Raw genomic sequence first — 288,358 nt, 5'->3', positions numbered from 1 at the left:
AACATTCAACTATACTAGCGACTGTTTAGCACTAATCTTGCTAACAGCTGATAAACATATCGGCGTCTGTTTTTTCAATATATTGCTTATTGGCCAATGATAGAATTAATTATTCCTAGTAGTTATATTTTCATTTGTTACAATTAAATCAAAAATGTCAACGTTATTGTTTATATCGAATCCTAGGATCCTGATTTTTATCAATGATGATAAAAATTAACAAAAAATGTAGAGCCTACTTATAAGCACAATTTAAAATTTTTATGCTCTAGTATGTAAGTCTTGTAGAGGTTGGCAGGAAGAGAATAGGGGGAGGCCTATGTCCAGCAGTAGATAAAAGATGGCCATCGGTGATGATGATGATGATGATGATGTAAGTCTGGTGCTAATATAAGAAAAAATACTTGGTTTTGATCGCTATGGCAACTAAGAAAGTACTTACATATTAAGAAGAGACGCCGTCCTAACGAAGGGCAGCTTTAAACATCTAAAATCCGAAATGATTTACGTAATTTTCATAATTTTTCATATAAAACCAACAAAGGTACTGTCTATCTACATATCAGAAACTTTTATTTCTGTATTTTTCTTTGTATTTAATCAAGTTGGCAATCCTTAGAAATCATAACTCTTGCCCTTATTATTTTTATTATTTAATTTAAATCATTTTTTAATCGTAATTTGTGTATTGTGTTGATAAATTTATTTCTATTAAATTTTGTTGGAAAAGGTCAGCGTCACCTTGGCACATAGCACAAACGAAAAACACTTCGCTTCCGACATTAAAAAATGGACTAGGCACTAATTTCTTATTCTTGAAACTACAATGCTATAAATTCTGAAACTGTAATTGCCTTTAAAATGTTTCAAATTATAATGAAAAATATACTTTTTTCTTTCCATTTTTGTTTTAAAGAAAAATAAAGATCAGTTGTATCGTAATCCGGTATAGTTGCATTAAATGTTGTATTGTAAACCCATACAATAAAAGTTGTAAAAGAATATTCTCATGACCAAAAAAATGAAATTTATAGTTGCAAATATAATAAATATATTTATTTGTCAATAAATTTCGTTTGCAAATCTTATAATTCATTATTTCCAGCAGAATCAATTATTCACTGCTGACCTCGACCTTGCTTACACGTGCTCCAAAAGATTACCGAATTGCAAACGAAAAATAAACCTCCGCGACGCACCCACAAACGCCATTTTGCGAATCCTCGATCTGGGACATACTTAATGTTAATTCTGATGACCTTTCATGTTTATAGCCTCAGGTTTTAGTTTAAGGTCAATCCACTTTTATTTGGATGTTATATTATTAAAAATACCAGATTTGTGTATAATTGGTGTGCAAAGTTCGATAATTCCTTAACGGTATCTAATCGCCGAATCAAATGGAGTCGACCAACTAGACTTCCCATAAATGTAGACAAGGCCTAGAGTTATCATTATTGAATGTATGACCGTGACAGAGTGTGGCAGTTTGGTGCGGTAGTGTACCTACACTCCACTTTTGAGTCTCGCCGCAAGTAAATGTTCGATTAATTTTGACATCGACAATTATTTATTGGCATCGCGATAACAGCAGTGATCTATCATGATACAATCACAGACCTCAGCACAGCTTCTACTGCGTGCCTGAATTACCAAATTGGTGGCCTGAATTAAATGTTATTATGTCAAGGTTATCCGTATATTTGGTCGCTCTGATCTCCCATACTAATGGTTGCGTTGTGCCAAATTTTAAACTGTACCAAATTAACATTTGCCTATAGAGACGTTAGAGTAGGAGGCTTCCATTGTAATGCAGTAACGTTGGGTTATTTGTCAATGAAAATGTTCCTTAAACGCTTATGCAATAGTTTACTGCATTTTTTTTATAACTTTTTCCTATATATTGATGATGTTTCTCTGCTATTTTGAGCTGTTATTGTATGAGACTTAAACCCATAGCTCTCTTGGAAAATGATTCATGTCTTTACTACGCCATATTGTTATTACAGGTGTCGATAAGCTACTAAAGATTAGTTTGGAGCGATTATAATCCTTATAAGTTCATTTTTATGCTTACATGTTATTTTTCATTTCTATAATTTACGTGTGCATAGAGTGCGATCGACAAATCGTGGCAGTTACCTGTACTCATAGATGGGTGCGCAGATAGTCCTTGTTCGAATTTCCAAAAACGTACTTCGAAGCGGCCACAACTCGTCAACCGTACTATATTTATGTACGTACATACTTAAACATTTTCCTTAGCAAATCCATTAAACTTAATCGACGTTAATCTTAGTTAATATACATTTTTAATTATTTAATTTTATTTATAATATTTATATACATACTGAGTAATAATTAGCAACTACAAAACAATTTTATTTCTCTAATAAAAGCTAATGGGCCTAAATTCTTAATTAGACATGAACACAGGTACCGACAATGTTGTATAATTATCATACAAAAATTAGATACTAATTAGTGAAAAAACATCTGCCTGGAACTTAATTACTACTTAAGATATTCCAATGTTTTAAATGTGTGTTATTTATTTTCCCCCCCGAGAAGGTATACTTGAGGGTTTGAAGTACAATCCTAAATAGTCGCCTATTATGAAAAAGTACGAAATAAATTAATGAACCTAAAATAATACATAATTATATGAAAATATTATATTACAATTCAGTATATATTGAGAAATGAATACAATACAGTATTACCTATATAACAATTAAGACTTGTATTAGTTGACGATGTTCGTTTTTAAAATAAAACGTATAATTACACAATAAACTTAACCAAAATCCTTTCGGATTAAATTATTCTTCTCACTATATCTTATAAAATGTAGATAAATGAAAAACATATATATTCTTCCAAAATTTTATATTTTTAAATATAAAAAAAATATACACAATATCTAGCCGTTATATAATACGATGCGAGGATATTATACGAGTGTCAAAAACATTACATAAATTCATAGTTTTACTTACTCGTTTGCAACTAGAAACCGCAAAAAGAAAGTTAAAGAAATGCCAATGTAAATTAAATTACTTTATCGGCATAACAGATATAGTATGTAATATTTAAGATATAAATACTCACTTCATTATTACACTGTCAAAAAAACGCTAGAATCGTAAAAAGAATCTTTAAATTGTAATTGGTACCATTGTCATAACAATACCCTCGAAATGGACGCACAAACCTACGCCTTAATTAACGTACCTTTCTTTTGTATCGTTATCACACACGATATCGAATCGGCAACAATGATTGCCGAAAGCTTACGTAACTGTGGAAAGTGGATCTGGACGGTTTTGTACGGTTGATGTTTATCAAGAAATCGATTTGGAAAGGACAAAAGTTGTGCTTGTTGTTTGTTGTCCAAAACGGGAGTAATCGTTGTTTTTGGACTATCCGGTTTTCTGACCTTGGAAGAGACGGATAACTAATAGCACTTTCCTAAGTAATATTCTCCATAGAACATATTATCATATTTGCAAATATTTTGACCACTTATCACTTCGTCGTGGTCGGGTGAAAGTTGCTCCCCACACGTGTGCCTACGCCAGTTTGGTTATCAATGTTGTGATAAATGCTTGAACATATCATTAATTTAAATATCGTATATATATAACAATATAAACCATATTTTATAACTCCTATAACAGCATATTGTAAAAAATACATTAATAAAACATATTTATCAATTCAAGAAATAAATAATTATGGCAACTTTAACGTTATTTCTTTAAAACCTCAATGTGGTTCGGAAGCAATCTTCTCTATATCATACTAGCCTGTCTGAAAAGCCAACTGCAACCGACAAAGGTGTATTCTTAAACCCATTGTTTAAATGTGGCGTTTAACTCTGAACTAATTAAGTTACTTATATTAAATATAGACATTAAGCTTATGATAGATACTAATTACTGAGAAATTGAGAATCATAAAACTGAGTTGGCGATAAAGCTGCCCGCTCCAGTGGACTATGACCCATGCATCCTTGAGACATCGGGTGATATCAAAACGATTATAATTTTAATACGTACGTGAAATAAATTTCACAACAGTCTTTGTTCACGACACAAGACTACGGTATAATTTAGAGTTTTCATTCTAATATTTCCCACACAATTTTTTTTTTAATGGAAAAAGAACCTGCACCTGATGATGATCACCGCTGCCCACGACCTCGTGCAACACCAGAAGAGCTGCAGGTGCGTTGCCGGCCTTTGCGGTGGAGATAGACTCGCTTTTTGAAGGTACCCATATCGTACCGACCTGGAAACACTGCCGCGGGTAGGCCATTCCACAGTTCGGTGGCGCGAAGGAAATTTCAAATCAAGATTTAGAATGTATATTTTCACTATTTGTTTTCCAATCTCTTTCGCCTATATTCGCTGCAAACACCAATTTCTATTCCATCAAAATCGATCAATTAATACCTAATAGCTTTAAATACCAGTATTTTGTAATTCTCCAAATTGCCCACATAAGTGGTGCAGTTATGATGAATCCACAAATTTTCACACAATATTTAACTCAACGGTTTCACATGGAAACTATGACGATTAAAATCGATTATTCAATTGCTTGGACCATAAAACGGTTGAGGTCGATGACCCACTCGTAAGTCTAGATATAACGATGCCAGTTATAGAAGAAAGAAAACTGCCTAAAGCAATTCACCGCCTGAGGACAGACGTTCAGAAATGATTTCTCTGTGACTTCACCATTGCATAATAGTATTTTTCAATTAAATTCGTAATGAACCCAGTTGCGATAAAATATTAACGCCACGCCTATGCTGGAATACCGCGCTCTACTTGCACGATATCGCATCGTATTCTTTTTTTTTTTTCATTTAAACTATTACTAGAAAACATGCAACGTTCTATATATATAGAATAGGTTTACTTAAAAAAACATGGCCATTATATTGATTATATTAAAATGTTTTTGTTTATAATAGTTAATTTACTTTCAATAATAATGGTAAGGCACAAAAAAAATTTGGAGTAAATTCTTTATTTTTTTTTATTTGACTCTAGAGTTTCAGTATTTTTACTAGAACACTACAAGATAAGAGACTTAATGACAATTATATACATGATTTTATTTAGCTTCACGCTGTATCCCGCAGATATCCCGCACTCCGTTCCTAGTAGATACTCTACATATGATATTTATGATAGAGATTCTCTAGGGTTACAAAATTAATAAGTCATAACTGTATGCTTTACTTTGCTTCTCATACTACAATAACGAAAAAGATTCTAATTTTAAAGGCAAAAATGAGAAAAAGATACAAATAAATAATAATAAAGGAGTCATAACCATAAATATTGGGCAATTTAAGAATTATTTATTATTAAATTCATTTTATTTATTCTCTTCAAGACGACAAGAAATTATGAATTAGTCACATGTGACGAGAATGTATATAAATTTTCTGCTGAAAAATATTCTTGTGTGTTGATTACATTTTTAATAGCTTACGCTCACCCGAAGCAACGTTAAATCAGTCGGAATAAACTTACCATTGATAGTGTTTATTTCTGGAAATACGTAAACGAATCTATTTTAAACTGTTATTTCACTGTCTGCACCTAGCTAAGCTGCATGCATATATGTATATCTCTAAATATATAACTATATCTATAGAAAGTATAAGTTAGGCATAGCATATACCAGACCTTGTATATCAATTACTGTTCTTATATCTACGAGGCTTATTTTTAAAAATATTTAGATACTTCTATTCGTAAATTTAATTATGGATTTAGACAATTTTAGCTTATTTCCAGAAATATTTGTATAGAATTGTACATATTAAATCTTTACTGGAATAAATTATTGTTAATATTATAAATGCATATATAAGGCAAACATAAAACAATCATAGCCATATTAAGACAAATATATTAGTATATACCATCTACGTCATCACAACGGTAAATCCTTATTTAACAAGAACATACCGATCAACGCACAAATAGTTACCAATTACGTGAATAAAATAACGTAATGAAAACGTAATACATTCTTTCCTTTATCGCCGTTTACCGACATTCGCATGCTTGGAGGGCGCCCTGTTGACCTCGTTATCTCTTCTTGTCGGTACAGGCACCGTTACACATGGGCCATGGCTTACGTACATGCAATTGGAATAAGCATCTAATCTCTTGGATTGACAGCCGGTTTTGGGATTTTGGGACGTTGCCCACGCTTTCTGACGTTATTTACAACAATGTGGACGAGAAAAGTTGGTCCGTTATTTGTGTTAGTCATTTTAATGTTATTCTTATAAGTATACGTTTTAAAATTGTAGTCTATTTCAGTAAGCTTAGAAAATAATATTTGTGTAAAATTATACGATAACACCATTATCATTATAATTATGCGGGTTTTAATGTAAGTGTTGTGTTTGCTCTGAAATATTCTTCATTATTATATCTAGAGAAAATAATGTAATTTAATGATTTATGGAATTGAACGTTAATAGAATTCATGCGTGAGAATCTATTTATACAAAAAGTAAGCAACGTGATAAGCATTTAATAAAGCAATCTCAATTAAATGATATTGGGTCTTAATTCAAATCAACCAAGAAAAAAAAATCCACAATTAACTGTATCTTTACACTTTTCAATGAAAATATTAATTTAATTAGTAAATATTGGTTTTCTATTACCTTCATATTTTAATGTGTGAGATTTAAATTGTATTATATTCTGAGTGAAAATGTCCTAGCTATAAACGAGCATTTCCAGAGGACCACGACAAACAAAGAGCAAACCAAATGAATTTGAACCTGTACTTATAATAAAAATACTAACTACTCATTATCAAAACAACTATAGGTCTACATTGAATTGTTTTTTAGGAAACAATGAAGACGTTTAACAGTAGTACTTCAAAGTCACACACGTTTCCTAGTTTAATTCATACGGTTCCAGTGGCCGCGATTTCTAACTATGAGACCCAAAAGCCTACAATATAAAGTAACTGTCACATTTAGTTTAATTAACATTACATGCCAACCACAACCCAGAAACGTCACGTCATATGCATAACAATAAAAATAATTTATTTTATTACATTACAATTGTAACAGTAGAAATTTGAAATCAATTTAAAATTTAAATCAATTTATGTTCAAGACAATTCAAAAATATTTCCAACTGACTTTAAAAGTAGGAGGTTATATGTGATATTGTTGAAATTGGTTAATATTTGAGTATGACCTAATTTGGCTTCCAAGTTCATATGCTCCTTTTCGTATGTATACATATATGTATATATAAATATTTGTATGGTAATCTTAGCGCACAAATTTCTCGGAAATCATCTCGTTATATCGAGAGTATCCTTTTCATTTCAAAGTAGTATTTTCTCAATTAGGAAACAGTTTAAGTTTTATCATAATCTGTTCATTAATTTCCAAAGTATCGGGCGATTTTGGGCTTGTGCTGCTTTGACAGTAAAGTACATATTACTGAAATGGAAAAAATATAGTTATTTGAAATCGATTTAGATTCCTAAATTATTTTTATTGTGATTATACAAACTGACTTATATAATAACAATAAACTAAGACCAAGACATACCTGTTTTCTGTTAATTTGTCTTATCGCAGACTTTTGACTGGGTTAAAGCACGTAGGTTGGCATGTGACATTTGTTACTTGTACTGGCGTCCAAAACAATTCCTAGAATACGTGGGGTCCCCACTCCCCCACTCCCCAGTACAGGCAGTTCTTAATTAATTATAACCAGATATAATATCGTAACAAGAATCATGTGTCACAAATCATACCACCATAAGAGCTGATCTTACGTAGATTACGACACCTGCTCCATTCATCGTAAGAAAGCCGAAGAATATAATTTGGATAACAGTCATAATCAAGGCATTGAACTTGCCTCTATGGCCAACCGTGTGATTATTTATCGAAACTAGAATACTTTCACTTCGGTCGGTTGGTCGTCGTGCGGATGGGTTTGACTATGAAAAATATTAAAAAAAAAAAAAAAATCAGCTTCACACTATATCCCTCACATAACTGGGTAGGCAGAGGGAATTTAGTGTTAAGACACTCCGTTTCCAGAGCGAAATGAAAATACAAATTTAAATAAATATTTAATTTCGAGGGGGAATCGAACCCACAAACAGTCGCGCACTTATATGGCCTCTAAAAGTAGAAAATTATAATAATTAAGAATATTGTAAGAACGATGAGTCAGCTAGAGATGGTCGATAAGACGACGGTGTCATCACACTTGTTTAACCATTGTAAGATGTAAACTTTCAATCGCTTCGCCTTTTGTGGATAAAGAAAGCAAGCGACTATATAATTTTTCTTTGTGCCTAATCATGCGGATTACACCAGCACGACTTACTTACATGGATTTAGATGATTTTAAAACTCTTTGTTTTAATTACGTAATAAGTAGACATACTATATTATCTTTAAAAGTTATAGCTTCAAACTTAAAAAGGCGATATCACGTATAGTATGTTAAGATTGGAAAGTAATATAAGATGTTATTTAACAACATTTCACGTTTCACTGATGTATATCGTTTAATCGAGTGTTGATATATTAATTATGTTTTAGGCTCTGTAAATATATACGTAAGTACATATTTCTACTTCAATTAAGCTCACAAATTGCTTTTATTTTTTTCTATGCATATTATTATAGTTACGAGATAGGAATCGATAATGAAAACGAATTAAAGACGAGAAAATTACTCTTTAGAGTTATCGTGACCCGTTGCGTAAGAAGCCGCCTACGACAATGTAAAAGACCTTTTGCTGCCCATAAATAATAGTTAATAGCCAACCAATTATGAATAATGTTATGTTGTCAACGAGTTAACGGAGAAAATAAAATTTAATACGGAATCAGTCACGGTGGTTATATAATCCAAAACCCATAGGCTGTGGGTATGGCACTATGAGAAATATTAACTATACTAGTAGATTTAATTAATGTAACTAACATTATACATTTATACTGAATTTACTTCATTTTGTTTCTTCTTTATGAAATATTAGAAAATTCAATTACTTTTAATGTACCTAAATGAAATAATAAAAATGTGATATTTGAAAGTGATAAAGAAAAAAACGAAACGCAAGATCTATGTAAATGGAACGATACTATAGCAAGTGAATGGAGTGGTATATCTAACAAATATGTTTAGTAGAGAAGGAAAATAATAATAGCTGTATTGCCGGTGGTAGTAAAATTGACGGCACCTTATGCAGACGAGACGGAGGAGCATCAGCACAGCTTACGTGTTTCAAAATCAGAGCTGGTATAAACGATGAAATATGATAGGAAAACATTGGTATGGCAGAAGAAAGGCGTGATAGACAGTTAAAATAATTATTAATATAGCTTAATCGAACCTTTGCCTACAAAATATCTAGATCTTGGCTCTACCTCTGCAGTCGTAATAAAATAATATTCGTTAACTTAAAAACGTAGTGATGTGTCACCTAAAAAATTAAAGAAATACCCAAAATACAAAATATTTTACTTTAATCTATACAAGTTAATACATACTGTTGTTTCATTACTCATTTAGCTTAATTAACTCAATTAGTAAAAAATGTTACTTTAACAGCACTACATCCAGTCGATTCACCATCGATTATTACAAAAGAAATGACTCGAATAATTACTTACTACTAAGAACCTGACAAGGTATTCGTATTAACATTAAAAGATTGATAAGGAAGATATAACGCCGTTGTACACGTTCATTAAGCATTTACTCAAGCAAATTAATGAAGACATCGTTACTTTAACATTTATATATAATTAAAACAATTAAACCGTCAATTATTTAAATTAACCGACAATGTTAACGGTTTTTGACTGTCCTTGTATATTTTGCATATATTCATTAAGTTAATAGTAATATTTCTATTTAACCTTTTTACATATTTATAATTGGTGTAGTTAAAATTAATATTATAACTTTTATTTAATATTTCATTTCCTAAATGATAAAATTAATGGTTTAATTGGACTAAATAACTCAATTGAGCTAAATTATAACAAATCGAAGCTATAACCAACATTTATCGTTACAATTTAGTTGACAAAATATTGATAACTTTATATAAATAGGTTATCGAGCGCACCTATAAAAAAAATATCAATCTCGTAAGATAAGTGTGGGATTTTATAAAAGATAACATGTGTGGAACTGGAAAGTATAAGGGCATTGACCTATCACTGATAGGGCTAAATGGTCCGTAGCATCACGATCAACAACAATGCATTGGGGCTATTCAATTCGCTAATGCCTCTTTAATTGGTTGAATGATTCGGAAAATATCCGGCATGAGACGACTGAATGAAATCAATTGAATTAGTGGTACTCCGGCGTAGCTGTGGACAGTTGTGGACGTTGAATTACCGCTAACAAAATTTACTTATAGCTTTTGGTCTTTATTAAAGCTTAAAGTAAAAAAATATATTAATATATAAATTAATAAAAGTAATTTATATTTACTTCTATCCAAATTATGAAGCAATTCATGGCAATATCTCATCTGGTAACTTCACAATGCTCTGTTATTTTCCAAGGTAAATCTTCAATTGACGTTCAAAATTAAATAAAAGCACCGACTCTCAAGATTTTGATAACTCATCATCAACCTAAAAACTCGGACAATGGACTTGTAAAAAATATAACAAATACTACATATAGGTATATTTCCATTATATTCACGTAATCTATTTTTTTTTATCTTTTTCCATATATTAAAATTAAAGGGGACAATTATGAGAATATATTCTAATTTTATAATATTAAATAATGCTTACATTCTATTGTTAATAAACTTAGAAAGAAATTTTACGAAGATTTTTTTACGTTTTTTTAAATAATAACTAAAATTATAGTTTTTAGCATAATCATATTATTTTTTATATTTTTTTTTAATTTCCTATAAATCTCTATGAAGTCTATTATCTGTCGGAATAAATTTGCGCACTTTAGCTATCCAAACTCTGGCAATATAACATTATAAGCAGTTCCTGAAGCAAATATCTTTAAGTCATACTATAAACAACACCAATAATAATTGTAGTATTTAATATCAAAGAAAATTGACAATTTTGCACCGATAAAGAAACTTTTAATACTAATAAACAAAAAATAATATAAATAATTGACGTACGTCGTACAATTATGGTAAAACGCACGCACGAACGACTGTCGGTAGCGAGCCGAGTATCGACGGAAGTCGCCAGGAGGACGCGTTATTTTGAGCAAAAAGCTCGGGACATGCCCGATGTGCCACATGCTGCATATACGGTAAAAATAAACAATTCTACTTTGTAAATAATCCATTTTGAGAAAGAAATTCATATTATAGAATTACTTCTACCATATTATAGAATTACTTCTAACTTACACCTAATATATTAGTTTAAGGATCCTTAATATAATTCGTGAGGCATGACTAGGTCTTTGGATTTAACATTCATAGTTTGATTCGTGGCTTCCATAATTCTAGTACACTTCAGTAGCTAACCAGCTACATCTATTATTAGCAACAGAAACGATGACAAAGAGACGAAATATTACGACCGAACTATGCGGGGTGCTTGCTACTTCATTTGCATTTGCCTTGGACATAAATAGAAAGGATATCCGTTTGTATTGTAAGTTCACAAAATGTGTACGTTTAGGTATTATTTTTACTTAGACACTGCTGTAGCTAACTTATTTCGTAGGTACGTAAATAATCTGAGAGAGACATATGAAAACATTTATATAAAGCCCTTATGAATAAACGGCATCAGATACTATATTATTGAAAATAAAACAATAATACTCAATAGATATTTCCGGTTCAATTCGTTCTCTCAAGGACACACCCAACTGCACCCCGTTTCCGTTTTGTAAATAGGGTAGACTAGTCAAATTCGTAGTGAAGCAAAAACAGAAGCAGATGTTTTTATCTGATTTGTAAATGCGTAAACCTTAATGGCCTGCAGGTGTGAACTGAAAATAGCAAGTTTATTGCAATCTGTATATAAATATTAAAGTAAATTATTAAGTTTTCATATTGTTTTTCACTTTGTAATTTAAGAAATACGTTATCATATCATCTCACTAACACTTTCCCCGCAACCAAGAATTCCAGCATATACACATTGGCGGCAAAATAAACATAATTACAGGGATTGTCAGAGGTTCCTCAGAGTGGAGAAACGTGATAGATTGTCAATAATTGACTTTCTCAAGGTTTCAAGAAAGTAAAATGCCATAAAAAGCGTAAACATGTATAAAATAACTCCTTTTTAGTATATTTAAAAAAATGTAAAAAGTTGAAGTGTGCCTTAGGGCTATTATTATTTACGCAGATAATTAATTAAAAAAATGTATAAACCATAGTCCACAACTACCCTACTATTTAATTTCTAAACTAAATGCAACTCCAAAAGTTGAGATTTATATACATATTATGATTATTAAAAATTAATAAAAGTGTTACCTAATTACTAAATAAATAATTATGTTCTAATTCAGGGATTAAAGTGAATTACATCAAAATATTTTAAGTTAAGATATATATTTCAGATATTATATAATATCAGGATGGTTCTCTATAATGCAGTCGGGCAATGAAGTGGTGAACGAATGCGGCTTAAATAAATGAAATGAACGTAACGTAATAATGAAAATATGAGTTGCGAGACGAAGCAGGAAGGTTGGGGGGCAGCCGGGACGCGTCCCCCACCCGCCGCGCCCCGCACGCCGCGGCGAGAGGCGACGGCGAGCCAGCTGCGCGTTTGTCTCGCTCGCTTGTGTTTTTCGGCTATCGTAGTGAGATTGACGCTTCATTCTTTATTTTCTTTCGTTCAACCAACAGAAACGAGTTTCTGTAAATACGCGTGTGAAAAAAAGATCAATCACAGATGCAATTGTGTAATGGACTGACTGAAAACATAACGAAACGGACGTTCCTAACTTGTGTCGCTATACGGAGTTGTTACTTGGATACCAGTGTCTTTTGTCTGTAACAGTGAATAAAACAAGAGTGGTGCTATTTTGGTACGTTCCTGTCAGGCTGCTAGCCTGTGAACCCAGCAGTGTAATCAGTGATTGTTGTCGTGGCCGGTTTCCGTTGAGGAAACTTTCCAAACGTGCATAAAACAGTGGGTAATGCTTTCCTAGCGAATGCGGGCCCTGCCTGCACGCATTCCATAGGGAAGCAAGTGCCGGCAATAAGCATTTTACGGTGAGTAAAGCGCTCTCAAGTTCATCGTACTTTGACCTAAAATTCTGAAAACGATGTGAACCAATGACTAGCTTTTGCGGTGTCAAATGTCGGTCTATTCATTACAAATAAAAAGATAACCCTTTTATTGATATTCAGATGTATGACATATTACTTTCAAAAATCCTTAAATAAATCACTGTGAACTTTAAAAGGAGCATAAATATAGCCATATAAATTTAATAAAAATATTTTAGTGCTATAAAATAGTTGTTAAAATATATTTAAATCATAATTCATAAAAATTTAGTTCAATGTCAACTACAATATTTTATATAATATAATAAAAAATCATAAATTATATGTTTATATTACAATTGACACAGAAAACAGAACAGCAACAGAAAACTTTTTTATATAGGTATAATATTTTGAAATTATTGTTTTATAAAAATGTAAAACACAAATAATGAATCTTAGGAATGGATTAAGAAAATGGTTTTTATGAACATGCAAGCATGAGCAAGGACTACCTAGAAAAACAACCATTCCCCCTCTTAGTAAAGAGGAGAAATGAAAAAAAAATCCCCAAGTGAGATGGAACCCATAACCATTATGTTTACAGTCAGGATAAACAAAGGATAATTATTGTTTTATTACATAATATATTCTTTATAATGTATGCATGACCTATTTACTATCAGGAATGAAGAATACCATAGCATTGTTTATTGTTTTCACCATATTGTTATTATACTGTTATGTTTTGATAAAATAAAACAGTATGAGAAGACAACCTCTGAAAGTGAATAAACAATATACAGATGTGAAATATTGTATACAAAACAATTTATATGTTCAACATTCACACAGAAACGTGTTGGAATATTCTGGACTGTGCTATGAGTCACAAAATATTTTCATTTTTTATAACATCTCTACCAGTTAACAGAATAAATAGAGATTGAATAAATAGGTTTTGATTCTTTAATCTTATCATTTACCACTGTTCGATATAAATATATTGAGTATATTTAAAAGATGAAAGAAAGATATTTTGTATTATGACTTAACTTTTGATATGACTCCGATTTTAATAGTAGAAATAGAATTTCCAAACTTTTAAAAACCAGCTGGTTAGAATTATGTATAAGTCTTTAAGAACTCCTAATGGAAGTAGGATAAGGCTCATTTAATATTTTATTTTTTTGTGATGATTTCTATAAAGCCATTGTGGTTCAATGAGAGGAGAGTAGTAGGAGAGTATCTGACTGTACTGGTTCAATCTCCACTCAGGCAAAGGAATTGTTTTCATTTCCCTACTCTTGAAGACAAAATGTGACATTAGGTTAATGCAAATAATTTTCAAAATTGTTATAATACAATCAAATTGAATCAAGACATTGAAAATTCTGCAACATCTCTTTTGACAGTTGGAAGATTTATAGAAGACATTGTTATAAAGTAAATATGATTAATGTTAATAATAAATTAATCTAGCTTTTCAATGAATTGTAGTGAAAAAAAAATAATTGCATAATAAATAACCTTCTAGAATAAAGTTTTTTTATTTATGAAGTAGATTTATTATTTATTTTATCATATTATAAACATAATGAATAATTTAAATTAAATCATATTAAAATGCAAAATAAATATTAAAGTATGTAGTATTAACAATCGGTCAGCTCATTTAAAGTATAATAGACAATGTTTATTTTATATGTGTATACTGTTTGGTGCATTGTAAATTTTGTTATGGATACATTTGTCATGATGGCATTGTTTTATTACATGCTGCACTCTGTCCTGAACAATTGTTATATCTTCATTATCACTGATAGCATACTAGCTAGTTGACAAAGAATATTTGTTGATCATATAGTTTTTGCATTACTCTTGTAAACAGAGCTACCATTCCATACCTCTTTTGAATTGTTTACTCTCATAAACCTCTCATATGCCCCTCGAGGGGACCTCTTTATTATGTCTGGCGAGTAATTTTATTTGACCTTGCTGCAGTATTATCGATTTTGAAGGTCGACTGAGGTCTCAGCCTACCTCTCTTACTCTTGCATCATATATATTTTTACTATACTTTCAACACACATCCTTTCAATGTGCCTGAACCACCTGAGGATATTTTGCTTCATTCTTGTTTGTACAATATTTTGTAATCACATTTTTGGAATCAACTATAACAAATATTTATTATTTCCTTTCCATACAAATTAAGCTTGTTAAAAACTAATTTTAAACTTATTATTCAATAGCTATAACTAATAGATCCAGACGAGAGGGAGATATCATCCTGACCAAATATTTATCTTTACTCTCGAACATTAAAGCATGTAATACTGCTAAAAATTCCAATTCCATGAGAAACAAATATCTTGTACAACTTTAAACTTAACAACAAACTGATTTGACTGAATGTTAATGTGTAGAGACAAGAAGTAACAGCAATATCTCTCTATATTTTGCTAAAAGATCTTACCACCTTAGCTCTTGAATTATTTTGAATTTGATTTGGTAAAGAATGGGCATGGGAAGGAAATGGACACGATGACTCCACGAATCGTTATTTTCCGTTATTTCATCGTAAAAAAGTGCCATTAAGTTATGTAAAAACGAAGAGAAAAGAACATTTGAAAATTTACAATTATGCACAAACTAAAATGTATTTTATATTTAATATTATATAATTGAAACAATTAAGTCAATGCACTTATACATTATACAAATAAAATTCGTATTTTTTTTCTTTATTTAATGATTATGTAACTACAATAATTAAAAATACACAATATAAAATCATATTTTTATGATAGGTTATTTCATTTATATAATTAAAACATAAAACGCTCATTATAAACATAAAAATTGCAACTTATAAGTAGTGTAAAGCACAGAATTATGAATGTAATGATATATTTTGTATAGTATGGTCGACGAATCGTGGCTGCCCTGAAGTTAAGTTTTCTGAGCAATGTTTACTCGAGAATGTAATCAAAAGTAAGAAAAATCCCAAAAAATCTAATCTGGGCAGCCATCTACAGCTAACTTCAGAGCGGCCAAGACTTGTCAACCGTACTGTAATAACATGTCAAAGAAACTAATTGTTATTTCTTATACAGAGAGGCAAGCGGAGCGGGTGGCGGGGTCGGCAGCGGCGGGCTGCTGGCCATGAACGCCACCCAGGTGCAGTGCGAGCCCCACGACTCGGTCGTCCTCATTAAATGTAAGTTACCAATTAACACTCGACACCGACTTCACCCTTGTTTGTTTATTTTAAAACTTGATTGGTGCATTATATGTTAGCATTTTTTTTTTGTTTTTGTAGTACATTCATTGACAAAATTGAGGAGACTATTTTTTTTTGGTTATGTAATATAATATTTTTTATAGAAGACAACATTGATATAGATAACAAATACAATAGATAACTTTTCCTTGTCAGTTAATTGTCTTGCGAAATTAAATATTACCATATTTTATTTTTGAATTTTTTAACTATCAGTTACGTTTCTTAAATATTTTAGTTTCTTCTACACATATTTTTAATAACTTAAATATTATAAAAAATATTCGAATTTTGGTTAAGCGCTGTACCTATTCAAAATAATAACAAGTCATTTTCAAATTACTCTTTATTATGATTGCTAGTGGAAAGTATCTAGGCTATAGAGTCAAGGTCAATCTGAATTGAAATAAAATTAATGGTTCTTACACGACCAACTCCAACATAAAGCTAGAAGGTAGATAATATATAATTAATTTAGCGTAACATAGGATTACGAATCATTTACGCTCTGGCTTGGCCGTGGAGAATATTGTAGTAGGCTTTATGTAGGCCCTTCGTTTGAACAATAGGGTTGTAAAATATGTTAAAATTACTATTAAAGTAGATATATGTTATCTGTGTAATGTAACCATAAACACATGTGTTTTTAAAAATATATTTAAATCCATCTCCATTTCGTCAGTCATCGATGAATAATTACATCGATGTTTATGTATTCCAATTACTTTTATCTCATATAGGCAATTATTGTTTATCACAAGTAATTTAATTTAAATAATTATTGGCGCGTCAAATATTTTAAATGTAAAGGCTTGCTAAATGTTTTCTGAGAATTTTTTTAATAATAAAACAATTATCAAATTACATTTTTACACAGTATATATTTTGACAATTAAAACATAATTTATATAGTAGGTATTTATGTTCAATATCTCACGCATTAAGTAACAAGAGTTTTTCACTATTTGTTGATTTCTCGTGCGAATAATACGAGCTTGGTTACGAAAACGATTATATGTTGCGATTCACAGAAATAGCTAAAGTATTGTGTTTTATATTCGTCCTCGAAAGTTCCCCCGTTGCGCCGGCGCACGGCGCGCCGCTCAATTGATGCGGGAGGCGCACATTTACAATTAACTTGGTGAACCTAATAATTGTGCGGATGAACGTCATTGTTGAAACTTTTTCCTCGTCAGTGCGATGGTAGGCTTAGCAATTGACATGGTTACCAGTTAGTTACCACCAATTATGCAAATCCGGCTTAGTTCTAAACGGACTCTACAGTGTGCAGCACGTTATGAACGATGCATTTCTCAATAACTTATGCGAATGTGACAGGATCTTGTAGTGTATGTGCTTGTGTCTGTGTGTCCCGATGGTCGCGACCATGCAGTGCACGTTGGTCATTGTTGTAAACAAAGTTGAGCTATGTCCTGTTGCGGAGGAAACGGTCAAACAAATAGGTACGTTCGTTCATCTAACATTGATTCATTCGATTGAATGAACCCGTTAATTAATTAATATTCATACAGAAAATTATTATGAATCATTTTGTTTACATATAAATTATTCATTCGGTTGTTTCCTATTTGTACGAATGAATTTGATGTTTTTGAACACGGTTTAAATGCGATCTAGATGTACACATTTTAGAAATGCTATATTATCGTTATTTTGAATATTATATTTACAATATTGTTTGTCTATATTGTAATAACACTCATTAGCAAAATTTAAAATTAAAAAAACCCCTACCAAAAATATCACTACCTCATCTTGGCAAAGTGCTTGTAGCTCTTAAACTATTAATCCTATTTTCTTAAAACATAGCTAAGAACAAAGTTTTAGTTTTAAAAAAACGTACTCAAATCGATTTCTTTAATTCAAGAACTACTGTGCCATACAGACAGACGCGTCAAACTTATTATACCTCTCTTTTTGCGTCGGGAGTTAAAAATATAAATTATGAAAAATGTTATGCTTTAAGTACTTAGGTACATATTAAAAACATTTTTCTTTTCTTTGAAATATATTCATCGACATAGTATAATATACACACCATTTTATCTTTTTCGCCATGCCAAAGTTATGAACTTAAAAAAAATATATACATAAAGTTTAAGTTATAAGCTATAACCTACTCATTTATAGTTGTCATAGAGTTGAATAATATACTTAATCATTGTGGTTAAATTCCCAATAAATTGATGTGGTTAGATGACTAAACCGTGTGACGTCTAATAAAACAACAGTGTTGGCGTCATTGAACCTGAAAACACTATAAAAGTTCTACAAATAATTATTGTGCATATGTTTATAATAAATAGACTTAGTTTTGCTACAAATATTATTATAAAGAAAAACAATATTTGTTATTATATATTAGTTTAATACATTAACATTAAACTATAAGAAAATTCAAAGCTTATTCCAAATGGTCTTCATTGGCTATATAGTCCTTTAAAAGTTGAGTCCAATTAGTTATCAATAGCAGAACGCACTCTTTCTTGGGAATATTTTTCACTGCCAATCGCAAGAATAGCTTTAGGGCCTCCAAAGTATCTTAGCGTTTAGAGCAAGCCCTACTACCTAAAATGAACTCTCAAAGAAAAGAAAAATACTCTCATAAATCATAATCCAGTAGATTAAGTTCAGTATTAGATGATGGCCTTCGGCTCTGATGAAGTCGCGAATATTTGTTGCTAACCAAGATTGAGTGTATTAGTGGATCGAGCTTTATGACCCGGCGCCGAGTTTTGCTGAAAAGATTCTTGATTATTAAACATGGTGTGATTAAGGGGCTTAACCACCTTCTCAAGAATAGTATCTTGATACACATGTGCCGATATTTTGATATCTTTATCACCAATATATTGCCTACCATCACTAAATTCGGATGATGCCCGCTTGTTTGTTTGTTAAAAAAATAATTTTGTTAAAATTGCTCAATAGAAAAAAAATATCATCCGTAAACATTTTATTTGTGATCTCCCTTTGCGCAATGCTTAAGTATTCGTTTTGATATTACCACCCTATTTCCTTTTTTTTTAAATAATCAATTAAGAATTGTCTAGTATGACTCTTATAGGCTGCAAGTCTTAAGTTGTCTTTTAAAATACGCGACATGGTTCTAGGTGCTTCATCTCCCAAGATAGAATCTTTTGCTTTTGGACAGGATTTCTTCGAATTCCTTCCATTACCGCTTTGATTTCCTTTTTCATATGAACACTTTATAGACAGCCAATTCTGAGAAGAACTAAGCAGGCTTCATTGAACCTCAAAAGTCCGATACACAAATATTTGACTAATACCAAGCATATGAATGATTTAAAAAAATCTATTAATATTATATACTCTATATATATTAATATTATATACTCTAACCCTACTTTATATAATACTATCACATCGAGTCTGTTCTCTTTATTTTATTGTTATAAAATTTATTTTATTTTTATTTATTTATACTTATCAAGTACTCGTAAGCAAAAATGGGAAATAGGTCAAAACCACAACTCTTACTCGCTAGTGTTTGCCTGCAACGCCCTATTTGCAGCATTCTTATCTGAACGTTGGTAGGTATATAGGCTATATGAATCATAAAGATCTAGGTTCAAACAATGACTGCGCCAGTGACGGGGCGTGCACGGCGGCGGCTCTGATCTCGACCCGCTACGATACACCGATTTCACGATAGGCAATCGATACTGACCGTCTATAAATCGATTCGTGTTGGACCTGCAATTTTGCTGTTTACACTATCTAGTGGGTCAACATTCTATCTAATCAGGTCGTCCACCTCGTTTGGTTCGTGTTCACTTTTAACATGGCTGGCAACGTGACTGATTAAGATTAAAATCTTTGTGTATGTTCCTGTCTCGTTGTGTTTCCTTGACCTAGTAGTGATTTTTCGATTGCTTGTACGAAATCAATAAACATGACTTAAAATTGGGGTTGTAGAAAGAAAGCGCTTTATAAACGATATAATGTATTAAAATGTTAGATCTATTTAAATAAGTAGTACTATTTTGTTAAATAGGAACCTTTCCTTCAAAGGAAATCCACAAGTGTACGATCGTATGTTTTAATATCGACATATTATATACTTTGAGATTTAAATAACGTACTTATTATAACTATAATATAAATAAAATAAATAAATACTGTTCAGACGATTTCAGAATTTAAAAAAGGTTTGTTTACGTTATCTAAGATGATTTAAGGTATTTATCTTAAATCGTCTTAGATAACGTAAACAATTTAAGAAAACGTTTTAAGGAATTGAAAAGTTTTATACTGTGCTATATTATTTCTTTTGATTCATTGTTATTATACTTCCAGCGGCACTGGCAAATAATAAATATTTTTTTAAATACTTTTGAGTAATGATTCAGTACTTTAAATAATCTATTAGTAAAAGTAGTAGAAGAGTTTTTCCACTTTTTTCATATTCTTATAGGGACACATATTAAGCAAATTTTCTATATAAACAACAATCATTTGTCCAAATATTAACACTGAGGTGTATGTACTGGTGTTTACTCAAATATTTATTTTAAAATCTTACAAATTTCTTAGAACAGTAATTAACTTAACTTTGCGTATGCGTATCATTATCAAATAAACACAAATATTTAATTGTTATCAGATAGAGACTGACTAAAATAAACTAAAGTACTTGCCCAATCTTTTAAAGTAGTAAACATTGAAATTACATATAAATAAAGTATTCAAAATTCGTCTTGATTTCTAATTTAATTCTAATCTAACTTAATGCTTTTTGTGTTAAGTAAGCTAAACTTAAAAGTATAATTACTTACTATTAAGCTTTTTTACTTAACTTAACTTAACTTAATTTTGATAATAATATGTTGTAGTGTACTGTATATAATTTGTTTTATATTAAAGTATAATCAGTGAATCTTATTAATAATTTAAATAGTGTGCGTGGAGACATAATTTATTATGTCACCATATATGTGTGTGGTATAAGACGTCACTATAATGTTTAGTGATACGTATATCTTTATGAAGTTCACATGTGTTTAGTGTTAAAAATGTTTAAATACTTTAAGATAACAGTTATATAACTAATAGCGTAAAATTATACATCAGTGACAGACAGACAGACAGTTTCTTGTAGAATGAAACACTCGAGGAAAGGTGATAACAAGTTTACTAAAATAAAAAACAAGCTGATAAAAAAGTACAGAAGTACGTATTGGGTTTAAGTTGTTTTTGTTTACCTTTATTTAGAATTGTATAATATTGTTTAGATGTAGAGTGGAAGCGATATCATTGAAAATGGTGCGCAAAATTGCTAAAAACACGGTTGCCTTGCCGCTGCCGCCCACGCTTGCATATTCAAGGTCTAAAATCAGTTACTGGAACGTCAAATTATATTAAGAAATATTCTATTATATGTATAGTCACACTTTGAAAATGATAAAATATTATACAATCTATTTATATAAAATCGAAAGGTCACTCACTCATCACGAAATCTCAGAAACTACATGTGCTAGGAATCTCAAATTTTGCATAGGAGTTACTTATACGACGTAGGTGCTCGCTAAGACGGGAATTTGCAATATTCGATTTCTAAGGGGTTGTTTTTGGGGTTGAAAGTTTGTATGAAACTTCGTTACTACAAATGCTAGGAGTCTCAAATTTTACATAGACGTCACTAGGACGTAGTCATGGAGACAGAAATTATTAATAACATAGTTCACGCAGGTGTAACCGCGAGCGGGCCGCTAGTAATATCATATATCTCTAATTAGGAGACCTTTGACTGTAACCTTATCTAAACGCTTATGTCTCTTTACTGCTTCATTGGGCGTGTTGGAATTAAAGACAAACTAGAGTAAGTGATATTTTATAAGGACTTGATTGTATGTTATTTTTCCATACTATTTTTCCCTTAAGTTATTATTATTTTCATTAAGTGCACTTAAAGTAATAGATATTTATTTTTTGAATCTATATTTCACTTGGCTAAATGCACTTCTAGTTATAGCAAAACAGGTTATTTAGTAGTCTTTCACCTGATATACATATAATAGATTGAATTTAAATGTAAAATACAATGAATTATGAAATATTCTCAGATGAGCACCGGTCGGCGGGAGGCAGCTGGGAGGAGCCGGTGAGCGCGGTGCGGAACACGCCGCTCAGGCGGTCGCAGCGACTTAACTCCACACTGGACTCCAGGTAATATTAGTATTCCATTGTTACAAGTATTATTTTATCGATATTTTTATACCTTCGTTCAATTGTACCTATTTTAATACGAACAAATATAAAGTTTTTATAGTAATTTAAAATTATGATGGTAGGTATACGTTTTATCTTCACGCATCTATATAATAATAAACAATAACTATATCAACTAAATCTCTTAACATAATGCAGAAGGAACATTATTTTATTATCTACATTTGTTTACATGCGTTTACACGCAAAAAATCTTTCTATTTAGAATGAACTAAATCGTTTAAACGAAAGCAATAGGCCCGGTCTGTCTGTACTAACTATGATTGATGACCATTTGGGTATTCCGAAATTAGAACCAATTCACTTGAATGAGGGAGCTTGTAAACTATATATGTATAAACGTTTTTAAGAAATAAACGAAACATCCGGAATTATTTCATAATAGTTACTTTCAGGCCAACGTTTCAATATGGCCCTTGCAAGAGTTGTTGCATATTTTATGTTATCAAATTTTGATTGTTTAATTTATAAAGTTTTCCTAAAGTAGCATTAATTGTTTATATTAATGACAAAGGAATTTACGGAACTGATTTAGTTTATTTAATTCGTTTCATAAATAAAAAAGTCATATCAATATAAAATATTATGTTCAACACAATTTCTATAAAATAAGTGAATTGGCTAAAACTTTAATTTTCAATATCTGGATTTTGTCTATACAATCATAACGTTATTAGAACACGAACGTTATTCAAATTAGTAAATAAATGATTGCGTAGATCAAGCGGGCAAAGCCGCGAGCGAGTTGCTAGTCAAATATAAATATAAAAAGTAAAAAAAGACTACTCGGTAGGCCATTTGTTTGCACTTGCTAACATATTTACTCGCAGTTGGCAGCTGGGTACACTTCCTATCTGGTCTCGTCGGACTTGACAATTAGTCGCGGCGTGTACCCAATTAACGCAAATTTCCTGTGATCAAACTCCACCGGCCAATAGAAGGCACTGGCTCTGACTGACCATTTAACTCCATTATAGAAAAGCCTATTTCAAAATACTCTTAATAGAAGTGCATCGACTTTGTTTTGTCTTAATAAATTAGATTTTTATATTGTAGTGTAGTGTAATACGAGATAAATGTAGTTTATATTTTTACAATTGAATGAAGTGGGAGATCTGGAAAGTAAAATTAGTATACCTAATTGCTTTGAAACGGATAAACCTTTTTAGTAACGTAACTAATAGCTCCTTGGGTGCATTGAGGAGTTTGTTGTTGTCTTGTTTGGCCGTACACAATGTAGTGCAGCTTTTATACAGCAGCGAAATGTAGGGATTACAGAAAAAGATTGCATGAAAGGGGAATGCTGTGGGGATGTAATTTCTTCGTAGGTATGGAGAGTCACTTTAGTTGACTAAATGCAACAAAAAGGACATACCTAAGCATGCCAGGTACTAGCGAAGATGTCACAGTAAGAATGGAAAAGAATATGCTCAGGTGGTTTGAGAATGTCGCGAAAATTAGTGATAATAGAAAGATTTATAAATCAAGAGGGAGTGGTAAGAGAGACAGGGTGAGACCTCGGTTGACCTTCAAAAATGAATGATAATACTGGAGGAAAATAACGAAAAAAGCATGGATTCCTCATGTCAGCCGGAGTGACTATGAAGACAGTGGACGAGGCGAAAGACGTATGCATGGACATTTTTGTCTTTGCGTTTAGCACTTCATTCTCTCTGGCTTCACCGCTAGTGATAAAGCGTGAAGCTAAAGAATATAAAGAACCATAATCAATGCAGTGCATGTCGTGATTATACGATTATAATGTGTAAATGGCTTCTAGACTAACTTTAATGTGTGTATGTTGTGTACTTAATTAGAAGCACAATTTGCCGAGTAGGTACTGAATAATAATAGTTCTTACAGTCAAATGATTACCATTACCCTTGACTCGGTAAAACAAAGACGAGATATTATCAATTGAAACAAACGACTGAAACCAAAGAGATTTTACATCATTATTGCCTTGCCATTTTTAAAACCAGGTTTAAATTACTCAAAAATAAATATGCTATACCCCGCTTTCTAAATTGACTCATAAAACGTTTTATATGTGCTGTCAAAATTCTGAACCACTGACTGTGTATTGACATACATTTCTAGAAAGCTCACTCACATATCTTTGCTATGATATGATAAGATTAAGGAAGACCATTCGCGAAGAGGAACCAAAGCCGTTACTCTCATTTGTGAAGGGAAACTATAAGCCAAGGAGAATGTCAGTGCACAGATACTATGGAGATTATGATTAAAAGAGACTACCAAAAAGTCATCCTCATGAAATTAAGATTTAAATACTCTGACATTATAATGCTTAAGCCATTTAAATAATGTCAAGGTTGAGCGTACATAATATATGCATATTTGTTAGTGATAATGTTAATTCATACTGAAGTAATAGGTGATTATTCTGGCCCGCATTGTCAGTGTTACCTCATCCTTGTTTCATACATATTGAGTATGTTTTTTTTAACTTGTAACATTTAGTTTTATTTATCTGTGTTGGGTCCGTTTAAATGAATAGAGCTAACTGAGGTTAGATATAGCCAATGCACATATTTCATCTATGTTATTGTGTTGCATTATGACACAAGCTATAGGTCAAGCAGATAATGTAAAAGCTACAGACAGTGCGTCGTCTGTCTTATTTATCAGCAATTATTATTTAATAGTTTTACTGCTTTGTATATGTGCTTGTAGCTTCACCTGCATAAAGTATTAATTTTTATTATGCAGTTAAATACTGAAGACGTCTCGAATAGTAAATTGGTCGTAAAATAGTATGTTGAAGTGGTTGTGAATATGAAACATATTCGTATAAAGTTTATAGTTCGTTTTAACGGGATTTATCATTTGACAATCCTTTAGAACTTTGTCTACGTATACATAAATGTTAAGGGACTCTTGAATATCACAGTACAGCGGTATTTATTTACCGTATGCAAATAGTATGCTATAATCTATATATATAAAAGGACTTGTCCTCACTGGCTGAGGTAAGACACACGCACAGCCGTAACCGCTGTGCGTAGAAACGTGAAATTTGGACAAAAGTTTACTTTCGTAATCTGGACATCCACTAAGAAGGGATTTTGAAAAATTTTAACCTTAAAGGGGTGAAATAGGGGTTCAAAGAGTGTATGGAAAAAAATTTAAATCGGCACCGATTTTTATAAAATTTGAAATTTAGATTTTTAAAAGTATTTAATTGAACACGTGTTTCATCGTTTTCTAGAATTCTCCCCCTAAAGGTGCAAATAAGGGGTTGAAAATTTGTATAGGTTTTTTTTAAATCATCACCAATTTTCATAAAATTTGAAATTCAGACTCCTAAACGTATATAATTAAACACATGTTTCATGGTTTTCTAGAATTCACCCCCTAAGGGTGCAAATAAGGGGTTGAAAGTTTGTATGGAAAAAACTTTAAATCGCCACCGATTTTTATAAAATTTGAAATTTAGACTCTTAAAAATATTTCTTTGAACACATGTTTCATGGGTTATTACAATTCACCCTTAAATACGCAAGCGAAGCTGCGCGCGTCCGCTAGTCTTATATAATTTATAATCCAATATCAACTTATCCTAGACTAATTTCAATATGTAGTGCGTAGTATATCGTTTAACTTAATAGTAAGAATTAGAATATTAAAATATATATTTTGGGTAGTTCAGCTTTTCAGTTACAAAAATATAATTAAAACCTAAAATACTTTAGGTTTGTTGTATTATATTATAGTAAACTAAAAAGGATTTAATAATAGATTGTTACGAAACATTACTCATAAGTTACAACATTGATTTAATATGTATATTAACTCGTATAAAAGATGAATAAATGCGACACGATATTTAATCGTTAGCAGTCCTTTTGTATTCGCACCTTACAAGGTAGTTGATCGAGAGGCTTGGAGTGTTATTGCGCACTCGCGTTGGTAAACTGGCACCGTCTATAAAAGATCACATCCAAATGTTAAAAAAATATTTGTATTTAACTACCAAACTGTATTGTCGAGGCCAGTCGTGGCCCAGCAGCACACGTGTGTGGATTGTAAACGCAATAGGTTCAATTCCTAAGCTCTGATGTCGAGGCAAAGGCTCGGCGTTGAGTCCCTCCACTCAACAGGAATGCCTCCAGAATTCTAGGCTCCCTCTGTTTACTTTGTGCGGGTTACTGCGTGCGTGAAACTGAAAAAACAAAACAATATTGTCAATATTTAAAACTACTTTATAAGAAACTAATCCTAAAATCATTCATTTGTAAAATTGTTCTACCACAAAGTTAATTAACCATCATTGTTGGGTCAACCTTCAACTGCTTCTTTGTTTAGTATTTTGTCAAATTAATTGTCCTATTGTCGTTTCAATATATTTGTTACATCAGTCAATGAGACGTTTGTCATATTTGCGAACGTCGAGTTCGTTTATTGCTTTTGAGATGACGATATCATTTGTTAGTCTGACATTTTGCCTGATGTACTTAGGTCTTGTTTCAACACAATGATTCTATTATTATCGAATTTCTATGCCGTGATAGATACTTGCGATATCCTTGTCTTGTGCAAAGATAATCAGGTGATATTAGAGGAGAATGCCACAAGTCCTATTAATCTATGATCGAGACCGTTTTATGTATCCTTCTTGAGAATATTATGTATGTATATAGGTATTATATAGGTAGGTAGGTTTTGAGTATAAGAAAAGTCTAGAAACAGCAATTTCTATGAACATATTTTTCTTAGACTGAGACTAATCTCCAGAAAGTTATCCGACGGATATAGTTTCTAGATAATTCACCAATAGGATTGGTTGTGCGTTTTTTTTTTCTCTCAATTCCAAGCTGTTTCGCACCGGAAAATTGCCGACATCCTTTTGATCATACTGTAAAAGTCGATTGTATTAGTGTTAAAAAAAGGTTGTTCAGAAAGCAGTTTTTTTTTAAATTTAACTAAAGTTAACCAACTTCAGAAATGTAGTGGAGTTTGAGAAACAAAAGCCCGACAAGGTTACATAGAATAAATGGACCGTTGATTACGTAAATGTATATATGTATAGTCATATAACAGTCTGTTTACTAACTGAAAATGTAACTTTGTTCGAATAATTCTGGAATTTTCAAAGGGATTTACCGTTTGCATTTAAGATTTACACATTTTCCTATAATATTTTATTAGTAAACAATTATTTTATGTTTTTTTTTGAAAATTATTACCTCAAGAGGTTCAGGGTTAAGAGGTAAAGCATGGTCATTTTTTTAAACGTATTTCTTCAATAACTTTAAAATTATCTATTATAAAACTGTAGCACATTTGACATGTTACATAAACAATACAATTTGCGAAGGTTTTCTATTTTCATTTCTTTTCTCAATTAGTTACACAGCAAGTTATGCATGACAGAAGGATATCCAAACAAACGAGAGTTAAGTTTATTTCTCTATATGAGCCCAAACACTTACTTAACTTTTTACATTCTGTATTCTATCTTTGTTTACCTGTCTGTCACTAGGTTCTTTTTGTGAAAAGTTGTCAAAATTATACATAAGAAATCATAAAATTTAATATTAAATTTTTAAATTTTAGGAATAAGAGAGAGAATAAGAATTTTAAATTAGAATTTTTATTATAATACATAGCAATGTATTATAATAAAAACATTACTTATAAAAGTATGATCCTGCACAGATAAATTATTTAAGTATTTTGTAATTCACCAGAAGCAGTGGTCAATTACGGAACACGCTGAGCCGTGCGCGGGAGCTGTGCGAGCGATGGCGGAGCGGCAGCACCACGCCGTCCCCCCCTGCGCCCGCGCCCGACGACGAGGGCGGGGGGCGGCTCGCGCGCTGGTTCAGCGTGCGCCGCGGCTCCTCGCACCAGTATGACATGCATACTCATGAGACTGACAAGATGCCCAAGTTGCCTGAGGTTAGTACTACTTACCTTGGAGATAGTGAAGTTTAATCTGACAATATTGATGATTTCTATTAATATAAGCTGAGTTCATTGAATCACATTCGACTTGAATGACTTACAGAGTTTTAAGCCACAACCCTCACATCACTAATTTTAAACCACGCCAATTGTTATTGAATGCAATTTATTTCCCATAAGTGTATTTTATTCCTGTATGACACGGGCTATTGCGTTTGTATGCAAATCCAGTTTAAATCCGGTATTCCGGCAACGGCACGAGATCGCAACTTGCTGTCGTGACGGAGCAACATTCTTTATATAAGTACATTAAAATCGAAATATGACATAAAACTTTTACTTATTAACAATTTAATTAAATAATTTTATATTTTCATTCATATTATAGAGAAGTTAATTCTACATGATAATTAAACCTGTTTCAATTGTATCGCTTTTTGTACAGAAAATCCTTGAGAAATAAACTGACGTTGATTAACAAAGTATAAAGAATCAACGAGGCTGATTGCTTTTATCTTAAAAGTTGCCCGTTTATAACGAACGTCAATTGTTACGGTCTATGCCCTCATTCGGTACAGTTGAGCCAATTTTACAATATTGGAATTTATGGATAGTTATCAAGTGCAGTTAATAAACGCTAACTTCAACGTGGAGCTGAATGGACAGCGTACTGGTCGTTGGCTTCCTGTGCGTTCATGATAATTTCTGGAAATAAAACACATCATTCATTGGTTGGAACGCCATCTTTAATTCCAACGGCCGCTAAAGGACTCGTACAATTAAATATATGATGTACATGATTCACATTTATATAGTGATGAATCATCATCGGTCGCTCGAGTGTCTCGCCGTTCAACAACACACCCGCAGTAACCGAGTAGAATACCCGGCGAGACGTACATACTCGTATGTATGTACTACTTTGCTAAATAAATAGTCTATTTAAACATGTGATATAATGATGTGCGATCGCTGTCCAGTGAGCTACCATAGTGGATTCATGTTTACGATTGTAATTTTTTTACTTCAGTATATTTTTAGTGAGACGGCATGTGTAACGTGTTATTCGTAAATGTCAAAAGTGTATTTAAATTTTTCCTCCCGGTAATCTGACGGTGATCTGACGGAGAATCAGCCATGTTTTGTGTAAGAGTTGTTCGCGAGAAAGCACTTTACTCAATGACAACATTTGATGTATACGTAAGTCACGTGGTCGCCAAGCGGGTGCGGTTGGGCTTTTGACGTTTACGTGTACGATGTCATGTTATATTTAAAACTTTACACGGTCCATGTGAACCGGTTTCTTTAATATATCGTGCACAGATATAAATAAAGTGACGTGAAAATTGCCGGTTGGTAATTTTGTCGGTTTATACGCGTATGATACAAATGTTCGACGCGCGCCAGCAGTGTTTCATCACATGTATACCTTCGGATTTCTGAGGCGATCACAAATAAATGCACTAGTGAAACCGTTTCATCTGGATTTTGTTAAAGAAATGGAACTTTAAATCACGTTCACATATAGCACGAAATTTCACCAAAGTATTTGTTTTCATTTTCTATGCTAAAATTCATTCATTCATTTGTATTTCACCTGGTGCGGTGAAATGTTTTGGACATATGAACATTTGAAGGTTATACAAGTTATTTTGCATAATTAAAGCTACAGACTGAAGAACTGTATTTTTTTATATTAATGTATATTTTATTGACGTTATTGACTTGCAGTTACAAATAAGTTAACATGTTTTGCTCATCATAATAAACATGTTTTCCTCTGAATTTGTTCAATGAAATAATTATGGATTCCCTCTCGTGTGTTTGTTCTAAACGTTTATTGCAGAGTATTTTTTCTTTGAATCTATTATTTAATTTTAAAACGTTCTCCGAACCACAAGTTTCTCTTTATTTATGCCGTAAATTTTATCACTTATTTACAGTATTGGAATTTTTGCACCACTGAACATAAAAGCTAGAATCTTTTAAGATTACTTTAGTTCTGTTTATTTAATCTAAACTCCATGCTAAATCCTGCGTTATACAGGGTAGGCAAAGGGAACCTCATAACCTAGTATTGAGATACTCTGTTCCCATTAAACATTATATATTATATAAACATTTCCCATTAGACATTATATAGACATTTCCGTTTCCCCAATTTCGGCTTAATTATGGAGGCATTGCGTGTTGATTTGGGGAACTTTACGCAGCGCCCCTGAGCTAAGAGTGGCTTCTCATTTCTTATTCATAACAAATACACAAATAACCAACACTGTTTCTGAACATGAGCAATGTACCTAACAAAAACACTGCTAACAGGTGTCAAGGGACTTATTAAATTTGAAACAAAAACTGATTCAACCAATATGCTTAAAATTTTAGCTGGAGGAGGACATGTTCTCCTGCGGTGGTGAGGTGCGAGGCGGCAGGGTGCCTCCGCCCTCACTAGGCACTCCGCCGGACTCCCTCACGCCGATACAACTCCGGCGAAGGCACGTGGTCGCAGCTATTATACATAGTGAGAACTCCTACGTTGCTACCCTGCAGAGGCTTATCAATGTAAGTTAATTGCTCGTATTTTCTATATTATATAAGTACAGTATGGCTTAGGTCACATTTAGATTGAAATTTTCAAGTAGGTAAATTTTAAACACCTTGAGATCTTGTTTTCCAAAAAAACTCTTAAGGGAGTGTCTACATCACATATGTAAATATGTATACTTAATTATTATATCAAGAATAAATCGTAATTCGATTTATCTAATATGCTCAGAATGGCACTTTAATTAATTTAGCTGTAGACAATTTCCCTTTATCTTTTCATGTTAATTATTTTTAATATGAATATGAATTATTTGATTTAATAGGAACATTGAGGGCATTTAGTTTCGCATATTATTATATAACCGACTATTTCGCATTCCCCTTAATTACTTTGAAGCGATTGAATTAGATAATGTACGTAATAGTAAGAGTCGATAATATTATGAATTACGTGTATGGCGATCACGGTAATTTCTCACGATTTTTTTTGCTCTAACGTCTATCATTAAAGAGTGATAAGTCATTAGTGGGTACCTACACGTTGTGTTACACCTTTCTATCGGCCTGTCCAGCTGATCTCGTTTGGCGTTAAGGTTGTTATCTAGACTTAGTGATAAAATAAATAATTGTTAAAAAAGCACGGGAAGCGGAGTGTGTTTTTTAAGTGATCTATTGACATTCCACGGTTTTTTACATTACTGTCAAATCAAATTTAAAAAAAATTGTCTTTTAGTTGTTTTTTTCACAACAGCTAATAAAAACTTTTAAAAAAAGACAACCTATTTCTGTCCATACACTTAAGGAAAAAAAATATACAGTTCATTGAGTACCTACATATTACTTAGTTTGTTATATAGGTCAAATCTTTTTTTATCCACTCGCTTTAAAATAAATTAGTAAATAATGTCATCAATAAAAAAATCTTATTTTTTGTCTAGGCATTTCATGTTGAGTAGCGTAACTCAAAACCGCGTTTTTAATGGAGTATATAAGCTGACATCTGCATATTGTTTAATTATGTCATATCATCCATATGTGGCATAGTGTCGGCAAATCCGCGGGTGGCCAGTGCCGCGTAAGTAAACGGTAAATTATAGCATGCATCACTATCGTGGGAAAACATGCGCCCGCCACAACTGGAATGACCACTTGGAATCCTTTGTGCTAAAACTATTCGAGATATTCTATATAGCATTGATATAAGGAAGAGGTTTATAATTATTGTATTTATTTATTTAATTGTATTTAATAACTGTTTATTATGTTCGTTGTTAATCATATAAATGTATTATAATTTATAAATAAGATATATATCTTAGCGTTATATTGTATATAAATAAAATATTTATTTAAATTTATATTTTCATTTATTCGCTCTGGTGTCGTGCACAGCACGTCGATTTCCGCCCCTCCACACGCTGTCTCCAGAATTCCTCCAGGATTCCCTCTGCCTACCCTGCTGTATGCGGGATACAGCGTGAAGCTGATTTTTATTTTATCGTATCATTTTCGTTTTGATATAAATAATGAAAACGAATCTATTAAAATGTGCCTATATTATAATATTGTTTAATTTTATATTTTTATACCGTTTTATAACTAAATGCAGTAGTTTATAAATATTTACAAAAAGGCAATGTTTATACAAACATCCGTACCACAAAGCGCTGCCTGGTAAAGATTTAAATTGATAACGTTTTGTATACATCAAATTACCATAACTGGAATTATATAAGTGAAGTGAGCGCGTTCCTTCATATCTGACTCAATGAAATGTTTCAATGCATTCCAATTGATATGGACTTATAGGTACTATGTACATGTAAAGGCTTTAAGAACAATCTTTGGTGGAAACAGTTAAAAAATCTATCCTCAGATATTTATTTTCGGTTTATAAATTATATTACTGTATAATATCTTGTTAGTAGTTATTTAAATATTACATTTACTTCAATGATTTAAAATTCCCTTTAAAGATAAACGCGTTAAAGATATTGTAGAAGAAAATTGTTGGGTAGATGATCTTCATTCATGTTATATATCGATATTTTTGTGATATAAATAAAAGGAAACTAAAAGTAGAAATTTTGCAAGGAAATTTATAATTGTTCCATACCATATATTATGTAAGTCTTAGGTACCTACTATTAATACTTCATGTCCGTTTAAATTATGTAGGAGGATATTACAATATTTATTGATTGATATTTCGTACACTTGTAACTAAATAAGGCTGGGGCCCTTTTAATGCAAATCGATTAATTTCATAATTTTGAATTTAACTAAGGCAAACATATAATTTATCGATAATATAGTGTCACAACTCTAATCAATTTTGTACTTGAGTTTCTCTGATAGACTTGGGCTATATCTTAATTCTAGTTTTAACATAATAATTATACTGTTCTGTAAAAACTTACAGTTATACTGGAAAAGATCTAAAGTTATATTCAGCCACTGTTGCTACTTTTAGTAATTAATTTCTGTCGCAATTTTAATCAATCTTTTGATAAAAGTATATACATGAATGTTTCTATTATTATCATGTAAATAGAATTAATTATATTTATTTGTAATGGTTGTCTTGTTAAATCCAATATCTAACAAACACCGTGCAATGTTAAATATTTGTTTTACGCAATCAATGTCAATTCAAAAGACTTCACTGTCAATAAGTCTAAGATATTGCGGACACGCCTACAATTTCGGCAACAGTTGTAAGAACCTGTTCTCTTTTATTTATTTAAATACTTAAATAATTAATCGAAGGAGAAACTTCCAAGGTCTATTTAAACGTCGCACAGTTTCGTTTTACCGTAATTGACATAACGTCGCTGTTCTCTAAAGATAAACACAACAAAAAAGTTGTTCGCGATGCGAAAGTTTGTAAATCCTTTACAAAACCACTTTGCAAAAAACTGTAGTAGGTAATATTACGCAACGTTAATTGAATTCGCTTGTTAAATGTAAAAGTCAAAAAAGGATGAACCCACGCAAATTTAATTATAATATACACTAGACTTCCAATCACTCACAATACAAGAGAAAGTGGACATTAAAGATTTAACAAACATGTTGACATTTCTCATGTACATAACACGTCTGCGATGAAAGAGGAAACATTGAAATTGATAGCAATTATAATTGATGGTCGCGAACGTTAGCTGGTGTTATGCAATCCATCAATTGAAGCTATTCAAATATTCCACCGAGTGCTGGTACTCTTTCTGTTGAGGAGTTGAGTGGAGGTGGAGCTCGACGGGACACTTGATTAAGCTGTCAGTTGACAGTTGCAAAACATTGTTAACTCTCTGGTTAATCCACAGCTTAGTGATGTTACTAAACTAAAAATGATTACAAGCGTATTACGATCGACTACCTACTGAATTTCTATTACAAAATTCATCAGAGATTCTTGTAATCGAATAACATAACTGTTAACATATTGTGTCATTCCAAAAAGCTCTTGAAACTGATATAATTGTTATCTTTATCGATCGTAAAATTCTCAAAATTAACAATGTTGATTCCCTAATAATCTTGCTTAAGTTTGTTTGCGTAATTTTTTATTTATAATTCTCATAATTGATGTTTTAAATTTTAAGTTTATTAATTTTTGAGGTCAATGAGATAAGTTAAACGTAACTTTTTTCCATGAAATGACCACCTCTTATTACATATGATAACTATTTTATTAATGCACCTGTCAGCTTAAGTTTATGCTTAAGACTTGTAAGAAGTAAAATTTGCAACACAGGGTATTGTAAATTTTCTATACATTTATTGATATATTTAGAAACATGTTGTACCACCATTGTTCAAACTTTCATTTTTTAATATTTCATAAATAGAGATTTCGAAGTAACACACTTTAAAAAGGCAAATTTTCTTTTGAAGTGAAATGTTAAAAATTATACATAAATATTTAAATAATACGCCTTTTACATGCCTGTGTTTCACTTGTTTTGTTCGTTACAATTTGCATATTGGGAAGTGGGGCAGTTTTAATGGGCTCTGTTAACAAGTTGACTGGCCGAGGTCACCGTAGTAAATGCTAGTCTCCCTAACTGGCGCTCGAATCCTATTGTTTTTATTATAATGTCAGCAGTTTGTCTGAAGTCAGAATTGCTCGTAAAATTATAGAACTTCCTTCATAATAATAACGTGCTATTAGAATACATAACGAGGAAAACATTGCAGTTGAGCCTTTTTTTTTAAAAGAGTTCAGATCCAAATCTTTATATCTTATTTAAGTTTTTTTTTTACAAGAATATCTTAATGAGCAAAAAATCGAACATCATCAATACAAATATGTTCGTTTACAAAATAAAATATTGATGTTTGAAGCCAATATTTGTTTTTCGAGTTTATCGACGTAACTTATTAATAATGTGAGGTTCAAAGTCCTAAATGTACACAGTTTATATATATTATTTTATAATAAATATTGTTATAGTAGTATGTAAGAATACGAATTACGTCTTAATATTTATTCAGTCCCTGATTATAAATTTAACTAGAAAATGTGCAAATAATTTGACGTTGCCTCTACGAAACTTGAAGTTAATGAGTGTACTTAAAATTAAATTATTAATATTTTATCTGTATAGAAAATAAATGCTTCCTTACTTTTTTGTAACTAAGCATATACTTGGATTTTTATAATATAACTAGCGGACGCGCGCAGCTTCGCTTGCGTATTTAAGGGTGAATTCTAATAACCCATGAAACATGTGTCCAATGAAATATTTTTAAGAGTCTAAATTTCAAATTTTATAAAAATCGGTGGCGATTTAAAGATTGTTCCATACAAACTTTCAACGCCTTATTTGCACCCTTAGAGGGTGAATTCCAGAAAACCATGAAACATATGTTCAATTAAATATTTTTAAGAGTCTAAATATCAAATTTTATAAAAATCGGTGGCGATTTAAGAATTTTCCCATACAAACTTTCAACCCCTTATTTGCACCCTTAGGGGGTGAATTCTAGAAAACCATGAAACATGTGTTTAATTATATACGTTTAAGAGTCTGAATTTCAAATTTTATAAAAATCGGTGCCGATTTAAATTTTTTTCCATACAAACTTTGAACCCCTATTTCACCCCTTTAGGGTTAAAATTTTTCAAAATCCCTTCTTAGTGGATGTCCAGATTACGAAAGTAAATTTTTGTCCAAATTTAACGTTTCTACCATCAGCTGTTACGGCTGTGCGTGCGTCTTACCTCAGTCAGTGAGGACAAGTCCTTTTATATATATAGATTACAATTATTTATTTGTGTACATAAAAATAGTAGGGTAAACTAGAAAGTGATTATTACTGATAGCTATTATAAAGAAACATAATTATATAAATTAATTTCATTAAACTAAAACAATCTCTTTAAGTCTTTTATTAGAAATCTACGTTAGATTCTGTACCCTAATAGTCATTTTAGCTGTAGCCAGTACTCTATGAAATATTATAATAATGCATTTGATTTCCTTAAGAGTGGAACAGAGTATATGGTTTTACTTAACCCCCTATATAAGAATTATTTTTCAAATTTATAATGTTGCAAAAACATTGATTTTTATTATTTACACTCGAAAACTCTAAGCATAATTTAAGAGCTAACGTTTTTGCAGTCTATAAAACACGTTAAGTATTCTAAGTGATGACGCACTCAGACGAGGTATAAGAAAATTTATTTCCGTATTCATGCGACAAGGTACTTTATATAAATAACATAGCTTATATTATTAGATTGAAATATCTTTTTAGATTTTTCATATAAAATAGAATGATGCAATGTTTCAATGGTAATATATATATTATACGATTTTTTTTACATTATTTATAAACAAGAATACTACCTGCTATTTATGACATTTTAATGTGTTTAAAATAGAAGAATACTTTTTTAGAACACATAGCTTATTATCTAGGGAGATTTCGAGAAATCTCTCTACATAGATGCTAAAAACATAATAAGTTGTGCTAAAATAAAGTATACGAATTTCGACGTAGCTTGATGGGAAAGTATGGCTTAGTGGTCAAAGCGCTTGGACAGTTTCCAAGAGGCGCGAGTTCCAATTCTACGTTGTTTTTGTTAAGAATTACAAGAATACTACTATTTTTGTCGAGTGCTTAATCCATAATCTGTTCCGCAGGACTATAAGAAACCTTTAGAAGAGAGTAGTCCCGCGATTTTAAACGCAAGTAAAATCCAGACGCTATTCCATCGACTGCCCGACATCCTGCAATGTCATCTGCACTTCCGCACCGCTCTCGCGGACTGCGCGCGAACGTGGGACCGCGATGAAAAAATTGGTAAGATTTAGTTTAGTACGGTCGACAAGGCGCGGCCACTCTCAAGATTCTCTCAAGTTAGTTGTAGATGGAAGTGCAGTTTGGACTTAAGGAGTTTTTTTCCTTTTGATTATTTTTTTGCCGGAAGGACAGACAGAACAGACAGACAGACACCAAAGTTCAGAAAACCCAAGTTCTTGATACAATTCATGACTGTACTGTCATGTAATGTAAATCGCAGAACGGTTCACGAGGTGTGGGGAAAGCAACGTTAACTTAACAACTGATTTACGCTTCACTTTCCGTCCATTTAAATGCAGGAGTTAAGAAAGTTTTGTACTTGAAATTTTTACCATGAGGAATTTTTTACCTACTGTTTTAATATCTTTGGTGCAGGCGAGGTCTTCTTGAACGCATTTTCCAAGGCGGTGGTGTTGGACGTGTACTCGGATTTCATTAACAATTTCTCAGTGGCAATGGAATTGGCAAAGATGGAATCCAAGCGAAAGTCGGCGTTGGCGGACTTCTTCAAAGTGAAGCAAATCAGCGCACACGACAGGCTTTCTTTCTTCGGACTAATGGTGAAACCGGTGCAACGGTTTCCACAGTTCATTATGTTTCTACAGGTAATCAATGTCGTTCGATGATCTCGATTGGTTTTTATTATATTGTATCATTGTTTTTGTTTATATGAAAACAATGGTAAATAAAAATAAATTAGGAACTATAATAATTACATTATTATGATACTGTGCCGCAATTTGTAACGTCCACCTGAAATTGACAGTCAAACATAGTGCTACAAAGTTTGTACAAAAGTAAGAATTGAAAAAATCTTATAATTAGTAAATTAAGATTATACATTAAAATTTCTTCTTATCATTTATATAGTAGTAGTAGTAGATAGTTGGAATATTTATTTTTTATTTATATTCCAAAAATGGGTTAATAATTAAAATTATAATTGCAGGATCTCTTAAAACACACGCCGCACGGTCATTCAGACCGCGTGTCGTTACAACGCGCGCTCACCAGGCTGGAGGCTCTGGCCGACGCCTTGAACGAGAGGAAACGTGACGCTGAAAGGACTCAGGTATTTTGTAAATTTTGATTTTTATATACTTCGCGATGACTAGTAATAATAAAGATTAATTGCCTACTAACAACAATGATTAAATTACCAAGAAAAGCTGATTTTAATATGATTTGCACTCGGGAACTCATGGGAACATAAGGTATAGCTTTGAGTCACCACTTAACCCGCAATGTCGAAAATTCTTTAGTACGTTGGGAAGTCACAGTTTCTCAACACTAGATTCCCATGCCTTTCCTGCTATGTGCGGGATACAGCGTGAAGCTACTTATTCCTAAATCATAATAATGTCTTTTAGGCGTTCCGCGCGGCGCTGCGGCGGCTGACGCGCGGTGGCGTGGCGGGCGTGGCGGGCGCGGGCGGCGGCGGCGGTGCGGCACGCTTCGGGGCCGCGCGCCTTCTCGCCTCGCGCGCCGACAAGCGGCATCTACTGCGGCAGGACGACTTGTTGCAGCTTGTGAGTTGTTTGCTGTCTAAAATATTCAATTTTAGTTATGTTTTTAATATTGAACATAGTGATTCATGACAACAATCTATCTATCCGCAAAATACAGATTATACAAAAAATATCTATTTTACTTTAATTTTAATCTTTCTCTTTTAGGAATTCAACCAATCCGGAACACTAACAAAGTGCAAACCTCGACGGTTATTACTACTAAATGATTTAGTAGTATGTGTGTCTGTCGGCACCGGCGGCGATGATACCGAACGCCTAGGCCTTAAATGGGCCTACCCTGTTCAAGATGTAGATGTACTGGACACCGGTACTTCGCCCACTTTGAGTCGGGTTTTGGCACAAGGTGAGGTGTTTTTTTTATACATTGTTAGGTAAAACTATTCAAGAGGTATATCTCTTGAATTGATGAATAAAGTGTAAATTGCTTCTTACAATTATTGGTTTCGTAAATCGCATCATTGAATTTACGAGTTAGGTGGAAACAATTTTTTGATTAAATCAAAGTAACGAATATGTAGTTTTGTATACAGTTTGGAAGTAAAATTTCATAATTTGTAAGCTTACAATAAGCAATAATTTAAAAGAAAAAAGTTAGCATAAAATATGACAAAAATAACGACATATCCAGGTACAAACCGCAGCGGTAGTCTACGCAGCAGCACAAGCAACACAAGCTCCTCAACAAACAGTTCGACAGGCGACTCCCTCTGCAGTGAGATGTCGGCGCTCATGCACGACTACGAGACGGTGTCGCGGATGGCGGACTTGGCTGCTTCACTACGGGCCCCCTATCCGGATTTATCCCCGGACGTGTTTAAGTCACTGTTGCAGACTATACAGCAAAGTATACAGGTATTTATTTGGCTTATTGGAATCTGTAATCAAATGTGGTAGGGAATTTGGATTTGAAGTGACTCCTCACTTTCCGCTAGAATTTAAGATATTGTGTGTTGTGTAGCGTAACTCAACGCTACGCTTTATCTTACTAGACCAGATTTTTGAAAATAATTTGAATGTAACAAATGAACCGAACCTGTCGCATTTAGAATAAATCGTTTTACAACTGGTCTATGTGGGCTTCAATGTAACTTCAATGTTGTAAAATCCATTTTTTACTATTAAAAATAATTATATAAATTTTGTCACTATCTTATATACTAAAATTTTTATTTCAGAAAAAAGATGATGAAATGGCATGGGTGGACTCATGCTGTCTCCAGTTAACAATCCGGGGACGAGACGAAGCAATAACCTTCCGGGCAAACGAGCCCGGGGCAAGACGGGCTTGGGCCACGGAACTGAGGCTGGCACAGTTGGCCCAGGCCCGGGCAAACTGTCCCGCGTGGCGGTTACCAGCGACCCTACCACATGCCCTCAGTCAGGCTCTACCATATAAAATGCCTTTGTTTGTAGCTGCTAGCTCCGTGTACTCGTCTAGTTGTTTAACTGAGGTATGTTTTGAGTTATAAAATTTTCATATAAATTTTTAAACTAGGGACAAGCAGAGAATAGACTATAGAATTTCGGCCGGTGTAGTTTTTACTTTATCTACTGCTCTGCCCCATATCCTGAGGTCAACCCTGCCTTATAAGATGCACCTTGTTTGGAGCCGCCAGTTTGACATGTTTGTTAGCCGCCATTTTGGATAATGGAATTTAAAGTTATTTTTAAAGTAAAAACGGATTAGAGGCAAGACAACTTTGGTCCCTGCATAGCATTCATCAGCCATGCCCAGGCCCTGCCATATAAGATACCCCTGTTTGTAACCACTAGCTTTATAAAGTTGTCTCGTTATTTAACCAAGGTGTATTTTGAATACAAATTTGATATTTTGTTAAGACACTCCATTCCTCGCCTTCCGCCCAATTACTCTTATTAAGTACAACAATCTCGTTGACGGCCAGACTCTGTGCCGCTGTACCACGTTGAACCAATTAATTATAATAATAACAAAAAAAAACGTTGATTTCCCATTTCTCAATAGGTGCGTTGTGGGTGTTTCTACACGTCATCGGGCAGTCCCCGCGGCGCCACAACTCGACGTGCGCGTTCCCTACTATGGGTCTGTGCTGGCGGGGGCACTGGCTCCCATGTAGCCGTACTGACCCATAGGGCGGCCTCACTCAAGACCCTTGTTACGCTGGATTTGCCGGACACTAAGGTATTATATTTTTTTTTATTTTGCTTCACGCTGTATCCCGTATAGGGCAGAATAGAGTATCGTGTTTATAATTTATAATAAACATATTATATTTCAGGTAACTTCAATGGAATATGCAAAAGGACTTAGACAAGTGACCACGCTTTGTGGTGACACAGTGTGGCTCGGCACCGAAGACAAGAAAATCATCATCTTTTCAGGCGTAGAACCCGAAAAGCAGGAAAAACTGACGGAAGTGACCACCGTAGCCGCCGTCACTCAGATCAAGTACCACTGCGACTCAATGTTCGTAGGACTATCAAATGGCAGAGTGTCAGTGTTTAGAAGAAATCATGATGATTCGTGGGCACTGCAGGAGCCACTCGCAATTGAACTAGGTGATAAACCCGTACACTGCATATTACCAGTGGACGGCATTGTATATGCAACCTGCGCGAAGAGGGTGTTCGCCATCAACGCGCTTACAGCTGAAATTATGCGTATCCTAGAACTGAAGGGAGAAGGTGACCGGGCTGTGAAATATCTTGCTCATTCCGGTGTGGGACTTTGGGCAGCCTTCTCAGATTCAACGTATGTTAGCTTGTACCACTCGGAAACGTTTGAACATTTGCAAAATATTGACATAGCTGCTGATGTAGCGAAGACGATCGGTGCTAGAGAAGGGAGCAAGCCGGCGTTTGTGTCGGCGTTGCTCGCGGGACAAGGGCTACTGTGGGTTGGCACCACTGCGGGGGTGAGTGTGACGGTGCCTTTACCAAAGTTGGAGGGCTTGCCCCTCATTGGAGGCCACATTGCTGTCTCGTACCACGCACACGCCGGCCCTGTCACGTTCCTGCTGTCACTTGCTCCGGAAACCAAAGAAGTTGACGTTAATATTGTACGACGCAATCTGTCCAACGCTCGCGCTCTAGCAGAAACTGTCCAGGAGTTCAAAGAGGAAGCTAAAGAAGAAAATGACAAACACAAACTCGAAAGGCGGATATCGGAAGAGATGAGTCCATATCGGCCGCAGCGCGTCCAGTCCGCTGTCATCAGGCGGAAGAAACCAGGCGACGTGCGGCTGAGCAAAACTCTACCCAAGTGTGCCAACCTGAACGCGTGCGACGTGTACGGACTGTACGGGGATCTGATGTTCGTGAAAGACTGCGTTGGGGAGGCCGACGTGAGCGGGTCAGGTGGTGAAGCCCTGCGTCGCAGCGACCCCGAACTAGCCGCCATCCCCTTCCGCGTGAGTACGCTGGACCGCCGTCTGCGCATGCGTGCCGGCCGCCCGCGCTCCCTCGACTTATCCAGCTGGTCCGTAGACTCGCGCGCCTCCAGCCTGTGTACGTCCTCCGGCAGTGAGGAGTCCATGGCGCTACGCGGCGTGTCGCGCACTAGCTCGGGCGCGTCGGGCGTAGCGGCCGCCGCCCCGTCCCCAGACGCGGGTGCCCGGTCTCAGGGTGGCGGCGGCGGACGGGCAGCGCGCAGTCTGCGGGGCGCCGACTACGTGCTGGGCGAAGGCGGCGCGCGGCGCTCCGTGCTCACGGTGGTGGGCGGGCGCGGCTACGTAGACTGGCGGCAGACGGCCGACGCGGCCGAGCGACCCGCGCCCGCCGCCGACCCCAACCCCAGGGACGCGCACCTCATACTGTGGGAGATGCGCCTGTAGCACGCACCTAGCCCATGATGGACCACTATCTCTATTATATTTAACGCCGTCCAAATTGTCCTGAATTTTCTCCTAATATGATTATGATATGAAATTATTTTTCGTTTCCCACTAACTGAACCTGACCACACTGCTACACTGAATATTGGGATCAATATTCCTGATGACATATTCGAATTATTATTAGTGTAAATAAATACCCCGAGCACCTGTAATTATGTAAATTTTACTAAAATGTAATATATAGATATACTAATATTGCTTATTATAATTATTCACGCGTCGACCCGTGTCCATTAAACGCAATGGACTATAACAATTACTTATATCGCTCATTTGGTGCAACAATGACTTAATTGCACTTTTTCAAAACAAGTTTAACATGTCAATAAATGAAGTGAATGAAAGAAAGTGCAAATACGACTTGCGTGTGACTTGCACCAAATGAACAATATGAAGCTTAAGCGATGTGATAGCTTTAAATTATTTTTGTATTTTGGGTATATTTGTCGTTGCGCCCGTATTTACAATGGTTTGTGTAGCGCATTGTGCGCTGGTGCATTATTTTTGTGATCGTTTATATTCATGTTGATGTTTTACCATATCGAAAGCATTTTTTGCTAATTATAATATATTTAGGCATAAGTTTGCGAAACTGTCACAATTTCGATACCTACACCTCCAAAAGTTCCATACCACAACTGTTTCAAGAAAAACTGTAAATGATTTACGTTGGCATTGTATTTTTTTATAACGAACCGCCATATTAACTTAGTATAATTTCGTTTAATATATTTAATAAAAATATATGTATAAAATAATGATAATTATCCTCTAATGTACTTTATTTTTGGACTGGTTAATTGATTTAACCTCAAGTAAATAAATCTAGTGGCCTTACTTTGTAATTTCCAGTGTGTGATCACGGCATTCGTTGTGACTTTATCGTTGCACATTATGTCGCTTTAAGAATTAGACTGATTTAGCTTAAGCGTTAAAACGTATTATTAGTTGATTGTAAACATTAATGCGAATGTACGACATTTCGATCGAATATTTCCTTTGTAAATTTAAGACAAAAAAGAAACATATTTTTTTTACTTTGTCCTCGAAATTTTTTCATAGTGTTAAATGTTGCACAAACAAAAGGTTGTTCTGTCACAAAGTGATTCTTGTTAAGTTTAACCTAGGCTTGCGCAATACAATTGTTCTTCGAAGTTAAAACGTTTTCACGTTTCATTACATTATTTTTCGTATGTTATATCATAAATTTATTGCTGTTAGTCGTTGTACTGTTTTCTTCCTGGTCAGTAGAACAAATATCGATCATATATATAATCCAAAGATACGTTCAATTAGTTGATGACTTGTAAGAACTGAATTTGGCGTCTCAAATTCTATTTAAAAACGTGCCAAAATGTAAATTACCGAAATATTGTACAGAGAATTATAATATAAATATATTTTGTTTAATATTACAAAAAAAACATAGTTATTTATTTCTTCATTGTTAATTCTGTTCTTGATACAAAAAAAATGTCTATCTCGAATTTTGTAACACTCGAAACCTCAATTGTTTAGTTTGTAAATGGTTCTTTACTGAGAAACGTCACAACATTTATATAATAAGGTGTAAATAAATTTTTAAGTTTATATGTATACACCTGTACTTTCGTGTTTTATTTTTTATATCCCAAAATATGCAAAAATATACAAATCTATTCAAATCTCTTGGAAAAAATTAATCATAGTGATTTATACTTGTATGTAAATTAATGTTATTTTTTGCCATTTTAAGTAGTTTTTTAAAAAGCCCTATAGCAGCATATTAGCAAAGAAACGATGTTACTCTAGGATTTTTTATTATGAGATATCAAAACTATATAAACCTTTGTTTAAACATGGAATGTTGATGAAATATGTATATCTCTTTGACCAATTTCTTTGAATGTAAAAACCTTAAGGTATACCTGAAAGAAGAAAAAAACATTATTTAAGTTAAAATTACCAAAACTGATAAGATTTAGTAAAACAACACATACGATTTCGTCGTTTGCATTCTCGAAGCGCTTCATTAAATGCTTCACATTCCTGTAGATTGTCGCGGCTAGTTGCGCACTGAAGGAACTGGGCTATTTCGTAGGCGCAGGGGCCGCTGGGTTCTGAACCTAATTGGTAATTTCTAGGCAGAACTTCCACCACTTCTTCCCGCCGACGACCAGTGAACAAACTGGTTATTGCTTCTCCGGCAAGATGGCCCTGGAGAAAATTAAATATTAGAAACAATTATTTTTTGTTTAAAGTTATTAAAAATATTTACATAAATACTAACGTTTAATCGTTGTATTTAATTAATGTCTATGAAAAACGTAATTACGATTCTTATATAAGAACACAAGAAGTTTCTACTAACATAATATAACTAAAAGCGCAATTATTTAAATCATTCTCATAGAAATGTACTTTATCAATTTTACATAAATTATGGGGAGATAAAGCAACATTAAGCGCAATGTCTCTAGTACGGAGAACAGAATATCTTGACTCTAGTTCTTCTCTACTTATCACACTTTCCATACCATAGTAGTGCCAACGGTAACGCCGCCCGCTATCGCCGCAGCGTCCCTGAACACGGAGCGACGCGGCATCGGCGTCACCACGATGGAGGGAGGGTGCGCCGGCGCATGTTGATCTGCGCGGGAGTAGCGGGATCGACTCCCGCGACTGGGACTGTAGATCGAATATAGTCACTTTAAAGCTTTGTAACTGTTTAGATTTTTTATTGTTTTTATACCGTCTTTATGAAGATAATACTTCAAATGTTAATGTAGAACATAATATCACAGGTATACGTTTATTATATTTTAATGGAAATATAACCTACTATTTTAAGGTACAGTCCGTGAGGGGTAAACTTAGCTTTGCATTTGTGTGTGAGCAGTTCTCGTAGTAGTTTTTCACTATTATTTAAGTTATAATTATTTTGTGACATCACATTATCATAAGAACTAAAAGTAAAAAATACCTTTTATTACAATTACACATCCTACTGAATGTGTATTTGTTTTATTTCCACTCGTCATCTAGTAAAAGAAAAAATATTTTACTCACTAAATTTTGCAAAAATACACGAAAAAATTAATTGATTGCATTTATTATCGATATTCTCATAAATTATAAATTGATAAATTAATATAATAACAGAAAAAATAAAACAACAATGTGGTTTTACTATTTATTTGTTTATAATTGTAACATCTCACTAATAATATAAAATAAATTGAATAATGATCTACATTATTTACGTCATTAATAAAAATAAAGCTAAAATTTGCTACAATGGCAACTATAAATAATTATAAACTTTACATTAAATAATCACTCGGAAGGTACCTGAAATTATTTAAATGAACCATCTGGATTTTTAGATAGCACTTTAAGAAAAATAAATTGTTGGCACAGCTCTTATAAATCAAAAGAATTGATCTGGGAAATAAAAGTACTATCATGTTGGAATATATAACAGCTTGTTTAGATGTGGTTATTAACTTTGCATTGACGGAGAGCCTCATTGAAGCCTTCGCAGAGTGACAGATCATGTTGCTGTTGGGCACATTCAATGAACTGCTTGATCTCCCATGCGCAGGGCCCTTGTGCCTGTTGACCTTGGTACTGGTTGTAAGTAGACTGGGCCGGCGGAGCCGCGGCTTGCTGCTGTGCTGGCTCACTGCTACTACCTCCACTAAACATACCAGTAAGGGCACTACCAGCCATGTGACCCTAAAATAAAAATTAGAATTTATAAATTTCATGTAATAAAAATGTATTAAATTAAAATATATCTGTGCATGTTAAATAATAAAAAAAACTTATTAATTTGTAAGTTATAGTAATCAATAGCATCTGATTTTAAACAGAATAGTTGAGTCAACACAATACAATAAATTATTTTTATTTCTCCACTCTCATAAGATTGAATTACACCATTCAAATGTATTAATGTAATTTAAGCAGGAAGCAGAAATAGGACTAGATTTTCCCGGCTTATCTTGCTATATTTGGGATATAGCTTATGCTGAGAAGGGTACATGAATTAATTAACAGCCATGTTACTTTGTAGAAGTTCTAAACAAATGTCTATTGTAAGTCTATATAAAGTTGGCCAAATATGTGTAATCTTAAGTATATTAATTTAATAAACTGTTAAAGATATTACATAGTTATAAAAGGATATATATTAAGAACAGATATCTTATTTCAATTAAATAATTTGTTATTGTGGCTACTTCAATACAAAAAAATTTTTACGAAACTTATTTTCAGTAACTTATTATTCCTAATCTGAATGTGCAAATCATGTTTACATCTTATGATATGACCGTCATGTTATCTTCACAACACGTGACTTATTGGATTATTGCCAAACAAAGAATATTAGAAAATACGATTTAAGTTCCAGAAATTATATTGAAACATTGTGTAATAAAAAAATTTAAATAAAAAAGTACTATGGAAAAGGTTTTCATAGATATAAATGTTTATGTTACGTAACGTACCACTGCAGATCCTACAGCGACTCCCCCGGCGGTAGCTGCCATTTGGCCAAAAAGAGATGGTTGTTGAGGCTGAGCGGCCGCTGCAGCTGGAGCCGGAGCAGAAGGTGGAGCATGAGCTGGTACATTGCTCCGTGGTGGCGGCGCAGCTCTAACAATTATATCAAAAAGGTTATGTCACGCAATATTCATATTAGTGATAAAATAATAACGTTATATGATTTACCTTCGGGGAGCGGGAGGTGGACTCGCAGATCGTCCTCGTCGAGGCATTTTGATTTTCAGATAAATATCACTTTAAACACGTTTGCAGAATTTCTTTACTGCAGAAAACAACGTTGTCGAGGTGCGAAGTTGCGAACTTCAACTGAATCATTACATGACAGTGACATTTAAATCAATGAACTTCGCTCACACATTCTAGAAACTACAAATTTTAAACTTAGAATATCTTTGTCCCTTTCTTTTTGATTAATAAGTAAAGGACAAAATATAGTCATAATATCTAAAATTTTTGATAGAGTTTACAATTCTTTATGAACGAATTAAGTATCGTATATCCATGTCAGTAAAACCATATTTATTATAGTTTTTTCTGTTTATTACAAATATACTGAATATAAAACTTACCTATAGCTTTTACGGCTGGGCATGTTATATTAAATATTATTATTTTAATTTAGTCATATTTACTTTATAATTTTACCCTGTTCATTTTCTGTGTCAAAAAAATCTTTTTAACTATTTTTATTTTCTGATTTAATTGGTAACAGCCAGGTACATATTTATGAAATAAAAAAATTGATAAAATTTTATGATAATGCGCATATTAATTCCCTTACATTTATTATATTTTATTACATTAATGTACGTTTACAAATTAATAAGATCTTTTTTTTTTCAAAGTTGTTTTTTATTATAAAATTGGAATCATAATATAAAAACAAAAAAGGATTTTTTTTCAATTATAAATTTAATTATATTAACATTCGTTTTAGTATTTATATACTGCGTGTAAAGAATCGTGCATTTGGCGCGAGTTCGTTGTACAAGAATGTGACCACATGAAGCAACTAGCGAATAGAATCTGTTTTCATTCAATCACAACAGTTCAGTCTTATAGTTCACTGTCTGTCACTCATCAAGTCAGTTCAGTTAATTTCTTACCGCGTGACTATTCTCGCTATTTAAAACTTTATATTTAGCGGTGTTATAAGATTTTTCAATGAAAATGGGATACACAGAAGCCGGACAGAAAATGAATGCATATATCCTAGCTGGATTTACGATTGTCTTGTGTGTAATATTACACTTGATTTACAAGACCATCTTCGGTAATAAGAAATGTGAAGTACAAAATCATGAAGCGGAGAGCGTAACAGGTAGAATTGAAATATTTTACTAATACATAGTTCTAATAATCTATTCTAACACATACTTTTTGCCTCATGCTCAAAACTAGTTACGTTTATCAAATGCATTCATAATATTTACAAATATTTTGTGTTTTGGCGAATATAACACAGACCTCGTGTGCTAGAAGCGGCGTGAATACAACTAGATTTACTAAAATTTCATTAGTATATACAAAATATGTTTAACATAATTTATGTTTTAATACGAGTTCTTAAATATTTAACGAGAAGTTTATGTTACCGCAATTGTAATATGTTATTGAATGTCAAATATTGTTTTAAGATTTTTTTGTAAATGTAATTTTTTTCTATATTTTCATATAAAACCAACTGCACAAACAATTCTTTGTGTACGAGAATTTCTTGTTTGACATTACGTGTGCTTATTACTCAATGCAACTAGCAGATGCACCCAGCGGTCACAGATTCACCGTATCAACATTCTGTAAAGCTTTACATTGAATTTTATAGAGTCTATAATATAATCATAATAGTACGTATATTATGTGAGGTATATATAACGTATAGTTATTATTTAAAATTAGGAAGACGACGCAAAAATACACAAAAACATCAAATTTGCTAGTTACACATTTATTAGTTTCTTCCTTATATATCTAAATGGTTATTGCTATTTTTTATAATGTGACAACATTGTATCTCTAAATAAATAATTAAGAAACGACTAAAACTAATTGAATATCTTAAAATCTCATTGTTAGACATCAATTATGCATATAGTATCCTCATTTGATATATTTGAGTGGATTCTTATTAAGATACATTTATCTGTTCGACATTTTATTTAACATTGCCGTATTACAGCCGAAGCTTGAGATACGTTAACGGTAATAAAGTGAAAGTGAAATTGAAATAGCATACATACAAAAGTCGAAAGGAGAGAAATTCTATTTCGGCCACTTATAGCTTTCGATGTTTACAAAAATAATAATAATAATAATAAATAACACTTGTGAAGCAGGGGCACAAAGTGTGACTGTAAACGCGACTGGTTGTGGGTTCAATCCCCACTTGAGATAATTAAAAAAAAAAAAATTGTATTTCCATTTCCTTGTTCTGGTTATCCTAGTTCCGTTACTTAACACGCAATGCCTCCAGAGTTCGGTGGAAAGTGGGGAACGGAGTCGTTAACACTAGGTTTCCTCTGCCTACCCTGCTATGTGCGGGATACAGCTTGAAGCTGATATTTTAACACGTGTGTTTTAACACTACAAAGATAGATAAATCACGAAACAATACATTTAAGACTCAACATTGGTAAGAATACAAAGTTTATGATTACCTGTAAACATCACGTAATGTCACTATTACGTTAGCCTGTTATCAGTTTATACGGTATTGTTAAGTTGTATATATTCTAGATATTATATAAAAATATTATGCGTAAATTAACGAACGAATCTATGTTTTTATCGAATGCGTGTTTAATAAATAGGTTGTCAATTCTCGTGTTAAATCTTTATTAATTTACGTAAAAATATGAAACTATATTTATCAACTACATATATATCGGAAGTGATTTTAATGACAAACATAATATGTACTTACGTTCTTCTATTAAATTACACCCTATTTAAATAATTTTCAGAAACTTCCGCCGACGTCCCTACTACAACCGCGGCCGAGTCGCGTGCAATTGTTAAAAATAAGAAACGAGCGCCATGGAAAGGAAAAACGGACTTCAGCCATCCCTGGCTGTTAAAGAATCTCAAAGGTCACCCCGGTACTGTTCTCCTCATGGATTTCTCTGCAAATGGCAAATTTATGGCTACTACCTGTGATGGTAAGTTTATAATTATTATATATCTATATATTATTTATTGGTGGCCGGTGACTTACTAACTATTTTTATAATCTATAATTAATCTACAAAATGGTCTTTTAAACATGCATTATATTTATTTTTAATTATATACCTATTCGTAATTGTCTTATCTTTGATATCTGCATATCAAAGTAATGTTACTTTATAAAACAAATGTATATTTAAATGATGATAATATTCAAATTGTTTGGAAGGCCATAGATATAGTTTATTTGGGAAGCGTAGATTAGTTCTAAAAATTAATATTTGCTTTTTAACATAGTAGTTGTAAGAAATTACGACTAAATTACAAATGCAACGCGATAGGAAGTTAGTTACTAAGGTAACCATTATATTATATATTATAAAATGATATCGTTAGATAATAGGTTGATCGAACGATTTCCGATATCACAGCAGTCGACATGCTTGACTTGTCTCGCTCTGGTGTCTGTTACGATAACCAACTTCCTACCGCTAAGCGAAACTGTTCAGTTTTTTTTTCATACACTTATTGAACAAAAAATATTGAAATTGGGTAATATATTTAACCGTTACGTTTACAAAATCCTTATTTCAATTTTTATTATTATAATGATATTTGATAACGATTAATAATAATTTCATTTAATTTGATAAGGATTTTGTAGATTTTATTGTATCGCATCTTATTAATATTATCAATAACTGTGTTATGTCACGGAAATGGTTCATCTCTAAGTGTAAGTTAACTCGTTGTAAGCATTTTCTCGTGCACTTATTATATGAAATACATAGCGTTTTCTAGTTTATTAAACTTTTATCGATATCGTAAATAATATTTATTGAAATATATTCGAAACTATTGAGATTTTGTATCAATATCAGCTACGATTTATGCAAGAATTACTCTAAAATAATTGAATTGCAAAAATCTATTGTCTATAGAAAATAAAATATTACATTATAATATTTATAAGGCAGAGATCTAAGTTAATTGCAGCGGCGATTCTCTTAACGAGCTCTATTTTTTGCGTACTCTGTCTTGTATTTTGATATCTTTTTATTAAATTTGGCTGTTTTTCCTTAATAAAAACTGTAATATATAATTTTTGTACGAGCAAGTGAACATTACATCTCGTTGCTTACTCTATCTACTGTTATGTGTAATTTAGGGGTCCGTATGTCAAAAACACCTATGAACACAAACATATGTAGTATTATAAACAATAAATATATTTTTCTTCTAAAAAAAAACAAAACTCTTATTTAACAATTTTGACTCTCTTACTTTGTACGTCAAATTTTGGAACTATTTACTCATGAACTTAGATGGATTCACTTTCTTAGAATTTACTTATATTAGCTTAGAATTTACTCGTATTTAGCTTAAGTATAAAAATAGCGGGTGCGCAAATGCTAACGTGTAATTTACCGTTACGCATGCAAGTTCATCAATCTTGAAATTCTATTGAATTCTATGTTTGGCTTAAGAATGGGCATATATATTTCAATTAAAAATATTTTTTGCTTGTGTGACCACATGGAGATATAAGACAAGAGGATTTATAAGATACGCGGAACTTAATTACTATTATTCCCTTAAAATATTTCAATTGAGCTACTCACACTACGATAAACACTTCTGTTCCTCACTAATAGTAACGGAGTGTCTTAACACTAGGTTCCCAGGTTCCCCTTGGCTACTCTGCTATATGCGGGATTCAGCGTGAAGCTGCAAAAAAAATATGCTATAAACCTATCTTAAAGTAGTCCTTGCAGCCACACATGAAGGATAATCGGCCATTACATTATTTTATCTTGGTGGAAACCTTTCATTTGACAGCTTATATTGTCATTGATAATATGTAGATTAATTATAAAGGATTAAAATATATGTTTACGAGTGAACTAGTATATACACAACGTTCAAAACTTTTATCACGCTGCATCCCGCATGTAGAAGGGTAAGCAGAGGAAGTCTAGTATGAGATAACGCTGTCCACTTTCCGGAGAATTCTGGAGGCATAGCGTGTTGAGTGGCGGAACTAAACGCCGTGCTTTTATCGCTTTTACTCTGATGATACAAATTATAAGCTTGAAAATCATATTATTAGGCAAAATAGTAAATCAGATCCTCGCTCTAGTTGCATTGCATTACAAAACGAGTACACACTCATACCAACTGATAATCCTAACCGGAATGATTGTCGCGATACTGCGGGGTCGCTCACCTCGCCGAAACGTCTGCGACCCTGTTCGCTCGCCGATTCAGCTGCACTCTCGAACTGGGTCGGATTATGTTTTAATTATAGTTATTATAAATATTGGGTATAATCTTTTAATAGAGTTGTGCCCACCCAACGTTGGTGGTTGTGAGTTTAATTCATACTCGAGGAAGTTATATATTTATTAAATATGTTCATTTCTTGGCTCTGGTTCTGTGATAAAGCGCGGTGTTGAGTTCCGCCACTCAACAAGCAATGACTCCAGAATTTAGGAGAAAATTTGCCTACCATGCTGTCTGTGGCATACAGTGTCAAGAAAAAAAATCTTAATAATAACTTTCATCATTTCTTTTGTTAGGCAATAATTGAGAAGAATGCTCTTATAAATTCTGATAAAATAGGTTAATCGTTAAAAAATATAAGAGTACATATTACTAAATTTTTTTGTAACTCAAGTGTATTGACCAAGAGTCATTTTAAATATTGAAATCTGAAACTTAGCTTAGGTTAAAGACCCAATAAACGTTTGATATAAAAAAAAACGATATCAATACCGTTACTTACAAAACATTTTAGACTCGTACGGAATGTTGGTGGATTTTAACATATTTAGTAAATTTGCATTGCAAATAAAATAATATGTTATCTTTATTGAAATATTAGCGCCGCTTTAAATTAATTTAAAGAATTCAATGTTTAACATACATATATTGTCAAATAAAAACACGTAAAAACTCGTATGGGAATCGAACCCACTACCAGCCGTGTTTACACACGTGCCTCTGCGTCACGACTGGTTCTGGAGAAATATGTATAAACAATATCAAAATTGAGGAAGAAATATTTTATAGTGAAATTTGTAATCGATACATAGATGTTGATATGGTTGGCCGAAGTCGAGGACGCGTGGCCTAGGTCCCGTCACGGTCGCGGTGCGTCACGCCCGATCGCGCCGTGCAGTATGCGGGGTGCGGGGTGCCCGCTGATGCTACTCGTTAATCATGGTTTGACGTGATGACGTGACATTCATGTTTTATTATTTTTTAAATATTTTAACAGATAAAAACTTTAGGTTAAATAAATACTCGTATTTATTTTAGACCAACTGTTGTAGGCGTTTAAATCAAATAATATTCGAATTATTAACTTTTTTTAAATTTGACAAAAAAATAAACAGTCTCTCGTTTCTTTCTTTCTCGCAAATGACAGTATAGGATATAATGTCGCAATTTATAGTTTATATTGACGTATTCTTTTGATTTATGTTAAGATTTACTATAATTGTTTACTGTTTGTTGTCAACTAAGAACTATAAATTATTATAATCGATTCAATAATACACATATTTTTGTGTTGATATAAATATGCGTTAGCGAAATAAAACTTTTCTGCGAAGCTCGATCCTTTTAATATGCGCACCGGATGGATGATTCATTCTATGAGTTGTTCGTAGCGCAGACGAATAGAATTTTTCATTCGATCGAATTCTAAATAATGTTTATTCTAAATAAGGACATTACTTTATTACGTTTATATGGAATCATTATCAATTAATATTTAGCCATTGACAAATATTTATTTTGGTAGCTTCTCGTAACGCAAAATGTTTCATTTTCCCCAAATTCCTCAAAACCGCGCGCGTCTCTAGTATATAATATATATCTATATAATGGACAAATAGTTTTTTCTCTGTTCTAAATATAATATGTAAAGTAGAGACCTTGTATGTAGCTATGATTATAATAGTTAATTACAATTAATTATTTACATGTAATGTCAATTGAAGAATTACCTCAATAGTTTGAATGAATACATGTAATATGTAACCGAAGCAGGAGGTTTTAACCTTCACCTACCCTCTGGGCTCTATGTATTACGCATGCGTGCATCGGAATTAACTATTTCTTATCTCTCTAAGTTAATTGTATTACTTTACTAGCTTTTGTTAGTGGTTTTGCACGTTTTTATTTATATGTTTAGTGGTATGGTAACACGTAAATGGGGGTTGTTTTTGTCCTTTATAAAAAAAATATTTTTTTACTATATATTTTAAAATAGCTTTTTTAACTGTATTTCAATTTAGGGAAATATTTTTTCTTATAACGTTAACTATGCAACTAGGTTGAGACATGCAAAGTGAATTGACGAACTTAACTTGCATGCTATCTTTGTACAACTTTATAAGGTAATCTTTATTTATTGTGCATATTTTATGGTCACGATATTTTTTTATTTTCTTTGTTGTCATGACTGCAAATTAAAACGGAATCGAGTTCCAGGGTTCTATTACAATTGTTTGTTGTTCTTATATCAACAATCTGTTGCATCTAAGTCTAAGTTAAATGAAAAAAAAATGATTATTTAGAATTTTAATACTTGATTCACGCCTCAATTAATTTAAATGAAGCGTACAACTTTAACAGTCTCGTAATACTTAGTATAAATAAATGTTCTTAGTATCTACCTACAAAAATGTTTTATAAATAAGTGTGTTTTTGGAAAAAAAATCGATATGTCGTCTTCAAAAATATATATATAAAAAGTTCATTGAGCAAGAAATGATTACAGCAGGAAGTAAAAACACATACATTAACAATTATATTTAATAACTTTATCTAAAGTTTCGAGTATTTGATATCGTCGAAAAGTTGCGTCAGTTTTGATAAGAAAAATACTCGGGATGAACACGCACTAAACATTACCAATCGGTTATCAACTTGATCGTATCGTTATTATTCTTATAAATTATACCACCTGTACAAAGATTTATAGCCTTATATTATTATATGTAATTTTGTAATTAAATAATATTAATAGACATAACTGAATCATAATATACAAATATATATATAAAAAAAAATCCGTTACTAAGCGATAGATTGACAATATAATTATAGCCCGTACAAAGCTGAAATTTAGATATTTTGTATGTAACCTACAAACAAAATCACTTAGGAAGCATTAGGTGAGGATCCCGTTATCTTTTGTTTCAGGGTAACTTCATTGCTACTGAAACAAAAGATAACGGGATTTTACGTTTTAAAGTTGTATATGAATATTACATACCTGATACATGCGCAGCATGAGCATATCTAGAAATATTTTCCAGGGGGTGTCTGGACTTTAGCTTTGAATAAATCTGTTCGTGTAATTATTTATTTTTTATTTTGTTTCTTAAATTCTGGGGTGGGCTCACTAGACTGCGTATGGACCACTCAGCTCTCTATTCCTACGTCAATGATGCGCAGAGACAATATTTTCCAATATCCTTTCCTTAAACCAGTTCAATATATTTCTATGTCGGGTTTTTTGTTATATTGAAAATACTTGCAAATTATACCTACGCCTCACATACCTACTCGTATTGTATTTTCCTGATTACGCGTCAAATGTAAACATAACATTATTTCGTAATTGCTAATGTGGGGTCATGTTCAAATATATTGTAAACTACGAGTATACTAACATACTTAAATATTCATTACGTACTTAGTAAACATTGTCGTACGTTAAGTAATAAAAAAAATTACAATAAAATTAAATATTCTGTGTATTGCCATTTAAAACTTTGAAATTTACACAAAACCATTATTTTATTTATTTCTCTACCATACATGGCAATAAAATAAATAATTCATTCAGTCGTTGCTACTATGAATAACAATTAGTTCATTCAATTAAAGTTGATGAACGTAAAAGGTGGCATACGTGATTTTGCAAGATTGCCAACGATGCCTTTTAAAGAGCGAAGACGAGACGACTCCATTGCTAACCGAGCCCAGATGAAATAGCACACGGTGATCTTGTGATGACCGGTTAAATTACTTCACTTTATTTATCTTTAAACGTTGCGAAATGTTAAATAATAATTAATATTAGTTATTTGCTGATATGGTTTTCTTTTTTATATAAATAATTGTCGCCTTCTAAAGGTATTAAGGCTATTTCAGAAATATTTTGTATTGAAAAATATTTTTATTTATATCTCTATCAGTATATTAATACCCAAGATCAATGAGTGGCAAGATTAATAAAAATGATTTTTGTAATTGCAGGTTAGTTTTAATATCTGTAGAGTCTTTCTCTTCTTCATCTCTTCATTCTTCTATCTTTATTCATTTTTGTATCTTTGCGTTAGTAAATACTAGTTTTCTCGTAGTACATGAATTTATGCACTAATTATTATATACAACAAAAGTTAAAGAAATATATATTTCTTGCATATTTATATTAACTACTACATTTTAAGAATAAAAATTCAAGTCAATCTTTGTGGTTACCAATTACAAATACTATTTTTTTATATGATTATATTACATATATAAATATTGTTATACAAATTATACAAAACCCTTAACTACATCACAACACGCATTGTCATTATGAGATCAGCGATGACGATGCTGACGCCAGCTCCTCTAAGGTCATCGCGCTACTGGTCTCTGTCTATTGTAATTTGTATTACAATAAAGTTTGTAGCGTAGCATTTATTTGATTTTAAATTTTAACCTAACTTAGTATTTTTAGATGCTAAGCTTATATTTCCTGTTTAGTGTTGAAATGTATACAATAATTTAGATAAATGCTAAAATAAAAATATAGGGCTATTTTTTTGCACAGTATTATATAAAACTCAGTTACGTCTTTATATTTTTTTAACACTAAAATAATAATGGGAGTCAGTTCAGACTAATGCTAGAGGGAGAGAAGCTATATCAAATTATAAGGAAACGTTCATCAATTGGTATAGAATCTTCATTTGTATGTATCGCTAGCCCGAATATGACCTTCCATTGTTCACTCTGTAAATAGGCGTGTCAAATGTGTTAACCACATGGATACGCTAATTTTGTATCTACAGCTGTCATTTCCGTAATTTACGTTACGTTACGCTACCAAAGATGAAAGTAAATATTTCTAAAAATAAATACTTAGTCTGTAAATAATTATAATTATTGCTATAAAATAATTGAAATATCTTAAAAAGGGAATATTTGTTATGTATTTTTATTACTTGTGATATAATCCAAACTCGCCAGATTAAATGATATAACACATGCGCAGAGCGCCCCCGGACTACTTTCTCTCGAATTCGGTCGCGAAAGTTGTCTCGTTGCACACTTTCTACAGTTCAGCGGCTTCGCGATGTCTTGTTGATTATTGTTTCCTTAGTGGGTTTTTTTCTTACTGCTTTATATTAAGTAGTTTTTTTTTTATTCAAAAAGTGAAATTATTTTTTAATAAAAGTAAAGGATTATGAACTAATCGTGTCTACTACTCTACTAATGAACCTCATAGCTATAACAGTTATTTTTCGATTCTTGAATCAATTGATTTTTTTCTTTACGTATTCTTTACATATTTATTGTATTATGTAGAGTTACAATTTTGGCTACTACGAATTTAATTAGTTAAAATATATAGATTTTTTGATATTTATATTTCTATCAGGGCAACGGAATTGATGCTTATAAGATAACAAAATATATAAATTAATAAAAATGTTTAAAACGTAATTTTCATAAGATAAGAGTAACTTATCAGGCTGATAAATCAGTTACAAAATTCTTCTAATACTTATTACTTATTTTGTCCTCGTATAATATATTCGTCATACGTTAAGAATATTATGACGAAAAAATAATATTTACTCTTATATTTCCTGTTAACATTTTAATGCGATGTTATAATTTATATTATTAAGATAACAAATCGTATAAAACATATTTATTTTTCTGCTCTGGCAACACAAAAGTGTGAGTTCCGATATTAAACTGGCGATGTTTCGAATTTGGGCGAAAGAGTACCTTCGCATTTTATTATCTTTAAAGTCCTATAGTATATATTTCTAGATATACCTTCAATAATTCTACCATTCAAAAAAACCTTATTTTATATCATACAGTTAAATATGTATGCTCTAACAATATCCTTTCTAAGTTGTCCGCAAAGCTTGGTGAAATGCGGTAATCCTGTTGTGAGCTTATCGGGCCAGTTTACTTTCACTCGCTCGAAGTTTGTTTATGTTAAACTAATATTATTATTGTGAATTTTACTTATATCCTTACAAATGTATTGCAAAATATAAGTTTTATATTCTTTACTTTAGTCCAAAATGCGCATCATAGATATTGTATGAAGGATATTTATTTTTAGAAGTTTTATTATTCGAACGTAATGACAGAAGTCGTTATAGATTAAAACGTAACATTCTTTTTGTATAAATTATGCGTAAAATTAAAAGCATAAATTACAACAGATAATAGTAAAATGAAACAGCGTTCTACCGAATCATTAGAATTTCCTTTTGCAAATTAGTTCGAATACTAGTTTCACATGACTAATGTAGTGATGTTCGTAAACACGTGTTGCCAGAGCGCATGTCGTGCGGCCACGTGGTCACTGCTCGTATTTTGTTTTGTTTATATCATACATATATTTTGTTTTCGTGACTGTTATCTTGCATGTTATCTTCAGAGCATAGTATTTTGTAGTAACGAAATATGATAAAATATACAAATTTATTACAGATTACCTAATTAATTTCAATAAATTATTTATATCTGCATAAGAATAACATATTTTTTATGACATGAGGTTATTTAAAGGTTAGCAACACAGAAAAGAAGTTTTTGAACTTACACAAGACAATAAAATGTCTACTTTTAAATATAATTAAATATTTATTCTATATTTACATTTATTAATGCGTTATATATATTAATAATTATTTAAAAAATAACATTGCCCTCTAGCCGAGTTTATGAACACGAAGTGACTAAAACAACGCGATCAACTACTGCTTAAGTAGTTAGATGGCGCCACCAGTAGTAATATTTTTGACTTATTAAACTTAAGCATATTTGATTTAAATAGGGTCTTACTTAACTACACTAAACTTAACATTGGATGTATACTTTTGTAATTATATTTTATGTAAATAAAACAAACTACATTTATAAAGATTAGCCAGAGGACTGTCGTGGCGCTGAGGCACAGGCGTGAATGTGAACACGACAGGTTGCGGGTTCGATTCCCACTAGAGGAAATAAAATATTTAATATTTTTGGCGGGGGGCAAAGTGTTTAACGCTAGGTTCCCTATGCCTACCCTGCCTGTTACATGCGGGATATAACGTAAAGCTGAAAAAAAAATATAGAGATATTTAACAATGACGAATAAACCGGTATTTTTTTATCTTAGTACATTTAGATTAATGTTATAGCCGCCATAAGCTATATATAGCTAACAAGCATTTTTTTATGTGATTAAAGCCTCTTGACGGTTTCAGTCAAGGGCATATACACAAGAATCAGGAAAACAGTAACCGTCGAGGTCTTTTCTGTCCAAACGGCAGCGTCACCCTGCGCGGAAGATGCGATTAATTGTAACCTTGCTTCGTCTAGAATATTCACTTTTAACTAAATATTATATTTATATCATTCTTATGAGATTTGTTGTTGATAAGTAAGGCAACAATTTGGATAATATAAATAACAAAAATAGTGATTTCCTTCTCAGTATTTATAGTTAAATTACATTACATACAAATAAACGAAAATTGTGTTGCATCACTAGACTTCCTGAAAATTTACTCTATTTTATAGTCTTATATTAAGTTCTTACACTTTTTTATGAATAGAGATGTACTGTACACATATATCTTGTTTAGGTACGAATGTTAATAATTAATTAATTTCTAAAATGTCAATTTTATTATAACCGAACAAAGGAGAAGATAAAAATTATTCATAAGTAAATAATTTTAATGTGTTGCAAGTATACGTTTTGCGAAACACTTTTGTTTATAAGCTAACATGAAATACGTGGATGTAAACAAAAATTATATTATAAGTTGTAAAGTTCACTTTCTCCGCCGTGGACCGCGCCATACCTGCGCCGGCGCCGTGCCGTAATGTTACTTTCACATTGCGAAATGTTCCATAACGAGAAATAATTTAAATAATAAAAATATTATTGGTTTTATCGTAAATATGTATTACGTAACTATGTTTTTTTCCCAAATTAGATGAATGTTTTAACATAATTTTTAATATTTTTTTACGAATATTATCTATGTATTATTTGTTGTTTTTTTTTTTTAATAATAGACTTTGGACCGTCGAAAATACACATGACAGATGCAGACTAAATATATTTTCATATTGCTTTATTAACAAGGTGGTGGTTGTTTGTAAATAATACTATTTTAACATTTTTATATTTGTATATTATGTTGTTTATTTTTTTTTATAACTTTGTTTTCTTTTTTTATTTGATGTGTTTGATTAGGCTTGTGTATTCATAGAGCCGAGAATATTATCTTGAGGTTTTAACACTAAAGGAATCTCTTCTATTATTTTATAGTAGATTTTTTTTAAAATTAATGATTGCCATTCGGTTAGCATAATTTAAAATAACAAAGGAGTTGTAACCGCTTTTAAAATTCCCTTCACAGCACCATTTAAAAATCCGTTTAAAAATCTATTTTATTTCAATGCCACTGTCGTATTAAAAAATAGGCTTTTTGTGGTGTCTACGCGTGACCTTCCTTAACTAAATAGAATACGTTCACTGTTTATTTCATAGATCTCTTGCGAAGACGGCGAATTTACCCCAATATACCTAAATCATATTATAGTATTTCAAAATCGAAAAACCTACGATATCTATAACGTAAGTAGGCCTTTAGGTTATTTTATTTCTGAGTAACTGTTATTTCAAAACTGTTTCAAATACCAAAACAAATAATTAGATTTCGCGCTCATTGTCACGCAAATGTTAATTTACATATCAAACAAAGATCACCGTTATATCCGTATAATGACGTTAATTGTTATCCACCGGAAGCCTAAAACAGTGAAAATCATAACTTCCTATCGTTTGGCCTACATTTTATACTATGAGTCGTTCTTATACAATTATACAACCAACTATTACAAATTAATAGGTTGAGTCACAGGCAAGAATGAAATTATAAACATGGAAGTAAATATTAGGTAAATAAGTTTATTAAAATATTTTCTAAAGAATTATATTTTGTGAATCTTTCTTTATATAAAAAATGGGGAAGTAAATAACGATGTTACCAATTAGGGCAAAAATGCTCTAGGTAGAGACTATAAAAACTTACCTATGTAACATTTTTTTATAAAACAAGGAAATCGTCACAAAGTCGCCTGTAAAAAGTCGTTTATTAGGCAAATTATATTGGGTTTGGTTGCTAGTTTTAATAATATAAGAAAATAACTTAGAATTTATAGAATTGTAGAGTTTGAATAGTAATTTATTTAAAAAAAAATAATTGAAATACTTCTCTTACTTACTTACTTATTATATACAACATAAAAATCATTAAAAACACACATTACTTTTCATTTTCAAGTAGAAAAAGTAGCAAACCGAAGCTAGCGAATGCGTAACATAACTTACCACACTCTGATAACTGCGCGTGCAAATGTTTTTGTTCGTTTATATTTAGGCGCTTAAACGATTATCATAATATCACACGTTTCCATTTTACTTTCGAATCTTGTTAGATAGTTTAGATTCTAAATCATTAGAGTTCATGTCATTATTTTTTAATTGTAATCTTTTAAACAGCTAAATTAGTAATTAATACTTTTCTTTTAAAAAATACATTGTTTTATACATATTTAAATTCGATTTTCGCGCCTAGAAACCTCGTCAATGTTACAGTTAACTCTTTTAGTCTATACGCTTTCAGCAAGTCCTTCAGCCTCATATATGAATGGCTGGTTGCCCAACGTTTCTACAAACACTGCAAGTCAATGTTTCCGTTTAGAAATTAGCGGCTAGGATTGGGCAACGGCGGCGTTTGTTGTCGCATTCTATTCATATACAATTAGTTCTTACGTACACGTAACGTTGGGTACTATATTGTTGTCAAACGTTATGCTCGTTTGCTAAATACATATATAAGTTCTTCTACTTATTTCTCGTTTTAACTAATGGAGTTTAGAAAAATTGTCTGTTATATATTTGACTTTTGAATCACTTCTCGTGTTGTTGACAATGTCGATTTATCAAGAAATTTTTTTTTTTCTAGTAACTTTAGTATAATTTAATCAGTTTTTGGCACATATCATAAATTTGTAATGGATGATTACAGATCTAATAAGCTTAAAATGGCTCATTTGCTATATATAATTATTGTAGATATATTTACTTTCGATAAACATTTTTAGAAAGAGAATTTTAATTGATTCTTCATTATTATCTTCTTATTATCAGTTTTCTGTAAAGTTGAAAAAAAAAACATAAAATTATAAATTTATCATTACATTTATGAATAAAATACTGTGGTAAAAAAATATAATTGTAAAACCTTATTAAAAAACCGATAATATTGTTTTCGATTTTCGATAATATTTTGTTAATGAATTTTTGTTTACATATATTACCACCTTAAAATATACATAGCATGCTTTATCAGTATATTGGCAAGATGCCGTATTCGGGGAATCCACACTGGCTAGAAGTGGATTATCCATTCTCTATATCGATGTTTTCATTTTCCGAGTACGTCATTCTTATATTTGTATACAGTATAACATAAATTACGTCAGTTTCCTCTCTTATCAAGATTTCCATGATTAAAATGATACAGTAGGATCTATGATTAATACTATAGGATTGTAAAATCGAGTCGACTGCAGAAATATTTATACAAGTGTTTTTGATACGGAGAATGTTATTTTATGTTTATATTTAATCATAATTAATATAACAATAAATATATTTGTGAACTACTCTAGAATCCAAACATAACAAACATATAAAAAAAAACCTCATGTAATATCTCAGCGATTACATATCAGTAACTGTAAAGGCGGCCATTCTGGTAGTTCAAACTGGTAGAGATATAGGTAGAGTCGTTTCTTACTGCGTAGCATTATATAGATAAGCGGTCAATGTAGGCAACGATAGTCGCAATCAGCCCATCGCATATGGGTCGCCGTCTGCGACTCGGTACTTACGACTTGTGTTCCGTTAAGTACTACGAACGGAACGAAGTAAAATAAACACAGCTAAAATGTAAACGAAAATGATTCATTACATTCGATGATTCTTACAGATGATTTTTATATTACGTTCGGAGTAAATAATACATATGTTTTGGAAATTGAATTGTCATTATTAAGGCTTTTTGTTGTTTTGTCTTGTTTTTTTTTTAATATTTACCCTAGTCGAACTTCTAGAACTCTAGCTGCCAAAATGTTTTAAAAAAATTATAGGACATGTCTTTTTTTGAATTGAAACATGTCATTGTTTCTTTGTTTAAACAATGTAAACATAGTGTACGTTGTATACATATTAAACAACTTGTAAAATCTTAAAACTTCCTTAAATTCACAAAGAGTAGGTAGTCGTTCGGCGAGTATTCGGGTCTCGTAGAGTGTGCGTGTAGTTCAGACGTAGCCAGCGGCTATGAACGTGTCACGAAAACGTTATTTTTCCGGTTTATTGTGAACTCGTTTCGCCATATTAGTTAGCATCTTCCAACGTTATTACATAGTTCGTTTGTATTTCATTTTATATGTTAGCATAAAGTTTATATTGTTGTTATGACTTTGTAAAATCGTTGTTATTGCTTGCTTGAGTAAAATCTTTTTCGAAATTAGATCCTTTAAAGTTTATTTTTCTTTTAATGATCGAACCCAATTTTATTGACAAATAATTTCTAGTTAATTTTGTAAAAGGGATGAATTTAATATGATGTTAATATACTGTTGTGTGCACAATACCTATTTCTAGTAGGGATATTGTATAGAGTAGAACACTTAAAGGTAAAAAATATTAGACAGCATGTTGTGAAAATTTGGTAGTACAAATATTTGCATTTCTCCAATTAAGGCAAAGTACGGCGTTCGCGTTAAGTATCTGATGATGATGATGATGATGATGATGACGGCGTTGGTTTCCGCCCCTAAACACATCTAAAATAAGAACTTATTAATAGTGGTATAATTTTTAAATACCTTACACCTTGATAACACCGGGAAATGCGTAAAGATAAGAAACAAACGAACACAATTTGATAATTTCGAAATATTGATAACAATATTATCTTTAAGTAATAATTTCTCATTGTTACAATGTGGGAGGCTCAACCGTCGTAGCAACTAGTGTTCCTTGACCTACTTGCGACGCGAAACATGATGGTGGTCAGTTTCGCGACTGGGTTATTGATGGCGCGATCGACTTTCACCAAATACTGCCACGGAAAATTTTAAAAATCAAATTATACATTGAAAATCGATTGTTTTAGTCTGTCACATTAATTAAATGACAATTGTACGTTTTTATTATATATATATATTTACAAAAATAAACGGACTGCATTAATTAAAATTTATTGTTTAAATTATAGTCTTGTGTATTTACATACATATGTATGTATGCATATTTAGTTTCCGCCTTATTTTAAATATATATAGTTGATTTCCAATGTTCCGGTATTGCTGTTCACTAGCCGTGGCCTACTGACCGCGATTGTTGCGAACATCACACTTGGTTTTTGTATCTATAGGAGACCTTTTTATGCATATTAATACGATTTATCAAACAAAGGAAGATATTAATTCACGTTCAATGCTAATGATTCATTGGGCAATGTTTTTGAAAGAAAGTCATTGTTTCTACGAGTAGTGCTTATCGATTATTCACAATCGTTCTAACCAGGTCTACAACTGATTAAAAAACAATAAATAATGTCAAATTTGAAGTGTTTTATTAGAGGACCTGGTCAGCTCGGTACAAGCTATTTACATATACATACATATGTAATATGTATGTCTACGACTATTGAAATAGGTGTAGGTATATTATTGCGTATTGTATGGCAATGAAGTTGCTTTAGGCGGTTATTGTTAGTGTTGTGATGAATGACATTGTTTTTCTCAAAAAAATATAAGCTAATGTAACTTTAATCGAAATTAATGAATAAAAATAATATACATACATAAATTTACTATGTTTCAAGATAATTTCTTAGTACAAAACAATATATTTAGCATAGGATGCTGATATGTAATCGCACATTTTTATCAGAGGTTCATGAACGGTCCTTCACATCTTGATATTTATAATATTATATATCTCAAATAAACTTAGACAAATGGATTGAAAGAAGATTTATGTAGTTTATATAGTTGATTGGCCCCTCGGTCGTACTCGTATAGGATACCGTTCGCCACAAGTCGGCGATGCGTGTTCTGACATCGATTCGAAGGTTATCGCCGGAGTCACCGACCAGCGCCGCGCCCACACGCGTCTCTGTATACAAACAATCGGCGCACACACGCGAGTGGGACGCTACGTGACGACCACACGGGCTGACTCTCATTGACCGTATCTTGGCGATACAGATTACGAGAATCGGCTCTGAACGTATCTCGGTCTCTTTGCTACGCGGTCGTAGTGCGGTTCATTGAACATTTAATATATACATTATTGAATTAAATTTGCCATGGCCACTTCTCGTGAACCCAAAAAATCCTTTTAAGAATTTGCTTTTATGTGTGCATTTTTAATGGTTTTTTTTCGCTACCAGGTTTTAAGTGTTTTTATAAACATTTTATTGAGTGTTTTTTACTTTAAAGATAAAACGGCCAACTTATAAGTTTATTTAATTTCCTTATCATATAATTTATTAACTACTAGTGGACCCGGACGCGGCTACGCCTGCTTCAACTATAAGAATATTTATTAAATATATTCATTAAATTGTTTTCAATTTTCAATAGAATTAGTAAGAAAATATAAGTTTAATAATCAAAAAGAATAATAAGTAGATACACATTATTAGAAAAAATTATCTGAGTTACGCTGAGCTGAAATTAACCAATAAAAGGATTAAAAGTAACTAAAGGATAGATATTCTTAATATTAGAAAAAGTGCCTAAAGTTTTCCTTGCGTGCGTACATAGATATCGACTCTACGAAATAACTAAACATTTCTCTCTATTAAGCAGGATAATTTAAGCGGGCAATATCAAATAAAATAAGAAGAGAACCAAAGTGTAACTTAAATTAATTATAAACTGCAAATAATTACATAAACATTTACAATAGTTTGAAAATGTATGAAAATTTATAAAACCGTCAACGTCATCTGCCCGTTCGCGTCGGTCATACTGTGCCGCCCGTAGGCTAGGTCATTTGGAATCAGTGACATCTCCTTAATTATTTATTAGAATGTTATACAGTAAACTATAATTTCAATCTAGATAAAATGTTAATAGTGACTATTATATTTATTTTCATAAGGATGAATCAAAATGTCGCGGTAACGGTTGCGTAGCGACGCGACGGTTGTTATTAACATGGCAGAATAAATTGCATGTCAAATTAGAAAGTACTTTAAAATATATTAGTATATATGTGTAATGTAATGTTATATAGCCTATAGCACTTCTGAAGAATGCAGCTTTCATACAAAACAAAAACAATGAAAATCGGACCAGTATATCCAGAGATCTTAGCGTTCAAACAAACAAACAAACAAACAAACAAACAAACAAACAAACAAACAAACTCTTCCGCTTTATTATATTAGTATAGATCAATAGTAATACTTTATTCAATTCTTAATTGTTTTTAATAAACAATTATTTTATGTTAGAAATTGAAATATGAAAAAAAAAGCTTCATTTACATGAAAATAAAAAATAGAGTTTTTGTTCGGAAGCTACCGTGACATAAATCACGTCACATTACATAAAACTGATATTAAATGTTGACTCACAGATTTTAGATGACGTTGAACTCGAAATGAAACGTGTCTTCTTTTCCTGTACGTGCATTAAACAATCTTCTTTGCACTCTTTGTTCGTAAAGTAAATTGCGCAGTTAAGAAATAACCGTTGTTTATTATTTTATATATATGTCTGACTAATTGTATTTAACTAAATATATAAAACTACAAAAATCTATAGTATAAGAAATCTTAAATTGTCCAGTGACATTATGTTTGAGGGCAATGCCCGTCCTTTCGTCCAATGTCGATGCTCGTATACGAAAGAAATAGGTATTCCAAGATGTGAATATTTTATTTTCATATTTGAGGAAAAGATTTGAACATGCTTTATCTGAGACAGTTAATTCATTATACTTAATTATAGAATTGTTAACTACAAATTCAAAAGGTCTTTAGCAAATATAATTTGGCTTATATAATTAAATAATGATATACCTATTAGCTAACGATATTTCATGAAGCATTATATCCCATTATTTTAAATTATAAATATAATAAATTAATATTTAAATAATAAAAAAGCTAATTTTAGTTAAGTTTGTATGTTAGTGTGTATTTTACATTTCACGTACATCTTTTAACATCATATTCAAGGCTCTAGGCCAAGGTAAATATTAACAACGCACAAATTAAATATTATCACATAATTTTAATATAATACGTACAATAAATACTATTCAAAATAAAAACAGTACAACGGATAACGGAAAGAAATATTTAGATACTCCTATTATTCTATACACAATATTTGGGTCGACGATAAGGTCCCAAATCAGCTGATACACGTAAACAAAGATAGCGACGGCAACATTTCTGTTTCGCATTGATGTCGATAGGTACCTCCGTACTTGTGTGTGTATTGTATCGCTCTTAGTTTTACAATAGGGATAATTGTTTTTACTTATCTTTTTCCAGAAAGTAGTATTTATTATTGTTTAGAAAAATGAGAATAGGCCGGTCGATTGGCATGTCCCGTTAACGAACGCGCTCTACCTACGTGACGTATAAAGCGTGGGCTGCCCCACCAGCGCGCCATTAGTATAGCGCCCGCGCGCGCGATTGCACGTATTTACTGACTCGGCTCCGCGCTCGCTTTCTCGACTCTATGTGTATACAAGCCTATCAAGAAACATGCAATTTTGTACTCATTGGCATGATTGGTTTTGTCAAGAGACCAACGCGGCGGTGGATCCTGCCGGCGCAGCAGCACGTCGGCGCCGACCGCGCGATCGACGCCGCCCCCCGACCGCGCCGCCGCCGCCGTCGACGCCGCAGAGGCTCTCCGCCGAAGAACTAGGGGAAGCTCTCCGCCCGCATCTGCTCTCCCCGAAGCGGATGTGGGCCCTGGGCTACCCTCTGGAGATAGAACCCAACTCTTCGAAGGCCGTGGTGTATATCAATCCGCCGCCGCGTCCTCGTCCTCGATTTATACAGTTGAAGCCGTTCGACCCTAATGCGAAAGAGTTTATCCCTAGCGGCTCTCAAAGTGACAGTGGACGTGGATCGTGGGGTTCGACCCCGCGCTCTGAAAGTGACGAAGAAGCGGATGCAGTGGAACATTTATGTGTGCGTTGTGATAAAATGTTTCGTATGACTCGCGAAGGTGAATATGTTATTGAAGAATCTTGCGTGTATCATTGGGGCCGCATCAGCGGCGACTCGCGCCACACTTGCTGTAATACTCCCTATGGAAGTAAAGGGTGCAGCATGTCTCGATTTCACGTGTGGAGTGGAACCAAACCTGGCATGAATGGACCACTCGAAGGCTACGTACGGGCACGGTCACCTCGCGGCGGTGTTTACGCTATTGACACAGAGATGTGCTACACCACAGCAGGATTGGAGCTGGCGAGCATTGCAGTGATAGCAGCTGACGGACGACTCGTATACAGATCGCTAGTTAAGCCTAGTTCACCTGTTGTCGATCACAATACCAGGTTCTCAGGCATCAGGCCGCGCGACATGGCGCGCGCGACCAAGACGCTGAGAGATGTACAAAATGACATATTAGGATTTGTTGGAAGTGACACAATTTTGATTGGACATGCCTTAGAAAACGATTTAAGGTCATTGAAGTTATTACACGGGGCAGTGGTGGATACGAGTGCCTTGTATCCGCATTCCCGGGGCTTTCCATTTAGACGATCTTTACGTACGTTGTCAGAAGAATTATTGGGAAGAAGCGTTCAGAAGAGCAGCTCGGGTCACTCTCCACTCGAAGATGCGCGAGCAGCTCTGGATCTCGTCCTACTTAAAGTGCACGAAGAACGCGCTCAACGAACCCGCACTTCGACTCAGCTCCCCATATTGCAACCATATGACCCTTTGATTAGTTCCGCCTGAATTTCAAGTGATAAATGTTATACGATTTTTCTCTCAAATGTCAGAGTCGATATGTTTATGGACGATTCTCAAATGACTTTTTTTTTTATTTATTACGTTGACGGAGTGCGCGTATTGTTTATGTGCCTTCGAATTGCGTACTAGCAATAAACGTAATATATTTTTCTATTTTGTAGTTTTTTTTATTCTCATTTATTATTTGTAAGTAACTCTATTACTTCCATATTCAATATTCCTCGTTAATCATAACAACAGGGGGAATTCATGTTAAATGTTTACAACGGTAAAATCATAAAGAAAGTATGTCATGATTAATGCAAACCTCATACGATTTTATAGTTAAGTACATAGCTTCAACATCATATGATAGAACACTTTCACTACATTAGATTTCACTGCTAACATAAGTGGCAATTGTTACCGTATATACACAAAGCGAGGGGTAAGGGGTTGAAAATACTTCGTGGACTAAATAAGAAATTTTTGGGGAAATATGTCTTTGATAAAAAGCTAAGAATATTGTTATTAGTTTATTACCGCTTACGTGGTTTTCCAAGCAACGATATATATAATTACTATAAAAACGATGATTCATGAATGTCTGGGTCAAACCTCCACGTAGAGGAAAACGACATCACGTAATACCATCTTATATATAACATATAAACATTGTTATCAATATCACAGCTCTTAGAAATTTTATATTAATAATAGTTTACTCAATCTTTACCTTGCCAAAAGACTTAAGTACTTTGTTCCGCGAACTTGGCAAAAATTTGTTTTCTTTTTATCTGACTCAACGAAACGGCTTGCGGCTTCTAAGTAGGACGACTCAGTCGACCGTTCATCCTCATATAATATTACAAGCAATTTCGTCACATAACCCGTCACACTATATATACATATATATCTACATTCATAACGTATCATAGGCTCAATGTTGAATTTAAGGCATCTCTTGCGCGTTGTGCTGTTGCACAACCTTTACGAACGACCGCGTATTCTTAGCGAGCTTATATAACCCCCTTATATAAAACAATTTTGAAATACATAGTAGATGAGCAAACTTAATGACTTTAACTAAATTAGCTTTGAGGCCAGCGTGTTTCCGTAACGCGACAGGTTATGGGTTCGATTCCCACTCGAAGAAATAAAAAATCTCAAACCAAACGCTTAATAATAGTATCTTGTTTATGCTAAAGTAGTTTACGGTTTATCTGACATGTGCCCAATTTACTATGTGCTACGTACGCGCGATAATGAAATTTAGCACAGACTTACGAGTACATGCCATCCAATAAACACTAGCGTAAAATATTATCATCGAGGACAAATCATTTCTATATTTCCTCATTAGATATGGACAATGGCAATAAAAGTGAGTGCCCATATTTCGATATATTTTGTTTTCTATCTTATCTCATTCTATATTTTGTAATTTATATCTTTAAATTACAAATATTCGTCTATTTTTAAATTAATCAACAAATAACTAATAAAAAGATTTAGCAATGACTACCATTCTACATAAACAAAATATGATTCCTATATCAAATATCGTAATTGTTAGTCATTCATAATTCTAAGAAAGTGAATGCAGCTTCTATAGACGCCACGTCATCGTTCGCAGCTCGGCGCTTCGGAGTGTCTGAACGGCTTGAAGTAAGTATCGTACATTGACTGGTACGGAATACGAATATTGACCAAAAATATATTTTTTTTTTATCAAATTTAATTGTTTCTTGCCATGGTAAATTTTATATTAATTATTAAAAAAAATATTATTGATGTTTCGTACATCGTCAATACATCTTAAACCAATGTTCTATATAAGCAAAAAAATTATGAATACTACAGTTATGAGCTAGATTATAGATGGGTTAGACTTTCGTTTTTAAATAAGTAAATCATTTCACATATTATATACAACCCAAATATCAATATAATCTTTACATACAGATTTGAGGCAACAAAATAAAATAATTTTGAAATGTGTTCATGGTTTTGTACTTAAACTTATTTGGACGTAAAGGCAAACCATGCCAAACTCTTTGACCGTGGACCGTGCAGAGCACGCCTCCACGTAAGTCTTTCACAATAAGTTGCTTAAAGTGTGGGGGTCTTTCATCATCGCACTTCGACACGCCTTCTGTCCCCACCAAGACACCATGATACATTGTCATATACTAGATATGGTTCGTCCATTAAGTTGAGGATGAAATTGCTGCTGCCACAAGCATGGAAATATCTAATGAATAGATAGAACAGCCTTCTTACTACTGATTATGGTATTTTTTTCAGATCTGATATCATAAATAACCAAATTAATAAAATTAACCGTATATTCAAATATTTAAAAATATATAATTACTATATGAATAAATAGCCACGTATATTAATAAGTATCATCTATAATGCGAAACCTTGAATTTGGTAGCGTCACTGACATGGACAGGTTTTTTGTGTGTCGTATTTGAAAATCCTCATGCTATTTATATGAACTAAATTGAGCAATGACTTGTACGATTATTTAAATAACGTATGTGTGATTATACTGCAAACTTGCTGATGGCAATTGAAGGTTCACGTTTATCATGACTGTCGGGGCGGAGTCACTTCCTGGTTCCCTTGAAAAGGCCAATGAACTAAAAGAATTAACAACCTCCTTTGGTTGTGTTCGTAGTATTTTAATATATTTTTGTAATTCAATTAAAATAGTTTTTTAAAATAGTGTTTTATAAAAGGAAATACCTATACTAAAAGCCTATATGTACTAGAATTTTAAAATAATGTAACTGTAGATTTTGTGACGCGGATTAGAAGTTCGAACGCTTGATGAATCTGGGTCAAATTTTCTAATAATGTCACTTTCTGTTTATTATTAATATCTAAGAGTAAATGCGTATTTCTTTATATCTAATCTAATATCTATCAATCAAAATAATAGGCGTAACATCAATTTGTTATTTGAATATTAAAAATTTAATTTCCTCGAATGGAAATCGAACCCACAACCTGTCGCGTTTATAGTCCCTTGCGTGGCCTCATGCCTAAAAATATTTTAATTTTTTAATAGCTATATATATTTTTTTTGATAATTTTCGATCAGTCGATTTTTCTCAAAAGGTATTTTCTATCAATAATTAGTAAGAAACGGTTAAGCTACATATAAAATATATTTTAAATTTAAAGAGATGTAAATTTCTAGACGACACACTTCTCCGAAACTGGTAACATAAAAAAATTACAGATATAATTATTTCTAGATTATACTAAACGAGGTCAGTTTGCTGTAGTTTTAATCTGTGCCCTACTCAAATATAAATAAAATTATATATAGTAGACTTAAACAAAAAAATATAGAGTTATTATTATTCTTTTAAATTTAAATAATCAATGCAATAGGAGTTTAATAATGTTATGTGCACTATTTTTTATATTTTAAGAAACAAACACTTAGTACTCAAATTAAACATTCTCTGACGAGTTGGTTAAGCTATTTTAAAAAATGTGTAATAAATTCTGATTCGCTAGTATTCAATGTATTAATATAATAATTATTAAAACAACAATAACTAGGTACTTATTACAAGAGCTACAAGTAAGATAGAATTTCAAGAATACTACTTCATCTTTTGCCTTGGATACTAGTTCGATCTTGACTAAAACCCTGACGAAACATGAGTGATGGGATGATGTGAAATATCCGTTTCTAATTTCAAACTATTGCCCATACATTTCCTTCGACTTATCCCCAGTACTTCAAATCTATCTTGTTTTTATTTTTCACTATACGGCATTCTCTTACTAATATATTTTTTTAACATTACGACGAATTGAGTATCTGCTCCTTTTTTTGAAGTCGGTGAAAAAAGTATTTTTGATCTTATTACTTATTGATTTCAACAAGCTCTCCTTGACATAGGTTCAGAAGATAACTTTATTGCGCTTGTGTATGACGCATATTATTATACAGTGAGGAAAAATAAATTCAAATGGCTTACAATTTCATGCAAAAGTACTTTTATATGCTTGAGCGATCAGTTGCCGTCACTGGTCTATCAAGAGTTTGCTAAAAATTGCCTTCGTAACAGCCTGAAATCCAAAGGCCTTGGTATAGTGACTCAGTTTCGATATCTCAATGCTCTGATGACCTTTTATTTGGTTCCCGCATTGTTGCACGCTTGCTTACCTATAATACTTATTTCAATGACCGCCTCGTATGGCAACCTGTGCTTATCCTCCAGCTACCTGCTAAACACCCTAACAATAAAGGAATATTGGCGAAAAAAAATTGTATTGAAAGTTTTAACTAAAATACATTTCCAATGATTAAAATGAAGAGTAGAGTTAATTCTTATCTTTTTTGTTCATGTTTTACGACGTTACCTGATTTTGAAAGTAACCAAGAGATTACACGCTTAGCGACGACGAAACAAAAGACGGATACAGTTAGCGTTGTGCTTTGTTAGGCATTTCGCATTTAACTTATTTTTTTGGGCTTGAATTTTCAATGTGTAACGTACTTTTGTACCTGAAATTTAGTATAACTAGTACTTCATCCTCGAAATATTTTTTATTTATTTTAGCTTTATTCATTTACTAGTGGACCCGAACGCGGCTACGCCCGCTTGAAAGATACGCATGTTTATTAAATATATTTATGAAATTATTTTCAGTTTTCGATAGAAAAATGCGTTAAGCAAGCTCATTTTGGGTGACATTTTCTAACAACAAACTTTGCAAATCGTTGCTTAGCAACGATCGCTTAGCGACGGTTGTTATTAACATAGCAGAATAAATTGCATGTCAAATTAATAAGTATTTTAATATATTGGTATATATCGATAATATTACAAATACAAGGAAAAAAAGTATCCTATGTTCATCCCGAGACCCTCAAGTATCTCTATATGAGTATTTTATCACAATTAAATTAACAGAAAGACAGACAGACAGACAGAGTTACTTTCGAATTTATAATATAGGTATATAGTATGTGTAGGTGAAAAATATCTGCCTACGTTGCTTCGTACTTACGATTCAAAATGGAGTTGACAATGAAACGACTAACAGTCACGGTCGCCGATGCCCTGGCATTGTGAAATGAAAATATAAAATTTACAAATACAGATAAATACTTCACCTTCAAACATCTCGCAGAGTGTCACAGATAATAATAATAATATTAAAAGGGAAGTTTCTGTGCCCTTCATATTAATTTTACATTGGAAGTCGTCTTTATTTGCTTATACTTGTTTATACAAGGATAAATGTGCCATCAGTAAATATTTACACGGCAATGTTGAGAATATAACGTTATTTGTATAAATATATGACATTCTTAATTTATTGTTGTTGTTGTTGTTTAATGTTGACTCAAGACTTGGGAGTATGTGGTAGACTTTGCAATGTCATGTACGTGTAAATTTTCCAGTATTTCACGAATCTATCATCATAGGCGCAGGAAGAGAAGGAACAGGGCGAACCTTGCCCATCCCAGAATACTCTTTAATCCACCCACATTCTACCAAATAACAATATACAGCTCTAAAAAATAAAAAAAAAAAAACTTTTACTTGAACATATCTGTTCAAAGGCTTCCCCAGAAAATTTATCTATATACGCCCTTGTCTACCATTAACGATAGGGGGGATGAATATTCGCTTGAAAGATAGTCTTATCAATGAACTTAGTAGTTATTAGTTTGTATTCATTTGAAATTATAATTTATCGAAGCCTATTTTTTCTTTAACAGATGGTTCAGTGATGCTTTGGGACATACGTGATCTAAACGTAAAAGAACACAAGACTTTGAGGGTGAACATCGAATTCGATTATGCAACGCATGTTGCCTGGAGTCCGGATTCAAAAGCTTTCGTTTTACATACAGCAAGGGAGAATAATATAGTTGTATACAAGATTGAGAAGAAAAAAGATGGCACCATTGGTTCGGCCACACCAGTTATTAGTTTTGATAAGGTAAGTCCATTTTTATTTATAACAAAATGTATCTACTATAACTTCAATTCCTATGAAGTTTAAAATGTACCAGATAATTCGGGGTATGATTTTACGTGTAAACGTCTTCTGTTCTGTTCTTTTATTATGGCATTTAGAACGTACCATCTGGGCACTAATCATTTTGCCAATGTTACCTTGTATGGAGTAGGCACCTACACACATAAGAGGTTGTACAGTAAAAAAAAGACGATAGAAGAATGCATGTTTAAAAGAGATCCAGGTAAAAATTGCCTTCACCTATAAAAAATACGTTAAAACGAATATTTACAATATATACATAAATTCCTATACTCTATCTATCATATTTATAACATTATAAATGTCTATTTGTAAATTAATCATACCAAAATAGCTAAATGTATTTGGACGATTTGGCACACAGACAGGAAGATTGATTATAAGATCGCATCTTATTCCTATATTATTCTGGTAACAATATTTATATTAAATCTATTTTTATATATAGAGTTTTCTTATTTTGACAAAAAATTTAATACACAGGGATAAAAATAACAACAATTCGTATTGTAATGTGCGGCGTTGATTTCTGCCATTCAACACGCTATGCCTCCAGAATTCGGAAGAAAGTGGGGAACGGTGTCTTGACACTAGGTTCCCTCTGCCTACCCTGCTGTGTGCGGGATACAGCGTAAAGCTGATAAATAAAAATAAATATTGTAATGTACAACATTTCTCACGGCACTCTAAGTTAACCACTTCTTATAAATATTTAAAAGATTAATTGTAATCTATATTCAATAAAATTAATACTTAATCATTTATTGCTGAATAAAACTAGGACCGACGCAGCAGATCGCATGATACTACATATTAAATATTTATTATATGCGATTACATTTTCATGGCATACTTTTACTTTCATTTTCACTATATATGCAGTTGCGTACTATTTCATCGGTTGTCATCGACAGGACACGCATCAATTGACTAAGATTAATTAATCGGTTACGTACATCTAATAGTTTTTTGAGCTTCATGTAACAGAGAGCCTAGTGTCAAGACACTTCTCAACCCACGTTCTACAGAATTCTGGATGCCGAGTAACTAAACGCTTTGCCACGAGAACAGAGTGAAGAAATGAGAATATTAAATACTGGATTCCTCGAGTGGGAATCGAATCCACTACCTGTCGCGTTTAGTGACAAGCCCCAGCGCCACGACTGGCCTCATATATATAAGTTAATTATATTAATCTCCAAAATATTATTTATTTAAATTGTTATGATGAACAAGTCACTTCCTTAATTCTAAGCTTCGTTTATAAAATTTACATAATGGTTTTTATTTTAAAACATTCTGCAACTGAGCCACAGTGAACTTTTTGCATATGTTTACGCGGAAGTATGTATATTGTATATATTTTGAGAGAAACATAAATCTCGCAAATGTATTTTTTTATTTTTATTACTTGCAAAAGTTAAATTTAATTAAATTAATCTTTTAAATTTGAAGATTTTTTAAATAAAATATATGATGTTCATAAAAAAATAATATGTAAATATATATAATATATGTATAATATTTATATATAAAAATTTTGCTAGATACCGATGTTGATGCGTGAGTGCAGCAATGTGCAGCGAAAGCGCATCTACGAACTGATCGTAATAATTACAACGTTTGTAAATCTTAATCTTGTGTTATTTTTCGCAATTAAGATCTTATTGATTATAAATATCTATTATATTTTTTTTCCGTTTTCCGCATCAACCATTTAATGTTGAATATTTATTAATTAGAGTTAATTATTTAAAACACACGCATACTCATTTGCACACACGTGTAAGGGCGGGAGGTTGTGGGTTCGATTCCCACTCGAGGAAATTAATATGTAATATTTTCGCTTTCCTGGCTCTGGTAAGGACCTTGGGTTCCGCCAAGTTCTGTTATATTTGTACTGTTTATAAGATCTATAACATTTACTATAATATATGTGAACAAATGAAAATAATTACAGAATGAAAATGGACCGTGAAAATACTTGTAATTCTATACGATTAAATTTTCAGTGCATTCATATTACAAATTTTCCACAACAGGTCTATTACGCAATAGAGATTGAATTAATATGCTATCATTGCCTTAATTGCCACAAAAGTAGTGCAATATTAGAGAAACTGGTTTTAAGCAATTATTAAACGATTTTTGACAGTTATTTGATATGAAACTTAACGGTTGATATAATAAGAAACGCCACGTCATAAGATAAATAAATAAAATCAGGTTCACGCACCCGCTAACTAGTGTTAAGACACTCCGTTCTCCGTTTCCAATTCCAGAGGCATTACGTGTTGAGTGGCGGAACTTAACGTCGCGCTTTCGCTCGAGTAGCAGAGCGAACAAATGAAAATATAAATTTCAATCAATATTTCATTTGCTCGAGTGGGAACTGAACTCACAACCAGTCGCGTTTACTGTCACACACTTTTGCCTCTGCGCCACGATTGGCCTCAAATGTGTAAAGATCGATAGAAGTATAATGAAAATAGTCTAAATATAGACCAGCTGAATATAGGTGGGCGTCATAAAGTGAGCTTACCCACGCACAGATCGTTGGCCTCAGCTGAAAAAACTTTATGTACAAATCTCATTCATACGGACACTAAGGTTTTATTTAAAGGTATTGTTAATGATTTTTTTTATTATTTTCTTTGTGATAGCTATATTAATAGCTATTTTAGCTCTCCTCTTCTTAAATTTCTTTATCTTAAGCAAATAAGGCTTTTTAAATGCTGAGCGAGAGAAATCTCTTGCTATATGATTTTTAATCCTGATGTATTGAAAATGATCATAAATCTTTATATAAAGTTCTATAGAGTACTTAGTAGTCAGTCATTATGTCTTACGGCCTATTACTTTGGGGTAGTGCCGCTGACATAGATACCATTTTTGTGCTCCAAAAACGGGCTGTCCGAGCAGTCTATAAAATGGGTCCACGGGAGTCACTAAGGAATAAATTTAAAGACTTTAACATCCTCACACTACACTCCCAATATATTTACGACAACTTAGTATATGTGCATAAGAATATTAATAAATTTAATAAAAACAGTGACCTCCATCAATATAATTTAAGAAATAAAAATAAGCTTGCTGTGCCCTTCTCTAGGCTCCATAAAGTGTCTCACTCATTCGTAGGTCAAACTATACACTTTTATAACAAACTTCCAAACGACGTGGTTAATTTATCACTGAACAAATTTAAAAAAGTGGTAAAGCACAGGCTCTGCCAAAAAGCTTATTACTCTGTTAAAGATTATGTTCGCGATAAAGATGTTTGGAAATGAGTTGCTCTATTTCTAAGTTAAAATTGTTAATTGTGATTTATAACAAATGTTGGCATTTAAAAAGAGTGGCCATGAGTTTCTTTGCCTGTATCTTCTCATGAGCTCAACCATTTGAACGGGCTTTTTTCAAGTCAAAATTGCACATTTTTTTTGGTTATTTTGTTTTCCATTTTTTTTTTTATCTTTTATGACATGTCCAAGTGAATGTTAAGCATTTTTATGGAATAAAGATATTTTGACTTTGACTTTGACTTTGTAGAGTTATTATATTTTTATGTAGAGTGCGCAGTTGTCGCTATACATACAGAGGGAATTATTCATGTTAGTCAATGAAACTAAACATATTCATTAACTCCTTAAGTTGTTATTGTTATTATTTCAAATTTTGGTAAAACACCAAGAAGCATAATATTTTTAACAATAAGGAAAAAATAAGGAAAACCCTATAAAAATAGAAATCCCATTTCCAAATGTAAACAGTTTTATATAATTAAAATAGATGTGTACCTACTAGCATTATCTGCTATGTATTAATCTATTTTTTAAAGAGGTTTTAAAAGAAATAAAGAATAATAGTAGAAGTCATCACAATAAATTGTAATTGAGTCAAGGACAATCTATATACTCGTACATACGGAAAATATAAGTGGAATGATGAAATATGCAGTAAGCCTCCGAAATATACGTTTCTTTATTATGCAGTTTAAATTAAATTATATCTAATTTAATATTATTTTCACTCTAATTAATACAGAGATTAATTGCTCTGGGGTAATTCACTATTATATAAACTAGGAGTAAACCTTAAAGCTTACTAGACATTACTTCATTTACTTTTGTTATTAAAGAGAAATCATTTTTACATTTTTAAATATAAATTAATATAAAAAATACATTTAAAAATATTTTTAAAAATGCTCTTTAATTTCGGCTAGACAAGAGTCCAGGTCATCGGTGGCTAGGGCTCCAGAGGGAGGAACCTTCTCACATAGTACCTTCAATTCCACAAGGCTGTATGGAAAAGCAAGTTGTTGGTGTATTATCTTGGCTTAGCAAGATAAGAACAACCAGAGACAACATATCTGAGGGATTCCACAGTTCGATGACACGCCAGACAGATGTCGATAGTGCAATCTTTCATAATATGTCTCTGATAATTCCTTGTCTTGATAACTTCGTCCATAATTACACAGAGAAAATTTTCAGTTTCATCGAAAATATCCCCACAACTAAGATAAAGAAGAAGTAGTGTCCCATCCGGGTCGTTAGGGCTCTATGGAATCTACCATGCAGCTCCTTGCTCTTCCACACAGCTATGCGATAAGAAGTGGTATTGGCCTACGTCAGTTCTCTTTGCCCAAAGAAAGAGGAGTAAGGGTCTTTGTTAACTGCTACTACATCCTTTATATATTCACGATATGCTATTTATTTCTTTAAAAGCTGTCCCTAGTAGTTTTTAAATACCACAATTATTTCTCACCGTATGTAAAGAATTGAGTTCAATAGTATTGATTGATGTCCAATTACAATGTTGATGTAACATATGGGTATATATGTATTTTAACCTTACGTGTCTGTTAGTGTAGCTTGTACTTGTATTGTTCACTTCATTGAAAGCGATGCAGAAGCGTGAATATGAATTATTAAAACTAATTAAAGAAATAAAAGATTCTCTAACAAATGTTTAATTGCTCATCGTTTGTATTGATACGTGTTCTAGGTAGCCTTGGATAGTCTGTCGTAAGCTTAATTGCCTGTCTTTCGTGGATTACGAAACGCCTAACAATAGCTTTGCAATTATCAGAGACATTCATTGTTATCTTTCTTTGTGTGATTATATAATATCTGATTTTGATAAAATTCCGGAAGGTGCGATTGTAATGGAATCCTAGTATTATTGTATTTAGTTAGGTGGTGTGTAGTATGGAAGAAGAGAGATATGCCTTTTGTTAAGATAAATAAAATAATTGTTGTGTTTATCACCTCGATATTGGTTTATTTATTTGTTTAATAGTATTACTTTTACAAAAATTTATACGTTTAAAAATATATATACAATAAAATCTTAGATTTAAAAATATCATATACTTATTTAGTTTAATTTTTTTTCTGCTAATCGCTCCTATATAAAATATATGATATAAAATAAACATTTTAAAGGACATTACGAAAAATATAAAAAAATAGTAAATAGCTAAATATTTACATAAGTACGTATATAATGTTATTTAACAATTAAATTTAGGCTTTGTACATTAAAAATAGTTATTAATGTATCTTAATATTAAAAATTGAAGTGCTTGTAGGTAATATGAGATATAAAAAAAATATTTTTATATGAACATAGTACATATACAAACGTAGCACATTTTGTTTCTTAGTAGTACTGTAGTATTGTATTTCAACTTTTAATAGACTAAGCGAAAACTGCTTATACTTTAGATAGTTTCCGCTTCTGACTTTACCGAGGTTTTAATTTTAATTTTTATACTATTATCTTTTAAGGTTTTCTTTTTAATTCTAACGAAAATTCGTTTAAAATATTGACATTACTTCATTTATTTAACGAAAGGAGAGCAGTAACCATAAACATATTCTGAGTTTTCATTTTTTAATTCACCGCCATCATTCACTACTATATATTTTTACGGAGAGAATAACAGGGACCTTTGATCTTTACTTTTCATTGTCTATTAGAGAGTAGCATAAACAAGCGCCTATATTTAAATTGTAAAAGTTTCTCTAGAAGGATTCAAACTTAATATGTGTGTCAGATCCGGCTCAACTATACAAGAAAAGTATTTATCTAAATTTACGTTAACATATTAATTTTACTAATATAAGACAACAAGGGTACAAACTGTTGAAACAAGGGCAACGGGGTTGTTGGTTCGATGACCATTCGCGGTAATTAATTATTATTTAATCTAATAAATTTTTAAATTATGCATATTTGTATGTATAATAAAATATAGTTAAAAATAGTAACAGTTGCTAGGCAAAAAGGGGGTCATAGAATAAAGTGCAATGTTGATAACCGCTGATGGTTTGTACGGATGTTCTTATTGAGGTGATTTAGCGTAGCCGTGTCTATTTTAGTTCGTATACATCTATGTATTCAATAAAAATACGTAATAAAAATATTACTTTAGATATTTTGGGAAGGCTTTTAGTTAGAAAAAAATATAAATCACTTTCAACCTTTTTAGGAAGTCTTAAAATATCTTTAATACAATAGAAAATAAAAGGTAAAAGTATAGATTTTCAAAATTACTTAAAATAAGAATATATTTATTATTTAAACCATTCAAAGAAGAGAGCCTCTAAACTAAATCTTTGTTATAATACAAGGCAATAATAAAAGCAATACAAGTAAAGATAACAAAAGAAAATATTCAAATTGTTTGGTCTTAACAGAAAAAAAACTAGTTTAGTCTTTTTTAACTTTAATAATCTGCATCGTGAAAGTATGGTTGCTATTTAAAATGTGTATTGTTTTATTATGCATTTTAAAAATTAAAATTTGCCATTACTACCTGCCTTATTCCAAAAAAATTCTTATGAAGCCCACATCTTCTATGATTTTTTTTTGAGGAGATTTTTTTTAAATACTAAGTGAAGGATAACAAGCTGTTCGTTATACTTAAAACAACTCCTACGTCATGTTGAAATGAGTCATTAGGATAATTTGTTTCGTTGGTTGCTATATTTGAATAGAGTTGTATAATATAGCATTGTAGCTTCATTTCGTATATAATTATTACATTAATATAATAAATGCATATACTTGTCCATATTACATATATTATTTTTTAATGTTAAAAAATATTTTGTATTAGTCATTGAATAAAAAAGGTTTAATGCTTATAATTTGATGATAGAAGTATATTATGATGGTACTTTATCTATATCTTCTATATATATAAAATCGAAAGGTCACTCACTCATCACGAAATCTCAGAAACTACAAGTGCTAGGAATCTCAAATTTTGCATAGAAGTTACATATAGGACGTAGGTGCTCGCTAAGACGGGAATTTGCAATATTTGATTTCTAAGGGGTTGTTTTTGGGGTCGAAAGTTTGTATGAAACTTCGTTACTACAAATGCTCAAATTCTAAGGAGTCTCAAATTTTGCATAGACGTCACTAGGACGTAGCCATGGAGACAGAAATTAATAATAACATAGTTCACGCGGGTGAAACCGCGAGCGGGCCGCTAGTATTATTATATAATTAGTATATTTTTTAAGAAAAGTAGTAAGTAAAAATTCTACAATTATCAGTTTCGAGATTTTTTTGGTAAAATTTTCGGGCATAGCTCGACAATAATATTTATTATTAAGGCAAAAGTAACGTGTGTGCTTTTTAAAATAATCAGAAAACAGCCACACAAAAATCTATTCTACTTAATTTTTTTAAGACAAAAAATAAGTCCCAAAACCCTAAGTCATTGACTACGAATGCTATTATTATGTTTAAGTTATTAAGAAATACAATGTTACTCATAAATACGTTGTTTCAATCTGTAAATTACGAGAAACTTGTATTTACAGATTCATGGTGTACCAAAGCTATGTTGGCACACTTCCCTCACATTACTATTATAGTAAGATGCTAAAATATAGCTTGCGATTTGAATAAATTAAACTAGGAAGCGTCTTCGTCTCTATAAGACTGTAATATAACCAAAAAATAGTTACGTAAGGAACATTCAGCAACAGTAATAGTTACGCAACGTTATACTTTTATTAAATAAGCGAATCAATTTTACATTTTTAAATATAAATTATTATAAAAAAGATACATTTAAAAATATAAAAAACCACACTTCCGAGGGCGGGACAAGGGTCCAAGCCATCGGTGGCTAGGGCTCCAGAGAGAGGAACCGCCGCACAATACGTGCCGTCTCAAGTATTACTGCCTTCTGTATCCGGTTCTTGATCCAACAGCTAAGCGATAGCCTCTTAAGGTGTTGGTCGAGGCTTTTCGCTATTAAACCGTTAACCGAAACCCTTATCGGCACAATGATAGTCGCATTGACATCCCACATGGCGGTAATCTCATGGGCTAGGTCCAAATATTTAGATTGTTTTTCTTTTTCGGCCTTCACGAGATTTTCATCATGTGGGATAGTAACGTCAACAATCACTGCGCGGCGCGCCGCTCGGTCTACTAGTACTATATCAGGTCTATTGGCAACAATATACCTGTCAGTAATAATAGACCGATCCCAGTAGAGCAAAGCACAGCTATTTTCAAGAACAGACATGGGATTGTACCTGTAGTAAGGCACCTCCAATTCTACAAGGCCATATTGAAGAGCAAGTTGCTGGTGTATTATCTTGGCTACTTGATTGTGTCTATGCAAATACTCGCCATTAGCAAGATGAGAACAACCAGAGACAATATGTCTGAGGGACTCCCCAGGTCGATGACACGCCCGGCAGATGTCGATAGTGCCATCTTTCATAATATGTCTCTGGTAGTTCCGTGTCTTGATAACTTCGTCCATAATTGCACAGACAAAACCTTCAGTTTCTCCGAAAAGATCCCCGAACTGTAACCAAGATAATGATGAAACAGTATCCACGTCCTGGCCCACTAGGGCTCTATGGAATCTACCATGCAGCTCCTGTTACGTTACGCAACGTTATTATTATAATAAGCCGTAAAAAGTATAAAATATACTTAAATATGTTAAAATCATATATATTATAAGTAGAGATACAGGTGTATATGTAACTGGTTTTTTTATCAATTGTGCTTTCGATAAATGAGTTAAGTCAATCAAAATTATAAGTCTAGATATTTTTTCTAAAATCCGTCGTGTCACAGCTAAGCAACCAATTCGTTGCAATTTTATCGGCAATAATTTTGTTTCTAAAGTCACTTGAACTTTTAGAAAAACAGAATTTTTAGAGCGAATGTTTTTATTTGTTGTAAATGGCAACTGCGCTGTTTTTTAAATATTTTTGAAATATCTTGAAATAACGTTAAAATATTGTAGTTATTATTTTTGCAGTCGCTTCTTTCGTAGTTATGATGCTCTAACTTTATAATCTAATGATATTTTTATTGAAATATTAAGTTGTTTGTCCCTAGTTTGGTATGATAAAGTGCAGCAATAAATGCCGCTACCCTGCTTCAAATTCGGTCATTTGAGTTCTGAGAACGTAGCAATTTGACAATGGTTTCTCTCTGCTCAAGTGTTACAAACAACAATATCTATTATTATAGTTTGAAATATAATATTATTATTTTTTATAGTATCATTAACTGTAATTCATATTATTTACTAACATTAATATATTAACATAATTTGCTTTGCAAATCATTCCTTAACATTAACGCAAAATAAGTGCGTGTGATCATTCGAAGTAGATAACAATACATCATACAAAAGCAATGTATTACAGTTGAATAATAGTATGTGTGAAACGTACGTAAAACGTTAATTGTAACTAAGATGTCGCTCAGTGGCGCACCGCTTTCAAGATTGTCTGAGTGCAATTCTCACTATTGTATGTACACGCGGGTGTTTTTATGTCAACACAATAATAGCACAAAATATGTAATTTTATTCGTATTCAGAGTTATTTACGAGTCTTTGCTTTTTATATAAAAAAATGATTAATTGTTATTCAAACGGTTCATTTACAATAAAAATAAAACAAATATCAAATTAATACTTTCTTTAGGTAAATTTTATACCTGTACCTAATTTTGATCAAAAATTCCAAAACCATTTGTCATTACTTTTTACAATTTTAATTGTTTCATCTAAATAAGATGAACCCTTTAAAGACATCACCAATCTATTTCTCGACCAGCTCCCACTTGCGTCATCCAGGTCATGACTTGGAGCATTTGCGATGTGATAAACACGCTAGAACACACTCGTACAGCGCAACCTAAATATTTAACAACAATGCGGAAAGATGCTGTCATGATATCAATTATAATAATTATGTTATGATAAATTATATTTGCTAGAAAAGCGGTCTTAGCATTAAAAACGAGTGAAGCGCGAGTCGGTTTCGGATACCGAGGGTTCCGTACCAATTGTATGGAATGCAGGATTGTTGGCAACGAGAAGTTCATTTCTAAAGTTCATAATCTCATCCAAATTTCATAATTGGTAGGTCTCTACGAGTTAAGATTACGTGGTGAATTTTATAGAATTTTGTAATTTAAGCTAAATATTTCAAATAATAATTATCAACTAATTTGTTATACTTTGTTTTGAGTTGACAGTAATGAAATAAAAAATATACGTTCAAATCACATTTTCATATATCTAGTGCCTACATAATGATGTAGGCACTAGATATATGAAAAAGTTAACTAATTTATATTTAGTGGTTTTAAATTTATTTAAAAATAAATAAGACTTGAAAACCCGTCGTACTTATCTACAATATAAAAAAAGACAATACACACCACACAAGGTTTTTAGAATAAATTTGTTTGTATAGAGGTACTCTAACAACAAAGGAGTTCCTTCCTGCGATTACATCTATCCGCCTTGTCCTCACTTTCGTTCGTTTTATACATGTAGTGCCTATATGCGCATTGATTTACTAACTAGGAAGATGATAAATTTTACTAAAATATAATTATCACCCTTACTTTTTTTAACGACACGAGGGGATACACCGCCCACAGCAAGGAAGGCAGATCGAACCTAGTGTTAAGATACTCCCGATCCCCATTTTCCGCCAAATCCTGGAGGCATTGATTGATTGTTGAATGGCGGAACTTGACACCGCACTTTGCCTCGCATTTACAGTTTTGTGCCCCTGTGCTACGCTACGCCTAAACTAATAATTACTTCGTTAAGAAATTATTATCACAAGTAAAAATTAAAGATTAAATGTAGGCTTCAAAATAAACCTCAATAGGTACCTCTGCAACACTCATTATGAAGAGAGTTGATTTATGTATAGGTTATTTGTGAAGCTGGTTATTAACTTGCTTTCTATTTTGTATGATGCATAATGTTACTACTTACCTTAATCAACACTTTAATAACATCAGACTTGAATTTGCAATAGTACGGTGTACCTGTATAATATATTTTTTTAGGAAGTTGACGTATTTTTTTTTCTATACAATCAGAAGACTTTTTGCGAAGCTTCTTCCTTTCAGGGCCAAATTATATCTAATGAGGCCAACATTATGCTATTTTATTTTTGATTCGCTGAAATTCTCCTACAAGATCAGGTTTCAATGTCATCAGGATGTATCATTGTATTCGTTCGAAGAAGGCTCAAGTCTTTTAATGAGCTTTCCGAGAACATAAAGAAAGCCTATGTGTCTTCAGGATTTTATGTTACTATAATCCTCTTTGGCCGGCTCTCTAAGAACGACGTCGTACTTAATTCAGCAGCATTTGCATTTAAGGCAGTTCGTCGTAGTAATAAACCAATGACTAGTAATTAGTGCGGACTTGCTTTATTTTACCTGTTTTTATTTTATTGTGTCCATTTAGCGTATCTAGAGATATTTTATTTTCCTGGACTTTACCTTTGAATAGGTAATTTCGTGTTAATGTCGTTTTTTCTTAATCTTTCAGGACTATTTTTTTGTTAATAAAATTTCTAGGATGGGCAACAGTAAAACTGTATTCGCTCAACCCCCCTTCACCCCCAAACTTGTCACCGTTTATTTTGCCCAGTTTACAGAGGGAAGACACTCAAAAGGTAGTCACGCCATTATGCTCGTTATCACAGCAACGACCTTCTCTGAGACAATGGCGGTGTCATGTCTACCTATCGACGCGACGTAGGTACCACCGCCGTGCCTTGTGTAGTGTACGTACACTCATACACTCAGATCGGCGCACGCGCAGCCTCGAGTATGTATTTTTAGACACAGGAAGGTTCAATGGATATATGTATTTCCTCGAGAGCTTGTATACATTAAACATTACACTTGTTTGCATTAGGTACATCTACATAATAGCTAATGCTAATATGTATTTAGTTCTTATTATAATATGTACTATACGTTGTTATCAGAAAACAAGACTTTCTAAAAAAAATTTTGTCTTTTAAATAAAATAAGCCATATATATACATTTTGCATACAACGATATTTCCGATTCATTGCGTGTTGTGTCGCGGAACTCAACGCTGCGCTGTGTCTACACGTACCAGAGTGAGGAAATGAAAATAATAATGTTTGTTAATTTCGTCATAAGATAACTTTTACATATCTACTTAACCCCCTTTTGTATATTGTTCAGCTTTTATGTTGTATAATTTTTTTTAAATAGAAAGCTGTTTTCTCAAAAGCCTGTAGTTAAAAGAAAATATGGTTACAATGATCTTTAAATAATTTACAATAGATTGCATCAGCATTTCACAGAGTTTCGCTTTGTTTCGTAAACCATATTACCTACTTTAAATATAATAAGTATAAAAAAATGGTTGTAAATAACTTTACCTATAATTATTAAACAGGTTACAGGACTAAAATGATTAATATAAAATATTTTCAATTTTTTTTAAATACAGTTAATTTTTTTAAGGCTGTCATAGCCCAAAGGTGTGACTACATACAACACGCAATGCCTCGAAAAATTCGGCGGAATATAGGGAACGGAGTGTCTTACACTAGGTTTCCTCTGCTAAAAGTCATTATAAAAACTCATCATTATTTAAATTTTATAAATATTGTTAAACTATGTTTAATGATGTGCTTTCAAAGGATTACCTACCATTTAAAATATTATGAAACTGGAAACATAGACAAATGAAAATGTAAATGACTAATGATACTTAATATTAATTTTGTTATTAGTACCCAAAACTGAATAACGTCGTATTGTCAAAATAACCATGTATTTAAAACATGGTGAAGCTCATCAACCCATTGTCATTGGAATAGGACGAATTTCCGTCGAATGAAAACATATCTTGTTTATTTTATAAGATATTTTGGTAGTTCATACAACCGGAGTGCAATACCCTGAACTCGACGCTAATATAATGCGCGGCAGTCACGTGACGTCACGGCTGTTTACTTAGACGTTTTTATCTCAAAGTGGCAGATACCATTTTATACTTTTTGTTTGTATTCTACGTAATTTATTTTGATATGTTAAAGAAAATTTATATTACGACGGTCGCGAATCTAAAGTTGTTTTGTGCGACTGCTTACGTACGTGTGGGGGTGACTATAATTAAATAGCAAATTCATTCATAATTATGTCATTATCAGTGCTATTTTTGATACTACAATTTTAATTATAATTTTATTTACGCAATCATTTCTTTGTGCTAAGGACAGTATCTTATTGATAGCGACATTCTTTTTATATACCATAGGTTAAAATTAATAATTAATTAATATTAAAATTAACACGAGTTTCAATTGAAACAAAACAAAGAGGAAAAAATGCAAATGTAATAATTGATAACAAATACTATATAGATTTGATTATTTTAATATACAAAACAATTATAAATAAATATTTAGTACTCAATCTATAAACAAATAGTATATAATAGTATTGCGATTTTTGAATATACAGCTGATTCATCTGTTCCAGGCTCACGAAGACAATATCGTTGGATTTGGAATATCAAGCAATGGAAAATTTCTGATGTCCTGCTCATGCATAACAGATATGATAATCTGGGACCTCAAAGGCCAACAGTTAGAGCGCCTTGACACATATCTAATGAACACTCATACAGCCAAAATATCTCCATGTGGTCGATTCGTAGTGGCCACAGGCTTCTCACCAGATGTTAAAGTGATGGAAGTGGTTTTCACCAGGACTGGCGAGTTCAAACACGTTTCGAAAGCATACGAGCTGACAGGACACAACTCAGGCGTGTATGACGTCGCGTTCGCTGTCGACACGTCGCATATAGCGACGATATCGAAGGATGGCACGTGGAAGCTATATCACACGAGAAGTAAGTACTCATGCTGATTAATAGTGATGTACTCATGTTATATTTGTTATTGTTTACTTGGAATTTTTTTTTTCATCTATTTACATTTAGAGAGAAAGTTGTTACCATCTAGGATATGACAATATTGATAAATACAATGGTGTATCTTATATGCTTTTGTTAAATAAGAGATATGAAATATTTCTGTTTTGCTATATAAATAAATAGCTGCTAATAAAGATTATAATTATTTTAACATAAGTAATATCGTTTTCCGTCGTTTAGTTAGTAGAAAGCAAAATGTTATTATACCGTGAAATAGTTAACTTAAGTCTAACTCCGCCTAATTTGAATATACAATAGAAAATTACTTGATAAATAAAAAATAAATGTTAATTTTCCATTAATGTTTAGGGATTATATATTTTTTTTTTTTAATATAATTTATAATAGCCTGAATAGTACAATTTCACTTGCCATCACTAGCTAACTTGTTGACTAAACACTGTTTATTTATTGTTATCACTTCCACCCATGCACTGCGCAGTAATTGAACGTTTCTCCCGCGCTCTGTTTTAAAACGTAATCGTAGCGTATAATATTACATTTATAACTTTTGTTATTGTTTACAATTTACTATAATAGGCTGTAGGTACTCTAGCGGAGTAGGTATACGTAATAAGTATGTATATGGTACACGTGAGTCACCGGTTCAATTTGATATCGCGAGGTGACTCAGTACCTTTAACTAGGCTATTGGATTATTACGAGAAATAATTATTTTTTAATGTTCATTTTTTTAAATAATTGTAGGCGTGTTTAAACTACACATAATATGGTTTTAATTATAATTTATATTTAGAATGCTATGAAAAAAACTTAACAATATTCTTGAGGCCAGGTACACACGTGACTGTCAATCCCTCTAGACTACGGCGAAAAGTGGTGAAGTGTTTTAACACTAGGCTCCCTCTGCCTACCCTGCTACATGCGTGATATAGCGTGAAGCTGGAAATAAAACATATTTCTACGCAGAACTTACCATATTTCAATGTTCAAGAAAAAAGGAATCTATATGTGCTTTATGTTATCCTTCGTGGTATGCAGTGTTCATTGGTGTCGGCCCGAACTCAAAGCAACATCTGCCCGTAGAGCACGCACATACATACGAGTACGTAACGTGCGTTAACCCGAACGTTGTTTTTTAAAAAAAACACACCAACTTGAACTGGTTACGTCTCCGGTTTATGCGCGTAGCTGTATAATATGCCATAAAATTCTTTAAGATGCAGTTCTACCAATAATATGTTGGGTTGCATCATGCAAATCTGATTTGCAATGAAAAATCTATTTGTATTGTTGTTATTACCTTATAAAACTGTATGAGACATCCTTATTAATATAGTCCATATGTTACTATTGTATAGTGTTGGTATATACCTTAATACCTGCTGGCATTGAGGTATTTTTTAAAGGACGATATTTCCTTATTTTTCATAAATGTTATTATTTTTTGATGATCGCTTTTTATTATTTTTATGGAATACTAGTTCGTGTAATAAGATCAAATTATTGCTCAAATTGCTTACTCATTAGCTGCTCCTTTTTAAGGACATTTATTTTCCTCCTATGAGAATTGTTTATAATATACCTTCTTATTCAACTATATCCAAAACATTAGCAAGGTCAAATACTAACTTTGAAAATGTGCGCGATATAAATGGTAATTTAAGTCGTACTTTGAACCTACTATCACTGTTAAAGATTAAGAAATAAACAAAGCAATACCATCCATACGGGTTTCATCATAACATTGACGGTGCCGGTGGCGTGCTCCAGATTTCTTTTATTAATTTTATTTTACGAATCTCTCGCTCACTTATATTAAATACATTTTGTCCTATTGATTGCATAATAACAGTTTTAGTTATCAAATAACGCACGTAGTTTTTTTCATCTTTAAAGCCATGCTAATTTTTCACTAGTTTCCGCCCAATTTTCAAGATATTTCGTTACTAGAGCGAGGAATAGAAAATATTTCTTTACCTCATGTGCGAATCGAACCCACAACGCAGTGCAGTGGCACTACTGACTAGCTTCTAATTAGCTTAAAAATCTAAAACATACATGTGTACTCAAATGATGTACCTATGTGTTTTAATTATTATTATTGCAATAATAAACAGCTTTGCTTATTGAGAACAAATGAATCATGTATTAAGAGTAAATTTATGCATGTTGCGTTAGGACTCGTGATAAATGCGTTGGGACTTTTAATGATTTTCATTTAAACAGGGAAAACGCCCGAGACGCGACGTCAGCCCTGACGTAAGTGGCGCTGGACTTACCCGAAAATTGCATTATTCAATTAAAATATTCAATTAAATAAATAATATTTAATTCATTTATATACGAATATTTGTATTTATTTCCAAAAAATATATATTAACTAATATTATTATTATTATTCACACAAAATAAAATTTTTGTATAATCATGTAATTATATAAAAATTTAATTTTGTGTGAACGTTTCAAAATTGAACAGATGTTATTCAATTATGGTAATTGTTGCATTGTCAACTATTTATTTCTCATTTTATTTTGACCTTTTTTGACCTCATATCTTTTAAAGAATGTACAAGTTGTTTTTAAATCATATAATAAATTATATATATGATGCCATAATTATTATGCCCAGAATTCTACAGGAACATTTACTTATTTTCTTGCGAGTATTTGAATATCAGAAAAATGGTACAAGCTCTTAAATTTAAGAGAATTTCAGCTAATTTATTAAGAAAATTCTAATAAATTGACCTTAAACAACAAAGATAACGTCTAAAGTATAACATTTATAAGCAAGTATTTGTTTTTTTAAGTACCTAACATAAAATTTTTACTTATAATATATACTCATATGTAGTACCTAGCTAGTTCTTGTGCAGCCCTCGTAAGGATATATTTATGTAAATGTTTTTTTTTTTGGATTTTTTTGCATTAAATTTTCGGCCCAATAGCAAATAGTTACCGAAAATTCGTTGCATGTGTGTTTTATAAGTATGATTAAGAGAAAAATTACAAAATTTGCACAATTTTAATCGTCGATAAGGATGTCCTTTGGATGACGTAATACGCTTCTGGGTTGCATGGCGTCAATATTACGAAGTATTGGAGGTAATTATGTGGAGATAATTTTACGCCATTATTGTTAAAGCGGATATTGCAATAATATATGTATAAATACCCACATGTTGAAACAGTACCCCAATAAGCGTTTAGAAAAATTACGTCTGCGTAATATATCTAATGTCTAATGTCTATGTCTAAGTCTAGTCACTATGTAGGGCGAAGTCAATTATAACTCACATTTACTTAGTAAGTACTAAGTGGCTTATTAAATATGGTTGGCATAATTAGTCCAGCAATTTTCTTCCAAAATAATATTTAAACGCATACTGCTTTGGTTGTTTTCTGCTCGACCAAAATACATCGTTATAATAATAAAATAATAGCAAAATATGTATTTTAAAATAATCTTCACTATTTCTAATGTTTACGTTAGAATTTGCACGCTTGCTCTACCTTAACCTACATATATTAAGTACTTACTCCAGAAAGGGAAATATAAGTAGGTAGCTTGACTCTGTTTCCCGCACATATCACGGCAGAGGGAACCTGAGAACAAAATGTTAAGAAATGTTAATTTAATGTTCCTATTAAGACTCGTCTGTTAATCACTTTCCACCGATTCTGGAGGCATTACCTGTTGAATGGAACTCATTGCCGCACTGTGTCTCGTTACCAAAGCGAAGAAAAGGAAAATATTAAAATTGTCATTTTCTCGAGTGGGAATTGAACCCACAATGCCACGACTGGCCTGGAAGCACAGTAATATGTATGAGTTTTGTTACAAACACTGTCTTTTCCTGTCCTTTCAAGGACACCGTGTTACCTGTAACCTCCAGGTTACAGGTAACACGATCAAAAATGTCGATTGTAATTCGTACTCATTTTATTTTGCAACTATAGATATATCGTTTTGATTATATCGAAATTAAAGAATTGTCTATAACAGGATATTGCTTCAAAAGTAGGATGTAGATGTTATATGTAGGATGTACGTATAGAAATCGTGTTCTTATTGTTTCAATAGTTAATGGTTTCATTTTTGTGGAATGAATGACATTGAAGTTTGAGGTTAACAAGTTATTTAGGTGAAATAAAAACCCTCGTTGCTCCTTTTGCGTCTCTTTTTTACTACATATGAAGTGCAATTTGGTAAATTTTTCCATGTTGGTTGTTAAGTAATTTATTAGACACTTAATTAAAATATTTATATATATTAAATATTATTTTTTTATTAAAATTTTCGTTAAAATTGTTCGTAGTGAATCTAAACACGTCACGGTCGCCTAAGAATTTATTATTCTTGAATAACTACTTTGTTTACAAAGTTCAAAAAATATTTTCTACGAATAATTAATTTTTACTTAACAGTTGTATATTACGTCACTTAGCGCATTTTTTTAATATGGGAACGCAACTCTATCCAGATGGCTAATTACCAGATTTTTTTTCTAAAAAGTAATTTTTAAAAACATGAATCAATGTAATAATATAAGAGAAATTGTTTTCTTTAATTATACTAAATTGTTTTTGATAATAAGTACAGAGCGAAGAAATGAAAATATAAATTTATATAAATATTTTATTTCCTCGAGTGGAGAGTCAGTCACATCTTTGGTCCCATGGATCACTACGGCCTTTTCATATATATTTATTCCATATTATATATTTGTTCCAGTCGATTACGCTCGTGGGGAATCACCTCATATTCTAGAGTCTGGTGTGTACACACAGACCGCGAATCCTCCGAAGATAGCGCTGTCACCGAATGCAGAAGTGCTGGCTGTGTCGTGCGACGCCAACATAGAGTTCTACGACACTTACACCGGCAAGCTGTATGACACAGTGGAGAATGTTTATACAGGTTAGTATATGTTTATGTAATTTTTTTAGGATCCGAACGCTAGGTCTTCTTCCTCTTAAATATCGTACCGTGAAGCCCGTCCTTGTATTGTATATGTTGTTTTTTTTTTCAATTTCACACTGTATCTGCATGGAGCAGAGTAGGCAGTGGGACTCTAGTGTTAAAACACTCCGCACCCTACTTTCCGCCAAAATCTAGAGGCATTGCTTGCTCTGCGCCACGAGTGGCCCCATGTTATAATATGATGATATAATTTTATGACAAAGACTACAAACAAATATTAAAAATTATTTAATTATCATTTAAATCTATTGGTACGCAAATATATAACTAAGTATTTGCTTGCAATTATTCACGGTTATTAATAATTCTAGTTTATAAGACGGCTAGAAAAACTTTTCATAGGTACATATACATCTTTAATGTTTCTGAATATATATTAGATACTTTAATTATTCCTAACAAGAAATTATGGTAAAAACTCGTACATAAATTTGTTGGTTTATCGTTCAGAGTTGAAAATTTGGCACTATTTGAGTTTTTTCTCTAGTAAAAAAGCCACAAATTGCTGGTAGCGTATTTAAGATTCACTTTAAACATTAATTTAATACAAGGATGCAAAATGACTTAATGACCTATGGCGACTACAACTTTTATAGCGTGTTTGTATGTCAGTAAATCATCATTAGTAAAGCAAACACGGCTGCAGCAGATCCTGGATCTGTCGTGACCCGCACTGGCCGCCTTCCCTGCGGTGATCACGAAAAAATGTAACGCGAAGGTGGATAGTAAATATTCTAGAACACTTGGTTAATAGATTTGAATAATAATGATATTCAGATAATTCGATCGAGTTTTTCAAATCTCAAACCAAGTAATGTATTATGATGTTCAGGCAGATGAAATATATGGTTAAACATACATAATTATGCAATCTTAGATGATTATATTTAAAACAATAGTACTTAAAAACACGTCTACCCTAGGTTATCAGTAGTCGCGATCTCTACATACCTATTTTAATTTTCATCTTTGTTGGTTGTTTTTGTATTAAATATGGTTGTTATATACGTTATATTTTTTACATTAGACACAATCTCATTAAAAACATTGTATAATTGATCGATGAGTGGATTAAAAACAATATAAATAACAAAATCGCTGCCACTCGTCTGTCATTCAGGTAGTTCTTATAAGACCTATACTTTATCAGTTATTGAAATGTATGAAATGAAGCGTTGAACTTTGACCTTTCGACATGAAAACGTGACCCGCTCAATTTCCAAATATAGGATCACCTCGGCCGGATATGACGTAAAACGCAAGCATAATATGCTACCATGAATAAATGAAAATAGTTCAGTAGAACTAGAGGCGATGTTTTCCAGTTATGTTCCTGCATTTATTTTTAACTCGTCTCGAGGCTATCGGAAACTGAATTATTGAACATCGGCGTCCTTATTGATTTTCTGAATATAGAACAGTTCGTTCGTGTAATACACTTCAGTAGGTATACGTGGCACTGATAAGTGCAGCCCTGGGTGACGCAATCAGGAATAACATTGGGAACACAGACTTGACGAGTTTGTTTTGTTTATCGACCTCATGATAGCTTTTAAATACGATTAATTAACCTTATCGGCTATCTTGGCTAGATTTGATAGCATTGTGACGAAAATATTTTTCCCCTCTGGTAATATGTTGCGTTGGATTTCGTCAACCATTACGTTTTCTCTGCTTATTCTATGTTGTGATAGAGGCACGAAGTAAAAAATATTGAAATATATAAATAATTTAAAATGTCATTTTCATATGCATTACATATAATGAATATGTGATCAGATCTTTATATAGTTAGGGAGGCGAAGCAGCAAACTGTGGAGTCACTCGAGCGTCATGGAGACCTATTGGGTTGCGAAGCTTAGATGATAACAAGAAAAAAATGTCATATAAAAAATTTCGTTTCACCGGTGGGTTGAGGGGTTATAGATTTTCAAAAATGTAAAAAAAAACTGTTCCATGGACATACTCGAGCGCGTCAGATATTGATATCATCAATTGCCTACGTCTTCTTAAGCATGAAAATATGTTAATCTGACAGTTTCCGTGGTGGAAGTGGTCGTACGTAAGAGTTAAAAATGGCAAAAAAAAAATATTATCGAGCGCGTCAGATTTTCTAAGGGGGTGTTAAGTGAACCTAAAAAAAGCTCTTATGTAATAATCTGACGATTTGGATGTGACGCAAGCTCGTAATCGTTGTTTGAAAATGCAAAAAAAAATCGTCATCTTGAAATACTCGAGCGCGTCAGATTAAGATATATATGGTTCATCTTCATGGCCTAGACGTGATATCTCAAAATCAGACGATTATCTGAAGGGACTTGCTTAATCTGACAATTATTAATATTTTTTTAAACCAATACAAGAAACAAGTCAGCTTTACGTTGTATCCCGCACACAGCAGGGTAGGCAGAGGGAACCTAAGGTTAAGACACTCTGTTCCCCACTTTCTGCCAAATTTTGAAGACATTGAGTGTTGAGTAGCAGCACTTAACGTCACTGTTTTGCCTCGACACCAGAGCGAAGAAATAGAAATATAAATTTCAATAAATATTTCATCTCCTGGAATGGAGATTCAACCCACAACGAGTCTGTTTTACTGTCACACTTTGTGCCACTGCGCCACGACTGGCCTCAATTTTTTTATTCATTGAACGCAATCAATAGAAAAGCTCAAGAAATAGAATGTAACTAAAAGAATGTATGTTTGAAATAGAATACTTGTATTTATAAAAAAAAAGTACAAAAAAAATTTTTTTTTCAAGTATTTTTTTTAATTTATCATCTTCATTGATGAGTTAGGGACCAATAAATAAAAAAAGAGTGCGATAGGAATAGAAATACGGTGAGAGGAATATATGCAATTCTTAGGTATATTAAACTTTATCAATCAATTTCTATTACTTCGGTTTGTGGAATTTGTCAGATTATATGTTTTTCGTAATCCTTGAATGATTCCCTTCAAAATAAAAAAAAAATTAGCAGCGCTCGAGAATGTCCAGATAACGTTTTTTTTTTACAACTTTGGAGCCCTCTCCCTCCTTTGCGTCACTCTCAAATTGTCAGATTAGTGGAATATACACGATTTAGCATGTAACTAACTTACCCTACCTTAATCTGACGCGCTCGAGAATGTCCGATGATCAATTTTTTTTTACTAATCTGATCCTTTATCCTAGACGCGCGGCTATACATAGGAAGCTCATATTTGGTGGAAGTACGTAACCGAGTACAAGGAATCCCCAGTATCTTAATCTGATGCGCTCGAATGACTCCACAAAGTCCCCTCTTCGCCGCCCCTACTAATAGGAAACGAAACAGACCTATGTTTATAATATAACATACTTACATATATGTACGTATAGTCATGAATTAGTGGAAAAAAAGTTTTCCATATTATTTTATCATTTATGAATAACTAAACAATTGCCTAATTTACAATTAATGAAGGTCTTATTCAAATACATATTTATTTATTTCATGGTTTAAATAAAATTCTCTGTCCTTTTGTCTACTTGGAGTAAGGTCGATATGTCGCGGAGTCGCTGAATACTTTACGTGACCTACGTTCCATGATATACTGGTTAATTATAATAGCATCGGTTAAACTTGCATACGATCGTGCCCGCATGCCGCTGACGTTGGTTTTTTATTATAAAACTTGCGACCCGCACGCGGCTTCGCCCGCGTAATTACGAAAGCATTCGTGTTTTTATTTATGTACAAAAGATTCAAACTCGGCTTCGTTCTCATTATAGTCAAAGGATACCTCCTTTTTAATATCTTTAAGAATATGTGTGCAAATTCTCATTATAATCGGTATAGTTTTGGCGTAAAAGATTAACAAACAAAGTAATATTCATATTTATAATACTAATATGATTAAATTTGTATGCATAGCAAGAGATGACTATTCCGTTCAATTATAAATGTTATTTGCGTTTATTTTTAAGCAAGCGTCAAGTTATTCGTTTTATTGTGCCTTCTAATCGACGATGACAAATGAGTCAAGTAACTTTTGTAGGTTACCTCTAGATCGTTTCTTTTCGTTATAATTTAAATTAACCTTGACTTGACAAAGTACTTATATTATAAATATGTATTATAAAAATAAATACAGACAGTAAATATTATTTCCAGGTTTGATAAACCAGATGAGCTTCGACCCGGCGGGCAAGTATCTATACGTTTGCGGCGACCGCGCAGTGAGGGTCCTTCACAACGTATGCGGGTACTATACGACGATCAACAGCTGTTCGAGGCTCCTCAGCTCGAAACAGACTTCCGCGACCGTGGAGCGTCTCAATAACACCATCAAAGACTGCAAGGCGACTCTCGCGAAGTTTGGCAAGTAGACTTGCTTATATTAAGTAGTTATTACTGGTAATGTTTACGTTTTGAAATGTTTTAGTTACATTTTTATTTTTCTCTATTAATGTTAGTTATATTATATTTAAGACTAAATTGTCTTATTATGCATTTATTGTTTTATTATATGTCTACCTATACAAGGTATATGTTTTGTTGTAAACATATTTAAAGTCATCATGTAAAGATTTTTTTCTATTATTAATGTAAGAATTTTTATTATAATTTAAAATAAAATTACAAATTGCACTTATTTTATCTTTTTTATTCATAAACTATGAAAATATTAAAAATGTACTGTCTTGTATTTTATAAAATGATATTTGTCACTTTGGTCCAAATATATGTATGTATGTATGTATATAGTCCTTAGACTATAAAACTGTATACTAACTATATTATAATGTATCGTAAAACAATTAATCATTATATCAGTGACAATGAAATTTTAGTATATTTTTTTTATATGGTACTATTTTAGTTAATTTTCTTAACTATATCTAAAGCGTATGTCTTTTATTTATATAAATTAAGTAAATACATACATTTGTTTATATTTTTAGTAAAGCGTACGATTCAAATTCTAATAATTTTCTTGTCAATTCTGCGTAGGAATCGTACGGTACGACTTGTCAGTGGGCATTTCCCATTATGTACATATATGAGTAACGTAATACTTCAACTAATCATCAAAGACTTTAATATGAAAGATAAATATTGTAAATCACTTTATTCTGTTAAATGGTAATTTGTAAACCATAATTATCGTGATAACACACACAGTTAAGATAACGATTGGCGACGATAATTACTTCGTAATTCCGTTATTAGATACTTTTTTCCAGCTTCGACACCAGTGTGAAGAAATGAAAATATAAATTTAAATAAATATTTAGTTTCCTCGACCGGGGTTCGAACCCTCAACCAGTCGCGTTTACATTCACACTTTTGCCCCTGCGGCATGACTGGCCTCCAGACGTGTATGTATATACTTACATAATAATATGTTAATGAATATACTAAATTAAATCTAATTGATATATTTTTAAATTACATTTTATTAAAAAATATTAGTCTTTGTGAAATATTGAATATACCTATAATCTTAAACTTTTTTCATTATTTTATATCGTATTTTGAATGTCCCGTATGTACGGCACATAGTTTACACAGTATTTGTGTGTAACGGTTCGAAAACACTTCGATAATGTTAATGTTTTATTCATATATTTAGATTTTATTTTAAAATAATCTGGTTTGTTTTAACGCCATACTTAAAATGTTCTCTAATAGTTCCTACATATTGTATTTCAAAATAAATATAATGTAGTCGTTAAATAGACCTCTCCGCATACATAATTCATCCGTTTTATTCATAAGTTTGGAGATCTCTGGTGTATATTTTTAATAAATACTGATTTCTTATACATTTTGCTATTGTTATTTACATATGTATGTCTGTCTACCTATTTAAATGTTTTATATTTATGTGTAGTTTACAGATGTTGCGTTAACAAGGTACTTATTCATATCACGAATAAATTTGAAAATATTTACCATCCATTTATTTAATTTTTCAGGTTCAGGCAGGGTAGGCAGAGGGAACATAATGTCAAGACACTCTGTTCAGTTCAACTTAACGCCGCGCTTTGTCTCGACATCAAAGTGAAGAAAATAAAATATTAAATAAAATTTCCTCGAGTGGGAATCGAATCCTTAACCTGTCGCATTTACCATCACATGCCGGTGCCCCCAAGCCACAATTGACCTTTCTTAAATTATATTTTCTATAGAAGTAGTACGTTTAGATACAAATATATATACAAAGTATATATATTTAACGCAATAAGCGACTACGCAAAGATATTGTTTTATTTATCCTTTAACGTAAGTTATATGACGCAACGTCCCTGCATTTATTTATAAATAAGATGAAAACGTCTGAACTTGTATTTGTGTACATAATATGATAGATTACGAATACTAACCATTATTAATTAAATAAATAATTACATATATTCGCATAAATTCTGGCATTAAATTGGGTTAGCGGAGCTAATTTACTGCAAGGCCACGCATTTTTCCACTTATTCCTTAGATAATGTCTATTGACCGGCGTAACTCAACGCCGGATTTTTATTTAACCGGAGTAACGTAAACACTTCAAGTAATCATCAAAGGATTTAATATGAAAGATAAATATTGTAAATCACTTTGTTCTGTTAAATGGTAATTTGTAAACCATATCGTGATAACACACACACAGTTAAGATAACGATTGGCGACGATAATTATTTCATAATTCCTTTATTAGTTTATTAGATGCTTTTTTTCAGCTTCGACAGCAGGGCGAAGAAATGAAAATATAATTTTAATAAATATTTAATTTCCTCGACCGGGGATCGAACCCTCAACCAGTTGCGTTTACAGTCACACATTGTGCCCTTGCAGCATGACTGGCCTCCAGATATGTATGTATATTGTATATACTTACATAATATGTTAATGAATAGACAAAATTAAATCTAATGGATATATTTTTAAATTACATTTTACTAAAAAATATTAATTTTTGTGAAATATTAAATATACCTATTATCTTAACGCCGCGCTTTGTCTCGACATCAAAGTGAAGAAAATAAAATATTAAATAAAATTTCCTCGAGTGGGAATCGAATCCTTAACCTGTCGCATTTACCATCACATGCCGGTGCCCCCAAGCCACAATTGACCTTTCTTAAATTATATTTTCTATAGAAGTAGTACGTTTAGATACAAATATATATACAAAGTATATATATTTAACGCAATAAGCGACTACGCAAAGATATTGTTTTATTTATCCTTTAACGTAAGTTATATGACGCAACGTCCCTGCATTTATTTATAAATAAGATGAAAACGTCTGAACTTGTATTTGTGTACATAATATGATAGATTACGAATACTAACCATTATTAATTAAATAAATAATTACATATATTCGCATAAATTCTGGCATTAAATAGGGTTAGCGGAGCTAATTTACTGCAAGGCCACGCATTTTTCCACTTATTCCTTAGATAATGTCTATTGACCGGCGTAACTCAACGCCGGATTTTTATTTAACCAGACTTTAATTGGTTAATTTAATTTTAATGTTATTTGTCATAGTACTCTTACAGAGCAGAACTACATAGGTACTTTTCCTTTATGAAGGTAAATAATAGTGTATAAATTATATTATGACATTTTTATAGGTACATAATTCTCTGGTAAGTAGTTCTTGAAATTGTTTTATTGTTTTCCCCTTTTATTTATTATGTATTTTTTTTATTTTTTCTCATAACTAAACCCCACTTCCGTTCTTTACTTTCTGTCCATTTCTGGATATCACATTAACATTGTGCTGGCAAAAGGTAAGAACTTACTAGGAAAATGTTCAAATAATTAATTTATTAATTAACTTATTCCGTCATGACATGAACTCAGCTAATAATAATATTATAAAATAAGAACTCAATCATCATGACTCTGCTTTTTCCTAAAATGTACTATCCTTCGGTTCAACATTGTACGAGAGATTTAATACAGGTAAATCCATTTATTATCAACATTATTTTTTTACATTCATTTGAAGAGTAATATTTTTTTGGTTATTACACTTCTCATATTAATACAATGCCTCTTTTTATTTTTTGCATTTTCTGTAAATTCAACGTGTAAAATTAAAAAAATAAATTCAATTTTTGTACATGATATGAAAGGAGAGGAAAATAAAGACTACGTTATGGATTTATTTCTTTATTTTATTTCGCATAAGTGACATTATTAATACACTGAGATACTCTGTGATTATAATTTAAGTACAGTTCCACAGCTTCTGATAAATATTCATATCTTAATTTAGCTTCATGATAGATGTACTAGAACTAGGTAATGTTTTAACGAATCAATTCCACTTGATTTGCAAAAATATTTTTTTTGATGTCAAAATAGATTTTTCAGTTTCGAAATAAAATATGACAGGTCACTTTATTTTCGCAAAATAATATATTCATTTTATACTTAATATAGGTTTAGATCACAAATTACTTTTGTACCAATTGCCGATGTCGATATTCACTAATAGTTTCAAATCTATAAATGCGTATAACCCTAGAGGCAGTGATTTGTGGGTAGTTTGTGACAAAGTACAATACAATATGCATGGGTAATGCGTACAATAAGAAACAATACAATACAAGAAACATTAACAAATTTCACAATCACAAGGAACAAACTCACAACATTAAACTGTTTGCTAACAGATAAGATAACAATCATTTGCTAATTCATATAGAGGTGGTAACCACGTTGAAGGCCCGCCCATACTGGATTTCTAGTAATATGTTTATAATTCAATTCAATTTAAAATATATTTAAGGTATACCTTTCGCTGACATAGTAGTGTCCACATGTAGATCACGTGTTATTGGTGGATACCGTTGACTCTCAAGAATTTGTATGTAGAACTCATTATTTAATAATTGCACCAAGAAAATGCTAAACCACGGTGACCACAAGAAAGAAAAATGCGCTATTGCCAATACTGTACCGTTATTGTAATATATTTCGTGGTTCTTTGTAATTACAAGTTTTCCAACTTCATTTTGTATGGTGATCTAGTGCCAGTTCAAAAAGTCAGGTGACAGCGAAAGGATTGACATAATTTCATAAAGAAAAGTGAAACAATTTTTGATAATAATTATATGTTTTTTATGATTAACTGAAAACAAAGAAGATCTACATTCGTTGTTTTCGTAATAAACAGATTGGTAGAAATCACAAGTGTAGACGACTCCTAACATTTAAGGCTTTATTGCTTTATCGCACGGTTAAATACAACAATATTTGTATGCAAACATAAATGTTCATTAATCCAATATTTGATATTATGAAAGAACCGCCGCAACTTTGATAGTAGACAAAAAACCCAAATCTTTTGACCACCGGTACTTTAAATAATGACATCTGCTTATCGTGAAGGTTAATTGTATAGAAAAAAAACATATGATAATAATGTCGTTTTTTAATAAATTTACTGCAATTTTAGTATTGCTGTTTGAAGAATAACAGTTTTTTGTAACCAGAAACATACATATAATTGTCATATTACATAAGATTTTGAAAGCAACTAGAAAAAATTATAATTGTTGATTCGATTTGTAAGACAATCGCGGCAAAAAGGATAATAGGTCTATATTATAATTAATTATAGTGTTTTTTTTAATTTCAGATCTTTTTATAAAATATACGTGCATTGTAACATATTGAGACCAAGATTAAAAACTACAGACATTTTATTTTATCGATGTTCAAAAAAAATTCGTAGATCATAAAATATTAGGTTCGCTTATATATAAAAAAAAAACCAAAGAAACAATATGGTAATTAATTATATCAAACTATAACGTATACACCGACTGGTTATATTACAAAAAATGTGACTGACAGCAGAACATACATATAATATGTTAATTATGAACTAGTATTAAGTTTTTTACAACTGTTGTTCTATTAAAGGAATATCACATAAGAAAATGATTATCATTTCATAGCAAGGCAGTGGCGTAGCTAGGGGGGTGCGAGCGGTGCGGTCGCACCGGGCATCAACAGGAAAAGGGCATCAAAGTCGGCGATTAGTGTGTTTTTTTCTTTGTTTTTTAGACTTTATACCATTTTAAAGGGGATCAAGTCCTCTAAGCCGCACCGGGCATCAAAAGGAAAGGGGTATCAAAGTCGACGATCACTTTGTTTTTTTAGAACTCAACGTCCACGATCACGTTTTTTTAGAAGTCAACGTCGACGATTACGTTTTTTTTTTTAGAAGTCAACATTGACGATCACTTTGTTTTTTTTTTAGAACTCATCAAGAGAAAAGAGGGATCAAAGTTGACGATAAGTTTTTTTGTTTTTTTTAGAAGTCATCGTCGATGATTACCTTTTTTTTTAGAACTCATCAACAGGAAAGGGGCATCAAGTCCCCCGAGCCGCACCGGGCAGCAAATACCCTAGCTACGCCACTGTAGCAAGGTTAATCTTACAAATTGCCCCATTTTGCACCTTCTGAAGGATTGCAGAAGACGCGATCAAGATTTCGTAAATAAGATTTCCGCATACAATTTAATTGTTTTAATAACTTCTTTTGAGAAATGTAATTATATAATTGTTGTATTACATGAGGGAAAATTATATTAAGACTACGTGGCACAGTAATCAGTAAACAAGCCATTTAAGGTCAGACATAAGTAGTAATAATAGTATTGATCTATAGAGATAGCATAAAAATTTATATTTTAGGTTAGGGGCAAATCTACTTGTGTTGCCAAAATTCCAATAGTGTCTTAAAGGATTTTTCAAAAACTTAAATCAAATTTTGTTACGACCTAAAAAAAACCTAGGCACAATATTAACAGATTAAGAAAAATATATGCATATTGTCCAAAAAATATAAATTAAGAATGAAATGACGATCGATAGTTTAGCTAAATCTGGCTTATTACATTATTGTATTAAACGTGCGACTGAACTACAGGATGTTTATAGATATATAGAATATTTTTAAGAAGGTTTTGGAGAACCTAATGATATGAGACTCCTTTCTCCATATTATATATGCTTCACTATTACAATGGATAACAACAACAAATGAATAAATTGCTAATAATGTCTAATATTATATTAAATGCAGATTAATTTGTAATTCATCTAAAATCTAGCAAAATGGAAGCTTTTTGTGTGATATGGTGTTTCGTTCTCATTGAGCAAAAGTTAAACAGTACTCCTAAGTTTAATGATTAATTTTAACATGTCATAAAAATATATATAATTATTTGACCCAATCGTACGTATGTAATATTTGTTAAGTTTTACGCTCTTTCCCGCATATTACAGGGCAGGCAAAGGTTGGAAATATAATTCTTGCAACGTTGGCCGCGCTGTATTCTTACCACCGTGTCGCATCCACAGTCAAATCCTCGGCATTACGCCACAACGGACTCAAATGTATTATGGTATATTTTTATGACAACAAAAATTAAACTAGCTCTAGCTGTAATAGATTAAAGAGAACGTCTAAAACACGCCATGTGATCAAACTGTGAGGAAAATTGTAAGCTTATCATTACTGCTGCTAGGTTATTTATTTTATTTAGGTGTCATTATTTTAGTTTTAGAACATAAATAAAATTAACAATTAAAATTCAGTGAGTTTTAATAAGATTTTGAAAGAAATTGAAAGATTTTGTTATAAAGAAACGAATACGGTGACTTTTTAGGTTTCACGTGCAGAACAAATTTTGAATGTGGTAACACTCACCGAAATATTAAGTATATAGAATAGACAGATAAAGTTTTTGTAATGATATCGTGTTCTTTGAAATAGTATATATATATATTATATATTTGCATATTAATATCATGCAACGTTAAATAAAAACAAAATATATTGAATTTCTTTAAGCATTGTATTTTTTTAAGTCTTTCCTTGATAGAGATAAACGTAATATACGTTCTAAAGACAGTTCTGCTGAGCAAGAAACTCAACAGTTGCTCTATTCAATGTTAATAATTAAATTATTAAATTAATTGGCAGCTATCCTGAATGACATTCGATAAATATCAATTACATATTTTTATCCTGTTAATATTCTTGAAAACTGGTAAAGCATCCAGTTACAAGGAATCGTTTGCTGTTAGTTATTGTTATTGTTTATAATTATGGGTAACGACTATTATTTACGTTGTAGTTATAACTGGGATTGATTTAGTACCTCCAGAACACAACGAGGTTAAAATGTGCACTCATCTTGTGGTTCATGGAAAGAGGTCACTGAGTTATTGTTATTAAGTAACACATATTTAAAGAACACAATATACATTAGATATCTCCAACTAAAGAAAACCATAAATTTTGAGAGTTTATCAAGTTTTTGTTTGTGAGATGTGTAATTTTATAATAGTTAATATTTCATTTAATTGAAATCTACTGAATTTTAAAATTTGACATTTGGCTGAATTTATATATTAATTATTATGTATAACCCTTATATTACAAAAATATTGTTTACCTTATTCTGAATTACGGAAATATTTTTTTTGCCAGTGTATTAGATTTTCAAAAAAATACCGCTTTTATAATAAACTGTAATATATTATTTGTATTCAATTCAATTGAGGTCTTTTTTATAATATCAAAAGAAAGCAATTCAATTTAAGTAGCAGATATGTATTTTTTTAAATTAAATAGATACCAAATTATTTTTTTAGAAAAATGAATTAGAAATTTTACATTTAATTGAAATATTGTAATGTAATCTATTCAGTATTTAGACAATGTTGTATCCCACATATAGCAAGGAAGGCAGGAGGGAAGGGGAAGGAAGGCAGGAGGGAAGGGGAAGGAAGGAGGAAATCCAATGTTAAGTAATTCCGTTATCCACGTACATATCTTCAAATTTTTGAGACATTGCATGTTGAGTGGCAGAACTCAATGCTATGTTTGATACCAGAGCGAAAAAAATGAAACCAACTCATTCCCTTTAATAAGAATAGAACTGACATCCGTCGTATTTTCAGTCATATTTAATGCTTTTTGAATAAAAAATATTATTATAGAATTATAATGAGCACATATTTAATGTCTTCTATCGTAATTCAGAATTTGGCACGCCTAAACGATCGCGACAAAATGTTACACTAATAGTAAACGATATACATATATATAGGCACAAACTTCGTCTAATGATTCATTATCCAATTTAAATATTGTCATGAGTTCCTAGCATGTTATCGTTAAGTAGTGTGTAATGGCCGATATTTTATTGCTATTCTTATTTAATATGTCATGTTAACCATTTAACGTTTATTTCCTTTTATTATATTAATATTGCTATGGAGAATGATTGTAATTCGTTTTCAAATATAATTCGTATTTCGATATAACTAAGTACGCGTTAGTATTCGAGTAAATTAAGATTAAACGCCAATATAAAGAAATTCTTAACTAAGCTAAAACACTGACTAAGGGTACACGCTAAAATGCGCGAAACAAAGAAAGACATCAATGATTGACATCGAATCCGTAAAAAAAAGTATTAAAAATTAAACTTAAAATGAGACTTTAGTGGCAATGTATTGTATGCTATTTTATAATGCACATAGCCATAACAGATAAAAAAGAATAAAGATGACATTTTTGAAAATCTATGTATTTTTTATTTATATTACTGAAAAATAGAGTGAATAAAAAAAAAACAAAATTATTATAAATTTTTGATGCAAAACAATACATTGCCATATAAAAAAAAACACTTTAGGACTTAAATGAAATAAATACTGTAAGTACTAATCGCAGTGCACGCACTTAATGACTTTGGTACGGTCGCTCGAGATATGGCCAAGGTTGCAGTGTGTTGGACTAGCATGAATTCGTTACCGCCGCCGCGGGGTTTAACTCCGGGTCGTTTCAACTGGTTTTCTGAAAATAATTGGATTTTTTAAAGTTTAAGTTCGTTCTAGTTTGCGTTATGTAATATTCTGGATTTTTATTGAACAATGAGCATAACCTTAGATATAAATTCATATTAGACATGTTTAGAAATACGTAAAAAAATCTTTATTGTAAAAACAAGAATTGCAACTATTACTTTCTAACATATATTATTAAGATCAAGCTTAAAAAGGTAAGGTTTACATTGGATATACATACTTCAACGAAAATTACCATTAGGCTTCATCAATAAACAAATATCTTATTCCCAAATGTGTAAAAATTAACTAATAATGCTTGCCTAAAAAATTTACCTTGCCCCCATCTTGCCTTTGTTTTCCCCTAGTGCAATTAATGCAGGTCCACCACTTTCTGTCCCTAGACATACGTGTATACCATACTTACCATTCACCAATATGTATGTAATCGCAGACAATCTCCAGCCAGATCAGCCAGTAGCACCCTCCGTCTCGGCAACAAGGCGAGTCCTGCGATGCGTCTCGGGCGCTTGTCCGCGAGCTCGCAGGCCGCCACCGTCTTGCCCCCGTTAGCCTCTAAGGTGACGAGCGCGGGCCGCCCGCGAACTGAGCGCGCGCAGACTATGACGTATCCGCTGTCTGTGCGCTCGAGCGCTATGCCGCCGTATCCGCCGCGCCCTGGAAATTTATATTAAGGTTCATTCAGATTCGAAATATTCTTTGTTTAATTAGACAAATGCAAGCACTGTTGAATCGCCAAATGAACATGTCGCTATCGTCAGCTCGAAAGGTAGTTCTGCAAAAAAGATCCCACCAGACGCGCAACAAAAATTTTAATTTTAGGTCAGTGGCAACATTTAGATTCTATTCCCATTCAGGGGAATTAATTATATTGAATTCCTGGTGCGGGTAACAGGATTGCGAAAATGCGGCGTTAAGTTCCGCCACTCAACATGCAATGTCTTGAAAATTATTTTCTATCTTCAAGGTGGCCACAGCACATTGGCCGTTCCGCGTAAAATGATATGAACACCTTGTATGCTGCACCCGTAAAAGAAGTCCAAATGGTACTACGCGGTATATGAACACTCACACAAATGCAAAGCTCAGCCTAGACCTAGCGGACTGTACATGACTTTATATCGTCACCATCATCATTAGTTGTTTGTCGTCCTGTACCTTTAGGTATCGGCGCGAGTGTGTCCAGCAGGGCGCCGTCCGCGTCGTAGACTCGCACGGCCGCGTCCGCCACCACCACTAGTTCCTCCGTCAGCGCCAGCCCGCCCACTAGGCCCAGGTCGCCGTTACCTATCTGCACACAGAAAATATAAAAATATATTTATACATCACGATATAATTTCCTTAGAATTTAATTAATGTAGAAAGAGAGAGATCATATTTGTGTTCTTTTTTCAGCATTACGGTGTATTCCGCATATACTAGGGTAGGCAGAGGGAACCTAGTTTGAAGATACTTCGTTCCTCATTATACTCGCACACACCCACCTCCCTCTCGATGTCCCCGCGCTCGTCAAACACAAACACGGTGCGCGCGCCGTTGTCCGCGACGGCGATGCGGCGCGAAGGGGCGTGCGCGGCGACGCACACCGGCTCTACCAGCCGGTCCGACCGTATAGTGCGCACCGTAACACCATCGCCGTTCATCTGACAATACAATAAGACTACTATTGAATATATTTTTGAAGTGTCTAAATTAAATCCCAAGGTCTTAATAAACCACTATAAAAAATTAAAAAAATAGTCAATAGTAAAACATCTATTGGTTTTGTAAAGATTCAAGGCTAGTGTTAAACGTCACATTTTATCTTGTAACCAGAGAGAGAAAATTAAAATAATTCAATAACCCAGAGTGGGTACGGTGTGCCGTAATAAATAACTGAGGTCCATTATTTTTTGTAGTTATCATATTTATAACAAGAATATAAAACTATCTCTTCACAATTATTTTCTTTTAAAACAAGGAAGTCATTTTATTATTTTTTTTAATTTCCAACATTCAATATTTTATGAGAATAAAAAATAAAGATTAAATATCCAGAAAAAATTATAATTTATAGGAAATGCATCAAAAAGAATAATAAGTAATAAATACAGACTTCAGTCAGTGTCCTCGTCCTCCAGTTGACGACTACTACGCCTTCAGAAGTAACTGCTATGCCGGTGCAACTTCGTCCTGCTAAACCTTAAACAAGAAATAATATTTATCAGCTTCACGTTGCATCCCGCTTATAGTAGAGTATTACTTAATGTTAAGACACTCCGTTTTCTACTTTCCGCCGAATTCTGGATGCATTTCATGTTAAGTGACGAAACTCAACGTCGCGATTTGCCTCGACACCAGAGGCAAGCATTTCAAAAAGTAAATTTTAACTTATAACTTAATTATATTAGGTTGAAATTAATATCATTGGACTTCATAATAAAAGAAGTCGGAACCAACTTAAACATATATCACTCTGTTCTCCACGTTCCGCTCTTTATTTAAAAAATAAATTGATTTAGAAAATCAAAAAAATATTCAAAAATTTACTGAGTGGGAAATTGAACTTAAAGCCACCCTATGAACAATCTCTCATTCATCATTTATAATCTAATATTTTGTTATATAATTTCTAAAGAATATAAATATTTACCATCGTTAACAATATGCGTTTTAAAAGCAAACGTTTCGTCATCCAGCACTTTGACCCTGGAGTTGCCAGCATCTAAGACATAAATTTCCCGGCGTTTTGGACATCTGCAATAACAACATATAGAAAATAAATAAAAAAAAATCATCTTCGTTCAACTAAACCTGACATTAAACTTTTTCTGTTTTAGATAATAATAATAAAACAATAAATTATCATTTTATTTAAAAAAAACATCAAATTGAAAAGTGTAAGATTACAAATGAGTATCGTTTAAGCGAGCAAAACGCATTATTAGCATAGCTTTTTAATGTAACCTACACAAAGGATAGTTGTATGCTATAATCTGATAGATTTACATCATAGTAAAGCCATATGAGTAATTCTTGTGGATTAGGAACACTGACATAATACATTTAATTACACAGATTATACAGTCTGTGTAGTACAGTTTTATTCTTATGCATTTTTCTAGGGTAAAAGTAGAGATTGAAGAGGTCTATTATTTCGTTACCGCGCCCATGTACCAGGAACACATGAGACCCCGGGAGTTTGCGTGTCAAGTAGAGGACTCACCTGGCGACGGCGACGGGCTGGCTCAGCTGCTCCTTGCCGCTGCCGCGGGCGCCCCACACGCGCAGCGCGCCTGCCGCCGGCAGCACGGTGGCGCGCAGCGGCGAGTCTCGCACGCCGCGCGAGAACACCAGCACGCGCACGCACACCGCACCCGCCGACCACGGACGCATTGAGATCCTGGCAAACGAAACTATTTTTTACTTTTAAATTAAGATATCATGGGCACTCCATAAAGTCGATCGACCGACCTCCCTACACCGCCTGTGTGACGTATATATTTACACCTAGATTTTAGGAGTTTTAGGCCTAAATATTATAGAACGTAAACAAAAATTTGGAATTCACTTCTTTTTCAACACTTCGTCACGCTTTTTGATTTAGGCTTTTAAGGGGAGCAATATTAGACCTAGAGACTGCCTGTAAATGCGATGTCGTGAATTTGATTCCTACTCGGCGGAATGTATTCTTTCCATTTGCACGCTCAGGCAAAAATAAAGGGTAGCATTGTTGTAGGTTTGCTCATGATCAAATCCTAAAAACCTAAATCAGGATTCAAAGGGAAGCGGAGAATTGCGTGATTTTTTCCACTTACTGCTAGATGCTATACGGAAATTGAGATGCAAAGCATCTAATTTTTTATTTCTTTTTCAGGCTCGTTGATTTATCCAAAATCACATTTATAAAAATTTTATATAATATTTTAAAAGCTAAACTTATCAGTATACTAAGCATTTGTAAAGTTTTTAAATAGGTTATCTGTTAGTACTTAATAAAAATCGGAAAGTCCACCACATTGACATCCATTGCTAAGTAAAATCATATATTTATCCACGTTTAGCCCCTCACCTATAGAGTCCAGAGTCGAGGTCGGTGACGGTGCAAGGCAGCGGCGCATCGTCGAGCGTGGCGGCGGCGGTGACGGGGTCGCCGCCCGTGCTGCGCGCCTCGCCGTGATAGTCCACCGTGCGCAGCACCACAACCAGCTCCAGACCCGACACGCAGGCCGACTCTGATCATAAACACACAATAAACGATCATAACCGGTGTTAAAATAGATTTATTTATTTTTTCTTCTTTTATTTTAGCTTCACGTTGTATCTCGCACATAGAAGAGCAGGCAGAGGAAGTTTAGTATTAAGATGGTGCATTCTCTGTTAAATAATTATTTAGCTACCTTGATGATTAATGTTTCAATCAATATTGATTTGTATTTCAATAGATTATTTAAACTATAGAAGACGGTTTTACCATTTATTCTCTTTTTTTTTGCTTAAGGGTTTTACCGAATATAGCAAAGGCAACGTAACGTTAATACACCATAATAACCACCGTAGATAACGGGGAATAATGTTAATACACTGTTCCCCGTTATCTACCCAATTTTTGAGAAGCTGCATGTTAAGCGGCGGAACTCAAAACCGCGCTTTATCTTATTATAAGAGCAAAACAATAAATATAACTCATTCTTTTTAGTGGGATATGAACCCACAATCGTTGCGTTTACAATTAGACACCGTGCTAAAAATATACCTAAGTAATTAATTAAAAGAAACATGCTTAATATTCAATGTTTATATTGTTTCACTAATAAACGAGGAAATAAACGACTACGGTTCTTTTTAATATTACTAATTATGTTAGAAGCGTTTATTATCAAATGGTGTAACATATTCCAACAAACCACTCTAAACTTATTCTAACATAAACAACTCGTAAAACAAACTGCAGAGTGCAGAGATAAACATGTACAGTGTAAACGATATTTACATTTCAAAAATAGCACACACGAGATAACCTCCATATTATATAAAATGAAGAGTTCGTTTGGTTGAACGCGCTAATCTCCGAAACTGAAGTGTTTTGGATTTAAAAATTCTTAAAGCCTATTTTTTTATTATTTTGTCCATAACACGTACGAAGTCGCAGGTAATCTTGTCCTACTAATATTATAAATGTGAAAGTTTATGAGGATAGGTGTTTGTTCCCTTTTTACGCAATATCTACTGAACGAATTTAGATGAATCTTTACAACGACATCAGCAGCTTAGGTACCTATATATCAAAATAATACATAGGCTACAATTTATGTATCACTAGTATTATACTAACCTAAAGACAAAGTACACAATCCAGGGAACGTTGTACTAGTTCTGACCCTTCCCAACTCCGTTAGGGCTTCGGCAAATCTTTGTTGAGCGTCGTTATGAGCGAAGTCCACAGCTAAGAAAGCGTTTTCCCTAGGTTCTGCCAACGCGGCGGCATCTCCTAGTCTGGCTCCTAGGGCTGCGGCACGGCTGCTCACTTCTCTTACTTCTACTTGCTGTTGTAGACCTGAACATTCTGCTTCTACCTGAAATGTTATACTATTTATATTTTAGTTTTTCAAACATCGCGATTCCTGAAGTTATTAACTGGTATGTTTTTGTTTAGTTATTTATGTAAACACTTCAAATTGACGTAATTAATGTTTGATACAAAAGTGTATAGCACTTTACCTTTGCTTTCTCAGCATCAATCAATTTTAATTGCTCCTCAAGTAGCTTTCTTTTATGAGTGGCAGCAGCTGCGGCAGCAGACTTCAATTCACTATGACGTTTATCTAAGGCCGCCCTTAGTTCCGCGAAATGTCTATCAATCGCTTCATCCGCCGCCGTAGCCGCAGCCTCCAGTCTTCTCAGCTCACTCGCCACGGCATCTCTCGCCGATCCTAGCTTACTTAGGCACTCATTGGCTCTATATAACAATATTTCTGACATTCTCTTTAAGGCTATAGAAAATGGCACCACTGTATGATCACAAGGTGTATCACTATGCGGACCGTCCGCACAATGTCTGCAGAAAACGCAATCGCACGTCTCGCAGAAGAGCAACTCCCTCCCGGGATGTGAACTGCACTGAGGTATGACTTCTCTTCTTTGTCTGGCCATTAAATCTAACAACTGGTTTACTAGAAAGGATGGTGGCAGTGCTGGCACTCCACCGCGGGGTATAGTGATTAATTCGCGGCATATAGGACATCTAAAACTACCCGCGTCCCTTGTCTGAGAGGCCGCTATTCGAGTAAGACAGTGCAAGCAGACCGTATGCGAACACGGTAAAAGTTTAGGTGTATGTTCTCCTCCGTCGTAAGTGCCTGCGAATGGAATAAACATTTTATAGATATATAAACGAAAAATAATAACAATATTTCATTAAATTAATATTAAGACAAGGGGTAGGTATCGAAAATATTAAAATATAAACAAAATTGATAGTGTTTGGTGATTAGAAATGATATTAAAACATGATGTGCATAATATATAGGTGTACCAACATAAACATGTGCCGCAAGTGAGGAAACTCTCATTGAAATCCTCATAGTTGATGGACACCGTCTCGACGAGCGTGGAGCTCATGCTCGCCATCCCGACGCCCAGCCGTGAACTGTTCCACAACATAAAATGTAACTCTATATACGAGTAGAACTACTTCCATTGTTTGTATCCGTCATATTATTATGATTTTTATTTATTGAATTATGTTGAAAATATTTTTTAATAAATTTAAAGCAGTATTTAAATCTGTTTACTCAATACAATGTAATGATATTCATTTTAATAAAAGACAATATGCTAGCAATATGCCAATATGTCACACATTTAAACGGATATTTGATAATGAAAAGGAAATTGTATTGCAATTGTGACTAAATGAAATAAATAACTATAGTTTAATTTGTTATGATTCTTATTACTGGTGTTGATGATTTGTTATGATTATTTATATGGATGAGGAATAACCAAAGTTATAATTTTTTTTCATTTGCCAACATTTTGACAAAACTGAGTAACTAAAAAGTTTTAAAAGACTGTCATGCAAGAACAACTAAACAGAATAATAATCTACCACTGCCTTTCCCTATCACAACTGTGCTGCTCACATAAATGCAATATCTCCATATTAAGTAAATATGTATAACAACAGTAGTTCTAAGTTGTTTCTTAGATTAAATTCCTACTTATATTTAGATGTGCTCTGTTTCCTGCATACAGCAGGTAATGCAAATTGATGGACTGTGGAGAATGATTGTCAGTCAATTTTCAGTCCATTTTCCAGACATTGCAAATATCAAGTGGCAGAACTCAATTCAGTGCCAAGAAGTAAAAATAATTGATTCCCTTAAGTGGGATTCAAACAAGCAATCATCATATGCACAGGCAGATATTGTGCCATTGCTCTGGCCTCAAAATTCCTATCTAATTTTTTTAATTGTATAATTGTACATTACTTTTTTTTATATTTAATAAAACATTTGAAGATAGATTATAAATATCTTATATTTAAGTATTAATATTACAAAGCTATTTATGATCTTTTTTGCTTAATAAAATTTATTTTGAAACTTTTCATCAACTTCAGCTTTTTCTCTAAAACATAATAATACCAAACAATGTTATAAACAATATATCAAAAGTGAAGTTATATGTTAGTTATATTTTTTTACAAGACAAGATCATGCTTGTTAAGCACACTATTAGAAGCAGCACATAGATTGTGAAACATTTACTATGAGTATAAAGTTAAGAATGTTCGAGTACATATTTATTATGTTAATAAAATTACACATTAAGAATCTATTATCTATAATTTTTTATTATATACAGTGAAGGTGTAGTAGCAGAGTGTTTGATTGTAAATGCATTGGTTGTACGTTAAATTTCTACTAGGAGGAATGTTTTTTTTCCTTTTTTTGTAAGCTCGGCATTGCTTAGCTGTTCATATAATATCTCAAAATATGTGGGAATGGAGTAGGTAGGTTCCCTATGACTACCCCGCTAAATGGGGAATATAAATATTGTTATTTTATATTATATATACAGAGAAGCAAATTAAGCAGACAACTATTATTAAAGCATAATTAATTTAACCTGCTCACTAAATATAAGATAATATGCACAGTACTCTGTTATATGTGAATCACCAATCCAGGCAGATTGCTCTTGATTTATTTCATTGGCTTCAATTGAATGATGTTTGTCATAAAAAAAATGTATGAAACAATGCTCAAATTACATTTTTATTACTAAAATATGTTTTGATTTATTAGAAGTTTAATTCTTTTTATGTTTTATAGAAACAGTTACTTTGTTTGGTATATTTGATTTTTTTTAATATAATAAATTATATGTAGTACTTATAATTTATTATAATTAGTAGTACAAATTGTCTAGGAAGTTAAGGCAATGCCAGCTATTGGTAGTGTTGTGCCAAGTTCATTGACAGTGATATTTATGTTTAGAACTCTAATTTTGGCACATAGAAAATACAGAAGATTACTTGTAACATGAAGGAAAGCTTGTATAAAATAAAAAATAAAGAAAGTGAAAATCCATAGTATTCACAAAAATGAAATGATAGTAAAACAAATTGTGATACAATGTAAATATACTAAATAACAAAATTTGAAAATTACTTATACAAAGATAAACAAAAAATACTCACAGGAAAGAACAACAATACATGGACGCAAATTCCAGGCACACTTCAGTAATTTATCTCATGATTTAAGAGACGAAAGCTCACCTTAAATCGTGTTCTTTTTTTAAAATAAATAGAACCCTAATATAACCGTGAAGCGAGATCGTGAACACATATTCGTTTACCACGTTAGCATTCCATAAAAAGCAGCTCGATGCGGTATATCACAAAATAATCTCGAGTATATTGAAATGTTGAAGTTAAATTAAAATAGGCTTCTATGTACAAAACAATATAAGTATAGTTGAATAGTCTTTCGTAATCGATCGATAATATAGAAAACTATTTTCATGACAAAGAAAGGGCGCTATAATTTCATATAATTATAAAACATAGTTAATTTAACCCGTTAATCACCGAACTAAAAAAATTGTATTGTTATAATAACATTTTAGATATGTTAACATTTGAATTGGTTTTGTTTCCAAATATTTATCAAAACTATTTTTGTGTCAACCATTAAACAATGTATGAAAACGTCAACTGTCAACACAGATAACTAATACTGTTGCAGTTGATGCGTTTAAGTCACAATAATGTAAAATGTTACATAGAAACTACAAACGAACTTTTTTTTTTATTCTTCGATACACAGCAAATTATGAATATGAAGTGGATAAATGCATATTTATAATTATAATATATAATTAAAAAAATATTAAATACTATAGATATGTACGCTTATAATAAATCGAAAATTCCTATCGAAATATACAAAAATAATATGCATTTAATAAACAATACCATAATTTAAACAAAAATTGTGAGACAGAATTCTATCTTATCACAAAATGGTCTTTAGATATATAATTTCATGAACAAGGTCTTATTTCTTACTCCAAGGTCATTTTAATAGACGAATTTGTTTTGATTTCTCAAATTATAATTCGGGAGCAGATCTCCAACGAGTAACATATTTAAAGTTTTATTTTGATATTGTGTAAGATGTGCGAAGTTTTACGGCATCGATCTTTCTTTTTATCTAGACAATGGAACAAATTTCGGTATGGAATATAATATACGTAAAAATTAACTATGTTTGTCAGTAACGCATGCGATGTAACGCCGAAGGTCAAAGATTCTATTCCTTTATATTAAGCATAATATATACTCTCAATTCACATTCGACTTTTAAATTAGACTTTAACTTTTTTATGTTTCAGTTATTCTACGACAGTCGACAATATAAAACCTTTTGAATCAATACCAGGCTTATCATCTTTACCTTTGCTGGGCCCCGTACATCACTTTATTCCAGGAATTGGTAAAAAATAAAATATTATAACTATATTTATAGCTTGCACTTACAGTTACTTATTAAAAGATCTTTCAGGTTCAATTGGACACTGTGCAAATTTTTTTGAACTATCAAAAGTTTTACACGAGAAATTTGGAAACATTGTTAAGCTAGATGGCATATTTGCTAGAGCCAACATGGTTGTGTTATATGAACCGGAGCATTTCGATCAGGTAGATATACCTACTGTATTTATACCACATAATATATGTAGGGAAAGATTGGGTATTGGTAATACCGTATTACCTACCCGTCGTCACTTAAAAATAAATAATCAAATATGAGACAATAATCAATATTCTTTTATAAATGTTTTTGTTTATTATGCTTTTAATCTAACAGAAACAAATTGAGAGATTGACTATTCAAAAATAAAACGACCGGGTATTACCTCCTGACCGCCAATATAAAGGTCTATTTTAAAATTTAACTTTTTAAACAATTATTTTTCAGGTTTACAGATCGGAAGACGTAGTGCCTTCAAGGCCTGGTTTCGATACGCAAGTTTACTATAGGACAGTATTGAGGAAATCTACGTATAATGGTATATATGGATTGACAACAGCGTAAGTATTTTTAACAATACAAAAATAAAGTACCAAGTTATTTTGGAATAATGCTATTAACACACTTATTAATAAAATTATTTAAATAATGTATATTCCAGATAATACTGTGTTCAATTATAAAAAAAAAATACTCATACAAAAACAATAAATTATCTAGGTATTTAATAATTCTGTTTTATTAAACATATGTGTGTATTTGTGAAGACAAGGTGCACAATGGCGAGATTTTCGTACAAAGGTAAATCCAGCGCTACTCAAACCTAAACTAGTGAAACTTTATACGCCTACTTTAGAAAAAATTGCCGAAGACATGGTAGTCAGGTACTTAACTGTGAATAACTCTACTATAACAAATTAAAAAGTATCTGAATAATTTAATAATAATATAGTTTTTATCCATAGGTTGAAAAAGTTGAAAGATGATCCGTATTTACAACAAAATTTTGATTTAGAAATGACAAAATGGTCGTTAGAATCAGTAGGAGTAATAGGTTTGGGAGCAAGACTTGGATGTTTTAATGAAGCAATACGTGAAGACGATCCTGCAAGTGTTCTTATGAAATGCGCACGTGATATAATGGAATTGTCATATAAATTAGAGCTTCGTCCAAGCTTATGGAAATATTTTCCAACTCGAAATTTCAAGAACCTCGTCAAAACATTTGATATGCAGTGGGAGTAAGTGTGATCACTCAGTATTTCTTTATTTCCATTTTTAATCATAATCGTACTAGGAAGAGTACTAATTAATTTAATTACCGTCAGAATAAATTGAAATGTACTGTAATGTACATATGTACTTTCTATAATAACAAACGAGATTGTTTAGTTTAATATCCAAGTTTGAATATATTACTAAAGTATTGTATATTTATTTTTTTAAGCGCTAGTGTTAAGTTCATCAACGAAGCAAAGAGTAGACTAAAAGAAAGAGGCCACGATATTCCAGAAGAAGACAAAAGTGTTATCGAAAAATTATTAGCCATAGACGAAAAAGTAGCGGTTGCAATGGCTAATGAAATGTTACTTGCAGGAATTGATACGGTATTTTTAAAAAATATTTAATTAATCTATAAAATAAAAAAAAATTAAAAATAAGTTCAATATTCGGTTTTCATTTCTTTAAAAAATACAATGTCTGGATACAATAAGAAAATAATACGCTACTAATAAATAATTGCTAAAATTATCTTCTACCTAAGTATATTTAAAGAGTACGACTATTAAACTAAATTAAATATTTATCACTTTAAGGTTGCATTTACAACTATCTGCTTTCTTTACAACTTGGCAAGAAATCCACATGTCCAAGAGAAATTAAGACAAGAAATACGATCAGATGAACAAAGTAGTAAATATTTGCGAGCGTGTTTGAAAGAATCTTTAAGATTGTTCGCAGTTGTTCCAGCAAACTCGAGGAGGACCACAAAAGAGCATGTCGTGGCTGGATATCGTTTACCTGAGGGTGTAAGAACTTTCTAGTTTTAAATAGTTAATATAATGAAAAAATATATAATCAATATTTATTAATTTGATTTAAAAATATTGACACTGTAGTGTCTATAACTCTGCAATCGATTTTTTTTGGCATCCATAAAATATATTACAATTGCCTAATAAATGATGTTTCTGTCTTTCAGATTGATGTTATAGCACCTAATGAGTATCTATCTAGGATGGACAAGCATTACCCTCGAGCCAAAGAGTATATTCCAGAGAGGTGGTTAGTTGAAAAATCTGACCCATTGTATTATGGCAACTGTCACCCAATGGTTACTTTGCCTTTTGGATTTGGAGTCCGGTCTTGTATAGGCAGAAGAATAGCCGAGTTGGAAATAGAAGTATTTGTTAAAAAGCTAATACGAGATGTACATGTCAGTTGGGATGGACCTCCAGCACAAGTTGTCACAAAAATCATGAATTCCTTCAAGAAACCTTATCATTTTAAGTTTGAATCTATTTAACGGTATATAGAATTAATGTGGATATAAAATTGATAAGTATTTTCAAAGTTTTGGTACTAATTATATTTCATACATGTAAAAAAATAATAGTTTATAATTTTAAATAATTACTTATTATATTGGTTTCCTATATTTAGCCTGAATCCAGATCCTGTACATTGTGAGCATCTTGCCTCTGTTCACTTGGAGTCTTCTATCTATCAAGTTTTGCTCTTCAACAAATCCAGCATTTTTGAAAAGATTTGAAATTTCATCTTGTGTAAAAAAATACACCATTGTATTGTCTCCTCTTGCATAAAAATTGTTTGAAATGCATCTTCCTTTCTTAAATCTTAGTTGGGCTAAGTCATATCTGCCATAGTCTCTAAAAACTACTAGACCACCCGGTTTTAAATATTTGTAAATGTTATTCATAACTGTAGGCATCCTGTAATTTATAACATTAATATATGAAAAAATGAAATACAGTTCAACACAATTATTTTTGCAGTAAAGCATAATTCTCTGGACGTTGTGAACAAAATATTCATATCATATGCTTCTGCATATTCTGATGATTGAAGTAACTCTAACTGTGAGTATAATTAATGATGAAGTATAGATGAAGTCTTCTGACAATCCATCCTCTGCTTCTTTTCACATGAATTCAAGATATTGTGTCTTGAAATTCAATGCCACTATTTGCATTTCCAGAATGTGGAAATTGAAATAGTTCATTTCCCTGAATGGGGTTTGAACTCATAATTGTTGCATATACAATCAGATGGATGCAGTGCACCAGGTCTTTTAATTGTTAACATTGTCAATTTTTTTATAAATGGAAAAGACCCCATATAAATGTACCTTGTTTTATTCTATATTTTAATACCAGTATAATCATTTTAAATTACACTTTAAAGCCCCAAGGCTTTCAGCTTGTAAAGACTGCCATGGCACATTGCAGAGCTTCTGACTTAGAATTATAATAGTTAGTACCTAAATTTAAAAAAAATCTAAGGAATGTATTATTTTATTTCTTCTCTCTGTTAAAAAAAAAAGAAAAGTGTGACAGCAATTATGAAAAAAATTGGTGGAAAGTGAGGAATGGACTGGACTGTCTTAACACTAGGTGCCCTCTGTCTGTCTCTGAGTGCTATGTATGGAATACAGTATTAAGCTAAAAAAAATTAGTACTACTTACTTTGCAGGATCAATTGCAGATAATACAAATATCAAAACAATAATATCCAAAGAATTTTCCTTAAAAGGTACATTCCAAACAGTTGATGTTGCATCCAAAACAAAAATTTCACACCTTTTAGTATCATAGAGTTCACTCTCTTTCATAATATCAATAGCTTTTGAGGAAAAATCACAGCCATAAATGAATAAATTTGGATCTCTGCTGTATTGCAGAATAGGAAAAATTGTGTTTCCAACACCACATCCTATTTCAAAAATATAGCGTTTAATATCAGAATCCACAATTTCATTGGTTTCTATACTATTAGTTTCTTGGCTACTATCATTATTAGGAAATACTCTGACTGGCACTGAGGTATTGTCGGGAGCCAGCTCTGGGAATTCAGTGAACAACCAATGTCTGTCCTTAAAGAATCTGTAAAATTTAAGAATAATGCAAAAATTAACATTTAATTCATAAACATGCATTTATATGTATGAAAGCTGCTGTGTGAAGCCGTTATGGCTCAGTGGGATCATGTTACTCTGTACACAACAGTTGTAAGTTGTAAGTAAAATGCAATGTCTCAAATTCAGAAAATGGAGGATGGTTTTTTTCTACCCATCCTGCTATATGAGTGATAAAGCTTGAAGCTAAAAAAAACATGACAGAAGTTTAAGTAAAAATTTGAAAAAAATGAAAAAAGTTGTTTACCTGTTCTGATGAATATCATAGAAAGCATTCCAATGTTTATCAGCATTAGATTCTAAATCCTTTAAGCGCTCCTCAGTAAAGGTTACAAGAGAATTATGTTCTACCTTTTCAGCAGCTGCTTTTTCTTGTTCCTCATCCCACTGAACATTGTCCCTGAAGAATATAGTTTGTTTTTTACTAAATATTTTATTACACTTCTTCATTCTTCTTCTTCATTCTATCTTTATTTTATTACACGTTGTAATAAAATAAAGATAGAATTATTTCTTAATATAATGTCTTCTCAAGCAAAAAAAGAAAGTATATTTTATAAAAACTCATGTTTATATACCATGCATTAAAAAGATATACTTGTTTCTTATCCTTTAAGTAACGACTTCCGCCTTGAGGTTTTTTTCTGGACCGGGTTATTTCCAAATCGACATTAATTATATTATATTGTTTATTTTTCTTACTATAGTTACGAATTATAAAATGCAAAGTACCAAGCATTATGTTTGAAGACTTCGTCCACATTTTCTAACAATCTGTTTCCAAATTGTGGTCTTTTCATCAGAGTTTCATCAGAGTCACCCATCTAACATTTACTTAAAATATAGCTGTTAATTTAAAATATTTGTTTAAAACAGTTTTAATCTTTATAACCTTAACTTTGTGAATTGTGAAACAATTAACAAAATTTCGATTTCAAGACATATCTGCGATGTTGACAGTGACAACTGTCTAACTTAATATTTTTGACAGCGATGATAGGTGAAGGTGACGTTGACTTACTTAGATAATCAGATCACAGATGCTTATGGCCACAGAACACATTTACTCATGGCATACATTATGCTTATGGCATACATTCTTATATATTACACTCATCAAATCGACGGTCCCTAGGTAAAGTAAAGTGAAAAATTGCAAGTATCTTTTAGTGATGGTTACATACACGTTTAAAAAAAAGCAAAAATAACGACGTTTTTCAAATTTTGATAAAAAAACAGCGATTAAAACGTTTCCGATTTTTCGCTTTCGATACTTTACTTATTAATCATCGAAATACAGAATAACACCGTCCACATCATGCTTGAAATTCAAGGAACATTAGTGCCAATTTTATTGGCAAGCATAGGCATTCACGTTGACCGTTGCAAGTGTAGCATAAATTTTATCTATCCACCCCTGTTTATGGCACTCCTGCAAGCATTTCAAAAATTAGTTGAAATATTTTGAGATAACGTAAGACTTTAAGATTAATTTCATAGCATAAATGCAGCATTAAGGTTTTTTCGTATACAACGACTCTTAATAAATTGGTTATTAAGTATGATTAAGAACGAGGCAGAGTTTGAAAGCGTTTTACTATATATATTTATTAAATGCATTTTAATTGGTACGTATTTGTCTAGACTCGAGAACTAAATTGTATACTAGATAAACATAAATCTAAATTGCAAGTACTTAATAATAAAATATATTTCAAAGTTTCAAGGCTATCGCTGTAATACAGTACCTACTACGCAATTAATTTTGCTATTCGGTTTTAATTATTTATTAATGTTTCAGTGCTGTTATTGTACTATAAATGATATTGAAAGATTATATATAATAGAATATAATCAAAGTAAACGTCATAAAAACGATTCTTCGGATCATTAACGACTTCCCACAAACGAAATAGCTGTCCGTTAGAAATTATATTGTCTTATGTCTCTTAAATAATGAAAGTTTAGCGTGATTCGAACATAAAATAAAATCCTTACGTAGAACAAATATCAACATTAAATAATTTTATTAGTTTGATCACAAATTTTACTTATTACAAATTTATAGATGTTATTTCGCGTAGAAAAAACGCCAAATGCATGGCTTTACTGCTATAATATACTTAATTATAAATACATATAGGGTAATTTCTTTGAACTTAGCTGGTTTAATACTTTATGTTTAAGTATTTTATTAATTTATCTAAATTTAATTAGATACACATTTTGCAGAACTTAGCGTTTCGTAAAAACCCCGCTATAAAAATATGGATGTGCCTGAATTGCAAGATAGACGTCTTTTCTATTGTTTACTAGGTCGTCATCGTGGTTCACTAAAATAATGTTTACTTTCGTTTATTCTGTTTGATTGAAAAATAATTATTGTCTTATCATAGATGCCAAAGATTATTAAGTAAGGTAAGTAACTGGTTAAATGTATAAATGAGAAACATAAACCTTATTTAGGCGTTGTCTTAAAAGTGACCGGAAGCGGGAGGACAGTGTGCAAGTGCATCCTAGATTTCTCCTGCCTGTTTTTGTATAATTAAGTGTTTATAAAAATAACAATTTGTATTACTTATTAATTTGTATCTATGTTTGTTATTTTTTATAGGTAAACTTGATTAAGAGCCATGTGTTATTTTCTCATATATGTATGTCTAGACTGGTCATTATATAGGAGCAATAAAGTAACCATTTATGTGTTTGTTTGTTAGCGCTTATATGATTTTGCTTTTCTTTTATTCTTAGTCGTAGTCTTATTAACTAATAAATGTTCAGTGATTTTCTCGTCAAAAATCTATTAAAAATGTACCCAATGAGAACATCATTACATTTCATAACAATTCTCTAGAGTGCTATAATTTTTAAAGGGGAAAACTGAAGATGAATTCGATGGTAAATATTCCATTTACATCTATAGCTCGAGATGACATTATAAATAAAACATGGACTTTCTAAATAAAATGTCTCATCAGAAATATGTAATGCATTACATATATTGCGACAGTCCCCAATCCCCAGTCCGAAAGTGAAAAATAGTAAATTTCTTTTATTTACACATAAACAAAAGTGTTTTGAAATTTAAAAAAATCTCATAAAAATTACCTATTCTAGTAGTTCAAAAGAGCAAAAAGAAATTTACGATTTTTCACTCTCGATACTTTACATAGGGAATATCAATTTATACAACGACTATTTAAGATAAGATAAGAAGATAAAAAAAACAGCTTCACTCTGTATCCCGCACACACCAGGGTAGGCAGATGGAATCTAGTGTTAACACACTCTGTATCCATTTTCTGCCGAATTCTAGAGGCATTGCGTGTTGAGTGGTAGAACTCAACGCCGCGCTATGCCTCGACACCAGAGCGAAGAAATGGAAATATAAACGTAAATAAATATTTCAAGATAAGAAGATATGAATTGAATAATTGTTATTGTGACAATTTTATCGATATATCTAACAAATTGTGAACATTTGAATTTATCGAGTTAGACGGTGTAGCGAGAGAGTAGGTACAAGCAGGTATCATGTGACAGTTCCGAAATCGACTGCATAACTTCCTCCTGGAACTAAAGTTAGAACGTTTGCCGCAAGTTATAGAGGTTTGTATTCCCGCTTACAAGTTACATGCCTAAATCGATTGCCTTTGTACTTATTTATTAGGTGTAACGAAAAGTTGATTTTACTGGGGTTACTGGGACTACGAATATAAGCTTCACGATGTATCCCGCATGTGGCAGGGTAGGCAGAGGGAACCTAATGTTAAGATACTCCGTTCTTCACTTTCGGCCGACTTTTCGAGGCATTGCGTGTTGTGTGGTGGAACTCAACACCGCGCTTTGCTTTGACAACCCCACAGTTCCGCCAGTCAACACGCAATGCCTCCAGAATTCGGTGGAAAGCAAGGCACAGAGAGACGCTCCGTTCCCCTAATACTAGGTTCCCTCTGCCTACCCTGTTGTGTGCGGGATACAGCGTGAAGCTGATTTTGATTTTTATTAAGAGATTTACAACTAAGAAATAGACGTGTGTTACGTTGTGACCGTTGAGATTTGACATAATAAAAGCGCAACACATTTTGCAATATTTATCACAAAACAAAACATGTTATTAGAAAATTGAAAGCTTCCAGCCGCTTATATAATATATAAAAATAATATGACGGATAAAAAAATAATGGAATATTGAAAAACAGCTGCAGGAGCGATCCTACATAATACAGAATACAGGCAGGCTATTTCTAAACTAGACACTCCGCTAGGCTCCATTAAAGGACGGCAAGAGGGAGGAGAGATGTGGGGGAGGTGGGGGGAGGGTGCGGGGGTGGCATCTACAAACAATCCTCGCGGATATTGAACGGCGATGCGTTCGGAAATGCTTGCACCGCCGCCAGCTGCGTGCAACGGAACGTTCACGATTCGTAGCGGGAAGCAACGTGTGAAGATATGCCCTCATTTTCATCTCGTTTGTATTCAGCTATGCCGAAAGGGCAATGGAATACCTCCGTCGTTATAATCGACTATCATTATCTATAGCTGGGGTGAGGTAATACATTTTATTGCTACGAAATTTTTAATTTTATTGTTAAGAATTAAATTTCAGTTGGGCCAGTCAGTCAGTTGCACAGGTGCAAACAGCAGCGCTGAGTTCCGCACACACAACACGTAATGCTTCCAGAATTCGGCGGCAAGTGGGGAGTGGAGTGTCTTAACACTCCCTCTGGCTGCTCTGCTAAGCTCTGTGAAGCTGAAAATAAAGAATAGTAAAGATTTTTGTGTATTTTTTGTATTTGAAATATGAATAAAACAATATTATCTAAAAAAAGTCTTTAAATATTTATTCATTTTCTCTTCGATATTTCTAATTATAATTTTATGATGTTGCAGATCTGAAATACATTTTTGTAAAATGAGCTTTTCTTCTCGCGAGGGTCTATTCAAACTCCCCTGGCTGCCAGCCTGGTGCACGATTCAAAAGCAATTAGCTCTTACACATTTAATAAAAAAATTATGCTATGAAACTGTATTTCTATTAAACTTATAAAAGAGGACAGTCAATGTTTTATTGCAATAAAATTAAGTAAAGAGTTCCATTTTAAAATATATAACGAATTGCGGAGAAATATTACTATAATATATAACATTGTTTTTTGGCAACTACTTAGATTTATTAGATTCCATTAGTTTTTTAATCTTTGTAGAGACAGAGTTTAATTCAAGTTGAAGCTTTATGGAGCATGTAATGAAGTTGTAGCTATTCGTATATGCACTATTACTTACGACATAGATATTAGGTTAGGTGGGGAGCCATCTGTTGCGGTCAAGTATGCTTCTGAAGTGGTGTGGGCCTCCATCCTTCATGGACCCAATAAAACGATACGTGCAGTATTATATTCAAGCTTTTATAAAGCATAAACTGGACCGATTTTACGTCGTAGGTATATGGGTTGAATTATTATTAAAAACTTGTTTTTTTTCGGTTAATCTAAAAAAATAAAATTAAATCAACTTCACGCTGTATCCCATACACAGCAGGGTAGGCAGAGGGAACGTAGTGTTAAGACACTCCGTTCCCCACTTTCTGCCGAATTCTGGAGGCATTGTGTGTTGAGTGGCAGAAGTCAACGCCGCGCTTTACCTCGACACCAGAGCGAAGAAATGGAAATATAAACGTAAATAAATATTTCACTTCCTCGAGTGGGGATCGAATCCATAACCGTCGCGTTACAGTCACACCCTTGTGCCGCTGCGCCACGATGGCCTCTGTCAGAAATAAATCTGTTTACAGAAATTCCAATAAATTACTGGTTTCAAAAATATATGTTAATATTCTTAATAATCTAAAAAAAATTAAGTACAAACTAATTAAACAATTTAACAACAAATCACCCTTAATGTTCTGTTCCAATTCCACAATATTTACTCGTATTGTAGCTAGTATCACCAAAACGTCTTAATGTTATTAGTAAGCTCTAAAGCACTACTAGGTTGATTTCCAAAGATTAGTGCGTCCCTTGTGCAAATGTAACTGCGTCCAGACATAGTATTTTGGCTGAGTTCCAATTTTATAGCTTAGTTATATGCTACAGCTTCATATTAGGCCGGGCCTACATTGCCTGAAATGTAGTCAGTGAAACGTATACACAGCATTTATATATCTCTTGCCAACAGTCACACTGGCTATGTCTAGTCATCTAGTAATGGTAAATCAGTTTTTTTCTTATTGTTTAGCTGACATGAGCACTATCATAGTCTATAGTTGTAAGATATGATAGATTACCATATTATATTCATATTTAAATTCCGTACATAAAATTAAACGAACATATAATATAACATAACATAATATAACATATAATTAACGAACGGAAGTGAACGTTTCTTGGATGTCTCTCACGATCAACATATCTTACGATAGTACGTGAGATTTAGGCCATTAAATACATATATACGTTTACAATTTGCCTCGCTAATTTTTATATTATTGCTAGAAATTATACTGTGAACTGGTTGGGTGGAAGGTGTATATGACATTCAAAATCCACAGATTCAAACACTGTTAAGGTCGGTCGTTAAAAAAATTTAATGAATAATATTAATTAACTTGTCGTTGTCGTTTCAAATAATACAAACCATAAACTAAACAGGTATAAAATACAAAGAAAAAACCTATACTAATATAAACATATTTACAATAAATCTGAATTATAAGTCTTTGCATATTCAGATATTAGATATCTCATCTAAATTCTTCTAAAATAAATCACTACGCAACCGCTACATATAATTAGTGTGACCCACAAAGGCAAACAGAACAATTGTTTCATTAGGCATAATTTATAATTTGTATAATTAAGATGATTACGCAAGAGTTGGTAGCAATTAGCGACGGAGGGTGCTTCACAAGAGCCATCTGGCGGGACTCCAGCGGCACTCTTTAACACGAGGAAATTCACTCGTTCACCGATTTTACAATGATGATTTCACTTGAAAGAAATAAAATTGGGACGCCGTTCTCACGGTGCTTGGTGGCTCACCTTTTGTTATTTTCTGCGCGATAAAATTTTAGTATATTTCTACGAGCTACCTTTTAGCGTGTAAGCTAAATTTTTCCTGAAGTGAGTGGTAACTGTGGAAATATAGTTCTTTATACAATTTCTATCTCCAGTTTCTCCTTTTGAAAACCTCTTGTTATTAGTTTTATTTAAATTAATAAGTATGTCATATAAACTTTATGTACGAATGAGTCTATATTTTTAGCTTCACGCTGTTTCTCGTACATATCAGGGCAGGGAAGCGGAACCTGGGAACTTAGTGTTACGACACTCCAATCTCTTTAAATTACTTCCGTTCTCCATTTCCATCTGATTTTTTTGTCGAGTTATGGTGGAACTCACAAAGAAAGAAAATATTCAATATTTCATGTCCTCGAGTAGGAATAGAACCCAAAACCTGTCGCGTTTACAGGCGCACGCTTGTGCTCCTGTGCTAACAATATAAATATGATAAAGTTTATAAATAAGTCTGTATATAAAAGCTATGCATGAAGTCAAATATATCTAATTAATTAATTAATCAAGTGGCTTCGGTGGCTTCGCAATAGGTTCTTTCTTTACGCTCCACTTAATACGATAAATGCGAAATGTTTGTGTATATGAATACCTACTTATCTATGTATTTGAGGTTATAATATGATATAACTAGAATCAAGTGCTATACTTATGGTAATTGTAACAGTTCGATATCTGTACGTGGAAAATATAGAAGAAAAAATTTTATTGGGGGTATTTAGTAATGTAATAGAACCAAAAATAACGATTTTAAAAATTTTTGTCTGTGATTTTGTCACGTTAATCTCATAAATAGAACTAAATCAGTTCTGCAGTTTTTAATAGTATTGTTCAAGTACAAGCTTTCCTTAACATTTACTGTTTGCTTTATTTCATTTTTCTATAAATAAACAAATATATCATTTTAAAGACTGTTGCTTGTCAAAATTGCTATAATAACTGCTTTATTGAATTTGCTGAAATTTTACTTTATAATATAGTTACAGATATTATTTTTAAAGTGATATTTTATTATAAAACGAAAATAATGAAGATTAGTAAATTAATAACTATATTCGATTAGTTTAAGCGGGCGAAGCCGCGAGCAGGTCGCTAGTTAATTAACAATGTAATCATAAACAGTAAATAATTACAATATAACCGCGATAACACTAACAAATATCGATGGTATTAACATGACAAAAGCAATGAGATATTGATAAATATTTTGGATATGCCTAATAATGTTATTGAATCTGGCGTAGCTCCAGCGTAGCCATCGTAGCGAACGTTGCCAGTGCCTCAATTGTACGCAATATTCCGGTTATGGGGTTTTTTATATTTTTCAGACACCCTTGAAAATCAAATAGTATTTTGCGAATCGTTAACATTTAAGCGACTGCTTTGACTTGACTTTCATAACATATATCGCTTACGAGCTCATTTCGTGTCGCTTTAGTAATAGTTAAATCCGTTTAAAAATTGTCGGTTTTTTTTTCAATTAAATTGGAAAATATATAATCTATATATATAAAAGGACTTGTCCTCACTGACTGAGGTAAGACGCACGCACAGCCGTAACCGCTGATGGTAGAAACTTGAAATTTGGACAGATATTTACTTTTGTAATCTGGACATCCACTAAGAAGGGATTTTGAAAAATATCAACCCTAAAGGAGCGAAATAGGGGTAGAAAGTTTGTATGGAAATAAATTGAAATCGCCACCGATTTTTATAAAATTTTAAATTTAGATTTTTAAAAGTATTTAATTGAACACCTATTTCATCGTAATCTAGAATTCTCCCCCTAAGGGTACAAATAAGGGGTTGAAAGTTTGTATAGAAGTTTTGTTAAATCGGCACCAATTTTTATAAAATTTGGAATTTAGACTCTTAAAAATATTTCATTGAACACATGTTTCGTGGTTTTTATGAATTCACCCCTAAATACGCAAGCGAAGCTGCGCGCGTTCGCTAGTTATATATAAATATATATTGTACATATGTTTGAAATTGTGATTTTTTCTAAGATACATTTTTGATTCACATGATTTCTTTATAAGGGTCAGGGGACTGCTTATAAATCACTTAGTTCCTTTTTTACTGTCATTACTAAAATATTATACGCTGGATGATCTTTCCTTTTAGAAATCAAAACTATGAATTATAAAAGTTATTATAGTAATTTTATATTATTACAGTGTTATCTATTAATCATTTAATTATTGATATTGATATTTTTATGAAAACTATATATTTATCTAATTAGTTGATCTAAGTCAAATTCGAATATTGAGCTTTAATTAGACTAATATACGAAAACAACGAATGTATTGTACGATTGATATGTATAAGAGAGGCATTGAGTTCTGCACTCACTCATCACGTAATGTCTCCAGAATTTGGTGGAAAGTGGAGAACGGAAGAGTCTTAATGGGAACGGAATGTCTAAATTCTAAAATTTCTTCTGCCCTGCCATGTGGGATACAGCGTGATCCAAAAAAAAACATCTATACGACTATACAAATGAATGATATACTGAAATAAAAATTTACGCAACATTTAATATTTATAGAATATTAAATAAACATCAAATATGATGATTTATGTATGACAATTTAAATATGCATTTATGTTAATTTAAAAACAATTATAAACGCTTGTGGACCAGTCTCATAATCAGCAACACGTGGTAGGGTCTACTGGTCTACGGCCAGGCCGCAAGAGAGTGCGTATGGAGGGAACCGCAGTGGTGAAGTGGGAGAACGTGCAGAGATCGAGTGCCTGGCGTACTTCCAAGCTGTTCCGTCGCCCTCTATATTGCCGCTTTGTATCGATTTGACTCACTGAAACTATAATTTTTGGTAACAACGTGTGGATGGCGCAAACAACGCAAACTCGTCTTGCTGGCTGAGGTTCTTTAACGACTGTTACTTCTTTGGCTGCTTTGGAGAGTGGGGAGGAGTTTTGGGAGGCTATGTTGAAATGTTAGGTTCTATTTTACATTTATATTTTAGTATTTATTAGGAAAAATATGTGGGATAACACTTTAAATATGTTAAAAATGTACTTTAGTATTTTGGCAATTAATACTTTAGCAATAAATACATAAAATAGTAAGAACACATTAATTACGTGATATTTTATAAAATATTGCTATACTATGCAAATTGTAGTCATTTCTCTTAATAAAACTTTTAAGCTGGTTGTTAATATTAATACTTAACAAGTGAAAATAAAGAAAATGTTAATATTCTAAAAGAATATGAAACGGAATCTTATAAGCACGAACATCAAACGACAAGCTATACTCGACAACGTACATAATAAGATTCTTTTCTAAGACAACAGAACAACGAAGACAAAAATAAATTTTTCAGAACGTGAGAATCCAAGCTCTACCTGCAGCGGGTGGAATAGATCTTAAAGCTGGGTTCACATTAATGGTTTTAGTTAGTGGGAAATTAAAAAAAAATATATTTAATATTTATTATAATTATGTTACTCTAAAGTTTCTAAAGGCACAGAGAATAGAGAGCCAGCGTTTTAGTCCATTCATTTTACTAAGAGTAAGAGAGAGAGATTTTTTGAGTAGATTATAAGTATAAAATACAAATGAAGCCAGTCGTGGTGTAGGAGCATAATTATTTGACTGTCAACGCGACAGGTTATGAGTTCGATTCCCACTCGAGGCGATTAAATATTTAATATTTTCATATCTTCACTGTGTAATCGAGGGGTAGTGCGAGTTGTGCCACTCAACACACGATGCCTACAGAAATCAGCGGAAAGTGGGACGCAGTGTCTCAACTCTATGTTGCCTCTGCCTAACTCGACGTGATAATAGACAAAATGTGTATATAATGTATCAAAAGAACAGTTTGCTCATTTATTTGTTCGCTTATATATAAAGAAATAACACATATTTAATTTTCACTTAATGTGGACCGCACATAGCAGTGAGGCAGTAGCACGGTTAAGAGCTAAAACGTATTTTGAGCAAAGGAATACCGCCTTTGCATCTTTTGCCGTTTTCCAGAATTTTGATGTATTAAAAGTTTATTGGCGTGTTCTATTTCAATTTATCAATATACATACACGGAATATTAAAATCGTAAATTTGAGAGTTCAAACAAAAAATAAATTTTCTGTATTAAAAACGTTACTAAAGTAAAATGTTAAAAAAACTCTATAAAAGTAATTTATAGTTTGTATAAATATATTTTATATCTATATACATTTACATTAAAATTTATCGAATTTCAAAGGAACGAAAAGATTCATTCAGTTCTCAGTTTAATTTATCTAAAAGTTTGTTAATTAGGCAGTACGGTAGAGTCGCAGTAGCGACGTTACTTTATCGTGATATTTATGTTGAGGTGTACTCAATGGCGGGCGGTTTCTGGTAGGAAAATTTGCAATCCTCTCAGCTGGACACCAGTACACTTTCAAATTGGCCGTGTTTATTTAACGACCTGGTCCGTTTTTAATTTTTTTTTACAATACCAATCTAGACTTTAGAAATACGAAATATTTAACGTTTATAAAGACTTATAGCAAACTAAACTAATTTTAGAAGTTTTCAATTACTGGTATGACATAATATTTTCTTATTTAAAAATTCTAATATCCTTTATATTAAATTTCTATACTAAGTTCTGTGGACATTAAAGTCTAAGGACGGTATCTAGCACGCCTCCGTGGACTATGTACATGACAATAAATAATAATATGGCTAAGCATACAAGAGGACCGCAGCGTGCAGTCTGTATGCACGGCTGTCCACCGGCTAAAACTTGAGTGGCCAACTTTGCGGCAAAACTTCGTTTTTCATTTAATTTGCCTGAAACGAGTGCAGCTTACAATATTTTCAACGTTGGCAACTTTCGTCTCGGGCTTTCGTTATAAATTTTATAGTTAGTGGCGAGCCCAAGTAGTGCGTTACCTAGGCCACCGCCGTCCTCCTTTTAATATCATTAGTGGTTTTAGACATAAATTAGCTTTTATATTTTACATTAAGTAGATTCAGTTTAAATTTAAAATTTATATCGCTCCAACGGCTTCGGAAGGAGAAGTCGAGATAGCGTTTTCTCCAAACAAGCTTAGGTCTGTGAAGCGTGAGCGCACGCTTCAATACTGACTGCATTCGGCGTGCGTGTGCAGTTCCTATGTGGAATTTCTCGTAAAGCCTTTTTAGTACTCCACACTGGCTAAGGCTCGTTCCGGCAGACGATAAGGACTGATCTGCGGAAGACAGCGTTGCAACGTGCAGCAGACGCGATCGATACTGCACGCCCCCCTACCCCCCATCCCGCACCCGCCCCGGCGGCTGAAACTTTCGCGATAAGTACGGAACTAGCGCGTGGCGTACGCAATACAATATTGTTAGCCGGTTGCGAGTCTGGAACAGCGGATATTAAGGCTGCAGTGCTGTCGTACTGTTTTTTTACATTGTGCAATGTGCATAGGTTTCAAATGAAAATGTTGTATCGTACTAATTATCTCACGACTACCCGCCTACACGGAACACTCGTTGCGCTAATTATATATAAATGATACGTTTCAATGAACTCTTAAGATGTTAGCTGTATAGGTTAAATATTTAGATTTCAAAAGTTTTCTATATAAGTACGAGTACACTTTGAAATTAAACAACCTTTATATATCAACCATCACCATACATCAACATTTTTTTTGGAAAGGGAACCTGGAGATGATGAGGTAAGATACTCCGTTCCCATTAAAACCATAAGGTCTTCAAATATATGAATTTTAAAACATATTATAAAAGACCCCACCATTAAATCAGCTACTAAATATAAAAAAAGTTTCCTTTATAAGGAACGCTAAGTAAAACCAACTATAAACGGTTAAGCAACGTTTACCCAGGTAAAATATAAGGTGGGCAGACATGATTGTCTTGTGCTAGACGGATGCAGAGAAAGTTCTGGAACAATCAGAAGCCTATATAATAACTTGCCTAACCATTACATAATAAGCAGTCTTCAAAGTTAAGCTTTCAATATATTTTAAGTTTTATATATTTTTCTAAGCAAATTTTCATCTCTTTCAGTCTAATAGAACAATATTTATGACTGTTTTAAACATTAATATAACTTATTTAATTAATTGAAAATTCATATATTTAAATATACTTATAAATAAAATAAAATAAATGGACATGTGTCATGTATAACGAAAAAAAAAATTTATTGAAACAAGTGATTCTTAGCAATTTTTTTTAGAAATTAGTGGCGTGGTTAATTAGTAAATTTTAAAATTTTTGCTATTAATTGTACTCAAAAAAAGTGCAAACAATCTTTCTCTTACATTTTTCTTTTATTTTGTTGACGAATGAATTGATCAATTTATCAATAAATGTATAATTTATTCTGTTTAGTTCTAACACTAATAATTAAAACGCGATTTCAATATACAATGTGTAATTTACACTTCCAAAGCGTATGTAGTTGTTGGGTGTGTTTGCCCTGAAGTAGTTTATAAGAAAGTTACCAGCGGTTGACGGCCAAGTTTCCCGAGTTACTCCCGCCTAGCACGCGGCTGTAGGGCCATCTGGGACGAACTTTTTATTTCTCACTAAATTTTGTCTTAAAAATTTTGGTAAAATGGGAACGGTAAATCTATTTGAAATTAAGTACCCTAGTAGTGGTATAAAATAACTTGTATCTATTTCATAATAGATACAAGTTATGATGAGCTGTTACTCTAATTTTTTTTAGATTATCCTAATATCCAATGAACCTTTTTGTTTAAGCGTATTAATATAAAAGGTTTGATTAAATTGAATAAGGATGTACCTTATGTTATTTCAACTATTTTTTCATTTTCACTCATTCACTCCACGCAAAACAGAGTAAGCAAAGGAAACTCGGAAACTTAGTGTTAAGATACTCCGTTCTCTTTAAAACACTTTCGTACCTCATTTTCCGCCGAATTCTAGAGGCATTGCGTGTTGAGAGGCGGCACTCAAGGCTGCGTTTTGCCTCGTTACCAGAGAGAAAAAAATAAGTCATCCACGCAGATAAAAAGTTTAATATAATATTTTATTATAGTAAGTACAGGCCTTGCTTAATTTTCGGCATTAAATTTGGTAGGTATATATATGTGGTGCAGCCAGAAGTTTGCAAGAAAGTTATTAGCTCCAACTTACGCCCGCCTATATTTGCTATTTGCCGCTTGCCATCTGGGACAAGGCTTTCATTCGACGTTTTTTTGTATGAAAACAAAGCTTGTTTATGTTTTAATTTTTATTTCTACGTTACTTACTGCTTGCAGTTGAATCGTAAATTTTATATTGGTTGAAATAGAAATTTGCATAAAGTTATAGGACACAGGGGCACAATCGTTCGCATTCCCATTAGAGGAAATTAAATATTTTAAGTTTTTTGCTCTAGTTGTTTTCTCGCTCTTTTTTTTGCCAGACAAAATGCGGCGTTTAGCTCCGGTACTCAACATGAAATAGCCGAACAGTGGAGAACGGAGTGTGATAACTCTGGGTTCCCTCTGCCTACGCTTGCTATGTGCGGGATGTATTATAAGAGTTATTTTAATATAATTTAATTTTACTTCTCTAAAATTAAAAAAATTAAAAATATAAAAATATTTCGTAAAATTATATATTTTATATTTAATATATTTAATATCTACAATTGCTCTCAAAAACATAGTATACGAGTGAAACAATATTTGTAGTAACATCAGATGGGCGCAATTACAACGCTCACTACACGTTAATGCTGCACTTAAAAACGTTTTAGTATACCTTAGTTTGTGGAGGTTTCAGCTTTTGTCCCATACAAAAACAAAAATGCAAGTAAATAAAATTAGGGGGGCTGATGACGAAATACAATATCGTCGCAGCTATGGAAATAAAATAATCATCATCATCATCATCAGCCTGTCCTCGTCCACTGCTGGACATAGGCCTCTCCAATGGCATAAAATAATAGTTAGTTCTTTTTTTCAGCTTCACGCTGTATCCCGCATATACATATAGCATGGTAGGCAGAGGGAGGAAGCCTAGTGTTAAACCATTCCGATCCCCACTTCTTGTCGAATTCTGGAGGCATTGCGTGTTGAGTAGCGGAACTTAACGCTGCGCTTGGCCTCGACACCCGAGCGAAGAAATTTCCTCGAATGGGGATTGAACCCACAACCTGTCGTATTTACGATTAAATTTATGCGCCACGAGTGGCCTTAACTGTTTGTTTATTTTTTATAATTGATAAAACTTTTAAAATAACACTTATGTAGGTACATAAAATTTTGTATATATTTAAATATATTTTTTTATGTTTTAAAACTCCATACAGTAGGTAAGTAAAGCTATTGTTGGCAGAATGACATTTAAGTAGGTTTATTATTTACATTGCCAACTACCCCAATAGACTCATAGTTTGGCAGCGTATGCGCCCGCCCTACGTATGGAAAAAACAACATGAAAATTTCACAAAATGTGTTTTGATATTACAATAAGTTTCGCTACGATCTGCATTGGTCGTTTCAGGAGTAGTTATCGTTTAAATGGCTTTCTCTGTCAGTTTAGTTTTATTACCTTACATAAAATAGTCTTGTGTTGAAAAATATACAGTTATTATTTGCGTCACGCATTTACAGAATGTTTTCATGACAATTAGAATAGTTTAATTTATAATTCAGAACTGTAGCTTATCTGTGACCTGAATAAACATAAAAAATAGAAAGAAAAACGAAAAAAATCTAATTAGCTTCACGCTGCACCCCGCAGATAGCAGGCTAAGCAGAGGGATCCTAGTGTAAAGGCAATACACTCCCCATTTTTCGCCGAATTTTTCTAAATTTTGCGTGTTAATTGATCGAACTCACAACCGTCGCGTTTCAGATACACCCTCGTGCTCCTGCACCGCGACATCTTCAAAAAGTAGAAACAAGGCGTTCATTTTTTTTTGCCTAAATTCTAAAACAACAGTAACACCAAGGCGATCGTGATTCCTTTGACGAGACGTTAACAAATGAGGCTCTTACATTTTATAATTGGGAAAAACTGTCGCGTCGCCTCTCAGTTACAGATGGGTATAAATCTTTATGTAGAGAAGATAGCTGGCGAAGCCGCTTACTTATTCCGATCACGCGCCCACTCTGTCCTCTGAATATAAGGGATATAAGCGTGTTCCATTTATTGAACGTCGCTAAGGATGTACTAAGTAAATAATTAATGGTGGACGTCACTAGTTGCTAATTTTAATTGTTATAACATACGAGTCTATTGAATATGATGAAACGTGCATAGTATTTACATATTAATAATATAATATGACGACATTCGCCTTGATAAGGTATCTATTTTTAGATGTCTGTTTAAATATGTATTTAGTTATGTGTCATTTAATTGATGTTTAATATACTAATTATTAATGATACAAATACAAATAATAACTTCTAAGTCGTTATTCTGACTTTTTGGTCACTTTTAATATATTTCTTTGACAAATGAACATGTAAGTAGGTACGTTATTTCACTAATGCATTCCAATAAAAATAAAATAAACAAAAAATCTTCTATAAGACACGTTCAGGAAATCTATTTAATCTTCCGTTAATGAACGTTGCCTTTATCATTAGGAGGCGGAACGTGACTGACTCATTGTAAAGGTGTTGTAAAACTTCATTAATATTAGCGTACATACAATGAAATAAATCAGCTTTACGCTCTAGCATGGTAGGAACAGGAAACCTAGTGTTAAGACACTCCGTTCTCCACTTTCCGCCGAATTAGCCCGGAACTCAACGTTGGGCTTTTTTCTATTCAATTTTAGCGTATCTACTAGTGTATATATTATTTTGTATAGCAATCTTTAACGAGGCAAGTAGTTTGCTTTCTCGTTGCGTTCCTCTTAAATATTGTAAGTACTACTCAAGCCTAACAAATCATTTTAAATGCGGTGCTGCAATGCGTATAATATGATAAATATTTAGTAAATTTATCTACTCACTCGCCAGACCGTATGTAGTAGTTCAGTAGATATAGAATATAGAGGATATGTATTTTAGTGTTTTAGTAAAAAAATTCTATAACTAGTCTTATAACATACAAAAATCATTATTATTTTATTAAATACACATAATTGCTTTAGTAGTTCTGAATGTCGTGATCGTGAACGTGATCTAATAGATCTTAATAAAATGACAGAATGCTATCATGGCGCCTATCTTAAAGAAGGGGAAGTAGTATTTCATATTCGGAGCACATATGGCGAACTTCGTGAAAATGAGGCGAAGCTCACTTGCATACCTATAAATAAATATTATGTGTAAGAATATTAAGGCCATTCTTAATGCAGGCACAAGCGTGTTATATTAAATACGTAGGTTCGATTTTCAGTCGAAGAAATTAAATATCTACATTTCTTCGCTCTGGTGTTAGGGCAAAGTGCGGCGTTTGGTTCCGCCATTCACCACGCATTTGTCTCGAAAAATCAGAGAACGGAGTGTCTTAACACTACGTTCCCAAAGCTTATTCTACTATATTTGGGATACGACGTCAATTTATTTTTCACACTTTTATGCTGATAATAATTAATATTTTGATCGTATAGTCATGCCACCGAGATATTGCTTCTTAAGTGCCTTCCCAGATCGCTCTGAGAATACTTCATTGCCCCGAGTGGAGATCCACCACATCACGGCTACAACCAGACGCTGTACTGTCCCATTGCACTACGATTTTATTCATATTGTTTACCTTTTATGTAATGATTTATTTATTTTATTTAAGATAAGAAAAAGCTACATATAAATCATATCTTTTTATCATCTTCTCTTCGAATTGTGGCTTCTTTTCATTTAAATTTTAAACTACCCGCCCTTCCGACTAACCAAAGGATGCGTTGAATTTGTATCATATTGAGATGTTTGTCCCTACTTACTATGCATAGTTTCATATAAGTTTGCATGAAAATATAGTACCTTATTTTACCGTGTGTTCGTCCACAGTTCCATATTTATGGCACGCAAAATAAAATGTTGCTGCTTGTCGTCGATACTTGATAAAAATGCAAACCGTAGCCGCAGGCCTCCGCCCCCGAACTCCGACCTCCGCCCACGCTCGCTGCATGTGTATCGCGTGGTCCGGGACAAGATTATACTAACCTTATAGTGTACCAATAAACAATTTGTGAAGTTTTGCAAGTGCAAGTCAAGTAGGTTGTCGATGAAAAATCGCGGAGCGCCTATCTTTGGGGGTCAATCACCGAGGCTGTACGTAGTTTGTGAGAAGAGTAGCGGCGGATCTCACCTGGCCGTTAAGCGTTCGCAGGTAAACATTGTAACGTGATCCAACCACGTGCAAAACATGTGGTAGCCTAGCTTCGTAGGAATGGTTCATCTACTATTTATATTATTGAAGATATGTATGTGATCAATCGTCTGTGGTGCGTTTTCTAACACCAATATACAGTTTTAATGATTTTTACCCAGTTTTATTTTATCGAATTTACTGTGAGGAAGCGCAGTTGCCGATGGGCGGGCTCCAGACAGTATTGATTTTGTTCATTCGTTTCTGTCTATCGAATATTAGATTCGCACGAGCGAGCGGGTGCGCGCTACCGGTAGGAGGATGGTTCCTAGTGTAAAGTTTCCGCGTAAAACAGCCTTCACTTACAAAAGAGCCTAACTGGGGGATGAATGAAACCGTGGAACGATCCTGAAACGACGGCCGCTGTCGACGCGTCCGTTTCCGGCAAATCCGCTCTACAACTTCGTGCACTTAGTTTTATTTAAAACTATACATACTGCCTTTTACTTTTACAACTGAAATAGGATTTACGAGCCATAAATAAATTCACAAGTGTAGTAAATTGAGATTAGGATTTTCTAATGTAAAATACGATTATAGAGCTAGTTGGTCTTTTACAATGCATATTTCAAGCACTTGTATTTAGGATCAACAAATTATTTTTTTTAAAGATAAAATTTAAATATTGAAAGAAATGAAAATGTCTGGATCTGCATTGAACAAAATTAAAATGGTATAATAGGTCCTCTTGAATATATTTGTGAGTTCTCGAAGATTCCGTCCTCTTTAAAAGTTCACGAGATATTTTCTCAAATATCGGTGCGAAGGGAAGGCGGGTCGCCCCGGGGAGGCTACAAACTTCACATCCAATGCGTCTGTATTCACAGCTTGTAAAAATATTCCTTCTATCGTTTTCGTTGTTGATAAACGTTGTCGAAGCGAAGTGTGCAGTAAATATTGAGCATTAACGAGATAGTGGGAGACGGCGTGCATATATTATGTTTGTTGCTTTTATATAGAATATTTTTACCAATGTCTATTATTGTTTTTATATATAACTAATGTGCAAATATATTTTCATATTGGTCAGATTACTTATATATTAAGAACTTAAATTACAACAAGACAATTTATAGTCTTTATATGTATGTTGTTGTTGAGGCCAGACATGGGCAGTGGCAGAAGTGTGTAAACGACAGATTTTGGATTTGATACCCACTCGAGGTAATAAAATATTTAGTATTTTTATTTTCTTCGCTCTGTTTTCGAGGCTGAGGCTGAGGCAAAATAGCGGCGTTGAGTTTCGCCACTCATCACGCCATGTCTTCAGAAATCGGCGGGACGTGTCTCTACCCACCCTACTACACACGGGATACAATGTGAAGCTGATAAAAAATATTTTACTTACTCATAGATCATCTGATAACAAAGTGCTTATTCAGACAAACCTAAACGTTTTATGATTTCCTCTTCTATGCTCTGAAGGTAATTAGCGGTAACAAAAACTTTCGGGTTCACATGGATTTAGATTTTCAATAACTTTATTGAATGTTATGAATATGTAATATTATTCAGTATATGCTTAATATGTATGTAAATATTAATATTAAACGGCGGCGTTAAGTTCCGTGAATCAACACGCAATCCCTTGAAAACTCGGAAGATCTGCGGTAAGTGAGAAACGGAGTGACTCACCACTAGGTTCCCTTTGCATGCGCTCCTATACGTATATGGGAAATATAACGTAAAGCTATTAAAATATTATACATTAATATTAAACATTTCAAATAAGCAAAATGTAGAATATTAAAAATACTTCCTAGATTTTCTGCTTATAACTGTAATAAAAGTGGATTCATTTTAGTATTTCCGACTAGTGAAGCAAATACTAATACAGCGAAATTGCTATGAGCTTCCTAGCTAACATTTGTGACATTTAAACATCAACAAAATTCAATATATTCGCGGAGCAGTCTCGTCGCTTTACATCTCGTAAGATATTTTTTCCATTTGTAAAGTGAGTACTCTTCGATATTGGAATATTTTGATCAAAGTTCAAGTGTATGATGCTTAAATACTGTGTATTTATAAGTCTTTTGTATGGGAAATGGAAATTGAAATCGGCAATGCACGGCGAGCACCAGCAAGTTTGTAAACATTTCAACCGGCTCTGTTATATGTGTTCTGTGTAAACATGTATCAGAAAAGTTACGTCTGCTAAATTGCTAAACTATGGGTTCGACGACCTGTCTGCTTCTATTTGTTTAAAGGAGACCTTTTAAAGGGATATAAAGTTAGTTTTACCTTTTTTCAAGTTAACATTTAACTTTTATTTAATTTTCCGCCTATACGTACATGTCAGTTCTAATATGAAAGATCGTTCAAAGATTAACATTCGATGGTGTAAAATTAAAATTCGATTTGAAATAAGAAAAATTCGAGATCGTCAGCATTTCACATCAACACTTAATTGCGAAGCCTGATGAATTTTCATTCTAAATTTATTGAAATTCCGAACATTTACGTCTAATTTGTGCACAGACAAAAGAAGGTGGTCGCAATTAGTGAAATGGGCAGCAGGAACAAACGCGGTTTACACAAAAGAGAGGAGGCTTCCACTGTGACGAGGGTTCGCTTTCTTTTCTTCCAAATGAGCAAACTACAGTCGCTAGTGGGGAAGATTTGTTGTTTAAGAATGAAGGGCGACGAGTGTGTGCATTGTTCTTTTGCGGCGTTTGGTAAGCACTTACATGCCGTTGTTCCAATCATGATAACTTAAGGGATGTTTAATTTTCATCGCAGTTATTGCTGTCACAATAGGCGCGTGCTGAGAACGAATGGGAATGGAAAAGGCAATTGATGGTTCTATATTGGAAGACGACAATTGATCCTTAATTGTTTTATATACGCTTTAGCTTCCTACATCTGAATAAATAAATATATTGTTAGATTTTAAATAATAACACCATTATAAAATATAGCCCAAAAAGTAGACGACCAAGTGTGTTTAAGCTAGGTTCCCTCTGCTGTGAAATGAGGAAGTATGAGGAAGTAAGTGAACAACCCTTCTATAATACAAAAACCACAAATATGAAAAAGATCTGCCAAAATTATAATAATTTGCGCTGTCAGAACAAAATTTAAATTGTCAGGTAATATAAGTTAGTTTCAAATGGCAATTAAAGCTTAAATGTCTGGGATATTCTGTAGACTGATGAATTATCTCCAACGTTCAAAGAACCTAGACAGCGCTTGTACTAATATAGAAATACCTACGACTACGTGCTACGGCTGTATAGACATCTTTGTACAAGTGCAGTATTCTCAGTTTATTAGTAGGCAGCAGTCATATGGTATATATTTAAAAAAAAATTAAATGTAGATAAATATGGATATGTTGTCGTTGATTTGTTTGTTATATTAAAAAAGTTCTTAACGTTGCGATGAGCTTTTAAGGCCATGAGGTGTTGAGTGGCGAAACTCAACACCGCGGTTTGCCTCGTTACCGATAGCGAGGAAAAATGTAAATGTTGTACATACGAAAAAACATTGATAATAATTAACATATTAAAAATCTACATATTAGCGCAGATACCAACATGAACTTTGACATTTAATAGCATTAATGTAACTGTGGTATCTGGTCATCTATTTGGGTACTGGTTAGAGTAGGCGTGGTTGCATCCAGCAGATCTGTATTGATTGACCTATGACCTTTACCTTTTGACAAGCCAAAAAATAAAAAAAAATTGCGAAAAAAAAAACAACTAAAAAACATCATGCAAAAATGCAGTAATTACACCAGTTTGATAAAAAAATAGTTATATATTGTAGAAATAGCGGAAATACTATTTATAAACTTTACTTTGCCATTCCGTTTCCTGCAATATTTCAAAAAGAGCAAATACTTAACTGTTGCAATAAATGAGCGATTTACTATTAGTTTATTTTAATGTCTATAATTTTTTGTTATATTACTTTTGTGTTTACTTATCAATATAAAATATTCTATTTCTTATATAAGTTGCAATCAAAAATAATCTTTATATGTACAAACGTTAGTAAATTTTACATTTGTAGTAATTTTTATATTACGCAAATTTTGGATATTTTTGGATTTTTTTAAGTTTGTAGTTCGCCTACTATAATGACGATGACAAGTAGTAAACCGAAAAGGTTATTATTTTTGTTTTATATTGCAAGAGTAAGCCCTTAATTTTAACGTCATTTGATGACTCCTTAACCGATCTATAAATTTAATTTAAAAAATACAATTATCTATTTATTCGGCATTTTGCAATTAACAGGATAAGCTCTTCCTATAGTCTTTAGATAGTGCAAAAATAATATTTAAATTTCAACTATAAACAACCACTCTTGAAAAAATAACTTTTAACACAACATATTGGCTGAAATCTGTTTCATATCAGCCGTTCGTTAAAACAGGCACATCAACATAGGCTATGCTCGTATATCATTTTAAATACGAAATACTAAAGCGATGCGAGCTAACGCCGAGACTGACTTCTGTTTGTAGTCAGTTAGAGTACATAAGAAGGAAATAGTGTCGCTATCGTACAGCGCAGACTAAAGTGCTTCGAGAACATACTAGTTACGATGCTTTACTCTTGAAATATTTTTAGATAGATGTTTGCTGGTGTTTATTCTTCGCATGCATTTATTTTAAGTATAATGATTTTATTAAACAGTTTCATTGTTAAATATTACATAAAATTTAATTACATCAAATCAGCTCCACGCTGTATACCCCAGCAGGGTAGACAGAGGGAACCTGCTGTTAAGATACTCTGTTCCCCACTTTATGCCGAATTCTGGAGACATTGTATGTTGAGTGGCAGAACTCAACACCGCGCTTTACTTCGACTCCAGAGCGACGAAATGGGAATATAAATTTAAATAAATATTTCATCTCCTCGAGTGGGGATTGAACCCACAACCAGTCGGCTTCACAGTGACACTTTGTGCCCCTGCGCCACGACTGGCCTCTGGCATTTTCACATATAAAATGCAAATTACCTAATTAGATAAATTTTAATAAAAACTATTTAATCCTCAGTCGGAATAAAATGTAAATTATAGTGTATAAGTTTCTAAAATATATCTTTCTTTACAGAGTTTAGTGTGTTTGTCTTACTCATTTTAAACAGCGTAGCACGACGTTCGCATATACTTACTAGCATTTTCATTTCCTTAATATATTTGTGTCCAAGTTCGTTATGCACCACGTACTTTTTGCTGACAGTAGAGCTAAAAATCAAAAGTTTCGCTTATACAAGGAAATGTATTTATGAGGTCTCCTAGGCGCAGTGGTATGGCGTGTGATTGTAAATACGGTGGCTATAAGTTCGATTAGCACTCGAGGAAACGATTCTGGCAACAAGACAAAACGTTGAGTTCCCCCACTCAACACACAATGTCTCAAAAATTCGGCGGAATGTGGGGAACAGTGTGTCTTAGCAGGGACGCTAAAAAATTAAGTGCTAACAAAATATTTCTAAAGAAAACCGTAAGTTTCTAAATTTTTCCTCACTACGTAATAGTTAGAAGTTATAAGAATGCTTGACATAATTGTTTTCTTTTCTATTGTATTTATTATGAACAATGTAGAAATTAAGATGCAATCTGCTAATATAATGAAAACTTTTTCGTAGAGCCTTTACATTATACTAAGTGTCTCATAACTAAAGTTGTTGCTTTTGTTAGGTACTTACACTCGAGTAAACTGACCGTTCGTGAGATTTTATACGATAGATATCCCTTACTTACAGTTTGTTTAGTTTTTTTTAGCTTCACACTGTTTCCGCATATGGCAGGGTAGACAACTAGTGTTAATACACTCCATTCCACACTTTCCGCTAAATATTAGTGGCATTGTGTGTTGAGTAGTGGAACTCAACGCTGCGCTTTTCCCTGGGTACCAGAGCGAAGAAATGAAAATATTAATAGAATCGAACCCACAACCGTTATAGTCAATTGCAAAATTTCAAAAGAATAAAAATTATGTGGTCTCCTACCGGTAAAACGAAAACTACTTTATTTTGCAGTTTTTGACGATGAGAATCTACCCTATATAAAAATAGACAAACAAGCTTTTAATATGCGTATACAATAATAATTCATATTAAAACTTCTATTGCATTCCTGCATTTATTTGGTCGCTATTTTGCAAAATTGCAATATGTGTGATATTTTCGTGTAAAGGTCAAATGTGACTAGGAATTGCCACCCACGTACGTACGTCAGCGGGCAGAGTAGGCTTTACACGAGTACATATAGCTCTACTGAATATATTACCTACGTCTCTTCTATTTTACATGTTTTTATGTACTTAGGTTTATGGCATTTAAAATTCTGTGTTTTTAAATTGTTTAGTAAACATTTTATAAATTCTTATTTCTTTTTTTGCCGTATATACTCGTAATCTTCTAATTAGAGATATTAGTATCATATCTTATTTGAAACGAATAATGTTTACTTCAACATAACGTGAAAAAATAAAACTAAGACTTGAAACATAAAAAAAATATATTTTATAATTTTAATTCGAAACGACGTGCAATTACAGTATCATTGTTCAACTGCAATACTAATTAAAAGTTTCGCTATAAATTTTGATCGCGGTGAAAATCTACGGGAAAGTCCACGGCCGTGCTTCAGTGTCGGCAGCCCGCTACCGGCTGACGGCTATTCTCGCGCAGCCGTACCAACCATCGACGGTGGCGCCGCGCGGCAACTTCTAGAACATTTTGACAGGCGGTTAAAATGGCCGTGTGAACACGCGATCTGCCACGCCAAAACCACTACGCACGGCTTACGCGGTTTTATTACTTAACTTAGTCACTTTCAAATTATGTTATAGTGTCATCACGCTTTTAATATTGGCCTGTACCGACTGAAAATATTTAAATATGGCTCTCCATCTCGAAACTGCGTTGCAGCGAAAGTTGAACTTCAAGATAACCACGGTAAGTGCATGCCGCCCGCCTAGCGTATCGATCGCCGCCCGCGTGGTCTAAACATATGTTTGCTACGAGAGCGTAGCCGTCTAACCTACGGACTCTTTCACGCGCTAGCACTGAATTTATTTCGATTTCGCTCCGCCAGATACTATCATTACTATATGACGTAGGTTTCTAATTATTATCAGCGAGTCGCTTGTTGTGCGGCGCGCGTTTGTACGTGTTTGACTTGTAAATAAACATTTGCGGCAAGCTACGGAAACAGAAAAAATATTCTATGATTATTTGTTTTTGTTAAGTAAAGTTTTTCATTTAAGTAAACTATAATTAATTGAAAAATTCTATAGTTTTCTACATGCAATAAGATGGAGGTAGCTACGCCTACACACTATAAAGGTCACGAGAGTTGACGTTAGTTGCAACTTGCATGTCTACTTTTATTTTATGTTTAAATGTTAATAGGTTAAAATTTAAAATTTTATAATAACAGTTTGCAATCTTATTTAAAACTAATTTAAATTTTATATGGTAGTTGCATTAGTACTTATTAATTTCGAAATGAGGTTAAAAGAAAAACATTATAATTTCCTCTATCCATGTGATATCACAGTGAGGTACAGACTTATGCACTGATTAAATTTCGACAGTGTCCGGCGACGCATAACTAACAGTTGGGTTTGCGTGGTCGTATCTCATGATGGCGAGTGTGCGCGTGCCAGCGCCGCGTTATGTCCCTTTATGTGGTCTGCGGAGCGTGACACAGTGGGCCCTTCTGTTGTGTCATTGCTGAATTTTGTATTTCTATATTATACTATTTTAACTATAACTGTACTACTAGTGATATTTTTTTTTTTTTGGGGAACGGGATCTTAGTGATATATTAGGTCTAAAAAATAAAATATCTATCTATACATATAATAAAATTATAACTAATCGCGCTCTCTACATGGAAGATATATGACAAAAACTGTAATTGGGAGCATTTATCAATGCATTAGAACCAAAAGCAATTTATGATTTGTTTATTTGTTTGTTTGTCGGTTCGTCTGTTTGTCAGAAACGGCTTAACCTATTTAAATGAAGTTTTCACTATTGTATTTTAGGGAACATTAAGTGTTTTATTTGAATTGGTTCATAAATAAAAATGTTATATTATTGCTCAATTGTACATATAAAAATTCTATATATAAATATATACTTATATTTAATGATGGTGATATTTGGCGGAAAATAAGGAGCAGAGTGTTTCTTTCAGAGTGAACATGCGGGATACAGCGTAAAGCTGTCCAACTATTATAATCAAAAATCAAAATCTCTACGACAACGACATTTATATCGTATAGCGTCTAAGCGACGACGGTAACGAGGCCGTTACTTAATAACCGCGATTACGCAAGCCGAGAGTAACGCAGGTAGTTAGATCCGCGTTGGACTATTAACGTTCTAGTGCACTTTTACCGTAGAGTGTGAAGTTGGCGGATTAATATGCATTGCTTCGCTGCATGTGAACGTTTCGTAAGGCAATTTGATGTATTTTTCATATAAAATGCAATATGTATTCGTTTATATATTTTTAATATAACTTATTTGTATTAAATATTATATATTACAAACTTTTATTGCCTACTTTTCGCGGAACTCTGCAGGCAGCGGTGTTGAAGGGCGGATCTTAATGCCGCGGTTTGCCTCGACACGAGAGCGAATGAAGGTATTAAATATTTCATTTCCTCGAGTGGGGATCAAACTCACAACTTGTCGCTTTTACAGTCACAAACTCAAACCCTTGCACCACAACAGGCCTCAGTATATTTACTTCATATTGCAAATAACACTTAAAGATATAATAACGTTTTATAGCCACAACACAATAGGCGGTCTCAATCGACTTTAATAAGTGATGTGTTTCAGGCCTTATCACGATATTATAGAACTATAAAAGTCAGTCGTAATGCTAGAATTGTTCTCCATCTTCTCTAATCATACTTATTATAATAAGGTTTTTTTATAATACATTTTATTGACAAAACTGTGTACTGAATGTCTAAACGCGAACTTAGAGCCTTTCATACTAAAAATATTGATACATATACCGAAAAATTATGTAAAATGTTTTTTTTTATATTACCTGCATAATTTAATTTAAAATAAATAATTAATTGATATAGTAAATTCACAATTGTCACACTTAAGCAACAGATTATAAAAGCGACGAAGACAAAGTCGTCAAGGGTCTATCAACGTTCTAGTGAGAGGGCTCTGTCAGGCTGCGAGGAGTGTGAAGTTAGAGAATTAACATGCATCATTAGTCGCTACATTACAGTCATTCGGGGCAACATTGACCCGGCTTAGAAATTTGTGACTGTTGTTCTTTTATATTCTGCCTTGTTCGGACAAATGTTTGTACTCGTAAATTGTTATAGAATGTTCTTTCTATTTGAAAAACATTGTTTCCTTTATTATTTTGTTATAAAAACCTTTTTTTTATGAATAAATTTAAGAAGAAAAGAACAAAATATACTTAATAATAATATACTTAATAAAATAATATACTTAATTATACTTACACAAACTAAATTTTGTAAAGCTTGAGCTAAATAAACATCCATATTGTATGAAGCAAACGAATTACAATAAATGAAAGTTAACTCACAGGCCATAGATTGACTGTGTGAATCCGGTTTTAGGAGATTTCATACATAAGGACCATCCTCATGAATGTCTCTAAATAATAATCCCTATGTACGTAATTAATATAAAAAAAAAATACTTTGAGCATAAATTAATAAAAACTGAAATAAAAAAAAAAAAAAAGTTATTTTTAAACTGCATTTTATTATGAATGTGCCGTACGCACATAGGCATCTTATCCTTTAGGCATTAATGTATGTAACTAACTATATATATAATGAATAATAAAGAGTATTATCAGTATTAAAAAAAATAATTTAAACTTAAAAAGTAGCTACTACGACAGCAAACAATAAAAATATTGGGAACATTGGAAGTTTATTTAGTGCCTTTATTTCGTGAACGCCAAATATTTATGATTCCTTTTGATGGCTTCTACGACTTCCTTTGATTTCAAAACAATTTCTCTTCTTGTACTAAAACTTTAAGAAAGAATATAAGTTATAAATGACAAAAATCTCAATCTTGTTTCTCAAAACATTAATATAAATAATATATAGGTATATATATTTTTTATCATATGTGAAGAAATAAAACGTTAAAATGTTAGTTTTTTTTGTAATGATCTTTCAGGAATTTTACGTACTTTTTTTAACAATATGCGCACAGCATAAATAAAAGATCTATAGAGTGTGCTCAGGAAAGATTTAATTTATATGGACTTTCATGAAGGAAAGAAAAAAAATAGATGTGGTTTTAAGTTATTGTATGACCAAAAACAAGAACCGAACGTTCATATATCATATTTTAGGAAAAATTACCATTAAATACGACCTTTATGTATTCATAGTTCTCAAATTTGAAAAGACTTCTTTCATAATAGTAGTATATTCGCCCACGCGATTGTCACTACTTTTGTGATTCAGAGGCTTTTGGATCTATTATTCCATGTTTTGTATAAGATTCATTTTCTGTGATTCAAATGAGGGACCTCACATTTTAGGTTGTATGAGCAATTTCGTTTAAATTATATTTTTATTACAACAAACTTAAATCTTTGGAGGTTATGCTTATAAATATTTAACATTTTCAATAAAAGGCCCAATCAAGAAATAAGCAAAAGTTATGAGCGTACTTCTCCCCCATATGAAACAGGAAATTTAAGTACCGTTTAAGATGTAACTTTTTGAATAATTAAAGAAATCTTAAACAAATTTTGTTCCGAACACAAAACGTGGTAAAGTACACACTCTTAATGAATAAGCATAACATAAATGTCATTTTCAGGTAAATCAGTGTTTTAACAGTGAGTTTTCGCTGTGGAAGCCGATTACTTCCTTCGGGAGCGCCTTCGGTACTTAGCCACTTGTTTGTTGTTCTTAATGAGCACTGCCAGCCAACTTTGGCCTGGCCTCGCCTCAATTAAGACTGAAAACATGACTGGAGTGTTGTCCCACTGGAATGCTACACTTGACAATCGCTTTACAGTGTTCGAGCCTAAAACCTCACAAAGTAGTTGACTCGTACAAAGACAAACAGAGCTGAAGACGTTGTAGTTAAAATAATAACTTTGGAGCAGCTTGCCATGCTCTAGTCTGTATTCGGTTTCTATTATTTTCAATCTTTTTCTTTTTAAACCTATTAAACGTATTTATATTTTTATCTGAATATTAAAAAAATATATCTTAATTCTTATAAGTATATGTAATAAACATAGATATGAAATATCACATACAAATATTTTTTGTCCTTCAAATTAATATTATATTAAACGTTAGTTAGAAAAATTTAAGTATTTATTCAATTGAACAAATCGATGGTTTTGTTTGTCTAGACTGGCCACGACTTGCGAAAATCAACTTTTATCACACTTTCAATTTGTTTTTATGTAACCTCTTAGAAGCATAAAAAAGTCAAACACTTACAAAGAAGTACTTTATCTTGATCGGGCTTGTGAACATTGACGAAAGGGATTAAACAAACTTTTCAGCGTTTTGGTTGGAAGTTAGGAATGATACGTACTTCTTTCAGTTCGAGTCAGCCGGAATTGTTCTATTGCCGAACATATATATTGTAGAAAAGCTCTAAGTAAGCTTAATTATATGAATATGCAGATGTTAGTCTCTACCTCTTGAAGATTATAATCGTAAAGCTAACTAACTGGCGTGTCTATTATAAATTGCGTATATCCCCACTGACCAGCCCAGATGACTTTCTCCAGCCTTGACGGCAGCCAGTGCAATTCGTAGTCTAGTGTGCCCCATATGGGGTCTTTGCCCTCTACACGTGCGAATAGCCGCCACACCCGTTAACGGTATTCAACGGTCATAATTTCTCATTTTCGTCTACGTACTAATGATTCTCGTCCAATTTTGTAGTTTCTGCCAAATTGATGATCCGCAGTGGAATTTTATGCTTTCCTTTGGCAAGTGTAAGAGGAGCATATAATTTATATGTTTTAATTTTTTGCCAGTAAAGAATATGAAGAAGATAGCCGAATGGAGAATACGTATATTGTTTTTATACTTACAGTCATATAGGTTGTGTACGTTTTAAATTAATTTAGAACGATTAAGTTCATCCATTAAATTGATTAAAGAGTTTACGTTTAATAAATATATTACTTTTTTTGGCGACTTGCATTTCTATATATTATCTTATTTGGTGTATTCTTTTATTTGTGCTTAGTAATATATTTTAAATTTTGACACTTGACTATCAACTAAAAAATTTAAAACTATTTTGGTTTAATTATACGTTTAATAATATATACTTTTTTTATCTGCAAATCATGTGAAAATATAAAATAGTAACTAAATAATAATAATTTTGTAAACATATTTGCATATCACATACGTCTATTTATTTTTTAAAAAAAGTTTTAATATACATATACAGTTTTGAATATATATCTTAGTTAGTACTCGGTAAATGATGGTCAGAGTGAGGTCAAATCTCTGCTTGTTGCAAAAGCAATCGCAGCTTTCGTGGTCAGAAGCTATACACTACTTCAGTAATAGATATTTTATCCTTCTGAATGCGGTCTGATATGGAAGAATACTTCCACATTCAAAGCAATTTCAAATGCGAGCTTTTGCTTGCATCCCACACGAGCCCCTTATAAAAGGACCACTTTCCCCTCTATTTCTATACGTAGTGGTTTTATCATTGCGACTTCATTTACTACTTGTCTTTTGAGGTTGTGTGTGTGTGGGTGTGTGAATGTGTGAGAATTTTCTTCCCTATATTTGAAATAGTGTCTCAATCAAATGTACTAGCTTTTATTTCTGTTCAAAAGGGAGAAAACACATTACAATTAAATAGACATGAAATATTCAACATAAATATAAATAAATAAGAAAATCCAATATATGCAAAATGATTGCATACACCCAAAAGTTTAAGTTTGTCATAAGTTCTTATTCCCGTTGACCTACAATCCTGAAATACAGAGTGAAAGTACGACTCACACTTGACCGGTTTATTATTTATTTAAATCATTTCTAAATTTTTCTGATTGCTTGTTGGTCTTTATTTATAAGTCTGACTCTATTTGTTCAGCTATAACAAACATACGTGACTTCTTAAGCATATTTATTTCTCTAGTAGCCAAACTCAAAATAGTGGGTAGAAATTTGATTGCGATAAATTCAAGAGTTTTACAACAAAAAATGCTAATATATTGTATTTCAACTAGTTTTGTCTTAAAACAAACGAATGTATAGCTTTAATATGCTCTATCTGTATATTATATTGATCACTACTGAGATAGACCACTACGTTTTCAATATATGTTTTTTATCTGTAGCATCACGTGTTGTCTATGTAAAACAGGTTGGTTAAGGAGAACCTAGTGTTAAGACACTCCGTTTTTTAATTCAGGTTAAACTCTACACGTTGTACTGTACTCACATAAAAGTATAGAGGTAGAGGGAACTTAGTGTTGAAACCCTCCGTTCCTCACTTTCCGCTGAGTTGTGTGTGGTGGAACTTAACGCCACGCTTTGGCTCGACATCAGAGTGAAGAAATGAAAATATTAAATATTTCATTTCCTCGAATAGGAATCGAATCCACAACCATCAATCACAGTCGAACGCTGTTCCCCTGCACCACGATAACCTCGATCGATGGATGTATAAATTTCGTATAAAACTTAATAAGTGTTTGTTAATAAAACAATTGTTGATTATAGTATTGTGCAATAATCCTGACAAACGTTATCTCGTATGATGTGCCAACAATATGAATTCGCCTATAAATAGCGATATTAAAAACCGATCGACCGGCTGTTGAACTACGGGCGCCACGGAACGTGTGTGATACAAGTGATCTACATATGCGCACTACTATAAATAGTGATTATACACTATGAGGCCGTCGTGGTGCAGAAGCAAAAGGGTGTGATTATGATGCGACGGTTGTGAGTTCGATTCCGAGTAGGGGAATTAATTATTATTTCTTAATATTTTCATTTCTTCGCTCTGGCGCCAAGGCATTGAGTTCTGCCGCTCAACACGTAATGCCTTGAAAAATTCAGCGGGTTGGGGAACGGAGTGTCTTAACACTAGGTACAATCTCTTGTCGTGTTTATATAGTTTTTTATATGCACTAAATTATTTTGTTTTGTTGTTACTTACTTCGTAACATATATTTATTAATATTTTCTTAAAAACCAAAGAAATAAGTTAATTTTACTGCATATTGTCATTTTATAAAGAAAAATAGCAATAAGTAAACAGTGGCTTCCACTGTAAAGTCTAAGTCTGTAATTCGACGCGGCGCGCGCTGGCCCTGTTGACGGACAGATCGTTTTTCACTCTGTCGTCTGTTATACTAAAGATTCCATTTTCCATTACAGCGAGTAAATATTATGTTTTAGTCAAATTAGATTATGTTTAACGTGAAACGTACAAATTATCTTCGCAGTAAAATTGCAATTTCGTCTTGATTTATTTATGCCTAAATGGTGATGATTATAATGATGGCATGGTTCATTATTATTTTTTAATAATACCTAGTACTGTCTATAGCACCGTAGTTGTAATGTTCTTTTTATTAGCCGATGTTCTAGGTTCAAATCGATAGATTAAATGAACATATAGTTGTATATCAGTATATCTACATAATATATTCTTCATTTTATTTCACATACAGCAGAGTAGACGGAGAAATTCTCGTGTCAAGAATTCAAGATATTCTGTGTCTTAGCCAAAGCGAAGAAACGAAGATAATTTTCTTGTAGTCTAACTCATAACGCATTTATAATATAGATTTAAATATTAATATTTTTGATCTCGTATTTATTAATAAAGTATAATAGTATAATTTTATATGTGTTTACATTGATTGTGTGGACAGGTTAAATTGAAATTCCACGACACGCCATTCATTGACTTCCGCCTATTGAAACGTATGTCATTCAAAACTTTAATTCATTCTACACTAAGACCAAAGGTTTATGTAAATTTTCTTCGAATTCTCGAATCCCCAAACTAGTTCAGGCTACAAAAATATTGGACATTTTTTACTTATAAACTTCCGTCTTTTCTATAAAAATCATAGAATCTGTGCTTAGGATGAGCGACCTTACGGGGATCTTAAATAACTGCAACATAATCTGTTATATTCTTATACTTATTAGTAAAACTAGATCCAAATTTGGCATCGCCATGTCCTAAGATGGCACTAATTGTTAATGTGCCATACAATAAGCACTAAAGCAAAATTTCAATTATTACTATAATTTTATTTATCTACAATTTTAACTAATCATCCTTTAATTATCTAAATATGACGTATAAACTCTTTTGTTCCGTACTTACGGTTAATTAAAAAAAACACATTGTGCATATTACTACTGTATTCAATCACCGCGACTCCCTCGTGACAGTACAACAATATACAAGTCGTAGACACAACAAATACAAAACGATCGGATTTCATTGTGATTGTTCAAACGTTATTTATTTACTTCTTCTTTATTTATGGATTTAATTCACGTTTATTTTGAAAATAGTAAGTAAGTAACTGAAATATAAAGTCCATGTTAGTAAAGATTCTATGATAAGAAGGAGCGGAGTGTCTGTTGTTCTGCATATCTTGATATGTGCGGGATCCAGCGTGAAGCTGAGTTTTTAGTAAACATTTTGTGATATACATAATTCGAGGATCTACTATCATACTGAAATATTAAGCTATTATTTTATATTGTATTGAATTTAAAATAAAATTAAAATGCATAATAAATAATAAGGAAAACTGAAATATACCTCATGATATAGTTATTTTACTATAATAAAACCAATACTTTAAATGTATTCTGCTCACAATCTAAGCATAAATAATGGCTGTAGAAAATTTTGTCAGACTATGAAATGTAAAGGGTCCCGCGGGAGACTCGCGTCTCGTTCTATAGGTTATTCACTGCTACGCTGAAGCTCTGTGGCATATGTATGGCAATTATTTTTATAAATTGCTTATTTTTACATTTTGTTTTTAAATGAATTTATCGTATATTATATTATTTTTTAAATAATATATTTATTACTCATTTTAATATGGCCATAATATATTTTTATCGGAAGGAAATATTAATTAAAAAAAACCTTTTTGACAATAAGGCTTCTAGATTTTTAATGGTGTATTGTAATTTACAATTCAAGCCCTTTTTTATATTTGATACCCATATAAAGAAAGTTGTGCAAAAGTATATAATCCGCCAGTTTGTTACGGTAGCCATTTTGGATTAAAACAATTTTGATTATATGTAATCACACAATTAATTCATCCAATTTCCAGTCAGTCACTGGAAATTGGATGAAATAGAGCTTACAAGATTCCATATATACTATATACACAACTACTACTATAATAACACGGCAAAATATTACGGAATAAAAATTGTAAGAATAAAAGTAAACAGAAAAAATATACTGGAACGAATAAAAACTTTATAGCGCGATATAAAATAATGAATCATTCACAATACAACAAAATAACTATACAACTAAAAAATTCCAATAAGATTCCATTGATTAAATGTAATTTCCAGAACAAATCGCATGCATATTCATTTAATTGCAACTATCAACATATTTTTTTGATATCACCCCTGTCAGATTTATTGATACGGTTATTTCAACACTAGTTGTATGGGATACAAGTGCAGTTTGCCCTTAACCTTTACAATGCGTGGGCGGCGCGGCAGTGGGGGCAGTGGGGGGAGTGGGGGGGAGGCTCTGCCCACGGCGATGGTACTAACGAGATCTCAGTAAAAACCGTATTGTGTCTTGCATTCAGTTCGTGCAATAGTTTACGTTGAAATTGTAAAGTTAAAATTTAATCTTAGTCGGCTCGTTCGCATTCTGCAAACTAGACTCTCGGTCCAGTAATCTCTTTAATGTAACAACTGTTTGCTGTAGCAAAAACTTTTTCATAAGTTCTTGGTTAGTTACAGTATTAAATTAAAAACTATACTAATGCGTTTGCTTTTATCTTTTTTTTGTATGCCGCTAGAAATTCATTTGGAATAGCAGCAGTGTTATCATAATAGTTGTTATGGAATGAGTTACCATGGCGTGCTTGTTGGTTCCATATCTGCAAAATACTAGTGACAAGGAAAAAAATATTATTTGGTACTAGTATAAATATTTATATCTAAATTACTATTCGTGCTATAGTTTCCGTAGTTTCCACAATTATTAATCAAAATTTTATTTTAATTTTTTCAGTCTAAAGTAAAAAAATATCATTGTTTAGGTAAAACAGAATATGTCAGAATTAATTGTTTCAGTTTATCTGTCAGATTTTTTTAGCTTCATGCTCTATCCGAATATATAGTAGGGTAGGAAGAAGGAACCTTGTGGGAACCTTGTCTACACTTCACCAAATTCTGGAGGCACTGTGTGTTGATTGGCGGAACTGAATGACGCGCTTTGTCTCGTTAGCAAAGCGAGGAAATGAAAGTACTCATATTAAAAAAATCATTTCGAGTTTTGAGTGCGAATCGAACCCACAATCACGATCATCTACTCCTCTACTTCACAAACTCTCTGCATAGTACATTTTCTGACAAAACTTTAATACAGCTAGTAGCCAATACATTCTTATTTATTTATTTCCGAGGCCGGATTGTCACAGGATACTGCCATCGCGTAAATTGATTAAAAGCTGACGGAAGCAGCGCTACTGACTTTAAATCAATTTACACTCTGGTAATAGCGAGTCAGCACTGAATATTTGAATTCAATAAGTGACTCTTTGTAGAGGAAGCCTAATATTGAGATGGTGTCGTTTTTCAGTCTTAGTTGGCGTGAATTCTTTATCAGTATATTGTTTTATAGTATTTTTTGTAAGGATTCGTCAACCACATAACAAAATATCTTATTTTAGTCTATTTATTTTGGGTTTGAAACAAAATAGCAAAAAAAAATATCAGCATCACGCTGTATTCCATACATTTCTTCGCTCTGGTGTCGAGGCAAAGCCCGCCGTTGAGTTCTGCCACTCAACACGCAATGCCTCCAGAATTTGGCAGAAAGTGGGGAACGGAGTGTCTCAACACGAGGTTCCCTCTGCCTACCATTCTGTGTGCGGAATACAGCGTGAAGCTGAGTTATTGATGTACAAAACTGTTATAATTAGTTAAAGTATCTAAATAAAGTCTTTCTTTACAAAAATGTAATTAAAGAAAATATATGAAAAAAAAAAAACAATTGTACGCTTAAAAGCTTCGTTAATACGTAGCAAACGATGCTATTATGTGTTAATCCGCGGGAACGCGAAATAATTTCCAAAATAAGGTTGTCGGCGAAATGGATCGTGAACCACAGTAACACGGCAAACAATACTGTAACTATCGCTTATCACCTTTAATTTATTTTAGTTTTTATTTCATTGTATATATTCTGTATTCTTCTCTTCTTCTGTATCTTTATTTCTTAAGCTTCTGCTTTTACGCAAAAACGAAACTACGATTACCATTTTGACGTTTTTAATATTTCGTATTTTTTACGAGTTTTATATTTTTTTATAGTATGTCAAGATAAATCGTCTTCTAATAAAATCTTTGATTTTCGCAATTAAGTAAAGGAACTGAATATAATCGTTCTTTTTATTGGAATGACTATCAAAACTATTATTTTTGTCAAAGATTGTAAAGTAGGGACAAAATGTAACAAGCAAAAGTCGTCTATTCTCTTCAATTTTGTTATTCACGTTTGTGTAAATCATCCGTTATTATAATGTTATTACGTGGTTTTTTTTTTGATTACTCTGAAAAAAATATTTTCCGGCTCGTTTACATGATCATAAATCATTCATCATCATCTTAAGTGTGGCTTCAGACTACTTAAATTAAACTACTATTCTAATTAAATACAAATTTATATGTATATAAATTATATACATTTGTATATTAGATAATTTCATTATATACTTCCTCTGGATTTGTAGCGATTATGTCAATCGCACTTTTGCATATGCTGGTCATAAACTACTTCTTAATTTAACTGATTATTTAAACTACCCATTTTTTCTCTTAAGCATTTAATATTTTTATTTCTTCGCTCTGGTGTCGAAGCAAAGCCTCTAGAATTTGTCTGGAAATTTGGAGCGGAGTGTCTTAACACTAGATTCCCTCTGCCTACCCTGCTTTATAGAGATACAGTGTAAAACTGAAAAAAGACATTAATAATATTGTCTTTAAGCACATTAATTTTAATTTTACCTACTCCTCAAACTAAGTTCAACGACCTGTGTACATAGACATTATATAACTGTTATATACCACTATTATGTACATACAAAATATTTACATACAGAATGTGGCTGGTACTGGCATGTCGCTGAAATCAACCGCCGACGACGACCGCAATGTTACCGGCACGCGTTACCGGATTACTGTTAAATAATCAGGATATTATTACAGATAAAGACGTTGTGGAGTTAAACCGCGTTAATTAATGCGTCGAAAATAATTTGTGGAAAGTAATGGAGACTTTAATTAGGAAATGTTATTAAATTTTCTGTCTAATAAAGAGTTATGGCGTTTTTGTTTTAGGTGTAAATATTATGTTGGCGTACGATTAAAGTTTAAGGAATTAAGAAAATTAGCTAAAATATTGTAATATATAATTTTTGTTATATATATATTTCTTTTTTTTAACAAAATTTTATGCTCATATAAAACAACATTTATATAAAAATCTCACATTTACTATCTATCGTCTAATAGTAAACATCAACTTTGCTTATTAAAAATATAGATCCATTCATTTCTGTTCAATATCAAATTTTTTAACTCGAATACGGGTAGTATTCTATTCCACTCTCCACTCCTTTACTTCAAAAGAGTTCGTCGTACAAACACCATACTTTTCTTCAAATGTCTAACGGACTAATAATTGCTTTAAATTTTAATAAAGAAATGAAAGTAATCACCTTTAATTATTACAATGATTTTAATATTGATTATATATGATATTTTAATTTTATTTTTAGGTAATATAGTTATTTTTCATATTTTAGTAAGTTATCATTTAATATTTAGAGTTAGCTAAAACTTGATTTAGAATTATATATTTAATTTGAAATGTTTGATATTAAATCATAAATATACATTTCACGTACAAACAAAAATTTTACAATATGAGTACAAGATTTAATTTTCACATTTAATTAAACTCCGACGCGTAATGTTTCCACTCGATTTACATTACAAAGCAAAATTAATAATGAAATAATGAAATCATAATTTAAATCTATTATTATTTAATTGGCTGAGTGAGAAATATTAGTGATTTCAATTAAATACTTAACGTTTATTTGAACAGAGATTGTTCATCCATATATTATTATTGTACGCAAACGTCATTTGTCAGGTATATTAGCGATTGACTATAAGTGCGATGCTAGTGGGTTCGATTCGATCCCCATTCAATCCCCACTCGGGACAATCGGGAAAATTATTTAATTTCGCCTCTCTAGTTAGACAGAGTTCGGCGTTCAGTTCCGTCAATCAGCGAGCAAAGTATCTCTTATAACTTAGATGGGAAATGAAGTGTCTCGACACTAGGTTCCCTCTATACGTGGATGTTTCCAATGTTCATGTTTCAAGTTCAGAAAAAAAATATTCATATAATTATTGAAATAGAAATCTGTTGATAACTAGGTCATTTAATAATTCCTATTTATTATTGAACCTGATTTGATCAAAACACTTTTCAACTCATTTATAAATGAAATGGTTCGATTGAATTAATATGCTCTGACTTATATTTCAATGGAGTTTTATTCACACTGATCATTTGTTGAATAGTTTTCTAGCTTATATTCCTATTATTATTATTTGAAATGAGTTTTTATTATTTGTCACTAGCATTAAAAATGAAAATATGTAAGTGTTAAGAAAAAACGCTAAGTCTTAACCTCCCTCTATCTACCCTCCTATATGCGGGATACAGCGGGAAACTAAAAAAAAATAAGAAAAAATGTAATTTATTGTAAATGTTATATTAAAAAACACAAATATTCAATAATAGTATTTCAGCGGTAATAGAATTACTATAAATTGAGGATATCACGGAGCAATCAAGGAACAGAGTGTAGAGAGAGACAATAAGAGTATAAGACTAGGTACTTTATGGAACCAATTTCACGAGTCAATTTCAAATTCAACTCACTCCGGTCAATAGAGACATTTTAATTTACCTGCAACATCACAGGCAGGCATTTAAAAACTCGACGGCTATAATGCAAGTTGAAAATAAAATAAAGAAAATTTCCAAGTCCGATCTTCCTTCTGTGCTTTGATTGCGTCCCCTACCAATCTTGCCATGGTTTTGTACTTGTATAAATATATTCTTTTTCTTTTCTTTTTTTTTTCTTTTAGTGGCACACTGTATAGTGGTGGTTGGATAGAGGGCGCTTAATATTAAAGACCCACCGATTTAAGCCGAATTTTGGAGGCATCGCATGTTGAGTGGCGGAACTCAACGCCGCGCTTTGCTTCGATACCAGAGCAAAGAAATTAAAATATTAAATATTCCATTTCCTCGAGTGGGAATCAAACCCACAACCCGTCGTGCGTATAGTCATAGGCTTGTGTCCGTCCCTGCGCTACGACTTGTCGCAAAAGTTGTTTGGTAAAATGCCAACATTAAAACAAATAGCCACATATAGCATGGGTGCGCTATGAGATAAGCATATAACTCGAAGTGTGTAAAATACAGTAAAAAATAATATTGTCACTAACTTTACTATTCAATAAGACTTAAGAATTGACAATACTATAGGCGTCGTTTTATTTAGATTTTTCTAATTTTATGTTTATTATATATTAACAATACGGACATATAATATTTTATTTAACCAACAATATTCGGTCAGACTTGCGGTATTTTATTTTAAACTAAATAATTTGATTTTTTCTTCACGCTATATCCTCCACACACCAGGGTAGGTAGAGGGAACCTAGTGTTAGGACACTCCGTTTCTTATTTTACGTCGAAATCTGGAGCAGCGCTTTGCCTCGATATTTAGAATTTAATGGAAAATATTGTTATTATATATTTTTTATTTAGTTTATTGTTAAAGAGTAACAAACATACAATTCATAAATTCATAGGTATACTAATTAATTTATCCAAAAAAGGCAAATGACCTGAGAGATTTGAAAAAATATTTGGTTACGAATTTCTAAATAAATGAGTTCATTAAGGAACCAAATTACAATGTTATCTATAATAATACCATTAATTTGAAGATTAGTATAATTATAATGTTTTTTTCTGTTAAATAACATCGTTTCACAAGATTTAAACATTTACGGTCTTTTACAATTTATACACATCTTAAATATCTTTTTTTGTTTTAATTTTAGTGAAATATAATTTTATTTATTTCAAAACATTACTTAATTATAATTATTTTTTTATTGTAATTTTATTTAAAGTTTATTTAAAAAAGGAAAGGTAAATAGAAATTAATGAATTGGTTTGTTGTCTTTTAAGACACTCGCTAGCGTGTTCAGCGCCCAGTGATAGGATTTTTAACATTGTTATATTTTATTTATTATTTTTTAACAACTACGTATAAAAATTAAAAATATAAATAAAAAAGAACTCCTGGTATACTTCATATAAAAATAATAAAATAAAAAAATAGCTGATGATGTTACTTTATCACAAACGTGCTCTGTATACGTATTAACTCGTACATCGGTGCTATTTGTTGAATAGGGCGCTAGTGAATGATCGTCTGGTCAGCGGCCTACAGGGTCAAGGATCTGCGCCTCGTGTCCTAATCTTATATTACAATACATATAATATAGTAAAAAAAAAAATAATGCATATTCTTAATTCTACAGTATATTTGGAATTTGAATAAAAAGGCCAGTCGTGGCGCAGGAAACAAGCGTGCGACTGTAAGCGCGACAGGTTGTGAGTTTGATTCACACTCGAAGAAATGAAATATTTAATATTTTCATTTTTTCGACTCCAGAACTCGGCGGAAATTAGGGAACGGAATGTTTAAACACTAGGCTCCCTCTGCACATCCTGCTAAATGCGGGATACAGCGTGAAGCTGAAAAAATTTAGCTTTTTTTCTATTGACCTTCAATAAAGAGACACGCTAATTTAATTTGTCTTCTTATTCATTCATGGCATGTAAATTATCATAGAAATTCTCATATTATCATAATATTTAGCACCATAGTCAGCATGTATATAGACTGTATTGGACGCCAACGAGTGCCTGTCTGGTTGGCGGCCTACTCATGGGGGTCAAGGATAAACTATGACTCGTGGAACTTTATTAATTTATCTTATGTATCTAATAAACTACAATATTAATTAAAAGTAAATATTCATAAAAAACTTAATAAGCAAAGCGACTTAACACTAGTATCTCAAATTCCCTCTGCCTGACTTGCTATGTGCGGGATAAAGCGTGAAGCAAAAAAAACAAGAAAAATACCTAACATTCAGAACAAGAACTATAATTAAAATTTTATGCATACGTTTAAAACATATGTAGATTTTTCGATTATAAATAAATAAGTCGACTAAGGCTTTATGACAAAAAACTAACTCACAGAATAAGAAGCAAGAGCCACAGTTTAGCTTTATAAATGCATAGGTATAAAAAAATATAACATATATGTTTTCCCATACATATATGTTTTCCCATACATATTTGTTTCCCCATTCTTTCCTTTCCGCTGGGTCCAGAGCCGCGCTCATTTTCTTATGCGTAGTGACGTTCCGATAACGAGATCAACATATATGTTTGTTGCTCATAATGATATTCAGAGGCGACGCCGACGTGCGCAAGTGTTACGTAGGATTGTTTTTAACTTGTATACAGATTAAATATAATATTCTGCATTATGCATCATCGTTTGAATAAATAATGTGTTTCAATGAAATAATGGAGCAAATATCAATCGGAAAATCTTGCGGTTGACGTACGTTTATTGTGTTAGTTTGTTAATAATAGGTTATTGTTTTTTTTGCTTCACGCTCTATCCCGCATATAGCAGGGTAGGCAGAGGTTATGCGGGAACCTAATGTTAAGACACTCTGTTCCCATTAAGATACTTCTGTTGCCGAATTCTGAAGGTGTTTTCGTGTTGAGTGGCGGACCTCAACGCCAATCGTCATCGCTCAATGCTATTTCATTTTCTCGAGTGGGAATCGAACCCACAGTGAAGAAACAATCGCCTAAATAGAATTTTGCTTATTAAAATATTTTTACTACCCATTATAAATGAAAATATTTAGTAAACAATCTAAATCTAGCCCGACACATGATAGCGTAGAACTACTTGTTGTAAGCGATCTAAAAATAACTGCTACCCCTTCATTAATGCAAAGAATCAACTCTACCTACGCACATCCCACGCTATAATTTACTCTACGCGTATTTTTCATACGAGAACAAAATACCGATAAATATCTCTTATAGTAAACGGCATATGCCTCGATAAATGTAAACCACTCGAGCCTTTATTAAAAAAAAACCTGTAATTTAGCATTATATATTGTATATACTTATTTGTTGTTATAAATTTATTTAGATATTTCAATGGTATTTCTAACTAGACATCGAAGTGTTGCTACATGTAACGAAAAGCAATCAAAATTTTCATATTCTGAAAAATAGCACCAACATCGGAATGGATCGTATACAAAGCTCAGCACTCCCGTGGACCGGATCAAACCGGGAGAGAGGAATCACAAAAACTCCTAACTCGAATTAAATAGTCGTAGGTACGTTGACAACGAGAACCCATCAACGGTTCCATCGAGATAAACCCGCTGAGCCGCGTCCGGAAAGCAAATTGTAATTTAATAGCGCCCTCTGGCGAACTAGAAAACGTAATACTTTTTAGTTTGGGGAAACGCTTTTGGGATTATCTTATTTTAATTTTTTATTGCGAACCAAAGGAATGATGTCACAAAGTCATTTTTGATATATAATAAAGATTGAATAGAATAAACGTTTTTATGGTTGCTTTTAACTGTTGTCGCGCACATCACTTGACTTTAGAGACTCTCCTTTTACAAGTGCGCGTCTTCTAGGTTTTAATTCTTATTTCTCCTGCTAATAAAATCATAATTGGATAGTATTTAAAAATATTAAAAATGTTGATATGAGAAAGTTGATGCTATAAATACGTTTTTTTTATTATTCAGTAAATAATTTAAAAATCATTACTTTTCCACCGTTATTTAAAATATTAACCTAACAGTTTTCTACGCCCAATACTATATTACTGAAATAAATATATTTACAGTAGCTAAAATTCACTTCAATGAGTAAAGAATTGGTTTCCTTTATTGAATTCCACACTTGTTAAACGTAGATCCGCGGCACCACTAACGAAATTCCTAGCAAACTTTGTCAGATACCAGAACCTTTGTGAAGAGAAAACATTTATTTATTTATATTAGTACACGAGATAGCTACTATTTGATAGTGATATAAAGTTTTCCTTTATAAATGTTCCATGTCCGTTATTTAATGTGTTATTATGAATCATTGTAGATAGACCTCGTGTTATAATGTTTTTATTAAATTCTAGTATGTAAAATATATCTGCATCAATTTTAAAAATACATATATATCTAGAATTAAATGTGTATGGTTCAAATCCTAATAACATTATCATCGGCCATCGGCATCGGCAGGATACAGACAAAACCTAGAGTTAAAGTTGTGACTTTGCGTCTTGGATGTTGGAACCTAACGCCAACTTTACCAGTGCAGGGTGGGGAAATGGTAATATATCAAATAAAATAATTTCCTCAAATAGAAAATGAATCCACAACGATTGGGATTACCTAAACCAACCACCCTACCAACCTTATTGCAAAAATAATTAGAAAACTATAATGTGTACCGTATATTCTATATTCTCTGAGTCAAGGATAATAAATATAACTAATAACTTAAGCAGTTCAAAGAAAAAGACTTTACTACATTTAGAACGGTCAGTCAGGAATGTACTAAGTCTTGAAATAAAATACACGAGTTTTATATAGGTCCTTCAAGTGTTACGTTTTAGTATAAGTACCTATTAAATGAATCATTATGAATATGTATGAACTGTATATTTTGATATATTAGGGTATTTCCCACATATAATTTGTATTTAATTTATGTTAAAAAAAGAGTATAATACTGTTATTAAGTACTTGAAATATATATTACACGGTTAAATGTAAAACATTACGCAGAAAATTAATTTGGTAAATTTTTTGTGTGATTCAAAAACACAAGTACTGAGAAAATTTTATTAAAATTTACTTCGTCCACTTTTCACCCGAATAGAGAGAAACACTGCAGTTTGAATTGACATAAAAAGGAGTTGAACCCACAAACATCGTATGTGCAAATTACTCAAGTTAACTGCGTTAGTACGTCCTAGCCGCGCGACAACCGAGACAATTGCTCTTAGCTGAGTTAATGTAATAGTTATTGATGGCTGTTAATATTTCAATTACCCCCATTGACAAATGATAAGAAATGTGTCGATATTATTTGTTTTTAAAGTGACTTATTTAGTCCTTCGATCTTCATTTTTTTTTATAATATTATATCCTGATATTTTGATAAATGTTATGAATCTATTTCTGTATGTCTATAAATAGGGGAAAATAGATATACTGTTCCATATAATAGTTTGTTTATATCATTTTTCATCAATATCAGCTTCATGCTTTATCCCGAGGCAAAGAGGCCAAATTTACATTCGTGTATGTGAAGGAACAACTCCGAAGCGACAATATAAAAACAATTACCTAAATCCCCCCTATGGGAATTGAACCCACAAATCTCACTTAAAATCGGACGCCACCCTATTGCACATAAAATTATTGAATGCAGACGTATTTACAATAAATATTTGTTTCGCTTTATCTAGTGTCTTTCTAGCAAATAGATATTTTCGTTTACCACATCGTTGCGGCGTGAGTCATCAACATTTTACGATAAGGGACGTTCATTATTAATTTATATTTTATAGTTATGTCGCTGTATTTGCTTGATTTATATTGCTAAATATTTGTTGTATTATTACTATAAACTATATATTTATGTACATTTTAAATATATTTGATGGTTACATTGATGACCAAAATTGAAGAACCATTGAAGACTTGAGGTTGTACATGTAATTTTTATATAGATCTAGAATATAGTGTGTGAAACAATACTTTTCAACTTGAAGCTGTATTCCGTATATAGCAAAGTAGGAAGGAAGTATCCAGTGTTTAGACACTCGGCTCTCCGCTCATCGTTTGAAAGCGAAACAACAAGGCATTGCGTATAGAATGGCGGACGACGTTCAATATGAAATAATTTAAAAAATAAATGGTTCTCCACGAGACCCTTTTTAACCTGTATAAGATTTGAACAAAAGCAAACATTTACTTTAGGATTTCCAAAGAATACAAACAGCAAATGACATTCAGGCAGGATCATTGATCTACGCGTGCGGACACAACGTGTATGACGACCGATAATATATATTTATACTTTTTATCTCAGCTTTAATCTATGTGACATAGTGATGTGACTGTAATATTTTCATTATAATATATTATTAAGCTGAAATGGATTTAATAGAATGTATTTTTTTTTTTATTTAATATATGGTTAGAAAACTAGCCTTAAACTCCTTGTAAATATACTGAGCAATGACACGAAAGTTTGTTAACGTCTGTTAATCTATAGAACTATGAAATCATTCGATTATATATATAGATAAAACCTACTAAATAATTCATTAATAAAATCAGCTTTACTCTGTATCTCTGCCTACTCGCATATGGCAGAGTAGGCAGAGGGAACCTAGTGTTAACACACTCCATACTCTACTTTCCGCCGAATGTTTTACAATGTTTAAACTGCGTAATCTTATAAAGAGTACTCATTATCGTAATCAAATATAAGTAGTTAGAACTCGAAGTCAAGTCAACGTAGGGAATATTAAGTACGGCGGGCTCAGACCATAAATTACATTCGTACAATTCACGCTAAGCCTTATCATATTTAGATAATGCCTCGCAAAGAGGTAAGGCGTAAGGGAAAGCCGTAATTTCGTAATATATGAGGCGAGTTAATGAAATAAAATGTCTGTGATACAGTAGTCGCAGTTTTTATATTATAAAATGATTAGATTATTATTATAATGAATATTCCATTATTGCTTTTATAGAAAAAAATACTTCTGCATTATTTTTGTTCAGCTTCACGCACATAGCAGGGTAAGCAGAGGAAACCTGGGAACCTAGTGTTAAGATATTCCCATTAAGGATTTAGACATTCCCGGAACTGAACGCCGCGCTTTGCCTCGTTAGCAGAGCGAACAAATGAAAATATTAATCTAGCTTAACTTCTGCATTATGATCCCTCTAAAATAATAAATATGCCAGTATATTAAATTCTCCTGTAAATATTAATTCTTATATAAGATTTTCATACGCAGTTATGGTGACATAAATATCGTAGGATAAAACCTATCCATCATGAGCCCGAAGTGCCAAGTGCACTCCCCTGTCAACTATGACTCATTAGACAATCGATTTGGCCGCAGAAAATATTTTTATATTAAAGACAAAATGCGGGCGTATTTAGAATTTATTAAGTAGGTAAATGTAGGGAGCATGTTACGTTAGAATGAATTAGAAATCTTCATTTTATTAACTTATTTTAGTTTATTTTAGAAAAATGTATTTAACATAAGTGACTAGAACATTTACATAACTTTTTTATTTACGCTAAACTACTAAATGTTAAGGGGAGCTTGCCGGAATCCAATAGTGAAAACTGTATTTAAATCTGTTAAGCTATATTTGAGATTAGCATGAACATGCGCACAGACAAAAAAATCATTGAGTTCTATTGATAAATGTCCCAAGTGATAGTAGTTTTTCTGATATATTTTCCATACTACATATATATAAATAATTAAAAGGTTTTCCTAAAAAATAAAAAATAATTACAATTAACTGCCCTATTGGCGAAAACAAAATGATATCAAAAATTTAAACAACATTTTAAATGGGCACATTTATAGCCATTGGACAAAAGAGATATTGTCCTTGAATAAGTGTCAAAAATGATAATATCCGATGCCAGACAGACATACGGCTTATTGTTGTTAAATGGACTAAAATAGCTTTAATAAAATGTTGAGGGAAATTAAACGTTTTGTGGCTGAAAATTGAGCGCGATCAGTCATTATGTGAGTCACGTGCGGACGTTTTCAACACAATTGAACAAATTTTGCTCTGTTAAAGAATTTTGATCAGAAGTTTCACTTATCATTTGTTATCAATATTCTTATTATTGAGGCTAGTTGTGGTGCAGGAGAGGTATGGGTTATGGGTTCGATTTCCTGTCAACGAAATTAAATTTATGTTTTATAATTTCGTTTCTTCCCTCTGGTATCGAGGCAAAAGCGTGGCTTTGAGTTCCACTACTTAACAGGCAATGCCTCCAGAAACTTGGGGACCGGAGTGTCTTAACACTAGACTTCCTCTGCCTAACTTGCTATATGTGGAATACAGAGAGTGGATTAAAAAAACAGTATACTTTAAGTGGTTTTCTGTAAGAATCCTTAGCTTTTTTCCCACTAGTAATGTGATATGCCTAATAAGTGTACCTAATACCGACAACACTGCTATGGGGTATATTATATTACATTGATTAAATATATTATTAAGTATGCTACCTATACAATGTAACAGATTTATTGGTCTTAGTGAAAATAAAAAAAAACTAAAATTTTTATAATTAAAAAAAGAGAGTTAAATTACAATAGTAAATATTAATGAAGCATTGTTACTTTTATCCTTTATTATTATAAGATATATGAAAAATATAAAATATAACCAACTTTATCTTAGTTCTTAATAAAATATAAAAGAACTTTCGTTCGAGGAACCCTTTTTCGGTTGAACGACATTAGAGACAAGTCAAACTTACGGCTCTCCGCCCTCGGTGTAGTATTTCTTGTAAAAACGTGCTACTGATATGTAATTGATACCAGTATCGCTCTTTAGGGTAAACAGATAAAAAATATTTTGTGAAAATAATATTAATCTAGAGCCAGGAAGAATTAAAATATATATGTGTATGTAAATCTATTAATATGCTTTATAGTATATTAATTATTCTATGCACATATGAGTAGGCTACATTATAAATATTTATATAACCTTTGATAATTATTATTTTCGTACTAACAGTACCTATTTTTATAGCACTTATGGTTATCTAAAGATTTTTAGATTTACTGAACGAAATAAAATAAATCACATTATTTTAGTATCTTTACCAATTGTTAAAGTTATAACCTTCAAAGGCTATTGCTCCGTTTTCAATAAGTTTAGTATAGGTAAGTACTTTAGTAGACAAGTTAAAAAGATGAAATTTTTCTTACACTACGTGTTTTTGCAGGTAATCCTCTTTTGAATTCTGCACACATTTTTCTATACACTTCAAAGAATCTATTTAATAAATAGCAAACATTACCTACGTCCTACGTAGAATAAATCTTCCTATTATTCTTCGATCCTATTTTTACTTCGATGCAAGTTAACTTAATTAAGATTTGCAGTTTCAATATTTATATTATTTATCTCATTATGGTATGTCGTGCCAAGCGCGCCGTTTAGGTACGGCAGTCAACACACGATGTCTTAAATTTAGCTGTGCCCGTACACTGTTAACAATACTAATGATTATTTAATATTTCTATTGATTATACTGTATTCTGGTAGTCACCATTAAAGAATCTATAATTTATAATGAATCCATACGAAAAATATAATAATAAATTAAATAATACCGTCTACAAATATAATGAGAACTACTTCATTCTTTGTGGTATGCAAAAATTGTTTGTATAACAATAGCGTGCCTCCTCCGAGCGATTTCCAAGTATTAAAAATGTTTTAAAAGTTCAATATAGGAATGCGAGCGTAATTCCATTGAAGATTCAACTCAGTTCGAAGTTCTTAGTTCTTGAATCCTTCTCATAGTATCATGACGGCATTGTCCTGTACACAATGGGACTTGTATGTGTAAAACTGAGTAGAATACTAGAACGGGCTGGTTATTGCATCTAGGATATTTTTCATGTAGTGCATCTCATATAGCGTAGACTAAATACTTACTCTACTATATAAAGAGATCTTGGCATATATTCTTCTTTATTCTAAATTGGTACCAGCTCAAATTAGTTGCATTTCTTCTTGGCGAGTCATGTTTTTCATTTTGTTCGTGGTTTTTAAGCGGCTGTATATTAAATATATTTCTACGTGCCGGCTTTTCCTTAATTTTTAATTACAGCTACAGACGTAATTAATTTTTATACTGTTCATTTCAATCTAAAAGGACTTTGCGTTTTCATATTAAATACAATATATTATTTAAATTTGTATGCAGTATATACATGCAATCGCTTCAGAATTCGGTGAAAAGTGGGGAACGGAAGTGTCTTAATGGGAACGGTGTATACACTAGGTTCCTATGTTTCCTTTGTCATGTATAGGAAACAGCTAAAGCTAAAAAAATATAGACAATTATGGATAAAAGTATTAAAGATAGTAGTGTCCTTTAAAAAAAGAAGTGAAACAAAAGCATTTTTACACAATGTTTTTAGCGTACAAAATGTTAGATAAAGCTTACTGATAGTTGTGCTTTAGCTTTGAACAAATGAGATAACATTTCTCGTTTGTGATAAAATAGCCTCAGATTGGGTTTATTTTTTTTAGTTAATTGTTACTAGCCTGCTCAGACATAAAGTGAAGACTAATATCATTTTAAATACAATTTACAAAGCGATATGTGCCCTCTTCAAATTATATTAAATCGCTAATTGCGATAAATACAGGTTCGATTACCAGTCAGGTTATATTTTTATTTATATTTAAACTGTGAGAACATAGGTACTGTTAATATTGCTTCAAGTATGATATGAAATCACAACTAATCTATTGAGTCAAGAAGGTGACATTCACATATAAGAACAAATATAATTTTCAATATTAACGTAGACGTACTCGTAGTTCAATATAAAAGTTTAACAATAACAATGGCGTTGTCGGAGGTATTTTTAGAGGGCGATTACAAAGCTGTGAAGTATAGGAGCTCTCGGGTGCAGGGCGCTACACTGGAGGGTGCTCGATCTGCCCCTTGCACCGCCTGTAGGTATCTCCACGTTTATCAGTATTATCGCCAGACTTAGCCGGCTTAACTCTAGACTCTAGGCTAGACTTAGTTCATGCAAGGAAATGTTATCTTATTTCGATTTAGCTCGTTTCAAATAATAATAATATTTACGTAAACAACTGAAAGGCATCTCGTTTTGGAAATTGTTTAGAAAAACGGTTTTGTTGTAGTTGTTTTGATTTTTCTAAATTAGTTTTCTGGTAAAGGTTTTTATCAGTGTTCAGCTGCTATAATAATATGCACCAATTTTAATTTGTAAGACAATTAATTACTCAAATTGAAATAAAAAAATCAGATAGAGTTTCCACCGCGGACGGAAAAGTCCTAGTATAAAGTACGCGAAGAGTGTAATGTTTTAAATTATAAGTAACAGTTTGTTTTGAACTTACGTGATAATAATGCATTAAGATGGTGTTTGTATACGAATGTTATTTTAACGAGCAAAATTTAAAATGCAATTTAAAGTTTTACTTCAAATAAGTTGCTTGCATTCCCTTTAAGTCGGAATCTTTTGCTGTACTACTGTGGTTAGTCTATTCAAACTTTTCTTCTTTGTTAGTTCTCGTAAAACTCTCAGAGCTAATTGGCTTCGAATGCTTAAGAATACGTAAATAAGGGTGAAAAATAAAATTTCTTTACTGAACTGCCTTTATCGAAGTTACGAAGGCAAATCTCTAAGTGTCTGTTAATAATGAAATATTTTTGTAGCAAAGCGCTTTGTGGGCTGAAGTTTTAGAATCGTTTATGAAAGATTAAAACTCAACCGCTTAAATGTTTGTAATATACCAAGCTTAATAGAATAGAAAAAATAAAAAGTATTGTTACTTCAAAAATAACAAAAGTCAAATAAAAACTCGATAAATTTAGTTTCTAACGCACTATTGACTTACATTCCGCTAAAGTAAATCGCTGAAGACGCGGAATGCAGTTTGCAAAAAGCTAGTTTTAACGGTAGTAAATCATATATTGTATTGAATAGTCTAGTCTAGGCGGTCTAGGCGATGCAAGTCTCGTATGATCTAATTGTGGCATGCGGCTACTGACGTAACGGGCTGAGAGACGGTTGAGTGACCGCAAAGTATGGACCAATCGGAATCCCGGACGGACTAAATCGACGGTGCTAGACTATATATTCTTAATTATTTTGCCATTTTCTTTATATTTTAAGTCCGAACAGTTTGTGGGATTTTGATATATTGATAACTACAATATGAGATTTGGTATTAGGGGCAATATAAACTCGATAACTTTCCTTAAGTACTCGTAAGTATATAAAAATGAAGAATTAATTTTTAATGTGAAAAAAATAAAATAAGTTTGAGAGCATAACGATAAAACATGAAATTTTCCTTTTTTACATGTTTAGTACAGTTACGTGTTAGATGAAAGATAGCAAGTAGCAAAATTAAACTAAGCCTAAAAAATGTCACGGCTTCAATGATATATCAATTGCCTCATACAAACACCTCATTACAATGCACTTTAATATATAAAGATTTGGTGAAAAATTCTAAGACACATGAAAACACGACAGATTGTGGGTTCGATACCCACCCGTGAAAATGAAATATTTCATAATTTTATTTCGTCACTCTACTGTGGAGACAAAGCGAAGAGTTGACTTTCGTCATTCAACACGCAATGCCGCCAGATTTCAAAGGAAAATGGGGAACGGAGGAGGAACTCTAGTAGGAAGAGTTCCTCAGCCTATACTGCTGTGTGCAGGACATGACACGCGGGACATGCGTGAAGCTTAAAAAATAAAAATATACAAAAGGGAAGACATAAAAACTGATGTAGGTAGATATGTTAACCAAATCTCGAGTTGCATTCGGATTTTCATCATGAATATGGTGTAAGGCTGATTAAATTTCGTCGTTTTCTTCCTCCAGAGTTAATCTTAATTAAGTTACGATGTGCACTTTGTGTGCCGAGTTTTTCCCACTGTGAATTGAAATATGTGGTACATTTTTCTGGAAAAAACTGCAGTCGTTTGAAATATAATCTCCCACTTTGAACATATTTCATGAAATTACTGGGGTTTAAGAAAAATCAACGTTTCAAATATAAATTAAATTGACGATCTAATTATATATGGAATATCGTCTTTAATTATATACTCAAATGTAAATTAAATTGTATAATCATTTCATCATGTTTTAACTTCTCCTTCGTTACCAGAGAGTTCTCAGATAGCTCTATTGTTGTGAAACCTAAGTACATCTAACTAAAAGAAATAATTTATTTTTCGTGGTCATAATGTCATTACTTTTTATCTGTGTGTTTTTTAGTATCTAAATGTTTTTTTATATATTCTTGATGTTTTTTACTTTCTAAAGTATTTATATAAAAGGAGGATACATACTCGTACTTAAGAGTATTAGAGACGGATCTTTACACCTCTGCGCTTAAATCGTGCTACATTGAAACTTGAAAGTAGTTTGTGGAAATAATCACACCTACCGCTCTGTTGGTACATTGTCATGAAATATCTACTTACGTACAGCTAGACTGTATGTGTTATTTCTTATTTTTATTTGTTTTATAACAACATTTATCTCTTTGGTGTCGAAAGGTCCAAGCCCGGCGTTGTGTTCCGCCACTCAATATTTTTTAAGCGTTCCAAGTCTCGAAAACTAATGGTAAAAGAGAAACAGGGACTTTAAATTCACTTTCCCTACCCAGTTATATGCAAGATAGAAAAAAAGATGGGCTAATGTTTGTGTGTTGAAACCCAAACAATGTAAACTGTAAACATTAATGGAGCTCTATTTTAAGTATTGTTTATTTTAGAAGTAAAACTAATTTAGGTAAACTTTAAATGTATGCAAATAATGCAATTTACATTTGTAACCGACTTTCAAAAGGAAGAGGTGATCAAATTAATTGTATTTTTTATCTGTAATGTATGTTATCCGGTTACTCAGCCAATTGTGAATAGATTTGGACAATTCTTTTTTGCTTAGTAGGTCATATCGGAACTGGTCTCGTAGTCGTAATTTAAGTAGGTAGATATACAAGCAATATTAATTTTATAAATTGTTCTTTCATTACTATCTATACTTATTTCATTTATTATGACTTTAACTATTTAAACTGTATATTTTACTTTTAAAAGGCTTACATAAAATAACGTAAAATATTCATAATTGAATTCGTCATTAGATAAATAGATATAGCTAATTTAGTGACCATTTCCACTAATTCCTGCCTAAACACATCTAATACGTACACAGATGCATCAGTAGTGGCATTCCGTTCCAGTACCGCTACGGTGACCGTACAACTAGGCTTCCAAGAAACCCTGCCTCATTTACGTCGCGTTTCTTTGCTAAGGTATGCAACTGGAAATTACAGTTTGATTGTTGTAGTTTACTAGAAATAATACGTGGAAATTTGTCGACGGTGAACCATTAGAGGTGTGGATTAGTTATTTACAATGTATTTTTACGTTTTTTTTGTTGTTGTTATTGTTGTCTGGAACATATAAGTCAAGAAGTGTTTTAAGTTAATATTAAAGTTAATATAAAAAATCCGTCAAGTGTGAGTTAGACTCGCCAGCGGAGGGTTCCGTATCATTTTCGGGATTGTGGGTTAACAGGCAGCACAATTTATAAAAATTGCCAAACTTTAATATGCGGGCGTATAAACTTTAAAAACGAAAACGAATAACTGCAGATATAAATACATAGTGTTTTTAAAATTAAATATCTGTTAATTTTAATTTTTTCGAAGGTAACTTAAAGCCAAATTTCATATATGTAAATCCACGGGACCAGTACTCTTTGAGTTTTGATTATAGGTTTCATACAAAAGAAGCAAAATTCTTCTGTTCTCTAACTATGACGACGACTACGACTGGCCTGGACGGATTTTGATTTAATTACATTATAATTTAATTAATTCTAATTATCAAAATCTGACTATTTGATATTAATTATCTTTACCCCGCCTTACACATTACCTTTACCTTTAACCCACTACCAATTCGATTTTGCAGCACATTTTGTGCCTCAGCGCCACGACTGGCTTCAATAATAAGTTTAGATATAAAAAATTCAAGGTCCAATGTAAGGTGACTGTCATTATTTTATACTTAGGCACTCTTGAGAAGATCCAGGCAAAGTATGCTTATAATTTACAAAGACCTCATGTGCAACCATTTCATTTTTTTTCTGCCTTGTTTAATAAAACTCACTTTCGATGTAAATATGTGAGTTTGTATATTTTTAAATATAATAATTTAATTTCCTGTTTGAAACAATTATTTTTATTTAAAACATACACAGGAAAAAAAAAATTTTTTGTTATGTATAAAATTAAAACATACCTATCATATTGATAGCACCCGTTTTAAATATCCTGTTATTACTTTTAATAAAGGGATAATGGTATACTGTTATGTTATTTTGTGGACCATCAATTGTTCCTGGTACCATGTAATCAAGATAATACGGACGGAGCCAGCGCACTTGTCGGCTGACGATAAAATAGAAATATAATTATCTGTTTTAATCATCTAAATGACTGTGATTACAATACTTCTTAGAAAAGAAGGTTCAATGATACGCCCACACTTATTATATATTAATCTATACTTAACACTATTTTATGTGTAGTTCGATTTTATAATATTGATAATTATATTTAAGTATTTATGTTATATATTAGAAATGAAACGAAAGGTATTAAATAGTTTAATAAATGGAATTCATTACTTAAATGACTCGATAATGTAAAGTAACAAGTAGTTGCGGTCTAGCACATGTCTACAAAATTCAATTATTAATTACTTTAAAAAGAGTTTTTTTTTAAATATTTCACAAATTAAAAATATAAGCAAAAGATATACAATATTATATACAATAATATTTAAATTTTTACATAATCTAATGGTTCAGAATAATCTGAAAAATTCTAAATTGTTAAAAAATAATATAAACAAGGGAATACTTTAAAGTATTATATTATGATAGAGCTTACCTTCTAGCTGCTTAATAATCTTTACTCGCGTAGAAAACGCGACTTATGAAAAATGGAGAGACATTAAGCATAACGTTTTCTATGATTCAAAACGTCATACTATCAGTGAAAACCCCTACGTTTTATAAAGATTTATGAGAACTCTAAAAGGTACATTTTTAGGAAAGCACTCCGCTTAGTTATGTACGTAGGACGTATATACGAGTATGTGTTCTTAGAGTAAATCGGCAATACCGCTATGATTTACGTTGCTTTTTCTAATATTGCACTTTCGCATTAGTTAAGCTCGTACCTATTATAAGTGAAGTAGTAGGTAAGTAGTACCATTAATAGAATTTTATACAGCTGTTTGGAGCATGTAGCAGGGTAGGCAGAGGGAGCCTAGTGCTAAGACATTCCAGTTCCCATTTTCCGTTGAATTCTTGTGTATTGAGAGGCGGATCTCAACGCCGCGCTTCGCCTCGACACCAGACCGAGAAAACGAAAATATTGAATATTTTCAGTCACACGCTTGTTAATTGATTGGCGGTTGGTAATTGAGTTTATAGCTTTTATTTTATATAAACAAAAAGATTTTAACTACAATAAACCTAAAACTATAATTATGTTTGGAAGAAGATAGTTTTAACCCTTCCAAAATATAAGTATATTTTTACAGAAGCATAGGCTTTTTGGCTTTGGGTGTGACATGCGGTAGCTGTGCGGGGATAAAGGCAAAAACCACAGAGATGTAAACCGGACCGCCTGTCACTAGCAACTGTAGATAATATCGCAAAATCCAATTTCGTGGTCTTGTTATCACCCTTCATGAAAATTTAGGTGATTTTTCTGTTAGATAGCCAGAAAAAAAATATAATTGCAAAAACACTGAGCAGATGCTGAAATATTTCTATTAAAAACTGTCTAACTTATGATTGTTATGGTTTTATGGAAGTTGTGAAAATTTTTTTTTTTTTAATTTCCTTATTTGTTAAATATTAGAAGAAGATTTGGAAGAAGAAATACCCACCCACCATCGCGATTACAGTCTCACGCCCGTCTCAGTTAAAAATTAAAATGAAACATGAAATCCATAACTGTTGTTAAGCATTCTGTATATAAGATACATTTATTAAAGTTACTAGTGGATCCGGACGCGGCTACGCCTGCTTGAACTATAAGAATATTTATTAAATATTATATAATATATTTATTTTTATAAGGATGAATATCAAAATATAAGTTCATTTTGGTTGACGTTTTCTTAAAACAACCAAGAAACTTTGCAAACCGGTGCTTAGCAACGACGGTTGTTATTAACATGGCAGAATAAATTGCACGTCAAATTAGAAAGTATTTTAATTTATTAGTACATATGTGTAATGTAATATTATATAGCTTATAGCACTTCTGAAGAATGCAGCTTTCATACAAAACAAAAACATAGTAAATCGGACCAGTAGATCCAGAGATCTTAGCGTTCAAACAAACAAACTCTTCCGCTTTATTATATTAGTACTAGCGGACCCGGACGCGGCTACGCCTGCTTAAAATATAAGAGTATAATTTCTATAGAAATATAATTTCAATCTAGATGAAATGCTAAAAGTGACTATTATATTTATTTTCATAAGGATGAATATCAAAATGACGCGGTAACGAACGCGGTCGCGTAGCGACGACGGTTGTTATTAACATGGCAGAATAAATTGCATGTCAAATTAGAAAGTACTTTAATTTATTAGTATATATGTGTAATGTAATGTTATATATCCTATAGCACTTCTGAAGAATGCAGCTTTCATACAAAACAAAAACAAAGTAAATCGATCCAGTAGATCCAGAGATCTTAGCGTTCAAACAAACAAACAAACAAACTCTTCCGCTTTATTATATTAGTATAGATAGATATAGATTAGGGCAAGAACTAAAACTCAACAACCATTTTGCCGAAATTTTAAAACATTTATTAATTTAATGATTATTTAAATTTAGTTTTATTATTTATAATTAAATAAAAATATATATATTTTTCTGTTAATTTTAATTAAGACGTGCACTATTTTCCGGCTCTAGCCGTAATAAGGTTTGAGAAATGAGGCACGCGTCAACGACAAGCTACACTTGATAAATGATCTTTATCTACTAATGAAAAACGGTAAATACCGTTGGATAATATAAATTATTTATTTTATATTTGGTACGTTATGCCTATTTGTAGAAAGGAAAATATAATAATATTATAAAATTGTGGTTTTAATTGAATAACATTTAAAACATCAACGAATTGCGTTGCAAGTTGCAACACAATTGTAAGCTATTTCAAATATATTTTAAATATTATTATTCCATACTAAGAGGTTTCGAGGGGATTTTTTTTCTAAATGGATAGAAAAATGATTTTAAAAAACGTACAAAAAAGTGTACATAGCGGGACTCAAACTTCCACCTTCTTTAGGGTAAAACCCGGATAGTTGCCTCGGACGGATACTTGCCTCAGTTTCAAATGCTCTATGTTAGACGTGTTGTCAGTGTTTCTTTTTGATCATAATAAGAAGCGTCCCCCGCGTAGACCTCGGTGCCGCATCAGCTGTCGAAGTAGGTGCACGAGTTTTGTCCGTGTGAGTAAAAATCTTCCGCGATGATACTTTGACGAGCGTCAGAATTATATTGGCAAGTAATCTCCGTTAAATATAATTATAACTAATTGCGGTTTCAGTAAAATAATTATTTCTTTGATTGCATTAGAGTTTAAATTGCACTGTAATAAACGTTTTCTTGTTAAATATGTTTTATTTATTTTGTAAATAAAAAGGGCAAGTATCCGTATCAAAAAGGATAGTTGCCTTACTGTCTTTTGCGGATAGTTGCCCTGGGGTAACTACACATTTTAACGAGCAAACAGATTTTTTTCTTAGTTATTTTTTTCATTTGGTTTTACCTTTTTTTCTTGGTGACATTTTTATTGGGCTTTACTATAGTTTATCTTAAATAAAATAAATTCTCAACAGCAAAATGCCTCGCAAGTATAAACGAAAGCCAGGCGTGGTGCCGCGCCACATCAGCTGGACAGAAGATAGCTTAGCACTTGCGTTCGAAGATCTAAATAAAAAACAAAAAAGTATCAACGAAATATCCCGGATTTATGGCATATCCTCTCGAACCTTAAGAAATTCAAAATAGCAATATCAATTAGCAAATTCAAAAAATGAAATTCCAACAAAAAAGTTAAAGTTGATAATTATTGTGTAGAATGTTTTGAAAATTATAATTTAACTAAATCAAAATCAGATTGGATACAATGTGAGATGTGTCGAATGTGGTTGCATGAAACTTGTACAACATTCAAAAACCATTGCATGAGATGTGGCAAATTGAAAACCTTGGCTTCTGGTAATAATCAATACTAATGCCAAAGTTATTCCCATAATTATTTTTAATATTTAAGATAAATACTAATATTTAATTATTTTTTTTAATTAAAAAATTACATGTTCAAATTTAAAATTTTAAAACCTTAGTACTTTTAAGTGTTGTTTAGGTAATCATTATAAAGGATCTCAGTAAGTAATTAGAACTGAATACTTATTTAATAGATGCTATGCCAAAGTTAATTCTTATTTTTATTGTTGTTCTACCTTTAAAATAAATAGTAATATTTAATTATTATTTTGGATACTTAATTACCATTTTGGAGTCTATTTTGTCGTAATTTTATAATTATATTGACTTTGATTAATACTTAATGAAAGATTGTGTTCAATAACAAAAAATGATTACTTAAATTAATATAAGTTCGTTTTTATTTGAAAAAAAAATAGACAGGCAAGTATCCCCGAACCATTTTTAACGTTAGGCTAGTATCCGCCATAGTAGGCAACTATCCCCTTTTTTAGAGGCCACGTAAAACAGGCTGTACTCAAAATTAATAATATTTATATTTGAAAAAATTGGCTAAGTTAAAAGATTAATATACTATGTTTAAGAACACACATTGAATAGGTAATGTAGTGGTATACATTTCTAACAAAAGAGCTTTTTCAAAAAGTGGGGCAACTATCCGGGTTTTACCCTATTCGTTTTCTAAAAATGTTTTTCCAACCTTAGTATGAAATATATAAATATTTAATAAGTCTCACTTGCCAATTGAACATTCTTAATTATTATCTTAATTAAATATTCAATAATTTTTGGTTAACCAGAATTGATAGAACTTCTAAGAATGTTGCCTGAAGAGAACATATGGCTTAGTGGTGGGTATGTTTGGACGTTCAAATATTTATACTATTTTTTAAAAACATATTTTTAATATAAAAAAAAATCTACAATTAAAATTAGTAAAACTTACTATATACAATTATATATTTCCAAAATTTCCATAACAATTAAGTTAATGTGAGGCCCATTATATCAGTAGCGGTACACCTACTTCATAGGTATGTTATAATATAAAAATATTAAATTAAATTATAAATATAATTTCGCCTACTATACGATGGTAATCTGGAGTCGGAGTCGAGCGCTTAATTAACCAGAGTCTCTACAAGTACCACGGGAGCCGCGGTCACCGTAATGAATATCATTTTGTTGATAATAATCTTCCTGCTTGCATTGTTGCTATGTGCTGGCGTATATCATTTCCATGCCGTCACCGCTTAGAATAAATGAATTGGAAATTTCTATGTATCGATCGTGCTCGTACAATGTTATATGTAAGTAAATCTGTTAATATTATTTTTGTGAATTTTAAAGTAATTTTGATGGTAGTTTGCGATGAGTTTATATTTAGAAATGACAAATACACAGTATATGTTATTCAATAACTAGACTATGCATGTATTAATTAAGTCTCAATTTTAATAATATTTTTATTTCAAACTTTTCATATCAGTATTATTGTTTTTGTAAAAGTATCTCTTGAGGAGACTGAATAGATTAAATAACCTTTCTTGTTACTAATAGTTGCATATGGATGAAAATATAAATGACACTTTACAAATCGTGCAATACACGAACGTTAATCTCATGTAAAGTATGATACTTTTGGGCTTTCCAAACTTTTAATAAATGAACGAAGAATAGTAAAGTTTTATTATTCTAGATTTAACATAAATAGCCAGCCGGAATCTTGCAGCGCAGTATACTCGTATATAAAAAATATAACTTAATAATATTTTTCTTAGACCACGAATAACTCTACATTTCAACAGTTTAACAATAACCATATAATTTTCGATACAAGCTGATAACATAAATCGTTTCAATACATCAACGAGTTTTATATCTAACTATGTATATAATTTCCTTACTTCTACCCCAATAACTTAAAAGAAATAACATTAAAATATACACATTCATAAACAATTTAAAAGAAATAACTTCAAACATTAGACATTCACAAAACGTTTATACTAGAAAAGTTTCATAGCAAAAAGAAATGTTCCTCAATTTAATTATCACGTACAATGTTCCAAAATTCATCCATGTAGACTGCAATTTCATTTAGCAATTTAAGGCTAAATTTCCCATGCAATATCGCACATAACCGCCGCTCTCATGCAACATTATGTGGGCATACAAAGGCATTAGATATTTAACCTCCATGCTGGGCCACAAAGCGCCATTCTTGCTGGATTATAATGAGTTACTTTGTCGCTACCCGCTACCGCTACCGCTACCGTTACCGCTACCTGCATAGGTAGGTAGTGGCTATTGATGTCCTTGTACAACCTTGTCTTCTTTTATGTGTTTTGATTGGAAATAGCCATAAGTAATTATTTGGTTCTATGCAATCATCTCAAATCCTCAACACTTAGTTTTCGTCAAGTAACAGGCTAGGCAAAGGGAGCCTAGTGCTTAGACACTCTGCTCCTCACTTTTCTCTGAATTCTGGAAGCATTGCGTTTGAGAAGAACTCAACATCGCGCTTTAACTCCGGAGCGAAGAAATGATAATATTAAATATTTAATTTCCGCGAATGGGAATCGAATCCACAACCTATCCCGTTTACACTCACACGCTCGTGGTGTGGTATTGTACGCCAGGAATATTCTTTTTATTTAAAAGATTAATTTGTGCTAGTACGTACATATTTTTTAAATAATGCAAGTTATAAACCTTAAAAAAACTCTTCATATACAACTTTATGTCACTTCGCAATTACTATGGGTGTTGAACATAAATCTGATCATATTTTATCATTATTTTGAAAGATGTGAAATTTTATGTATCTCTCTCACATACAAAATGTAAAAATATTTGCGAGAAAACGAAGCCATATAGTTTTTATGGTTATCTTATGCTTACATTGTTAAGCTAGTTAAGTTGTGTTTAAGTATAAATTAAAATTTTGTGTATATAGGTATACTAGCGGCCCGCTCGCGGTTTCACCCGCGTGAACTATGTTATTATTAATTTTTGTCTCCATGACTACGTCCTAGTGACGTCTATGCAAAATTTGAGATTCCTAGCACTTGTAGTTTCTGAGATTTCGTGATGAGTGAGTGACCTTTCGATTTTATATATATAGATTAAACTATAGTTAACTTTTTTAAATCAGAAATATATAAAAGTTTTTATAAAAAGATGTTAGACAAGACATTTCAAATATAATCTCATATATTAATTAATGTAATTTTTTGTTGATTTACAAAAGTAATTGCAATGATTCACAGAATACACAATTATGTTTCATAGCCAGAAGGATAATGCTAATAACATTTTTTGCGGCAAATCGTTTCACTATTAACGCGACGGAGCGGCCAATATCACGGCGTTTTGCAAAAGGATAAAAAGGGTATAAAGTAACTTGTACGGCGAGTCCGTTGCAAGATGCAGAAATCTGTGCGAGGCATGGGCGTGGGTGAACCGGTCTAGACGAGATGAACTTTAAGGATCGCGCAAAATAAAACAAGCCTCGTTGCCTTGCGACAGCGACGCGGACCCGGGACGCTCTTAATGTCCACCTTCATGAAGGTCTATGTGGAAACCATAAATCTTCTCTGTACGTAAGCCTATTATTAATAAAGGTCGTTTAATCATCAATTATTATTATATTGTTATATTGAAATAGTTCGTGATGAATCACTCATGGAATATTAAAACTGCAGATATTTAGGTCACTCTACATGTAAATTATTATTTAAAATTTTATGAAAAACTATTTTTCCTCTAAGCAAGCATTTAAGAATGTTGTTACAAAAAAGTTACATTTCAAAAGTATGTATAGTATGTAGACAAGGCTTTGTGAGTAAGAAACAAGTTTTTTTTATTGCAAATTTATACAAATTACGACAATCTTCGTTCAGCCATTTTATTGTGTACATTACATATTTCGTCTAGACATTTTTTTCCTACAAAGTATGATTGCCTTGTCGTTCTATGTGCTTTGTAAATAGTGTCAAATACTATGCGTAGCACGTCGTGTATGATAGTTCCTTCTGCACTGTCGTTGCAGCCATTTTACTACATAGTAGAGTGTTGAATCTCCAGAGAAAACCTCTAATTTACCTTGAGTGGACACAATTGGAAGAAAACACAAGAGAGGGCGTCGCGCCGGATTAGATTATCGCAGATAAGATTAGTGGCGTCGCGAGCGCGCACAGCAGCCGCCACCAGCCGCCACCGTCTGCCATGTGGACCTGCTAATTGCGACTGCTACCACCCGACCCGCATAGCGGCCAACTGCGACATACTCTGTGTACTCTAGATCGCAATCTGTGCGACATACCTCCGTGTGCACAGCGTGTCTGTGCAGGCAGCACCCAGTAGTGTACTCTGGCGGTGCAGGCTGGAGCCGGGCGGGGCTGCACCCTAATGCAATGATTCATATTATTCGGTTTGCGGGCGAGTTGAACGTCTTCCATTATTGTCATTCATCGGAGGAAGTGGGCGGCGCGGGGCGGGCGGGTGCGGGCGCCGGCGGCGGCCCCCGCGCGCTACGCCGGCACTCAGTCGCTCGCCGACACTCTCGCTGCTAGTACGCGAGAGCCGCGATGCAATCCGCCTCCGCCTGAAGCATTCCGTGCGGTCCGTGTGTGTGTGCCTGCGTGATCACAGCTCGGAGCCCGACCGCGACTCGTGCAGTGCCCCGGAGCCCCAGTGCCCCATAGCCGGCCCCACTTCGGACGTCGCTCCCACCCGCAGCCGCTGCCAGTTCGGCAACTCTTACGCCGTCTACGGCTCAGCTGACCGGCGCGCCTGCTGCCTACGAGCGCACGGTGAGTGCGATCGATCACTGCATGCTCGCGCCTGACATTACTTTCAGTGGCTATTTCTAGTCGCTCGTGAATATCTTTAGCTGGTCTATTCATTTTTATGGGTCTACCATTAGACTAGAGGCAGTGCCAAAGGTGATTCGGAAGAATAATTGATGATTTGGCTAATGGGTTTAACGGGTCTGCTTATAGAGAGTGTTAAGTAGATGCGTGTTGTGCACCATTTTCCCTGAAATTTCATGATATTCTGTATCTCAAAAAGATTATTATGAGCACGTCGCACAAACACCACCTTCGATGGTTAATTTGTAATAACAAAGTTCACATTCGTCAATAAGTGTCAGCTGACTTCCCGTCGGCGGGCATCGGCAGCTCACACTCTTGCGCAAAACAATATCCGTCCGCTCGTTGCCGGCGGCTCCCGTCACCATCGGGTTCAATTTATATACTAAGCATATACTAATATACAAATTTCTACTGTTGAATTATATTTATATATAGTACATAATAAAGAAAATATATTTTTTCCAAGCTGATGACAACAGTATCGCTCGAAAGGTTGTTATCTCTTATCAATCTGCTCTTGCGAAGGTCGCTGTGATAAACGGTGACGGTGGCTGAGAGTTCAAATAATACTTTCTAATTTACAAGATACAAAAATGTCAATGTATGAGATAAACTGTTGAAATGTAATGTAATACAAGTTAATGATACATCGTTAAGACAACAGAACACTTAAGGGCAGTTAAGATAAAAGTGTTTGTTAAACAGTTCATTATCAAAGTAATTTTTCATTTAATCTGTCTCCAAATTAGACAAATATGACATAATAGTGATATGTGGAACTGTTTTTTTTAAATGATGGTCGTAAATAAATCTACCGGAAGAAGCCTTTTACTCCACTTCCGGGGCATTGTAGAGTTAATTAATATTTCATGCTGCGTTGCTATATTATACACTATAAGCATATATCATTATACGTATTTTAAATCACTATTTATTTTTAGAACTTGATTTTGTATGTTGTAGCATTAATAAAAATCATATAAATCATTGTCAAGAAACAAATGTCAAATTTTCTGTCACTTTTATGTTAAACAGATAAAAAATATGTTTTGTAAATTTTATAAAAGATAAAAATACTGGTCTTTCCTGAATTTATGAAACAAAAAATTTGTTTTATGTTAAACGAGGCCTTATCTATGTTTTTACATGTATCTATTGTTAAATGTGTACTTACATTCATTAGGTAAATGAACAGTACAAACATACTCAAATGACAAAGTTCAAAAGTCATATTTAAATACCACTAAAATTACCATAATTACGTTTGTTATTCATTAAAACCAAGTAAATTTATAGTCTGTGTAATTATATAGCAAATGTAATAATCATTTTGGGATGGATTTTACATAAAAAAATTCACAATGGACTTTTTACGAATAAACAATCAGAATGAGGCACGTTTTTATGACGTTTTATACACATGAATTATAATATTTTTAACATGACGCGTCCATTAAAAGTAAGCAATCATCTAGAGACTGGAATAGAAGATAGCAATATTAAAACAAATATGCTTTGTATGCGGCCATCTTTAGTTTTTTCTAGCCATACCATCCTAAGCCATAAGTAGCTAAAAGGTCAAGCTTTTGTCGATGGTTATTCAGCACCGAAGAATGTGTCCGGCGCATTTAGCCAAATAGACCGCTATCTGGACACAAAAGAGTATTGACACTGGCAGATAAGCATATCTCAGTGTACACTGTACTAATGTCGTAGGCACTGCCTGCTCTACACTCATTGTTCCGTTATCGTATACGGTTAGCGCATTTATGGTTCCGATAAGCAAATAAATGCGCTCTCGCCGACCGGGGCCGTGTCTCGCCGTCAGACATTCGCTATTTACATTTATATTTATGTATGTATGCATTAGCGGCGTCATGCGATTTCGTTTTTTTTTTGTGTTTCACGCTAGCTATTCGGTTTGTTTAACACGTGTTGACCGTCACGGTGAAAATCGAAGATATTAATTGAATATGCTAATTTAGATATTTATTAAATTTTTCTGTAGGTATATTATTTTTTATAATTCTTAATTTGTATTCAATGTTAATTGTATTTTAATCCCTTTGTTTTTAATGTACACACGATGTGTCAATTCTTTAGATAAACAAAATTATCGTTCACAATAAATACAAACATTTGGCTAAAGTTCACAACGTTGACGTAAATGGCATTACTGATTATACCTATATAGCGGTAGTATACATATAAATGAAATGAGTAATTAAATAGCGTATTTCAAAAGTATCTTTTAGGCGTTTGCATGAAATCTTTTTATTACTTTTTCTCGCGCAGTACAGAACACTTCTTTGTGTCTATAAATAAACGCGAGTACCAGGGCCGTAAAGCGCATTGTCAAAGTGTATGCAATTTTATCCGTTCGGCGGTCAGTTCGTTCACTTGTAGAGGCTATATTTAGTGGGCGTCGGTGGAATGCGCTCGCTGACCTACCGCAACTTCACGGCTCTGGTACAGTTTTGGCGCACGCACAGCCTTCGGTACAGGACCGACCTGCTCCGAACTATCTCATATTAACATGGTGTCAATGATCTGATATCTTCTGAAATGGTAATCTCGGCTTAATTGTAGTGAACGTAAAATTTGATACTGGTATATGTTTTACGGTAGCTTCGAATGTTATTGAAAAATAAAATCTTTACTGCCATTATCAAAATATTCTTAAACAGTAGTATGTAATTTGAGGTCGTTGTGGCGCAGGGGCACAGAAATCTGACTGTAACGAGACGGTTATGGGTTCGATACTAATTAGGGGATCAAGGCTAAAGCCCACAGTTCTGCCACTCAACACGAAATTGAAAAATGAAGTACGTAATATACAGTTCACACGTTTATAAATGTAGAGTATGTATTTAATTCAACAGTTCCATTTAACCAGTTGTATAAATATTTTACTAATTAATACAAATACAATATGTGTATAAAAATACACGTGAATACATTTTATGTTTATTACAATTTCAATGTAATATCGCTTTGTTGTTCAATATAAAAGAAACAAAAAGAAACAATTAGAAAGATCCTTATTTATTTTATTTTAAAGATAAGATAAGATTAAGTTTAAGGTTTAATTCTTATTTCTTAACTATTCATTGTATTACACATGATAGAGTTAAAAAAAGCTATTTTAATAACAGCTTCATGTTTGGTGTTTCATTTTTTATTTAAAAATGTTTATTTTATATAAACGTATGCAAGAACCAAGTATAATGAGATCTGTTAATAGAAATACAACGTCGACTTTTCTTAATTTTAAAAAGTTCTGCAGTATGTCATCTGAGGTTCTATAGATTATTTATGAATACAGCTTCCCGCACACCAGACCAGGCAAAGAATAGTTTGTGTTCAAACTCTCCGTTCTCCAATGAAACATTTGAAAAGGTTTTTAATTTTGTTTTCATAGTATAAATATTATATTGCAAAATTATTACAAAACTAAGTAAATCAATTTCAAATACTAATTTAACTTAAACTTATGAATCCTCTTGAATTCTTAAAGAAGACCAGTTACTTCGAAGTTTGTAGGTAACTGTTACGGTTTATTACTTTAATAATAAAATATTATTTTATTTCTCAATAAAGGAGTGCTATTCTCTTATTTGGAATAAATAGTATGTTAAGATTTATTACTTTTGATAAAGTAGAGAGTTTCAGATGGCTTTAAATCCGAATTATTTGTTAGCGAATTCAATCGTATGTAAAAAGAAAACAGAGAGTACAGTATACTCTTACGAGTTATAAATGGACGCTATTTATGTTTTGAAGAAATATTGTGCCGATGAGCTCGTGGATGTTCTGTCGAAGTTTAATCGTTTCTATTTTCTGAATTCGATTTGCTCAACCTAACAGACGGTACCCTAATACTTTTTTTTTAAATATATCATTTTGGTAATTATACATAAGCGTATAATATGATCCAAATGATTTCATTGTATCAAATATAAAAGTAAATTACCTTATAAAAGCGTGCATTTCATATAAGATTTAATAAATTCTCTCTGCCTTATTTGATCAAATAAGTTGATCAAAGGGCGGAATTAAGCTCTGTGACACGAAACCCTTCATCCTCATATAATCCTAGTGTCTGCGAACGGAACGAGGTACGCGTCGGTCAAAGCGGCGCCAACTTGGTCAGACATTGCTATTAGATCTCAGATTGATCGATGTTTCGTCGCCTGCCGTATAGAATACATGTCTTATTTTATCGTCACTAAGTATATATACTTATATACAAACATAGTGATTCAGACTTCACGTTTTATATACTTTCTTTATATGTAAGGCTTCTCGTCCGTCAGACATAATTAAAGCCGGGTCCATGCCTTATTTCATATGGACGCCCGGCAACCCTGGCCTACATACTGAAGTGTCTGTTCTTGAAGGATCTTCATTAAAGCGGAGTTGGGTACTTTTTAATTGCAATTACAATTAAATATTATTAATTGATCATTTGTTTGTGTGGAAATCACAAATTTGTTGTCGAATTAATACTTGAAAATAAAGTTTATATTAAGTTGGTACATTGACCCTAGGATTACTCATTTCATGTAACTGAACCAACGAAACTCTTGATAATCGGATAATGAAGATACACCGGCGACGGCATACAAGTTTAATACAATATGTTGACGTCACAATTCGACCACGTAACCTTTTATTGGTCGTTATCGCTGTTATTTGTTGCAATTCACGATAAAATAAGAGGTGCTCCGTGAGTCGTGCTGATAACAGACCTTTGTATTGGTTACTAAGCTATATAATATTATTATTTTACGTAATATTTGACATATTAACAAATTTTATATTCATTTATTTTACAGTTATTCTTTTTCATTCCAATAAATAATATAGAATGGGGTGTTTGGAAATTGATTATTTAATTCAAACAATTCTGAATTAGCTAAACTCGTTCGTCGTAAATTCTGAATTAGCTAAACCAGATTAGGTTGAATCAACGCCTTATACATGTTCCTATTATTAATTTTGCATATTAGACGAGTCATCGCCATTATTAGCAACGACGTTACTAAATGTACAAAGTACAATGCACAGATTTATTGAAATACTTTTCAAAATCGTTTGTTTTTAGAGTTCCGTACCTCAAGTAAAAACAGAACATTTATAGAATCACTTTCTTTTCCATCTGTCTGTCTGTCAAGACCATTTATTCCGAAATCGCGTGGAGATATTAAACTGAAATTAATATTATATAAGTTTATGGTCCCTTGAAGCACAGAAAAAAAATAAGCTAAACCCCAGTTTGATATAATCTTAATACTTTTACTCCTAACTTAAAATAATGATCATTGAGAAGTTAGGTCACTTATAGTTTTTTATAGATTATTCAAACTATGCTTTATTTCTGAACAATAATCGAAAACGAGCTAGCCAATTATTTTGATATCGAAGTGTTCTTCCTCTTTTGAGCAGCCAAGTCTTTACTTTATTCAATTTTATTTAGTCTCCAGCTTTGATGTTGATTCACTTCGCAAGTAGGTAGACTGCGGTCGTGTGCACGCCACTTTACGGCTAGTAAATGCACTTTAACGTTCTTAGTGAAACCAAGTCCTCAGTTCCTTTGCATTCATATCTATTACAATAGTACTAAACAGTTATATAATATTCTATACTATACTATACTATAGAAGTATACCGTTGTATATGTATGTAGGAGTAACGTTGTTTAAATGTGGTATACATTATTCTTCTTCGGTCTTTAGAAAAATTGTAAGAATAGAATATTACGTTTCAGGCGCATTTTCTTCGCAGCACTTTTTTAGTTGAATAGCGGAATAGATTGTTATCGTAAGGGTTTTATTTTTTTCCTTTAATAAGAGCTTTTGCCATTTCTTTTGAAAAGGAGAATTTGAAATGGTAAATATGAATAGTTCTATTTTTATAATATTTATTACGTCGTTCTTTATTCATGGGTCTTTAAGAGCGGAGCAATATTTATTGGTACGTATTTTAATAATCAAGAAACTGTATACAAGTTTTAATTTTCTTTATAATAATATTTATTTAAAATAGCACAAAAACACGTGTATATATGTATGTTTGAAATTTAATAATTTGGTTGATATTTTTTTTATACCATCCATTTATGAAACCATCAATGCTAAGAATAAATAATCTATTCATTAATATTTTTTTAAGCTATGTATTCTTTTACAAAAAAGATGTTTCTCTGCATAGAGTTTACTCTATTAATAAGAAAATCTATCGTCGAGAATTTTGTACTAATACAAAATAAGTTATTCATCATCATCATCATCATCATCAGGTTTTCTTCGTCTACTGCTGGACATAGGCCTCTCCAATGGCACAGCAATAAGTTATTAAAAGGTAATAATTATTTACACTTTTTCCTCGTTACAGAGCGTTGACACCGTCAGCGAGCAGATATCGGAGATAAATATTATCATATTTGCGCAAAGTTTATACATTCTCGTATCATCATGCAATGCCTTTTTGCAGGTAGAGCCAGTACTGTCGCGATTACAGTACTTATATATTATATACTAGTAGGTATATATTATATACATATACCTAGATGTGTGTAATTTTATGTACGTAGACTTTTTACTACCTATTAATTTTATCATTGAATTTTATAGACAATTATTTGAGATATTACTTATGTTGAGTAGCGGTACTCGACTCGGACCCCGAGTGGAAATGAATGTACAACCATAACATGTAGTCAGTCGCTTTTCCACTGTGCCACGCCGATCTTCATTTTTTTTTAATTTTCTTTTGTAAAAAAATTGAATTTAGAGACGTCAGAAACACTTTTTAAACGGTTTTTTTGTGTAAAACGAAAAAGTGTGCCTTTTATAGATAGAACCTCCAATAAATTAAACTGAAACAATTCAACATCGTCGTAGAGTTTTTCATGACCAATGGATTTTAGTATAAGCAATAGACAAAAAAAAAATAACTGTGGCCAAATTTCAACTTTTTTAGGGTTAATATAACTTACATTTGTGTAAGTAATAGAAATATCTATAATATAATAATATAGTATATATATAATCTTTAGAATATAAGATATTCTAAAGATTTCATACAATATTTTAATCAATAAAAAATTCAAAAATTGAAATTAAAGTATTCTAAAATTATGTACACAAAATGGCTATAACTACTAAATGACAGGAAAATTATGTAATTATTATCTAATATTTACAAAGCTTTGAAGAGTTGTCACGCGCAGCGCGTGTGTTCTGATAACGACCTCCGCTGTCACTTTAGGTATAGTAAGTATATTGTAAGCAAACTAAGTTTTTGAAACAAAGGTTTAAGGACAAAAAGTCATACATTTTCATTAAAATTCTTACATTAGTTTCGGTAACAACAGGCCGCCTCTGCCGTAGCAGACTGCTATACGGGATGCTGCGTGAAGCTGATAAAAATTGAAATTAAGGAGCAAATCTAGTGATCTGACACTCCATTTTTAGGTGTGGTTGCCTATTTAAACACACCCCATGTACCTAGTGGTGGTGCAACTTACCAGGGAACTTTGCCCATATAAAACTGATAAAGACTCAGTGAAACTTGAAGATTATACACTGTAACAGTAATTATGATAATGCATACAAATGCAGATTTTTTTAATTAAAAAAACACCAAACATCAAAACAAACGTCCATTTTTTTTCTCTTAAATTAATACTTTCAAATCAATTGTTATTAAAACACATGTAGCATTTTATCGTAACTGACGTAACATAATATTATAATCATTTAGCCGGTATCGGGATTTTTAACATGTTTTATTTTAAATATACGAATATTTATTAAATATATTTATGATATTATTTTCAGTTTTCAATAGAGAGATGCGTTAAGCAAGATCATTTTGGGTGACGTTTTCTAACAACAAACTTTGCAAATCGTTGCTTAGCAACGGTCTCATAGCGACGGTTGTTATTAACATGGCGGAATAAATTGCATGTCAAATAAATATCGAAAATATTACAAATATGAGAAAAAAAGTATCCTATGTTCATCCCGAGACCCTCAAGCATCTCTATATGAGTATTTTATCACAATTAAATTAGCGGTTTGACCCTGATAAAACCCTGCGTAAAAGACAAACAAACAGACAGACAGAGTTACTTTCGAATTTATAATATAGGTATGGATATAAGTTTATATATTTACACATACGACCATACTATCTTATCAATAAAATGTATTAAAATATTTTTTTTGAGTATTATCTCTCAATATCTACAATAGCTGTTTTCTTTGTATTATAAATAATGTGTAATTGACTTTTTCCGTTATGGATTGGTTATTAAGTCATCTAGTTATGTTTTTGTGACAGGCAGAAGTGACCTTGTGTTAAGACATTTCGTTCCCCTTTTTCTTGGAACTTGAGGTAAATGCTGTTAGCTTACTTTACAGCGACACCGGTTGGGCTGAGAAGAGGGTAGTCTATCCCTGAAGTGTACAATCACTACATTCCGTCCCAATGATATACTAGCAACCGGCTCGCGGCTTCACCCGCTTGTACTATATAATTATTTATTTTTCCATCTAAGTTAATTTGGTAATCTAATAACATTATCATTTTTAACACAATATCCATATAGATAGCTAGATATTAGTTACCAAATACACTATGTAAAATAATAGATTTTAGTGCAGGATTTTGGAGTGAGGAGCTTACAGACTGAATGAATCGAACTAACAACCATTGTTTACAGCCTGACGCTACCCCGCTGAGTCATAATGTCTCAATCTATTCATATATTTATTAATTTGTAATGAGGCGACAGTGAGTCATTGGAAAACGTTAACTAATTATACCTATTATGTTCTTATGTGGAAATATACTGTTGTATTAAATGATATTGAAACTAGGAAATTTAGTTATTGATAGATGCTCTCATAGCGTAATTTGGGTTCTAGACTTGCAAGTAAAGGTTGTGAGTCTCGCATTTGAAGGAACATTCTAAATAAAGACATTGCTTAATTTTTGTTACATAAATTGTAATCGTTAAATTATTTTAAATACATATTAACAAAAAAGATCTTTGATTTACTTTTTAAAAGCCTGAATGATTATTATTATTAAAATTTAAAAAGTTAATTCGCAAGGTTTTCAAATCTATCCAATTTCGGAAGGCTTTAGTAGACTTTTGCAAGACGTGCACCTTGGGGAGGCAAGTAAGGTTCACAATACGCGTTACCGATAATTGTGCCTATTAGGTATTCCCCGCGGGCTTCTTAATTCTTTGTAAATTACGAAATTGGGAGTTTTTTATATATTGTCCCCATAAATAATATTCAAATGGTATTACTTAAAATTTTAGTTTAAATTATGTGCTAAAACAGCCTTGTGATGATAATAATTTATATTTTATTTTCACAGGTACGTATTCGGGAGCTTTGATTGCCTCACACACAACTAGATTTGTAAGTTTGTAATGATACTTTTTTCTACTACATTTCTCTAACATGCTCTTTAAAAGCCTGTTAGGATTAAGCTTAAGTTTTAAAAAATAGTAACGAATTGAAAAATAACATCTACTTTAGATCTTAATAAACATAATTGAAACAAATGAATTGTCACTAATTTATAGCCACCCCTATGCGCAAAATTTAACTATAATCAATAGTCATCGATAGACAGTGAACTCCTAGCAAAGCGCAGACACATGCACTGACGGTGTCAAGGTACAGTGGACGTCGATCGTGGAATCTTCAATTAAATCAGAGGGTTCATACTGTCGGCCGCCACCCGTATTATACTGACACGAGAGCCAATCAGAAACTGGCTTAGGCCAACCGCTGTACTGAACGTAAACGGTTTTAGGTGCTCACCCACACACGTGAGAAGCGATTTGATGAACTCATAGTCAGGGATCCACGAGCTGTGGAGAATTAATGTCATTATTGTTCGAAACACGCCGGAACTCGACTTAATGATATTGCAAATACACCCCCGATTGTACTCTGCGTGGGTTGTAATAGGTAATTAGGGGTTCCAATTTTTGCCTCTTTTTAAACCCTAAAAAGCGGACGTTAATTGGCAGCGGGCGAGTCATGTTCGCATCACATTTTAAAACTTTCAGGCTCTCGTTTTTTAAATTGTATAAAAATGTACAGAATAGAATCAGAATCAAATATTGCTTTAGTTTTTTGTTGTTTATATAATAAGGTACTCGTAGTTGATGTTACTTTTTACATATGAATCATTGAACGTTAAAAGTTACTTTCAGAGCGATAATATTGACGTGACTCATCACAAATTCCAATACCATTGTGGTTGTATGGTATATGGGTCATAATCAGAAAAAGTGCACATTTTGTGTCTTTTCTTGTCCCGCTACTTTGAATGCGTTTTAAAAATACAATTTTAAAGATAATTTAAATATTTTGCCATTTAAGATAAATTTACTTATTAACTTAAAGATTTTTGTAATATTTTAAATGTATTATGGCAAATAATAGTATTTTTTGTTAGTTGCAAAAAACTTTTCAAAATGCTTCCATACAATTTTTCGTGTCCCATTCACCACTTTACTTTTTAAAAATTGATTTGTTACGAATATTTATGGTTTTATTTGATTTCAGATATGTTTATATTACTTTACATTATGCATAATATCAAATAGAACTATTTTTATTGATACATAATTTAATAAATAATATATATTAGTTAAGTAAATTTGTCCCAAAATATTGTCTTTTCGTTACTCAGGGCTAGTAACGTACAATTAAATTATGAATGCAATTTTTTTGGATGGTGTTTAATATTATTTTTTGTTGTGGCACCATAATTCAAAAAGTCAATGCTGTCGTAGCTACAACAAGTAGTGTTCTCGCTGCAGTTGAGGGGTTCAAATGATTTAGAGGGAATGCGTAAAATTACATCTCAGGGTTATAAACGGCTTTTATTTTGGTAAGTATTCTATAATTTCGTTTTCTTGTTTACGTTATTTGCTTCTTTTTACAAAATCTCAAAAAAGAACGTCAGTGCTTGCACATGCAACACGTGGCTTATGAGCAAATATTTAAAAAGGTTAGAATTTCTCAGACTTCATTCTCAATTTCGTTATATTTCGTTACGTAACGAAACTGAGAAAATATGAAGCCTAGTTCACAATTACGGTACCAATGTTTTCTTATATATATTTATAATAAAATTTTATCGAACCGGTGCTTGTATATGGAAGATATGTATATAAGAAAAAAAAATTGCTGGCATATGAAAAAAACTATTAGTGACTTTTCATAACGTAAAGTAACCAAAAATAATGATTTTTAAGTTTTTTTGCTTGTTTGCTTGTTTGTCTATGTGTTTGTGCACGCTAATCTCAGAAACAGCTGAACCGATTTAGTTAAAATTTATTTTCATTCTTTCTGAAATTAGTTGTGATTTTGTGATTATTATTTTTTGATATATATTTTTGTATTTTCAGTAAGCGTAAGCTCCTATGTCAAATGCTGAAACAAATGCTTTTTTTTTTTTAGATATAGAGAACGTCTTAAAAAGACCAATCCTATTAAATATGAAGATATGCGGAATAAACACTTACAAAGAATTAAACTTAATTCCAATGATAACGACTCAAATTTTGATATATTTTAAATTGAATTTAATTTTATCATTAACTTTGTGATCTCTAACTAGAAATATAAGTTTATTACGTTACGAACTAGCATTATTATATTGTTAATATTCTCACTTTGTTATGTTTTCTTCTTACATTTATAATCTGTTAATTCAACGATTGAACCTTTAAAATTTTGATCTGTGATGAGACACAGTAAATAAAAAAAACAATAGTTTTATTCATATAATATTGTTATTTTGTTGTGTATAATGCCTTATGTCATCAGTTTCGTAACAAACTTTATCAGTGTTGTTACTTATCAGTTACGTTACGAATTCGAAAATGTCCACTTTTCTGATTATGACCCATATATTGAATATATTGAAGCTTTTGATTATGTAGATTTATGGAACGACCATTTCTAAATCTCTTTTTCCATTCGGTATTTATATGAACACAGTGTAAATATTACGAATCAATTTCTTATGTTACGCTAAATATACGGCTATGCTTTAATTTTTTTTTTTTTACTGGGAATATTTAAAATAAACTATACAGTGTCCATTTACTTAAGCTGTGAAATGTGTAATGTGCATAAAATAAAATGTTTTTATAGACTGAAAATGAAGTGCTAAATCGCTTTCGTATTGCGTCGACTCAGTGGGAAGGGTGGCGAAAAGCTTTTAACAATTCTCTATAACAACCGGGCTATGTTAAAATTTAGTTTAATATCATCCTAACGCAACGGATTTTTATTTTTTATTTAAATTAGCGTCGAAAGTATTTTATCACATCACGTTTCGATAATTATCGGTATCGATTACCGATTGTATTGTTTCAAGGAAAAGTACCTATGTAGTAAATATGCAAAATTTGATGACAAATAATGATTTACAAGGTTTTATCTACTATCTTTTACCTGCGGCTTTGCCTGTTTAGTCAAATGGAATTACCTAACAGCTATGTATGACTTGACGTAATATAGGGAATAGCAGTACTAGGTCAACACACATTATCAATTATAACCAAACAATTTCTTCAGCTTTATAATATTAAATATAGAAATATAGATAACATCTACCACATATAGTATCAGCAAATTAAAAACACAATGCGAATAGAATAAAAGATTTCAATTGAATAGTATAGGACAAAAAAAAGAGTCAATGTTTCTATAAAAGTGCAAAGTGTCACCGCTCACCGGTCGGCGCTCGCGTGTGGTCCCGCCCGAGCCGCACGTAGCGCACCCTTACAAAACTCCACTAATTAAGAACTTCGCTCGACGTAAATTAAAATGTCAGCAGATAAATTCTTGTCGTAAAATTGCAAGAGCCATTTGTAATGATAATTTCCGATCGTGATTGTATTTATTTTTGTCTGTCTGTATGTTGTAGTGTACGCTGTCAATGATGGTGGTGGATATCTAAAAGAAAGCGTTTCTAATTAAAATTCTGCTACTGAATGAGACGTAAATTTTGATTTATTTATTTATTTTATTATTTATATTGGGTTCACGCTGTCTGCCACACATAGCAGGGTAGGTAGAAAAAAGCCGATTTTCCGCCATTCGCCGTCAAATATTTAATTTCCTCGAGTGGAAATGGAACTCACAACCCGTCGCGTTTACAGTCAGTTGCCCCTGCGCCACATTGATTTCTGATACTATTATTGTTATTGTACATACGTATACACATAATAAACAGAATAATATTATAATTTCTAATTTAATTAAGAACTGAATTATTACAACTTTCTTTAATCATATTGGATTAATAGAAAGCGAAATATTAAAAGGCAATAAAATGAAAATAGGTGGAGAATATTTAATTCTTTTCTGTATTGCCTTTCCTGCTAAGTACATCGATAATCAGATTACCTGCAGGTATTATTACCGGTATTGAGGTCGCCATCGTGTGGAGACTAGACGGTTTATAATTAACGACAACGATACGATGTCGTTAGATATAAATAAGAATTTGATTATGTGAACTGCAAACAAATGATAATTAATTGATTATTCAATATTTCTTTTGATTATTATTATATTATCTATACTAGTTGATTTGCAATTAATTCCTGCTATAACTTTAATATCTGTGTCAATTCTACAATATGTGGAAAATCTCATTAAATTTTAAAGGTAATTGCAGTTTATTCTTTAATAAATGTATAATGTTCCGATACTCCATATTATTAGTTTTGGAATTAATGAGTTTTCTACGTAACAGAACATTGATTAATCTTAACCACACTAATACTACCAGTATATAGTCATATAAACTATTAGTATTGCTATTATTATATGAACTTGTACATTAATGAAATAGAACGGGTTTCAACTCGATCTAAGCGGCGGTTAATATTGTATTTGTATATTAGCTTCGTACTGCACATGCTAAGTCAAGCAAAACTAATATAGACGGGCGTTTCTGATGCACGCTTAATTCTAAATTAGCTACTTTTTTTTCTTAAGTTATCCTGTATAGGAGGTAGGGAATAAAAGTAGAGATGAGTCACTCGATGTTCCTCTATTTTAGTGGGGCACAAGATGGCGGATCTCAATGGCTTGCCTTTTCTTTCTAGGTCATCTTCTGAATATTAATTTAAGATTAATTAAATATCTTTTTTGGTTTTGGTTATAATAAATTTTTAACTTTAAGTTATAGTTCAATTTGTAAGTTATGCACTAAAGTTGACTGCACAACGAGCGATGGTGTTCGCAAATTTATGGCGGTGCGGCATTTCCTATTAGCTACGCGGTTCAGAGGAATGCACGGCGCCGGTGAATCATAGGGCGGGCTGAGGTCACGTCGTTCAGATGCCGTCATTGAGATCTGAGACCGCGAGATTCGATTGTGGATATACCGAATTCGTGGCAACTAGCAATGCCAATTCTTATCATTGAATGCACTTTTTTTCAAAAGATATTGTAATATACAGGGGTAATTAGTATAAAGTAATTGGGAAGTCGTTTCAGCCAGATTTAGTTAAGAAATTAAAAAAAAATAAAAACGTTCGTCTGGTTTAAAGCATTAATATGTTAAGATTATATTAAGCCTATTCCATATATAAAAAAAAAAAAAAAAAGTAGATATGAAAATGTTTACCTTTCTGATTGATTTCTGCAAACAAAGGAGACAAGACGATGCCAGAAAAGATAAACAGTAAGATTTAATTATTATTTTTATTTCTTATAAAATACTAACTCACAAAAGCATCGCTGAAGTAACTTTTGTACCAAAAACTTTGTAAATAAACGATAAAAATACAACCGTTACCTTTTACAAAGACTGCAAAGTAACTATTTTCACCGAACTCTGGGAAACTTTCCGGTGAGCTGAAAAACATCTCGCCATAGTTTTTATTTTATTCTCTCTTATATTAGGTTGTGTAAAAATGTTAGTAAACTATATTAAAAATATACGAAAAATTTAAATTCAGTTTATATAATTTTTTGAACGTAAAACAAATTAAACTATAACGTACTTTATTAAGAAATTTTCTAAAATATCTAAAAATACAATGCTTTTTGATCCTGTTGTTGATATTAAATGAAAAGCTAGACACTAAATGATTATGCACACGGATCTAATGATAAAACCAAACGCTATATTTTATATGCAAGCGTTGGTATCCCATTTTGCTCTTTGGACCACTCACGATAAAGGTGTTGATTGCTTGGCCCTGCAAGGTAGAATACGTCAGGGGCGTTTATTAGCGAGAATTGGGCGCATCCCGGTTGTTGGACCAAATCGCTATACGTCCTATGTGGGACTGAGAAAAAAAGTTAATTTTATATTAATATCATTATAAAATATACGTAGAGTTCTATTCAGGTAGTTAGCAATTCTGAATAATATGTTAATTTAATTTTATAATATGGTAATAACAATGCAATATATATATTTCTTAAATTAAATTATATAGTAGGTATAATTTTTTTCACCGGACAAAAAGTGGGAAAGTTTCCGGTGAGCTGAAAAACATCTAGCCATAGTTTCTATTTCATCTTTTTATATTAAAGTATTTAGCTTATTTTCACAAAGGCTTCTGTACACTTAATGTCCAATATCAAAACAGCTGCCATTAACTTAATGTATTTTAGTATCTCAAAGCTAAGTATGTTTCCGTATATATAAAACAGGGCGCTGGTCTGTTAACGGTTCATTCATCGGTAGCCATCTGTTCCTGTGAACACATTCGTTCTTCCATGCCCTTATACAGTAGAAAGAAGTCTGAGTACACCGCACAGTAATAAATTGAAAATTTAATTTACGAGATCTGTGTCGTCTTTGGCGCAATAGATTAGCTTCTGTCATTGTAAGCAGTTTGTTTCACAACGATATATGTACTGTTAAGTGAAATTAAAAGTAATTTTATGTTACTATACGACAGATAAGACCGTCAGATTGTGTGTTCAATTCGCACTCGTAGGAATTAAGTATTTAACATTTTCATTTCTTCTCAGAAATCAGCATAAAATAGGGAAGCAGAGTGTTTTGTCACTAGGCCTTCTTCCTATATACACAGTGTGAAACTAAAAAAAAAGTAGATACAAATAAAGTTCAAACGTGAACTAATAAACAATTGTCATTAGCATGACACCGAGACTGAATTCAATCACAACCACACCAGGATGATTTCATTTGCTTTTGTGATTCAATAAACAGCGTCGGATGCTGTGGTCTCTGTCACGTATTACGTATTATTTATGTCCGCGTGGTCTCAGGACGCGTCAGAGTCGCCTGCTATTTGCTGGCCTCAATTGCTACTTTGTGTTGCCGCCATGTCATCTTGCGACTTCCTCTCTCATTGAATCCTCTATAAATAGACACAGAAAATCTATTATAAATGATTCGATTCCTTTATAGATGCCGCTTATTTGAAATTAACATGACATTTTCCTGTTTCGAAACAAACTTTCGTCCGAAACAACAGTATTTCAAAACTTGAACAACTTTTCAAGTTACGGTGGCGTGCTGTAACTTTTTTATATACCTGAATATTAATGCTGAATTATTATTCGAATATTTAATTTTGTTTACTGGTTTTACTGCTTTAATGTCTAAATTTTCTTCTGCAACTGCTCTAATATATTATTAATTTATACTTAATGGAAGGTGGAAGAAATGCAAGAATTCATTAAGACGTTTTCCTGCCCTTGTCTATAACGAAACATAATGTATTTATTTCTACTACTGTAACAAACCTGATACGATATAAATGTTTTTTTTCTGATTGAACCTAGTGTTAAGACACTCCAATCTCCACTCTCCGCCGAAATATAGGCATTATGTTTTAAGAAGCGTAACTCAACGCCACGCTTTGCCTCGACACCAGAGCGAAGAAATGCAATATAAAATAACTATGTCATTTCCTCGAGTGAGGATCGAAACTACAATCACTCGAGTTAACAATCACACTCTGTGCCCCTGCGCCATGACTTGCGTCAATTTACTTTATTTCTCTCGTAGTTCCAAATCTTCCCAGTCCTCACTTCAGAGCAATGGAGTAAATCCGATCACCAGATCCGATACCTGGCAGTGCCCGACACACGATATGTAAATGTTTATCGTGTGTACAAACCGCCTGCCAGATTAATTCCGGATGCGCTCAGCGGACGTATCGACCCCAGTTCGGACCTTTGGGGAAATGGCGTGATCATTGGTTCCCGTTCGGATTGCGATTGCTAACTACCTGATTTATGAGATTTGTTTTTTATTTTGTTTACGCGTGGGTGGTGGATGGGTAGCGCCTAAAAAATTGCCCAATTTCAGTGTAGGCAGTTCGAGTTCTCGGATTTTTATATATGTTGATTGAAATCCTCGTTCAGCGTTATGGTTTGTTAATAACATATTATATAGGAATAATTAACTTTTCTTTAATAGACACAGTAAATATAATATTTATTTAAAATAAATGATATATTAAAAATATACGAATTTTGCGTTTTTAAAAGAACAATATATTAAACGTTAAAATTCCTTTAGTATTTTTAGTAAAATATATAAACAACAGCAGCAGATTGGTGTTCAGCGCGCGTATGAAGGAAATTAATTTTCTTTAAAAAAAATAACGTTCGCAGCGAATCCGCAATAACCGGATTTAATTTTGCAAGTTCAATGAAGAGATTTGTGTCAACGAAATCTTGTAATACATTTATAAAGATAAATCCTCGCCATCATTTTTAAAGTCTTTCAAAGCGAGGAGATTTACTCTGCGTTATGATTCGGAGGAACAATTTCCCGGCGGGACAGAGAGCCTCATTTCCTGAGTTCACGAGCCGGGCCACTGCGATGCTCCAAAATATTATTTTAAGCTTCCGCGAACATCTCTCAACGCACGTCACCCGTTTGTGTTTTGTCCGTATTCAAATTTCCATCTCCCTTTGTGTTTCTCAATAAAATACTTACTTCTGCAATACGAGGAGGTGACTAGTTTTTAGTTGAGATTTGTAACAATTGATTTGTTCAAATAGAGATCTCATTCGGCACTAACAATCTTTTTTTATCAAATTAGTATTTGTTTTGCTTTATTGGGCAAATTCTAACTTGCCAAATAAACGATTATTACAATTTTCTCTATACAATTACACTAATGTTAAAAATAGTTAAAAAACACGTGTTTATTTTGTACATTTTTGTACGCTATCAGGGTATTAAACAGAGATTTGTGACTATCAAAATATTTTTATATTCCACATGGCATACAACAAAGCTAATGGACCATTTTCGACTTAAAATTTCAAACATAAAAATCTTTTGAATATAATATTAAGTAAGAAAACTTTAAATTTAAAGCTAAAATATAGTCTATAGAGCCACAACTAATGTACCAGACATCTTATAAAAGTTAGACAGTGCTAAGACCTCTGTAGCAAATGTTTCCATAAAGAGTATTTATGTAGCTCGCTACGAGGTACGGAAGCAGTTCAATTAAGGTTGGTATTTAAGGTTGCCATCGGCGAGCTCTGATTGCGCTACTCCCTCCTCTCCCATCCTCTCCAGGGACTCCCCGCCGGCTTTTAATTTTCAAATACAACAAATACTTTCGCTTCCCGAAGACGCCTTTACTTTCATTACGAAATGTAAAGGTAAAGTAGTCTGTGTTTCTTTTTTATTTATAGTGCTTATTTCGAACTCTTTTGATAATGAATATTACTTTGAGTCGTCTTTTTATTCATTAGGAATCTCACGTTGACCAGTTGAAAAGATATTTATTTATACCTATAATAATTTCTTTGGAAATGTGATTGGTTTTTTCATAAAAGGATGCCTCATTTACCGGACCTAAGTTAACAGGATAGGTAGAGTAATGGAATATTTTGGTTTTGTCAAGTGTTAAATTTAATAAAATCAGCCAAGTACGAGTTAGACTTGCTCACTGCTGGCTCCGTATCAATTTCAGGTTTGTAGATTTAAGTATTTAATATTAATTTCAGCTTGATATTTCCACGCGATCGCGATGAATAAATTACCCATCCGCTCTACGCCCAAGTTAGTTTCTAATCATCATCATCAAATTTCTCACTTTATTACATTTAAACATAATGTTTAAATATCTTTCACAACATTAGGTTCTCTATCCCCACCATGATATCTAGAGAAAAGAAAATTGCTTTTCCGATTTATTTTATTTTATATAGCACTTCTACATATCATAATCTACGGTTACTCTATATAACCTATAGAGCAGTAGTTCAGTACAAATGCGAGCAGAAGGTTACATTACGTGTATCGTTTCATTTAGCGGACTTATATTAAAAGAATGTATGAAAGCAATGCTAACATTAGATATCTTCACGTGTTGCTTGTTCTATTAATAAATAATTAATGGTTATTTCCTTGCTTTTAATTTTCTTAATTAGTTTGTTATTATTATTATTTAGTAGAATGTTATAAAAATTGTATTCTTATTACTTTTTAGTTATGCTAGATGCACATTAAACGTACCTTACGTTTTATAGTCTGGTTGGTCGCAATATGGAAGTAAATTGAAAGCTATCATAAAATAACCAAAAAAATTTAAGTAGAGTGCCTTATCACTATTATTCTTTCTTTCATCTTCTGCTCTATAAATGATAAGTGTGAAGATATAAAACCTGTATAAGATTTCACTTAACACGGAGTGTCTTAACACTAGATGCCCTCTGCCTATCCTGTTGAGTGCGGAATAAGCAGAGAGAATCACGTACAAGTTCTTATTATATATACCTACTAAATCAGAATTATATATTTTGGTTTTCTTCCTGATTATCCAACAGTGTAGGCTAAGTCAAAATAGTATACCATTGTATAAAATGAAGACATTGTGAAGCTGCACGACTAACGGTTGCCGCACGAGAGATTCTACTATTTGTGTTATTTTTCGCTTTGTATTGCTCTGACAGTTCGTAAAGAAACAAATATTAAAAACTTTGATCATATATAATTCGAAAACGTTTTAAAATACTACACTGAGCGCAATATTCGCTTTTAATGAAATCCTTTTTTTTTTTGTGTAATAACGACAAAGTTTCGCATTATCGTGATCATTATTTTCGCAGGAATAGTCGCCTGTAATTACAAAATGGCGGATGTTGTAAGCTTAAAAAATGTTGTGTTGAAATTTGAAAAAAATAAAAAGTTCGTGTAGATTGAAATGAATTAGAAATTAATATTATTAATGTTACAAATATAGTAACCTAAAAAAGTATTATATTTAAAAATAGCCTAGTGTTTGCTGGTTAAATATTATTATTTTGTTATTTAAAATGATATTAGTTATACTGAAATTTATGGGTATTCCATTGAATCTATAGAAACGATTTAAACAAAATATTTTATTTAGAATACAAGGAAATAAATAGTGTATTTAAAACTTCAAAAAAGATATCGGATAAACATATGTAAGGCACATCGTATTTCCCTAGCGTTACGCGATCGCTGTAAGCAAAGTCAAGTTTCATCTCCGGTTGTTTCACTTGCAATATTCAACGGACACACTCCACAGCCACCCACTGAGCGATGTCGGCGAGTGTACACAACGTTCTCATTTATCTAGATCTTCTAAAGACATAATAGTTCATTAAATTCCTCTAATAGACTTTATAATTTTAGAATTACAGTTTTATCTAATGATTTGTTTTAAAAAAGCTTTTTACGCTTAGCAAAGTAAATAGCGGGAACCTAGTTTTAAAAGAATCTATTCCCAAATTCTCAGTAAACGGTATTTAACACAAATTTTGAAATGTTTTTTTGTGATTTTTCATTGTATTTATATTTTTTATACTTCATTACTTCTACGAACATCGTACGTATCGCATTGTACGATAGCCGGTTGGTTTGCGCAATCCAAATTGTGTGTAGCGTACATATTCGTACAGTAGGTTGAATACGTCTGCGTTGAAGTTTAAACTGCCTCAGTAAATCTTAGGCGATGCGTTATAACTTCTGGCCAACACGAAAGAAATTAACCGTATAGAACAAAAACACGTGCAAGATGCTCGTAATTATCTTTATAATTGATCATAATATGATGCAACAGTGTTGTTATGTTTAAAATTCTATAAGAAAAAGTTTTAATTAAAAAGTTTTTAAAGAAATATTTTATTACTTCAAGGTTTACCGCTTTTATTACTAGAGATTTTTTAAAACTTAAATTACGTCGACTTGCAAGATCATAAGCCCCAAAATTCAAATATTTGTTTTTGCTCTACTACTAGCGATATTTTTTAAAACAATTATTGTAATTGTCAATTTGGCACAAGCGTATATTTGTACTAAAACAAATTGTCAAAACGTTTACAGAGTATATCAAAAGAGAATAGAAGATTATTTCACGCGATACCCGCTTTTAGTGATGTGCTGGTATGTTATTACACGCTCGACAGTTCATTTGCACTGTTAGAAGATAAGGCTCCTGTTTCTTGAAATTTATAGCGCTGTAAATCCGCCCGACGCGCCGGCACCGATGACTTGCACTCTGTCCTGGCTCGTCCTGGCTTTCAAACATTTCCAGTTTCAGAGTCGGAGGGGGGACCATTAATTAATTTTGTGCTCGTGCGTTCAATTTGAGTGACTCCGTTCTTTAGCCCTTTTTGTGATGTACTTGAGGCGCGATGTAAGCACCCTTTTTGCAAACCATTCATTCGCTCTTTGGTGTAAATTGAATTTGGAGAAGGAACCTTTTTTTTTGTTAAAATGAAAATATTATTTATATTATTATTCAAGTTTGTTATTAAGTAAGATATTTTTAAATTGTAAATATCAATTATTCGAATTGAACACACGAAAAGTAGTAAAGAATATAAAAAATGTAATAAACAGCTCAAAGGTTACAATTTAAAAGCTAAGTTAGATAATAATAAAGTAACTCAAAATTGACAAATTTTCCCCCTAATTTCCTCAACATGCTTACTCACATGATGACATTCAAATCACTAATACACCCTCCAGTAGTCATTGTGATGAAATCCGAGCAGTACGATTAAGATGACTTGCACTTTACTCTGCCAAGTTAATTGCGACCGAACATGAACCCACATACTTGTTTTATAAACTTAACTATCACATCTGAGCCGGTTTACTTTTTATTGCAGACGGCAATTAGCCTTCACTTATTTTTATCACCTTTATTTAGTCATCGTTGTAATAAATGGATATTTAACATATTTTTTTTACTTAAAGTTAATTCTATATGGTATTTTATTATATGATATCAATACCTATGTATATCTACGCATATTATGTGACGTTCTTTTTTATTTGAATTTGTGTGTGGCCTTTACAAAATGCTCACAACCTTTTCAATTTAAAGCGACCATAATTCAATTTTGAAACTTACAACAAAAAAAAAACAACAATAAGTATAATGGTAAGGTATGTTTTATTAATTCTCCGTACAAGGCGCGACGGCGGAATGAAACCGACCGCCATTTTTCTGCGGACGAGATTTAAATATGGAATTCCGGTGTGCGAGCGGGAGAGGCGCGTGCCATTGACCTTGCGCCAGGGCCGCGCACGCGCCGCCCGCCTGCGCCCACGCCCTCCACGCTGCACTGCGCAACGATACGCTGTCTTCATTATCATTCGCTCTTACACTTTTTGCTCTATACATTTAATTTATGTTATTTATCACGTGTTAATAACTTTTTTATTGTATTAATTATTATAATACAGTAGATATAACCGCATCAGCACAAACAGTTCAGTAGATAACCCGCAATGTAAAATAAACGAGTGATTGAAAGAAAAAGTTGTAACGTAAAAAGGCGTACAGCCTCTCGTCGCGACGTCTCCGGGCCGCTAAGATACGGTCGCACTCGTCTGAAGGACACTACACATTTCACCGTTGCGGGCCGTGCGCGTGACGCTAGCGGCACGGTGCCGGTGGCCGCGGCGAAAGCACGCTCATTAGACTCGTTCACATCACAAACGAACGGTGCCGGCGCAACACTCGCTGGGTACTTAATTAGGGAAATTGTTCACTGTACCAGCCCGCCTGAAATACCGTTGCTTTTGCTTGATCAAAATTCAAAACGATCGTGCTTCATACATTTTGTGTTATATATTAAGTGTAGTACATATTTGTTTTATAAAATTTATGAAATTAGTATTAGGAGGCCTGTCGCAGTGGTACAAGAGAGTGGCTGTAAAAGCGACAGGTTGTGGGTTCGATTCCCGTTCGAGGAAATGAAATATTTAGTATTTTCATTTCTTAGCTCTAGCGTAGAAGAAAAAGCGCATTTCCTTATAAATATAAGTTTTTTTTAAATATTTGAATTAGGTACATTATAACATTTTTTTAGTCGTAACATCTACGCAGTGGGAACGTGAAGAAAATACAAAGACATTCGGTTCATCCTTTAGTTATACTTATACCTAATATTTCACCTATCACGTCTAGACAGTATAAATTGTGCCTTCAAAGAGGGAGCTAACAGTTCGACTAACCGCTTATAAGTCTACCGGCGATTCGCATTTAGAAAATAAATCATTATGGCGCTGATTTAGTTTCATTCTACTTGCTTTAATTATTACATAGACTATTATTTTATATTAATAAGCCTATTTATATAACGCGATGTGTTAATATAATGAATTTATAACCCTACGTAACAAATCATATCGCTTCCTACATGAATTGCTCAATTCGCTAGTACAAATTTTATTTATGTAGCTAATATAGTTTATAATATGAATAAGAACATTTTATAAGTTGTTATGTATTGGTGGTTTGGATTTCTGCTTAGGGGAATGAATTATTATTTATTAATATTTTCATTTTTTCGTTAGTATTTACCAAAGCAAAAGCGCAAGATTCTGCTCTGCCACTCAACACACAATGCCTCGAAAATTCTGCAGAAAGTGGTAAATGGAGTGCCCTAACACTCTAAGTTCCCTATGCCTACCCTACTATACGCGGAATATAGAGTGAAGCTAAAAAAACATATTTTATATAAATACTAGCGACCCCCTTGCGGCTTCGCCCGCTTTTACTACTGGATTATTCATATAATGTATGTTTGCAAAGCACTTAATATAATGTGAAAATTAATTAAACCCTAATGCAACCCGCATTTTCGTAGTTTCAATAAGGATTTTCCAATTGTTTTACACAGCAAGGATTTTTTGGTAGGTACCGTAATTTTAAATCTGTGCTACTAATCTTTTCAAGTACTTATTAAAATATATTTAAATGACTATTTTTAGATAGTTAAATGACTATTTTTAAACGGAAGAAATTATAAACAAAAGCCTACCTACTAATAACTACTACAAAAAATATATCGCGCTGAAATAATACATTCAACTCTAATTATCCAATACGTGCAAACGCATCTAAATCTTCGTTGCTATAAAGGCAGGCGGGTTTTTTTTTTGCTTGTGGTTAATGCTGAAGAGGGTATTCTGTCCCTGATGAAAAGCAAGCACTACGTGGCTGCCTGTGAGGAAAATTAAATAGAATGCATCGGCCGGGAATCAAACACGGGCCGCCCGCGTGGCAGGCGAGCATTCTACCACTGAACCACCGATGCGTGTAAGCCAGCTGGGCGCGGCGGACGCATGGCGAGTGGCGAGCCGTTTCGCAGCAAGGATTTTTTGATATTGTAACAACTTCTAAAGTACTTATTAAAATGAAAAACAGTAAAGACAGTTTTGATCTACATTAAATGGCCAACGTAACTAATATACTGATTTATATGCTGAGAGTAAGGGATAAGTAAAACTTGAGTCGATACTGCTGAAGTGTCAACGACGTGATGTGTCAACAATTAAATGCGTTTTTCTCTTAAACTATTCGCAATTTCGAAATTGTGTAAAAAGCAAATTTTATCTTCGTTTAACGTAGAAAATTAATAAAGTATTTTAAAGGATAAGGATTAATACCATTATGGAAAAATATCCCTCACAATAAAAAATATATTGAAATTATTATTTTTAGACAGAAATATGATCACTACACGTTATCCTTAAAAGATAAAAATATGCTCTCGCGGACTTTTTTGTAGATCTCATTGAGAGGAACAATACTCCAGTACATTTTTTTCATGTAGTACTTACCATTAGAGCAGCGCATGCGCGAAAGTGTCTCAGCGGGTAGGACTTTATTCATATTTTTCGTATTTATGTTAATTTACATAAGAATGTACAAATAATAAACTATATATAAACCTTCTACGAAAAATACTCGACCTAATGGTGAAAACCGCAATAAAATCCGTTGGGTGGTTTAGAAGAAGAAGAGTTAGAAACAACAGACAGACACGAAAAGCGACTTTGTTTTATAAGATATAGGATAGGATACTTTACAGTGATGTGTACTAAATAATTTATCTATCAGCAGACCACCTCATAAGTTTGTGTTCGGTAACCTCTTGACATTTGAAATGGCATCTAAAAGAAGTCTAATTGAAAGTTCAAGAATGGTGAATATTTTGCAGAATATTCTCTTGAAATTACACAATATTAACTCTATTTTAATTAATAACTATTCAGAATTTGATAAATAATGGTTTACGTAACTTAAGCCACTGTACTAAATATCGATATTTAATAAGTGTTAACTAAATTATAATTTTATTTTTTCAAATCTGCTAAGATAATATTTATGCTTTAGAAGAAATAATTGTAAAATAATGCAATAAAAAAGAAAATTTTACCGTATTGTCTGCATTATGCCAGAACAAAAAACGAATTTCACGCTTGTAAAAATAAGTTATAAAATTAAAATATTACATAATCATTGGAATTACAGTATTAATTCATTTACTATTTTTAATTAAGATTTTTTTATTCTATTGCTAAACTAGATACATTTATAGAAGCTATAAAGCTGATATTTTGCTAAAACATTCTTAAAGTCTATACTGTTTTCATTTTACGTTCCATTTTACTCTAAAAGCCTGAATTTAATAATATTTTTTCTTGTTCTTGTTTAGGTATATAGCTGAAATGCATTATGACGTAAAAAGGAAATCTGTGTAGATTATTTTTTTTCATGTTGGTAGTAAGACTGCTTATTTATAAAAATATAGTTTTTAATAACTTTAAAAACAATATACAATTCTTATATACATTTGATTGTTTAATTAAAATAGTAAATTTACATGCATTTATCTTTTGATAGAGTTGTAGGTACTTATAAAACACAATACATAAAATAAAAGTATAAACCGCACATATAATAAAGAGCTATCAGGCCAGATGTAAATTTATATAAAAAAAATATTCCTACAAGTACGTTCAGTCATCAATAATTTATAATATGGCCACGGCTGAGTGCTGGTGATGTTTTGAATCGACATTCCACGTATTATTACCACCAATTATGATCACTTACGATTAATCAAGACTTTTGTTGAATAATAATCATTAATGGACAATCATTTTCGTGCAAACGGTCTGAGATATTTAAAAGAAGATCTCTCATTTTCTCATTTTTTCTGCTTCTCGCATATAGCAGGGTAGGCAGAGAGACATTAGTGATAAGGCACTCATTTCCTCCACATTTTTTAAATTTTGAGGCATTGCTTGTTGAGTGGCGGAACTCGAAATGAATATTAATAAATAATAATTAATTTTACACACTTGTACCTTATGAAGATCTCATAAATACATTAAACATGTCAGTTACTTGCACATATTTTGTTTATAGTGATATATTTTCGTTATTTAATATTTGAACAGATTTCTCTCCGTATTTCCTCTCATACGGGCGCCACCACGCAGGAAATGTTATAGTTATTAACACTGATTGAACACCATTGTGGTCACATTCCGTCAATTACTGCTGCATTTTGGGTTGAGTGTTAAAGAACTTATTATATTATAATTATGATGATTGTCATATAAGGGGGAACCTTTAACTGCATATGGAAAGGGGAAGTATTGTATTGTAATTTTTATTATAATTTAAACTTTGGTTGGTTTTGTAAAATATTTAAAGAAGAGAGTTATTCAAATATCTTTTCGATCTCCAAAGTTCTTAAAAACTAAACATATAACTAGAACGTCTGTATCTAAAAGGAAATAGCTTTAAATGACCGGAAACTTAAGAACGAAGTGACATGTTGCTAGACTCGACCTGCACCACAAATTGCTTTATAAAAAGATAAGTATGTATAGAATGAAAATACTAGTTCCTTATTTTTTAAGCGTCCTGCAAAAATCTCGGAAAATACCTAATTGGTCTTTCGCTATTGTAGTTCAACATTTTTTTTAGAATTACCAATACTATCCATATTTTCTTTTCTGTATATTTTTTTATTTCCATTAAAAATATGTAAATTAAATCTAATCTGTTAATAATATGTATTCTTAATAATAGTATTCTAAAAATAAATACCTAATCTAACTCCATATAATTATGTATTTCTATCTAATACAACAAATATTATCTATGGAAGAGCTGTATTAAAAATGTACTTACTTCGAGCGACCTTTATGGTCTTCATCTATTATAAAAAGTACAATAATAAAATAGATTTCCTGCTCGACGATTTGATAATATAATAGTATTATAATATCATTCGGTATTTTTTGTAATATAAATTAACGTTTTTACTTATTTATCTGTAATTAATAAAAAAATGCACACATTGGACAAGAAAAAAAATCTATAAAATCTTGCATAATGTTTACATTACTATAGGCTAGCTGTATGCCAAAAGATCTGTCACTCGATGACACACTTATTCTTGCCAAAAGATCATTGACATCTCAAATGTCAAACCGAATTCCAAGAACGTCCGCTATATGAAACGTGTTAATTAAAATCATCAAACTTAAGGATCAGAAGAAATGCATTATATATAGTCAGCTTCACGCTGTATCCCGCACATAGCAGGATAGGCAGAGAGCCATAGTGTTAAGACACTTCGTCCCCACTATTCTCCGAATTTTCAAGGCATTGTGTACTAAGTGGTGAAACTTAAAGCTGGGGTTTTTGGTGCCAGCGAAGAAATGAAAATATTAATAAATAATCATTTATTCCCCTGAGTTTGCATCGAACTCACAACCTGTCGCGCCATTGGTCTAATGTATTAATATTGTATTATCAATAAATTATCAATAAATGCTATTCACTGTTATAGAGACTTCGTCAATATATTAGTTAATAGTGTGTCCTATAATAACCATATTTTACAATTTAAAAGTTGTTTACATGTTTTGCCGACATTTATAGACCGGATATAACTATCCGTTTGGTTCATAAACGCCACTACCACACAGCGTTTAAAAACCAACCTTACAAAGCCATTTTATTGAGCCGGATAATGCAGTGCTGGATCGGAGCAGCGTCCGCATAGGGATATTACGTTACCATATTGGGGTAAAGGCGCCTAATGTGGCGGGGCTCGGGTTACGCGACTCGTGTCGACGTGCGGACATGTGCCGTATACGACAGTTCCGGTGTATCGCCGGCCTCAACCCGTTCCGAGACTGATGACCGCAAGGTAACGGAACGTGGTACCTCTATAGCTGCTCCGTCCTGCACGCACCTTGGGAAGCACCATTCATATTGGCAATCTCAGGAGGTTCCGCTAGCGCCATTAGATGGACAAAGTAGTAAATAAGTCTTCGTGAAACTATTTTCATTGCAGTTAACTTTATTTTAGTAGGTACTCAAAATTACAATAGTTTTACTCCTTTTGTTTATGGCCCATGGTTTCTCTTTGTGTGTTAAATTCGTTGGTACCTGCTCAGTCAAGGCCAACATCAGTTCCACAAATCATGAGATCACAGAATTCGCTTGTATTCGCATATAATAGTTTTTTATGTCTGTAAAGGATGTTTTGAAAAAGGACAAAACAAATTCGAGGTAAGGTTTAAGATTATTGGGAAAAAAATAAGTCGGTTTGAAACTCGTACAAGACACCTGCGCTCCAGACGAACAAAAAAACGTACAAAGCAATCTTACAGCAGCGAATTGCATTTTTAACAAGGAAAAAATATTACAAACTTTCATTACACCAGCAACTGTAAAGAGTGTAATAGTATACAATCAGGTGTACCAGCTCGAAGGAAGGTTAACTCTACATAATATAATGATATTATGAGTTTATGACATATTTTTTAAAGATGGTGCGTGTTGATTTTTTCTGTAAACAGGAATATAAAACCATCTTGTTCGTGCTTAAAACTGTGTTTAGTTCATAATATACATTGCAGATTATTTGATTAAATTTTAATATTCATAAATTTATGAATTTTATTTATTGCTACGCAAATATCATTTTTATTTGCAAGTATGTTGCAAATTGTTTGAAATGTTACAAGAATTATGCTTCCGCCTAATTTAAATATTTCATAAAATACAATTCAATTCAAATTCAAATTCAAAATATTCTTTATTCAAATAGGCAATTATTATAAGCACTTTTGAATCGTCGAATGAACATATGAACAAAAAGCTACCGCCGGTTCGGAAGGCAGTTCTGCTGCGAAGAGCCGGCAAGAAACTCAACAGTTGCTCTTTTCAAAATCAATAACATAACATAACATAAAAACTCTTTATTTCACACCATATTAAATATTTAACAAAAACAAAAAAAAAACGTACAAAAAATAAATGTGAAAGGGCGGCCTTATCACTAAAAGTGATCTCTTCCAGGCAACCTAATTTTAGAAGAATCTATTTAAAAGACAGGGCATGGCGCGATCAATCATATATATATTTATACACCTGCATAAATACTATCTCATAAACTACATAGAATACACATACATAATAAAAATAAATAAATAAATAAGTAAATAAATAAATAAATAGATAAGTGCATAGATACATGACAATTACGTCGAAATATATAAAAATACTACATACTAAGAAAGTAATTTTTAACTTTATATTTAAATATATTTAAAGATTTAGACTGCCTTATAGCTCGCGGTAACGTATTCCATAGCTTCGCAGCTTGGACAGTGAATGACTCACTGTAGCAACGGGTACGACACAAAGGTATTTCCAGGACATTATCACTTTGGGATCGGAGAGTTGGGGCAAGACGGGATTCAGAGCCGAGAAAGGTAAAGCGTTCTTTAAGGTAAGTTGGAGTTTCAGGATGGAAGAGGATAGAGTAGAGAAGAGTTAGAGTATGAACATTCCGACGTTCTTTGATAGGAAGCCATCCGAGCCTCGATCGATGCTCACTGATATGATCAAATTTCCTCAGTGCAAAGATAAATCTTATGACAAGATTTTGTAGGCGCTCTAATTTATTGAGTAATTGCTGCGATAAATCCAGGTAGCAAGTGTCTGCATAGTCTAGGATGGGTAGTAAGAGTGAGTGTGCTAGGGTTATTTTAGTTTTAATCGGTAATAGATGTTTCCATCTTTTCAGCCTACCCATAGCACAGTACAGCTTGCGGCTTAGCTCAGATACTTGAGGTGTCCACGAAAGAGTGCTGTCCACCTTGATACCTAGATTTTTTACGGTGTTGCAATACTCCAATTTACAGGTGTCGAAGATTATAGGTGGAAGGGAAGGGAGATCGATTTTGGTAAGTTGCTTAGAACTGCCAAGAATACACACTTGAGACTTTTTAGGATTTACAGACAAACCATATGATTTGCTCCAGGTATTAATGGTTTGCAGGTTGGAATTAACTTGACTAATAGCCTTAGCAATGTCATCTACCTTGGTGGTCGTGTAAATCTGCAAGTCATCAGCGTATAGGTGAAACGGTAAGGATAAAAGCTTAGTAACGGAATTGATGAAGATGGAAAATAGTAGAGGAGAAAGTACTCCACCCTGAGGAACACCAGCATAAATACTGCACACAGACGACTGCTTATCATTTAGCCTAATGCATTGCTCCCGTCCATGTAGATAGGCGTGAAACCATTCAATAGCTTCTGAGGAAATATTAATAGATTTTAGGATAGCTAAGAGAATCTCAAAATCGACAGTATTAAAAGCGTTTGAAAAGTCCAGAAGGGTAAGAATAGTGATTTGTTGATTATCAACTCCGTATCTAATATCGTCGTTGACCTTATTTAATGCCGTGACAGTGCTGTGTCCAGGGCGGAATCCAGACTGGAAGGGAGATAAGATGTGATTTTTGATCAGGAAGGACAAGAGCTGTTGGTGGACTATACGTTCTAGTACTTTGGAAAGGAACGGGAGGATAGAGATCGGGCGATAGTCTGTAAATGAGGAAGGATTAGATACTTTAGGTATGGGAATAACTATCGCCTGACACCAGGAATCAGGGAAAGTATTTGAGGAAAGGGAATGGTTGAAAATGTGACAGAGGACAGGAAGTACAAAATTAATACTTAAAGTAATCATCCTTCGGCTGACTTGATCGCTACCAGTAGCATCAGATTTAATGGCGAGTATATGTTTCTTCACATCGTCAGGAGAAACAGAAGTGAAATAGAAAGGAGATGTACAGGAAGTAAGAGGAATAGATTTAATGGTTTTTATTTTAGTATTGTGATTTAATAGTCTGACATGTGTAAAGTGTTTATTAATTTCGTCCAGATCCGTTCTGTCGCTTAACGTAGTAGTTTTTCGAAGGCCTCCAATGCCCATCGAGTCCAGAAATTTCCAAACTCTAGCTGAATTGCTATTTTCGATGGAATTATGAATAAAAGTGCGTTGTGCATCCCTACAAATTTTACTACATCTGTTCCGTAGTTTTTTGAACCTATTAAAGTTATCTTCGGTAGGATTTCTTTTGTACTTTGACTTAGCAGAGTTGCGCTTTGCCATAAGTTTCTTAATATCATCCGTTAACCACGGAGCAGGAAGGTGCTTAAGTTTTATGGGTCGAAGTGGAGCGTACATGTCGAAGAGCTCAATTAAGAGGGAGTTAAATACGTTAATTTTTTCGTTAATGGTCGGAGCACTTAATACACTATCCCAATCTATATGATTTAGATCTTGCAAGAAGGCTGCGTTATTAAAGTTTTTAAAGGTCCTGCGCATGATAATAGTCGGTTTAACTTTTGGTGTACGAATTTTATATGTCATGTATACAAGATCATGATACGAGAACGCTTCAGCGCATAGCTGGCCATAAGCAGCAACTCGTTCACGCGAAGAAACGATCATTAAATCTAATTGGGATGGAGTGGTGTTAGGAAAAAAGTGGGTAGCGTTAGTGGATAGAAGATTGAGGTTAGCACTATTAATAATATTTCTAAGTCGATTAACTCGCGAGTCATTTCTTATTAAACATGTGTTGAAATCTCCCATTATAATAGTATGATGGACATTTGGAACATACTTGTCCAACAGAGCTTCAAAGGTGTCAAAATAATTAATGTGCATTGAAGGACTGTAGAATACACCCAGTAATAACTTTAAAGTGCCGAAAACCACTTCAATAAAAATATGCTCAGAAGAATTTGAGTACAGCGTAGGAGACTTGTCAAGAATAGAAAACGGTATATGACTACGTAGATAGATAGCCACTCCACCACCGCCTTTGCCTGTACGGTCATTACGGATGAGATGGAAGCCGGGTAATGCGTAGGATGTGGATGGTAGGGAAGGTTTCAGGAATGATTCAGAAACTAGAATCGCATGTACGTTTCTAACATCAAAAGTAGTTAAGAGATCGGGATAGTGGGCAGGAATGCTTTGTGCGTTGATATGTACCACGTTGAAATGCTTAGCAGAGTCCGCAAAGGTTGTCTCTAAAATAGTGTTTAGTGGAGCAGAAGAACTGTGAAAACTGGCGTCTGACGATAAAGATGTACAATCACAAAATGTATCATTCTCAGAACTGTCTGTATCTAAATGATTCATTGTAAATAAAATAATAATAATAATAATAGAATAATAATATATATATATATATATATATATATAGAAGATAAATTTAAATATAAGTATATATAATATTTTTAAATAAATAATAATAATAAATTATATTGATAAATAAATAATAATAGTATCAGCTATAGATATTATTACAGGTTTACAGCTAATATATTTACATTACACCTCTGCCAGCATCTAATAATGATATCAAATAAACATGCAAAATAGTCCAAATAAAAAAATAAATTAACTAATTGATTAATTAATAAAAAAATAGTAAATTGACAAAACAATCAAAAGTAGCCTATAATACATATGATATATATATATATATATATATATAAGACAGTACCAAGCGTGGAGAGTAACATTATAAACAGAATGAAATATTGTAAGTTACATACACAACCACTACAACAGGCTACAATATTATTATACAATACTGATACAAGATACGCCTAAATGCTAATATGTTAGATGTCAAAAGATCTGTCAATGTCAATAATGTCATATTGACAAATCTAGTAAATTTTAATTCTGGTTTTATAATTTACTTTTATAAATTGTGGGTAAATGATTAGAAATTAAGTGATATGAGGCGATACAGGAAATTACGACATTACTTAGTGGATATAAGGATAGAAATCCTGTATTAGTTTAGTGATTGAACTGAATGAAAAACGAATATACATTGTTTACTTTCTCACTACTCTCCTGGTACGCGGGGCTAGCGTAGACGTCTTCACTCTATTATCACCAGTGCTTGAGCCTGCAACTGGTACCTTTACAGCCAGCGTGTCGGGTGTACCGGTGATAAGGTCAAGCTCTGCACTTGAAGAAATACTGTGGCGCTTCCCATCTGGCCCGATAACAATGACAAAGCCATCCTTCGTCCAACATTTATTAATACCTAGGCGCTTTCGGGCTGCCATGAAGGCCTCATGCCTAGACTTAGTTAAGAACTCAGATAACGTAATGCCAGTGCCTTTTAAATTTGTTTTAGCGAACCAGATTTGATTTTTTAAAGTCACTTCACGAAATTTTAGTAAAAAGGGTCTCGGTTTACCAGGTGTTGCGTTACCTAAGCGTTGGCACCGACTTATATCATCCAGAGCCAAATCAGGCATTTGAAGGTGTTCTGATAAGACCTTTAAAACAACAACAGAGGCATTTTCATGTTTTTGCTCGGGGACACCATGTATTAACAGGATCTTCTTTCTGCTTCTCATTTCTAAGACATCAAACTGCTTGGATAGAATGTTGATCTGCAATTGAAGACCTTCCAGTGCATTCAGCACAAAAGAACGAAAAGTGCCAAATTGAGCTGCTAAATGTTAGGTTGGGCTTGCCGCTGGTATAGATGAACTTAGGTTTTGCTGGAACTCAGCCATTTTGGAGTGAAATTCTTGAGACAGGTCTTGCATCGATTGCTTAATAGCTTCCATGATGTTGATATAGTGTTAGTGACACTCACAAGTATATAGAACTATTTATTTTATGTTTATAATGAAAAGATTTTTATTGGAAAAGTTGCTGACAGGTAGGTGGCAGTTAACACATTATTTATTTGTAACTAAAAGTTCATAAATTCTAATTTAATAAAAAAGATTACTAGGAGCAACTTGAAAAAACGTTATAACTTTTATGTGCCTACCCACGAAAAAAATCAATGGTACAATCTATTACATTAGCTGGCAGGCTTAATATTTACAGAGTATACGAATTTTATTATCTTTTCTATATAGATTACGGATATACTATTTATAACTTAAAAACTATTTACTACATTAATACGTGTTTGGCAGCCTCAGGTGAATGACGTAATTGTTGTTTATCAATAAAAAGTTATGTGTATATGTATATATCCAGTTTTATTATGTTGTATAAAAATATATTATATGTTTTTGGAACTAAAATGAATGAAAACCTTGTGTTATTTACTATATTATGTATAACTGTACGGTTTTGCCGATAGAGTTGAAGCGAAATGGTAATTTTTCGCAGCCGGATACCGTGTTACTTTCAACTAGCAAGAATGCGGCCACTGACCAGCTTCTCATGCGCCCGCGCCGCACCCGTCTGCCTCGTGTCTGTTCCCCCTCTAATCGCTGATTAAACAATACATTACCACTGTCAATATGAGAATTCTAGAAAAAAATAAGCAATAATGGAATTAAATGGCCATACTATTTTAATACGTGTGGGATAAATAATAATAATTTACTTGAAATTAAATATGTTGAAACGTAATAATAAAGTATGTGACTATAAAAAATTAAGCAATTTTGTATTATCGACTCATCTTATGTCTCTTAAATTAACATAGTACATAGGGATAACGATACGGTTTTAATCTACACTGAATTGTATTAATTTCCTTTATTATATTATATAATTTATTGTATAATCTAAAAACATAAAATATGTCTTATTTCTTTAATTTAGTTCAGTTAATTGGTTATGGTGTTAATAATTAACATTAGATATATTTAAAATAAAATATATCATAACAGTAGGATTTATTTTAATCTTATTTTAGTAACAAAAATCGATAATAATTATTAAACATTAAAATTGTATGGTGACATTAGTATGCGTATACGGTATGTATATTCTGATCAAACAAAAACTGAACAAACACCATTAATACCATAAGTTTTAATTGCCGATAACTTTCACCGTCGCGTCGCAAAAACGTACGAGACAGACAGATTCGGCCGATATGGTGTCCACGGAAAGGGGACAAGGTAATATCGGCAAACCAACATGCCTCATCATGAAGCCAGTCCTGGCGCACTTTTCAAAGTATGCCTATAAAAACAGCTGGTAGTGAGTTCTATCCCTGCTTGAGGAAATTAAATATTTATTTACACTTTAAATTTCATTTCTTCGCTCTGGTCTCGTAATGCCTACAGAAAACGTCGGAAAATGGGGAACGGAGTTTCGTAACACTAGGTTCCCTCTGCCTACCCTGCTGCAAGATACAGCGTAAAGCTGATTCAATTTTTTTTTAATTCAACATGCATCAAACACAACATGGACAGCCAGACTACGTAGGCGGCGTCGCACGGATAACTTTCGACAGTCATTGAATGGAGGGGTCGATGACCGCGCGCCGAAACGTTCGAATTTGCATACGTCAATGACACGATGCAGCCGCTCGCCGTGGCCTATACTTTTCCTTTCAGTCGACGCTCCTGAGAAACAGTTTTCGCGGCGGCCGACCTCGTGACACAACTGAACTGACTCACTATACTATTTTTTTTTGTGATATCGTTTGACCTTCGGTTCGTTGTGAAATAGTGCTTGAATATTTTAAAATCGGTTTTAATATTTCTTATTATTAATATTATGGATTTCACCTTCGTTTTTATATTTCGATAATATTTTTTTAAAGTGCACAAAAAATTGTATTTAATTTTATAAATGTAATTATTAAAAAATAGATACCTATTTCAAAATAATTATTTATGTTTCGAAACCATTAAGTATTCCGAGGATCCACTAAAACTCTAGAAAAGAATTAATTCGAGCTAAGCAAAGAGTTCGGCAAGAATCTTCCGGCCATCAGACACGTCAGCCTGGAACGTGCGAAATCCAATAAAGAACTTGCACCACCTGTAAGTTATTACATTCTTCCAGCGATGCCCGCCCTCTTGAAATTTATCTTAACTTTCTATACAGAGTCTTCAAGTTTTACTTTGAAAATTCCGGCAATTAGTACAACGGAATGAAAGTTTCGCGGTGAAATGTTTTTACAATCAGAATTTGATTCCGCTTTTATTGATATCGATATTCCAGTACGTTTTAAACCCATCAATAGCTTAAATATAAACTTTCTCTTATCAAATATATTAATTACTCTAGGAGTCATATTACGTATGTGAGTATATTTATCTTCTTAAGATATAATATTTGTATGTTAGTATAGAACTGCAAATATATTATATATTTATAATATTTATTGAAATATATGAACAGTTACAGTATCATAAGTTTCGCACAGACAATGGAATCCCTTGTGGGCGTCGATCTTAATTGCAAATGCGACATTTACATAAATGCTTTGTGTTCTTCAGATGAGTGAGTCCAAGGTGAGTCTTCATAGAATTATGTATTACACTAATATATAAATTATATGATATTAATATAGAATAAGCTTCTTGTTAAAAAATTAAAGGATGTTTCTTTAAAAAAAATTCCATGCCAGATATACAAGAATAAAGTTCACGCCAACTATATAACTTTAAATAAAAAATCATTGATTGCGTGAATTTATATGGATACTCACTTTTCTCGTGCATCTTACAGTATGAAGATACACTTTGAATTTACAAGGACTGCTCCATAATAAATTTCGTACAAAGATGTTTTTTTTAGGCAACAACCATCTACAAAATAATCTAATTTGCCATATAAATATTAAATTAGATTATACATAAATATGTATTTAATAAAAAAATAAATATATACCTCTACAGTTGTTCTTAATAAATCTATAATTTTTTAATCATATTTTTCTTTTACTGTTTTAGAACAATACGAGTATTAGGTGAATATTTATTTTAATAAAAAGGCTAATTATACATGAGCGTTTATAATTTTAATTAGTTGATATCTACGTGAATATAATTGGCTAGTGTTTGTTGTTTTAATATGTATTTGGGTTGCGAGGCGGGACTAGACGTATAATATACCGTTGCGAGAGGTAGGTATGTTGGTTATATATGTAGAGGCAGTAATGTGAGTAAAAATCAACAGAAATTAATATAAATTTTGACGGAAATGAATTAAGTAGGTACCTACTGCCTTAAATTAAATGTATTTATTTAAGTTTCATTCATTTTAAATATATTTTATAATAAAAAAATTGATAATATTGTCTAAACATTTCTGAACTTATACTTGAAACCCTTGAAACTATACGTGAATATAATCAATAAATTTTATATAATAAATACTTTTCATGTTTCATTTTTAATCTGAAAATGTATGTTACTGAAGTATTGTGACATTCAAAATTTCGTAAAACATACGATATTTCTTGTTTATCTACATTAAAATCTGTGTTGAAATAAAAAAAATTGGCGCAAAAATTTTGCAGACATTATCATAATTTGGACCGCGTATCAACGAGTCTTAAATGTCAGAATCTTTTAATTATAATTAATAAAATTTTAATACCTAATTGCAACAAAATTCAGTTAAATACTTTAGGTAAAAATTACAGACTGATTAAATACTTGTGTAATTAGTAAATATACTTTTATTTTATTAGCAACCGTTTCTTTTTGCATTTTATGTAAGTTATTACATATAACTCCTTACATTGAAGATAAGAAAAACACATTTGTGCTGTATTGAAAGATAAAGGAGTCATACAAACATACTACATATTGAGATAACAACTACGGTTTTAAATTTATTAACTTGCATTTTAATTCAACTTTATGTTATAGAAAATTACATTTCGCTTCATGTTGCTAGTTCACATTTTATATTAAGATGCTGAGATTGGATGCCCATGCCGTACTTACTTCAAGAGCATAATAAATAATTTCAGTCAATTTTAATAATATAATAATAGGATATTGTAGCGTTCGGTCTAATGATCCAGCTTATGATAGAAAACTTAAACTTAAACTTTTAAATCACTACGTCCTCCACGTAGTAGCTTCCCGCAGTATCCCGCACATGGTGGCAGAGGGAATCTGGGAACTTAGTGTTAAAACACTTTCCCGATTAAGACACTTCTGTTCCCTTCCGTTTTCGTTTTATAACAATATCATTGATAACAATCCCAACAGCATGTTATTTTATGTATTAATCAAATTACAAAAAAATAATAAATAGAATTATTGTATTATATGAAAATAAATTTAAAAAAAGCAAATTTAAGCAACACAACACGTTATAAACACGTCAAGATATCTTAAAACATATTAAATTTCTGCATAACGTTATACCTACGTGAATTCTGTAAGGCCCGACGGTGACTCCAACTCGACGCGACCTAATTACGGAGAGTCGTGGATATTAAAAATATTTTCCGCGCCGGCAACACTTTGACTCTCTGATTACTATCCGTAGTAGATGCAAGAGGAATTATTACCTCAAGTTTTTATAAGACATTCTTTACTGAATTAAATTTGTGAAGAACAGATTTCTTTGGAATCAAAAATATCTGCATTCCACACACACCAAGGGAACCTAATGTTAAGGCGTAGCGCCTTTGGAATATTAATAATATGTTTTTATATCATAATATAAAATAGGAAGCAAATACAAGTCTAATTTAAAGTTTTGTTCTAAACCAAGTCTGTAATTAGATATCTAAAATGAAGTGTATATCTTAAACAAATGTTATATACATACATATATATATATATATATATATAATGCACTTCTATCCACTTCAGCGTGAAGTTTTAATTAATTGTTCCGCTTGTAATTTTAATGTTAATAGAAGCCTTCATGATTTGAGACCGCGCGCAGTAGTGTTAATATTTGGGTTAAATATTACTATGAAGATGCTGTACACGTATAGTTGTTCATCTTCACGCTATATCCCGCATATAGCAAGAAGAACCTAGTGTTAAGACACTCCTTTCCGCCGAATGAAAGAACTCAACGCTAGGCTTTTACCTTATACTTATATTATACCTATAGTGTTGTGACATATAGGGAAATGTTATGTTATATTTACAATCGCCGTCACATACATACGTAAAAATAAATTTGTAGCTAACTGCTGATATATTTTTTTTATTTTATAACTTAACTTTAAAACACCTCGTTCTCCACCCTTAATCTACAGAAAAAGAAAACAAACGTTATATATATTTAGTTATCGTTATTATAAGACCGTCGTAACCTCATTCTCAAGTCATTCATTGTTAACAAGCACTGCTTAAATGAACCGAGATTCAAAACGTATCTGAAATAAGTCCGAAAATGTCGCAAAGACGAGAATAGTTGTGTTCCGACGTTGCCGTGACAAAGAAAATTCATTAAAAGACTTAAACTTTCTCGGAGAGTTATATTTTAAACTAAGTTTATATGAGAATAAAGGCTTTTATTATATTTTACATTATAACCGTGTTATATTGTGTTATATATTTTACTTATTTTTCTATTTTTGTTTCAGGTAAGATACATGTTATAAGATCCATCTGAGAGCTTTCAACATGTAAGTAGTTGTCACATTATAACTTTTAAAGATTTAAATTTAAATATTGTTATTCTTTAATAAATTAATTTTTAACAAAAACAAAAACCGACTTCTAACAACGAACTAAAAAGTGACAAATAATTATATAAATATTTTATAATTTTGAAGTCGGTGCCAAGTAAAACAAACAGGCTTAGTAATTAGATATTGTAGTAAAGGTGTTGTAGCATTAGTTTGACACCGACTTCAAAATTATAAAATCTTTATATAATTATTTTTCACTTTTTAGTTCGTTGTTAGAAGTCGGTTTTTGTTTTTGTTAAAAATTAATTTATTTTACGATTTTTAGTGATGGATAGATCTTAAAATGATGCTTCTTGAACGAGTGGTGATGGTGGTGGTAGTGGTTGTCAACGAGTGGTTGTGATTGTTCTATGTAAAACTTCATTTAATTAGCTATTATTTTTGTGCAAAGTTACATTTTGGTATATTGACAAGAACAAACATAAAAAGTATTCGGGTGAATTCGGAATCTCCCTTTTTTGAAGTTGGTTGAAAATGAGAACATCCTCTTTTTTGAGATTGGTTGAAAAGAAATGCAACGATCAGGAATCTCACTTCTGACATCAATTTAAAAAGTTTTTGCTTGTAACTATTACAGTATAATTAATTTTTGACCAAAAAAAACAAACTTTCTCAATTTTCTCCGGATTCCATAATCGAAACCTAACCAAACTTTCACCAAATTATCCTTAAAGTGTGTCCTTTCAAATAAAAAAAGAATCATCAAAATCGGTTGGCGCGACATTGAGTTATTCGGCTATTAGTCGCGCACATGCATAATGCAAATTTAAGACTTATGTGATTTTCTCATGGATACCATTGTCAGACATGGACCAAAAAAAAATGGGACCATTCGGGAAGCTATACCTTTCAAATAAAAAAAAAAATATCAAAATCGGTCCACCCAGTTAAAAGTTATGAGGTAACAAACATAAAAAAAAAAAAAAAAAAAAAAAATAAAAAAAAAAAAAAAAAAAATACAGTCGAATTGATAACCTCCTTTTCTTACAGAAGTCGGTTAAAAAAATTAAATCAGCTTAAATTTAAATACTTTTTTTTGTTTTTAATATAACAATAAAAATATTTGACAATAAAAACATTAATACATAAAAAAATAATAAAATTAACTGAGATAGATTAGGCATTTCACGTCAGACTCTGTTACATAAGTGCTTTAATATTTAATGAAGCTTGCCAATCATGAGAACCGCACCGCCACGCCACCGCCATCCATGGCACAAGATAGCACTTTGTAATTATTCTCGTGAGCATAAATGGTCAAAGATAATTACGGGAGTTGAGAGAATTTTCGTAGGAGCGAGCAATAATTACGAAAGTCGTTTAGAGTACAGTTATTACAAGAATATTCACTTCAGTTCGTTTGTAGGTGACAATGGCTGTAACTCGCAACTTGTGAATCACTTTTTTAGAGTTGTTGTTGATAAAATAGGGAAAAAAATGGTACTGAATAAACCCAGTATTACAGACAGCAAGGCTTCCATCTGACAGGGTTCCTCCCTCCTCTTTATCTCAGACGACGCTCTTGGAGCTACGTCACGGAAACTAACCCCCAAAACTACCGTATGCATTTTCACCTCGGCATTTTCACCTCCGTGACATGAAGCTCCTGAGTGTGCCGAAATAGAGCTGGAGAAAGAACCGGTCGGATGATGCTCTTAATATTCCTAAAGCTAATTTGTAGAGAATTGAATAATTGTAGTTAAAAACTAAAAACATTTAATGAGATGAGTACATATCATTGTGCTAGCGCACAGATAGGATAGGGACCTATACAATCCGGATATATTAATTGCGTCAGATGGCTGTGCGGGCATCCGCGCGGAAATAAGGATCAGTCGACTGGAGCCCTCATAACGCGTTGAACAACACGCCGTTTCTCCCCACCCCCCCACACCTCCCTCTTTCCCGCGACGTTTTCGTACATTATTAAACTGAGTAAACGCTATTTTGCAAGACTTTAAGTAGGATTGTGACCGCTATAAAATATTTCCTTTAAATCTTAAGGAAAAACAACGGGATTTAGAGTTATTACAACATTTATAGCACCATTGTGAACACGCATAAAATTTATAGCCGTTAAAGTCTCCATACCTTGCAATAAACAGTTAGTCTGGTGAGCGGGCGTGAGGTACGGAACTTTTTAATATTTTTCTCTTCACGATATATTTCTCCCTATAGAGCCGCAACAATAAACGGACGCATCATTTCGCAATTAGGGACTAGACTCACCGTCGTCGTCGGGAAAAGCGGAAAAGCGTACGCTTAATCAAATATTAAATTCCGTCTGCAACAGTGCGGAGAAACCCTACGGTACACTTAATATTTCACCTAGAGCAGTCTGCGGTTTAAGAAACGGAGATTTCTCGGGCCGGCGGCGGTTAACGTTTTGTTTCTCGGTTAAGTAAAGTGCCGATGTGAGAACACCCGTTTTGTAAATACTTGATGGACTTTTACTGCCTCGAGATTCTGGGTTCGTGAGGACAGTATCAAATGTTAGAGTGCTAATAAAAGTAATCCATGTCCTTTCTAAAATGTCAAGGCAATTTCTTTTATTTTCAGCTGTACTGTTTATTATAAAATAATTCTGGTATGCTTACCTAATAATTTTTGTTTCCCTTCATTAGCGATGTTCAAGGAAAGGTTGTCGTTCCACAAATGTTTTCATGTTTTTACTAAGGACGGTTATTTATTCTGTATTCTAAATTATGTAGATGGCGCACCTTCAAATTAATTTAGGTGGTTTCACAGAGGTACCTTTCTAAACAAAACGAATGCAAAATTTAATGCAAAGCATTCTCTAATGTGTGTCTCTTAAATTAATTGCGAAATTGTATCACACTTCCCATGTACTCCTATAACATTAATAAAATGGAATAAAATCTGATGTTTATTAAGAAGATTTTTTATATACCCAGGACTTTTTGAAATTACTTCTAAGTTTAATGAACATATAATAAAATAATTAGAGACAGCAAAGTAAGGTTTTTAAACAAAGCATAATAAAAATATATGACTTTACTATTGTCGGACTGTATACAATGTTCGTACCTATAAACATTGACCAAATTGCAGCGGTGTCTGTTGGCGCGTCCTATTAGCTTTTTAGAAAGGATTGTAATGCAAAAAATATTTTAATATTCGTGCATGTGCAGTTTAAAGTCAGCGAGTGTTTCTAGTCTAGCTTTCACAACTGTGGACGTTTTAAAAAATTCATTTCATTATTTTCTTAATGTGACTTTTTTCGAAGTGGATCCAACCACATTTAAAATGTTTGCCAAAGTGTAAAGTAATTAATCTTAACTGAAATTTGTATTCAGATGTAAAATTATAGTATAAAATGAAGTAAATTTAAATATCTGATCTCTCATAAATATTCAGTTTTAAGCTGACACCGTTTGTATCGAATTTGCAAGGAATTATCAGATGGCTCTGAATCGTAAATCTTGATGCAAAATCTTAGTTAATGTTCACAATTCACTTAAATTAAAGTTTATGTACCTACCTACATACTCCCATGACTTCTACCCTTAGACTGACTGACTTAGTTCTACCTATATTTTGTTTTGAAGTAGTAAAATAATAATAAAACGTTATAATATTATCATCTTCTATTATATGATAATTATTTTACAAATAATATTTAGTATAAGAATGTTTTTATAATTGAAATATGAACGTTAGGATACAGGTGTATCCGTACACATATGTCGTTGAGTTATTAAATCAAAATTTAACTTTAATTCTTCTTTAGACTTTAATTATTTTGTGTATTTCTTTAGATAATTTTGTCTTTAATATAAATAAATACCTGTACGGAAATTTTCACTTGCTAAGCTACACATATTTCATAGTTTCTCGACGCGACGCGGGTTGTTTTCCTTTACGCGGGTGTTTGGAATTCCTGTGTCAATTAAACGCCTGTTTGTAAAACAATGTGACAACGATCGGCTTCATAGAACATGCCTTTGACCTTTGATTGAGCGGTTCTTGTAAGTAATATTTGTTAAAACTCTTAGAATTATTATGAATCTCTTAATATTATTGATAATTATTAATTATATCAATCATCAGTTACATTTTTTTAATATTATATATAGTGGTCTATATCCAAAGGGAAATACACAAGCTATATTTTATTAGAAATTAATAGTCGGTGAATGAAAAACGAATTGAGCTTATAACATGTACCTACCACTTAAAATGTAAAAATAAGTAATTGTTTCCTTTTTGTATTTTGTTATTTTTCAATGATTGCTATTATAAGCATATTAAAAATACCAACGTCAACAATATATTCTGAGTCACTAGATTATCTAAACGCGTAAAAACCCAGAAAACACGTATCCAGATACGGCCATTGTGGTAGCTGTGGTCACCTATACGTAAGATCATGCTGCAACTATCATATAGTAGACTATATCATATTTACTTCCGTATTTATATTTAAAGATCTATTATAAAACAAATAACAATATAAAACTATAAAATTAGAATCATTTTAGGTTCGATTCCCACTCGAGATACATTTATATTTATCTTGCTTAGCTCTGATATCCAGGCAAAGCGTGGCTTTTGATTTCTGCCACCCAACACGCAATAACACTAGAATTCGGCGGAGGGGGAACGGAGGAAATAAATATTAGGTTCCCTCTGCCTACCCTGCTGTGTGCGGGTTACAGCGTAAAGCTGATAATTTTTTTTAAAATATAACAACTAAACTATCTGTTTTATTGTTTTTAAACAATTTTTCATTATATCTTCCAAAGGAAACTGTAAAGCAGCGTAAAAAATGAATGAATGAATTGAAATGCTTAATATATTATGCTATCAATTGTTTAAACTGATGATAGGCAGCGGAAGTCCACGTCAAGTTGTCGCTATCAGTTATCCTAGCGATCGGTTAACTTCCGTCAAACGATACCATAGCCCTGATTAACCACAGTTGCTGGTGTAAGTCGTGTCAGTCCTTAGTTAATTGCGGGAAATAGTAGATTAATTGTTTTCCTTTCACCCGCCGACTTCGTTCCACGTGATTAAATCTAGCTTCGGAAATTAAGAAAGGTTAATTTATTAAACTATTTTATTAAAAGTATTTTGTTAATAAGTTTCTTGAATAATATGACCTCTCAACAAGCAAAGAATTCTCTCAGAATTCGGCGAAAAATGGAGAGCGGAGTGTCTTAACACTAGGCTCCCTCTGCCTACCCTGCTACTTGCGGGATACAGCGTGAAGCTGATTATTAAATTCAATTTAAGTTTCTCATCAGTAAATGTGATTGTAATTGATAATAAATATATATTAGCTGTCGCTGATTTCGACGCGGATAGAATAAGATAACATCAGCTTATGAATATTAAATAAGGGCATCAGATTTACTAACGTATTTGTTTCTATATAGACTACTCAACGTAATAAATAATGTTAATAATAGTTTATAACAATGTTACTTTATATCTAAAACAGTAAATTTAGAATTTCTTCTTGATTCTCTACCCCAATACCTAAAACTTACTTCCTATTTTTTTATCTTCACACACTATATTTCACTTTCATAAAATATAACCACTCCAAGAATGTTATTGGAACTCGCAACTAACTCGTGCTTTGGAAGTCGAAACTGCCTGCCACGAACTCCTTGTTCTAAGAAAATTAAAATAATTTAATAGATATCTTGTGTAGGTATGTAATGTATCTTTTTTTTTACTAAGAACCAAAAGGTTATCTTATATGTTTATACTGTATGAATAAATATTCGAATAGGTACCTAATTGTCCTCTTTTTTAACCGACTTCTGTAAGAAAAGGAGGTTATCAATTCGACTGTATTTTTTTTTATTTTTTTTTTTATTTTTTTTTTTATTTTTTTTTTTATTTTTTTTTTTTATGTTTGTTACCTCATAACTTTTAACTGGGTGGACCGATTTTGATAATTTTTTTTTTATTTGAAAGGTATAGCTTCCCGAATGGTCCCATTTTTTTTTGGTCCATGTCTGACAATGGTATCCATGAGAAAATCACATAAGTCTTAAATTTGCATTATGCATGTGCGCGACTAATAGCCGAATAACTCAATGTCGCGCCAACCGATTTTGATGATTCTTTTTTTATTTGAAAGGATACACTTCAAGGATAATTTGGTGAAAGTTTGGTTAGGTTTCGATTATGGAATCCGGAGAAAATTGGGAAAGTTTGTTTTTTTTGGTCAAAAATTAATTATACTGTAATAGTTACAAGCAAAAACTTTTTAAATTGATGTCAGAAGTGAGATTCCTGATCGTTGCATTTCTTTTCAACCAATCTTAAAAAAGAGGATGTTCTCATTTTCAACCAACTTCAAAAAAGGGAGATTCCGAATTCACCCGAATACTTTTTATGTTTGTTCTTGTCAATATACCAAAATGTAACTTTGCACAAAAATAATAGCTAATTAAATGAAGTTTTACATAGAACAATCACAACCACTCGTTGACAACCACTACCACCACCATCACCACTCGTTCAAGAAGCATCATTTTAAGATCTACCCATCACTAAAAATCGTAAAATAAATTAATTTTTAACAAAAACAAAAACCGACTTCTAACAACGAACTAAAAAGTGAAAAATAATTATATAAAGATTTTATAATTTTGAAGTCGGTGTCAAACTAATGCTACAACACCTTTACTACAATATCTAATTACTAAGCCTGTTTGTTTTACTTGGCACCGACTTCAAAATTATAAAATCTTTATATAATTATTTTTCACTTTTTAGTTCGTTGTTAGAAGTCGGTTTTTCTTTTTGTTAAAAATTAATTTTTAAATACAACTTACAACGTTACGATGCGCTTTTAAAATATCTATTAAATACTTTAAAATTTTAATTATTTCACATAGAAAGTATATATCGCTTTCATTTATTGATTTTGATTTACTATATTTAATTTAAGTAGGTACATATCTACATCAAATAAGTATAATAAGATTCATCCATCCATTTTTAATAGTAGTTATTTATATAATAGGCTATTAAAGAAAAAAATATTTATAACACTTTAATCTTCATTATTATAATAAAGCTAGTTTCTATTATAGACTTCGAATCATTCGAGTACGGCACTTCTAAGTGTTCCTTACTTATCTAAATACCTAGTCTATTTTTATTTATTACTAGCTATAACGTGACATTCATACTCTGGCCTATGACGTAATTAATTGATGGTTTATATTAATATAGTGTATATAAAAAATATATATTATTAGATGTTTTATTCCACTATACATATGTAGGTAGAGTAGATAGGTAGCAGGTAGTAGATAGAGTTAGAGAACGTCTATCTGTTAATATTTTTACTGTTTTTAAAAACGCTACCTGTTTCACAAAAGTACCTAATGTACACTTATTATTTTATACAAAAATAAAATTGCAATTATTATTTTTTAATAAACATCATATTAACATAGTTTAAACATTCAACAATCTTAGCTGCATACTATATCCCACACATAGTAGAGTAGGCACAGATATTCCGTTTCCATTAACACATTTCCGTACCCCACATGCCGCCGAATTGAAAGTATTAAATATTTCACTTTGAGTCGGAATCGAACCCACACCCACGGGTGTGTCACGTGTACAGTAACACGCTTGTGTCCCTGCGCCACGGCTGGCCTCAAAATACTCATAGATTTAAACAATATACAAATCCACCATATAATATGCACAGATCCAAACATGTGTTCTGGATAACCAAAGAGATTAGTGTGCACACCTCGAAACCAAGGGAGGGTGTAACAGGATTACCGAGTCGCATTGTAGAATTACTCACATTTATATTTGGAAACTTTGATATAGTATATATTAAAATGATTTTATATAAAAGATGAAAAATAATAGGAATAAATTGTATCCATATGAATTCAAAAATAGTTTCGACAGCGTTTTATTTTCAATTTTAGTACGTGATTCTATTACTATTGTATTGTTGGATTAAGAACATTATTTTTTATTTTCCTTCTACAAGCTGTATCCTGCATTTAGCAGGGTAGGCCAAGGGAACATATTGTTCAGATCCCATATCTCACTTCCCGCCTAATTTTCGAGGCATTCCGTGTTGAGTGGCAGAACTCTACGCCACGCTTCGCCTCGTTACCAGAGCGCTAAGTTACGCTACCTATACGGAATATTTTCATAAACTACAAATGGATGATTTGTAAGAAAATATCAAAAATATGCAAACATTAAAAATTACATTGTAATTTAGACAATAACCAACTAAATACAACAAATTCTGGTAACTCAATTAAATTCCAACTGCAGCTGACATAAATGGGCTGAGCAAATCTAAAAGGGCTGTATTAAATACAAAATCGAAGCTCGTTCGACTGCTGCCATTTAGAGTTGATTCGCTGTATACAACGCTATAATATAGGTACAGTCAGACTCACGTTCAAGTAATTTAGTACTTTGCCTCGTTAATCGATCGGGAGACTAATTCCAAGCGCAAGAGGTATTTCTATAAACTTAATGCAACAGGGTTTTATACTTTAAATAAATAACTTTAAGTGCTTATGTAGTTAAAGTGTAAGTGCATTGTCCACACATTAAGTTCTTATATTTATTGAAAATAATTGAAATTATAAATATTAATACAATTCATATTGACTTGACCATAAATTTCATAACTAAAATATTTTATTAGAATTATGTTTATTTTAATTACAATCTTAGTATATTATCAGAAGTAAAAGTATTAAGTATACTTTTTACAGAGTACCTACATACTAAGATTAAAAAAAAAACAGATATAAAAATTTTGTTAAAAGAAAAACCAAATCAAAACGTAATGCAAGACCATTAACAAATCACATGCCTCAAGTACATACGTCTATCTGGCGCACACGATCGGATTTAATTTTGATTTAAAACTCATCTTGAAGTTAAACGTACCGAGTAAAACGATTAAGAGTCTCCCATTCCGTAGCCCATTTTTACTCTATTTGCTTTCTGTGGGATCTCGTCGGAGTCGCTTGGTAAACTAACTCCAAAATTCAGGCTGATTGAATAGCTGGCGTGCCCGCGGGAGCAGAGTTATTTTCCAACCTATTTCATGCCACGACTACGAGCGACACATCGTACTCCACTCGTACCCTCTCGAGATATTCTTTCCACTTCATTTACTTGTTTGGATACAATGTTTTCCTTGCAGCTCATTACTACAATTGATTTTTCCCCATTGTTAACCTTTATTTTTGTATTGTTTGTGTATTTTACGTGTCTTATCGGTAAAATGCTGTCAACTATTAATAATATACTTAAATATTTAACTTCGTTGAATTTAGCAATGTGATTAACACAGAATAATGTAGAAAATGTTAATCTGCCAATCCCTAGTGGTATAATCATCATAATAAAAGAGCTCGCTATGTCCAGTTGTTTCGCTGGTGGACAATGGCGAGTGGACGCACAATGCACCCCCACATCATCAATCAAGCCGTCTGCCCCCTCGCGGCCCCCTGAAGGAATAAACTAGCGTTAGCTATTTTCAATATTTTTATTATAAATCTGTTAACAGCAAAGTTTTATAAATGAGCAGTTATAAATAATACTTATTACTATGTTAGTTTCTTCTACCGCAACTAATTTTGCACATTTCACTCAAATTGCATTTTTAAATAACTGCAAAATGTGAATTTGGTGAAAGTAAAGCGTAATAATTGTATTTGTAGTTGTTTTGTTTAAAATATGAATAAATAAAAATATAATCATATTTTTATAACGATATACATATAGTAATGTTTTGTTCAATAGAGTTAATGCTGCTAAGCAAAACCTTCCCACAATCCCACTAGACAGACCTGTCGATATAAACCTAACCCCAACAAATGTCTGTATTGATGTACTTTATGGCTGTGAAGGGTTGATTTATTTTTTATTTTCATTAAATCGTCTAGAAATCAAATACATGTATAGATATATGGATTTTATACCTCTTTCCTTGCTCTATTTTCATTTAACAGACTATATTTAAACTTGTTTGCAATGTATAGGTTATATTATTTGAAGCGTGTATGTATTTCATCATACAATCTAGTATAAGATTTGAATAGTTATTAATTTATTTTAAAATTTGCGAATAAATTTCTACTTAGTAATAAAATATACGCATTTACAATCGTATTTTAACCTAGGCTGTAAATATACGTTTACGTTTATTTTCAAAGGGTTCCGTCGCGTGACACATCGGACAGGACGTCACCCCTATACATTTTGCTCTAACAATACATTATTCAGCTGTATACATATACATAAAATTATTGATATTTATTTTCACTCAGCCGATTCTTATTTTAGATAAGCTTGGAAATAAATAGATGTGATTTCGTAGTTATAAATATAAGTTCCAGTTAAACTACATAGTTATTAATCATTGCAAGTAGAGCTGAAAATAACAACCCCTTTTCGTTTATTCCCCATCTTTAAATTACTTATATTATTATTACTATAACTTTAAAATATTATATACATTTGCTCATTTTTTAGGTCTGGGATGACTAAAATAATTTGAGTAGCAGTTGTTTCCATTTTCAAATAACTCCATTTAATAAGCCGTCTTTCCTCATGGGGATTCCTATCTGTTTGAAATTGTGATGGGTCGAACTAATCGGCGGTTGACAGGCCGATAGTGGCTGGGGGCGGAACCAGCGACCAGACTCTACAGTGCTATAGTTAGATAACACGAGAGGAACTCGAATGATTTACTATCTACTATTTATGTATAGGTAAATATATAAGTGCTGACAATTTATATATTTGTTTCCTTTCATTACGTTTTCATTTTAAAATGACAAAAAATCTAATATTATGTTACTTTTACTTAAAATTTGGGGTAATTGTAGACTTGACATAGACAAATTGATACAGAAAACATTTATACCAAACAAAAAGCAAAATTTATGTTACTATAGACTATAAATAACATGAAATAGAAAAGTTTCATAGTTATTAACTGTATGAAAAATAATTTTACTAAAGCTATCCATTTCCTACATGCAATAAAGACGTCGGCTGCAACCGCAGCCAAAAATGTTTTCGTTCTGCGAACGTCTGCAGTGTACTTAGCCGGATAAAATGGCATATTACCATTTTTTATTGCCTTCGCTGAATTAAAATTGATAGCTTCATATGACCATCAAGATGTTTTGCCAAATTAGAATCCACATTGCCAAAACAGCCCTGTGAAACTATTTCATTATACATAACGCGCCTTTGGTTTTACTCTTTTGTGAAAATTTTGAAAGTTTTAGCAAAGTTAAGTTATTTAACAAGTGTGCACAAATATACTTCTTTTTCATTTAACTCTGATAACTCTACAGACATATGGTCCGTACCCTTTTTTTATTATTATTTAATTCTTTAATGTTTATTTAAATTTCTAATATTTAATCTAAGCTTAAGGCTAAATTATGCGTCAACGGATTTTTTTTAAAATCTCAACCACAAATAGTTTTATGTCTTTCAACATGATAAATATTCGATAATAAATGAGAACAAAAAGCCTTTTTGTCCAACTCTTACATCTACGTCATACGAAAAATGATGATTGACACGAATTGTCATCGCTTAAAATATGATACCATTATAGGGACGCGACTCGACGCGAGGGTGTACGATTAGAAATCGATAACACATGCGTCATTACGTGAAGTATTGTTACTCTGTGTCCATTGTGGAGCGACCCTTATCTGTTGGAACGTTTAGTTTGCCGGTAATCCCAATCGCCGGGGATTACGTTTCCACAGATATTTATCAATGGTTTTCGTTTTGTTGCAAAATAACAAAAGTTTAATAGTGACGTGACTTTTAAAATGATGGCAAAGACTGAAACAATTGTTCCCAAACAAAATGTTCGCATAGTAATTTTCTGTTAGTTTTTGTTTAGTTTAGAGAGAACAAAGAATTGGTTGTCCATAAAATAGTTATAGATAGTCGTATATCTTTTTTTTGTCATTAGTGAGTTTTACAACTTGTAATAATTATTGAATTCAATTCAAATTTTACTTAAATCTTAATTTATAATACATATTCCTATAAATAAAACGAATGAATATAATATAAGCATAATGCATCCGAGCGGAGCGGGGGCGAACCGCTAGTCAATAATGAATGTTCATGTTTTATTATGTTTTTGCAATCCTTTCTATTTCAATGCTTACGATACGGAAAGGGAACCTAAATCTGACTACAAAGGCCGATGTACTCCTATAATCTGCTGTCTAGACTTCAGGTTCCACTCGACTCTACCGTTTACAATATTCATCGGTTCAAAAACTCTTCTGAGCGGTACAGTCAACACTGGAATTAATAATGAGAAAGATATTTTTGAAGTCACTCAAATTTTATTGGAACGATTGAAAGTAAATGATTAAAATATAATTTGTCTCCAAATTTGAGAGCCTTGAAATGATAATGCTTGAATACATTTTAAAGAATTTAAATATTACTTGTGTTGAACATAGAGCTTAATAGAAAAAAACTGTTATCATTAATATTAAATACTTTTGTGCATATTTTCTGCGAAGGTAAAACAAAAGTAAAGTAATATTTTCATTAACCCTTTGGTATTTTGTATTGTATTCACCTGTGAATCTAACAACCTTAGCGAGTATATCGGCGATAAGACATTTTACAAACAAACTCAAATACATATGATTCACGGTGCACATGTGCATGTTGCGTTAATAATAATTGTTCATTACCGCAGATTTCTAGTGATAGTGACTAATAGGGAAGGTGAGTCTCTGTATTGTAAACGTTTAGCAGAGTGTACGTTGTGCTTTATTGGGGTTGGGGCGTTTCTTTTTATTGTTTTTACTAGCGGGCGAAGCCGCGTAGAGGCGTGAATTATATATATTCATTAAATACTATTTAAGTAATATTATTAATTATTTTAATATGGTTGTATATACTGTTATGAAAGATGTTGAAATTTCAGATTATAGGTATATGGGGGTTATCACCAGTTTCTAGATCCACTAGAATTTGATTCCTCGAACAGACAAATGTATTGTATATAGTATGTTATTATGTTAATAGTATTACTCTAGTAATTATGAATATTAATCATTTTGACACGAGAATATCCGGAATTATCTCAGTAATGTCAAACGTCGGTGTGCTAATTCGCATTGCCGGAGTCCTGACGGAGTCCGCACTAACTGTGGTAATGACCTCAATAGCGCGACCGAGCATGAAATATGCATCGCATACAATATACTAAACAGTGCATAATGCTAGTACATGAGTCGTCGCCAGCGCGCCGTCACTTGTAAAAAAGTTATTGGCGCACAATGTGGCCATTGTGTTGCAAAAACGGGACTGATGCCAGAAAAAACAGTCAAAAATTAAGAATTACCCGAATGTCAAATTGGAAGTCATCGTTGAATGCAGTATACCTACTGCAAGTTGCAAGTCTTTTTGTTACAAAAAAATGATGAATCTTATTCATACAAATGTTTGGCTTTCTCTTCAAACTATTCTATACAGTGAAATCTGTATGTGTGTTTTGTATTTTGTATACAAATACATTGAAAAGTGATGTAAATGAGTATATTATTACACTGTAAACACATATCATATCCATAAACGATAACCCACTCACGTACACTATGTTAAACATACTATGCCAGCCAGTATGAGCATAAAGCTCTAACGAAGAATTTTTATCGCCTCAAGTAAAAGGCGTAACGTTCATATTCGGTCGATCGTAAGTACCGTTCTGGCCGCAGTTTGCAAAGACATTGCGGTACTTCTCACGTGAAAACTAAACACATCTTGCATTAAACCCGCATTGTATTTTGTATGCATAGGAACCGTGCTTCTCTCCGGAAATATTATGACTTCGTCTTTTCCTTATTCATAGTCCATATAATAAGTCGACTCGCTACAAAGTTTACTGACCTCGTCTCGTTGCACACCAACAAAAAATATATTAATTGTGTCTCATTAAATATTATAATGTGAGTTTTCTAGAGCCATTCTCTCTGTAGAATTTTTCTTCTTTTCATATAAAATTCCTATATAATCCAGATTATAACGCGTATTCCTATAAATTATTGATGTGCACAACCCTTGGGGGAGATTAAATCACATTAAATTCATAGAGCGCTAAGCATATGTTGCATTGAACACAACCGTCTGCATCTCCCCTTCTATTTACAAAAACAATACGAAAACTAACAGCAATATAAGCAGAACTGACAATGGACAGAGTACAATTAGGCATCAACGTATCGGTCCGTGCGCACCGATAAAACCAAATGTTTATATCTAAATAATAAATTGGGAAGTAATAAAATGGATGGCTGTATCTGGTCGGCCATCGGGCATCGGCGAGGAGCGAGGAGTGTGCGCTCGTGTGCAAATGAACCGGAGTATAGCGAAGGACGTGGCCGCATTCCGCACCCACCACTACACCCGAGATGACACACATACGCGCGCCTGTGTGTGTGAGTGCACACTGCGGCGACGCATTCACGCTAAAATACATAAAGCATTTTTGCAGTCGGTACACGTCACGGCGCGTCTGACTCTAACTCAGGTTAGGACGATAGTGCTCTACTATTATGAAATTCCTTATTACCGAGCGACAAATACTTGTTGCTTTAGAGCAGTTATGTGGTTAGTGGACGGTTGGCTGCCTCTGTGCGTGCTTCAATTTAGAATTTAATCTAGCTATGCCGAAGCCCAATCTACCAAAGCGGTAGATTTAGGTAATATTTGGTAGACATTACTGTCGACGTACACATGTTATAGGGAATGTATTAACTGAATACAATAATGGCTTAATTACGCTCTAGTCTCTTGTCTAGGTACTGGCCAGTCGCTAGTCGCACAGACAGCCACCGACGAAGCGAATGGCATACAAATGTTCCTCCCGTGCGAGTAAAAAGTGCTGAATAACTCTCAGTTATAATACGCGTACGAGCTCGACACCCTTTACATATATGAATATTTTGGAAGCTAATACAGTTTTAATATAGTTTCAAAATAATATTTCCCACTTTTACAGTATAATGTTGACTATGCACGCGCTCGGCATTTGCATTGTGTGCAATCAACTGCTCATCTGGTTGGCATGTGCCAACTGCGTCACCGCTACAGTTGGCTGACATCATTCATGGCAAAGAAGAAATGTAATTATTTGTTTCAACTTGGAAATTAAAAAGCCATACTAGGAAATTAATGAATTTTGTTATTCAACTGTAAAATGATAACTAACATGACGTATATTGTTTTCGAAATTCCCAATATTGTTAATCATCTTTCATTTCATGATTTTTCTTTAAATGTATCGTACCGTGAAGAAAATATCAATTAAACAGTCCGCAATTGAATGCAATAATTGCCTCACGTATTCCGATCGTATGAAAGTCGCGCGCTTCGGTTCATACCAATCACTTAATTCTACACGCACGCGGTATACTCGTAATTTGTTACAAAAACAGATATCTTGCAAACAAAAAATAAAGTAAATTGTAAGCGATCTTCGTATTGCAATAATTAGTATATTATGCCTATTGAATTTGTACACAGGAATTTAAAAGAAAAACTAAGAATAAGTTAAAATTTTATATGCAATAGGTACTTGCAATATTTCCATTAGACTCAGTTCTACTCAATGTTGCAGAATAAACGTTACAAATTACTTACATCGTTGACAGAGTAACAATTTGTGGGCGGTATTCGGAATTCGGGGAAGACAACTGAGCTCGTCATCACGGCTTTGTTTGCAGCTATGAACTGGCAATCAAGGGGGAGGGTGAGAGGACGCAAGGATTATTGAAATGTCTGAGACACTTAATTCTAAATTGTTAAATATTATACATATTTTTTGTATTAAAGCAGTTTCCTGATAAATTTTCTGATCTATAAAGTGATTTATCTCTATTTGTAGGTAGTCTTTCTTATCCTCCTTTTAATGACAAATAAATAAAAACATATTTTTAACTTTTACAGATGCTATTGGTTAGAAAATATAATATTGAGCTACTTTGTTCTAGAGTTTTCTTCTATTTTAAGTAAATGAAATAACTTTTCTTTCAACCGTTATTTAATTTTATATTAATCGCATCATATACTAAAAAAAATTCAGTAAAACTACAATAATATCCAAACTGTTTTGATATCCGAGTAATGAAACTGCTTAACAATAATAAAAATGCTAAATAATGGTAATCGTTACTTTACTGAGCTCGCCGATAGTCGATCATGCGGAAATTTATCTGCATTATACATACATTGTATCGAAAGATTAATTAAGATCGTAAAATTAAATAGTTATTGCACGTTCTAAAGCAGATTCTTTAAATTAGAATTCAAGTTTTACTATTACGATAGTAATAATCTTAAGAAGTTAGCTCAGCTTTTGGATCAAGAACCATGCAGCTTCCTCACTGTAGAGCCATAGCCACTGGTGGCCTGGATCCTTTTCCCATTGTCGAAAGAGTGTTTTTTCATATTTTGAAATTTGTATTTTTTTTATACAAAATATATTAAAAAATGTAAAATATTTGCAATCCAATGTGATATGTACTTACATAACTATTCATCTAAAACATTAATTACATATATAATACTATCAGCTTATTCAGATCTCTATATCGCTATTTTAAACTTATCTAGAACTAAACCTATTGTCCTTGAGAGGCAAAAAGAGCGTCTTAAGGCGCGCCGCCGAGACATCGTCGCGACCTGCCGACGCCGTTCTTCCCACTCGACATAAAACTAAATCTTCGTCGAGAAAATGCTATATTCCTTACCACTAGATGACAAGTGTCTTTGCTATCTGGTTTGCTGGTTTATTTTTTATCTCCATCCTAAATTACATTACGCGAAGGAACTGAAAGATATGAAAAAGTAAAGTTATTAGTATATTATTTTCTATTGCCTCGTCTGTTTCTTGGTCTGCTATGTTTATATCAAGACCATAATTTCGCTAATTTATGATCCATCAATTGCAATGGAGTTAGTATCTCCCAACAAATATTACTTTTTTTTTCTTGTGCTACTTAGAAATCTACTCGAACGATATATCGTAATAAGCTATAGCTTATTACATTATTATTTCTCATACAAGTCAAGAAAGTGTTGTATCATTAACGTAGAAGTACAATTACGTGTAATTGGCTTAATCATCACGGCCGCCTTTACGTATTTGTGAACGTACGTTCTCTTTTAGACAGATTACAGTTATAGGATAAATATGTGGAAAATCGAGGTGATTTTTTCATTTCATCGTAATTCAAAGGTTTAGTTTTGCCTGCTATACAATAAAAATGATAAAAATATCATGTCTTAAACGCGTCTTTTGCTTTTATTATGTGAAAATTAGTTTTTAGCGACATATTATGTATATAATTATTATAACAACTGTCCACCGATTTTGGGCAAGTTTCACACTAAGCTTGGCCACCAAAGACCTATAAACAAATTTGATATACCTTATATTAAAGTTAATAAAATAAATATTTTAAAATCTCCTCCATCCCACACGGGCCTCTAATTGATCCAGAGCGAAGCCTTAAGGAAACGTCACTACAGCAATCATTAGGAATCTATATTTTACCCTAATTCCTTGGACCGCACGCCTACACTCACGCTAAGCGGATTGTCGGCTTATAGCCCGAGAGTCTTACTCACCTATACATTTTTACAGTAGCAAAAAATAGTTGTAAAGAATAAGAACGCTGTTTGCTTGAAAAGTTATAACAGGACCCTTATCCCTAAGGTTTCTCGGATGGTTTTTGGAATTCCGTGACTCAAATAATTAAGTTCCAAGTTGGGGGTCGCTGGGTGAAATTATACATTGTTATTGCCACTATAAATCTCCTTCTCAGGGAAGGTACTCGCCTGGCATAACAAATATTAAATATACTAAATGTTGGTGTTCATGCCACTAAGTTGTTAATGTTAAGTCGTTATACTAGAAAAGTTTGGTTCAGAATAAAAAAAGAACGTAATAGTTGTTGTATGATATCTGACTATTATTTATTCAGAGCTTTTTTGAACTTCCGTGACGCAAGGGAACGTAACGCGACGGTTCCGGGGTTGAAATCCACTCGCGGGAAAGCACGGCGTTGAGATTCGCCACTCAACACGTAATGCTTCGAAAATTCGACGGAAAGTGGGTAACGGAGTATCTTAACACTAGATTCCCTACCATACCATATGCGGAATACTGCGTAAAGCTGAAGAAGAAAAAGAACTTTTTCATTTCAATGTAGTTGTGCTTGTCAGGCATCAATAATACAAATCTATCATGTAGGCTATAAAGGAAAACTTGGCAACGTTTATAGGTAACGTAGGCTATACATTGCGAAAGTCTTCAAGACGCTTCGTCACGGCTCTCGACGCTTTAGACGCCTAGATGCCAATCTCTCATACTAGTATGTCTAAGTCATACTTTATGATGCAACATATTTAAAGGCTCTAGAATAGAAGATATAAAACAGCTTTAGTTTTTAATGAAATCTATATTTATAAACAGACCATTTTTATAGATATTTTATATTAAATTATATATCGTGTAAAAAAATAAGACAACGCATCTTATGAGTAAGTAAAAAATCAAAGAAACGTCTTAAATAAATTCTTAATACTGATTTATTAACTGAATCGCACAATGGCTAAATGTGTTAAGCTTATAGTGCTTTCTTTAGTATCTGACCGACTTACCTCGCCCTTTTAAGAGTACAAGTTTAAGCTCTTGCTGTGGTTTTTAGATCTTTTTATAGAATTTCTATCTTGAAAGAACATTTTAAATCTTCTTCTAACTGTACAGTGAATTTTAAAGAATTTTTTTTTCAGCCTCATTGATTTTATTAGGTTAATAAAAAAAATATTATTAATTATGTTTGTACGTAAATATAAACCTCATGGCATATATCAATGTCACATCCAATACATAATAATAATCCGTACTATTATAAAATCTAGATTAACATTTAACGAGCTTCCCGGTCACGGTCTGAATATGACAAGTGGAATTTATAAGTACAATTCACGATAGCTCTCCGTCTGTGCGTCTTCCATTTTACTTTTATCTTTTGATTTCTTCACATAAATGAGCGGTTTAAATCAGAATACAATGATTTGGTACTTTAAACGATTGTTTTTGACATCAATATGTACGAGGCCAGTGTATAGACTGTAAATACGACAGGTTGTGGGTTCAGTCCCACTTGAGGAAAGGAAATATCTAATATTTTAGCTATTTTAGCTATTGTATTTAGTGGAGAACGTAGTGTCTTAACACTAGGTTCCCTCTGCCTACCCAGCTATGTGCGGGATACAGCGTGAAGCTGATATATATTAGCTTATACAGTTTACACTGTACGTACATTTATGTACATAATATGATATACATAGGTATATAAAATGTTTTGTTGTTATTTTTCTAGTATTATAGAGAATTGTTAATGCGTAAAATTATATATAATGACAGAATCATCGTACATTGTACAAAGCTATAAACACTTGTGGTAAGCGCTCTACTTACAGCTGATATTAAAGCATTTACGTCTAAATTTAAGTTGAATTGAATTGAATTGAATTCTTGATATATGGCGTTTCGAGCGTGCCAGTTGAGCACAATAAAATTTAAGTTATTAATAATTACTTAATATGTATTTGTGACAGTCACTGATGAGGCCATCAAAATATTTGTGCGTGTGGTGGTTGCGATTCTTATGCGTTCACTGTATCTGTTATATGCGTCTATGTTTATATAGATTTGCTTTTAGAATGTAACGGCATTTCTGTTTGTGTCAATTTGCAACTTGGGACTCGCTCACGTCTAAACATAAAAAAACTTTCAAATTTCCCATACTTGTTAATTTTTGGATTAAAAGTTAAACTGAAACCATTCACTAACATATTTTATTATATTCCTAATTTTATCGTCTGTTTATCTTTTACTGTAAACGCAACGGTTATGGGTTCGATCCCCTTTTCCCAAATCAATTCGGGTAATTATAATTAAAGTAATTATGTAATATTTTAATTTCGGCGTTGTCTTCCGCAATCAACACACAATGTTTTGAAAATTCTATGTAAAGTAGGGAATGGAGTATTTTAAGTCACTACATTTCTCTGCTTTTCCGTATACATTTATCAACAACTGCATATTTGACGTCTATTACAGAGCAGCGGCGGCTGTCGTTCCGCCAGCGGCGCAGTCGGCTCGGGCGCGGTGACGGTCGCGGGCGCGGGCGCGGGCGCGTGCGCGGCGCGCATGGCGAGCGCGGGCGCGCAGTTCCGCGGCGGCACGCAGCAGTGGGCCGCGGCATACACGCCGCAGCCCTGCCGCTACCCGCCGCCGCAGCCGCAGCCCTACGCGACGGCCCCCAGCCCTTACGCGTCGCACCAGGTACGACACGATAAATGCTACTGATATATAAAAATTGCTGCGAGAAAAGACATGTGGACGCAATGGAAAAGCGTCTGAGTGTAAACGCGATGATTGTGGACACGAGCCTCATGGGGAAACTCACGAGTCTCAGGGATTGATTTTTTTTTATTATTTTAGTATTCTCGCTATTGTAAAACGAAGTTGAGTTCCGATACTAAAAAGAAAATGGAAAATATAGTATCTCAATACTAGGTTTACTCTGCTTACCGTACTATACGCGGGATAGCGTAATAGTTTTAATAAACACAATTATTTAATAAATAACATTTAAGACTTTAAAAAGAGAAGAAAACTGTTAACTTTTATAAAAACAAGAAGAAAAAAGAGTTGCCAACAATGACGTTGATTGTACACAGTCACGAGTAATAATGATATCTTATACAGAAGATAACAATTAATTACTCCATGCCACATTCCAGCATTAACATAATTGACGCAAAAACAATATAAGTACTTCACGTAGGTAGGTATTCTGTAAGTACGTGACACAATCACTAAGTAGTCGCATGCTTTCCTACTACAGGCTCACTTAGTCAGTCGCGTTACTCATTATAGTAAAATTTATGCCTGACGGAAACGAGTTAGCCGTGGTTTAACTTAACATCCTTCTAACCTCCGTATTCCCACGGTACATAGTTAAAACTAAGCTCAGTTAATAAACTATGCGAATAGTATAAGTTAATTTATAGGCAACCACAATGAACGTTCAACTCGGCGTGAACTCTATTGTCCAGGGTTATGCAATACATATATCACTAGCTGCATCCATGTACTAAGTAATTAGAAATCATACCACAAACAATACTCTTGACACGTCAAAGCAAACGATTAACCTAATAAAATATTAATATATTTATCGTGACACATCCTTAATCGTATAAATAATTAAGTTCACCAAAAAATATTAATTTCTGTACCTCAGTGTTATCTAATGGTTAAATTAAGTGCTTGATTGAGGCCAGTTGTAGCGCAGGGCCACAAGCGTGGGACTATAAACGCGACATTGTGACTAGGGAAAACGCGAAGTTGAGAAATTGGCGGAAAGTGGAAACGGAAGTGACTTAACTCTATGTTCCTAGTTCCAATCTTCTTACCCTGCTATCCTTTATTGTAAAAAAATAATCATTATGATCGGTTAACGGGATATTGTGTTATTCGTCAATTCTAATAAAAAAAGAATAGTCAAAATTGGTTCCCAAAAATCCCAGACAAAAGTTCTGAGGTAAGTAAAATAAAAAAAAAAGTCGAATTGATAACCTCCTATTCTTACAGAAGTCAGAATTACAGAGACAATAAATTAAACTCCAAAAGCAAATAAGAAACAGAACTAGTCGTATCTTAGCTGCAATTCAGATTTACTTTAATTTAGCCAGACTTAGGAGCAGGCGTAATTAAGAGGGAAGTTCGCTCCATCAATTTGGCTAACCGCGTCTGGGGCCCTCACAAAACACAAACATTAACAATATAACGTGATTAATGTTGGAAGCACTCAATGTCTGTATCATGATTTGCATAAAACTAGTTAATGCACAAGTTAGACTAAATAATAAACTCCGTAAGTGTCAACGGAACTTACTTGAAAGGTTTTGGGTGATGCGTGTGTTTGTTATTAGTTTGCCCGTTTGGATGTAGCTTGGTTTTAAAGGTAGTTAAAACTTATGAGTCAGCTAAATCTTAAATATCTAGAAAATAAATAAATTGTAACTCGTGAGAAGTTTTCACTGTTTACTCTCGTAAACTAAAAAAAATATTTGGAATGATTCACTATTCACTACTATATGAACGGCATGTCTTAACACTAGGTTCCCAAAATTAAATAAAAAACTTCGCTCCGCGGCGTTGAATCCCGCCACTCAACGCACAATGCCCGGAAAATTCGTCGGAAAGTGTAGAACGGAAGTATCTTAACACTATGTTCCAAGGTTCCTTCTGCCTACCCTGCTATATGCGGGATACAGCTGAAAAAGCTGAAAAAATAACCTTTACTAAAATAAATACAATTACTAACTTCCAAATGCAACACATTTTTATTTAAATCTCGCCAACATTTTCATTAAAATATGAAAAAAAATAATATTTTATAAAAGTATTACGGCAAAGCTTCCTTATTTACACTACACAGAACCCTATTCGGGTTAAGTGGCACCGGGAAGGCAACAAGCGTTATTACCGACTACTTCAGGCACGGCGCTGATGGGCAATCCCCTATAAACGGTAATGCCGGGCTACGGACCGTGAACACTTCCAGACTGTGATTCTACACCTTAAATCTTGTATCCGTTTTCGTGGGACAACGTGTGTACCAACATTACGTTTTTGTAGGTTGAGTGACAGTATAGATAATAAATTCGTTTTATATTTGGATAGATTATAAATAACTACTTAAAATTAAAAACTGGAGAGTGTGAGGACAAAGATAAAATAACCAATTAATTGTATTATAAAATATCAATTTAAGTTGGTAATGTAATATCAGAATTTCTCCATTTATTTTTACATGTTAATCTTCGTATGTGCAAATTGTTAAAATGCAAAACCTTACGTTATCTCTCAACGGCGAGACTAATAAATTAAGTATAAGTATAGACAGATAAGTATCGAAACATAAAGGTCCGACAGAAGGGGAACCGTACATCAGTAGTGATTAAAATACTTGGTATCCGAGCTTTCGTTAACATATATCTGTGGTGAGTAATTACAGTACATTGATCATTGTCACAGTGCATCGAACGATTTGAGCGTCGAGACGGGCCCCGCAGCCGACGGGCGCTCCGCCCCCGGGCCCCGGCGGATTTCCGAACTAACGCCGACATAAACCAGATGTCGCACACGAGCTGTATTCACACTGTGTGTTAGCTGTGCGACTCTCCCCCTACCTCCCCTCCGCAAGAATCTCGTAAAAGGAATTTCTCGCGTCCTTATCGCTTTCTGAAATAAAATGTAGCGCCCCGCGTCGTACGTGTTTTATTACGAACCGTCTCCTTCAGGATTTATCTCGTGGGCGAGCGTTGCAGAACTCTTTTTAGAGTTTCACACTCTAGTACTTAATCCGGAAGTAGCGTTGCATTTTATTGTAATGTGTTGAGAGGATTTTTATAATATATTAAATGTACGTGAGAATGTTACATTACTGTTTTTTTATATTGTATGTTTGTACCATATCCATCGTGTTGGTACTATTTAAAAAAGATTTCATTTTACATTTAATGTTTTTAAAGTAAGGCAAAAGCAATATAGGTTGACTAGGATCAATATTGAGGATTTTTAACAAAAAATATCGTCTTATTACTTACATAACTAAGTATATAGTTTATTGTATGCACAACAAGAGTCAATAATTTTATTGTCACCAAGTATCTCAAATAAACGTTTAGGAAAAGTAATTTCGGAAGCACATGATTCCTTTTCTATCATTATTTGTTAATAACATTATTCTTACGAAATACTTAGCCTCATCAACGTCCTCCGCTAACAAAGTTTTTTATCATTTTCTATATATCTCACGTCCGAGTCGTAGCGAACTTATTCAATATAATCCATTTATTGACGTGAACTTTCGATGGAAATATCGCATATAAGTTGGTGTGCTCTGATCGTCGATAACATAGAGAACTATTATTTATCTGTTAAGGCGAAACCGTAACAAAAACTATTTCATAGACCTCGTGAAATCTGATTCGGCATCGGCATATGGCATGGTAATAAAATTAGTATTATTTAGTATACTTCTCAATGATCTTCGAAAGTCGTAAAATAATGCCCATGAAGGCTTGAAGCCATCAATTTGAGTTGTTTGTTTTATTTTAGTTTTTGTGTCGGTCTGTCTGTTCAATGGGGTTAAGTATTAGTGACGAGTAATGTATAGTTAGTTACTTATGTATTTATATACCACTGTATGTATTCATAAACCACAATTTTTACTATCATAATTACATTTTTTAAATATATAATATAATTACTTATACATTTATTCCATAAATGTTTTTATTTGTTAAACAAAAACTTTAATTTGTAGGATTGTATAGTATTTTAAATAACAATAAGTGTTATTATATAAGATATAATACATTTTTAAATAGATGTATTTTGTTAATTAATCATTTTTAATTAAAATTCTATTGAATTTCCTTAAAAAAAATTATAACATCATTAAAACTCGCTCTTCTTGAATATCACGCAATATTCATTACAATATCGTGTATATTTCATACGGCAAGTACACACTTGCCGTGCCACATCATTTTTTTTTGTAGCCATAGATTAATATAAAAGAATTACTAATTTGTAAATGTATTATACGTAACGGTATTTGCACGACCCATTTGCTCAAGCATTCATAATTTTATAAAAATACATAATATAGAAAACCGTTAGTTTAATCAACAATGTAACATACGCCAATAAAATTGCAACAGTCATTTATTGAACCTATACAAAAATCAGCAATCATTCTTTGGAACAACGTTTCCTTTTAAAGCGAACATTGCTCTCCGGTTTCCTAACCTAGTTTTTTTTATCCACCGGTAGATGTAAGCTGAGATTAGATATATTGTATCGGAAGTGGTTGAAGTTTTCTACCTATGACGATAGTTGACCAAACACTGAATAAAATACCAATATCTACTGTATTAGTTTCATTTTTCGAGTTAATAACACTCGATTATTACAAACAGTATAATAAAAATTAAAAAAATACTGATTCGGTAAATTTTAATACTGGTCAAGTATCCATTACCAGCTGATTAATGGCCGCTATATGTCAGCTGTCACAAACGTCACAACGTGCAGCTTGTTAGATACATCGCGCCCTCTAACAAACATGGCAGCCCTAAATGGAGATTGCTTTTTTGGTAAAAGGGATCCAAGGTTTTTTGTTATAGTAACATAAATAACTAAATCACTCCATCGTTCAACCATTTACAGAGTCACTCACTATGTAGAGAACATAAGATAGACATTGTAGTAATATATTAGCTGTTCACATCACATTCATATAATCATTTATTTCTCCACTGCAGGTAATTGTCTTAACACCCACGCTCTACTCGACGTTTATTTTCACGCACATCATACGCTTGAAGAATATTTAGACATATTAAACTTTGTGCGAATTGTGACATGTAGTTGTGGTTTGAATTTATTCTGTTAGATGTCTTTGTGAATTACTCTAATGTTAACTATTTGAGGTTGTAGGTTCAATCTCTACTTGGAGAAATGAATTTTCATTCCATTTTGTCGTTCTCTACACGCACTCATGAATTCAGGCGAAAAGTAGTGTCTGTCTTAATATTAAATTATTTCCCCCTACTCTACTATACAAGGCATACGGCGTAGACATGAGAAAAAAAAATCTACGGCTATTCTTATCTTATAATAAACGTTTATATTAAAACTCCACCGCACTTAGTCTATTTTTAGACCAGGAAATGATTCTGTAACAAGCTCTTAGGCGTTTATTGACTTAGTGAAGATAATAGTTTATTTTTGTACAAGCTGCCTCAACAAGGCACGTCCCATATGTGCAACCCTCCAAACTCGGAGTGAAAGTATAAATAAACACGGCTTGCTGATATCTGTCATCCAAAGAATTAGATTTATTTCTGCGATGGCAGAAGGTGAAGGACCCTAGCCCCTTGAGAGTAACAGCCCACAAAACATTCCTCGTTTAATGCCTTGTGAGAGGTTTTCACGCTAACTTTTAAGTGACAATTTAAAGTGATGCACAATTTATTAGCTTGTGTTGAAACGGTAATAACTTGCCAGTGCAGAAAGGCAGAAAGAATATTAGAATACTTTTCCTTGAATATTTACTGCTCAACAATATGTACAAAAACAACGCTTTTATCTGGTAAACTTGTTTAATATCATTGTTCGCGGGTCGGGTCAGAGCGCACAAAAAGGGTATTTTTTTCGAAGAGGAGCCGCGTTTTTTTCTAAATTATCATAATGGCATACTGACGTACCTCACCCGGCTGCAAATATTTAAATGTGCCTACATCGTGGGTCGCTTAAAGTTATTCCACGTATGCTTTTAACAAAATATCTATAGCCAAATATATGAAGACCGCTTAAAATTAATATGAATTTGGTATTTGTTCAATCATAGTCTATACATATTTATTATTATATAAAACTTATCAAGAGATAAATCAATGTGAAAACTTAATTGAACTCTTACCGAAACATAATTATTCGCAATTTGATATAGCTTTCTTACATTAGTCAAAACGGAATAGATTCATCAATACGTTGATTGAAACGACGATAAAACAAATGGAGAGCCCAATTTAAATAGATTAAATGGGATTTATGTTTCATTTCGCCAAGCTTCCTATGAATAGCGGACAGATCGTATCGTATTTATCGAACGGAACATCACGAAACTCGTTAAAAAGCGACTGTTTCGCGCTGATTCCGTTCCGTTCTCCTAATTAAATTGAATCAAAATGGTCACTTTGACTACAAATACGGAGAGGCTTAATGCATCGTGGTTACGTGACGGCCACGTGACGTCGCGCGCGGCACGCACGCGCTGCGCTATCGAGCCGGGACCAACTGTTGAACGCCTTCGCCCCCCACTCTGCCCGCCTACGCGTGACGTCAGCGCGACTACCTTCCGCGTGTGCAGTACAAATGTTGCAAAGTGCATCGTTTTAATATATTTATTAAGAGTTATGCTGCAAAATGTGATTCAAGTTCATTGTATACGAATAATGACGAAAACAAGTTTCTGGTTAAAAGACGATTTCAAATTATTTATAAAATCTCATCTTAATCGTTGAAACTGATTTAGCAAGCATTACTGCTTTTAATTCATAGCAAATATTTGGGGCATGGGCATACTTAAAATATAATAGCTTTGTTAGATAATTATTAGTACTAATAGTAGAAATATTCAAAGTTAAACATCACAAAACAACTTTGCCTTGTTGAACAAAATAATAAACTTATGTTTTTTTTTTGTAATTGGATTTGTTTACAGACTCGCTAACTAATGTATAAAATAGAAAAAAAATAATCTAATTTCCAACTTAATTTACTTGAAAATTCTTGATTCCGTACAACCTCACTTAACTCGTGAATTAGTCTTCATTTCTCGACATTTTCCGTACGTAAATGGTGATAAAGTCCTTGAAACGGGGCAAGGGCCCTCGTGCTACCCCTTGTCTTGTTACAAGCCCTAGCTATATCCTGACACCCTACACTTAACAATACACTACAGTGCTACACAGTTATAAAGACAATGACTCTTAAATTTTCATTTTTTTTACTCACAGTAAACACGTCGGCAATCTATTAAAATTGAAGTAGTAAAATGGCGCCTAAATACGATTACTTTTACTAATTGAACGGTTATTATATAAATCTTTCTTATGTTAATTTAATTTGTAGTAATTTGCGTGATTTTCTTTGAATCTATACTTCTAGATCCGACAATCAAAACTAAACTATCACAATTCTTCAGAGGCACCTATTCAAATTCAAATTTTCAATTTCCATTCTTATCCTTGAGGTAGACGAGCAAAATCTCTTTGCCATTCAATTTGCTTTACGCTCTGGACATGAATTTAAATTTAAATGAAAACTGCATACGATTTATAATGTAGACTTCGAGGATGTTGTATAAATTACTATTCTTATTTATAAAATAATATTGGCAAGAGGAAAATATTAATATATTTTGTACAGTTTTTTTTTTTTTTCAAATAAGTTGGAATGTAATAAATTAAAGAATTCTGAGAAGTCGCGCATGCTAATATCTTTAGAGTTTGAGTGTATGCCGTCAAAAGTTTGCAAAGCGATGATTGGTTTTCGTCAAAACGCGTCACTAAGACTCTCCCTCCCTCCTTCTTGATCCATCGCTCAAATTGGGATTTGTCAACGTTAGAAATGTCATTAAAGTCTGCTTTTTTTATAGGAGTTTTTTTTGAATATGTTTTTTTATCATTGGCAAAAAGGTTTATGTCAATCCAACGTAAGTAAACTTTCAAATTCTATTGTTGAAAAATATGCTAGAATAGATATATGTAATTGTAACTTAATCTCAGCAAGAGCAAGAAATGAAAACAGAATAGGTTTTACTAAGGTCATTGCCATTCAATAGTTATGTACTTATAAATAATTATGATAGTCCATTTTCGAAATTAAAAAATGTCTACTTAATTACTAGAATTTTTAAATACGTCACTTACTATATTCTTTTTGCGTGTTGTTAATGCATCGTTTACTTTTCTAATGAAAGTATAACTATATAAAGAAGTCCTAATGGTACCAAGAGTTTCATAGGATATCATTAAATGTTTCTTAAATTTTTTGCCATAACAATATGCTAAAATAGCGTAAAAAATAAGAAAGCCATTAAGTAAATTTTTGCCCTAATAAAATAGAAAGAAAAAATATATAATTTCACTTAAATTAAAAATAGCCAAATTTGTAGGTACACGAATTATATTTTGTTAATTGTTTATTGTTTATAACTGTTACGACTTCACTTAGACACATGGATTATCGCCTCACGTCTCTCAGTACAAGGGACACCACATTTTATGGCTTTAATATGTTAACGCAATGCAAATAACTACAGCATGTAGAGTTATACCTCCATAGATACTAATGGGGCGAATAAATTTCCTTTTACAGTGTACGTTTCGCAGTTATCGCTTTTACTTACGTGACTATCTATCGTCAGCGTGACTCCTAAAAGTTGAAATAAATATAACTTATGCCCGCAGCTTCTTCTTGGATTTAGATCCATTTTGGAAATTATAACGTGAAAATCAAAGTGTTTTGGGTAAAATGTAAATAAATAAATCAAAAATTACTTCGTCACTATGTTTTTAAAATAAAATTGTTATTTTTAAATAATAAACATAAGTAGGTAAGATTTCTATTCCGTGTTTATTTTTCCACATAATCCTTAAAAAATATCCTACTAATTATTATAAATATATAACCGTATTTCAGAATTTTGATTCATGTGAAAACGAATAATTAAAGAGTTCTCATTATACTGCCAAGAAACTTGATCTTCACCGTAACTACTTCCTGTATCGCGGTCAGAATGCCGACTAGTTAACCAACATACCTAACTGTTTCCCGTAAACGATCGGACCCCGCGTGCAATCTATACCGTAAACCGTTGCCTTCCCTCCACCTAGACTGCAGTATGCACCTACTGGTGGTACGCAATGCGAGCTGATTGAGGGCACGTGCTTAGAATCGATATATGTTTATTATACGACCCCATTTATTACTCGGCACTTAAATAAGTAATGACCTAATCCATGTTCCTGAAATATATTTCTTAATACTATATATTTAGATTATATATTAGAATTTTCAAGAACTTAGAATCTAACGTGTTGACTTTATTATTACAGTATACTGGCGCGGCCATGACGGGTGGCTGCGGGGCGACGGGCACGCGGGTGCCGACAGCAGCATCTCCGGCTAACACTGCATCCAGCTCGTCATCGAACTCTGCAGGTGGAACCCGGTCCACTAGCCTCAGCACGGCTCCACCGCCACCCGCCTCTTCCGCGTCGACTACTGGCGCATCCGGCGAACAACTAAGCCGTACCAACCTTTATATCCGCGGCCTAAGCCAGAACACGACTGATAAGGACCTCGTCCAAATGTGTCAGATGTAAGCATCGTCTCATTAATATAGGTTCATGCACTAGTAAAGGTTCTGAACAATCTTTATAACAAAGCTTTAATTTTCAGGTATGGCAACATAATTTCAACAAAAGCAATATTGGACAAAAATACGAATAAATGTAAAGGTAATCAAAATTAATAAACATTGCCACATATACATTTACCTACAATAGATATCCTCCTATAGCAATATAACTCTTAATAATAAAACAGTATAGCAATTCACGTATGTATTATAATTATATATATTAATATATATTTATCTACTGACATGTACTTTTCTCTTAGTGGAGAATTATTTGTAACTGAATTTATATTAATATTTTCTAGAATACCATATACCTTCATTAAACTAATTCATCTATGGTGAGACTTTTTCTAATATATGCACGAACACTAGTTTCGATTTATGCATTACTTGTGACATTCTCATACAAATAATATTATTTACTGTACTTGTTTATTTTATTGTTTCATCACAAAGGTCATCACCATTACTGCACTATGGCACGAGGTTTTTTTTGAAATATTATATGTGAAAAAGCACGTAATGTCTCTCACAGTGTTATTCTTTACTCACATGTCATTGCCCAATTTTGTAATATTTTCAAATCATTAGATTCCGTTTCGATTTCTTTCACTAATTTAGGTAAATTATATTTTATTATATCTAGATGTCCTTTAATTAAGCATGTATCATCAATTTTTGAAACAAATCTACGGACATGTTCGACGCAAAAGCGCCCATTACTATACACGTATTTTATTTTCATTTTCGCAGGTTACGGTTTTGTAGATTTTGAAACGATCGCATCAGCGGAGGCTGCTGTTAAAGGATTACAAGCCAAAGGTGTTCAGGCCCAGATGGCTAAAGTGGGTATCTGGTTCCTGCGTAGACTGAACCGTGTACGTTGTGCATGCAAGTAATACTATTATGACTAACCGCCTGCTCCCTTTCCGCTCATCCAAATTTTACTATCAACACGCCGGTAATTGGTCCATCAAGTTTTGTATCGAAAATCAATATTATAATTATAACAAACTATTATTTCCTATATTCTTATAAATGACGAGATTCTGTCATGAAATATTTTATTCAAATTTATTATTGTATTTTAAAATTCTACTTATAGATTTTTTTAAAGTAGTTTGTACACATTAGATAATTATTTATGTTTTATTCAAAATGTATAATCCGTAGATAAGAGGATTTACGTTACAAATTTGAATGTTATCCTCGATAATGGATTAGAAAGACCCAAGAAAACCTTTCCAGTCCTGTCCTCTAATCCGCCTACCCTTACTTATAGCTTTAGTATTTACCCCATTTTTTATTAAAAAAATGCTATAATATCTAACAGAGCATTTTAAAGTACAGCCGTGTTCTCTAACTAATGTAAATGTTTTGCTAGATTTGAATTACCTTTGCATAAAGTAGCATCAGCATCCTGTTCCATATTTGGAAGTCAATATTTAGATACCGTGTAAGTCACATATTGACTATAGATGTTTGGATCCTATTTAGCTTGAGTAGGACCAGAGTTCAGATCATTGACATTTAATGGGCGGTTAATAATGAGAAACAAATCAATTTCACAAGTTTGTAACCATTCATTTGTCAGTTAATTTTGGGGATCACCACGAGATATTCTGGTATCAACGTAATACCCAAACAGAACTGTGTGACGTTGTCGTGTTGTAAGTATTTATGAACCCTCAGCGCAAATATAACGCTTACTTACTTACTTCAAACATTGTTTCATCCTGTTAATTCTATACTATTATCGTTTGCTTCAGCGTTATAACAATGTATTTCGCTACTGGGCTCTGGGTATTCTATGCTTTCAATATTAAATTAGTGTGTATGCGACTTTAACAAGCTTCATAAACTCTATGCTGATGTATATGCCCATGTCGTTGATAACACCCACATAATAATAATAATATAGCATATTAGATCAATGCGCTGACTAACGTCACAGCTGGCTTCTGTGTCTAGATAATCTACGCTGGCTTCAAGCTAATATCAGTTTACTCAGGAATTACCTTGAGTTTTGTCGACAAAATGCGCAATGGATTTTTTTATTATGAAAAATATAACAATATTTTTTAAAAGTAAATTATTAACTCTTTGTTCTATAAAATATCTGTTGTATAATCTGTTTTTGTTTTTTTATTATTAAATCGTGCGTAGTTTTTAATAATTATGATCATATAAAAAAGATATATAATTTTAATTAAAATCTTCCAATGAAGATAGGATACATTACATGTTATAAGCAATAATATATGTTGCTTGAACTATTTTTTGGGGTATTCCAGCAACAGGAACAGGATCCCACCAACCTGTACATGGCCAACTTGCCACCGCACTTTAAAGAAAATGATGTGGACCAACTGTTAGCTAAATTTGGCCAAGTAGTATCTACAAGGATCCTTCGAGACACCCACGGGCACAGCAAAGGCGTTGGCTTTGCGAGAATGGAGTCTAGGGAAAAATGCGAGCAGATTATACAAGTAAGCAAGGGATAAGTACTATTTACTAGTAAATATAAAGGTTGCACTTGTACGCTTTAAAGATAATTATGTAAAATATCAAGAGAATATAAATAATTTACTAAAAAATAGAAATTTTGATATTTTCTTAACCAAAAAATCAATGCTAACGTTACCGTATTTTTTAAGGTATTCAACGGAAACCCGATACCGGGTGCGAAGGAGCCATTGCTAGTGAAGTTCGCTGATGGAGGCAATAAGAAAAAAGCTCTGTATAACAAGCAGAACGACAGCAACGGCCGAGCGTGGAGGGACAATAACGAATCTATCACACAGGTATCAATTATTAATCTGAGTTTCTACATTTATTTATATGGACTACTTATGTTATTAACTGTAATGATTTGACGAGACCCTGGTGGCGCAAGGGCACAAGTGTATAACTTTAAACGTGACGGTTGTGGGTTCGATTCCCATTTGGAAGAATGTAATATTTGATATTGGACCGTCACTCAACGAACAATGCCTTGAGAATTCGGCGGAACGTTGGGTACGGAAATATCTTAATGGGAAAGAAGTATCTTAACACTAGGTCCCTGATATGTGGGAGAAACAGCTTTAAGCTTAAAAAAAGATTTTAGCATTGGCAACAGGTCTAATTAGTACGTTATTATAAAAACTATAGTGAAAGATTAAATTTTCAAACACCAGCAACAGTTGGGTGCTACAGTTTGTAATTGATCCTGTAGTTATCCGTGTTGCAGGCGATGAGCGTGACGGGCGTGTACGCGGGCGGCGTGGGTGGCGTTGGCGGCGGCGCGGGCGGCGAGTGCGGCGTGTACCGCGGCAGCGGCGTGTACGGCGTGGCCGCCTTCCACCCGCAGCTGCACCACCACCACGCCGCGCACCCTGCAGCCTGGCTGGCGCCCTACGCCGCGCTCATCCCGCCCGCGCACCACGCGCCCCACGCGCCGCACCCCGCGCACGCCGCGCACCCGCCCCACATACCCATCGACACCGTGCCTAGCCAATACGTGAGTACTGACGCTAACTTAACATGAAAGCGAAACTAGTACGCGTAGGTGTATTATAAGGAAGAAAGAGAATGACTCAAACAAAAGAATCATGAGTCAGTAATATTATTTCCGGCCACATGATAATTGTAAAAATCAGTCGGCAAAACAAGAAGACTGACAGTAATCTCTGTTTTCCAGGTAAACTGGGACAGCTTAAGGCCGGAAAATGAATTATACGTGAGTGTCAATGCACTATGACGATACGCTCCTGTATATAGCGTACTCTTGTCGCTTAACGCTAGTCACTAAACGCTCGCTTTTCTTCACTTTAATTTATGTACGTAGTATAAGAGAGTTTTTTTAAAGTGCTAAAATGTATTTTCCAGTATTTCGCTTCGCACCCGTACCAGTACTTTGCGGGACCCACTCCGCCCATCATCCAGATGCCGATGGAGAGCGAGCACGCGTCCACGGCGGCGTCCCCGGACGAGGCCTACCAGCCCTATCCGCCCCCCAAGTAGACGCAGACCACGCTACCATTCATGCTGTACACGAGCCAAAAATCAAAGAAACTGTGACTTTTACGATGTTAATTTGTTTTAGTTTTAATTTGCGGCCGTTATAGACTTCATCGAAGATCAGCCTAGTTTTTGATTGGCAACGTCGCCTCGGCTTTTTCAGTGGGCTTCGATCCTCTTGGCTTTACGCTGAACGCGATTCGCAGTGATGTTTTGATGAGGTCTTTTGACGGTTGGAAGAGAGGATTTGATGTATAGATATAGCTGCAATTTTAAATGTGTTTTTACATTATAATTTTATTATTGTTTTATGAAATTTTTAATGTAAGATTTTAGGCGCAGGTTTTGAACATGTTGACACGATTATTTAAGATAGGTAGGTATTTATTTTAGCATAGTTTTATTTGATTAAATTTTAAATTTTTAAATTTATTTTCGGAAAAAGAAATATTTTTATTTTTAATTTGCAATCGTAACAAATATTAATATATAAATTCGTGGCATTATAAAAATTGATATCGAACAATTTAAGTGCAATCCGGATTTTGGAAAAATTGTTAGTTTATTAAAAGGATAGTGTTTATAATTTGTTTGTAACGGAGTCATGATTTGATAATAGACGGAAGCAATATCTGCGCGGTTAGGTGTTAGGGTGTAAACGAAAGTGGTCATATCATGTGGAAACAAATTTATATGCTACCAAATTGTAAAGGAGAAACGACTTATGTGTTACGTTAAGAAAGGTTTATCATCGTGTAGACGTCGTGCAAATGTTTATTCCGAAGATTGAAAATCTTTCGCGAAAAATGTATTTTTAAAATACAAAAATATCGATAGTATCAAATAATAGCCGAAGCAGCTAAATAAATATTTTACCCTTTCTCTAAGACATTAATAGTTGGTGTAGGTATTTTTGACCACCACGTGGGGCTATGGTCGTGATTAACGTATATATATGTTCAAAATGTGTTTGGCATGGTGCTTTAGTAATTTTATTTGAAAAATGATAATATACATATAAACTATACAGTATTATCTACATTATTCATTCATACTGGTGCAGTCTTCCAAGAATCGCAAGTACCTATTTTTAAAGCATTTTTTAAATATTCTATCGGTTCTCGAGTTATTTTTAATATGGTAACACTCGTGCGCAACAAACCTGTGTTACTCAGGGCGCTCTCATCTCGTCTCATCCTAGGATATCAACCACTGCTCGTCATCATTGTACACGTTTTATTGAAAATGGAGCTTAAATGTATATTTTCCTATAGACGATTTTTATTTAACTACAATACATAATAGCAAAAACGTCGTTGCCAAACCCAACTACAGACTGAATTTATGTATACCAAAACCTCCAGATAGTTATTTCTCGATCCATATTTCGTTGAGCGTTTCACGACAGTACCGGCATTGAGAGCGGGTGAACAGTGGTGGCGCAGTGCTGATATGGCAACATTAGCAATAAGCAGTTGTATGTAAAGTCTATTTATACATTTTACGAGTCTATACAAATTTTTGTACGTTGAAACTCATGTTCGAAATACGTGAATAATGAAGTGATCCTTTTTTGAGAATCATGTACTGAATGAAGTGTAGTTATTTTTAGGCGGTCGGCAACTCGGCACATTCCACTAGAAAACATCAAATAAAAATTCCACGATTGATTTCCACATTATGAATTGTAAAGGATTCGAAATCCACGTATGAACGCCGTTTTGGTGTAAATGAGAACATTTTGTACCATCACGTAGGTTTTGGGTACACTTTATGACTTTATATAAAATTTGATATTTTTATATTGAATATATATAAATTATACATGGATATGTATACATGTATATACATTGTTGATGGGTACGAGTAAAGCCTACTATATCGCAACTGTTTAATTCTATTTTGGCACGTCGAGTTTCATCAGAACCAAAGTATACAAATCATTAAAATCGAGTAAGAAGTAGGGAAATATTTATACAACCCAGGGACTGAAGACTAGCTAAATGTTTGATATATTAACTGTATTTTATCTGACGATTAAGATGACTTCTTTATTCAAAACCTGTAGACCGGCTTATAATAATAATAAATCAATACAGGAACTGAATTAGATGACGCGACAGGTTTTGAATGAACGACGTAGACTTTAAACGAATTTGTAGATTTGTTATTTGTTGAGTTCTCATTTTCTGGAATAGACTGAGGTTGAACACTCAACTTACAAAGTAATCTGATAGAGTTCGTGCTTTAGATACAAAGTGATAGATTCCGTAAACTTCATCATATAAATATTTCTTTTGTTGATGCACCGAAACCTGAATTCAATAAAACCATTGTCGAGGACAACAGCACTTCTCTGTTATTGTTAGCAATATAATTGAACTTGTTCCAAAACGTAGATTACAATTTGTAGATGGTAATGCTGAGATTAAAAAAATTAACTCTCGTTACAAGGGTAATGACAGTGAGATTTTTTACATTTAAATTTTGCACTGACATATAGTAACTCCGTAGATCAGTTTTATACTTGTATAATTTCTGATCAAGCCAAATATTTTGAACTGACTAATACCGCCTTTTTTGATTCTTGTAAAATTTTGAAAAAACACGAAGTGCGATATACTACGTCTTAATAATGTCGCAATGTACTAAGATAAGTAATTCGATCTTGTAGAGTTCGAAGTACCTACACAGTGGCTTCCTGTGAAAGCAGTCTTCCGATAGGTGTTTCCGCTTTGCATTTATGAACAGATTCAATGTATAAATAATTTTACTACTTTCGAGCCCGGTCCTTCCTTTGTCCCTATTACTTTAGTCGTAAAAGACTATAAATTGTTCCCATCCATATCAGTGTCCATTTTTAATACAATTTATATTTGTTTCATTCCAAATTACAGATCAATATTCCCCAAATATAATAGGATAATGCTGTCAGAGTTTAAGTGACCAGTCGTCGTAGGTTCGTAGTGTAGTTGACACCGTCAAAAGCATTGTAGTGTTGATTGTCATTTATTTTTCTAATGCTTTCCTTCCACGTAAGCAATAACGTTCGTTTGGTGGTAGTGCCTTCAGCTTCGTTTAAATAATGAACAGATAACGATACAATATAGCAGTTGCATGTGCTTTACGATATTTTTACAGGTAATAAGATGACTTACCGTATTCATATATCTAGGAATAATATTAACTGTGGTTTAACTATTTTGTAATAACGACTGGCAAGAGATAATGTGGCTGTCTAATCGTTGCATTTTTCACACACGATGTAATATTGAATACTGGAGATAAACCGTAGATGTTCCTAGTTACATTCACTTCGATGTTGACATGTGTGTCCAATAAGTAACGTTACAATGAGATTATCGGTGGCGATTTGTTATATTGTATAGTGAGAGCTACTCAAACTATAAGCACAAAAATTAATTCAGGAGCTAAATATTCCTAAATACCAAAACTGCGATACAACTGAAGTAAATCATGTCGATGGTTAGAAGTGTTAAGTGAATGTTTTTTTTTTTTTAAATAAGTCATTTAGATTGTAAGTGAATGTTGACTCGTTTTGCAAAGGTGGACCGGTGATGGAGCGGTGATGAATTGCGGGCTAGCTTTAGAGCTTAGGTTTAAGTATAGATAGGTTAGAATAGCAAAAAAAATGTTTTGACGCTAAGATAGATAGAATAGACATAGCATATTCGGGGGCGAGGGTAAGGTGCGCGCGAACCCGGCGGCTCTAGGGTAGTTTCCTTTGTTAGTTTATTAAATAATTTAATTTGAATGGACTGAGGTCGCCGCCCGCGCGCGCCTCCCCCTCCCCCCCGGCCCCCCTTAGCGTAAGAGAGCTAAGAACCTTAGTGAACACGATTTCGAGATAAGTTTCAGTTGAACAAGTTTGCTTTCACCTCTTTTGTTATGTAGTTGACTAAGTGTAAAGAAAGAAAACTAAATGAAAAAAATCAGTGGGAAGTGTCGATACGAACGTATTTGTCCAATGTGTATTAATATAGCGTGGTGTTCTACCCGGCAGACTAGTCTAGATAGTAGAATAGCTTAGATAAAAATTTAGGTAGGTAGCCTAGGAATACGAAATGCAAAAAAATAAAACTTCATAAAATGTAAAAAAAAAGATGAAATTGTTGGTAAGAAAGAATATTTTTAAGGGACATGTTGCTTCGTTGTGTTATGGTGTGAGGTTTGGCATAACTATAATAATAGTGTAAAAGCATTTCTCGCAGAGAAAACGCAGAAAGTTATCTATCTATTTTGTTACTAAGTGTTTGCAAGTTTCTATATTGTGCTATGAGCATTTTATGTGACCCGCGTTATTTATAGTTATGCTGAATGGAGACTAAATAATATATAAATAAAAACAAAATGGTACTAAGAAGCATGTTTTATTGTGACGAGTCATGTTCCTTTGCATTGAACATATTTTGTAAGAGCAAATGATTGAAATAAAACAAGCAAAACCAAAAACTTGTGTGTCATTTTAGTGTCCCTTCATGTTTTTTTTTCAGATTCACGCTTTATCCCGCATAAAGTTGGGTAGGCAGAGTACCTACAATCAAGAATGCTCTCTGGCTGTTCTCTGAATTCCGCCAGAGCAGGAAAATAAAACTAAGTGTGGCTCGAACCGACACTTTTTAACGCAATATGAATATTTTATTTGGCTCAATTTGGAAAATGGCGTGAAACTGAGGTATCATAAAATAAAATATTTGTTCTGAAGGGAAAAACACGAAACAATTTAATAGAAACAATTTTATTCAAATAGTAGATGTATTGCTTGAAACTGCTTACATATCTATAGATAAATGTAAATATGCCGCAAATATTGCAAAAATGCTAACAAAATTATCTACATAATAGGTACATTGTACTTTATCCGTTCGGTTCTAATTAGAGTGCATTTATAACGAACAAATCTACTTCATTCAAAAAGAGATATAAAATAATTAACTATTTAATTATTTCCATATAAAAATCACCAACATCTGTTACATAGGTATGTTTTAAATAAATGCAGTAATAAATTAAAAATTTTTGAAGGACAAATCTTATTTTCAGAAACAAAATTAGTTTATAGTATATAATAACAATTATTGAATTTCAAATATGCAATTAATGGTTTTCCTATTAACAAAATTGTAGAGCAGATATGTAAAGTACGATCGACAAGTAGGAGCCGCTCTTTTTTTTACTTTTGGTTATTTTCTTACCGACAACACGCGACTCGCTGATCTTACTGTATAAATAATATGATGTTCAAGATGATCCGGTGGCATGTTTTGACTTGAATATCCTCAAAGTGTTGTCGCACGAGCCAGTTACCAAGAATGTGGGGTTTGACCAGTCACAACACAACACTTTGTCTTCATGCCCACTTAAATCATATAGAGGGGTTTTGGGACTGAAAAGAAAAAATGCATTAACGATATTGATACGCAATTTGGTATTAAATAGTATAATTAAATTATATTATTTGTATTAAATAGTATATAATATTTTATATTTTCTATTTTGAAAATTAGTAAATTAAAGCTTTTTGACTAAGTGAACACACAACTCAACCCCGCGCTTTGTCGACCACATTAGGGTAATGAAAATAATATATCATAAACCCAAGTGAGGGATGGACCTGTATGACTTTGGAATAATAATAAAGATAGGTATTTTAAAGTTTAAGTAAAATTAATTGATGATTTAGTTTTTGAATAATTTAATAAATGAAATATTTTTCAATTTAAAATGAATTACTTATTTATTTGGAAGTAAACATTACAATTTACAATGGAAATATTAATTTCGTTAAGATAAATGCATGTAAAGTGTAAAAAAACGAAATTGTAATTTAAAAATATGACATTGATATACAAAACGCAAGATTTATCATGTCAATGTTTTTAAAGTTCAAAACCTAAAGAAAAAATAAATACTAGATATAAGTAATAAATACCTTCTTGTTTCCCATAGTTTAACAAATCCGTCGTATCCAGCAGATAAGAATAATGTATCTTTTGTTTTCGACCAACGGACCGATTGAACCCAACCAGTATGCGAAGTATATGTTGTTTTTACGATGCTATCTAAAAATTGCATAAATTAAATGTTAAAATACCATTTCCCCATGTATAACTTAATTTTCGAGACATTGTGTGTTGATTGGAAGAACACTGGGTTTTGTATTGTTACCAGAACGAGAATATATCTATATAAATATATATCTACAAATATATCATACAAATAAGTGTACACAAAAACTTTAAGTAAAAACATTTTTAAAATATATTAATATGATAATTATTATAAGGAAAGATTATATTTAAATTACTTTCATTTCCTCGCTATGGTAACAAGACAAGACTTGTCCGTTTAACACGCAGTATGGGTTTAAATTAGATGGAAAGTCTTAACTGAGTGTCTTAACACTAGGATCCTTCTGCCTCCTCTGCTAATTATGTGGGATAGATACAACATGACGCTTAAAAACAGTAAGAAAATAAAAGATTTCATACTTAGTAGTCTATTCAATAAATTAAAATATATATATATATATAAATTGTGTTATTATACTATACCTGTTGATCTGGGATCATAGAGGCGTACATGCCTATCTGCTGAGGCTGTTATGAGACTGTTATTAAGTGGCGACCAGTCCACATCGAAGAAGGCTTTGTTACCTAAAAATAACATAGCATAAGAATTTATTTAAGACACTCTAAAGACACTCTTGTCATAAGAAAAAGTGCGGCGTAGAATTCCGGCGCAATACTATACAATATCTCGAAAGTTGGGCAGAAAGCAGGGAATGAGAGTTTCTTGGCCTCCCTATGCCCACCTTGCTATAAGAGAAATATAGTGTGAAACCTTTTTTATATATACATTTTTGATGTATTTATTAATTAATAAATAAATCAACGGAAAATATACCTGCAATTTCTTGTTTGATTCCTCCTAATTCACAGTCCCAAATTTTAAGTAAGTGATCCCACCCACTTGAAACAACTGTATTGAAATCCATCCACTGCACTCCCGATACTGCTTCACGGTGACCTTTTAGTGTACTTGTAGGTTCCTATATAATAAAATACACTAATAATATTAGGAAAGTAAAATAAAAAAAAATTATGAAATGAAAATTTGCAATATAATACTTTAATATGAAAATATTATTACTTACCCTAACACTACCCTGTTCTGGTTTCTGTTTCTTTTTTGCTGGCACATTATCTTCATCTGAGAGACCTTTAAAATAAAATGCATTTTTTTTATTAACAGTTAATATACCAAGGTAATTATTGAAAATTATATTATTTACTTTACATATTAAAATACTTATTAGTCTTAGTCCCTCAATGGCCTCAATATCTTAATCAAAAAGTTATAATTTAAGGTTTTAAGTACTATTTTCAAGAAAAACTCACTTGTACTCCATAGACATATATTATTATCCCAGCTTCCTGTGGCTAAATGTTTTGCGTCTGCAGATACTGATAGGCACTCAACTCCTTTATCATGCCCACGGCAGGTCACTACACAATCTACAGAGTTTCCAGAAACATTCCACACCCATAACATTGCTGATTGATCATGAGAACCACTGTAAAAGATATTAGCTATGACATTTTTCCATTTATTACTGCTTCCTAATTATTTACATTTAAATTTTGCCTCGCAATCTCAGACATAAACATCATAAGCTAAATGAAAGCAATATTATTTGAAGCGCAATTTAGTTATATCTAATTGCTTATTAGCAATAATAAATTTTTTTGTAAAAATGCAATGAGATATAGCCAAATTGTTTATAGCACAGCATAAGCACAATGGTTGTGTTGTGTATGTGGAAAGTGGTCCCAGAGAGTCTGGACATTTGTCTAGGTTATATAATAAAGTAAAAAATATGTATAACCTTGCAAAAACAGCTTTATCTCCACTAAATGATACCCATGAAACAGCCTTTACTGGTGATGTATGACCTGGAATAGCCAATTTATGTTGTCCTTTTGTATTCCATATATGTATACTGTTATCATAGCTTCCTGAAAGGATCCTAGAATTATAAAAAGTGAATTTTTTTTATTGTAAATGAGTAACATTCTCTTATAATTTATATGGTACTAGTGGTGGTACGCAGCTGCACCTGCTTATATGGACCCTTAGGGGACCCTTCTAATAAACCATGAAAAATGTTCAATGAAATATTTTTAAGTCTAAATTTCAAATTTTATAAAAATTGATAGTGATTTAAAGATTTTTCTATACAATGTTTAAACCCTAATTCGCAACCTTAGGGGCTATTATTTTTCAAAATCTCTTTGTAGTGGATGTCCAGATTAAAAAACTAAACATCGGTCCAAATTTCACATTTCTATCATCAGCGGTTATGGTTGTGCATGTATCTTACTTCAGTCAGTGGGAACATGTCCTTTATATATATATATATATAGAATATAGACTATTTCGTTAGCAAAATGATTAAAAATAAATATATTGCACCACGTTAAAATGATTACCAATTGCCATGTGTGTGGACAGCCGAAACCCAATCATCGTGCATTAAACAGTCTTGTGGGCTTGGTGCTGGAAATCTTTCAAGATACTCTATTTCTAGCGTGTCTTCTGTTGAAATACCTTTGTCTTGCAAATGCTCTGCTATGGATGTACAAAGCAATTCCCCGCATATTAAAAAATCAAATTCAACACTCTTTTCAATGGATGTTGCGGCTTCCTTTAATAATGCGTTTAAAAGAGTGTTAAGCTCCAAAGGTTGTACATTACTTTGAATAGCGTACGGGCTATCGGGAACAGCATACCTAGGAAAGAAATATTAAAATAAGTTTAAAAGTAAGCTACCACGCGACCGGCAAAAGTAATTTACTAAATATATCAACATACTGCTCCTGCTTCGTTATAAAACGAACTTGTAACTGCGCTTCACTTGCTTCACTTGCCATTTTTATGGCTAATTATAATAATAGAGTAAATAATGGTCGTATATTTCTTCTACACTACTTTGGAAAATCTTACGAAAAGTACATGTGATTAACCATTACATTTGGATCACAATATTCACAATATGAAGAGGGAGGGGGAGATTTGACATAAGAACAGTGTTACCAAATGTATAATCTGTTATTCATATATAAATAAAATTTAAAGTATAGTAACAGTACCGTACCGTACAACGTAACGGTATTATTACGGTACCAAATATTCGCCCTTAAATCAATTTTTTTCAACAAAGTAATGGCAATTATTAATTAAATTCAAATGAAACCCAAAGTCTACCATCTATAATTAGTAAATATAACCGGTTATTACTTTAAATAATCGGTGATATTTACGAATTATTACTTTTAATATTAATTATTAATTACTATTATCGACTTTACTTAATACATTTATATTTAAGCTACCTTTGTATATCATATCAAATGCTTTATACAAATCAAGCAATGTATATAACTAAAAAAAATCACTAACTGTTGACAATGTCAACAGTTAACTTGACATTGACAGATGATTGATTCAAAATATGTTTTGTTGAGGTTATCTCATGTGTTGCTTAATTTTTATTGTTTAAAATTTTGAAAAAGTACAAAAATGGTTGTAAGAACTTCCAATAAAGAAAAATTACCAGCCAAATATATTTTTACACGGAAAGCTGGACGCAGTATAATTGACCGTAGACCTATATTTTCACCGGATGGAGAGTGTGTATATTTATTTTTTGGAAACAAAATATTGTACATTCACGTGTTTGTTTATCTAATTAATTATGCTTTTTTTACAGATCTGTTGTAATAATAGTAGAGAATTTAATTCGAGTATATAATATTCAAACAGGAGATTGTGTTCGTACTCTTGAAACAAATGTATCTACAAATGAGCTTATTGCTATACAATTTCCAGATGATGAGAATTATAATTTATGTGGTTGTTCTGATACTGGCTACGTTATAACATGGACCTGGGAACATGGAGCTATTTTAAGGGAAACAGTAAATATTTGTTTTATTATATTTAAATTTTGCAGATGTAAGTATATTTCTTGAGAACTGTTAATATATATATATTTCAATTTACTTGTTTTGCAGAAACTTCAGATACCAGAAGCTATGAAAGTTTTAACCTTTAATTTAGTTGACAGCAATGAATGTTTTATTACTGCTCATGACAAAAAGACCAATGATCTTCATTTTGGGACATATTCTGTAAAAAATGGAAGCATGTTATATGAATATAGTGATTTAAAAATTACATATTTTAATATTTTATGTGTTTCTCTGGGTTGGTGTAATGGAGATAGGTTTGCAGCCATCATAAATGGCAGTATGATGCTTTTTGTTCAAAATCTATATAAGCCACATTTAAAAATGCAGTAAGTATTGTAATATTAATTAAATCAAATCAATTCAAAAACACTTTATTGCACAAAGAAAATACAATTAAATTTGTAATTTAAATACAGTGCATAGGCGGCCTTATCACTGCTAAATGCTAAATTATTGTAATATTAAGAGATTTTTCTTACAATTTATGAATTTTAAGAAAACTATTATTATTTATTCAGAAAATAAAATTCAAAAATATACTTCTTTAATGTTTATTATAATTTTAAATAGAACAATATAAACAATATTATGTAAAATTTTAAATTTACTTTTGCATACATTTTATGTCTATATGTTCTATATAACATAAAAATAGTAATGTTTTTATGTGAAATAAATATAATATAAATAAAGTTTACTATATTTTGATTATATTCTTTGTACTATTTTTGTTCAAAAAAAGAATATTTAGCTAAAAAATATTTATTTATATTATAGGCTCAAGAATCATACTGATTTCCGCATATTAGCAGTAGATGCTCATCATAAAGAAAATGCTATAGCGATTACTGATACACTTGGCAGAGTTACTATTGTAAAAGGAAACTTATATGACTACAGAAGTGTTGCTAGGGAAGTTTTGCATTGGCATTTTTTGCCTCCCATGGCTGTATGTTTTTCTTTTCAAGGTAATATTTCTTGTTACTTCATTCTTAATACTATTAAAATGTTATAAAAAAAAATATTGCAAAACACCATAGCATACAGAGTAAAGAAAAGAAAAATCTTTGCTATTATCTTAAAGTGATTGATTTTTTAAATATTGGTGTATGTTTATTACAGGAAGCTATATTATTTCTGGTGGAATGGAGAAAGTATTGGTGAAATGGACTCTAGGTGATTTAGCTCATAAACATAATGAGAAAGCTTTCATACCTCGTTTACCCGGCATGGTCCGATTTGTTACTGCTAATAGTACTCATATAGCTGCAACTTTATCTAATAATAGTAAGTTACTTTTTTATAATTATAATGTATATTTCTTCATATTTTCTGTCTATTCTATCTATATTACCAGTTCCAAGGTCTATATTACCAATTACCCATCTCCCAACACAATTGAAAGATATTGTGTTAAGTGATGGAATTTGTTGCCGCCATTTGTCTTTTTACCAGAGTGAGGAAATGAAAACAATTTATTTCTCCAACTAGGAATTGAACTTCTTTGTGTTAATAGTCATATATTGTACAGCTACACTACAATGGCCACTGATGATGAAATACTAATCATGTTATAATTATATCACAGGTGTGATTATAGCTAATGCACAAATGCATGTAACAACAACTATACTTGAATGTGGTGGTATGTCTCCTATGACGCGGGCACTCAGTACCCCTCTAGTATATCATAAGCCACTCTCTGCATTACTCATGCCTGGCAGAACTGGTCACCTACAATTGTGTTCAACAACCACTGATAAAGTGCTTTATAATGTAAGTACCCTTTTTTATGCAAATTATATACAGAGTGGAAGAGGCAGCGCTTCTTTTACTGAAACTGCATATAGGGTAAAATATTTCAAACCCAGAGTTAAAAAAAATAATCAAGGTACCTCAACAGTTTTGACGTAGGATTTTTTTTTCATTTCACGATTTTTATACATACCTGTATTTCGTGTGACGCATACATAAGTGTACGACCTTGCCGCTTTGACAGGTAAGTGTGTGCGTGCCTATGTTATACTTTACAAATGGCGTTTTATTTTAAAACGATAATTTTATTATTTATTTTGTTTGAAAAAATAACTTTTTCATTTTTGGATTTTTTTTTCTGAATTATATTAGGCTTTTAAAGAGTAGTTAAAACTGTGGTTTGATTTAAAGTGGTGCTGACAATTCCATCCTGTATATTATATATTAATTATTAGATTTGTTGGTTTGAGTTCCGCCACTCTGTACGCAATTAATCGAGGTTGCATGGAGAGCCGAGAACAGAGTAATTTAACAATAAGTATTTTAGGAAAGCTAAATAAAAAATCAATTTTATTAAATATTTTTTATTATTAGAAATAATCTTTTTAATTAACTCAAACATTTCACAGATTGACATAACACGCATGAATAGTATACCAGCAGAGAGACAAAACATGTTTCCCAGGGAGACCGAAGTCACCTGCGCTGCGACCAACGCCAACGGCACTTGGCTCGTCACGTCGGAATACAGATATGACAAAATAAATTATCCGGAAGAGAAACTCAAATTTTGGGCCCTACAAAGTAATGTGACCACACGTTTTAAATTAAACACTTGTGTCAATTTATCCCACGGCGGATGCAAAGTTGCGGCTTTAGCACTAAACGATAAGGGCGAGTTTTGCGTGTCATCTGGCGCTGACCAAAAATTTAGAATATGGAAAAGAGATGTTTCCCAACAAGGTGGAAAAAGGATTTACTGGCATTGCCTGACAGCTTGTTACTATTCATCAGGTGTTGCCAGTATCTTGTCTGATCAAACACTAAATAAATTCAAGTGTAGTGAACGTTTACAATCTGGTGAAATAGAGAATTTGCCGTATATGAAGTGGGCTGGGAGGAAAAGGGATATCATGGTTGAGATATTTAATATACATAAGAAACCTAAAGTGAAAGAAGAGAATGATAATTTAATTGGTGGAGTAGCAATATCCCAAGATGGCTCACTGATTGCCGCGTGGTTTGGTGTTAAATTGACACTGTGGGACAGTCATTTGTGTAACTTACGTACTACGCTCTCTCATCCCGCTTTACGGCCTAAGGGTGAATATGTACGTTTTGGGAATAATGATGCTGCTCATTATGTAAGTTTTATTTTATTTTGCTTCCATTTATTTTAATTTCTTGAACTTATTTATTTTTCGAGCGATGAAATGACATTTACATAAAAGCTACTCCTGCTCGGAGGAATCAATTATTTTCGTTCTTATTATCACACAAATAAATACTAGATGTAATATATAGGCTAAATACAGTGTAGATAAAAAAAAAATAATAAAAATTTATTTCCTGACAGCTGGTTTGTACAACCAAAAACTGTGTTGCCGTCTGGAGCCTTCTCTCATTGACTGTAAAGTGGATGGTGCAAATAGAAGCAACGTGTCTAGTATCTGATCCGTTCTCGAACAAAATGGCGATGATCACTACGAATAATGACGGTAATAAAATACTTAATACATTTTTTTAGATTCACGCTGTATTGCCCATATAGCAAGGTAGGCAAAGCAAAAAACATATAAATGTATTTTTTTCAGTATTTGTATTCACTCCACACAATTCTACGCCTATATTGGTCCAGAAGAAAATATTAAACCCAGAAGATGGTATTTTTAAGAAATGTACTTTTGGTGCCTCCTCGGGAGACGACGTGCGGCTTTATATGATGAGGAATAATGCTGTGAGTAAAGAAATATGACACACATAAATATATGGATTTTGCGTGATTTAAACCAGTCTTTGATAAACATAAAATTATGGCCAGTCTTTCATTATTTTAACTGCTTTAATTTTCTTATCTAAGATCAGCACTGATTATATGTATTGTGTAGTTAATTACTTTACATTATATTTTTTATATTTATTATATATACCACTACATTGTTTATTTCATATTAAATTTTCATTTTCTTTAAATTATATATTATTTTCCGATACTCAGATTCAATTGCACCTCAATACTCTTTTCCGTAGATATTTATAATTTGATCCTCGTATATATTTTTATGAAGATTTTTATATCATGTTGTATTCTGTCACCAGGAAATCTATTGCCTCGAACCGGAAAAATCTAATGACAGCCATCTTGAAGTAATATCGAAAAGAAAATTACCCGCATCTAAATTTAGTGCTCTTATAGCGGAACAACAGCTTTACGATGTTCGCTCAAATTCTGCGGCAGATGTGTTTGCTTTAAACAAAGATGCACTTGGAAACAACGCTATAGTTCAGGTAATTACATTATATTTCACTTTAAACGTTGAGTTTTATCAATTTGAACGCAAATGGTTAAAGAATGTATCTCTATTGGACTTGCAGTATCCTACTGTACAGTTACATATCTGTAACTAGTCATGTGTCGCTTTTACTAAAGTTATGTGTGACAAAAAAGATATGATTTATTTTAATCAATACAATAATTAAAAACAATTCATTAGCAACAATAAATTACAGCAAACAACAAGCTTTACAAAGATTCTACTTGGCCCTTAAAAAATTTAAATTGCGACAAAATTTATAATATAATATATATGTCTTATACAGAGTGTTTTTGCCAGCACCACTTTAAATGAAACCATAGTTTTAACTACTCTATAAAAGCCTAATACAATTCTTCTTCGATTCTTTTTTTTCCCAAAAATGAAAAAGTTTTTTTTTCGTCGTTCTGAACAAACGCCATTTGTTCAGAACGACGCACGCAGACATAAACCTGTCAAAGGGACACCGCCACACGCCTCATTCGCGAAATCGAGTTGTATCTATTAGCGGCAAAGTTCAAAGTTATTTGACCTTTAGTAGTATTTTTGTATTATAGTAGTAAATGTCTACGTTATTGGTATCTATTCGGAACTGCGTCGAACGTAAAACAGACAATGAATAAATTAATTGAAGAATAGCAAGACGAACATTGAGTGTCACAGTTCTAATTTGTAAAAATGGCATTTAGTATGATTTTTCTTCATCTTCCTGGTATTAATCCCGATTATTACCAGGGTCTGCCTTCCTACTCAACCTACTCCAGTTTGCACGATCTTTTGCGTCCTCGGTAGTTAGATTTAGTATGATTTTTATAACATTGTAATTTATGATTGCATCTTTATATTATCTATAATTGCTGTATGTTAAATACAAACATTGACCATTTATAGATAGTAAAAAACTGATGATATAAATGTATGTATGTACAACTCGTACAGCGTTAATTAATACCATAATCATATGATTTAGTATTATGGTGCGTCATTAATATAATTATAATAGCATTACAAAAACAAAGTTGGTGTATACTTTTTACAACAATAAAACACAATGGCAAATCAATTAATATTAAACTAGTTAATTATTTTAAAAAATGCTATTGTTTTAATGAAACTTGTCATCTGATATGCCATTTCGATGTATATTTCGACTGAAATACTAATAATAATTTCATATTCGAAAATGAGTTACTTACGTCCTACTTAAGTGCTATTTTTCGTGTATATTATAAAATATCAAAACATTTTAAGGAAAAAATAACATCAAACTTCTATAAGTAAAGTGTCATTTTAAAGTATTTTTTTATCAGGTTATTAATAACCTCGGCAATATTTTTTTTTGTAGTCGTCTAATTATTATTTTGTATTTTTCAGTTTATGTCTGGAGCTCCACACATGCTACCACCCGTAAGCCTCTTATGTCCCTTGTTCTTACAACACATATCTGGTTACGAAGAAACTGAAGAAGAAAACCAAGAAGAAGAAAATATTATGGAAGTTGACCCTCAGAGCAGCGACGAGGAAAGTTTAGAAGTTAAAACAAGTACACAGAAACCGGTTCAGTTGTGGACACCTAATTATGAAAACATAAAGGAAAAGAGACTTAAGAAAATTTTAAAAGAACCATTTTTAGATGTAAATATAACATCTTCTGTATTCAATATTTGAATATAATAAACGAAATTTTATTTGCATTTTCCATTTTATTTTTTATACGTAAATATATGCAAATACGTTGGTATATCTAGTTTTAAGAATGTATTTTGTTAATTTAACAGAAGTCATATAGTTGAAATAATTTAAGTAGTAATTAAATATATACTTTTTAATTTGAAATAAGAGAAATGTAAAAAAATATTAAGCAGCTTATTGTTAAGAATATATATTTTTTATTGTAATGAAAATAAAAAGTAAACAACGCTTCAGTTACGAAGATGTTATAGGTCAAAAAACTTGTCATGCCATGCATTGTTTTTTTTAATTAAATTTCAAAAATGTATTAATTACGTCTAGATTTCGCTCGATTTTACGATTTCGATTTCCACTTTAATAAATGAGTCTAACTATTTCTTTCTCTTCTTACAATTGTTAGAGCATTGACTACTATTTTTCATATATGTAATAATATAAATGTACATACAAAAATAGAATTCAGACAATGTTATTGAATTAAATAGTCTAATATAGAATGATTATTGCACTCGATTCAATGTAAGTACCTACTTGCGTAAAGTGATAATGTTAGCAATTATATATAAAAGATAACAGTTATGTCTAGTAAACAAACATACTGCATTTCCTATAAAACGTTCAAGAGTGAAAACGTTCGCTAATTGAAATGTTCTTAACATACTTAATGTAATTTTGTTTCTATTCTGATATTCTATTCGGTCGGTAACATTCCAATGTACTTTGGTATAAAACTGTAAGAAAAAGTGAAATCAGTGACAAAGACCGTGATATCTACTAAAGATCATTTCTACCTTATTTAAGAGATATTATATTTTAAATATATAATTATATTTTAAATTATTCTAAGTGAGCAAGTAAGCTAATGCAACATGGATCTATTTAACGAAAAAGAAATTAAACATATTATAGAGCAACATGGCATTTCCTCAATAAGTAAGCTGCAATGGACTGTCGAAGACTATTCAGAAACTTTGATAGGTTTCCTTGGAGAACATTTAAGCTTAAAAATATGTTTTCACAATGAAGACATCACATTTGAGAAGACATTTTTCGTTAAGTGTATACCACACCGTGACGAAGTAAAGGCAAATAGCTTGAGGGAAACTAACTTTTTTCAAAAAGAATATGTGATGTTGGAGAAACTATTTAAAAATTTTAAAGAAGACAAAAGTATGTATAAAATATTATTAGTTATTTAAAAACATCAAACCACAATTTTTATATTTTTTAATATTTTATTTCAGAACATAGAACTTTTCGTCCAAAATGTTTATATGCCAGGGAAGATGCGTTTGTTTTCGAGGATGTAAGAAACATGGGTTATAAAATGCCATGTCACCTATATACTTTCAAACATGATGAAATATTAGCTACTGTAGCAGCAGTTGCAAGACTTCATGCCCAATCATACATTTTCGAAGAATATCAGACCAAGATAATAAAACGGCCATATAGGATTTGGGAAACTTACAGTGAATATCTCAGTGAACCGTCAAAAAATATGCCATGGCGAAAAACGGGTATGAGAGCAGTTATTGATGTCCTAAAAATTTTTTCGCAATATAAGTACAACTCCAATGTTATGGGAAAAATAGAAAATGAAATACCGATTCTTTTCGACAAAGCTTTTGAGCTTATGAAACCCAGTGCAAAATACAGAAACACAGTTATACACCGAGACGTTTGGGCAAATAACGTTTTTCTAAAAAAACTCGACGATGAACACACCCATGCCCTGCTCGTGGATTTTCAAACGGTAATGTATTGCTCCCCTATGCTCGACTTGTCGACACTCATATATATCAATACGGTGAAAGAATACCGAGTTGCTTACATAGACAGTATAATTAATTATTATTTTAATATTGTAAAAGAGGAATTAGAATTGGAAAATATAAATGTATGCTCTATAATGGACAAAGAAAGTATTATAGCCTCATATGAAGAAAGTCTTGTGTTCGGAATGACGCAAGCAGCTCTAATTCTGCCAATTGTATTAACTGATAAAAAAAGAAAAGAAATGTTTGCTGATCCTGAAACGTGTGAGAGGTTGTTTTATGTGACACGCAGCCAAGAATTTATTGATTTAGCACGAGAAAATGAAAACTATCGCCAACGAGTTCTGGAGCTTTTTGATGAGATCGTAGAAAAATTCGTGTATCCGCTTACGATTGATGGCATCGATAAATGACTACTTAATACGTATTTAAGCTTGGCACTACATAACACAATGCTAGTTATGTAGATAGCAGTAGTGCACTAGTATATATTATTCGGTTTTGTTATACAAAATATAAGAAAACTTTATAATATTAAAAACATGGCTTTGGCACTTTCCTCCCGCTTCATTCGTTACAATGATCTACAAAAAATATTTGAAGAGCTTACGACATTACGACACCGCCTCCTCATGCACGATAGTCTCGATTTCACGTTGCTATATAAATTATAAAAACATTGATATAAAGTTTTTATGTAGAAAAAAATAAATTAAATTATTTTTTTCTAAAGACACATTTTCGTATTTTTTTCTTTATTACTTACTATGTGTTTCACCACACATTGCTACTTATAGTATTTTTTTTAGCTTCACGCTGTATTCCGCATATAGCATGGTAGACAGGTGGAATCTGGAAACTTAGTGTTTAGACACTCCGTCCATTTTAATTTTCCTACTTATTAGTATAAAATTCAAGGACAGCGGTTGGTAATAACTTCGTTTTTGAAGTTGTAGGCGGGAACTAGTATTATAAAACACTTAGATAATGTACCTAGGTAATACAAAAGTAATTAGTGTTATCAATATATCATAATTTAAACATAATAGAAGCGTAAAGTAAATATTAAAATTTTACTGGCTACATTTCCAACATAGATAAATTTGTCCTCATGTTCGTTACATAGTTTTATTTAGTCAAAATGAATTGCGAATATGATTTAAAGCTTAACACAAATGATATTCTAACAGTAAATGATGTTAAACAAATTTTGAAACGTAGTGGTTATGCTGAAAATATTTGTGTAAAAAAATATGTTATTTATAGCGCCAGTGATAAAATGCTTGGATTTATGGCCGAATATTGGAAGCTGAAGATTGAATTGATTATAAGTGACAATGAAATCAAAACTCTCCATTATTTCATAAAGGCTGTGTCTAGGTCGAACAAAGCGAAGGCTAATATGGTACATGAAATGAAATTGTTTGAAAAGGAAGATTTTTTTTATACAACCATTACAGAAAAACTCAAAATACCAAGTAATGTTGCTATATTTTATATTTTTTTTAATTTATTTTTTTATATCTATTAGTTTATAATATATTTTTTTAAATATTTGAATATTTTAGGTATTAGATCTTGGAGTGCTAATTTAGTAGAGTCATTTAACGACACTATGGTTTTTGAAGATTTAAATGCTCTTCAATTTACTATGAAGAACAAATTTCAAACATTTGATGAAAATCATACAATCCTTGCTCTACAAACATTGGCCGCATTTCATGCGTCTTCTATTATATATGAAGAAATAAGAAGTAAACAACTTGGTCGAGCTTATCATATAAATGAAGAATATGTTGACCATCTTGATAGTGCAGGGTATCAGATGTCTAATACATGGTATACACAGTGTATGGTGGGTGCCCTAGATGCAGTCAAAACATTTTCAAAGTACAAAAATAATAAATATATTATATCAACAATAGAAAACCGTTGGAAAAGCGTTTGGGAAAAAGCATTAAATCTCAGTACTTTTTCATCTAAATATCGAAATGTAATATGCCATCGTGATCTTTGGAACAATAATATATTGTTCAAATATAATAAAGATAGTACAAACAATTTAGTACCAATTGACTGCGTGTTCATTGACTTTCAAGCTGTAAAATGTCAGCCGCTGGCAGGCGATGTTATGCTTCTACTGCATTGTAATTTGGAACCACAATTTCGTGATGAAAATATGAATAAATTTCTAAATTGTTATTATAATGAATTAAAGAATATTTTAGATACTAAGAGAGTGACTATAGAAAATATATTATCCCTGGAAGATTATTTGAAATCTTGTAATGAACAAAGGTTGTGGGGCTTGGTAGTGAGTGCCTGTTTAGTGCCTCAAATTTGGATAGACGATGAGCTAGCCACGAAGACGTTTAGTGATACGGAACAATTTCAGGAAATACTTACAAAAGATAAAGCGACATTCATTAAAACTATGGTTGAGACGAATGAATCTTATAAAATGAAAGTTTTGCAGATATTTGAAGAAATTGTAGAGCGGTACTGCTTGGATAAATAATTTACGAAATGTTTCTAAATGTGACATAGATATTGCTTTTATTAAATAGCACACACATTGTGAATAAAATGGGTAATTTAATTTTTATTTAAGTTTAAACTGTACAGGTCGGTTTCCATACTTCCTGTGCCATGGATCATCGTCGCGTTGCTTATAAACGTCACAAAATGGTCTGACCAGTAAGATATACAGTAATTCCACAAAGCTTAAAATACTGGCTCCTAAAAATAAGCCACCCGTTCCTCCTGTTGATACTAAAAAGTAATAATACCATTGAGAAGAATATTGAAAACTTATATGGTATTCAGAATTATTACTCTCTACATTCAATACCAAACAAAAATATCCTGTTTTATTTTGCTATTTTCTAAAAGACTATTCATTTAGAAACATTGTCACTCCCAAAGCCACTTTGTATGTTACTGTACCGGAAAACACATCTAGTTCACCAAACATGAAGTCAGCCATTATGGCATTTAAATGGTTGTAATCCTCTAAGTAATACATATTTTACACTATAAGTATAGTTCATAATACTGATGTCAAAAAATAAAACTTAAATTAAGTATGAAAAATAATTGGACATACCGACTAAATCAAGCACACCTCTGACAACATTTCTCCTATACATCTCTTTTGGCAGTGTCGACAGTCCTATCTCTATGGAAGAATACTTTCGGGTATTTGGTTCTTTAAAATCCTTTACGACCGATATCTCTGCTTCCGTACAAGATGGTAGACAATCGCAATACAGACCACTAGCTCTTGACCAACGTGCTTTTAATGCCTTCGGAGATATGAAAAATAAAAAGTAGTAAATTTATTTTAAATATAGAAAAAATATCTATTTCCATTTAACGTTATATCTATTTACATTTAACGTTATATAATATAATAAAAAGAGAACGTTTTTTATTATTTTCTAGTGATGTGAACTTTTATAATTTTTTTTAGCTTACCATGCTGTGTCCGGTTACCATGCTGTGTGCGCTGTATCCCGCACACAGCATGGTAAGCGAACGGAAACTGGGAACGTAGTGTTGAGACACTCCGAATCCATTAAGACTTTGAGGCATTGCGTGTACAGTCAACACCGCGCTTTGCCTCGTTCGTACCAGAGCGGAAGTTAACTTCTTCAAATGGGAATCGAATCACCGTTTATGCCAATTTTATATACCTACCAGTACAGACAAAGAGGGGTGAGCCCCTAGTAGAACGATCGACAACATCATCAACAACAATAATAGAAAAAGTTACCTACAAAAAAAAAATTTAAGACGATACTTACGGAAAGTCGCAGTAAATTTTTATTTAAACAAATAATTCCACTCATGTTGCATTTGTGTTCTTCTGGTGTGTTAGGCATAAAGAAGTTTGTGCAGTTACAGTGACGCATCTGGGCGTCCTTCCTGCATTGCACGGTGCAGGCCGTATACGAGTAATATGGGTACACAGTCAATATGTTTTCATCTATGTATCGACACTTTCGTTTCTCTGGAGAAATTAGACGGGCGGCGGCGTCGTTCTCTATGTTCCTTATTGTGAAATAACGTCTGGTATAACAATAAAATTTTCTTAGTAATAAATATTTACGTTGTAAATATTTGTGTATGAAAAAATATATTTCAGATATTCTTTTGTGTCTTCGTCGTCGTCGTCTTCATATTTTAAACTTTTATATTGATGTCTCAAATGTTGAATGATATAGGTTTTACTATTTTTTAAGTCTCGAAGAGAAAATAGAAATATCCAAAAGACCGATCTATATTAAAATAGCTTTTATTAGCTTCACGGTAAATCCTGATCATAGCAGGGTAGGCAAAAGGAACGTAGGTATCTGTTGTCACCACTAAGATACTTCTGTTCCTCATTTTCCGTCGAATTCTTGAGGCAATGCTCCGGAACGCCACGCTTTGCCTTTTTGCGAGAGCGAGGTAATGAAAAGTAAGTAAAGTAAGTAAGGTAGAGTGGGAATAGCACAGGCTTGTGCTGCTGCGCCAGTTTTACTATTAAATAATAATTTTATATTTATATATTACTTATAATTAAATTCTTGATTTATAATTATGACATCAGAACCCAAAGCCGTTAAAGAAGGCACTTCTTCTTCGTTCAGGATATAAATTTTTACAGGAATTCCAACATCGAAGTTTAGCGTCCCTGGACCTGTTGTACTGTTGCTTATCATTTCTAATTTGGGTACATTTGATCTGAAATATTTATAACATTTAGACTTGTATGCTAAGACATTTTTCTAAATCTTTTCTTAAGCAACAACATAATTGATCAAATACCTATACCTGATATATTTTTAAGTATTTGAGTTAATTAGGTAGCTATAAAGTATGTTATGAATACCATATTGAGACAAAAGATTCCATTATTAAATGTATTATAAATCTGCGGGATACAGTGCAGCTGATTGGCTTCCCGTACATAGCAGGATAGGCAAAGGAAACCTAGTGTTAAGTCACTCCGTTCCTCAATTTCCGCTGATGAGTAGCGGAACTCAACGCCATTAAACATGCAAATCGAACCCACAACTATCATTTTATGGTATCATTTAATCAATTCCACACTATTTATTTTAAAAAATAAAAAAAAGATTTTCTAAATAAGTAGAGCTGGACAGAGACAGAAGCTCCTTTCGACAAAACTCTTAAGTCCTCAATATCCATATGTGTATAAAGGTAAAAAAATGTTATCGATAATTCTTAAAAATAAATTTAAGTTTATTTAACTCACCTGCCTTGAATAGTGTTTATACTATAACACGGACCAAATTCAGTCTCTAAACGTTTAAAATAATGGCAACAATCAAAAGGTTTTCCATTCCAAGAACAATTGAACATTATATCGCTACATGGATTCCGGACCTATTTACAATGTAATATATACTTATTTTAAAATAAATTGAAATTTACTACGGGGGACGACGACATAAATCTTATAATATTTCATTGTTTTGTTTGATTGTTTATTAGATTGTTACGTTTTCACGTATTACCTATGTAGTCCATTGTGAAGAAATTTCATACATATATTTTAAGGAATAGAGTTATAGAGACATTTGGATGATTTTTTAAAAAATATATTGACGACGACTTGGAATATAATTTGACAAAATCTGTGTTTTAGTATCAGCTTTTTTTCCAAAACGTTAAAGTAACGTGTTTTCAATTTTTTTTAATTAGTTTAAAAATAATTTTGCTATTTCATTAACTTTGACGTTGATCATTGACAGTCGACGCTAGTAAAGCCGCTGGCTTTAAAAATATTTCTGTACTACATATTAGTTAGTCCCACATATCGATATATAGATATTAGGAAATATACTACATTAATTATTAAGTGTGTATTATACCCAAAAAGTAATATATTAGTAAATAATTTAATAATTCTATTAGTTGCAAGTCATAACTTACCATATTTGCATAGTAATTCAGATTAGTAGTAAAACACGTGTCTAAGGGATCATCTTCTCCACAATAATCTGATATATAATATGTTACACCTTTGAAAAAAGATAATTCTTTGAACACTTCTTCCATGCTAAAGTCGTGATCTGGACCCCATAAGCTGTAAAAATAAAATAGGTACGCCTAAAAAAGATAATATGGAAAAAGTCCAGCTACCTGCCTTTTTTGCATTCCAGGGTAAATAAAAGGTATAGTTGTTAAAACAGTAGGGAACAGAAAAACCCCATATTCGGCAAAGATATAACTCACTATCGGCGTTTTATATACCAGAGCGGAAAAATGAAAATAATTTAAACAATCTTTCCTCTGAGTAGAGATCGAATCAACGATCAACGCGTTTACAAGATTTATAGTCAGAAACTGTCTTACTTTGTCAATAACGGCTTCCTGCGTGAAAATTGTATATAAAAATAGGCATAATTATAACCTGTTAGAAACATTTTCAACGCGTACAAAGTTGTCGTTTTCGCATACTGCAATGGACGGGAAGTTTGTGTTCCAATCTTTATAAGTAGTCTCGACAACAAATGATATAGGATTATTTTGAAATGCCTTGTACTGTGCTGCTATTAAAAGAGATGATCCATACCACGACAGAATTACGAATATTAACCAAAACAATCTGAAGAAATAGAAAATATAATATTAAATTAACTTAATTTTTTGTATATTATAAACATTGAGTACAATTGTATTGTCTCAGTTTGTAAAAAAAAGTTTTTTTTGTCATATTTTTTTTCTTAAAAAATATATACTTTAGATTATTAGTTTTAATAATACCTACAAATTCTTTTAATTACTGTAAATATAGACAGATTAATGGACATTCAAAAAGAAAACCTTTCAATCCAATGCCTCTTCGTATCTGCAATAAAGCGAAAACCGTGTATTGACGTTGTCGCCGGTAAGCTTTTAATTCCTTGCCACCAAATTTCAAAATATCTCTTAATTCTTTCAGAAGTCATTGTTTATCTGGAGCTCACTCGTGTCTATATTAGAATATTCCATAGAAATACTTACTAATATTTCTGTGGAACTACTTTTTATACAAAGGAATCTCGTAAATATTTGATTATCGCCACTTACTAAGCTATTATCAATCAAAATTTATTACTATTTTCGTATATTTTGTTAGACTGCCTCAGATCATAAAATCTGATAGTTTTATGTCGTGGGAAAAAGGCGGCTGTTTTCATTGTTCACAGCTAATTTATAGATCCTATCAGAATTTTTAAATCAGAATATTAAAATAATGAACATTATTGTTTTTATTGTGAACCATTTTAGCTTTTTATCAATATCTTTTTTTCCCAGCTTCATGCTGTATTCACATAGCAGGGTAGGACTGAACCTGAGAACCAATAACAATGTGATGTTAAGACATTTCGTTCCCATTAAGACATTTGCGTTCCCTACTTTCCGCCGAATTCTCAAAACAGGTGTGTTCACACATTAACACAAGTGCACACGTTTCATCTCATATTTTTTTTTATTTAATTATTTTTTTATATTATTTTCTCCTCAACTCCACTCCGCAACCGCTGTCCCCTGCGTCGTTGTCTCTACTCCCAACATTTAATTGAGACAATTCTAATTCTTTAATAATATACCTACATATTTAACTATATCCTATCCTATCCTATACCTTATAAAACAAAGTCGCTTTTCGTGTCTGTCTGTTGTTTCTAACTCTTCTTCTTCTAAACCACCCAACGGATTTTGATGCGGTCTTCACCATTAAGTCGGGTGTTTTTCGTAGAAGGTTTATATATAGTTTATTATTTGTACATTCTTATGTAAATTAACATAAATACGATAAATGTGTATAAAGTCCTACCCGTTGAGACACTTTCGCGCATGCGCTGCTCTAATGATAAGTACTACATGAAAAAAATGTACTGGAGTATTGTTCCTCTTAATAAGATCTACAAAAAAGTCCGCGATGGCATATTCATATCTTTTAAGAATAACGCGTAGTGATCATATTTCTGTCTAAAAATAGTAATTTCAATATATTTTTTATTGTGAGGGATATTTCTCCATAATGGTATTAATCCTTATCCTTTAAAATACTTTATTAAATTTCTACGTTCAACGAAGATAAAATTTGCTTTTTAAACTATTTCGAAATTGCGAATAGTTTTAGAGAAAAACGCATTTAATTATTGACACATCACGCCGTTCACACATCAACTGTATCGAGTCAAGTTTCACTTATCTCTTACTCTCAGCATATAAATAAGTATATTAATTACGTTGGCCATTTAATGTAGATCAAAACTGTCTTTTCTGTTTTTCATTTTAATAAGTACTTTAGAAGTTGTTACAATATCAAAAAATCCTTGCTGCGGAACGCGCCTCGCGACGTTATGCTTATACAAGCGAGTCCGCCGCGCCCGCCTGCCTTACACGCATCGGTGGTTCAGTGGTAGAATGCTCGCCTGCCACGCGGGCAGCCCGGGTTCAATTCCCGGCCGATGCATTCTATTTAATTTTCGTCACAGGCAGCCACGTAGTGCTAGCTTTTCATCAGAGACAGAATACCCTCTTCAGCATTAACCACAAGCTCGAAAAAAAAAATCCCGCCTGCCTTTATAGCAACGAAGATTTAGATGCGTTTGCACGTATTGGATAATTCGAGTTGAATGTATTATTTAATGTCATTTAACTATCTAAAAATAGTAATTTAAATATATTTTAATAAGTACTTGAAAAGATTAGTATCACAGATATAAAATTACGGTACCTACTAAACAATCCTTGCTGTGTAAAACAATTGGAAAATCCTTATTGAAACTACGAAAATGCGGGTTGCATTAGGGTTTAATTAATTTTCACATTATCTTAAGTGCTTTGCAAACATACATTATATGAATAATAGTAGTAAAAGCGGGCGAAG

At 32.5% G+C, this 288,358-nt stretch overlaps 13 protein-coding genes across 34 annotated transcripts; 7 read left to right on the top strand and 6 right to left on the bottom strand.

Moving 5' to 3' along the window:
- The first annotated feature begins 12,812 nt into the window (after positions 1-12,812).
- On the top strand, positions 12,813-44,652 carry LOC146533922 (rho guanine nucleotide exchange factor 10). Of its 12 annotated transcripts, none has more exons than XM_085195312.1 (14): positions 12,813-13,287; positions 16,404-16,507; positions 22,681-22,783; positions 28,564-28,771; positions 31,163-31,339; positions 37,480-37,639; positions 38,015-38,244; positions 38,589-38,711; positions 39,010-39,168; positions 39,316-39,514; positions 39,800-40,023; positions 40,347-40,622; positions 41,156-41,332; positions 41,430-44,652. In XM_085195312.1, the coding sequence occupies exons 2-14, from the start codon at positions 16,453-16,455 to the stop codon at positions 42,981-42,983; spliced, it is 3,645 nt and encodes a 1,214-aa protein (XP_085051438.1). In that variant the 5' UTR covers positions 12,813-13,287; positions 16,404-16,452; the 3' UTR covers positions 42,984-44,652. The 12 variants fall into 12 exon arrangements, with proteins under 12 accessions (XP_085051438.1, XP_085051437.1, XP_085051434.1 ...); XM_085195311.1 differs by having other exon boundaries at positions 28,561-28,771; XM_085195308.1 differs by lacking the exons at positions 12,813-13,287; positions 16,404-16,507 and adding an exon at positions 17,718-18,033.
- Positions 44,653-44,797: 145 nt separating this feature from the next.
- Positions 44,798-48,332, bottom strand: LOC146533920 (uncharacterized). The gene is made up of 4 exons (XM_085193907.1): positions 48,167-48,332; positions 45,563-45,713; positions 45,026-45,242; positions 44,798-44,953 (listed from the first exon to the last, which is right to left on the bottom strand). Exons 1-4 carry the CDS (start codon positions 48,187-48,189, stop codon positions 44,943-44,945), a joined length of 402 nt encoding a protein of 133 aa, XP_085050033.1. The 5' UTR covers positions 48,190-48,332; the 3' UTR covers positions 44,798-44,942.
- Positions 46,205-47,944, bottom strand: Chchd2 (Coiled-coil-helix-coiled-coil-helix domain containing 2). Its single transcript, XM_085193904.1, has 3 exons — positions 47,763-47,944; positions 47,540-47,687; positions 46,205-46,763 (listed from the first exon to the last, which is right to left on the bottom strand). Exons 1-3 carry the CDS (start codon positions 47,807-47,809, stop codon positions 46,515-46,517), a joined length of 444 nt encoding a protein of 147 aa, XP_085050030.1. The 5' UTR covers positions 47,810-47,944; the 3' UTR covers positions 46,205-46,514.
- A 294-nt stretch (positions 48,333-48,626) lies between the features above and the next one.
- LOC146533919 (transducin beta-like protein 2) lies at positions 48,627-101,197 on the top strand. Of its 2 annotated transcripts, XM_085193903.1 has the most exons (6): positions 48,627-48,918; positions 50,561-50,755; positions 75,867-76,090; positions 89,997-90,369; positions 95,155-95,340; positions 99,541-101,197. In XM_085193903.1, the coding sequence occupies exons 1-6, from the start codon at positions 48,762-48,764 to the stop codon at positions 99,753-99,755; spliced, it is 1,350 nt and encodes a 449-aa protein (XP_085050029.1). In that variant the 5' UTR covers positions 48,627-48,761; the 3' UTR covers positions 99,756-101,197. The 2 variants fall into 2 exon arrangements, with proteins under 2 accessions (XP_085050029.1, XP_085050028.1); XM_085193902.1 differs by lacking the exons at positions 75,867-76,090; positions 89,997-90,369; positions 95,155-95,340; positions 99,541-101,197 and adding an exon at positions 68,937-70,276 and having other exon boundaries at positions 48,633-48,918.
- A 2,337-nt stretch (positions 101,198-103,534) lies between these two features.
- Positions 103,535-118,581, bottom strand: LOC146533918 (tripartite motif-containing protein 3-like). 2 transcript variants are annotated; one of them, XM_085193774.1, is made up of 12 exons: positions 117,965-118,581; positions 115,797-115,906; positions 114,979-115,616; positions 114,593-114,833; positions 113,330-113,492; positions 112,484-112,660; positions 111,911-112,014; positions 111,374-111,459; positions 110,763-110,921; positions 110,437-110,569; positions 109,685-109,935; positions 103,535-109,267 (listed from the first exon to the last, which is right to left on the bottom strand). In XM_085193774.1, exons 1-11 carry the CDS (start codon positions 117,982-117,984, stop codon positions 109,688-109,690), a joined length of 2,079 nt encoding a protein of 692 aa, XP_085049900.1. In that variant the 5' UTR covers positions 117,985-118,581; the 3' UTR covers positions 103,535-109,267; positions 109,685-109,687. The 2 variants fall into 2 exon arrangements, with proteins under 2 accessions (XP_085049900.1, XP_085049901.1); XM_085193775.1 differs by lacking the exon at positions 115,797-115,906.
- A 209-nt stretch (positions 118,582-118,790) lies between these two features.
- LOC146533917 (cytochrome P450 CYP12A2-like) lies at positions 118,791-122,668 on the top strand. Of its 2 annotated transcripts, none has more exons than XM_085193776.1 (9): positions 118,791-119,004; positions 119,164-119,264; positions 119,334-119,470; positions 119,751-119,863; positions 120,071-120,187; positions 120,269-120,544; positions 120,751-120,910; positions 121,121-121,333; positions 121,507-122,668. In XM_085193776.1, the coding sequence occupies exons 1-9, from the start codon at positions 118,946-118,948 to the stop codon at positions 121,828-121,830; spliced, it is 1,500 nt and encodes a 499-aa protein (XP_085049902.1). In that variant the 5' UTR covers positions 118,791-118,945; the 3' UTR covers positions 121,831-122,668. The 2 variants fall into 2 exon arrangements, with proteins under 2 accessions (XP_085049902.1, XP_085049903.1); XM_085193777.1 differs by having other exon boundaries at positions 118,795-119,071.
- Positions 120,965-124,437, bottom strand: Mettl2 (methyltransferase-like protein). Of its 3 annotated transcripts, XM_085193779.1 has the most exons (5): positions 124,038-124,429; positions 123,707-123,859; positions 123,011-123,427; positions 121,942-122,257; positions 120,965-121,325 (listed from the first exon to the last, which is right to left on the bottom strand). In XM_085193779.1, the coding sequence occupies exons 1-4, from the start codon at positions 124,220-124,222 to the stop codon at positions 121,945-121,947; spliced, it is 1,068 nt and encodes a 355-aa protein (XP_085049905.1). In that variant the 5' UTR covers positions 124,223-124,429; the 3' UTR covers positions 120,965-121,325; positions 121,942-121,944. The 3 variants fall into 3 exon arrangements, with proteins under 3 accessions (XP_085049905.1, XP_085049906.1, XP_085049904.1); XM_085193780.1 differs by having other exon boundaries at positions 120,965-122,257; positions 124,192-124,437; XM_085193778.1 differs by having other exon boundaries at positions 120,965-122,257.
- Positions 124,438-148,587: 24,150 nt separating this feature from the next.
- On the top strand, positions 148,588-266,121 carry shep (RNA binding motif single stranded interacting protein alan shepard). 5 transcript variants are annotated; one of them, XM_085194504.1, is made up of 10 exons: positions 148,588-148,793; positions 247,692-247,916; positions 257,339-257,604; positions 257,685-257,743; positions 258,400-258,524; positions 259,941-260,135; positions 260,304-260,450; positions 260,879-261,148; positions 261,329-261,367; positions 261,517-266,121. In XM_085194504.1, exons 1-10 carry the CDS (start codon positions 148,737-148,739, stop codon positions 261,649-261,651), a joined length of 1,518 nt encoding a protein of 505 aa, XP_085050630.1. In that variant the 5' UTR covers positions 148,588-148,736; the 3' UTR covers positions 261,652-266,121. The 5 variants fall into 5 exon arrangements, with proteins under 5 accessions (XP_085050630.1, XP_085050631.1, XP_085050629.1 ...); XM_085194505.1 differs by having other exon boundaries at positions 148,589-148,793; positions 258,400-258,491; positions 260,864-261,148; XM_085194503.1 differs by having other exon boundaries at positions 148,589-148,793; positions 260,864-261,148.
- Positions 266,122-266,391: 270 nt separating this feature from the next.
- On the bottom strand, positions 266,392-270,743 carry LOC146533914 (ribosome biogenesis protein WDR12 homolog). The gene is made up of 9 exons (XM_085194508.1): positions 270,544-270,743; positions 270,162-270,461; positions 269,558-269,698; positions 269,070-269,245; positions 268,826-268,890; positions 268,576-268,720; positions 268,224-268,325; positions 267,602-267,731; positions 266,392-267,055 (listed from the first exon to the last, which is right to left on the bottom strand). The coding sequence occupies exons 1-9, from the start codon at positions 270,600-270,602 to the stop codon at positions 266,911-266,913; spliced, it is 1,263 nt and encodes a 420-aa protein (XP_085050634.1). The 5' UTR covers positions 270,603-270,743; the 3' UTR covers positions 266,392-266,910.
- A 407-nt stretch (positions 270,744-271,150) lies between these two features.
- l(2)05287 (WD repeat-containing protein l(2)05287) lies at positions 271,151-277,686 on the top strand. Its single transcript, XM_085194254.1, has 11 exons — positions 271,151-271,361; positions 271,442-271,649; positions 271,746-272,029; positions 272,481-272,671; positions 272,826-272,990; positions 273,292-273,479; positions 274,088-274,822; positions 275,035-275,176; positions 275,273-275,415; positions 275,778-275,966; positions 277,367-277,686. Exons 1-11 carry the CDS (start codon positions 271,252-271,254, stop codon positions 277,658-277,660), a joined length of 2,649 nt encoding a protein of 882 aa, XP_085050380.1. The 5' UTR covers positions 271,151-271,251; the 3' UTR covers positions 277,661-277,686.
- Positions 277,687-278,257: 571 nt separating this feature from the next.
- LOC146533912 (uncharacterized) lies at positions 278,258-280,198 on the top strand. The gene is made up of 2 exons (XM_085194257.1): positions 278,258-278,854; positions 278,929-280,198. Exons 1-2 carry the CDS (start codon positions 278,554-278,556, stop codon positions 279,873-279,875), a joined length of 1,248 nt encoding a protein of 415 aa, XP_085050383.1. The 5' UTR covers positions 278,258-278,553; the 3' UTR covers positions 279,876-280,198.
- Positions 279,299-281,980, top strand: LOC146533911 (uncharacterized). 2 transcript variants are annotated; one of them, XM_085194256.1, is made up of 3 exons: positions 279,299-279,440; positions 280,729-280,940; positions 281,031-281,980. In XM_085194256.1, the coding sequence occupies exons 1-3, from the start codon at positions 279,403-279,405 to the stop codon at positions 281,978-281,980; spliced, it is 1,200 nt and encodes a 399-aa protein (XP_085050382.1). In that variant the 5' UTR covers positions 279,299-279,402. The 2 variants fall into 2 exon arrangements, with proteins under 2 accessions (XP_085050382.1, XP_085050381.1); XM_085194255.1 differs by lacking the exon at positions 279,299-279,440 and having other exon boundaries at positions 280,303-280,940.
- Positions 281,981-282,064: 84 nt separating this feature from the next.
- On the bottom strand, positions 282,065-286,424 carry LOC146533910 (sodium channel protein Nach-like). Its single transcript, XM_085193811.1, has 7 exons — positions 286,300-286,424; positions 285,887-286,081; positions 285,406-285,559; positions 284,726-284,856; positions 283,269-283,554; positions 282,569-282,767; positions 282,065-282,234 (listed from the first exon to the last, which is right to left on the bottom strand). Exons 1-7 carry the CDS (start codon positions 286,422-286,424, stop codon positions 282,065-282,067), a joined length of 1,260 nt encoding a protein of 419 aa, XP_085049937.1.
- Between the last annotated feature and the right edge of the window lie 1,934 nt (positions 286,425-288,358).

The sequence above is a fragment of the Heliconius melpomene genome, chromosome 12 (genome assembly GCF_056956725.1).
Source record: "Heliconius melpomene rosina isolate 202511_hmr_F chromosome 12, ASM5695672v1, whole genome shotgun sequence".
In the NCBI taxonomy this organism is placed as follows: Eukaryota; Metazoa; Arthropoda; class Insecta; order Lepidoptera; family Nymphalidae; genus Heliconius; species Heliconius melpomene.
Note: the sequence above shows the minus strand (reverse complement) of the source record. Positions and strands in the feature narration are given on the sequence as shown.

What these genes read in the sequence shown, in the direction of transcription:
- LOC146533922 (XM_085195307.1), top strand. Translation starts at nt 17,922, where the DNA reads ATGTGCTTGTGTCTGTGTGTCCCGATGGTCGCGACCATGCAGTGCACG. An exon ending in AGATGCCCAAGTTGCCTGAG is followed by an intron (nt 28,772 to 31,162) that starts GTTAGTACTACT and finishes TTAAAATTTTAG; the next exon opens with CTGGAGGAGGACATGTTCTC. An exon ending in AGTTCATTATGTTTCTACAG is followed by an intron (nt 38,245 to 38,588) that starts GTAATCAATGTC and finishes TTATAATTGCAG; the next exon opens with GATCTCTTAAAACACACGCC.
- Chchd2 (XM_085193904.1), bottom strand. Translation starts at nt 47,809, where the DNA reads ATGCCTCGACGAGGACGATCTGCGAGTCCACCTCCCGCTCCCCGAAG. An exon ending in CCACCTCCCGCTCCCCGAAG is followed by an intron (nt 47,688 to 47,762) that starts GTAAATCATATA and finishes TATAATTGTTAG; the next exon opens with AGCTGCGCCGCCACCACGGA. An exon ending in TCGCTGTAGGATCTGCAGTG is followed by an intron (nt 46,764 to 47,539) that starts GTACGTTACGTA and finishes TTTTTATTTTAG; the next exon opens with GGTCACATGGCTGGTAGTGC.
- LOC146533920 (XM_085193907.1), bottom strand. Translation starts at nt 48,189, where the DNA reads ATGCCCAGCCGTAAAAGCTATAG. An exon ending in CCCAGCCGTAAAAGCTATAG is followed by an intron (nt 45,714 to 48,166) that starts GTAAGTTTTATA and finishes TTCGATCTACAG; the next exon opens with TCCCAGTCGCGGGAGTCGAT. An exon ending in TTACCGTTGGCACTACTATG is followed by an intron (nt 45,243 to 45,562) that starts GTATGGAAAGTG and finishes AATTTTCTCCAG; the next exon opens with GGCCATCTTGCCGGAGAAGC.
- LOC146533919 (XM_085193902.1), top strand. Translation starts at nt 48,762, where the DNA reads ATGAAAATGGGATACACAGAAGCCGGACAGAAAATGAATGCATATATC. An exon ending in TGAAGCGGAGAGCGTAACAG is followed by an intron (nt 48,919 to 50,560) that starts GTAGAATTGAAA and finishes AATAATTTTCAG; the next exon opens with AAACTTCCGCCGACGTCCCT. An exon ending in TATGGCTACTACCTGTGATG is followed by an intron (nt 50,756 to 68,936) that starts GTAAGTTTATAA and finishes GGTTTTGTCAAG; the next exon opens with AGACCAACGCGGCGGTGGAT.
- LOC146533918 (XM_085193774.1), bottom strand. Translation starts at nt 117,984, where the DNA reads ATGTATTGTTGTTCTTTCCT. An exon ending in ATTGTGTACTTTGTCTTTAG is followed by an intron (nt 113,493 to 114,592) that starts GTTAGTATAATA and finishes GTTTATGATCAG; the next exon opens with AGTCGGCCTGCGTGTCGGGT. An exon ending in GGACGAGGACACTGACTGAA is followed by an intron (nt 110,922 to 111,373) that starts GTCTGTATTTAT and finishes TTGTATTGTCAG; the next exon opens with ATGAACGGCGATGGTGTTAC.
- LOC146533917 (XM_085193776.1), top strand. Translation starts at nt 118,946, where the DNA reads ATGTGCGAAGTTTTACGGCATCGATCTTTCTTTTTATCTAGACAATGG. An exon ending in AACCGGAGCATTTCGATCAG is followed by an intron (nt 119,471 to 119,750) that starts GTAGATATACCT and finishes ATTATTTTTCAG; the next exon opens with GTTTACAGATCGGAAGACGT. An exon ending in GATATCGTTTACCTGAGGGT is followed by an intron (nt 121,334 to 121,506) that starts GTAAGAACTTTC and finishes TCTGTCTTTCAG; the next exon opens with ATTGATGTTATAGCACCTAA.
- Mettl2 (XM_085193778.1), bottom strand. Translation starts at nt 124,222, where the DNA reads ATGTGGACGAAGTCTTCAAACATAATGCTTGGTACTTTGCATTTTATA. An exon ending in TATGATATTCATCAGAACAG is followed by an intron (nt 123,428 to 123,706) that starts GTAAACAACTTT and finishes TAAATTTTACAG; the next exon opens with ATTCTTTAAGGACAGACATT. An exon ending in TCTGCAATTGATCCTGCAAA is followed by an intron (nt 122,258 to 123,010) that starts GTAAGTAGTACT and finishes TATAAATTACAG; the next exon opens with GATGCCTACAGTTATGAATA.
- shep (XM_085194503.1), top strand. Translation starts at nt 148,737, where the DNA reads ATGGCTCTCCATCTCGAAACTGCGTTGCAGCGAAAGTTGAACTTCAAG. An exon ending in TGAACTTCAAGATAACCACG is followed by an intron (nt 148,794 to 247,691) that starts GTAAGTGCATGC and finishes CGTCTATTACAG; the next exon opens with AGCAGCGGCGGCTGTCGTTC. An exon ending in TCCTGCGTAGACTGAACCGT is followed by an intron (nt 258,525 to 259,940) that starts GTACGTTGTGCA and finishes GGGGTATTCCAG; the next exon opens with CAACAGGAACAGGATCCCAC.
- LOC146533914 (XM_085194508.1), bottom strand. Translation starts at nt 270,602, where the DNA reads ATGGCAAGTGAAGCAAGTGAAGCGCAGTTACAAGTTCGTTTTATAACG. An exon ending in AATCAAACAAGAAATTGCAG is followed by an intron (nt 268,326 to 268,575) that starts GTATATTTTCCG and finishes TGTTATTTTTAG; the next exon opens with GTAACAAAGCCTTCTTCGAT. An exon ending in CTATGATCCCAGATCAACAG is followed by an intron (nt 267,732 to 268,223) that starts GTATAGTATAAT and finishes TGCAATTTTTAG; the next exon opens with ATAGCATCGTAAAAACAACA.
- LOC146533912 (XM_085194257.1), top strand. Translation starts at nt 278,554, where the DNA reads ATGGATCTATTTAACGAAAAAGAAATTAAACATATTATAGAGCAACAT. An exon ending in AAATTTTAAAGAAGACAAAA is followed by an intron (nt 278,855 to 278,928) that starts GTATGTATAAAA and finishes ATTTTATTTCAG; the next exon opens with AACATAGAACTTTTCGTCCA.
- LOC146533911 (XM_085194255.1), top strand. Translation starts at nt 280,604, where the DNA reads ATGAATTGCGAATATGATTTAAAGCTTAACACAAATGATATTCTAACA. An exon ending in AGAAAAACTCAAAATACCAA is followed by an intron (nt 280,941 to 281,030) that starts GTAATGTTGCTA and finishes TGAATATTTTAG; the next exon opens with GTATTAGATCTTGGAGTGCT.
- LOC146533910 (XM_085193811.1), bottom strand. Translation starts at nt 286,424, where the DNA reads ATGACTTCTGAAAGAATTAAGAGATATTTTGAAATTTGGTGGCAAGGA. An exon ending in GTTGAAAATGTTTCTAACAG is followed by an intron (nt 285,560 to 285,886) that starts GTTATAATTATG and finishes TTATTTTTACAG; the next exon opens with CTTATGGGGTCCAGATCACG. An exon ending in TGAATTACTATGCAAATATG is followed by an intron (nt 284,857 to 285,405) that starts GTAAGTTATGAC and finishes CATTGTAAATAG; the next exon opens with GTCCGGAATCCATGTAGCGA.